Below are 288,358 nucleotides of genomic sequence, written 5' to 3'. Positions count from 1 at the left end.
CAGTTCTCCTTGCGGCTAACGCAACGGCGGAATTCAGTCGCGATTTTGAATTTACACTACTATTGGCCTGATCTGATTGGTTATGGAATCCAAAACACGGGCAATATTAAGTTAAAATTAAAAAAAGTTTACATGCATATCGATAGCTGAAGAAGTAGGATATACCTCCGAAGAAGCTAACAAAAAGATTGATAGTTTGCTTGTCAGTTTCCGAAGAATAAAGTACCAAAAAGTACCAAATCGACGGTTACAGGACAATAACTGTAACTTCATTTTGTGCTTCAGTTGTTGAATAACGCTTAGCATGTTTCCAACGATGTAGAGACGTGAATTGCGATATTTATGCATGTTTCATTGATTACCATAAAGCGTTCGATACAGTAAAGCACGACAAGCTGATGGAGATATTAACCAATATTGGAATAAACACCTGTGATTTAAGGATTATCAGCAATCTGTACTGGAATCAAACATCATCTATCCGGACAGAGGCAGGAGAATCCGACGATATCAAAATCAAACGTGGGGTCCGTCAGGGATGTATACTATCCCCACTGCTGTTAAACATCTACTCTGAGGAAATCTTTCAAGAAGCATTGGATGATGTTGAAGCCGGAATTAGAATTAACGGAGAATGTATCAATAACATAAGATACGCAGACGACACTGTGGTATTCGCTGACAGTTCTGAAGCCCTACAGGAGTTAATGAGCAGAATCGCAGAAGTCAGTCAGAGATACGTACTTTCACTAAACACTAAGAAAACCAAATGTATGATGATCTCTAAGAATGAACAGCAATTTGGACGAATCAGTGTGAATGGTCAACAAATAGAAAGAGTAAAAACATACACCTACCTTGGTACGAACGTCAATGAAAATTGGGACCATTCTATAGAAATCAAATGTAGGATAGAGAAAGCAAGATCTGCATTTCAAAAAATGGCAAAGTTGTTCAAATGTCATGATTTATCGATACCCATAAAAGTCAGATTACTACGATGTTATATATTTCCTATACTGTTGTACGGAGTTGAGTCGTGGACTCTCACAGACGCCACCTGCAAGAAAATTGAGGCTTTTGAGATGTGGCTTTATCGTCGAATCCTGAAGATATCTTATACCGACCACATTACTAATGAGGGTGTTTTGCTGAGAATGAAAAAAGAAAAAGAGCTGTTAATCAAAATAAAAACAGCCAAAATCGAATACCTCGGTCACATCATGAGGAACAGTGAGAGATATGGACTGCTGCAACTGGTCTTGCAGGGAAAAGTAGAGGGAAAGCGAGGACCAGGAAGGCGAAGGATTTCCTGGCTGAGAAATCTACGAACGTGGTTCAACACAACCACTACAAATCTTTTCAGAGCAGCAGTGTGCAAAGTGCAGATTGCCATGATGGTCGCCAACATCCGAAACGGATAGGCACTACAAGAAGAAGATGTTTCCTATAACGATAAAACTTTCTACATATTATCATGCACTCATCGTTTCCGGCACGTAGCGTAGTCTCCGAAATACCTGATTTTACAAAGAGGTGTCTGATACGATACGTTCCGAACAGTGTGAGTTGTTCATATTTAAATCCATTAAAATCAATATTTTTTGGAAACTAAACGCTACGTAACGGAAACGATGCGTGCATGATAATATGTAGAAACCTTAACACTAGTAGGTTGTTTAGAAATTTTAAATAAATATTGTAAACTTGTATATAAGTCTTCTGTTTGTAAAAACCGCAAAGTAAGCGTTGCAATCTTGAAGAGTAGGGTGGTGCGAAAAATGTCAAGTTGATAATTCCGTGTCGCTATAGTTCGGAAAAGTTGTGATTGGTAATTACAAGAAAAATAGAAAAATAATTATTCAAATCGGACTTTATCTTCCGATCCCGCAACGGGCCTAAATATTATGAAAAAAATGAAATTTTACCTTTTTTTCAAAAAAAATTTTTTATCCTCCATTTATGTTTTATTTACTGCTATAGTAAAATTTATTTACAGTTTGTATGGTTCAGTAATAAAAAAAATAATTTTACGCATTTAACGAATATCTTCTGATTCCTTAAGGTCTATCAAAATCTACAAAAAATTAAAATTTTTGATGATTTTGATAAATTAAAAAATATTTAGTTATCTCATTTTCCTGTTACATTCTGAAGCTCTTCGCTTGTTTAGATATTGTATGACAATACTTAAACAACCCAGAACTCACAACGAGGAGGGGGTTGCACTTCTAGGTCCACTGACACCCTTCTCTCGAACCAACCAATGAGTGTGTGTTTTTTACATTATTTACAAATGTAAATTTCTTTGTGATCTGTTTGTGTCCAGCTTTTAAACGCCAACTTTGTATTGTGATTTGGTGGTAAAATCTGGCATCTGGCAGCATGTACCTTGATCTAAGTGTTGCCCTGATAAATCCATCTCTTGATTGGGACCCACGACCCACATACATTAGACGATGCAGCCAACGTGACGAACTTTCCGCACCGCTCGACAGCTTGCGGGTGGCATGGATAGTTTTATACATTCCAGTCTGGCATGATGTAATGCAGCAACTTATATCTTCATTTGAAACTCTGCGAAGAACTGGTGGATAAGATAGTTTTGCAACATTCCAGTCTATTATTTCAGTGTAGTCCTGTGCTCCAAAATTTAAAGTAGGAGGAATGAAATTTCTAATACTTTAGTCCTTGGCTTCAGTCTGTCTGGCTTTTAACGCTCTCCTTAGCCCTAGCTCTCTAATGTGTTTCCTCTCTCCTACTAATTGAAATTTTGAAGTACAGGACTAAACTAAAATAATAGACTTGAATGTTGCAAAACTATCTTCTCCGCCACTTCTTTGAAGACGTTCAAATGAAGATATAAGTTATTGCATTACATCGGAAGACATGCCAGACTGGAATGTACAAAAATATCCCTTCCACACGCAAGCTGACGAGCGGTGCGTAGAGTTGGTCACGGAAGCTTCGTCTAATGTCTAATGTATGTGGGCTCCAATCTAGAAATGGATTCATCATGGCAACATTTAAATCAAGGTCCATGCTGCCAGATTTTATCACCAAATCACAACACAAAGTTTGCGTTTAAAAGCTGGACAAAAACAGATCAAAAAGAAATGTACATATATGTAAATATTGCAAAAAACACACACTTATTCACTATCATTGGTCGGTTGGAGAGAAGGGTGTGGCTGGAGCGAGAAGTGCAACCACCTCCTCATTGTGAGTTCTGGGTTGTTTAAATATTGTCATACAATATCTAAACAAGCGAAAAGCTTCACAATGTAACAGAACAATGGGAAAACTAAATGTATTTTTTATCAAAATCATCAAAAATTTCATTTTTTTTATAGATTTTGATTGACCTTGCGGTATCGGAAGATATTCGTTAAAAGAATAAATCTATTTTTTCTATTACTCAACCATGCAAACTGTAAATAAATTTAACTATAGCGACAAATAAAATGTACATGGAGGTTATATAAAATTTTTTGAAAAAAAGGTAAAATTTCATTTTTTTCATATTTAGGTCCGTTGCGGGATCGGAAGGTAAAGTCCGATTTGGATAATTCTTTTTTTGTTTTTCTTGTAATTACCAATCGCAACTTTTCCGCACTATAGCGACACAGAATTATCCACTTGACTTTTTTCGCACCACCCTATTGAAGAGATGCAACGCAACTTTTCGAAACGTTGCGTTGTATCGTTTCTTGCAATTGTATGAGCTACTAAACATATTAATTTTTAAAGTCTTCTGCAGATCTCCGAGAGAAATTTTTAAAATCTAAACAGTACATATCTTCCAAAAGAGTTGAATAAGAAAAAACTCCAGCAGATATAATCAGATTCTCTGCTTCCATCGTCGGACGCACACTGAAAGAAAAGGAGCAGAATATGGGAACGCATCGAATAGAACGAACATTTATGATAACTAAATGAATGAATGAGAAAGCAGAATATTAAGAAAACCTGAGGCTATGGTCGGGTTTTAATTTCAGAATTTTATGAATGCTAGAATATTTCACAGGGTGTTCCGAACTTTTGGAAAAAAACACAGTTTGATTGGTACACCCGGTATACAATGAAAATTTACCTGTCTAGCAACAATATTATCACAACGATATTGTTACAGAACAAGGCTATAACATATTAAAAAATCACTCAAATCAGACAACAGGTTTAGGAAATACTAGGCATCAAAAATTACCCATTATGTGGGGTGCCCGTTTTTCGTGCCGGTGAGTGTAGATGTTACCATTTAAAAAATAATCTAAATTATCCAGGTTGCTCCAAAAACGAGTAGTATAACAAAATTTTATATTTTTAAAGAACCTTCTAAATTTGATGACATTTTTTAATTGTCCTTAAGAAATAAGCTAATTGTATAGTCTATTTCGTTTTTGGTTTTGCTATCCGGGCTTTGCCAAGTTTATCTTTGCCAAGTCCATGTTGTTTTTCGTAGAAAAAGCGGTTCATTTGGAATCAATTATTGTGAAAAAGAAAACAACTAGGGTTTCTCCTCTTTCGTTTTGTTGGTCTGTTTCTTCTGCAAGTCTTAAAAAAAATAGTTCCAATGCTCTCAACAATGCATTATACAGATGACAACGATGGAAACAAAGGCGAAAAGTGTAAACCCGCTATGATAACATTTTACTCAAGGGAGTAGTGGGTGAATTACATTATTCTTTTCCATGCTAAATTTTGCTTGGTATAAATATTCAAATAATAATATCAAGAAAATACTAATGACTACATAATACACCGGAAATCTTTGAAAGTTCTTGCGAAATGACTGATACATGAACATTTTGAGTGTCAACGAAAAATTGTTACTCGTTCGAAAGTACTTTCGAGGTAGTTAAAAAGATGGAAACCAAAATGTAGCGCAATGGGAATACTACTCACTAACACTATGATAATGTGTAGGTACGTTTAACTTTGGAAATGATCAAAATAATAGTGGCTGAAGATCATAATGATTTAAATTATATGGCTCTAAAATCAATTGGAGAGTACGATATATGGAGGTCTAGAAGTAAAATAAGAAGAAAACCGAATACGTGTATATTGGAAGACAACAAAACATAGGCGTAACCAGGGGGTTTTGGGGGTTATAACCCCCCCATTGGGATGTACTTTGAGCTTTATAGGCTTAACAACATACCCCTCAGAGACCTTCCAGTAGTTGTAACCCCCCTTTTCAAGTAGTTGTAACCCCCCCTTAGGATCATCTTGGTTACGCCTATGCAACAAAAAGATCTACGATAAATCACTTCTGCGACTACAAATATCTACGTATCATTTTGCACGATGGTTCATTAGATAGAGCCATAAGAGAAATATACAGGGTGTTTCATTAATAATTGTCCATATAGTAACTGGAGAAACCTTAGCACAAAATACGAAGATTTAACCTAAAACACTTAAATAAAATGTGGTTCCTTACTGAGTTACAGGGTGTTTTATCTAAAAACTTAAAAATTATTTTTGCTCAGCATTTTAAAACTATTCTACGAATCCTTTTCATACTTGGCAGAAAGTGCAACTACTATACACCCTACTAAATTATGATAAACAACCGTTTCTGGCTACTACCAGAGGCGTACGACAGGGGATAGTGAATGGTTGACCCTTCTCAAATTCTACGCCAGTGGAGGAATTACTATTTTAGTGCCATTTTTAGATTCTCCAATACTTTTTACGTAAATAACATACTCCTCATTGGTAACGATAAAGTCATTAGTTTTCGAGATATTTGAAGTTTAATATGAAACGGCACAGTTATTTTGATTAATTTATGATATGGCTCATGTGATTAAAATTTAAAAATTATTTGTACCCAGTACTTTAAAACTATTTGGGGTATCCTTATCATACTTGGCAGAAAGTGTAGGTACTGTACACCCTACTAAATTAAGATAAATACACGTTTCTAGCTACTACCAGAGGCGTACGACAGGGGATAGTAGCTGGTTGACCCTTTCCAAATTCTACGACACTGATGAAATTGCTATTTTAGTGTAATTTTTTGATTTTTCAATACCTTTTATGTAACTAAAATACTCTTCATTCGTAACAAAAAAAATGATTCGTTTTCGAGATATTTGAAATTAAAAATGAAGCGACACAATACATTAATCAAAATAACCGTGTCGCTTCATTTTTAACTTCTAAGATCTCGAAAACTAATGACTTTATCGTTACGAATGAAGAGTATATTATTTTCATAGAAAGTATTGGAGAATCCAAAAATTGAACTAAAATATCAATTCCGCCAGTGGCGTAGAATTTTGAAAGGGTCAACCATTCACTTTCCCCCGTCGTACGCCTCTGGTAATAGAAAGAAATGTTTGTTTAACATAATTTAGTAGTGTGTACAATACTTATACTTCTTGCCCAGTATGAAAAGTATACGTAGAATTGTTACAAAATGCTGACCAAAAATAATTTTTAAATTTTTAGATAAAACACCCTGTAGCTCAGTAAGGAACCACATTTTATTTAAGTGTTTTAGGTTAAATCTTCGTATTTTGTGCTAAGGTTTCTTCAGTTACTATATGGACAATTATTAATGAAACACCCTGTATACGGTATTTAGAAAATCTTAAACAGTATTTTATGGGACTAATCCTTCAGCAAAAAAAAATAAAAAAAAGAATATATGGGACTATAGTAAAACGTATTACCCTATCCAGCTCCGAGGTATTGCCACTGAAAGAAAGAACACTGGAGACGTTGAGAGCAACGGAAATTGATTTTTAAAACATAGTAGCCGGAAGATCCAGAAGAGAAGGAATTTTCAACGAACGCATTAGTGAAATAATGGAAATCAGACAAACAATCAAGAATGACTTATCGACAAAACAACTTATCTCTTTCGGACAGATACAAAGAATGAATGAATAACGAATACCAAAGGAAATACTAAAATGGCAATCAAAAGAAACGAGAAACGAGGTAGACCGGGAAAAAGTTGAAACGAAGGAATATACAAAGAGCTGAGGGAAAGAATCATCAGAGAATGGAACAATCAGAGTAAGTAACGATTGTAAGTCGGAAAATGGCGGAGAACGTTATAAGCCGACATGTACTAGTATAAAAGTAAATTTGACCTTCGAATGACCAAGAGGGATAAATTTGGACCCCAGCGTATGTTTTTCTGTAATAAATTTAAAAGTTTTTTCAATTTTTAACTCATTATTTTTTTATTTGACTTTAATATCATTCTAGATATCCTCATATTTTGAAATAAAAAAAATTCCCTATAGTTTACTGATAAAAAATATATTCTGCAGTTGATTTTTAGTAAAATACTGTCTATTATGTGGAATTCCAAGTAGTTTTACATTGCGCGTTATCAAAATCTATTTTTAGACTGTGGCGTCTGTTATGTACGATTCATGACATTCCTGTCTACTACAGTTAGTCATTATTATTATTTCCTGTCGTATATTATTTCTAGGTTTTTAGTATTTTTTGTACATATCGCCTAGTGAGAACAATAGTGGCGAAACTCGAAAATTAACGTTTTTGAGTTAAGTCCATCAATCGACATCTAAATATGCCCTCTTTTATGTGCAATATCGGCTAACAATTATTTAATTTCCTTATTACTAGAGGGTGCCTACAAGTCTTTATGGTATTGTGAATTTGTCAAATATTTTGATGCATTAACGACGAAAGCACACCAAACTTTATATCAATACTGGCGAATCTGTAATTATGCCGTACCTGCATGTATTTGAAATATTAGATATTTTATTAAAGATAGTAGTACAATGTGCAATAGTGGCGAATGAGCACTTTTGTCTGTGTGGTCGTTTTTGCATTTGTGTTTTTTTTTTATAAAACTTCTTACAGAGAAACTCAGTTTCAATCGTTCTTAGGTACTTAGAAATAGCAAATCAAGAAAGCGTATATCCACTTTGGATCAGTATTGTTTAATTCCACAATATCGAGAACCAATATTAATTTCTAAAAAGAAGTCTTACAAAATAAATAAATTCCTTCTACCCACAATAATTTCTTTATTAGTTTGAAATACGAAACATACGTGAGTGAAATTATGAATTTAATTTTACTATTCATAGTTCTTTTGCTTACTTTTTATCTTTTATCATGTTTATCGTTTTCATAATTATTACTTAAGATCTTATTTTGTTATTTTTCTATTGTACTTAGTTTCATTTTGCGCATAACTGGTGTGTACAATAAAATATTTTATTTGATGCGTTTAATTTATTTTTAAAAGTAAATTTTTTAATTATTTAAAACAGAAACTAAACTGTTGTAGTATAGTAGTATTAAAGTATAGTGGCGAAACATCAAATTAAACATCTTCGATAATACAATAATGGCGTAACGCAAAAAAAAATCAAAAATAAATACAATATTAATCTTTTCTTCAAATAAAATTACTTCTACTAATTGGTTTACATATCTAGAAAGCACATTATTAGAAAAATTTTGCAAAATGATTACCTATAAGTCAGTTATACTGATTAGCACTTTCATCAAAACTTCAAATACGATTATTTCTAAATGTTCATTTTGAAGCTTCGTCACTATTGTTCTCACCAGGCGATATAAGATATGGCCCGCAAATATCTTACTGAGGCTGAGTTACAGGAAATTGAGGGGTCTAGATTCAAAACCGGGCATTTCGACTTTATGTCATTCCGAGTAAACTGAAAAAAACAATTTACAACTTTTTGTTCCCTATCTCAATTTGGAGAAAAAGTCCACTTTTGCATCTGAACCAATTCTTTAACACTGAATTACTACTAGGAACTGTCCAATTTTGCTCTTTGTCAAATTGTTAATAAATGGATCTTTAATGACATATTACAGAGGTGTATTCAACTAATTTTTACCAGAAAGTGGAAATGTCCGGTTTTGCATGTAGACACCTCAATTATTGTTACTGCTAGCGATTTTTATGATGATATATAGAAAATGAAATAGTATTAGAAAAAGAGGATGTATTGTTAGATGAAGCTTTAGATGCTGAAAACATTCATTCCAGGTCATTTATGACCTGGGGTCATTTTTTACCCCCGTTGGTCATCCGTGTAACAAAAAACGGTTGGTCATCGGAAGGTTAATATTAGTTGAAAGACTGATAAATTTTGTACCGGAAGCGAAAAAATAGTATATCAAAGTGCGTAAAAAGTATTTATTTCCTTCGCTAAACGCCTACGACAAAATTATCGGCATAGGAGTTAAAGGTCAATAGAAAGTAAAAGCACCACTAATTGACGTTAGGTGCATAAGCATCTTAAAGGGACGAATCCGAACAAAACCGCAAACTGCAGACCGCAGCGACAGGCCTACTGATTCATATGGTTTCTTATGAGCTGTATGTCGAGTAGAGCTGCACTGTCGCCGCCGCACGCAGAACGTCGCCACCGCAGACCGCAGTACTGCTATGGTGGCTTCTAGCTTCTGAGCCACCTCAGTTAATTAAGGGGTGGTTACCCCCCGACCATAAGGGTTGATGAAGTAAATAATACTCACAGTGCATACATACGTTTATTTGTACGTTGGAGTATTAACGGTAAGTAGCTGGTGGTATAATATTTAATCGATGCGATGTTACCCGCTGGGATCTCAACTACCAATTGACTAATCTTTTCTCCGTGAAAGTATATCTAAAAGTGGATTGCCGTGTTTATTGTTTTTATATAAACAAAAGTGAGAGTGATACTCAGACTACTGAATAGACTAGATTATAAATAATATATACTAATTATTATTTCAAACTGACCTTGTATCAAAACCGCATGCATTGATGTGGTAATGTAGGTCAATCGTATTTATTATAAACAAACGTATTTGTTTTTACCAAGGGCATTTAATTATTAAAGAATTTGTCTTAATAAGATGATTACTAAGATGCAGTGTATCCCAATACATCTTCCTTTCCTTCCGAAAATTTTCTGACTACGGAAAAGGAAGAAAATTTTCTAATAATACCACCAATTGCTTACTGCGTTCCTAATAAATACAATATGTACATTTTTTTTCTTTAAATAATAATTAAGTACAAAAAATTAAAAATGTTCGTTATCAACATTGTTCCCGTTCCACTTGTCACTCACTGTGTTCTCGGATTGTAAGCATATAATCTATTCTTATGTATTTCCCTGATTTTATTGTTTTCCAATCTGATCATACAATTAACATTATTTACCTCTGTTATTGTGAAGGGGCCTACATAAAGACTATCAAACTTACCATTCTCTTCCCTTTTTACCAGGACTAGGTCTCCTATGTTTAAGAGTTTTGATGTTGTTTTGGGCTTATTTTCTTCTTGCCGCTCTTTTTTGTCTTCCTTGCTTTCATTGCTTCTAGTGAATTGACCTATCGTGTCTATGTATTCTGTGTCCTCTGGTTTCGAAGAAGTGTCCGATATCACGTCTTCTTTGACATGTGTTCTATTCGGTTTGTTAATTTGACATTCATGACATTGTTTAACATATTTTCTTACGTCTTTTTCCAAATTTTTCCATCTGATTCTTGCTTTTAGCCTCTTTATTAGTCTATTTTTCCTTAAGTGTCCTCCGAACATCGGATGGTTATGGTATTCTTCTATTAATCTGTGTTTTTCTTTGTCATCTTCTATTGTTTCTGGTACTTCACATATGTATATTTCTACATTCTGCAATATTTCGTTTCCTTGTTTAATAAATTCCTCAATTGTGCACACTTTAAAAATAATATCGTTTACGTATATTTTTACTTTACGTACTGCATTCTCTACCGTCAGCTTATCAAGCTGTGCCAACATTTGGTTTAAATCAAAATGATTGAATCCTGTGGCTATGCTCCTGCTGCACTTTATTTTGTTTTTGACCCTAATGCTCAGTCTTGGTGAGATTAGTTCTGTTCCAAAAGACAAAATTGGTAGTCTATGCGCCTCTAAATTATTTAATACCTTTCTTACTGTCTGTTTGGGGGCTTCTGTCTGTAGTGTAAGTTCACTTTCTGCCTTCGCTTGCCTTGCTTCTTTCTTCCTTTCTCTTGCTTTAGCTCGTGTTATAGCTAATATATGGGTATTGTATATGTATAGGTTCTTTAGTTGATGTAATGTTATTCTTGAAAGGCTGTCTGCGTAGTTATTTTTCCCTGTTATGTATTCTATTTCGAAATCGTATTCCTCTAAATCTAATCTGATTCTTGTAAGTTTCGAAGTTGGTTCTTTCATTACAAATAAATGTATGAACTGTGAGTATTATTTACTTCATCAACCCTTATGGTCGGGGGGTAACCACCCCTTAATTATCTGATCCTGGCAGGATCGCCATATGGTGGCTCCTAGCTTCTGAGCCACCTCAGATAATTAAGGGGTGGTTACCCCCCGACCATAAGGGTTGATGAAGTAAATCATACTCACAGTGCATACATACGTTTATTTGTACGTTGGAGTATTAACGGTAAGTAGCTGGTGGTATAATATTTAATCGATGCGATGTTACCCGCTGGGATCTCAACTACCAATTGACTAATCTTTTCTCCGTGAAAGTATATCTAAAAGTGGATTGCCGTGTTTATTGTTTTTATATAAACAAAAGTGAGAGTGATACTCAGACTACTGAATAGACTAGATTATAAATAATATATACTAATTATTATTTCAAACTGACCTTGTATCAAAACCGCATGCATTGATGTGGTAATGTAGGTCAATCGTATTTATTATAAACAAACGTATTTGTTTTTACCAAGGGCATTTAATTATTAAAGAATTTGTCTTAATAAGATGATTACTAAGATGCAGTGTATCCCAATACACTGCATCAGAACCAGTAGTGTCGCCGACCGCAGAGCGACATAACGTATTTTTGCTCTTTCCAAATTGACTGAAAAGTGAAAACAATTGAATTTCTTTTGAAAATGAGTATTTCAAATGAAGAAGAAAAGCAATTAATTAGTTTTGTAGCAAAACATTCAGTTATTTACGACGCAAACTTCCTTCAAATTGTCTATTTTTAAATAGAGACCTAGTTGACTTCCTTTTTATTTTATAATGCAAAAGTAAAAGATCGTCGTCATCTTCTTCTTTCATCAAAAGATATATTAATTAATCGTTCTTCATTGAGTCTGACATCCTACTTATACGACTTTTAATATTATACTATTATAAATTCCCATCGTGCAATGCTGTTGTCGCTATTATGTAGATAGATGCAGTGCAGTTCTGCTCGGAATTGGTCTGACCGCAGACGACACTGTCGATGCAGTTTGCGGTCTGCAGTGTGCAGCTACTTTCGGAATCGTACCTTAAAGGTACGATTCCGAAAGTGGCTGCAGACTGACGGTCTGACCGCAGACGGCACTGTCGCTGCAGTTTGCGGTCTGCAGCTACTTTCGGAATCGTACCTTAAAGGTACGATTCCGAAAGTGGCTGCAGACTGACTGACCGCAGCGACAATGTCGTCTGCAGTCAGACCAATTCCGAGCAGAACTGCAGGATGGGAATTTATAATAGTATGTATAATATTAAAAGTCGTATAAGTAGAATGTCAGAGGCAATGAACAACGATGAATTAATGTTATATCTTTTGATGGAAGAAGAAGATGACGACGATTTTTTACTTTTGCATTATAACAGAAAAATGAAGTCAACTAGGTCTCTATTTAAAAATAGAAAATTTAAAGGGAGCTTGCGTCGTAAATAACTGAATATTTTACTACACAATTAATTAATTGCTCTTCTTATTCATTTGAAATACTCATTTTCAAAAGAAATTCAATTCTTTTCACTTTTCAGTCAATTTGGAAACAGCAAAAATACGTGTTGTCGTTCTGCGGTCGGCGACATTACTGGTTCTGGTGCAGTCCTGCGGTCTGCGGTAGCGACGTTCTGCGTGCGGCGGCGACAGTGCCGCTCTACTCGACATACAGCTCATAAAAAACCATATGAACCAGTAGGCCTGTCGTTGTGGTCTGCTGAGGTTTGCGGTTTGCAGTTTGCGGTCTTGTTCGGAATCGTCCCTTAATAGTATCTGGTTGCATTTTTCTCCTCGGCCAAGATTGTTGGGTCATATACCCATGCCAGGAAAAAAGCTATAATGTGTTTGTAACGTTATTGTGGCCGTTTTCTTTTGTTTTTTTTTTGTGTTAGGGGTTGTACGGAAGCCAACTATAATGCATACATGATTAAATAAAAAAATTGTAATCCAACCGGATATTATTAAGATCATCATGCACATAACCTAAAGTAGTAGTACTTTTACCTTCTATTGACCATTATCTTCGATGACGACAATTTTGTCGAAAGCGCCTAGCTAAGGAAATAAATACATTTTACACCTTTGACATGCTATTTTTTACTTCTTTAATATTGCTTACGTATTATATTTAAACAAACTTTCTTATTAATTTTATAGAATATGGTGCATTTTTGTTGGTGTTAATATAATATTCCATGATTTTCTATTCTAGATATAATGAACTTTTAATTATCCGCAAAGAGGTATAAAGCACTATGTCCTACGTTATAAAATACAGAAAACTTAAAACAAAGACAAGCACTTTATAAAAAGTATCATGTCACATTTTGTTTAGCGGCAGAGGGCACTATGTGGACATGAAACCCAATACTTTGAAGGAAGTTACAAAATAAATCCAGTAATAAACAAGCAGGGTAAAGTATTACACTTTACCCTGTAATCTTTGTTATGAAAAGGAAACAAATTAAAGTTTAACATAATATAGTGCATTTTCAGTAAACATCCAGTACCATGACCCAAAAAATCTTGAAGAGGTAAACAGCACTATGCCCACTACATTGTGTTTTCATTTTTTTTTAATTAAAAATAAATCAAGTTTTGTATCACAATATGTGTTTTAAATAATATAATTTTGAAATTTAATAATCTGAAGAATAAATTAGACACTGGATTGTGACATAATGTGTATTAACATACATCCTGTGAATAAAGAAACACAAAAATAAACTTAGAACGCTTCTCCTCTAAAATTACAAATTTGTGACATAGTGCCCTTTACCTTCAGCATACAGACTTATTTTATACAAATAAATGAATATTTTCAAACTCACAGATAAATAAAACATAATATTTCTGAATAAACTCATTTAACATTTCAACATAATATTTTTGTTTCTCGAACCAAAGACCGTGCTAAACATAAATATGAAGTTTATTTTATCTGGTCCATTTTGTCTACTTCGTACATTAAAAATCCAACAAAGCTTTTTTCCGGCTTGCAAATTCTCTTCTAATGAAGTGACATGAGCTTAACGTAACGAGACTTTTTAATGTAAACTTAATGTAATATAGCATCAGAAGGGCAAAAAGCCAAGTATTAAAAATGGATTGCTTCGTTTTCTTTATTCATAAAAAACAAATTCGAAACGAAGCTGTTTGTAGGCGTGTTGGACATTTTTTAAAAAGAATAAAAAAATGAAAATGGTTTGACATTTTTTGTTCGTTGTAAAATTAACTGTTGAGCCTGTTTTTCTTTGATACTAAGTACTATAAGAGATCAAAATATTATCCTATATTTCGCATTAATTACGCCAAAACATGACACATTTAACATACATACCTACAACGACAAAATAAATTATCTTTTTTTTTCTAGTCCCATGACCGTTATCGGTAGTTGGATATCATATCGGCTACCATATTCGCAATCTTTTCCCTATTTGCTATTTGCCAATGGTGACGATAACGAACCAACGACAATTGAAGTGGCAACAAACGAAGAAATAATAATTGAAAAAGCAGAGGTAAAGGAAACATTAACCCATTCGCTGTCAATCACGCGCCAGCTCGAGATATGGTTACTTCAGTCAGGCGCCGTTCAACAGAATGGAACCCCCACCCCACCTCCGTGGGGTGGGGGGCGACTTTAAAATCTTAAATAGCAGCCCCAAATTTTATTTCAGATTTGGATTCTTTACGTAAAAATAAGCAACTTTTAATCGAGATTTTTTAGAATTATTAATAGATGGCGCTATAATCGGAAAAAACGATTGTTGGAAATGGAAAATTAAATTAAAAAATAGAAAGTCCCTACTAAAATGGAAAACTTCACTTAACTTTTTTTGGTTTTAGGACCTAATAATCACAACCCAATAGGACCCCATAAAGCTCGAATAACTACAAATTTAGCATAATTTCCTCCCCTACTATTAATAGTTAGATCTTGTTACGCCAAAGGTGTCAATTTAAATAAATTGGTATCTTTTTATATTTGGTGTTTCACTACCTACAGGGCTCCAACGAAAATTCCAATATCAGATAGATGTTTAACTGAGCCAATCTCATTTATCGTTTTTTTTTTGTCTTCCAGCTAAACGTGTTCCTATTGTGGAACAGCCTCTCCAGTAGTCATATTTCTCCAGAAATTAGTACTCATTGATTGGATCACACCGTAGACACAGCTGTCATCTACCTCAACTATATCCAACACCAGGATACAATATTGTTTTCACCCAATTTTGAACAAATGTGGAAACGTTGAATTATCTACTTCCGTCTGTCGGTCCGTCCGTTCGTACTTCCGTTCTTAGTCCGTAATCACAACTCCTTCTTCATTATACCAGGTAGAATGACAAATGAGGTGTCGAATGAAAGCTTATAACCCAAGGATGATACTAAAGATGAGAAATTTGAACTAGGACTGCCGGTTTTAGAAATGCAACAGGAAGTGCCCTTTTAACCCGCGAGCAGTCGCCCCGTTAGAAAAAATCTAACATTTTGCCCTTTTTCGTGATAACTTGATGAAACGGTTTTCAACATAACTTTCCGCTCGTAAGTGCCTCGAGGAAGGGTGTTGTAATGCGTAGGTTTCTTTTTCTTTTTTTTTTATTTTTTTTTTCTTCTTCTTCTTTTTATTGGAATTTATGGCTTTGGTGAGGAAAAAATAGCTTTAATAATTGTTAGAAATAATATTTCTAACATTACAAGTAAATAAAAATATTATAAAATAAAGATTTGTTGTAAATTCGCGTCTAAGTTCGTATTGTTAGACAAAATCTAACGCGTGACCGATTACGTGAGAGAATAGAGCGCGACTGTTCCCGGGTTAAACTCCCCGGAAAAGTACAAGTGATATATTATTCGACGCGTCTTAGCAAGCCGAGAAAAAATATGTACTTCCGGTTTCATGACTGTCTATTCGTCGGTCTGTCTGTCCGCGAATATAACTCCTCCGTTATTAATAGATATAGAAGGACAAATGAGGTGTCGAATGAAAGCTTACAACCCAAGGATGGTATTAAAGATGAACAGTTTTAACTCGGACATCTGCTTTTAGAGTTGCAACCGGAAGTTCCGTTTTAAAGTCACCGAAATAATATAAGCGAAATAATAATATAATATAAGTCAATTATTCACCGAAATAATATAAGCGACATATTATTCGACGTGTCGTAGCAAAATGAGAACAATTGTATACTGTTAATTTTTATTTCATTTCCGGTAAACAAGTTCTAACTGAAAGTGCCATAATATTATAGTGGCAGAAGTAGTACATATAACATATCATTCGAAACGTATTGAAAAGTCGAGTTTGAATCTTTAGCTTCGATAATAAAGTAATTTCCGTTTAAACATTTATGCCGAAAATTTAGTAAAAAGGACTCAAAATTACACGCAAATAGGTACTCAATCGACGCAAAGTTACACAAAGAGTTTAAACATTGACTTCCGCTTGTACCTTCGGTCACTTTGGGTGAAAACCTAGGACTTATAAAGTCCTATAATTACTTGTTTTGTTTGGATTTTTCAACACATGTACGCAGTCAATTCAGTGTTTTCCATCTTTGTGAGTCAATTTGTGCACCTGGTGAGAGTAGGTACTTCTAAAGGGGGACGTTGTATGCCATATGGTACATCAAATTCTGATTGCTCTGTGTGTTTCTACGTTATTGATTTATGCTCTATGTTGTTCACTTCTTTTTTAACCCATTTAGCGCCAAAGGTGCGAAAACGCACCATTTTTTTGTAGATTTTTTTTTGACAATTCGTTAATTTTTTTTAATCTTTATATTGTTTAAGGTCATGTCCCGATCCAAGTTTCCTACCAAATATCCAAAAATCCTTTCCGATTATCCAACCCACAGGAGTAAACCTAATGCGCCAGAAAAATCATTGGGGAAGGCAACGGGAAACCACTCCAATTATTTCTCCCGAGTAAAGTTAACATGGCGCAATCCAAACATAAGCAGAGTATTACTGATCATGAATCTCGGAATCCAAGATCCGGCAGGAAGGGTGCGCACCAGACTGTAGGGCCTTCCCGGTCGTCACCACACGAAACCCCTACAATTTAAAAAGTACGACAACTTTAAAAATGTCTAGCAGTACAATCAGATTAGGCACATGGAATGTTAAAAGCCTCTATGCAGCAGGCAAGCTCAGTAACTTAGTTCAAGGGGTTAAACGCTTAAAAATTGATATAATGGGCAGCAGTGAGCTGCGCTGGCCTGGAGCGGGAACATGTGAACAAGATGAAGGCACACTATACTATTCTGGAAGTGTAGAAGATGACGTACATAATAGGAATAGAGTTGGCATGTTTATAACATCTAAATTCAAGAAATATGTTAAAAATTTTGTACCTGTGAACGACAGACTGGCGATACTCCAATTAAATAATAAACCATTTAATGTCAATGTAATCCAGATATATGCCCCTACTTCAGAAAAGAAATATGACAATGATGTTGAATCATTTTATAGTCAATTAAAACATACACTTAACAATTTAAAAAGGAACGAAATCACAAATATTATTGGAGATTTTAACGCGAAAATTGGTCAAGGACGAAGATCTGACCTGATAGGTGAATATGGGCTAGGGGAGAGCAATGAAAGAGGCGATAGATTATACCAGTTCTGTCAAGAACATGACATGATAATCGCAAATACATGGTTCAAATTACACAAAAGGAGATTATATACATGGAAGGGACCAGGAGATAACTCACTTCATATAATTAGAAATAAGATAGATTATATTCTAGTAAACAAGAGATTTAAGAATGGTGTCAAGAGATTAACGACATATCCTGAAGAAAGCCCCAATACACTAAAATTACATATATCAGCATCCAAAAAAACACTAATAGAAAATGACCGGAATAATCAGCTAAAGAAGTCAACAAATGAAAACAATACAGAAATATGGAACACGTTTAAAGATCTTACTTGGAAAGTAATGGAAAAATATACAACAACGATGCAGAGGCACAAAAAACAACAATGGATGACTGACGAAATCCTGGAATTGATGGAGCAGAGAAGAAAACTGAAAGATAACAAAAGAGAATACAAAGAAAAACAGAAACTAATTAAACAAAAAATTAAGGTAGCTAAAGAAAAATGGATGGAGGATAAATGCAAGGAATTAGAAAAGTTAAATGAAAAACATGATATCTACGTTTAATATGTTTAAAAAGTTAGAGAAGTAGCTGGTCTTTATCATAAGAAAACTCCACATACTATAACCGATTCGTCGTGAAAAATGATAATAGACGAACACGAAATTCGAACTACCTGGTATATTTATATAAATGAACTGTATAATGATGATAGACCCGAAGAACTGGAGACTTTAGATGAAGGTGAAGGACCAGAAATACTAAAATCAGAAATACTACATGCTATAAAATTGGCAAAAAACAAGAAAGCCGTTGGTCCCGACAACATACCTACAGAAATGTTAAAGTTCATAAATGAGGAAAACATTGGAATACTAGTTAAACTTTTCAATGATGTTTATTCGACTGGTGATATCTCTGAAGTTTGGTTAAAGTCCGAATTCATAACCCTACCAAAAAACAACGTCCGAAAACTGTAGCGATTATAGAATGATAAGCCTTATGAGCCACACTTTGAAAATCTTTCTACGTATCATCCACAGTAGAATCAGAGATAAATGTGAAGAAGACCAGGATGAAATACAATTTGGCTTCAGAAATGGACTGGGAACCCGTGACGCATCCTTTGCACTAAATGTGTTATTGCAGAAATACCGAGATCAAAGGAAAGACGTCTTTGCTGTATTTATTGACTATGAGAAGGCCTATGATCGAGTACAGCATCACAAATTTATTTAAATTTTTTTTTATAAAAGGATAAAGGAGTCGATAGTCAAGATGTACGAATCATAGAAAAATTATACTGGCGTCAAACAGCGACAGCTTGCATAAATGGAAAATCAACAGAAATATGCAAAATACAAAGAGGTGTCAGACAGGGTTGTATACTGTCCCCACTGTTATTCAATTTATATTCAGATAGAATATTTAAGGAAGCGCTGCATAATTTGGAATGGGGTATGAAAGTTAATGGAATTCTGATAAATACAATCAGATATGCAGAAGATACAGTTATTTTAAGTGATGATATGAATGGATTACAACACCTTTTAAATGCCATTGACACAGTGGGAAGAGAGTTTTATCCTAAATGGTCATATAATTCAAAGAGTATCCAGTTTTAAATATCTTGGTTGCCATATTACTGAACAACTAGATCCAGATAAAGAGATAAAATGTAGAATCGAGATAGCCCGCACGACATTTTTAAAAATGAGGTCATTCTTCTGTAACCTTTCGTTACTCGCGCCAACTTTTTGTGATCGGATACTCGCGCACGGTGCAGGAGACCGGGTCCAAAAATATGGGTCAGCAGTGTTTTAAAATTATTTTTTTTTGCAAAATTGTGTACGATTAAATTATTTAATGAATATATGATCATATAATTTTGTAGATATGCGTTTGTGTTCACATTATATTACTTTAATCAAAAATTTAATAATTTTCATTGTTATCCATTTATATGTATATACAAAAACTTTGGAAGTGAAAAAAAAATTGAATATGGTTAAATTTGTTTACTAAGAACTTTAGATCTTAATTCAATACACAAAAAAATTAAAAATAAAGAGTAATTGTAGTAACAAAAAAAGTTATAAAAATTAATTCACGTTTTTAAAACATGAAATACACAATGGTGTCACATTCATTGGAACAATGGTGTTCCAGACACAGATATTTTGAGCATATTTGGCAGTAAAACTTTGTTTTTCTATTTTTCTTCCAATCACAAACAGCACAGCGATCTGAAGTTCCTGGTGTTACGACTGGTACTTGTTCTGTTGGTAAACCACATATCTCCCTAAACCTCATTCTGATGGTTCTGGGTAAGTTATATATTTATATTTATATATATAAATATAAATAAACTAATTTATAAACATTGAAAATAAGGAAAATATCTTAAATTACCTTACTAATTAAAAATATCGATGTGTGATCCAAACACAAAAATTGGTGCACAAATACTCGCACACGGTGTACGGGACCGTGTTGCGTAATAACAAAAGGACAGTACTATTTTTTACACTGCGAACTGACTTTACCCACAGTTGATTGACCACTGAAGAGATATACGAAGTAGCCATTCAAAATCCCCACTACAAGCAGAGTTACAGGAATTTATTTACAGGCCCGGTCTCCCACACCGTGTGCGAGTAACGGAGGGGTAATGATACCTTGCAACTTCAACTTCGAAAGCGCATGATTAAATGCTACATTTGGTCAGTCCTCTTGTATGGTGTCGAAGCATGGACATTAAAAATATCCACCATTAACCGTTTGGAGGCCTTTGAAATGTGGCTGCACAGACGTATACTGAAAATACCATGGACGGCTACGCTGACAAATGTGGCAGTCCTTAAGAGAGCAAATGCTACCCGCGAGCTGCTTGATAACATCAAATATAGAAAGATGGCCTATTTTGGACACATAGTAAGGGGAGACCGGTATAATATTCTTTAACTTATTATGATGGGTAAAATCGAAGGACGCAGAGGAATTGCATCCTCTAGCAGGCCTAGAGGCCAGAATGCATAGAAAGCAGGCCTCTTGGTTGAAGAATATCCGGGAGTGGACAGGAATAAAGAAAGCAGAACACCTATTTAGAATAGCTCGAGACAGAGACAGTTTCGCCATGTTAATCGCCAACGTCAAGGGGACTTGATAGGGCACGTTAAGAAGAAGAAGATTTTTTAAGCAACCAGAAGATATAATAATTGTAACTAAATTTAATTTTGTTTAATTTCCAAACTCATGCTTTCATCACAAAAATATTTTCTAAATGTCCGATATTTTCAATCCTTCGACACAACTTTATTTTTACTGTAGTAACTTTATTGGCATAACACTTTTGTGGTCAAATAAATTAAAACATTATTTTTTTAACCTATTTGTACACCAATTGCTATAAAAATACAAAAAAATATTCTTAGTCATCAAATCTCATGTTTGAAAATAATGGTTCGATAACGAACCATTCGCGGAAGTCGACATAATAATCCTGTCTGATCAGGAATAAGTTCAAGTTGATGCACAGGCAGTAATTTGTTGGGATATTTCTTTATTATGTGTAAAAACACGTATCCACTATGCTTGCGCTCCGAGCTCCTGCAACTGCTTCACAGAGTGGACACGTTTGGCGCTCCCGTACTGTGCCATTGTGCGCACTCTGCCTCGGCGCTCCAATCTGTGGAAGTTTATATGTAAGGGAGCGCATACCGTATCGATAGGAGCAGTTGCAGGGAGCGCAGAGCGCAAGAAGTTCGTGAACATAGTGGATGGTTGGCGCTCTCGGACCATGCAACAGTGTGCGCTCCGCCTCAACGGCCAATAGGTGGCGGTTTATATGTAGAGGAGCGCATGCAAGTAGATGGGAGCAGTTGCAGGGAACGCGGAGCGCAAGAGGTTTGTGAACATAGTGGATGGTCAGCGCTCCCGGACCGTGCAACAAAGCGCGCTCCGCCTCGGCGTTCCAATTGGTGTCGGTTTATATGTTGAGGAGCGCATACCGTATCGATTGGAGCAGTTGCAGGGAGCGCGGAGTGCAAGAGGTTCGTGAACATAGTGGATGGTTGGCGCTCCCGGACCGTGCAACAGTGCTCCAACGATCGTGCGGCAGTGCCTCGGTGGTCCAATATTACGAACGTAGTGGATACGTACCTTTAGAAAGACGGGTATTCTGGTATTCAGTTTTGTTATAATCTAGGGTGGGGGAAGGGGGGTTACATAAGGGAGGTTGTGTAGTGTTGTAGACAATATGTCGATTTGTCGAATTTATGCAACTGGTACAGTGCAAGATACAGGATTGGAAAGTGTAAACTTGAAATATCTAAAATAATTTCTAAAAAAGATAGAGGGCCGTTCGACTTCGTTTTTGAGGCGATGGCAATGTTCTAAACATACTATTTTTGTTTATCAAAACTTCCAGGTCCATTTACACTCTAAATGTTTTGAGACTTTTCACAAAAAATAAAATTGTGTGTTTCAATTTTTATATCTCATTTCCGCCAAAGGTTCGAAAACGAACCAGTGGCGGTTCGTGGCTTTAGGGACATGGTCGGCAAGGTTTTGTCTCCTCAGATAGGTATGCCATCTAATTAAAAGTCTTCAATTTCATAGGAGATTTTTGGTTTTTGTTTTTTTTTTGTTTTTTCCTATAGATTTAGAACCTAAAAATGTTTATAAATTAGCTCTAGTCTATGTTGTTTCGAAGTAGCAAAATGGGTTATAACGTCATTCCAAAAATTTATTATTGTTTTGGAGAGATTTTAAAAGTTTTTTTTCTATTGACATTTGAGGCAAGCTTGGCATTCTCTGCTATTTCATGGTGTTTCGACAATACGTTTTGACTCTTTTGAGACAAGAGGAATCCCGTTCATTTGAGGCAGAATTTGCCCACCTTTGAGAACAATAATTTATTAATTTCGGGAACAGTTTGTTGTCCCTAATGAATTGCAGTATATAAAATTATACATATTTTGTAACTTATCCCACCCGAAAATATTTGGATCAGCATATAAAATTTCATTTTCTTATTTTATTTGATTAAAGAATGATGGATAATTTTTAATAAATTTGTCTAATAGATATTTTGAAAATTCTTTGGCGCAACTTTTAAATTTTGAATCGTCAAAGAAGTAAATGACTTATGACAGTGAGTAAATAAAGCGGGGGTGCAATAGTTTTAACTTTTGCCTGGAGACCATACAATTCACCGGACATCAAGGCAGCGCCTTGATAAGTTGCCTTACCAATTTATTTTTGATATAAAAAAAATTTAATCTGTCCTTTAAAACACCAAAAATATATTCTGTCTAATGGCTTCTACTCACGTCTGAAAACCTAAAAACCTCTCATAAATATTAGACGTAACGCGTATCGAAGAACAATAATTGATAATTGTGAATGGCATGTTACCTCTATCAGTAGTTTCGTCTACTTCTACCGAAAAGGATCAAAATGTAACTACTAATTGATTCTTTCATTCTGTGTTGTTTTAAGTGCGCCGCTAAATCTCTTCGAGACATAAAGTAAATTAGAAAATTCCAGATCGTATTTGTTAAACAATTTTATTTATTCTCTATAATTAACTTGATTTAACGAATGTTCCGATTCATCCTGTCCCCTAAATGGTAATTCCTGGGAACTTAAAAAAACTACAATATCAATAATTAAACGACGTAAAACTACTTATTTCATAGTTTTATCCCGGTCGCGCTAGCAAGGTACGTGGCTAGGTACGTGCATTGCTGCCGTTTGCAGATCACCGATCGGCAGATTTGTATCTGCCGAACTTGCCATTCAAATGAATACGGGGAATGTATAATTGGTTACCTATCAGCTAATATTCCATAGCTTCTTATTACAAGCAAATCGTCAATCTGGAGACGGCTTGCCGAAGCGGGCTTATCGCAATCGGGTGCTTGGCTATAGGATCATTAATTTGAAAAGTCTCTTACGCACAGCGCACAGGGATCACTTAACGTATCGGATCGATCGAATTCTTTTAAAAACAATGAATAAAATTTAGTCTGTATTATCTCACAGATATTTTTTTATTTCACAGAAACGAATATCATAGACCCTGATTAAATTAAATATTTAAAAAAATCTATAATGTGTCCATAAATGTGTGGGTCGGCACTGCCGACCCTGCCGACCCTGACGAGCCGCCACTGAAACGAACCATTTTGTTGTTGTGACACCTGCCATTATCAAAGTTTAAAACAATTTTTTTACGAATATTTAAGTTTATTTTACTCTAGTTAATCAAATATATTACATATTATTGCAGTATTTCTTTGCTTGGCGGTTAATGGGTTAAATATTGGCAACCAAAGTCTGCTGCATTCTACTTTGTCTAAATATTCATCCACCTGGTACTAAGTGTTTTAGAGTTTACTTGGTATTAGGAAGATTAAATAAAGATTTTTTTTATTAAAGAAAAGTTACCGCATCCACCAACAGGTTATTAGCGGCATTACTAGATAAACAAAGGTTAACAATGATTTTTAACAAATAAAAAATAGCTAGATGGGGTACAAAAATATTGATTTAGATTAGATAGTAAGTCTTTCACTGGACAGTTTTCTCCTGATAAAGCTGGTAGGGTGTTTGGCAGATTGTTTATTGAACGTTCACTTTGATATTTTGGACCCTCAAATGACCAATCACTTTTTGTAAACGTTTTGAGATCATTACTTACACACTGGCGCACTAATTCAGATTCCGCACTTGATTGCTGCTTTACGAGTACTTCTGTCTGCCTCTTCATTGCCGATAATTCCTATATGTGATGGGATCCATATAAATTTCGGAGTTCGTGTTGGTTTCTTGTGCAATTTGTAGTCCAGTTTTTATTAGTTTCTCTAAAGGACTTTTAGGATACAGATGCTGTATTGCAAGGAGAGAGTTGGACGAGTCGGTGAGAAACAGAAATATTTAAGAGGTTTGCATGTTTTAGGGCACGATACAGAGCAAATAGTTCGTTGAAAGTAAAAAGGAGAATATAACAATAGATAGAAACCAGCTGCTAATCTGTGATGACTGTGATGCATCACTTTCTAATCCGGAGCTCACCTCTCCAAGATGAGCAAGTACTTTTTTATTCAAGTTGGTCAGCCTTGTTTTTATTGATCTTTCTTTTAAGTAGGGATGGATTTTCTTTAACATGTCACTGAGACCTCTCAAATCAGAAGTGAAGTCATTGATTTTGATTATGGGGTTCGATAAGCCAGCTGTGCTCTCTAGGAAGATGAATAATTGATCACAGTTCAGCGGAAATGGTGGTTCGTGATTATTGGTAAAGGTTTTGGCTGGATGTAACATGCTAAAAATGGATACATTCGAATGCGTTGTTTGTTCAAGTTTAGATGTCTTTGGTTTCTTTCGAGTTGCTGTAGGTTTTGGTACTACAAATGGGTTTTTTTGAAGTGCAATATCGGTTTCTGGAGAGGCGACTTCACTTATAGAGCGTTTTAAATGAGTCTCTTTGTTTTCGGTCACTTCTGTATTTACATTTGGAAATTTTGACTCGGTATGTTGTGAAAAGGTACTTTGGTGTGATGATGTGGTTGGAACTTGATTAGATTCAGACGTTTCAGGTTGGTTATTCGTACTGGTAAGGGTTTGCGTAGGAATTGATGCTGTTACTGTTTCTGCAGCCGAATTGGCTACAGTTGTAGTCTTTGAAGTTACAGAACTTTGTGGAGTTTGTTGTGTCGCAGATATATTTTTAGGTTCGGTGCAGGCTGCTGCCACGTGTCCTGGTTTTTTGCATTTGAAGCAGACGTTTCCATCTTGAGAAATGAATATTGTGTAGTGTGTGTTTTCGAATGCTATTGTTACGGCGCTTCGGATGGTTAAATTGTGAGGGTTAACATATACTTGCCGTCGAAAGCTTAGGATATGGCTATACTCGGGAAGATTTGCACCGATTTTTAGAAATGTTATTAGATGTAGACCGATTTTTGGCAGTTCTTTTTCAAGGACATAGTGTGGAATGGACGGGCATACTTGTGACATAACAATTCTTTCGGCAGGTGTTATAAGTCGTCTAGCCTTTAAAAGTTCTCCTCGGATAGTGATTTGGCCATGGTTATCTAAAAACTCATCTAGGATATTTTTGTTCGCAAGATAAATGCAAACTCGGTTGTTGGAAAGGCGGGAGGCGAAAATGATATTTTTAGGTTGAATAATGTTACCAAGAGGGATTAGGTAGTCATGAAGTGGAGTATTTTCGATTGGACTAAAGACTAGTGCTAGCTGTCTAGACGGAAATTTAAATTGATTTGTCACGCTGAGTAGCTTTTCGGTGAAATTTGGTTTTGTTGAGATTGTTGATCCATGCTTGCTTCGGTGGATATCATTTTAGAAGAACAGGTATCACCCGCAAGAGTGAGTGCGGCCCTGTCCCCCTATTGGGAAAACCGACTCCAGTTCTGTTAGTATAAATCGCAATAAAATTGAAAATGTGTTTAAAATGTTACTGGTATATACAATTATTGTATATTATAATACAATGAAATATTTATTATTTCAAAAATTTACGTGAAAAGTCGATAATATGCCATATATCACTTACTGCTTTTTTGTTTTGTACCACTTTCACAAAAACTTAACTTGTATATAAATAAACTTTTATTTATATTTACTCGTTGAAACGATAAATTTTCTGTTAATTGCTTTTTGATAACTACCTAGCTCGTCTTCGATACGATGCTAACGGTACGAAGGTTCCGACTCTTCTCACCTAAATAAAGATTTGTCATTTTGTTTTATGTATTTCTTTTATATTTCCTTAATCTCATATATTTATCTATCCCTCAGATATTCAACTCTCATATTTAATAGTACTTCAAGCAAATAGCTGACAGAATTTACTTTATTTCTGTCTCTCTTAATCGATCTAAAGCCTGCTTTATCCCACGAAGCGCTGCTACTGGAAAAAGTTAATGTGCGGTAAAAATTGATATTTTTAAATTTGTGTAAATAATTAAAAAGGCTTTTAAAGACATCCATCAGCGAAATTTACTTTCTTGCCAACAAAGCACAGATTTATTTAAAATTTCCAGAAAGTTGGTTCACTTAGCCATTACGTTGTTGTATTTTTTTCTTACATGAGGCATCAACCACGCCAGGTTATTATCGTGTATGGAGTATGGATTGTGTCGCAAAATTTGAAATTTTAAAAATAGATATATAGAAGTAGCCGTAATTATAGGGTAAAGTAAGGTATATTCGTGATAATTACAGGTTATTTAATTAATGTGGTTAAAGGTTTTAATTTTATACCGTAAAAATATTACCAAAAGGAGACTTATCACTCAGTAACAACTTCAAGTTACTATTTTGTGTAAAATATTATGATGAGAGATACGAAAAGAAGATACGAAACATAAATGTAGGGCTTTTTTAGTTCAAAATTTTGTTTTTGCTTTTCATTACTGTATCTCTTATTGTTTTCAAGTTACAGGGATTAAAAGGAAGTTTTTAAGAAAATTTAAAAATGCGCTCTATAATTTGATTTTATTTTATTTCAAAAACCATTAATTTTAAACCCGTCCAACTTTTTGAACGTAGAAATAACACTATAATAAGAAGTATTGTAGAAGGAAGATGATGTATTTAAATTCTGAAGGATGAGGGGTGAAAAATATACTTCCCATTTTTTCTTAAAATACATTAGCCATCACTATCGTGTGTAATCGACATTTAATATTGCTCACTTTAAAGGTTTTTTCAAGTACTCTAAAAGGTATTGGTAGCATTATTATACACCTTAAATCGACCGCTTCTCTGTTATTTCAAGTTGAATACACCGATCTAAGCATGCACAAAAAAAAAAACAAACTCTTCTCACCTACCATGTCTCCTTTTGTATTATAACTAGAAGATTTATGAAGGAACGAGTCTCTTTGTTTTTTTATAAACTACAACAATATTTTATATAGTTTTTTTCATTAGATGTATAGTTTTAAAGGTATTCGCAAAAAACCAACCGTCCGAAAATGTGCCATTTTACAATGAAAATGGCCAATTTTCAACCACGAATAACTCAAAAACTATTATTAAATTTTCAAAAAAAATTATAGAACAGTTTTTGCTTACAATTAGGTTCTCTAGCGACTTCCGTGGCTATTTTAACCAAAAAATTTTTCACCCCCGAGAAGGGGTGGGAACAACCCCAAAATAAAAGCAAACATCGGCATGGGGTAGACTTTGAATTAGAAGATAAGTAGAGGCTATTGCCAAAATTTCTTTAAAATTCATGCAGTAGGATAGAATTCGGAGGTAATATTCTTTTTTTGCCCCCATTGACTGGCGTATTTTTAATAAGTAATTTATAGGCGGTAATAGTAAGGGTGATAAGTTCTACTTGAAGTCTGGAAACAACTTTTAAAGCGGTCAGCTAATACGTTGCGTATAACTTGAGTATATGGATTAGATGATATAAGTTCTTTTTAAGTAAACTGAAATATTTATTTACCCCTTTTTATTTTGTAAAAGTTTATTAATTCATTCATTCATTATTCATTAAAATCCCTAGGGATTATAGCTAACCCCATGGTGTTTAAAATCCTCTTCTTGGGTGAGGTGGATTAGTCCTGTGTTATCTATAGCTTGCTGTGTGTGTTGCAGCTATGGTGACTCTTTTCCATTCCTTCCGGAGCTTGCACTGAACTTCCGAGTCTTTCACATTCATTGCTCTTATGTCTTCTTTAACATCATCCAGCCATCTTCTTCTTGGTCTTCCTCTACACCTGGGTCTTTAGTGGTGTCGAGTTAGTTATCCTTCTCAGCATATCTGATTGTGGGCGTTTCAGTATAATAAGTCTTATCCATTCTAAGCGAAGAGGTTTTATGAATCTGACTATATTTTCTATCTTCAATTTTTCTTCAAGTTCGGAATTTGTTTTCATTCTTATTTCTCCCTCTCTTGTTATATTGTAAAAACCGTAACAGACGGACTTCTGAAGTTTTTTAGTATAAAAAGGATATTAACCATACAGAAAAATTGGACATCCTCTCTTTCTATTCCAAGTCATCCCAAAAATATTAACTTAATTTGTCTTGGCGAGATTTTTGTTTACACATTTGTTGTTTGTTTTTAATAAATTTATTAAATTATTTCTTGCGTCCTTATTGACTCTTAACTACAAAAATAAATATTTTTATAACGTTAGAATTATATATTATTCTAATAAAAATAATAATATATGAAACTGTATAAATATAGAAACAAAATATACTTTAAACCTAAATTGCCTTTATAATAGGTAGCAGAAAAAACGTACGCTATAGACTTTTAAAAAAATAATAAAACGTCCGAAACAAGAGCACGTCGGGCGTTCCAAGGGACCCCAATATATTAATAAATTTTGTCACAAATCGGTTTACTAAATAATGAAAGCTTTTTCCCGCAACTCAAACCTCCAGGGTTTCCTTTAACCTAAATTCTGCAATTATGGCGGTTTACTTTTCCGTTCAGATGAAATAAAGCCCTTAGTCCGACATAACTATTATTGGATAAGTTCTAAAGGAAGGTCTTAGAGTTTAGCACATTAACGCGGTCGTTTTTTCGATAGGTTTCTGGTAGATTCTAAAGATTTTACTTTGAAAGCCATTCGCTTAAATTACACCAGTTCTGTTTCGACGTTTATTTTTAAACATTTCAAGCGTTACGGTTTTTTAGTTTTAAACCTTTATTCTTTTTAAGGATTGCTCTTAAAGCTAGAGGTGTTAAGTTTCAATATACAGATTCAATGTACAGATAAATTCATCTTTAAAGGGAACATACAATTTACATGTACAGTATTTCTCATGATCATCTTTCAGTGCGTCACAGTTTTTCGATTTTTTTCTAACGCATTAAATTGTATGTGACAGAAAAAAAGGCACGTCGGTGATTACATTTCTTCGGTGACATTTTTATAACATTTATTCTAGTTATTCTAGTTGTCGATAGATGGCGCCATAATAAAAAAATATTTTTTTTTAATTAGATAATAATATTACAAATATAATCTGTATAATTTATAAGACTACACAAATCAAAGAAAATAGCATTTTATAAATGCAAGAAACACTTTTGATTTGTTTTTATTCCAAATTGAAAATAATATGTGACAACTGTCAGATTTAACTAAAATGTCATGTTAGACTAAATGTCATAAATGTGTATTATCACGAACTTACCCTTTTTCTTATCATTTGTTACGCACTGAAAAATGATCATGAGAAATACTTGTAATTCCGCTCCACGCAGTTGGACAACAAAAAGTTGTCAAAGAATTATATCATACAAATCAAATACTCAAGCCGGCTACTGGATTCTGAACTATTTCACCAGAATAGTCACTGAAAGTCGAATAATAGGTCTGGATCTCGCGTATGAAAAAAAGTTGATTAATAGCAAGCTGAAAATTTGTTAATAGCTTAAGGGTGTCTAGTCGGATAAACTTTGATATATGGGAACACTGGAACAGGGGCAGTTTTAATTGTGGAACAGGTTAAAAATTTGGAACGGTCAGACCACGAAAACGGAACATTTATTTTGTCCGACAGAACAGACTTAAACTCTCCGAACAGAGATTAAACTCTCATGCAAAAATCAGGCTGCTATTTATCATCTGTCATAATTCCTGTCATTTGACATATTCTACATGTTCCACTTATTAAAACGCCCATTTGGTGATAAATAGCAGTCTGATTTTTGCATGAGAGTTTAATTTCTGTTCGAAGAGTTTAAGTGTGTTCTGTCGGACAAAGTACATGTGCCGTTTTCGTGGTCTGACCGTTCCAAATGTTTAACCTATTCCACAATTAAAACTGCCCCTGTTCCAGTGTTCCCATATATCAAAGTTTGTCCGACTAGACACCCTTAAGCCATTTAGAAATTTTCAGCTTGCTATTAATCAACTTTTTTTTCATACGCGGGATCCAGACCTATAATGTCGAATGGTACAATGTTGCCAAAATTATCGTTTTTTGTTGGAAATCATTTCTTCAGCTAAAAATGTCAATCTATTTTGTATTATACTAACAGAGAAAATAGTGATCTATTATAAATAGTAATATTATCGTAATAATAATTAGTCCATGTGGTGAGACCGCTCCCGTCCGAAAACATTTCTGATTCGGTTTCTTTGTGGATTCCTATTCAAAAATGTCCCCTTTAAACAAATCTGAAGGGTACCGGGCGGAATTTTTGGGCAGAAATTGTTTAAACAATTTTTTAAACAAATATAAAAGATCACGTTCTTTTGCCCTGAAATATATATTTTTAGGTTTTCTGGGTCATTTTAAACAATAACGGTATCTTCTTAAAAATTGATAGTTTTCGAGTTATAAGCGATTTAAAATCTAAAAAATACGAAAATACGCATTTTCGAGGCTTAAAAACTCATATTTAAATTAGTATTTTTGAGGTTGCCAGATACTTAAATTGAAGATTATACATTCGTCTTCAAGATTCTCAAGAGTGATCGCGTCTAACCTTAATTTATATCGTTGTTTTTTAATTGTTAAGTATGCGTGTTTATCCGATTTTTTTGCTGGTGTGGCGAGCTATATTTGAAAAATCTCCAATTTTCCTCCGAAAAATATTTTTTCTAGATTCTTTAAGACATTCTAAATAAACTAAGTTTCTTGACATTTTTCTCAAAAGATAATAGTTTTAAAGTTATAAGCGATTTAAAATCCGAAAAATGCCAAAACAACGCATTTTTGGATTTTAAATCGCTTATAACTTTAAAACTGTTAACTTTTGAGAAAAATGTCAAGAAACTTATTTTATTTAGAATGTCCCAAAGAATCTACAAAAAATATTTTTCGGAGGAAAATTGGAAATTTTTGTAAGAGAGCGCGCCGCACCGGCAAAAAAATCGGATGGACATGCATAATATTTAACAAGTAAAGACAACGGTTTAAATTAGGGTTAGGCGCAATCATTCTACAGAATCTTGAAGCTGAATGTTTAATCTTCAATTTAAGTATCTGGCAACCTCAAAAATACTAATTTAAATATGAGTTTTTAGACCTCGGAAATGCGTATTTTCGCATTTTTCAGATTTTAACGCCTATAACTCGAAAACTATCAATTTTTGAGAAAATTTAGAAGATACCTTTCTTGTTTAGAATGACCCAAAAGACCTAAAAATATATATTCGATAGCAAAAAAACGTGATCTATTGTATTTGTTTAAAAAAATTGTTTAAACAATTGCTGCCTAAAAATTCCGCCCGGCACCCTTTAGATTTGTTTAAAGGGGACATTTTTGAATAGGAATCCACAAAGAAACCGAATCAGAAATTTTTCCAGACGGGAGCGGTCTCACCAGATAGACTAAATTTATTTTCATAAAAAAAATAAAAACAATACAAAATAATAAATAACCATCAATTTGTTTAAAAAATATGAAACATAATATTAAAACTTATTTAAGAAATAACAAATGGGTGCTACTGTATGCGGTCTACCGTGGGATGCGGTGTATAAACCCCATTATGTTACAATGCCGGCAAAAAATTATTATAAAGTGAATAGAACGGATAAATCATAAGAATTATTATTTTAATTTTACAAATTAATACTTAATTTAAACCTGGATCATGAAGGTCACCATGATGAACAAATTAGAAGCCTTTGAGATGTGGTCGTATTGTAGAATGCTCAGAATATCTTGGGTTCAACGCATTTCAAACAGAAAATTCTTAAACAGAGTAGGTTAAGCCTTAACCGTTAAGGTGAAGATGATTTAACCAAGATGATAAAAAAGACAAAACTTGAATATCTGGGGCATATAATGAGAGGTAGCAGATACAGGATGCTGCAGTTAATACTCAATGGAAAGATCGACGGAAAAAGAGGAATTGGTCGGAAGAAATATTCATGGCTCCGAAACCTTCGTCAATGGACTGGCTTATCAGCAGATCAATTATTAGATGCCGCAAAAGACCGAGAACGATATCGGCAAATTGTTATGGAAGCTACCCACGCCTAAAATTTGGGCACGGTACTTAAAGAAGAAGAATACTTAATAATAATAATTGAATTTGTCGTATTAATTTGCTATTTTATTTCGGAAGAAGCCAAATTTGTGGCTAATTCGCAACTGAACTAGTAAATTGATATGACAAAATATTAATTTGTAAAATAAAAACATTAATTCTTCTGGCTTTTGCGTTTTATTCATTGTGTTAATATTATTTTTGACGGTACTGTATACGTGTGCGGCTATTCACCATAATATTTTCTCAGAAGGGTTTACACCTTTGTATGCAAAATGTTTATTGCTAAGTACTAATAAACATTATACTACCTACTAATATTTAGGAATATACAATAAACTTTATGCGAATTTAGTTTCTTTACTATTATGCAAATAACACCCTACCAACTTTACGCGAATTTAGTTTCTTTACTATTATGCAAATTTACCAAATTTACCAAAAGGTTATGCACAAAATAAAGAAATACAAAAATAGTGTTGTACAAAGAAATATTTATTCTTATTCCAGATAATGTGATGTTGATAGTCGAGACTTAACTTATCTTTTTAAATCTACCAGGCCATTTTATTTGAAAAGAGGGGTTGATATTTACGCATACCCTGGGAAAATATTAGGTTAAATTGCACTCTCGAGGTAGACCGCCTACTATAGTAGCACTGTATGCGGTCTATCTGTGAAAGATCGCAATCTGAAACTTCTCGAAGTATTTGCGCGAAATAATGAAATGCGAAATGCAAGAAAACTCTTGTAGAAAAAATATTTATTCACAAGTAATAAATATTTGAAGGAAAATAAATGTAAAATGAAAGTGGTCTAATAATTTACAAAAAAAAAAACGCAACCCAACGATTTACAAAAAAAATATATGTAACCTGATTAGTTCTAAAAGATACAGTCTAATTATTATGAAAGAAAAAATTAATGGTTTTTATTTAAGAGAGAAAAACAGTCAGTGATCCTTGCATATAAGTAAAGAAATAAGTTTATTATTTCATTCATAGGAGATTCTGACCAATAGAAAGCTACAAAAATAAAAATTAAAATGATAATTTTTAATAATATCCCGTCGTCAGGTATATTACGTCAGATGCCCTTCGTTGCTACGAAAAAATACATTCAGTGACATTAATGACAACTAATGTTTTAAAAATTATAAAAATGATGACTTTCAACCGTCAAATATTTATAACAAGTTTTTGGTTACTTGTATTAATTTGTACTTGCATAAATAAATTACAATAAAATTTTGGTTTGAACAGTTTTATTCATGAAATAATCGCAGCAAATTGCACTCGATCTCTAAAAGTATTATCGAATTTTGGCCCTCGTGACATTTTGACATAAGTTCACTCCCGTTCGGATCCTGAAATTAAAACTGTCACAGTATCACTCGGGAAAAATTCGATAATTTTAGAGCTCTTGTGCAATTACTACTAAAAAGATTTATTAGGTACTACGTAGCAATAAACATTTTGCCTACAAACGGTTTATTGCCTTTCGCTATGGTGTGCAAACTTTTCTGAGAAAATATTAAGGGGTTTTTTAACCGCCCAGGTAGACCGCAAGCTATAACATAATGGCGACGGTAGACCGCATAGTATAGCGGCACCAACAAATGAATAATGATAAAAGACAAATATGGAACAGGGCACATTTTTATTTATTTTAAAAATGAATTGTTTTGGTTTACAATAGTCCTTTTCAAATCCTGAAAAAACTAATATATATTTTTGAAAAATTTAAACGCAGAATGAAAGATTACATTATTCCCGACGGCCCAAAGTTCCTTAGAATAAACAATAAGTCTCTTTTCTCTTTTTTTCTTCATTCCTGTAAATTATTAAAATAAACGTTATAGAAGTTTTCAGGGACTTTTTGCCCTCGATAATAATGTAATCTTTTATTCTGCGTTAAAATTTTTCAAAAATATTTATTAGTTTTTTTAGGATTCGAAAAAAATATGCATTTAAACATTAACCCGAAATTTTATGCACACGCTCTTAATTTTGAAAATGCAGAGATTTTAGAGAGACGTGACAACCCTGTTAAGCGATCAGTGTACGAGATTCGGCTATTTTCGGGCCTTTCGGCCCGATTCGGGCCGAAAGAAGCATGTTGTTTGCTAAGGCAAAAGAAGCATGTTGTTTGCTGCGTGTCAAATAATTTATCGTTGTTGTATTTATAGTGTCGTGTCGAACTTTTAACTGGTCCGCTATTTTAAATGTAGGTTCGAGGCCCTGTGTATGAGCTCGCTATGTTCCTTTTAAATCTGAATGTAACTGTATATGTTACGGTAAACGTAGATAATCTGGTAATTGTATACAATTACCAGGGTCGACGGTAAATGTAGGAAATATTCTTTAGAATCCCTGTATTTCCTACTTTTACCGGTAATTGTATACATTTCCCAGAGGATCTTGGTAAAAGTAAAAAATTCAATTTATAATGATCAACACGCAAGTGGAATGCCACAATACATAACTGTAGAAATTATAACGATCTGTTTGGATCTGTGTAAAATTTGCCAGAAAAAATCTTAAGTTGCCAAAAATGGTTTAGTAGTTAAACCTATACTGTTAAAAAGAAATAAATAATAGATGTCAAAGAGATACGAAAGACCAAGCATATAATTAATTAATGTTCATTTTTGTTTACCAAGACCACTTAACAATTTTTTTACAATTAAAAGCACTCTGCTTCATGTGGTAACATTTGAAGATAGTGCACGGTAATCCAAGACAGAGTCAATTAAAAGGATCTGGTTTTCGTGAGAATAAAGACATTGAAAATATACTAAGTTCTTGTTTGGAAACAACCAAACAAACAGGTGTCAGAGGGTCTTTGATCTGTACAATTCTTTGATGCCTTCTGGTACGAAGATATGTTTGGGGTTCCTGCCAAAATTTGTATCAAAGCTTCATCACTACCAGAAGATGCTCTAGAAAATATTTCGACTGAAGAAGATTTGAAAGTAGAAAACCAAGTAGAAGTAATCCAGTCAGGTCCTGATTATAAAGAACGTGAAGAAGCAGAAGTGGATGAACTAAATGAGCTTCTAGTAGTACAAGTCCAGAACCATAAAACCCAGAGAAAACATCAGTCAATGAATCTAATGTGATTCTTGAAAAACTATTTTCTAATTAAATTTAAGAGAGGCGAGATTCTGTTGCAATTAAACGGAAATTTGGAAAGAAAGGTATTGAAAAGCAAGCAAACAAAATGCTTAAATCTTCAAACTTGAAATATCCCCCTGGTAACGGCGGTGATACGTTAAAATTATGAGTGCCAGAGGTTGGCAGGGCACGAAGTAATTATAGAAGTGTGTGGCTGTTTTTATGGGTGTTTAAAATGAATAATACAAATTTTGGTACTAAAGAAGGGCGACAGCCACAGTTGTATAGCAGAAATCAATTTACCATCTGCAAAGAATCATTCATTTCTCTAGACATGGTTTCAAAACTAAACATTTCGTTGCGCGAGTATGTTAGAAAAACGTCTTTGTCGGGTGGGCATATGGGCAAGGCTATCAGCGATGTGATTGCAAAATAGTCCAGGGCGCATCTGTTTTGAGATGGACGTTGAGAGGTGACTCAAATTTTTTTTTGCAGAAATTGCTTGAAAATAACTCAAATAACAATATTTGAGTTATCCTCCCACTCAAAATGGTCCGTACCATTGTTTAAATAATCAAAATGTCAAAATATGGAGCAAAAATTCGATTTTTTTATTGCTTTTTTGATTATAACTTTAAAACTATTCATTTCTGAGAAGAAAAGTTGTACTGACATAAAAGTTGCGTAGTTAAATTTCTGACAATTTAGAATTGGTTAAAATCTTAAAAAATAGTCACCATGGTTGGAAAATAGCAATAATTTCGAAAGAAACCACACAAAAACAAGTATTCGCATTTTACGTTCAACCATTCATGCTACACTTAGGACAATCATATTTTACCCAGAAAAACTTTATGATATAGTAAAACAACGCCGTAAAGGGCCTAGCCGGGTAAGGTGATGAAAAGTGCCCCCAACTCGATTCGAATTCCATATAGATCACTGTTTAGCATATATAGTGAAACTCACTTTCTGAAATTTTTAGCCCCCTAGGTAGTCATGTGACCCACCTAGAGCCTAATTAGAATTTTTAGGTTTTTATTTTTTATCTCAGCCGCATCCAGAACTAGCGAAAAACTTTAAATAAAAAAGTTGTAGGCTTTAAAAAGTTATGTCCGAAAATAATTTTTTTTTTATTTTTGGCTGCAAATTTTAATTTTAGAACGATTTTAAAATTTTAAATGAGTATAAAAAATTAACTAAGACATTCGTTTTCACGAAAAAAATATATAACGTGTATTTTGGCACAATGTTTCACCCTGAATTTTTTCAAATTTTTAAAATTGGTCGAACGCACCTTTAAAAATAAAAAACCGCATTTTTTCGTTTTTGTTTCGTTTTTTTAATACAATTTTATACATATTTTTCAAAAATGGTAACACCGTCACTAGAATATGTAAAAATCTAAAAAATAATGCGATTTGCTTAATAAAAATTTTTTGTAACGCCATCCATTTTCAAGATACAGGGCGTTGAAGAAAACAAAATTTTACACATTTTTTACGATTTTGCCGAAACTACTGGCAACATTGTAATAAAACTTGGCGGGTTTTAAGAGGTAGTTATTGTGCATGTTTTGACATACAATTAAGGATTTGATATTCAACATTGGCGCGCATAGGGGTAATGGTCTGAACTTTTCAAAGAAAAAAGATAGTACGCCACTCATATATTTCAAATTAGCAATCGTTTTTGAATTCCTCGTTCAATTTGTGACAAAAAATGTTTCTTCCTATTTTTTCATACGACGCGCCATTTTTATTCAAAAAATAAAACATCTTAACCCTTACAAAGTATTCGAATTTCTAGTAGTTTCTACATCTACATAAACTCGTACAACCATTATAAAAACTAATTCGAATACTTTGGAAGCGTTAAGATATTTTATTTTTTGCAGCAAAACGGCGCGTTCAATGAAAAAATGAGAAGATAGTTTTTTTATCGCAAATTGAACGAGGAATTCAAAATGATTATTAATTTGAAATATGTCAGTGGCGTACTATCTTTTTTCTTTGAAAAGTTCAGACCATTACCCCTATGCGCGCCAAAGATAAATATCAAATCCTTAATTGTACGTCAAAACATGAACAATAACCACGTCTTAAAACCCACCAAGTTTTATATCAATGTTGCCAGTAGTTTCGGCAAAATCGTAAAAAATGTGTAAAATTTTGTTTTCCTCAACGCCCTGTATCTTGAAAATGGATGGCGTTACAAAATTTTTTTAATAAGCAAACCCCAATTATTTTTCAGTTTTTTACCTATTCTAGTGACGGTGTTACCTTTTTTGAAAAACATGTATAAAATTGTATCAAAAAACCAAAAAAAAACCGAAAAAATGCGGTTTTTTATTTTTAAAGGTGCGTTTCACCAATTTTAAAAATTTGAAAAAATTTAGGATGAAACATTGTGCAAAAATACACGTTATATATTTTTTTCGTGAAAACGAATGTCTTAGTTATTTTTTTATACTTATTTAAAATTTTAAAGTCGTTCTAAAATTTAAATTTCCCGCCAAAAATAAAAAAAAAATTTCGGACAGAACTTTTTAAAGCCTACAACTTTTTTATTTAAAGTTTTTCGCTAGTTCTCGATGCGGCTGAGATAAAAACTAAAAACATAAAAACTATAATTAGGCTCTAGGTGGGTCACATGACCACCTAGGGGGCTAAAAATTTCAGAGAGTTAGTTTCACTATATATGCTAAACGGTGACCTATATTGAATTCGAATCGAGTTGGGGGCACTTTTCATCATCTTACCCGGCTAGAAGATTGGTTTAATAGATTTTGCAAAATAAATTTTGCAATCCATCTTTCGCAAAAAAAATTCATTTTACGTAGGTTATTTAATTTCCAAGAACTTGGACAGAAAAAATTTTTATTGCGGCAAAAATTGAGTGAATCATAAATGAGTATTATCGAAATACATTAATTTTTTCAAAATAAAACAAACACCTTCGATAGCGAATAAATCGAAAACTATTAATTTTATCAAAAAATGTATAGCACAGTTTTATTTTAGAATGAATGTTTTTATCAACTTTTTCGGACAAAATATAATAAACATTTTTCCACCCCCGATATGGGGTGGCAACCACCCCTATGGTAAAAGCGCCTTTCGGCATCATCTAGATTTTGATCGTTGAACTATCCACTACTTATTCTCAAATTTTCAAGCAAATCGATCCATTCTGTAAAAATTGCGAGGTGAAAAGCTTCGGTTCCTGGACTATATATTGGGTAAGCGGACGTGCAAAGGGGAAATATTTATTGATCTTGTGGAACAAGGAATGTCTCAGATGAACATAGCTGCAGTGGTAGACGCAACACAGAACATTGTGTCAAAAACCTATGTGTTAGGTACCGGGAATCAGGAAAGCTTACAAATAGACCAAGACAAAGTCGCCGAAAAGTAACAACGACTCGCCACGACTGTTTCATTGCCCAAACCGATAGAAGAGATCCAACAATTTCTCATCTACAGCTCCAAGAGCAACTTTTGGAAGCTACAGGTGTAAGTGGTTCAGTTAAAAATGTGCAAACAACGACCAGTTTAAATAACTTGAAAATTAATTTTTAAACACAACAAATGCACCAATGTATCAATGACATGACCTATCGCTTATGCTTGTTTAACCTTTAACTACACGCGCTGGCGTACTTTGTACGCCAGATATAAGAATTCTACTGGAAATATATTTAAAAATTAAATTTTTGACCTTGCTTATTTTTCTAACCTATCACTGGAATGTGCTTTACAATTTGGTTTTAGTTTCGTTATAATCGGCGTTCTGGAAAGATCGTAATTTACATTTTATTATTGTTGTTTCCGGTGGTGGACAATAGACCCCAGGATTATATTACTATAAGTCGTAATATAAGTACATATTTTAATTGTTTTTTAGTCATTATGGCAAAAAATATATTTTCCTTTGTACACAATACTTTTTCTCCTGTAAAAAATCACATTTAAAAAAAAATTTTATTAGTAATTTTATTTATCATGGAATCCAGTTATTCCATGATTCCAGTTATAAATCCCAATTGGCTTACTGAAAAGGAACTCCAAATATTCACTGATGCCGAATAAGGTTTATAACAAACAACTAAGTGTATTTTTTCAAAAAAAAAAAATAAACAAATCCGCTGTTTTTAAGTGTATTTTCTTGTGGCGTACAAAGTACGCCACGCGTGTAGTTATGTCATAACTTGATGCGCGGGTAGTTAAAGGTTAACTTCTTGTGGTTTCTATGGACAAGCGGCTTAATTTTGCAGTACCAATGTGTGTAAGTAAAAAAGAGGCCTAGTATAAAAAGTAATCCGTGAATAATTGTATGCCTATGTAAAGATCCATTGGAAGAACTACTTCTCTCAAGTGCCGCACAACCCTACTGGTACTCATACACTGCGAGGCACTCCGAAGATACATAGATACAAAGGGCGTCTTTTTCTTCTTCACGTGCCATATCAGAATTATCCGACGTTGGCCATCACCATTGCGAAGGATCCTCGATCTTCTGCAATATGGAATAATTGTCCAGCATTTGGTATCTGACTCCATTCTCGAATGTTTTTTAACCAAGAAATTTGTTTTCTTCCTACACTTCTACGGCCCTTTATTTTGCCTTTAAGGACCAGTTGTAATATTTTATATCGACTTCCCCTCACTATATTATGTCCCAGATAAGACATTTTTCGATGTTTAACAGTCTTTAGCAGTTCTCTATCTTTGTTGATCCTCCTCAGTAATTCTGCAATGGTTTTCCTTGCTGTCCAAGGTATCTTCAGCATTCGTCTGAATCCACATTTCTAATGCTTCAATTTTTTTCATGATACAAAGGGCGTACGCGCCCTAATTCTTAAATAACAAAATAAAAATAATTTTTATTGGACCTGCTAGACCCGACGCGTCTACAGAAGGGTTAAAGCCAATTTCATTATAAACATATAAATTAGAGTGATTATAACGTCATAAATCCTTAATGATATAAAATGCCATACAGCTATAATATTATCATAATTGAATGATTTTGTTAAAATATAATGAATAATAATTTCTGCGACTGTCCAAAAAACTTACTTCGGTCAAACTGGTAACACCTTTAGCCAACGTATAGCAGAACACAAAGAGGCTTTCGATAATAGAAAAGCAGTCTTTACGTATACACTTCACCTTCTAGATTGTAGACCATAATTATTCTTTTAATGACCAATTTGAACAAATTCTCCATATCCAAAGTAAACTTCTTAAGCTATCTTTATAAGAATTTATATAAATTATATAAGAGAAACAGCTCTTCTTTCCTCAACCTATTTAGTTAACCTTCCGATGACCAACCTTTTTTTGTTACACGGATGACCAAGGGGGGAAAAATCACCCCAGGTCAAAAATGTCAAAAATGACAATTAACAAAAAGATGAAGTTCTTTTTTTTTCTTTTTTTTTATTTTTTTTTGCATGGACTTTATGTCATTCAGCCAGTCACAACATGAGTATTAGTGTCATGTGTAGTGTGTATGTTAAGTAAGTGTCTGGTTACTTTGCAAAGTCGACGTCATTAGCGTAAAACTACTTGGAATTACACATAATAGACGGTATTTTACTGTGAATTTATTTATTAAAGAAAAAGATACGCTGGGGTCACAATTTCCCCCGCTTGGTCGTCCGAAGGTTAAAGAATAAAGCGTAGATTTTAGTAAATATTCATCACTTAAGGAAGGCAAAATGTCCAAACAGCCGTAGTTACATTAATTTGAAAGAACTTTCGTGCAAGTGTTGAAAATAAAAGTTTTCAGTGTTTTATTTTTAAATAAAATAAATTTCCATCAAGTAACGGTCGAATCCTTCACTTATTTTAAAGTGTAAAATTTCATTAAAAGGGACTTTACTTCAAGCATCCTTTAAGACAAATTATGAAATTAAATAACGCCAACAGGCACTTTAAAGACAACTTTAACATAAAGTCTCCTTTTAGTAAAGTCGCCTTTTTGAATCACTGTAAAATCGGCCGTTCATTTAATAAGTCCAATCTTTATATTTAATATATTTTTTTTATTCAAGCAATGTAGTTATTTATCTATAAGATATACACATATCAAAATAATCTATAAGACAAAACAAAATTCGAGATTACAGAAGGATTTCAAATAATTTATTTCAACTTGTAAAAAAAAAGTTAACAAACAAGTGTCCCGAATATAAAATAAACCTTTTATTTTTCGACTTATCGCAATACCTCTTTAAAAAAATTAAAAGAGGGCTACACAAGTCAAAACATGGTAACAAAAAAATTAAAGTCTAATGTGCTGCCCTCAACTCAAAACAAAGTAGTCTCTAGATTAAGTTAGTACAGTGTATGACCTCCTCGGTTGTTGATTACTGTCCTACATCTGTTAGGCAAACTCATGATCAGATGGTCAAGATGTCTTGCTGCGGTATTCTGTTCCACTGCATTGAATGGCCCCTCAAACAGTTGAAGTCTTATACTGAACACAATATTTTGTTTTTAAAATGCGTCTGCCCAATATGTCCCATACATACTCAATTGGGTATAAATTTGGCGTTTGTGCAGGGCATAGTAAAACCTCAATTTTAATATCTTAGAGGAATGTTCTCATGATCCTAGAGGTATGCGGACGCGCATTGTCGTCCATTAATTGAAATTGGGGACCAGCTTTTTGTGGAAAAGATACAACAATAGGTTTGAGAATTATATCGCGGTAGTCTGTTGCATTTACAAACCATTCCAGACAAACGAGATTGGTTCTTCCACCAAGAGTGATGCCACCCCATATCAATTATACTGCCACGTTGCTGTCTATGAACCTCCTGCACAGTAGCCGATAGTTTAGCATTGTCAGATCGTCTCCAAATTCTTGTCCGTCTTGTATCTGGTGCAAATCCAAATCGGACCTCACATGTGAATAGAGTGGTAACCCACTCACGTCTCACCCAATTTGCGTGTTCCTATGCCCAATGAAGTCGATGAGGCGATTTCCTCTGAATGACACAGGCACTCTCACACGTCTTCGAGTATTTAACCTTCCTTCATGCAGTTTATTTCTAATCATTTGGTCACTTACAAACACCTAATGGTCACTTGTAGCCTCATTTGTATTTATGATGCAGTTACAGTGCGATCCTGCAAAACCTGTAACCTAATAAAACGGCTTCAATCTGATTAGTTATCCTTGAACCACCCGTATGATGTTCAGTAACATCACCAGCTTCTTCAAATGACGTTAACGCTTCAAACGGTTAATGACAATTCTGTTGGTGTGAAGGACCTCAAGAACGTCCCTTTGACTTCTGCCAGCTTAAAGCATCCCAATAGCATGCCACTGCGTTTCGCGATTTAAATGATTTCTCTCTATTATTGGCAATTGCAAAACTAAATAAAATCCACTTAGACATCGAAAAACAAGTACCAATAAAGAAATATTTTATAGACAAAAACGCATAGTATTTAAGTTTTGTTAAAGTTTTTACAGCTATTCTTATCAATATTGCCGTCCAAGCTGGTACAACAGCAAACAGATTATCCGAAATTTATATGGATCCCATAACATATAGGAATTATCGGCAATGAAGAAGCAGACAGAAGTTCTCGTAATGCAGCAACAAGTGAAATCTGAATTAGTGCGCGAGCGTGTATGTAAAGATCTCAAAACGTTTTTTAAATAAAAAGTGATCGGTCAGTGCCAACACGAATGGTTTCTGTCGCAATCTAAACTAAAATCGGTAAAACCAGATATACGACAGTGGAAAACAAGTGCTAGGGTTTATTCAAACCGATAAGGAAAAATTTTCCTGTAGCTGGCTGTATACCATTAATTACAAAAATTGAAGAAAAAGATCTTCTGTGTAAAAGTTATATTAGGTAGTTTGAAAACTCCAGTAAAGGGCTACATTAAAATAAAGAACGTTTTCGCTCTAAAGAGAGCATCATCAGTGTTCTAAGCAAGCTCTACATGCTAAGCCACCAAAAATAAATGGGTTAAAACCCTTAAAATGCCGACCAAGGTCTTACGTGGGCATATTATTTATTAAACCCTGACGATGGGTGAAATTTAAAAGGTATACCTCAAGGCAATCAAGGGGAAATTGAAAGCCAAATAAAGTTGGCCAACTAGAGTTGGCTTTCACCTTTCTCTTTGTGAAGACAGAGAAATCAACTCAACCACCCACATGCTTGTGGTACAGTCATATGTTGCCTTGAGGTATACCTTTTAAATTTCACCCATCGTCAGGGTTTAATAAATAATATGCCCATGTAAGACCTTTGGTCGGCATTTTAAGGGTTTTAACCCATGTATTTTTGGTGGCTTAACATGTAGAGCTTGCCTAGAATACTGATGATGCTCTCTTTAGAGCGAAAACGTTCTGTATTTTAATGTAGCCCTTTATTGGGGTTTTCAAACTAATATACGTTTTACACAGAACATCTTTTTCTTCAATTTTTGTTTATTCAAACGGTTCTAACGCGCCTACGTATTAGTCCAAAAACCGAAGCTTTTCACCTCGCAATTTTTACAGACTGGATCGATTTGCTTGAAAATGTGAGAATAAGTAGTGGATAGTTCAAGGATCAAAATATATATGATGCCGAAAGGCGCTTTTACCATGGGGGTGGTTGCCACCTTATTTCGGGGGTGGAATTTTTTTATTATATTTTGACTGCAAAATTTGATAAAAACGTTCTTTCTAAGCAAGAAACCTTCTATACATTTTTTTGATAAAATTAATAGTTTTCGATTTATTCGCTATCGAAAGTGTTTTATATGGAAAAAATCAATGTTTTAATTATTTTTCTGCTAATAACTCCTAAAGTTTTTGTTTTATCAAAACAACTTTACTTAACGGATTTCGAAACTGGTTTCTTAACTAGTAAACAGTGTTTCCGATTAGCTCTTAGTTTTTATCAAAATTAAGGTGGTTTTACTTGTTAGAAAATTATCAAAGTTGGTATAATAGTGTATTATATAGTGCTTAATCCGATTTTGGGATCAAACTGTAAGTTAGATCATCTTTATTACTATTTTTTAATCAACAAACAGTAAACAACGGTTATAAATACCAGTAACGAGGTAATTAAGTAGCTTAATTACTAATGAACCTGTCCAAGCACAAGGGCCGTAATCAGGCAACATAGGCCCAATATGCAGGAAATTTCAGAGGAGAGATCTTCTGAACTTCAAAATTCTCAAGATGTCATTAATCCATCCAATCAATCAAAATTATATTCAACCGCTCTGACTCAACCTAACAAAAAATTCGCAAGCAAAAACCAAGCCATTTTATTCAATTCACTTCCAAATACAAAAATTGAAGATTATTTAAATGCCATAGCAACTAAAGTCGATCCCAATAAAATTCTCGCCATTTCCAGGATTGTAAATGATCGTATTTGCGTATATTTTACTACTGAAGAAACAGTCACCGAATTTTTAAGAACAGATAATGGAACAATAGTAATCAATCAGGAACGTATCCAAGCCAGGAATTTAGTCACACCAAGCGAAAAACTGATAATTTCTAATGTCCCCCCATCAATACCTCACAGTATTATAGAGACTCAACTACAAAATTTTGCAATTCATCAAATAACTCCATTGGATTTTCTAAGAATAGGTACAACTAACTCTTTATTTAAGCATATCTTGAGTTTCCGACGCTATACTTACATTTCTCCTAAAAATCTGGAAAATATTCCTGAGTCTATATTAATTAACTATGAACAAATCAATTATCGAATTTATTTTTCACTTGAAAAACAGTCTTGTTACATTTGTAAAGAACAAGATCATCTAGCCTCTCAGTGCAAAAAAAATACAAACACTCAAACATCTATCGAAAATTCATCACCTACTGCTCAACCAAATTATATCCAAAATTGCCACCCTATCATAACAGATGCTCAGCCAACTATCCATCCTTCACAATCTTCGCAACAATCCACCAGTCCACAATCAAAAGAAACAACCAATACTTCTCTATTTGATTCAAATCCCATTCAAACACCTATCCAGCCAGATAATGTTGAAATGAATAATCACAGCCAAAAGCAACCTCCTACACCCTCTGACACTCAATCGTCTAAACGAGCGGTGTCAGAAATAACGTCTCCTTCAACATCAGTAGACCAGAACCCATTTAAAGAACCTCTGCGTAAATCTAAGAAAGCAAAAACTATTCCTGAAGATAATAAGACTTTAGCAGAAGATCTTATTAAATGCACTAGTTCTTTTTTCCAAGATAATTCTGACAACGGATATTTAACCCAGGAAGAACTAATTGATTTCTTTGAAAATGCATACGGCTCTGCAGATCCTCTCAGCATTGCAAAAACGTATACAGAAGATATCGAAGGACTACTCAATTTTTTAACTAAAATCCATCCAGCATTAACTCCCAAGTATCTGAAAAGTCGCTGTACAAGATTAAAAACTAAGATTAATAAACAGCTATTATTATCCGCTTTCTCTACTGATCACAGTGAATACAGCAGCGACGCCTCTGCTGAAATTTAATACAACATTCAACTGTATACTGCAATGGAACCTAAATGGGTATTACACCCATTTAGAAGAACTTAAATTAATTATAGCTAAGTTTAAACCATCTGTAATATGCCTACAAGAAACCCACTTCAAAGAAGATAACTGTCATAATTTAAGAAACTATACTCCGTATTATAAGAACAGAATAACTGCTAGCCATGCTAGTGGGGGAGTAGTAATATATGTCCATAACTCATTTAATACCGAAGTAATACGTTTAAGAACTGAGTTGGAGGCAACAGCAGTATCTATAAAAGGCCCCCACAAAGTCAATATATGTAATATTTATTTTCCTCCGAACTTAGACCCGTCAATAAAAGAAATAACTGAACTCTTCAATCAAATTCCAGAACCGCGTATTATATTAGGCGATTTTAATGCCCACAATATACTTTGGGGAGGTAAAAAAACAGATTCCTTGGGACGTAAAATCGAACAAATTGTTACAGATTCTAATATGAATATCCTTAACGATGGAAGAATCACAAGGTTCAATATTTCCACCGGCAATGGATCCCCAATAGATTTATCCCTCTGTGACCCTGTCTTACAACCAACTCTGTCGTGGGATGTGACATCCCATTTGCATGGAAGCGATCATTTTCCTATCCTAATTACGAACAATAACCATATCTCCTCATCAATCCCATCCAATAAATGGTGTCTGAAAAATGCAGATTGGTCTCTATATTCCTCTTTAATTTCACAAAAAATTTCTCAGTTGGTTCAGCCCTTTGATACAGACATTGATATTAACTCCAAAGTACTCCATCTCGTACAGTTTTTAACGTCAATAGCTCACGAGTCCATAGGTTATTCAAAATTTCCAAAAAAACGTGCTCCAGTCCCGTGGTGGAATTCCCACTGCGAAGCAGCAATTAAAGAGTCAAAAAAGGCGTTTTATAAATTAAGAAGGCACCCAACTTTAAATAACCAGCTAGAATTCAAAAGATTAAGGGCGTATTGTAGATACACCTTAAAGAAGAGTAAGAGAGAAGCCTGGAAAAATTATGTATCATCTTTAAATTCATCTACCCCGACTTCTGAGGTTTGGCAAATGATAAGCAGAATGTACGGGAAAAAATCATTTAACACCATTCATTACCTAGAACATCATAACCATATTTATTCAACTAAGCAAGAAATAGCCTCCGTACTAGCAAACGTATACCAACAACATAGCAGTGACGAAAATCTATCTACAAGTTTCCTAGCCCATAAAAATAAATTTAATAATGCATGTATAAATCTTGATGACCACAATAATTTACCTCTAAATGCCATATTTACGATGGATGAACTGTTAGAAACTTTAAACAAAGTTAAAGACACTAGCCCAGGGCCTGACAACATCCCTACGACATTTTTAAAAGCTATGCCAACGGAAGGAAAACAATATCTTTTGGATCTTTATAATTTCATTTGGACAAATAATGTTTTCCCCATTGATTGGTACGATTCCATTATTGTACCAGTTCTTAAACAGGGCAAGAATAAATCGGACCCAGAGTCTTACCGACCAATCTCCCTAACATCTAATATGTGCAAAGTACTTGAAAAAATGGCAAGCAACCGACTAATGTGGTACCTAGAAGATCGACAGCTACTTAGCCCTATACAAAGTGGATTTAGAAAGTCCAGATCTACATTAGACAACATAGTGGATATTGAATCTGTAATTCATGAGTCATTTGGATGTGGCCAAGAATGTCTGGCTGTATTTTTTGATATAACGCGTGCATATGATACAATCTGGAGATCAGATATCATAAGAATCCTGTCAAGTTGGTCGATTAAAGGAAATATTATCAAGTTTATTAATAATTTTTTATATAGGCGAAACTTCAAAGTTCGAATAGACAACTTTCTTTCAGACTCTAAAATCCAATTAAACGGTATTCCTCAAGGGTCTACTCTTAGTGTTGCACTTTTCCTTATTGCCATCAATGACATCGCTAAGTCACTTAGTCCATTAGTCAAAGCCCGTCTATTTGCTGATGATCTTGTTATATTCTGTCGTGGTAAAAATATATCAACAATGACGACCCATATACAGCAAGCCATTTACAAACTAGAGAATTGGTCGAATACTACTGGCCTAGAATTTTCACCCACTAAAACGAAAGCAATGATCTTCAGTAAAACTCCAAAGAAACAAGTAAATCCACCGAAACTCTTCCTAAAAAATTTACCAATAAAGTATTCAGAATCGATCAACTTCTTGGGAGTAAAACTGGATAGCCGACTATCTTGGCAAGACCACATCCACTCTCTCCGTCTGTCAGTTCAAAACGGCCTTAACTTAATGAAAAGTATCTCTCATAAACAATGGGGTGCCGATTTCCAAACTCTTATGACTGTATACAAAACCCTAATTCGTTCAAAACTAGATTATGCTGCTGTTGCCTACAACTCAGCCAAAGGTTCACTATTGAAAGTGCTAGACACAGTTCATAATTCAGCAATTAGAATTGCACTGGGAGCACACTACACAAGCTCAGTTGAGTGTATGTATGTTGAATCAGGCGAACCATCCCTTCAACTCAGGAGAGAATACCTTAGCCTCATGTATGCCTTAAGAGTATCAACTAACCCACATGTACCTGTTTATAAAAACACATTTACAGATAGATTTCCATCGACATTTAATTGTGGGAAAAGATTGGATCCTCCGTTTTATCATCGAGTGAGAGCAACGTTACAGAGCTTAGACACAATAATTCCACACACTTACAATACTTTTAAAGTCAGCCAACACATATTACCATGGACAATTGCTCTTCCTGCTTGTAATACAAACCTATCTGCATTCAAGAAAGGTGACACACCAGCAAAAATCTTCAATCAGAGATTATTAGAGATATTAAATGGTTTTAATGATCACATCCATATTTATACCGATGCATCCAGATCTGCAAATGGAGTAGGAGCGGCTTTCACAACAGATAACTATAACAGTTCCTACCAGCTCCCTCCCCAAACCTCCATATTCTCAGCTGAACTCTTTGCTATCCTCCAGTCATTAAAGTTTGTTAACACACATGACATCAAATTCTCAATAATCATTAGCGATTCCCTAAGTGCATTAACGGCCTTGAGGCGGGTATACCCTAAACATCCTATCCTCCTCTTAATTAAGGCGGAACTCTTGATATGCCAACAAAATCAAAGATTAGTTCAGTTCCTCTGGGTACCATCACATTGCGAGATAAGTGGAAATGATAAAGCTGACACATTAGCAAAAAATGCGAGTGAGAATCCCTTAACAGACATCATAACTACTTGCGTTCATACTGATCTAAAGCAATATTTTAAAAACAAGATCATGACAAAATGGCAAACAAACTGGAACGAATCAAACTCTACATTAAGAACAATCAAACAAAGTATATCACCGTCGAAACATCCTACAAAGAGAAGAGACCAAGTGCTCATGTCCAGATTGCGACTTGGTCATACGAAGATCACCCACGACTTTTTATTAAAGAAGGAAGCCCCTCCGATGTGTTATGTGTGTGATAGTGAACTAACAGTGCAACATATAATAATAGACTGTCCCCTCTACGTTATAGAACGGCAACATCAACAGTTACCAACTACAATTAAAGATTGTTTAAGTGAAAGTAATTCATGTAAGACTCTTAATTTTTTACGTACTATAGGACTCATTAACCAAATTTAATATACCTAAATTTTGTAATTTGATGTAAATACAGTTCATTGCTAATAACCCTTGTGGTTGAAGCAAATTGTAAATAAAAAAAAAAAAACTTTACTTAACAAAAATGTACCTTTTGAAAAAATAAACAAAACCGTTTTCTTAATTTTCTTTAAGACCAATAGTAATCGAGCTATAGTTTATTATATGTTATCTCTTTTTCGTCAAATGCTAAATATTGTAGTTTCAAAGTCAAAAGACGGGAAAACTATACATTTTTCGAGGACAACTGGTTCAAACTAATTTAAAGTATTTAAATATCTCTATCTCTAGAAATAAAACAAAAGTCTCTGGCTCAAAAATTAGGTTACTTATAATGAAAAGGATGTCAGTTCCTATTTTTTTAGCGAAAAAGTGATCGGAAGCAACTCCCTAATCACCACCCTAATTAAAATTCGTCATTCACCTTATTTGGTTTTCTTTATATATGTATTATTAATAAGCTCTAGAAGTTTCACCGGCTCACAATGATTAGCTTTTAAAACAATGGAGTTAAAAGCGAATAACGAATTTTTACTATTTTGGAAAAAAAATGGCCGTTTCTTCAGAATAAAAAGATTGGAATTAGAGATACAAAAAATGTTTAAATATGTAATTGTATCTTATTTAATTCCCAAGAAAATATGCAAACATTTTTTCTACGGCAAAAATTGAGTGAGTAAGAGCGAATTGGGAACACTTATCTACATGGAATTTTTCTTAAAGAACATACCTCCCACAATCAAAGCTCTGCTGGATGCCGTTAGTTTACAGGAACATTTGCCTAAATTTTACAAAAGTATTCTACGGACTATTGCGAAAAGAAAAATTAAAGAAGAGGAAAGAAAGCAATAATGATGGAGTGACCTGATATTAAATTGGAAGCATAAATTTCTCAGAAAAATACAGAATTATCGATCGCAAGGATTTAATATTTTCTATTTGGATGAGTTGGTATTTATCGGACATACATTAAATAAGGTATGTACGGATTCAATCATATCCAGTTATAAAGATGCATTTTTAGATGGCATGAATACTGGTCTAAAACATCCAAAACAAAGTGGTACGAGATTTGTCTTGTTAGATCTGTTAAAGGTTTTGTAGCAAGTGCAGAATGTGTATTTTTAGCAAACAAAGATTTAGACGAATATCATGAAGAAATGAACGGCTAGAATTTTGCAGATTGGTTTGAAAATAAACTAATAGCAAACCTCCTGAAGAGAGGGAAAAACGTAGTAGTAATGGATAATGGTCCATATCATTCATGCCAAAAAAATTTCCCAAGAAGCTCCTGGAGCTTATATACAGGATGGCATCAGAGTGGAAAAAGAAATATAAGGATAGCTGACAACTTACAGGAAGATAATATTCTACCGGTGATTATCACAGCCAATAAGTACTGGCAGTTCCAGTGAAGACGATTTTTTCGAAATCGAGTAGAGATGCTAATTTCGACTTTTTTTTTTTTTTTTTTTTTTTTTTTTTTTTTTTTTTTATTTTGGCTTAGACTTACCGTCATACTGCCAGACACATAAGGAATACAAGTTATCAAGTTATACAAAACAGGTTTAAAACAAAGATAACAACTAAAAGGTATTAAGTAACACTAAGCTTAACAGCTAAAACTACTAACTACCAAAGGTATTAATTAAAAATGTTTAAGGGAATTATAATGATAATTTGCTGTCTTTTAAAAAGTTAATTAAAGAGTTGTATACATCTACAGAACCAAGTGATAATAAATATAGTATATTCCAAGGAGTTGCTACTTTACATTTTTATAAATCATTTATTAATTTAGATGAGTAAATTGTATTTTTAGAACAACCAAAAATATATGATCTAAATCACTTTCCTCTTCACAATGCTCACATTTATCATTATCCAAAACCTGTATTTTAAATAAATGTTTTGGATAACATGCGTGCCCGAATCGTACTCTAATAATAGAAGTTATGTACTTTCTAGAAGCTCTACAAGACTTGTACCAAGGAAATTTTGGAATATCGGGCTGAATTAACGAGTATCTATTTTGATTCACAAAAGAGTATTCCTTCCACTGGTAGCTCCACTCCCGATGCAGTGTTGACTTGAAAGAGATTATACTATCAGTCAGTGTTATTTTATGTAGAATACTGGTATCGGATGAAACGCTTTCTTTGGCTAATAAGTCGACATACTCATTATGTTCAAAACCTGCGTGTGCTTTAATCCAGATAAAATGTACATTGATTCCTTTGGTTAAAAGATTTTGTTTAATATGTTTAATTTTATAAATGTATGGGCAGTCTTGGATGTTTGGGGGTCCATATTTACCAAGAGATTTCAATACTGCTAAGGAGTCAGACAAAATTATAATATGGGCGAAATCAAATTCAGCTACATATAGTAAAGCTTCATATATTGCAATAGCCTCTGCTGTATAAATCGAAGTCTCCGGTTTCAGTTTGAATTTCTTTTCTATATGTCCCGATGGTATAAAAAAAGCGCATCCAGTTCCATCTGCAGATTTAGACGCATCTGTATATAGAGCTATTGACTCATTGTAACTATTCGTTATGGATAAAAGAATATTTTTATTTAAATATATGTTTTCACTATAATTTGGTACAATAATATCTGTAGGAGAAAAGAAAGAAGAGTACGCGTAGTTTTTGAATAAGTCGTTCGTTTTATCTATATTTTTTAAGAGTACTATATTTTGATTATAAGCTTCACACAGTAAGGGAGATTTCTTTTTTTGCCAATATTTATTGGTTAGATCATGGCAACTTAAAGTCACTATTTTTTGGTATAGAAGAGGGTTAATTAAGTATACTTTCATTAAATATTTTTTGGACAAAAAACTTCGTCTTAGATTTAAAGGAGGTTCCAAGGCTTCCAAATATAAAGCTTGTACTGGAGTGGATCTCATAGCTCCTAGACATATTCGTAAGGCTGAATTCTGTAAAACGTTGATTTTGTTTAGTAGTGCATTACTTGCTGATCCATACAAAACACTGCCGTAATCGAAAATAGATCGTATGTAAGCTTTATAAAATAATAAACTTACTTCAACATCCGATCCCCACCAAGTTCTATTAATTGATTTAAGAAAGTTTATTCCCTTATTACACCTGTTCAACATGTCGTCAATATGTAACTTCCAGGTCAATTTTTGGTCGAGTATCATTCCAAGATATTTAATTTTATTTTTAAAAGAAAATTTATGCCCACCTAAGGTGATTGTGCTAATATTAGGAAAGTTATGTCTGGTAAATAAACAAACTTGTGATTTACTGCATGATAATTCAAAGCCATTTTCAATAAACCATTTTTTATGGAGACCATAGACACTATTCAAGTTTTCAATGGATTGCTGATATTTCTTGTGTTCTGTGTACAAACAGAAATCGTCAGCATATTGTACAGCATTAAATGCAATATTTTTAATAGTGATGTTGTGTAAATCTGCTGTGTAAATGTTAAATAAAATAGGGCTCAAAACGGAGCCCTGAGGTAATCCTTTATTATTAAGTCTAGGGCCTATAAGAGTATGATTATTTTTTAAATAAATTATTCTATTTTTATACAGGTTTACAATGTTAGAAGCAAACTGTGATGGAATATTAAAAAATGTAATCATCTTTTCTTGGAGAATTGAAAGAGAGACAGAGTCATAAGCACCTTCGATGTCTAAAAATAAAGCGGGCACATAACTGTTCCTGGAAAAACTGTTCTGAATCTCTACAACAAGAGTTGTTAAGGAATCTAAAGTTCCATAACCTTTTTTAAAACCATGTTGGTTAGCGGGTAAAGGATTTTGATCCCTTAGCCACCAATCCAACCTAATCTTAACCATCCGTTCGAGAGTCTTCAATATACATGATAATAATGATATCGGTCGGTAAGCTTCAGCTAATTTAGGGTCTTTCCCCGGTTTGGGAATAGGAACGACTATAATACGCTTAAAATCTATTATGCTGTTGCCTTCAATAATTATCTGGTCAAATATATTTAAAAGTAATTGTTTTGCGTTATCTGGTAAATGTTGTATCATAGGATATTTGATTGCATCGTATCCTGGTGAGGTACTAACGCGATTATCAAGGGCAAATTCTAATTCAGTTCTCGAAAAAGGTGTAAGGAGAAAATGATTCTGATCAGATGGAAGCGTTTTAGAATTAATAACATCTAACTGGTTATTTACGTAAGGTGGACCTATTTTATCGAAAAAATCGTCTACCCATGAATTACTTAGAGGTAATGAAAAATTAACTTTTTTCCTATTCATTTTCTTGCTTGATTCCAAATAAGACTAGATGGAGTTTGTTTATTTAATTTTGAACACCATGCAACCCAACTTTGTTTGGCCTTTAATTTCAGGAATTTTTTGACACGAGCATTTACTTCTTTGCATTTACAAAAATTTTCAGGAGAAGAATTGTTTTTATAGTTTATTAATGCCTTCTTTCTTTCTGCAACGGATTGATCACATTCCGAATCCCACCACGGAGGGGGAGTTCGTTTGCATTTAAATGGTTTATATTCAGAAATAGATTGTTTAGAAGCTTCATTAATACAGTCAATAAGGAAATTATATTTTTCTTGGGTATTTAAGGATGTGTGAGGTTTTTCGTTTAATAAGGTATCAACAAGCTGAGAGTATAATGACCAATTTGCTTTTTTAATGTTCCACTTAGTACTGGGATAAATGGTATTAGCATTAGTTCCCAAGACATCGATCACAACCTTTATAACGAAATGATTTGATCCCAAGGTATCAAGATCTACAGACCACGAAGTTTTATCAAAAAGGGATGGTGAGCAAAACGTGACATCAATCATGGAATCTGAGTTTCCTGGACTCGTTTGGCAAGTTGGTTGTCCATTATTCATTACTACATTACTACATAATCTAAATTCTGAATTGTCTCCACAATTTGATGGCCTATATTATCATTTTTATATGAGCCCCACAAAGAATTATGTGCATTCATATCTCCTCCAATGATACAAGGGTCTTTTAGTTGAGAAAATAACTTATCCCAATCTTCGGTTTTGGTTTTAGTTTTTGGGCACCTATATACAGAGAGTAAACTTAAATAACTTTGTTTATAGTTGATTTTAATACCACAAGCAAGCAAGTCTTGAATATAATTTTTTTTAATTGTTATGCGCTCAAAAGGAATACCAGTTTTAATTAAAATAGCAACTCCAGAATAGCCGTCATCGCGATCTTCGCGTATCACATTATAACCTCTATAAATATATACAACATCATGTTTAAACCAAGTTTCACTTATTAAAGCTATGTCAATATCTTCGGTTATTAAAAAGTTAATAAGGCTGTTTTTGTTAGCAACAGCTTATCGAGCATTCCATTGTATTATTTTGAGTTTAGATTTGTTCGTCATTAGATGAGTTATTTTTTAAAATATTATCTAGAACATTATTAATACCTTTGGCTAACAAATTCATGTCAAGTGATTTTGCCTCTTCTAAACAATTAATATTTTGAATAAAACTTGAGAAAAGAAGTACTAAGGAATCTACTAACTTATTTTTATCATTGTCTGTATTAGGAAAACTTTCCTTATTTAAGGGAGGTAAAGGTTGAGACGGTCCAAATCTGAAAGGGATGAGATATGGTGTAGGATCTTCGGAAGTTGGAGATGATACTTTTCTTTTTTTATTTGCACTATACTCAGTGCTTGATGTACTACAGCTTGGTTGGCTAAAACTTTTGGGTTTCTGTAGGTGAGGCCTCAATGGCTTGAAATAAGGAGATGTACTAACTTCAGAGGAGTTAGTTAATTTTGGAAATTCTTTGTCTGAATTTGACAATATTTCAAATCTGTTATTAGAAATAACACCAGAAAATGATGAGTCACTCAAATTTTTTGCCTCCAAATATGAGATTTTATGTTCAATCATGATATTTTTTATTTTTTTTTGATGTTCGAAAAAAGGACAGTTTTTAGAGATCGATATATGCTTATCAGTTTTACAGTGTATGCAATACTTTTTTGTTTCATCACATGTATGTATGTCATTTTTAATTTGTCCACATTGTATACAGTATTCCTGTGTACCTTTACACTGTCTAGAAATATGTCCATATTTGAGGCATTTATAACATTGCGTCACTTTACCCAACAATTTTTCCACTTGGAAAAATACATAATTTATCACAACATAGTTTGGCAAACAATTGCCTTCAAAAGTAATTATAACATTACGTCTAGGGACGTATTCTGTATTTCCATCCTTTTCTACTTTCCTGTGCATTCTTTTAATATCAATAATTGGTGAACTAGAGCTCATATATTTTTTCAAATAGTCAATATTATATTTGGTATCAACATCGCGTATCGGTCCTTTGATTTCCAAGAGGTGATTTGGAATGTACGCTTTTAAATTATCGTCCTTTAAGTGACTATTATTGACTAAATTGTTTGCATCCAAAATAGATTTGAGGATTACTTTAACACGGTTTCTTCCTATACTTTTAATTTGCTTAATATTATTAATCTTTAATTTTTGATGTAAAATATCTGCAACAACCATTGGATGCAAACGGGAAATATTCTGATCATTGGTCTTCTCAACATAAACACAACAATTTTGAAAGTCGTAACTATTACAATTAATATTAAAAAGTTTTACCTCCCTTGTAGCAGAAGAATTTGTGGTGATAGTTCCTGTATCCATGTCTTGATTACTATCACTAATAACTTCAGCAGTATTTAGTTCGCACACTGGCGTCTTTTTTATATTCTCCCCCATCTGGGGAGAATATTTTCACTTTTGTATCACTATTCTACAATATGTAAATGTTTTTATCCACGATGAAATTTAAATGTTTTAATTGTCACAAAAACTGCGAGCTGAATGTCAATATTTAGGTACGTTTAACCATGGCCAAATTTTAAACTGTTCACACAAAAGTTAAACACCGTGAAAAGAAGCCTAGGCTGTTTAACCCATAGGACTGAAACTTCTTATCAATGATAATTAAAACCACTATAAAATTAATTTAAGTTAAACTACTAAAAAATTAATTTTTTCTGGAGCTATTTTAGATGCAACCGTATTTGACGTTTATTGCTAATTTCGACTTGACACTGTTATTGTTTTGAATTGTTAGTCTTATCTTTATTCATTAGGTAGCGTTTAGGTTATATAATTTTTTATTCTGTTATTAGGGTAGTTTCATTCTTTGGCGCGAACACACACCGAGTGCTCCAAAATGTTGAACACAACAGTTTTTTTTTTTCTAAATATATAAACAATGGTAAATTATGATTTTTAATTCTAAACATAGTCTCTTTAGAATAATTTTTGAGATTGTTAAAAATAAAGATTCTTAGCTCTTGAAAAAAAAACACATTTTTTACTGTATGTATATAAATTATTAATTTAAGAGTCACCGCACACAGCTTATGGAAAATATAATGTCACTAAAATTAAATAAAATTTACATGAATAGATGCTTCCTGAAATTTCAATAATTTGATGCTATTGTATTGCGCCAACTTTGAATTTTGCTTAATTAGTGCGTTAATAATTGTAATAATTAAAGTTTATCGATATCGCATTTTGAAGTCCATAAATCTGGTATTCGTAAATAATATTATTCTAGCTAAAGGCTATTGAATACAGTCTATTCACCACTAGCTTAAACCGATTAGAGGCGGTACAATTAACCAAATTATACCTACTTTATTATCAATAATAATAGGAAAAGATAAGGGTAAGCCTCTGTCTTAATCCCCCGAGAAACATTTATGGAGTAAGCAAATCACAAGATCTTTTTTCTCTCTTTGACACACGTACATTCCTATTTGAATTTAGATTTATTTTTATTAATTTACGCTCTTGTTAATCAAAATACAGAGTTGGCATACAAATATTGAAATTTAAGGACGCATCTATTCATGTAAATTTTATTGAATTTTAGTGACATTATATTTTCCATAAGATGTGCGCGGTCTCCTTTGTAGCCACTGCAGAGTTACGTATTTTGGCCTAAGGAATTTTTAATATCACTGATAGTTTCCCTAGTAGATTCCATATTTTTGTCATACCATGTATAATTTAGTAACAAAATTTCAAGGAAAATATTTTTATTAAATTGTGTATGATTTTTGTGTGCAAAAGTCTTGAAGTTGTAAATATAATTATCTACATTTACCTACTTATAATATTACGATGTCATGGTTTAATGTTATCGGTTATCGTACATAAGCGCCACCGCGGTTCTGTTATGTAATTTCCGATCAAGAACATGCCTAAGCTTTTAAACGGTAACCTCACTTGTCATAAGGACTGAACTGAAATCTACTCGTGAATCCGAGTATAAAGTATTTTGTTAGGCGTATATTCGAAAAAAAAAAACCAATCAGGCGTGTTTCATAAATTCCTAGAAAATATTTCCAACTTCCAAATTCTTCTTAAAATCGTTGTTTCTCATTTCTTAAGAGGCGCGGATTTATTGGAAAATCAATCAGGCCAATCAAACTTTAGGTGAGTACGATAAAATAACATTCTTCCGTTTCCATTAACTAAGTGATTTAGCTCTTTTTGCATTTTAACTGTCTAGGAATTTGAATAATTCTTGCATTTAATTTTACTGCGGAGAGAGAAAATCAATGGAGGAAATAAACGGAAATAGGTTAAGGCCCTATTTTAAATTCTCTTTTTGACAAAAGTTCAAAAGAAATTTATTGCAGCAGTCCCTGTAAAAATGTTCGTATTATAGCGCTTATGAAAAGTGATACAATAAAAGTGCTTTAACTAATTTTTTTATTATAGGATATTTACTACATGCAATCAATAATTTACTACATGCATAAAAATTATAAGCATGATTGTTTTTTGTTCAAAGGGGTGTATGTATAAATTTGTTTTTGTTATTCAGTGATAACAAAGGCTCCACTAGTCTCTTAAATTATTGAACTGTGCCGTGTACGGATAAGTACTTCACTGCACTGCACTACACTACACTTCACTTCACTGCTGCTTATAACCTTTATGGTAGTTCCAACGGTTTGTGTCTCTTCAGTCTCCGAGTCTGCTCACTGTTTTCTAGAAGGTTCAGTGCAAGATTATTTGGGTGGTTTTCTAATTTCACCAAATAGCGGCGGCTGTATTCTCTCACTATCTCCTTAACTGTGGCTACTTGGAGATCGTCTCGGATTTCTTTGTTTGGCACAAACCAAGGTGCATTTGTTATGGTCCGTAGTACCTTCGACTGGAAGCGTTCCAATATCTCCATGTTTGAGTTTGGAGCCGTACCACATAGTTGTACACCATATGTCCATATTGATTTTAAGGCTACTTTATACACCAATTTTCTTTTTTTAAACTAAGTTTTGACTGTCTTCCCAATAGCCAGTAATATTTGCTGAGATTCAAGCCAAGTTGTTTTCTTTTGTAAAAAATGTGCTTTCTCCAGGTCAGTCCTTTGTCCAAGTGCATCCCTAAGTACTTGACGCTGTCAGATTGAGGCAGATCTTGTCCATTTAGTGTAGCAGGTAGCACTGTACCTCTGCATTTGGTAAATGTAACCTGCACTGATTTTATTTCGTTGACTTTAATTCTCCAGTTTCTTGTCCAGTCCTGAATTTTCACTAGATGTTGTTTGAGAATTCTTGCGGATATGACTGGGTCTTTGTGTTTAACCATTATCGCTTTATCGTCTGCAAAGGAAGCTGTGAGTGTTTGGTTGCTTACTGGAAGATCAGCTGTGTACATAAGATAGAGAAGTGGACCAAGAACACTGCCCTGTGGTACCCCTGCCTTTATCAATCTGATTTCTGATGTTGTCTGTCCGTACCTTACAGTAAAATATCTTTCTTTTAGGTAGGATTCCATAATAATGTACAGTGTGTGGGGGAGTGATTTTTTTAATTTAAAAAGTAGTCCATCATACCAAACCTTATCAAAGGCTTGACTAACATCTAAGAAAGCAGTCGTGCAGTAACTTTTTTGCTCAAATGCTTCATTTATTTCATCCACTACTCTGTGTATCTGCTCAATTTTGCTATGATCCTTTCTGAATCCGAATTGATGTTCAGGAATCAGGTGATTTTCTTCTATTATGGGAGTCAGTCGGGTTATGAGTAGCTTTTCTAGGAGTTTACCAAGAACTGGCAGCAGGCTGATTGGTCTGTATGAAGTTACTTCATTTATTGGTTTTCCAGGTTTCGGAATAGGTATAAGATCGGCAACTTTCCACTAGGCAGGGAGTGTCCTAATCGTAGCACTGCGTTGAATATTGTTGTTAATAGCACGATCCCTTTTCTTGGTAGCTCTTTAATAAGACGGCCTTGGATCAGATCAAACCCTGGAGCTTTATCTGGATTTAAGTTTCTTCTGATTGTCTCATGTACCTCTTTGACTTTGAAGAGTTTTGGAATTTGGGATATATGATGTGGAGCTTCAAGAGTTTCTTTGATTTTAGCTTTTATTTCAGGCGTATTTTGCGATGGAAGAGGTTGAAAGACTTCCTCCAGATATTCTCGGAAGGTATTTGCTTTTTTCTCATCAGTGCGTGCCCATGTTCAGTCTCTTTTACGAATTGGTGGAATTTGCTCATTTTGTCTTTTTAAATTCCCAACCGCTTTCCATATCGAATAGTCTGTATCTTCTGTACTTGTCAGATGTTCTAAGTATTCGTTAAATAATGCAGTCTTTATATTGTTTATAAGCTCTTTCAATTCTCTAGAAGCTGTGTCATAATTTCTCCTGTTTGTCGGGTGTCTACTATGCTGCAAAATCCTTCGGAGTTTTCTTTTTTCAGCTATTTTCTTTTTTATTATTACTGGTCAGTGTTGATTTTTTTTGTAACTAATGGTAAAGTTTATAAAATTTATTATTTTACTATGTTTATTATAATTTTTGGTATAGTGCCTAGTATATTTACCCTCCCCCTCCCCCGGCCTTCATTCAAACATGCTTCCTGAACGAAATAGATAACTTGAATTATTAATTTTCTACATAAACTCAAGTAAACAATATCTACCGATAGTTTTGTTGCTTTCTGCACATACGCCAAACATAATATGAAGCCATCATAAGGGAAGTAAGGATACGTACATTCAATCCAGCCCCGCTAGTTTCTCTCCTTCGCCTTGAGTAAACGTGTTCGCCTTGTAAACTTACAACTAAAATTTTAATTATATTATATTATTTTAGTATTATTATATGAATTAGAGGATAAGTTTATCATACTATAAACAACAGGATTTTCGTACTGGATGATCGTGCACAGATGCAATATTCGTCATAAAGCAAATTACTGAGAAATCACTAGAGTATAATAGAACAGGCAGTATAGTCGGCATTTCTATGCCTGATTGACTTGAAGAAAGCATTTGACAGAGTGAGATTCAAGGATGTAATCCATCTTCTGTATAACAGGAAAGTCCCCCTAGATATCATAAAAACCTAGTGTTGCCACGAGACGAGACGAGACGAGACTTTCACTTAGTCTCGTCTCGTCTCGTTAACTTGAGACGAGACTAAGTTAAAGTCTCGTCTCGACCTAATGCAGTCTCGTCTCGTCTCGTCTCGTCTCGTATGGTCTCGTATGGTCTCGTCTAGTCTCGTCTAGTCTCGCCCAGTCTCGACTAATGATTTTTATTTCATTCCCACATTTCCACGTATGAAGTACAAATTGTCATATTCTCCGAAAACCCGCACAATCTGTTTCTATGCTTTATGGCGGAAGCACCCGCTAGAGACCGTCTTAAATTGCATCAATAATGCAAAGTATATTGTAAATTCTTCTCAACCTTCCTAATGCGACTGGCCTGTACTTGCAATTACTCACTGGTCTGGCCCTTTGGCGGTAGGTCATAAACCACACCAGCTTGCAGATGTTGCAGATGGGAATTTCCCAGGATAGTTTATGTTTCTGTTTCCTGTGTTTCGTCTACCTGATAATTCGATGACTAACCGCATGGGTCCTTCTCTCTTAGCTACTTCTTATCTTTTGGGTTCAAGTCTCAGTCTGTTTTTAGCTCTTGCAATCGCAACAATTTTTCAATCAGCGAATGCGAGTGCGAATACGTCGAATACGCGTGTTACATATTGATTGTAAGCATTTTTAATGTGTTTTACAACTACGGTATATATATTGTATTGTGTAGAGTGAATTACAACAATGAAACGAAGTGCCAGGATTGAATCAACCACTGTAAAACGTGCAAAACCACTAGTTGGAGACGAAGCTGCAGACGAGATTCTCGAAGAACAAGATCCATATTGTGCTAGTGATGACAGTGACAAAGACAAAGATTTTGTCCCAGAGGAATGTGAAACCACGAGCATGTCGTCCAGTTCTCAGTCATCAGTTTTTCCGGAAGATGAATCTTACTCCAGTGCTTCTACATCACGTGTTAATGCCAACTCGCAATCAGAAAAATTTAAAAATCTCTTCGCCTATTTGCACAACAATTTGAACCAAAAATATGCAGAGTGTAAATTATGTAAACTGCAGGGCAAAAATGTTCAGTTAAAAATGAAACAATCAAACACGAGTGGATTAAAGAAGCATTTACGAGCTCGACACAAGAAGGAATTTTCTCAACTATATCCTGCCGACAACACACATGGAAGAGGCATAAATGCAGCAGCATCGACATCGGCTATCAAACAGCAAACAATCTCCAATATGTTTCGGAGTTCTCAGCATCAGGTAAGCCAATGTTGCCTTTCTTTTTTTTTCGTATCCTTACTATTTGATTTTCTAATTAACGGTAACTAGTCACGGCCTCATCGTCTCTGCATAAAAATTCAAAAATTATTAAAAATACATAATATCAATTGCCACGTAAGTCTGTAAATTCAAAAAGTCAACAAATTTTATTATTTTATTTTACGTTTATCGATTATTCAGAATGTTCGGTTTAGGCACTTGGCAACTTCGTTATTTTAAAAAGAACACCATGTACTTACATATATTGGGTAATTCCGGGGGAGATGACCACATTTTCAAAAGTGCCAATATTTTCTTTAATACGCTTAATTAATTAAGTTATAAAATAGCAAACTACGCAAACTTTATTGCACATTTCATAAACAAAATCAGAATTCTAAAAAACAACACATAGTATTCAATAAAAAAGCATAAACAAAACGTTCTAATGGTCCAACTAACCCAACCGTTAAGGGTTACATGAACCACCATATACGGTCTAGTTGGACCACCTAGGGTGAGACGGACCCCAAACAGTTTTTGGTAAAACAGGGTAGACACTTTTTTCTCAAAATAATTTTCCCTGACTTTTCCAGACTCTCTCTTCCAGACGATTTTTCAACTTTTCCCTGACTCAATGATAATATTTTTACAAGGGTTGGCAAATATAATGATATTTATATAAACATCGATATAACATTATACATACTTAAAGAATATTTTTGATAAATATCTGACATTTTATATCCAAACTAATATGATTGTGTACGCAGTGTAACGTAACAAAAAAAATTCAAGAAATAAAGCAAATTTAAGACTTAACCTTAACTTAACTTAAGCACGTAAGAATCTAAAGCAAAAATTTCTAGTTTACCTTAAAAACAGAAATTTGATAGAAGTTTAACAAGTAAAAATTTATAATTTTGAAGTATAAATTTCCAGTTTAGTTTAAAAGTGTATAATAGTTTAGTTGTTGAAAAGTTATTAAAAGTTCCGACTTTAAAAGTAGAAATTTCGTCTTTAAAACTGAAATTTCTAATTGAGTTTAATGACAGGAAATACTAGTTGTTTAAAAACAGAAATTTGTATTTTAGTTAACTTTAAAAAGTCATTATCAGATGTTTAGAAATGAAGTGTGTAGTTTAAGTTTAAATGTAAACATTGCTAGTTGTTTTAAAATGGCAATACCTAGTTTAGTTTAAACCAAAAAATTCTAGTTCAAAGGCAAAGTAGAAACTTCTATTTATTTTTACAAGTAATGTAGTAACTACTCTTCTTGCATATTTCATACACGAAGCTTCCTTAATTATTGTTCAAGGTACACTATACATGACGCAATTTTTTGATGCTAGTTTCATCAAACTGCATGTAGCCGTTTCGTCGGAAAAAAATCGAGAACCTAACGAAATGCATTGGCGCCTATATGGGCCATTCGATCTTTGTCAGGTCGTAACTCCGTTTGAAGTGCGGCGAAAATTAATTCGGTCTGCCGGATTTTGTCACTTATCACTCGATATCTCGAAAACGAGGACTCAAATGAAAAACTTCGTCCCTTACAAAATTGTAGCCCGAAGGCTTCCGATGACAACGGTGCATTATTTACATTTTTTGTACAAGTAATAACCTAGGTACCCACCTAAGTTAGAGGTACCTACCCATTTACTAGTAAATGGCAATTAATAGATGTACGTTATAGTAGCAAATGCGTTCGCAAACCCTTATTCGCACACCTGTATTCACTTTTCAATTAGTTTGGATTTTATAAATGGAAACAGAACCATTGTCAAACGCTTTAAAGTTCCTTATCACTCTAAAAGTTGGCCGCTATAACAAACATCACTGCTGTTATTCATAGGAATTTTTCATTCAAATATTTATAACCGTTGCTACGACTAATTTGCAATAGTAATTATGTTGGTAACTATTACTACAATAGATCCTAACCAGTACTATCCAAATTGCGCTCACAACAACAAGCAATTAGCATCATTTACTGCAACGTAATGCACTGAAGTAATGTAGTACCTTCTCTTCTTTGGTATTTCATTCTGTAATACACGAAACTTCCTAAATTATTGTATATTCCACTCCACCACTTTAATAGGAAGGCAGTTTTTATACAAAAACAGTAGAAACAAATTACAATTTGCTTGCTACAAATTTGCGCCACAAATTTCTCACACATTTTTTTCCGTGTAGTTTTAATAATAATTCTTAATTTGCAATACCCAACTGTATGACTGTAAAATGAAAGCAACATTTATGCTCTGTGCAACGCTGATGTGCTCACTTTTTAACGTTTCTTCATTCATTTCCAAGGTGTTTCGATGTTACAATTAGGAAGGGTCTGTAAGCGTAATTTTTCCCAAAAAAACCGAAAACCGGTAAAACGGTAAAAGTTAGTAGACCCTATCTTCCACGTATGCTTATCAGAGCCTGAATAAAATTCAACGAGCAACTGAAAACTGAAATAACATGTAGGGTGCACAGCCCCAACCCGAAATTCTGTACAGTCAAAAATACAGGGTGTCCCTGAAATAAGCGGCATAAATTTAACCACAGATTCTATGGACCAAAATAAGTCGATTGAAGCCAATTTATCTGTATACAAAGTTGCTTCGTTTGGCCGTGAGAGGGCGCCAAAGTTTATTTTTGTTTTTAGTTTTTCTGTAATAATTCATACGCGGATCGTTAGATTTAGATGAAAATGAAACTAGATACCTGGATACTGCTTAAGATGCTCTAACATCTGATATGCATATCAAGGTCATTTCGATGCGATAAGGGTATAAACCACCCCCACCCTAACAGAAACCGTGGTATAACTTTTTTATGGATTGGACATTCCAGTCAATATTTTTTCTGGTAAAATAGCAACCTATTCTGCATGTTTTTTGTCTCCTACAAAAAATTAATATCTGCAGCCGTTTTCGAGATAAAAAATATTTTAGTAATCGCAACCCCAAATTTTGTAGTATCAAAAATTTTTTTTTGCTCATTTGAAAAAAGGGAAACGCAGGTTTAGATTCCTTGGACCAAAATAAGTACATTTTACTTATAAGAATTTTGTCTTAAAATGCTTCGTTTGTCCGTGAGAGGGCACAAAACTTAGAAATTTTCGTTATAAATTCCAATAGGTCTCACAGAAAAACCAAGCATTTTTCGACAAAAATTTATTGAATGAAATCAACTTATTTTAGTCCAAGGAATTTGTGTCTGCGTTTTCCTATTTCGAAATGAGCCAAAAAAAAAATTTTAGGTACTGCCAAATTCGGGGTTGCGATTACTAAAATATTTTTTATCTCGAAAACGGCTGCAGATATTCATTTTTTGTAAGAGACAAAAAACATGCGGAATAGGTTGGTATTTTACCAGAAAAAATAATGACTGGAATGTCCAATCCATAAAAAAGTTACACCACGGTTTCTGTTACGGTGGGGGTGGTTTATATCCTTATCGCATCGAAATGACCTTGATATGCATATCAGATATTAGAGAATCTTAAGCAGTATCCAGGTACCTAGTTTCATCTAAATCTAACGATCCGCGTATGAATTATTACAGAAAAACTAAAAATAAAAATAAACTTTGGCGCCCTCTCACGGCCAAACGAAGCAACTTTGTATATAGATAAATTGGCTTCAATCGACTTATTTTGGTCCATAGAATCTGTGGTTAAATTTATGCCGCTTATTTCAGGGACACCCTGTATATCTATTCTTTAAAATATGAACAATTTGATTCGGTGTAACTTTCGTTTGAAGCTTTTTTAATTTTTTTACGGGAACGCAGTTTTAGCACGATCCGTCTTAAGTGCCCCAACCTGTATGTTTGTCATGTTTGAACTCCAAAAAATTGGTCTTTAACATATTTATTTGGTTTATTGTTTACAGTTTGGTAGCGCGTGCGCACCCATCAGTCAACCTGAATTTGATGAGCTGGTTGTAGAGTGGATAGCTGTCAAATACCTTCCTTTTAATTTTTTTGAAGACGATTTCTCCCAAAAGCTTTTTGGCTACTTAAATAAACAACTGGTGTATCCCAAACGTACGAGCCTTAAGATAAAAGCTATGGATCGATTTAATAAAATGCAAGAGAGTGTAATAAGGATTATGAATGCCAATAGTTCAAAAGTCTCTTTCACAATAGACGGATGGACATCTGTAGCCAATAAATCGTTCTACGGGATAACCGCTCACTATGTAGACGATAATTATACGCTCCAGTCTCTGGTGATTGACTTTGTACCATCACACGGACACCACACAGGACGGGATATAGCTCAGTTCTTTTATTCAACTTTAAAAAAGTACAACATTGTTGAAAAGCTTCAAGGCATTACAGTCGATAACGCCGCCTCTAATACCCGATTTATGCACGAATTATCTCAAATAATGGCCGACGATGTTAATGTGAAATTTGATCCTGTTGATCAACATTTCAGATGTTTCGCTCACATATTAAATCTTGCTGTCCAAGACATACTGAAGTTAATACGAGACGAGCCCAAAAATGATTATGACGATTATGGGGAAGATGGTGGATCTGAGTCTGATCAAGAAGAAGATGCGGGTGAAAAACAAAAACCGTTGAGTAAGTTGCGAACATTATTCCTAAAAATAAAACGAAGTGAACAGTGGCAAAACAAATTTAAAAGTTGTTGCGACGTAACGAACATTAAATGTTTAGCAACAAATGTGGATGTTTCCACTAGGTGGAATTCCACCAATGACATGTTGGCTGTTGCAATTAAACTGAAACCGGCATTAAATGCCCTATGCGAGAACAATGCCGAATTAAGTTCGTTAAAAATACGTGAGGATGACTGGGCAATATTTTCCCAAATCCAGAAAATATTGAAATATTTTAAATCACTGTCTGTGTTACTGAGTGCAGAAGAATATGTCACGCTGCCATTGGTGGCAATTGGTTTCAATATGTTACTTGACAAACTAGAAGAAGAAATTTTCGCTCTAGACTCCAAAGAAAATAGAACATCAGTGGATGAAATGATACTGCTCGCTTTCCAGGCAGCTCGTAATAAATTAATTAAGCACTATACCAAAGCCAATTGGATATATTGCGTGGTATTACTGTTAGATCCTCGACACAAAAAAGAAACTTTCTATTTGACAGATTGGGGCAAGGAATTACTTAATTCGTCGATGCAGAAATTTGAAGAAATTTATAAGAATGAATATTATGCACCAGAGTTTAAAAGTAATTCCACTCAGACTACCGAACATTCCACTAGAGAAGAGGATGAAGATTTTGATTTATGTTGTCTTTTTGAAATGAAAAATCAAAAATCTGCGGAGAGCACATGGCGTAACGAAATAGATGCGTATTTCAATAGCCCGAGAGCCCCCAGAGATGCGAACATTTTGCAATGGTGGAATCAAAATGCTTCTACATATCCAACGTTGTCGAAAATGGCTCGAGATTATTTTAGTATTACTGCTACAAGTGTGCCAGCGGAGAGACTTTTTTCGCGAGCCGGATTAACTATTCGAAAACATAGAAATAGATTGAGTGCGGACTCGGCTAGATGCCTTTTATGTATTAATTCATGGTGCAACAATAAGTTGTACAAGTCTATTAAAGAAAATGAATAACTTTTTATAACCAGAATTGTTCCTTTTATAGGTAGATGTAGGCATTATTAATAAGTACTTAATTATGTTAATTACTCATTATACTACTTATAAATTTATTTTTTTGAGATTAATGTTACTTTTTTTAGAATGTGTGATTCTGTTGTTTCATCGGCCATTTTGTACAAAATAAAATTTTCGTCTTTATTGTATTGTTTCGTTTTAAGTACAAAGCCATACCTAACACAAATAAAAGAATGTGTGACAACTGTAAATGCAAGCCTCTGCGGAGGATTTTTTCTTGCAGCGCAAATAAACTTTAACCGGAAAAATAATTTTTTCTGCGATCAGTATGATAAATCACTCATTCCGTGGTTGCTAATAAATCAGAAATTATAGGCTGTGCAATATCAACGCAATAAAGAAATAGGCGCAACGCGCAAACGTGCAGAAAAGTGCTTCGTATAGGTAAGTGCAGCATTATGTACTGAAGCACACCTTGACCTTGAGCAAGGAGTCATTTTGACGTACGAATCCATGTTTGGAAAACGATGCGTTTTCCTCGACTTTCCCGAAGGACTAGTGCGCCAAAATGACTCCTTATTCAAGGTGTGCTTTATAAAATTTTTATCTATTTTGCATATTTACAGTTCACAGTTCACCTTAGTTGAATTTTATTTATCCGCCACGCCACACTTGATTTTTCAATCATAATGCTACATTCAATTGTTGTTACAGTGCAGATCTTGATTGAGTTGAAGAGATACACGTATTTATTGAAAACTTCAAGACTAAATTGAGAGTCTCGTCGAGACTCTCGTTTGGTCTCGTCGAGACTCTCGTTTGGTCTCGTCGAGCCTCTCGTTTGGTCTCGTCGAGACTCTCGTTTGGTCTCGTCGAGACTCTCATTTGGTCTCGTCTCGCCGAGACGAGACTTTCGTTGGGTCTCGTCTCGTCGAGACTAGGCGAGACGAGACTGAACCACGGTCTCGTCTCGAAAAGTCGAGACGAGACGAGACGAGACGAGACTAGTCTCGGTCTCGACGGCATCACTATAAAAACCATTGAAAACATTTACCGAAACAACAAAATGAAAGTCAGGATAGATGGACAACTTACAGAACCTATAGATATAGGCAGCGAAATAAGACAGGGAGACTGATTGGGTCCAGTGCTCTTCAATTTAATCATGGATGAAATCATCAAAAACGTCAACAAAAGAAGAGGATATATAATGAGAAATAAAGAAGTAAAAATACTCTGCTACGCATACGACGCAATATTGATAGCCCAAGATGAAAACAGTCTGCAAATATTAGTTCACAGATTTAACATAAAAGCAAAAGAATTCAATATGACAAATTCATCTTAGAAAACTAAAGCAATAGTAATCAGTAAAGAAACAATCAGATGTAAAATAGAAATTGATAGTATCCGTATTAGACAAGAAGTGGAAGTAAAATACCTTGGAATTAAATTGCCACGTTATGGAGACCTGAACAAAGATGTGAGAAATCAAGTACAAAAAGCAAATAGAGTGGCAGGATGCCTTAATAACACAATATGGCGAAGCCGATATAATATGTCTGCTTATTATTAACAATAATAATAATATTAATATTATTAATATTAATATTAATATTATTAACACTGAGATGAAGTCAAGAATTTATAAAGCCAGTGTAAGATCAATAATAACATATGCATCAGAAACAAGACCCGATACCGATACAGTACAAATACTACTGGAAATGGCAGAGATGAGAGTACTGAGAAGAATTACAGGAAATACGCTGAGAGATCTAAAGAGGAGTGAAGACATTAGAAGACAATATAACGTACAGTGTATAAACGAAAGACACTAAATAGAAAACAAGATTGGACTAACCACATAACCAGAATGTGGGAGACACGTGTGGTCAAAATAGCAAGAGATAAATCACCAATCGGTAGAAGAAGTATTGGCCGACGGCGTAAAAGATGGAGTGACAACCTTCCACCGAGGTATCGGTCCGCCAATGAATAAGTAGAATTGCTTATAAAGAGGAAGAAGAAGAAGAAGAAGAAATACATGATAAGCAAGAAGAATGTATCAAGCTCTATTTAAAGCAAGAAAAATAAAACAGAGCAAACAATAACATACTTACATTTACTATTCTAAATCTTTAATACCTATAAGAGCGTAAAATCATAGCAAGGCTCCAGATAAAAAATTAAAATATTGAACAAGTGGACAAACTCAATAGATTAATCAAGAGTACATTTTTTGACGATCATAAAATTTCTAAGTAACCGAAGACTACATTTGCAAATCCGATATCGGATGGTAAAATGTTATCTATATCCATTCTATTCTTCTTTTTGTTGCCGAAGCGTGGACTATTGATATTGACTTATTGAGAAAGCTGGAAGATTTTGAGATGTGGCTTTTTAGGAAAAAATTTAAAATACCATGGACCGATCATGCTACGAACGAAATGGTATGGCACAAAATGGGAAGAGAAAGAGGACTTTTGGCTACCACTAAAAGGAGAAAAACAGCATATTTGGGGTACACACTTAGAAATGAAAACAGAATACCACAAGAATGGACATCAAGCATCCTAATACCTCTATTCAAAAATGGAGAAAAATCGGACCCGGAGAATTACAGAGGAATTAATTTATTAAACACAACACTAAAATTAACGACCAAAGTGATAACAAACAAACTGAATAAAATTATAACATTAGCAGAAGAACAACAAGGTTTTAGGTCGGGAAGATCATGCACCGACGCTATATTTATAATGAGGCAGATTCAAGAAAAATCGTTAGAATACAACAAACCTTATGTTTCCAAATACTTATGTTTCGTGGACCTTAAGAAGACATTTGACAGCGTCAAATTAAAGGACGTTATCCATTTATTGTACGCAAGAGACGTACCTCTAGGAATAATTAAAACGATGTAAAATATTTACAAGAACAACACAGTAAAAGTAGATGAAGAACTAACTGACAGGGAGATTCCCTGAGTCCTCTGTTGTTCAACCTGATCATGGACGAAATAATAAAAAAAGTAAGAACAAAAAAAGGATAGCAAATGGGAGAAAAACAACTTAAAATAATATGCTATACAGACGACGCAATTCTAATCTCTCAAAGTGAAGATGATTTACAACGTATGCTGCACGAATTTAGTACAACCCCTAGAAAATTTAACATGTTAATTTCCCCAAAAAATACTAAATGCATGGTTGTAACAGGAGATCTAATAAGGTGTAAATTAGAGCTGGAGGGTCAAATAATAGAACACGTCATGGAGTTTAAATATCTAGGCATCACACTATGCAACTATGGAAAGCTCGAAACAGAAGTGGAAGATCAGGTGAATAAAGCAAACAGAGCCGCAGGTTGCCTGAATGAAACAATATGGAGAAATAAAAACATCGGAAAAGAAGTAAAAGGCAGAATTTACAAAACAGTCATCAGACAAATCATGACATACGCTGCAGAAACACGACCTGATACAGAAAGGACAAAAATAATGCTAGAAACAGCAGAGATGAAAACATTGCGAAAAATCGGTGGTAATACGCTGTGGGATAGAGCTAGAAGTGCAGATATACGAAGGAGATGCAAGGTGGACAACATAAATAACTGGGTGAAAAGCAGAAGAGGAGAATGGAACGACCATATAAGCCGAATGGCAACAAGTAGAGTAGTAAGGACGGCGAGAGACGGTTCCCCAATAGGAAGACGATCAGTGGGAAGACCACGAAAAAGATGGAATGACAACTTACTGGAGGCATAATATGCCTCAATATTCAATATTATTGAAAAAGAGACAGAGTAATGTCTATATAAAAAGAAGAAGAAGTAGAAGACTTAGAAATGTACGAGTTGTTACAGCTGATTATGAAGGGTAAAATCGAACGAAAAATGTGTCCTGGTAGACGACAAATATCCTGGTTTAAAAATATTCACGGCTGGACTGAGTTAAACACGAAGATGCTACGCAAACCATTTTTTGTTAGTTCTGAGTTCTTAAAAATATCGAAATTATTTAAAAATTAAAGTCATTGAATTGTCTTGCCAAAAAACTGAAGCGAAACTTTAACCCTTAAACGCCCAAGGGTGGGTAAAAAATGTCCATCTAATGCGTATTCCCTTGTAACATATTTATTACGTGTTTGAAAAATTTAAAAAAATTATTTATTGTTAAAAAAACAGCCCTTTATCGAATGTTGATTTGGTTCTACCGATATTTTTGAAAATAAAAGTAGCATCTTGAGGTAAATATGGGTGGGCATAAAAAGTACACCCTTGGTAAAACTTGTTACTAAAGGTTTCTCTATAATTTCTCGTTGGTAGGAAGATAATCCATATAATTATCGACGTATAATTAAATATTCTACATAATTATCCGCCAATGAGGAGGTTGAAAGGATGAATGTGGAGAAAATCGACAAATCTGAATTACTGGCCTTTACTGGTATGTTAATTTTGATGTACATTGTAATTTTGTTGTAAGGTTTTTAAATTGTTTATATTATTATTTTAGAAGATGCTATGTTTATTAAGCATAAGGTTCTTAAGTTTAATCCATTTCCAACAACTCTTAATAAATATATTAGCTATTTTAGAGGTGGACATTTTTTACCCACCCTTGGGCGTACGTGGAACCTAAAAAAGGTTGGACGTTTAAGGGTTAAACTAAGTCTTTTGTGCTATTTTCATATGTGCAAACGAATTTTGAAAATTTTAATATATAGGGTGTTGATTCAAGGTCACAATGACTTTATATTTTTTTAATCCGCACCTGGATTTTTTTTGTTATTACTAAGTAGGTCGTTCCGATGTAGTAAATAAGAATTGATTATTTTTAAAATGAGTATTTATTCATTACCTTTAATAATTTTTATTAAAAGTTAATTATAATCTCAGAGTTCTTAAAAATGTAAATATAATTTTAAAACTACTTCTTCTTTTTCTTCTTCTTCTTCTTCTTTTATATAAGCGGTACTGCCTGTTTTTCTTCAACGGTGCCTTTAATTCTGCTCCTAAGTTTTCATTTCATCTTTTCGTTGAGCGTCCTATACTTCTTATGCCTAACGGTGACTTGTCCCTGGCTATTCTAACTATCCTTGATTCAGACATCCTGCTTATGTGTTTATTCCACTCCTCTTTTCTGTTCTTTACCCAGGTATTTATATTGTCTACCCAACATGCGTCTAATTTTCTCACTTTTTACCCTATCCTGTAGTCCTTTTTCAGAAATCCTTCTTAAGATCTTCATTTCGTTGGTCTCCAGATGTCTTCGTGTTTTGTTTGTATCTGGTCTTGTTTCGGCCGTGTAAGTCATAACTGGCCTAATAACTGACTTATATATTCGGACCTTTGTTTCCAGTTTTTGGTGTGTGTTTTTCCAAATTGTGTCATTTACGCATCCGACCGTTCTACTGGCTTTATTTGGTCTTTTACCTCTTCTTCGATATTGTTGTCGGCTGATAGATTAATTCCCAGGTTTTTGAAAGTTATTGTTGTATAATTTGATTGTCTGACTAAAATAATTGAATTGTCTTTAAACCAAAAAATTTAAACGAATCATTAAACTTAGTTTTTTGTATTTTTTTCAAATATGCTAATGGATTTTGAAAATTTTGATGTACCTACAGAGTGTTGTTTCAAGGCCACAATGAATTCATATTTTTTGTTAACACGGATCTGAATTTTTCTTGTGATTAGTAATTAAATGGTTTTGGTTCTAAGTGAGACATATGTGTAGCAAATATCAAAAAAATATACAAGGTGGTTCTAAAGTTATGGATCAATAAAGAATTGGGCAAAATCGATAAAACACCCTGTAACTGGGTTATAAAAATCGATGGGGCAATAAATGTTGTATACCTAATTTTTTTTATTGCGAGGTAGGAATCTTTGCAAGCCCGTCTGGGAAGGTGTTCCAGGTGTGTCGGATTTGGTCCGTCCTATCTGTATCACGGGCCGCCTACCGACTAAACCCACCTCCTCTTTTCTCCAGCCGACGGGCCTGAGAACGCGAGCATATCTGACCTGTCATCCTTACTCATATCTCCCCTCCGGCACTCCTACCGTGCATTCCACGGATCAGTCGGCCCCCGGGCCGACCCCTCGCCCACGCCCCGCACCAGGCCAGTCAGCGAAGCGACCATCTGGCGCAACCCGTGCGCAGGTAGAGCAACAAGGAGGCCCCCAGTCCCGGATGGAAAAAACCAGAAGAGGTCAGTTGGCAGTTACGAGCAACTCCAGGCGTTCGTACTTTTATCTATGCACTCTTTCTCGTCCGCCCCTTCATACTTTCTCTTATTCTACTTCAGTAATTCATACTTTCATCTATGCACGCTTACTCATCCACCCATTCAATTTGGAAATTAAAATGAGACAATCTGTGTAGGTCGGATGTAAAAGGTCCTTCCCCACTGACTGTCCCAGAAAACGATACAAGACATAACACAAAGGGAGAAACGAGAGTGAAAAAGAGGAAAAAGAGAAGATAACAGCAGAGATACAATGACAGAAGAGAAAAGAAAAAGAAAAGACATAAAGATAAAGGAATGAAACAAAGAAAGGACAGAGACGAAAAAAAGATAGAACACATAGACAGGAAAAACCGAAAAATAAAAAATTGTTCGAAAGAAATAAAAACTTATATACAGGGTGCGCCAAACCTCTGGTCTTCTTTGATTACGGCTAAACTATGAGATATACAAAAAAATGTTTATAACAAAACTAATGTGTATCAAAGAGGTCTATAATTTAAAATTATTTTCAATTATACAGGTTGAGTCAGAATGACGGTATGAACCAAACTTGTATTTTTTTAAATGGAACACCCTGTATATTAAATCATTTTTGAATATATTATTTAAAAATATGAAAAATTTGTATAAGGTCTTATAGGCCTAAAGTTAATAATTTTCGAAATATTTACATTTTTATTGAGAAAAATGGTAATATTTATAGGGTTGTGGATTATGTTTCCAAGGAAATAAAAATTTAGGTGATAGGTCAAAGTTTTTAAAATATAGTGTTATTTTTAAATAATTTAATATTTTTTACTTTTAGTCATAAAATATACAGTGTGATCACTATTTGCAAATACAAAATTTTCTCATTTTTTTTTAATGGGACACCCTGTATATTAGTTTTGCGTTTGGTAGTAAATATTACAACCTTTCTTTTGGTATGAGGTTGTATGTACCTAGCATGTTTCGTTTTGTAGATATTTTAAAAAAACTATAGATATTACGTTTTTGCGGATTTTTTATTTAAAAATTTTTTTGCAAAAAAAATAATTATAATCTGGTTTTAGAAACATACACTAAAATATAAAATATGAAAATAAAAACGTAATTAAAGATTAAAATAAATCGTATGCTAGTACAATTCAATTGAATTTAATAACTTTAAATTATTTTACAAAAAATAATTTACCATATTAATGAATACATAAATTAGTTACTAAATTAAATCAACAACCAAATTTTAAATCAATCGTAGTAATTCTTCTACCGCAGCAACTTTCCTATACCAAATTAATTGTTAGTTATATTGTGTTTACGAGTAAGATCAGTTAATAACTTTTTAATTTACCTACCTACATCTTGAGAACGTATAAAGTATGCTTTGAAACAAATGAACGTTATGGAAGTATATTAAGAAGTAAATAGTATCTATGTACCTACTCATGTCACAAAATCTGGTAATAATTTCTAATGGTTTCGCCCAAAACAAATGTCATATCCAAAAATGTTTCGGTTAAAAAATTAAAATTTAAAATAAAAAAAATTGTTACAAAAATTTCAACTACAAAAGTATTCCCAGTTTTTGTGACACCAGTAAATACTATTTATATTAATAAATAATTTGGATGATACATTTAACATTCATTTGTTTCAAAGCATACTTTATAATAATTTTTATATTCTCAAGATGTATGTGTAAATTTAAAAGGTAAATTAAAAGTTTAACTAAATACAATTTAACTAACAATTAATTTGGCACAGGAAAGTTGCTGTAGTAGAAAAATTACTACGGTTGATTTAAAATTTGGTTGTTTATTTAATTTAGTAACTAATTTATGCATTCATTAATATGGTAAAATATTTTTTGTAAAATAATTTAAAGTTATTAAATTCAATTGAATTGTACTAGCATACGATTTATTTTAATCTTTAATTACGTTTTTATCTTCATATTTTATATTGTAGTGTATGTTTCTAAAACCAGATTATAATTATTTTTTTTGCAAAAAAATTTTTAAATAAAAAATCCGCCAACACGTAAAATCTATAGTTTTTTTTTTAAATATCTATAAAACGAAACATGCTAGGTACATACAACCTTATACCAAAAGAAAGGTTGTAATATTTACTACAAAACACAAAAGTAATATACAGGGTGTCCCATTTAAAAAAAATGAGAAAATTTTGTATTTGCAAATAGTGATCACACTGTATATTTTATGGCTAAAAGTAAAAAATATTAAATTATTTAAAAATAACACTATATTTTCAAAACTTTGACCTATCACCCAAATTTTTATTTCCTTGGAAACATAATCCACAGCCCTATAAATATTACCATTTTTCTCAATAAAAATGTAAATATTTCGAAAATTATTAACTTTAGACCTATAAGACCTTATACAAATTTTTCATATTTTTAAATAATATATTCAAAAATGATTTAATATACAGGGTGTTCCATTTAAAAAAATAAAACTTTGGTTCATACCGTCGTTCTCGCTCACCCTGTATAATTGAAAATAATTTTAAATTATAGACCTCTTTGATACACATTAGTTTTGTTATAAACATTTTTTTGTATATCTCATAGTTTAGCCGTAATCAAAGAAGACCAGAGGTTTGGCGCACCCTGTATATATAAAATTAAATAGGTAAATAAATAAAATACGATAAAATAAATAACCAAAAATATGAAAAAGTAAAATAAGTAAATAAAAATAGGCAGTCTGCGTGGTTTGGATGTAAAGGGTCCACCCCCCGCTGACTGCCCCATCACAACACAAACACATTTTAAGAAAAATAAATATAAAGCGGTCATCCCGCTTGCAACCTCGTCTCTTTTTCTTCTTTGTGCTTTATTGTCTTTGTGACGAAGGGAATGATCAGCTCAAAGTCTCGTTTGCTGTCGATAGCTCTATCGATCAGCTCATGAGGCTCGCCTAAGGGAGATCCCAGGCTCAGCTGCAGCTCGGTACGCCCCACGAACACGGCATGTCGCGCGTCATCCACCACACCACACTCGGGACATATATCGTCCCTAGTTTTCCCAATACGGTGGGTATATTGTCGAAACGATCCATGCCCCGTCAGAAACTGTGTAAAGTAGTAGTTGACGCGCCGATGCCGACATCCGTACTACCTCACTACATCCGGGCTCAGAGATCTCGTCCAGGCGGCCCTTCCGACTTCGGCTGCCCATTCCCTCTGCCACGTCTCTAAACTTCTAGCTCTCTCCAGTGGCCCTGAACCTATCGCCCCGTTGGCATCTAAACATTCCGTATATGTATTTGGACCATAGGAGTTTTCTATTGGTTCGTTGCAGCACGCGGTAATATTTTAACCAATAGACGGCGAGGTTCCAGATGCATATACGGAATGTCAGTTGGTCCCAAATTCATATACGGAATGTTAAATATCGTACACCGAAAAAGATAAGTTTTTTTAGAGTCTTTTAAAAGGAGATTGATTTTAAAATACTTGTTACTGTATTATTAAATAAAAATAAAACAATTATAGTATTTCGAATGCTATTTGGTGCGAAATTCATATGCGGAATGTTAATTATTCGTAGACCAAAAAATGGGACTTTTTATTAATCAGTTAAAGGAGACTGATTTTAGAATACCTATTTTATTAATGTATTATTAAAGAAAAATAAAACAATGATTAGGTACCTATTTGGTGCGAAATTCATAAATGGGAGGGTATAAATTTGACAGACATATTTCTTTATTTGACTAAGGTTTCGCTTTCTCAGAATTTTTAATGACTTGCACGTGTTTCATTCACAGTCATTTGTTTCGAGTTTCTGTCATGTGTCACATAATATTAATATGTACGACATACGTTATTGATATATACCATAATACAAAACAAAAACGTTTGGCGTAGATATATTAATATTATGTGACACATAACAGAAGCTCGAAACAAATGACAATCGATGAAAAGCTCTATATATCAATTATAATGTCACTACCTGTATCATAATGAAGTTTATTATGATACAGATTTCCATTAAGATACAGATTTTTAACTAATAGGTCTTTTCATCGATTGTCATTTGTTTCGAGCTTCTGTCATATGTTTTATAATCTTTGTAATATAATAAATATACACGGATTATACGACATATGACAGAAGCTCGAAACAACTGACTGTGAATGAAAAGCCCTATAGAATCGCGATATGACATTCGCGATAACGGTGGCACATGCGCAGTAACCAATGGCGAGTCAAATACATACGCTTTGACAGTTCTCAATATGTAAACAAACTGTCAGACTGACAAACTACTTAATTTGTTTGCGTTACAAAATTAATAAATTTGAATATATTTTTTTTTTGAATGATCATAGAACAAAAATCGTGTATACAACTTGCATTTAATTATCATTATGACGCTCGTACTCTGTACGAAACTCGTTTCGTATCCTTTATACTCGCTTCATAATGACCATTATTAAATGCTCGTTGCATAATATACTATTAAAAACCAGTCTCATTTTAACTGGGTTTAATAAAAATCGTCTTTTTGTTCTACGAATATTTAGCATACCGTATATGAATTTCGCACCAAATAACATTCGAAATACTAAAATTGTTTTATTTTTATTTAATAATACAGTAGCAAGTATTTTAAAATCAATCTCCTTTTAAAAGACTCTAAAAAAACTTATCTTTTTCGGTGTACGATATTTAACATTCCGTATATGAATTTGGGACCAACTGACATTCCGTATATGCATCTGGAACCTCGCCGTCTATTGGTTAAAATATTACCGCGTGCTGCAACGAACCAATAGAAAACTCCTATGGTCCAAATACATATACGGAATGTTTAGATGCGCTCCGTTGCCCCTTCGGTACATTTGGACTCTCTCCCTGGCCAGGATGTGCACCGGCAGAGAACCAGCCACCACATGTAAGGCAATGGTTGATACAGTCCTGTACGCGCTGCACACTCTGATCAGGGGTTTCGTTTGAGCCCTCCGAAGCATGTCTTTATACTTTTTCATCCGGAGGACCTCATGCCACACTGGGGCCCCGTATAATATTATGGATAGTATTGATTGTAACATCATTAGTCTCTTCTGGGGCCGGGCCCCCTATATTTGGCATTAGTTTATTCAGCGTTGAGGTCCTCTCCTCCGCCTTTCGACATGCTTCTATCACATGTCCAAATATCAATCTCTCGTCCAAAGTTATGCCTAAATACTGTATATCTAGAACCACCTCAGTTACCTCTATTCACCATTCACGCATTTCCGTTTCCTAATGAAACACCCTGTATGCATAATACATAATTTAAAAAAGTAAACCAGCGGCAGCGTTTGGTCAGCAAAATTTTAAAAATGATTTGCACTTTTATGAGGGCTTTTTTGTTTTAACTTATTCATTCTTCGAAAATATCTCTGGTCATCCGTATAATACTCGCATTTCCTTTCGACTAGTGGTTTTAGATATTTATCCCCAAGTTTGAAAAGCCCAAGAGGAATCGAAGTGGCCGTATAAATATTTAATTGAAAAATGGTTTTTCCGTGTTCATGTTGAAGGAAATGGGCATAACCTGGCCAGTTTTCTCGCTGTTTTTCAATATTTTATAAGGGAATTCCATCAATCTTCCCGCGGTATCCCGTACGTTAACAGGATAAAAAAATATTTGTATTCCCTCACCTGTGAGTTCCGGTCTGTGTAATTTTGTTTCGTCAGAAAATATTTGAAGCAGCGCTCGATAAATAAAAGTTTAAATGTGGTGCAACTTTTGTTTGGTTTTACTTTAATTCGAATACATTTTTTATTACATCCAATGCTTTGAGCAGACCGTATACTTCATACATTTCTAGTGATGTTAATAATCTATTGGACAAATAAAATCAGGAGAATAACAAGAATTTATGTGTTTTTAATAATAAGTTAATTTCTTATATTGTATATTTTTTCCATTATCAATACTTCATCATCATCATCACGTAGCGCTACAACCCTGGGTGGATCCTGGCTGACTGTACAACTTTCTTCCAATTTGTTAGGTCTTCCATCAACCTAGGGTCAAATGGGATGTTTATTTTTCGGAGATCTGCTTGGACGTTATCTCTCCATCGCATTCTGGGACGTCCGAGTGGTCTTTTGCCTGTAGGAATCTCCTTCCATACCAGTCTTATAAGTCTCCCGTTATGAAGTCTGTGCACGTGTCCTGCCCATATTAGTCTCTGTGATTTAATTTCTGGGACAATATCTGTGTCATTGTAGAGTTCTGTTAATTCGAAGTTGGTTCTGATCCTATACTGGTTTGTGTTAATGTCGCGGTGAGGTCTTTAACCCGCGAGTAGTCGCGCGGTGAGATAGAATCTCAATTTTTATCCTTTTTCGCGATAATTTGATAAAAAATTTTGCAATTTTAAAAAAATTCGTAAGTGCCTCGAGGAAGGGTGTAGTAATGCGTAGGAATTTTTTTCTTCTTCTTCTTTTTGTGGAATTTATGGCTTTGGGGAGAGCCAATTAGCTTTAACCTGCAAGTAGTCGCGCCGTTAGATAGAATCTCACATTTCATCCTTTTTCGTAATACCGTAAAACCTGTCAGTAACGGCCATTAAAAATGAAAGAACTATTGGCCGATATATAAAGGTGGCCGCTATTGCCAGTTTTTGTAGTCTACATATAATTGGTTTGGGAAATTTTTAAACTGGCCGTTAGGACCGGTGGCCGATGTTGGCAGGTGGCCGTTAACACAGGTTTTACTGTAGAGTAAAATTTGTCAGTAACGGCCACTAAAATGAAAGAACTATTGGCCGATATAGAAAGGTGGACGGTATTGCCAGTTTTTGTAGCCTACATGTAATTGGTTTGGGAAATTTTTAAACTGGCCGTTAGGACAGGTGGCCGATGTTGGCAGGTGGCCGTTAACATAGGTTTTTTTAATAAATTTGTTAGAAATATATATTTTCAATATAAAAAGTAAATAAAAATAAAAATTTGTTTTAAATTCGTATTTTGAGATATAATCTCACACGCGACTATGGACGTTACAGAAGTGAGCGCGACTACTCCCGGGTTAAAAAAGTATTTTTCGTTCAAAATTTCTGATCTTTTCTTCGTTTGATTTGGTCATGGCCCACGTTTCGCAACCATATGTTAGTACAGGTCTGACAATGGGTTGATTTTGATCTTGGAACTTCTTGTATGATTTTTTGATTTTAAAAGCTTATCTAGTGCGAATAGACAGCGATTTTCTGATTGGATTCTGTCTTTTATTTTTTCAGCTACATCATTGTTAGCTGTGATTACGGCCCCTAGATACTTAAAACGTTGTACTCTTTCGAAATTGAAGGTGTTGACCGTCACACTTTGTCCTATCCTGTCTCTTCGTGTTCTATTTATACACAAGTATTTCGTCTTCGCTTCACTAATCCTCAGCCCTACTTCGCTTGTTGCTCCTTCCACCTTGTTGAAAATGGCTTTTGTGGATAGAATGGAGTCTCCAACGAGATCAATGTCATTACATTATCAATACTTGTATGTGGTATACTATTAATTAACTTTCAACTAGTTGGATTGTTGATTTCTAGTACTAGTATAATTTAGTACAGCGATGGCTTTTATATTCATCCCTAATGGTCAAAATTTCATTATCTTAATTTAATCCCTCCCATTTTTAACCATATTTACAGTTGCGTCATTATTCATCTGAAACAAATCTAAAATGGTGCGTATTTGAATAGCGACGCAACTACCCTGTAGTAGCTCAGGATATACAGTTGAGTCCGCGACCCGTGCGTCATTAATACCTGGCGAGATAAAACACCTACTTTTTATCAAGCATCATTCTCTTCCACGCATGAAACTCATGACAAACAAGCTGCCTTTTTTCATTACGCAAAAACACATGTTATTTTTATGAACCATCTAGATCCAGTGCATTGAAAAGAGATAGGTACAAAAAAGACGATTCGGTATGTTTTCATATTTTAAGCACAATTTGTTTGACGTTTCTGCTTTGTTTACTTTTGTGGTTTTTGTCGAATTTTTGCGTTTTAAAGTTTCTTTATATTACACAAACAGTTGTTTTTACAACTAATTTTATATTGGGCTTTGAAATTTTAAGGTAAATAATTATAATTTGGCAATTAATATTTAAAACATACAAAGCTAACGTCATTCAAACAGTAAAGAAATGATTGTGTTTAGATTTCCGTCAAAGTGAATAAAATAACAAAAATAAAATATGTTATTGAATTTTTTTTAAATAGACGGCCGGAGTAATGACGTAGAAGTGTCAATTTTTATTGACATATATGTCAGATTTTTCCAAACCTTTCTAAACAAACGTTGTTTAGTGTGGCAAATTTGTATTTTTTATTGTTTTTACAGAGAATATTTCCGTTTTATGCAGTATGTAAATATTGTTATAGTTGCTACGGTTACTACAACAATTTTAGAAGGTTGTGTAAATAATAAAGCATGATGTTTTATATAAATAGCAATAAAATGTATGTATGGGTGAAGTAAGGTTTAGGAGACCGAATTAAGATAGAGAAATTAAAGAAACACCATAATTAAACATAAAAAATTGCACACAATTAAAAAAACACTATAATTAAACATAAAAAATAGCACAGGAAGCAAAATTTTAAATTTATACTAATTAAAAAGGTCTTGAGATTCGTTAAACCCTATCTGGACGAAAAGTATTATTTATTATTGGATAAACAGTTCCGCCCTTGCTCAATGACGGGAAAAAACAAGCATAAAAAATACACAACATATTTTTGTCAGATTGTCATAAAAATTATTAGATTGATTGTCATAATTATAAAATCACATTTTTAACAATTTGTAATTAATTTTTTAGCTGAATACAAGAAGTTTTTAATATAAGTATTACAGTCCATTCTATCAGAAGTTTGTCCATAAAATTTGGTACCTTCGAGCCCGAGAAGCATAAAATTTGGTCCGATCGAACCCGATGAGTGAGACATAGATCCAGATGGGTATGAAGATTTTTGGTTTTTGAAGAATTCATGATTCAGCGAGATTGGATCCGCTCTGCCGATTGAATTAAATGTGAGGTTTTTCCATTTATTATCTTGATTGTTCTTTGTTTATCCTTCATATTATTTATTTCCTTTCAACAAAGTGCCAAATTATTAGATTCTTTGAGGATTTTTGGGGTTCAATTAAAAAATTTTATTTTGCGCATTGAATAGTTGATTTATAACCTATAATTTTATTTAGCTAAAAAATAATTACTTATTAGATTGATTTGTACACTTTGTGTGTATGTAAATATGTAATTGGGTTGATTTGGAGTATTAATTTGTGGAATGCTATACGATTTCTGAATATTATTAGTAGATATTGCTATTATTATCGAATTTATTTAAATGTAAATGATTATAGGACCATAGCCAATATTCGACTAAGTTTGATTATTAGATAAAATACAGATTTAGATTTGATTTTTATTACTTGATTGATTAGCGTTGATTTTTGAGTTCGTATAATTAAATAATATTATTTGCTACGTATTTTGATTAATATAAAGCTAAAAATGCCTATGAAAGCTTCTGATTTTCGTCAATTATATCGCAAAAGAGATATAATTGAACAAAGATTAAACAATTTTATTAAATTTATAGAGTTGATGACAAATATCGCGATTAATAATTTAAGCGAAGACCATATTTCGCAAATAGAATGGAATACTGAATGAACTGAAAGTTTAGTTACGGAATTTGATGAAATCCAAATCTCAATTGAATTAAATTGTCAGGATCAAGATATTCAGCAAGAGTATGCGAAAAGACAACGATTAGATACTATATTTTCAAAAACTTTGTCTAAAGCAAGAACGATTTTAAAAAGAAAATGTTCCGATTCATCCAGTTCAGAGTCGAAAAGGTTAGATATAAATCATGAATATAGTGGATTAGAAGGTGTCAAATTACCTCCTATTCAGTTACCTGTCTTTCATGGAGACAATTTGACGTGGATTGAGTTTAAAGATATATTTGAAGGGTTAATTCATAATAATAAAGTATTGGCAGATATTCAAAAATATCATTATTTACGTGCGAGTTTAAAAGGTGATGCATTGAAAATTATACAAAGTTTAGATTTTTCTGCACAAAATTACAATTCTGCATGGCAGACTCTATACAACAGATTTGACAACTCTCGAATATTAGTCAACAATCATTTAAAAGCTCTTTTTCAGATTGAAAATTTAAATAAAGAATCTGCATTAGGTCTTAGAAGCATGATAGATTCAGTTAAAAAGCATTTATTCGCTTTAAAATCACTTCAACTACCGACTGAACATTTGGATGCTATTATGGTTTATTTGGTAAGTGGTAAATTGGATAAATTTAGTTCTCGGGAATGGGAAAAAAGAAAAATAGATAATTCTTTGCCAAGTTTAAACGAATTTCTTGAATTCTTGAAGAATCGTGCTGATTTTTTGGAAACTATAGAGTTAAGCAATGTGACAAAATCGGATTATAAATCTAAATACCAAGATAAACACTCTAGATCTCTGCTAACTAGTAAAAGCAGAAGTTGTAATTTTTGTAAACAAAATCATTTGATTTACCTATGTGAAGAATTTCTTAAATTTTCAGTAGCCCAAAATTGGGATAAAATAAAACAATTAAATTTATGCCGAAATTGTTTATGTACCGGACATTCCTACAAACAATGTAAATCGTTCGGTTGTAAGATATGTAAAGCCAAACACAGTTCTCTTTTACATGAAAATAAACCATCTGATATTCATGTTAACGACAACAGTTCAATTAATTTCAACCCGAACAATGATTCAGAGAATGAACCAAATAAAATTAAGTTGTCAACTAATACTTCAGAAAATAATGTTAATAGAAATGAGATTGTTTTAAAAAATAATTGTTCAAATAATAATTATGTACTGTTGAGTACTGCTAAAGTTAGAGTATATGATAGATATGGAAATACTCATATCGCACGAGTAATCCTAGATTCAGAGAGCCAATCATGTTTTATTACAGAGGATTTTCTAAGTAAACTCGATTTAGACACAAATAGAGCAAATATTTGAGTTTCAGGAATTAATAATTCCATTTCATCTTTAAATAAAAAATGTCAATTAACAATTGGTTCAATATTAAACAATTTAATTTTAAGTCAAATTTACATTGCATAGTGGTGCAACAGATTACTGAGAATTTGCCAACTTATACTTTTAATGTCTCAAATTTCTTAATACCCCCTAATATAACTTTGGCAGATGATTCATTTAATGTAAGCAGTAAGGTAGATAATGTTACTTGATGCTAGTTTGTTTTGCGATATAATGTTAGATGGTCGCATAGATCTTGGAAAGAATTTACCCTCCCTCCAAAATACTGTTTTTGGTTATATTGTGGTTGGAAAAGTTCCATATCCAACAAAAAATCATATAAGATGTCATTTTTCACAAAGATTTAGTAGTGATGATTTACAATTAGAGAAATTTTGGTCTGTTGAAGAGCCAAAGTCTATTATTTCTTATTCAAAGGATGATGTTTATGTTGAAAATCATTTTAAAAATTCATTTTCTCGATCAGAAACTGGTCAATATATTGTTAACATTCCCTGGAAGGAACATCCTTCTATCCTAGGCGATTCTAAACAATTAGCTGTTAAAAGATTATTGTATTTAGAGGATAGATTTAAGAAATGTCCCGAACTTAAAAATGGGTATTTAAATTTCATGAAAAAATATTTAGATTTAGATCACATGTCAATTGATTATAATTTAGATTCGGAAGGCACCACAGAACCTAATTATTTTTTACCACATCATGGTGTTATCAAAAATGAAAGCCTGACAACCAAACTCCGTGTTGTTTTTAATGGTTCTGCCCCATCGACTAATGGGAAGTCATTGAATGATATCCAATATTCAGGACCAGCAATTCAAAATAATATTTTGAGTATTTTGATTAGATTTATACAACATGCAGTTGTTGTTGTTTCCGACATCAGAAAAATGTATAGGATGATACTTGTTCATCCTGACGACAGAAGAATGCAAAAAATTGTCTGGAGGAATAGTCCTTCTCAGCAAATTTCAATTTATAATTTAAAAACCGTAACATACGGCACTGCCAGTGCGTCATATCTAGCCATTAGGTGTATCCAGCAATTGTCATTTGATAATAAAATCAAGTTTCCTGAAGCAAGTGAGGCTGAAGCTATTAAAAGATGTGATGAAGTGGTCAAAATATTGAAGACAGCTTGTTTTAATTTAAGGAAATGGTCTTCAAACAGCCAATTGGTATTAGATCCCTTTAAAGATTATTACGATCCTTTAAAAGTACTTAATTTAGGAGATCACGAGGGTATTAAAACTCTTGGTATTCAATGGTCTAGTAAGTTAGATATTTTCAGTTTTCATGTTGAAAACCCTGATCTTTTATCAAAAATAACGAAGCGCACAATGCTTTCTGCAATCGCAAAAATTTATGATCCCTTAGGTTTAGCCAGTTGTTGTATAATCCTAGTAAAAATTATGATTCAATTTCTTTGGTCGTTAAAACTTGATTGGGATTCCGAAGTCCCCTCTGATTTGTGTGATAAATGATTAAGAATTACTGATTAATTAATGATAATTAACTTAAATGATTTAAGAATTCCTGATTGATTCACAAGGTTCTATAAATGTTCACTTGTTATGTGCTAAGACTAAAGTCGCCCCAGTCAAAATATTGACTATTCCTCGATTAGAATTGTGTGGTAGCTTATTATTGGTCCAACTTATGAAAGCTGTTTCAGATTATGTTACTTTTCAGTACACTCCATATTATTGGTGTGATTCACAAATTGTTTTGCATTGGCTCAATAATGACCCAGCAAACCTTCAAGTTTTTGTTGGAAACCGTGTTGCAGAAATTCAAAGATGTACTACAATTGAAAATTGGAATTATGTTAGCTCGTCTGAGAATCCTGCAGATATTGGTAGTAGAGGAATTTTGCCAGACCAATTAGCTCACTGTAAGCTCTGGTTTAATGGCCCTCAATTTTTATCAACAGATTTTGATAAAACTAAGTTCTATGATATACTTGATATATCAAACCTTCCTGAAATGAGAAAGAAATCTAAGGCATTAGTTTCTATAAAAAATTATTTTAATTCACTTTTTTATAGATACTCGAATCTGAACAACTTAATTAGAATTATGGCTTATTGTAGAAGATTTGTTAATAATTCAAAGTCAAAGTCTAATAGTAAAAGGTATGGCCCGATTTCAGCAATCGAATTTAATGATTCAGAGGTTTTTCTTGTTAGATTAGCTCAGACAGAAAGTTTTTTTGAAGAAATTTCATTATTAAATAACGGTAAAGACCTTCCGTCAAAGAGTAGATTATTACCTTTAACGCCTTTTCTAGATGAAACTGGATTATTGAGAGTAGGAGGACGTCTTAGAAAATCTTCTAGGAATTATGATGGGAAACATCCCTTACTATTAAATAAGATTCATGTTTTAAGCAAACTAATATTGAGACATGAGCATGTTCAACTTCAGCATGCAGGTCCACAACTCTTGTTAGCGACACTTCGTCAAAAATTTTGGATAATTGCGGGGATGTCCCTAGCTAAAACAGTTGTAAGGAATTGCATTAGATGCTATCGGTTTAAACCCAAACCCGGTTCTACGATTATGGCTGATTTGCCAGAACATCGTGTTAATATTTCAGAACCTTTTTTCATAACTGGATTAGATTACGCAGGGCCAGTTACATTAAAGGATAGAAAAGGTCGCGGATGTAAAACGTATAAAGCGTACATATGTTTATTTATTTGCACGAAAGCAGTACATTTAGAATTAATTAGTTCTTTGACATCTGAAGCTTTCATGGCAGGCCTTAGAAGATTTGTTTTTAGACGCGGTACACCCGGGCATCTGTATTCAGATAACGGTACAAATTTTGTAGGTGCCAAAAATGAACTAAAAATTTTGTATGATTTCATTAGAAAATCAGAGGATGAAATTGTCACCTCTTGCACATCTCAGAATATTATATGGCATTTCATTCCTCCTAGTACTCCAAATTTCGGGGTATTATGGAAAAGTAATATAAAAGGGGTAAAATATCATTTATCTCGTATTATTGGTCAAACCCTTCTAACTTATGAAGAATTCTGTACATTTTTAATTCAGATTGAAGGCATTTTGAATTCACGTCCTTTATATGCTCTATCATCTGATCCTAATGATTACACTCCTTTAACTCCCTCACATTTTTTAATCGGAATACCGATGACCGCTGTCCCTGATCATACGTTTTAAGGAGAGATAAAAATAAACCAATTGTCCAGATTCCAACTGATTCAGAAATTGTTGCAAGGATTTTGGAAGCAATGGTCAAAGATTTACCTGAATGATCTCCACCAACGTCATAAATGGAGAAGTAGTACTTCCACCATTCAAGTTGGATCTTTAGTGCTCTTAAAATCTGACAATTTGCCCACTTGTCAGTGGCAGTTAGGAAGAATAGTGTCTGTTCACCCTGGTGATGATGGTGAAATTCGAGTGGTAACTGTTAAAACCGCTCATGGACTTTATAAACGGGGAATAACTAAAATTTGTCCATTACCATTAGCTGAGACTTGTTTCTAGTGTTCCTCATTAACTTAGGTGATTTGTGTTTGAACGGTCGCGGGGAGTATGGACGAAAAGTATTATTTATTATTGTATAAACAGTTCCGCCCTTGCTCAATGACGGGAAAAAACAAGCATAAAAAATACACAACATATTTTTGTCAGATTGTCATAAAAATTATTAGATTGATTGTCATAATTATAAAATCACATTTTTAACAATTTGTAATTAATTTTTTAGCTGAATACAAGAAGTTTTTAATATAAGTATTACAGTCCATTCTATCAGAAGTTTGTCCACTATCTTTTCAACTTGTTTAAAATCTTTGTTTATAAAGTGATCATAACACTGAATATAGCCGCAGTTGGCTGTGACGTCACACTCCGGCCGTCCATTGTTTATTTATTTATTAATCAATAATAATAAAAAAATTATTAAGCTACTTCAAATGTAGCTGTAATTCTGCACAAAAATTTTGAAGCAAAACTTACATTTGACATTCTATATATTTGATAACGTCAAATTTTATAATCAAACCTGTAATCGGAACAGTAGCCACTTTCTGTCACTTGTTGCGTGAAATAGATTTCCGACTTATTTCGTATGCTTTAAATGATGACTGATGACGCACGGGTAAAGACTCGCGGACTCAACTGTAGTTACAGTTCGGCAGCTCTTATATCTGTACACAGTATTTTAGAAGTTAATTACGCAATAAACAGGAATTAACAAAATTTTCAGTTATTTCATTTTAGATTCTTCCAAAAGAATATTTGAGATGCTCAGAGCAACACTGTCCTAATCACAAAAACGAAGTTTTGAGATAAATCTTTGCATTCGTATTTCCATTATGCTTACGGGGTGGAGCTACAAATTATGTAGCGCCATTTAGCCAAATATAGAGGTAGGTTGTGTAGACCTTTATTAAGATACTAGTACACTTTAGAAGACCAAAAATAAGCATTATTTCAAGATTTTTTTTCGCAGAACGTTTATAAAACAAGAACATAAAACTTTCTACATATTAATATCTAATTCTTAGAGAATACAAAAAATATATCTTTTTCCATTTATGCACGTACACTAATATTGTAGAGACCGCCAAAGTCGAGGCCTCGAAAAAAAGTAGTTCCGATGGCGGACAGTTAATCTCAGGATTGGGATCTCCGAAACAAAAAAATCGTACAGTATTTGAAAAAGGAAGGTTTCTTATATGACAATTTACCACCGGTAGTGAAAAGTTCCGAAAAAAACGGTTTTACGGAAATTTGAAAAATTTGTTAAAAAAATCGCCCGTTTTTCTTCAGTTTTTCATGGTTAAAAAATATTTATTTTTTATTTTTTGATCAAATTTTGGTAAATTGTCACGTAAGAAACATTCCTCTTTCAAATGATGCACGATTTTTTTGTTTCAGATATCCCAATCCTGAGATTAACTGTCCGCCATCATTTTTCGAGGCCTCGAATTTTGCGCCCTCTACAATATTAGTGTACGTGCATAAATAAAAAAAGATATATTTTTTGTACTCTCTAAGAATTAGATATTAATATCTAAAAAGTTTTATGTTCATTATTAATAAAGATTCTGAGAAAAAAATTCTTGAAAACAATGATTATTTTTGGTCTTCTAAAGTGTACTAGTACCTTAATGCGAAGATTTAATGTTGCTGCCTTTATTGGTAAATTAATCTAAAAATGCTCAATTTGTGACTTAGGCCACTGTTGCTCTGAGCGCCTCATTTGTGAGATTCTATCAGCCTACGGTGCAGCAGGATGAATATTAAGGTGCCAATTAAACAGTTCTAACTTGTGTTTGCTCTCTGAGGCTCAGCGATAAGGGAGCCTACCTTTGAACCTAATGGTTGTTTGTTTGAATCTTCGTTGGGTGGAAAATTTTTCTTTATTAAAAATTTAATAAATTATTATAATCTCTATCCTTGAGGGATTGGTACTCACCTGGAGGGACCGCAAACATTCGGTTACAATAAGAGTCTCTTGGTAAAGACAATGATGTCCAGTTTACTAAGTAACAAGACTTTTACTCAACACCCATACTATACATTTCACTATAATTTAATTGCGAGTGGCTGAACGGTTATTATCAACGCCATTAAAAAAACATTAATTATTTTACATGGAGAATCAGTGCTAATCACCTAGTAACATCAATTTGGCATTTCTCTAAGTACCTATATTAAAGTGTAAGTGAATATTGAGGTCTTTAAAACGCGCGATTTTAGAAATAGAGTAAGTGTTTTAAAGGCCTATTATCCACGAATACTTTACGCTATTTTGTTTATTGGTACACTTTGAAATCATTGTATTATTACTACAAAAATTTAAATAAGAGCTAGTAATATAAAATGGTTGAATTTGTGATGTACCTACCTGTGATCAGTATACCTCTCGTTGTTATGAAAATGGGAAAATCAATAGTTATTTTCCTAACTAGTGCGGAAAGTGATACTTTCACGCACGAGACTTCCGTTGACCCGATCGACGCGATAGCGGAGTTCGGGCAAGCAGTCGAGTGCGGGGAAGACACTTTCGGCATGAGTTAGGAACAATATTTTTTCTAAGGCCGTACGTTTGCAAAAAAGCCACAAAAATTAGAGTTATATTAATTTTTATTTAGAAGTGAAAATACACAAATTAATTCTTTGGCAACGTTGTCAAAACCAAACTTTCAATATAATGGGTTACCACGACGACCATATTGGTTTCCATGACGACGATTCAAAACCATTGTAATTTTCTACTGATCTGAATTTTAAATATTATGTCAAAATAATTTTATTTCATCGAATTATCAGTAGTTATTGCACAAGAGCTCTAAAATTATTGAATTTTTCCCGAGTGACACTTTGACGGTTTTCTTAATTTCACGAGCCGAAGGCGTGGACAGAAACTATTTTCATTTATTAGATATAATAAACGAAAAATTTCTGACCCTGGTGAGATTCGAACTCACGACCAACAAAAATTAATTTGCAATCTTTCACACAAGATTAATTGTTATTACTGGTTGTATATGCTTAAAAATGTGTTCAAACATTGATTCCTCAAATAGGATGGAAATCGGCAGCCGTGGAGACTGGTTTCGTTGAAGAGAGTATTACCAATAAAAAGAATGTTTCAAACATTATTGGTTGTGCCATTAATTGAAGTACAACCTCATTGGCTTCCGAGAATGTCGGTAGTATTAATTTGAACAGCATTTCCTCTTATTTAAAATACGGAAGTATAAATATTTCAAACAATACCAACTGTATTTTTCACATTCATTTAAAAGATTCAGATTTTCAAATATTTGAATAAAGCTTTTGAAATATTTGTTAGTAATATTGTATTCAAATTTTATTTATTTGACGTTACAAAGTATGTACTCCTGTCAGGTCAGATCAATAGGTAACATTAGTTTCAAACGGTTTGAAATTATCAGAAGCATGCGCATTTGTTTGATGGCGCACAAGCACACAAAATACTAGTTTGAAACTACTAGTCGAGCGTTCTGACGAAAGTAAATTTTGATTTGGAAACTGGTTTCGAACGGTCAAAAGCGTTCCGGATTTTGTTCGGATATTCAGTTTGCGACTTGCGCAGTGAAATTATTCCTTTGAAGTTTATAAATTTTAAATTAAAATAATATGTTTTGTCTATTTCTTACCATTATTTAAGTTTATTCATTTTGAGTATTTAGCATAAATCTTGAAAATTTGGAAGGACGTATTTCTAATCTAACCTCAAAATTATAAATAAAAACAAATATGAACCAGTCACATTTGACGTTGGTATTTTCTCTGATAAAAAAGATTTCTAGCAAATAACAGTTTGCTACCAGTTTGTAGATTGAACATGCGTAGCAAAGAAGTACAATATCTGGTATCAAACGATACAAAACTACATCCTACAACAAACCTAATATTTAAAACTGTTGATGTTGCCATTAGACCAGGGCGCATCTGTAAAAATATTAGTACATTTGGACGTTGAGAGGTGACCCAAATTTTTTAGCATAAATTTCTTGAAAATAACTTAAATAATAATATTTGAGTTATCCTCCCTCTCAAAAAGGTCCGGAACATTGTTTAAAAAATCAAAATGTCAAAAAATGAAGGAAAAATTCGATTTTTTCTTCGTTTTTTGATTATAACTTTAAAAGTATTCATTTTTGAGAAAAGTTGTACTGACATAAAACTGGCGTAATTAAATTTCCTACAATATAGAATTTGTTAAAAGTTAAAAAAATAGTCACCCTTGTTGCAAAAGATCAATCATTGCGAAAATACCATACAAAAACAAGTATTTGCATTTTACGTTTTTCAACCATCTATGCTACACGTAGGTAAGTTTCACCCAAAAAAATTTTATGATACGGTAAAACAATACTGTTAATTTTATTAAGATCGGTTTAACAGATTTTGCAAAATAAATTTTGCAATCCAGCTTTCGCAAAAAAAATTCGTTTTTTCAAAATGTTACAGGACTAAAAATAAAGAAGATAGCAAGTTGAAACTTTTTTTTGCTTATAGAACTCTACTGTACCTTTCATCTGAAATTTGCGAGACTAAGATCGATACCACGGCGCGGCGTCAGGAATTTTTTAAATAAGAATTAATTGTGGTGTTACGCGCAGGACAGCGGATAGTTTGCTCTGATTGGGCATTCCATTGACCTTTGATAATGATTGATACATTTTAATTTTTATTACACTTCGATATAAATAAGTAAATTTGGTTATTGCAAAATAAAAACACATACTCTATCATTTGAAATAACACTTTTTTTAGCAAAAATTTTCTTTGTTCATATATTATAACTTAGCGAAAAAAGTTTATTATTTTTAAACATAGGCAATTGTTTAAACAATATTTTACAAACAATAATAAAATTAGTTTGATTTTTGTGGATTTAAAATATTAAAATACAACAAAATATAGAAAAAGAAAATAATATATTAGATAAAGACTGGATGAAATTTTGGTGGAAATCAACTTGTGTGCATCGAACACCGCTGTCCTGCGCGTAGCACCAAAAATTAATGTTTATTTAAAAAATTTCCGGACGCCGTGGTAATCAATCAATTCTAATTTTGCAAATTGCAAATGAAAGGTACGGTACACTTCTATAAGCAAAAAAAATTCAACTTGCTATCTGCTCTATTTTCAGTCCTGCAACATTAAAAAAAATGATTTTTTTGCGAAAGCTGGATTGCAAAATTTATTTTGCAAAATCTATTAAACCGATCTTAATGAAATTTACAGTGTTATTTTACTTTATCATAAAATTTTTTTGGGTGACATATGAAATAAAAATAAAACGGTTATAAGTGTAGTATAAATGGTTGAAAAACGTAAAATGCCAATATGTACTTGTTTCTGTATGGTTTTTTTTCGCAATTATTGCTATTTTGCAACAAGGTTGACTATTTTTTAAATTTCTCACCAATTCTATATTGTAGGAAATTCAACTATGCAACTTTTATATTTGTACAACTTTTCTCAAAAATGAACAGTTTTAAAGTTATGATCAAAAAACCAATAAAAAAAATCGAATTTTTCCTTCATATTTTGACATTTTGATTATTTAACAATGTTCCGGACAATTTTGAGTGGGAGCATAACTCAAATATTATTATTTTGAGTTATTTTCAAGCAATTTCTGCAAAAAAATTTTAGTCACCTCTCAACGTCCCATCTCAAAACAGATGCGCCCTGGACTACATGGTAACTTTTAAAGACGTGCGTTTTTGAAAGTTGAATTTAAAAACGCTAAGGCGTATTTTTAATAAACAAAATGGGGTAAAAATAAAAAAATATTTTTTCAGGTATTGGACTAACCCTTTGACTTTAAGTGACGAGGTTAATGGACGATATTGAAAATGCAACGAATCAAAAATTTACCGATTTAGAACTACAAGAGGCACACCACGCCTTAGATTAGTCGATGATTCCGTTTTATGAAAAAAATCGCTCCAGGCACTTTATTAATGGGAAATCTGTTATAGTCGGTTCGCTAAACTCAGACGCAACTTTTTAGATGTTTTAGTCGGTAATTTTGCCAATTTTAGTAAAATTGGCAAAAAATAATTACTAAATAGTTAATAATCACTAAATAGTTAGTAATTTTACCAATTTTTGCAAAATTGGCAAAAAACAAAAAAATTATCGACTAAAATATCTAGCCAGTTGCGTCTGAGTTTAGCGAACCGACTATAGATTAGGATACAAATTTTGCATACGGAGTGTTAACCTAGGTTATGTCTGATCCATAGGAGTTTTTTGATCCATATCAGGTATCTTCTCTCACTTTTTAAGATGATATAGACTTTTTGTTTTGAAAGATAGTGTTTTCCTACAAATTATTGTGGTCCTAGAAGACAAGGCTCCCAGTTTTTTCTATGATATATATTTTGACAACTATTCAACCACACTACTGCTTTTGGAAAAACTTAAAGCAAATGGATATAAATAAACAGAGATACAATAATAAAAAAATCGCCGAATGAAAGCCACCAATAAAAAAGGCTGCTAGCTAGTTAGGCTGTTGGCCTAATTATTATAAAACAGTAACATGAAACAAATGGGTAGTGCAGATCGGACAGATGATAGTAGGCCTGGATCCCGCGTACAAAAAAAGTTTATTAATAGCACGCTGAAAATTTTTTAATGGTGTCTAGTCGGACAAATTTTGATGTATGAGAACACAGGAACAGGGGAAGTTTTAATTCTGGAACATGATTTTGATTGTAGGAAGTATCATTCTGACAAGTTTATGACTGTGAGAGCTAGAAGGTTGTCTTTAAGTTTATCCAATAGCAAACTTTATATATGAAAAAATGTTTGTCTGACAAATATATTGGGCACTTTAATAAGTCCGACACGTAGAACATGTCAAATGACAGGAATTATGTTGGTGGTAAATAGCAGTCTGATTTTTGCATGAGAGTTTAATGAAAGAGTAACAAATTAATTGGAAGTTCTGACCGACAAAATACAGGGAAGTTTTTGTTCTGACGTTCGAAATCTGTAATCTGTTCCACAATTAAAACTTCCCCAGTGCCAGTGTTCCCATACATCAAAGTTTGTCCGACTAGACACCGTTAAGCCATTAACGAGTTTTCAGCTTGCTATTAATTAACTATCTCGCCACATCACGGTAGAAGAGAACCGGATTATATATTATGTATAATATATTAATAACCTTTTTTTGGTACGCCGGATCCAGACCTATAATACTAACCACTATAGAATACGTGACAGGAATACAATACGTGACAGGAAATGGCTTTTTTCCATAATAAGCCAAATAGTGGATCTGGCAGAACAAAATACTTAGCAATTAAATCGGATTAATGGTGGTAAAATGGATCATTCATAGCATCTTAGCGCAGTTACAGTAGATATTATGTAATCATTTTAAAAGAACAATAAAAAGAGGATCCAGCAAACCTTTAGCCAATTTGCACAGTCACTTTACTGTCAATAAGAACACACAAACCCAGAAAAAATGTAATTTTGGCTACAATAAAGGTAATGAAGTACTACATCCACAACAATATTTTTATAAATACCATACAAACTAGATATTATGGACTTTTTTCTTTAATTGTTGTAATAATCAGAAATAAAAATATTCTTAATTTTTGACTTTTTACTTTTTGGTGGTCATACCAAGCTTTTAAAACGACGCCACCTTTTGAGAAAAAACATATTTTAAAGATGAAGTAGTTATCAATCCTAATAGCAATATTAATAATATTTCAAAATATTAAAATACTACTAATAGATTTTTAAATTGAAAATGTATTGGTCCATTTCCTTGGTAACACCTCTAGGCTTCTAAAATTTTTGAATTTTTGAATTTTTGAATTCCCTCTTTCTTCTTCGCTTCAGCATCCATCTGGCTTGCAAATTTTAGAAGCCACTGAGGTGTTACCAAAGAAATGGACCAATAGGTTTTCGATTTAAAATCTTTTAGTAATATTTTAATATTTTTAAATATTATTAATATTGCTATTAGGATTGAAAACTACTTCATCTTTCAATTGCCAGATGACGCTAGTCACCTGGTCCATTCACGTCAGTTCCGGTGTGGGGGATAAACTCTCGGTGTTGGTCACTTAGAGTATGGAGTAGCAGGACTACGTTCTCTCCGATGAGACTCCAACAAGGGTCGAAAATCGTCGATTCTAATATTCTAATTAAAAAATAAGATTGTTTTGCTTTCGCAGTGCAAGCCATTACATGCGAGTAGAATACTATACTTTTTCTACGACCTTTTTTATTTTAATTAGAATAAAATTTAATTATCAACTACTCTAGATTTAAATTATAATAATTTACAAAAATACCTAAATGCTATTTACCCCTAGTAAGTGGCTGAATAATTGGTTGCCTACTATTACTAAATTATTATTTATTGTAAAAATACAACTAGAAATAGTCAATAAAAGTTCTCTTCGTTTCCGAAACATTATAAGCTTAAATTTGTACCTACTGTCAGTGAATCTAATAAATAGGAAATGGCTGTTGTCGGTGGACGTATTTCATATATATATATATATATATATATATATATATATATATATATATATATATATAGTTATAATGTATATTTACATTTAACTATATATAATATAATAATATATAACTATACATAATATATTATAACATATTTAACACAATATAACTTGAAAAACAAACACAATATTAGTTATAAATTCCAATTAACATAAACAAAATACGCTAATGTCACTGTCACTAAATTAAATGATAAACGTCAAAATTTTTAGTAAACAAGATATAAACGTAAAAAATATACTGACATTGTTACAGTTAACATCCCTTTAAAAATTTTTCGAAGTTAATTATTGGTATAAATTACAATCATAATTATCATCTGGCAATTGAAATTTGAAGTAGTTTTTAATCCTAATAGCAATATTAATAATATTTCAAAATATTAAAATAGTACTAAAAGATTTTTAAATTGAAAATGTATTGGTCCATTTCCTTGGTAACACCTCTAGGCTTCTAAAATTTTTGAATTTTTGAATTTTTGAATTCCCTCTTTCTTCTTCGCTTCAGCATCCATCTGGCTTGCAAATTTTAGAAGCCACTGAGGTGTTACCAAAGAAATGGACCAATAGGTTTTCGATTTAAAATCTTTTAGTAATATTTTAATATTTTTAAATATTATTAATATTGCTATTAGGATTGAAAACTACTTCATCTTTCAATTGCCAGATGACGCTAGTCACCTGGTCCATTCACGTCAGTTCCGGTGTGGGGGATAAACTCTCGGTGTTGGTCACTTAGAGTATGGAGTAGCAGGACTACGTTCTCTCCGATGAGACTCCAACAAGGGTCGAAAATCGTCGATTCTAATATTCTAATTAAAAAATAAGATTGTTTTGCTTTCGCAGTGCAAGCCATTACATGCGAGTAGAATACTATACTTTTTCTACGACCTTTTTTATTTTAATTAGTAAAAAATTTAATTATCAACTACTCTAGATTTAAATTATAATAATTTACAAAAATACCTAAATGCTATTTACCCCTAGTAAGTGGCTGAATAATTGGTTGCCTACTATTACTAAATTATTATTTATTGTAAAAATACAACTAGAAATAGTCAATAAAAGTTCTCTTCGTTTCCGAAACATTATAAGCTTAAATTTGTACCTACTGTCAGTGAATCTAATAAATAGGAAATGGCTGTTGTCGGTGGACGTATTTCATATATATATATATATGTAATGATATTTATAGGAATAAGGACAGCTGTGTTGCTCTAGAATAAAGTATTTTATTAAAACATGTTTTAATACAACATTTACAATATTTACCTAGAATAAAGAAACGACATTTAATGTCAATATTCCCAATCTATGATTATTTCTACAAATAAGTGAAAATAAAAGTTTCATAAATGCTTGACATTTCATAAATGACGACGTCTGTCAATCCAATCTCTTCTCAGCTAGTGACGGTTCGGCAGGCCAGGAGTGTGTTCCGAATTTCTAACATTGGCTGACTGCGTTCCAATTTGAAATTCCAATTTGAGATGACATCTTGGAGCACAGCAATATTAAAATGATGAAAGTATAATATGTAGTTTCATTACATCATCCTTCCCAAAGGTGAAAATATTCAAATATTTTCGTTACCATCTTCATCTTGACCTTCTTCCTGTATAGGGAATGGAACCAGCTTCGAGATATGGAATAGATTAGAGTCTGACTTCTTCCGATTCATATTTACTTTATAAATGGAATTTGATAGTTTTTCTGTTATTTCATATGGTCCAATTTTTAATTCGTCCAATTTTTTTCGGTTTAACCTGTTTCCATTTTCGACAAACACCAAATCACCTATGTTGAAGTCCACATGTTTACGGTTCTTGTCATAAATTTGTTTATTATATTTGTGAGATCTTTTCGTTCTTTCTAAAGCAAGATTTTTGTTTCTTATCCAATCTTTTTCTGAATCTACTTCTTTCAGTTCAGATGGCAGTGTTGTTACTTTTTTGCCATACATTAAATATGATGGTGAGAAACCAGTTACAGTATGTTCGGTATCATTGTATTTGCCCACACATTCTTGTGCTATTGTTGTCCAAGCTTTTTTTTCTTTTGTCTCGTTAATTCTACACCTAATTTTATTAACCAGGGTTTGATTTAGTCTCTCATTGAGACCATTAGAAAAAGGAGAGTTAGCAGCAGTGAATATTAGTTTCGTAAACTTTTTCTCTAAAAACTTTTTAAAATCATTTGAATTTATTCCTGGATATTGGTCTGATAGAATCATTTCGATTTGATCATTTTCTGGAATACTATTTACAAGTTTAATGAAATCATTTGCAGTTTGAGTTTTCGATGTCAATATATATGCATATCGTGTGAAGTGGTCTACTAGAATATGTAAATATTTTTTTGTAGAACGGGAACCTCCAAAACCTCCTACTGTGTCTATACTGACAATGCTGAAAGGCTTTGTGGCTGGTCCCAAATGTGACATTAATCCGAATTTTTCTAATCCCCTTGATTTATTTCTAATGCATACTGAGCATTTTTGGCAGGTTTCTCTAATGTTTTTTGTTAAGTTTTTTGCTGTATAATATGTTCCAATCATATTATGCATTTGTTTCACTCCTATGTGACACAAGTTTCTATGAACGTTTTTTAAAAATTCTCTACTAAAGTCTTCAGTCAAAAGGATTTTTTCTCTTCCTTTTATATTTTTGTAATAAACATTATGTTTATTTATTAATTTATACTTATTTTCCTGTATGTCTCTATTTTTTTCTTGATCTTCCAGTATATCTTGGATAGTTATTGAATTTACAATTTTTAACTGTTCCTCAGTATTTTTATCTGGGCCTAGGACAGGATTTCTGCTAAGGCAATCAGCTTCTAAGTTATGTTTCCCAGGACAATATTTAACATCAAAATCATATTGTGATAAATAATATGTTAGATCTCCTAGTTCCTCATCAGTCCTAGATTTTATATTCATATTTTCTAATGGTTTATGATCAGAAAAAACAGTAAATTTCTTACCAATTAAGTAATGTTGCCAATACCTAACACATTCTTTAATGGCCAAACACTCCAAGTATATGGCCTTTTTTCTTTTTTGAACTTCATTTAATTTTTTTGAAAAATAAGCCACTGGTTTTTCTTCTTTGTTTTCCTGTGGTTGTTTTAATACCCCTGCTACTCCCAATAAGCTGGCATCAGTATAAATATGTATTGGTAGATTTGGATCAAATATAGTTAATACAGGTTGAGTTAACAATATGTTTTTTAATTTGTCAAACGAATTTTGGCATTCTGTAGTCCAAATAAATGGTTGTCCTTTTCTCAACAGGTTGTGTAATGGGTTCAATGTTATTGCAATGTTTGGCACATATTTGTGGTAAAAATTTATCTTTCCTAGAAATTGTCTTACATGTTTTTGTGTTCTAGGTATTGGAAATTCCTTTATTGAAATTAAGTTGTCCTTCAGTGGTCGTACACTATTATTTTGTATTATATGACCCAAGTATTTTACAGATTCCGCAGCAAATGTGCATTTTGTAAGCTTTAATCTGAATCCTTCACTTTTGATAGCTGTAAATAGTTGTGTTAGATGTCTGATATGTTCTGAGAATGATTTTGAAAAAACTAGTATGTCATCTATGTAGCTCACTGCAAAGTCAGCAAGTTTGTGTTTTCTTATTATATTACACATTATTCGCTGAAATATAGCTGGGGATGTTTTCAGCCCAAATGGTAAACAAGTCCACTGAAAATGTCCCTCTTGTGTAACAAATCCTGTTTTGTATCTATCTGTAATACGCATAGGAATTGACCAAAATGCAGAATTGATATCAAGGGTTGAGAAAAATTTACAGTTTCTCGTCTTTTGCATTAAATCTTCAATATGAGGAAATGGTTGTGATTGTGGCACAACAATTTTATTCAGGTCTCTAAAATCAATGCATAATCGTGATTTTGTATTTTCCTCTCTCTTGTAAGCTAATGTAACTGGTGCTGCGAAGGGGCTGTATGATTCTTCGATTAGCTTTTTGTCTAATAGCATTGCAATTTGCTTTTCAATTTCCTTTCTATCCTCAATTGAGTTTCTATATGGCCTTCTGCTGCAATATTTTTCTTCTAATAAATCAATGTGTGCTTCATAATCCTTTACTGTTCCTACATCATACTTATCTTTGGCAAATATGGATTTGTTTTCATTTATTAATTCATCTATTCTTAATTGTTGATAGCGATCTAAATGGTTGACATAAATTTCAAAAATTTGATTTTCAAAGTGTTCATTAAAATTTATTAAATGTTTATTTCCCATTTCATTTGACATATCAGATACCTTTGAATTATCATTTGTTTCCTTAGAAGCAAATATTATTTCTTCATTAATTTCCTTAGAAATTTTAGCATTTGTTTGAAAAGTTTTTTCTATTTCCTTAGAAATAGTATCTATATGTATAGGTGGTTTTTGACTTATTTTCAGGTTTTCATCTTGACATAAATAAAAATTTTTTATACAGTCTAAACCAATTAGAAAATCATAATCAAAATTATCCTTGTCAATCACAAAGACTTCAGTTTCTTTTTCTACGTCAAAAATTTTTATACTTAATTTGACCATTCCATTTGTTTTTTTAAGGCCATTAATAGTTTTTAAATTAGTACCTCTAGGATTAATTAGTCTTTCATTATTTATTTTCAACAATTTTGAATTTATTAATGAGACATTTGAACCTGAATCATATATTCCAAAAATCTCAAAATTGCTATTCAGTACTAATTTTACTTTTATTAATGGCAACACTAGCAGTTTTTTTGATTTTCATTTTGTAGTTCACATTCTATTTCTGAGTTGTTGATAAGTTGAATTTGACTATCTTTGTCATTGTGATTATCTTTTGCCTTATACCAACATGCTGATTCTAAGTGGTAACGTGTTCCTTTTTTAAGCTTTTCACAAATACTGCATATGTGTTTTTGTTCTTTGTATAATCTTTGGCTGGTTTTGTATTGTTTTTCTTCAACTTTTTCTTTAAAATCTAAGAATACTTTCTGTCTTTTACCTTGCTTGTTTACCAAGTATTCATTCTTGTTCAACTCACTAAATAGATGAGTAGTTGAAATCAATGAATATTTATCAAGTTTATTCATTATGTCGTCTGGCAAACCTAATACAATAAGGTTTATTAATGTGTCATTGTCGATTGTTTTATTTACTTCCAATAATAATCTTTCTTTTTTTGTTGCATATTCTATAAGAGAACCACTTTGATATTTGAATGTGAATGCGTATTTGATTTGAGACCAACCTTTCTTTTCATATGCATCACAAAAGTTTGTTTTCCAAATTTTCCAATCTGATTGTACTGTGTATTTAATTATCATGCTACTGTACCAATCTAAACATTGTTTTTCAAGTAAGTATTTTAATGACTCTATTTTCTGTTCATCATCTATGATTTCAAATCGTTCGCACTCTCTCTCAAAGTCTTCCATCCACTGACAAGCATTCGGTATTTTTATAGAAAATTTTTCAATCAAAAAACTTTCAGTTACTCTGCTTAAATTTTTTATTGATGGTATTTCTTTTTCATAAGTAGCAACTACAGATTGTGTTTTCTCATCTAAATACTGTTCCCCAAATTGTAAATTCTCACCATCATCTAAATATATCTTTCTCATTTCAATATCTAATGGTACCCATAAATTTCTTTTTTGACCTCTTTTTTTCAAAGAATTTTTTACTTTCATAAATACATTAGATTTCACTAGGTATGTATGTTTATTTACCTGCTTGAATTCTTCTGGGAGCTCAAAAACACGTCCATCTGGAGTTTCAATTGCTGTTATACATATTTCATTCGTTTTTCCATCTGCGGATCCCTGTATTGTAAACTGGAACTTTAATTTCTCCATTTTTTTGACTAGTAATGTCGTTTTGTAATGATATTTATAGGAATAAGGACAGCTGTGTTGCTCTAGAATAAAGTATTTTATTAAAACATGTTTTAATACAACATTTACAATATTTACCTAGAATAAAGAAACGACATTTAATGTCAATATTCCCAATCTATGATTATTTCTACAAATAAGTGAAAATAAAAGTTTCATAAATGCTTGACATTTCATAAATGACGACGTCTGTCAATCCAATCTCTTCTCAGCTAGTGACGGTTCGGCAGGCCAGGAGTGTGTTCCGAATTTCTAACATTGGCTGACTGCGTTCCAATTTGAAATTCCAATTTGAGATGACATCTTGGAGCACAGCAATATTAAAATGATGAAAGTATAATATGTAGTTTCATTACATATATATATATATATATATATATATATATATATATATATATATATATATATATATATATATATATATATATATATATATATATATATATATATAGTTATAATGTATATTTACATTTAACTATATATAATATAATAATATATAACTATACATAATATATTATAACATATTTAACACAATATAACTTGAAAAACAAACACAATATTAGTTATAAATTCCAATTAACATAAACAAAATACGCTAATGTCACTGTCACTAAATTAAATGATAAACGTCAAAATTTTTAGTAAACAAGATATAAACGTAAAAAATATACTGACATTGTTACAGTTAAAATCCCTTTAAAAATTTTTCGAAGTTAATTATTGGTATAAATTACAATCATAATTATCATCTGGCAATTGAAATTTGAAGTAGTTTTTAATCCTAATAGCAATATTAATAATATTTCAAAATATTAAAATAGTACTAAAAGATTTTTAAATTGAAAATGTATTGGTCCATTTCCTTGGTAACACCTCTATGGCTTCTAAAATTTTTGAATTTTTGAATTTTTGAATTCCCTATTTCTTCTTCGCTTCAGCATCCATCTGACTTGCCAATTTTACAAGCAACTGAGGTGTTACCAAGGAAATGGACCAATAGGTTTTCAATTTAAAATCTTTTAGTAATATTTTAATATTTTTAAATATTATTAATATTGCTATTAGGATTGAAAACTACTTCATCTTTCAATTGCCAGATGACGCTAGTCACCTGGTCCATTCACGTCAGTTGCGGTGTGGGGATAAACTCTCGGTGTTGGTCACTTAGAGTATGGAGTAGCAGGACTACGTTCTCTCTGATGAGACTATAACAAGGGTCAAAATTCGTCGATTCTAATATTCTAATTAAAAAATGAGATTGTTTTGCTTTCGCAGTGCAACTGAATAAAAATGGAATTTTTATTTCATTTTTAAACATATTTTACTTTTGTAAGCATTAATAGGTAAGCCTAAAGATAATATTAATATTTTTTAAAATAACATAAAATTTCGACCCCCTGTTAATTAAATAATTTTATTCCTAACTAAAAATTGGTCGTTACAAAAATAACAATTATTTAATGTTAGTATTTTTGATATTACTGAAAATGCTAAAACGGGTAACATCAGAGAAGTAAATAAACTGCTCATCAAAAGTTAGGGATATGGAATATTATGCTCACTCTCATAGTTGATTTTTTCGTGAACAGATTAACGGTTTCCGCTAATTTTTTTTTATTATTTTAGAATTTTATTTACTATTTACACGGTTGTACAGACGTTTACTCAAACTTCTTTTTTGTACTTATACCGGGTGGAAGAAAAGAAATGTTTTTCTTGTGTTAAGTTGTGCCACCCTGTAAAGATGACGAGGTACTACAAATGTAAGTATACATCGGAATCGTATTGCAGTTTTATGTTTTGCGAAAATTTTCTTTTTTGAATCTCCTTGATATCTTTAGAAACAGAGAAAATTGGTGTTTTTACTCTTTAACAGGTATTTTAACTGAAACAAAACTAAATTAACAATAAAAAATAACAGTTAACAAAGCTTTAAAAACAGAAAGGCACATAAGGTAAACAATTCTTATCGACACCTATAAGAGTTATTTGTCAACCAGGTAAGCTGTATGCACAGCGTAACACAAGAGAGACGAGATTGTTTAACTGAGGTCCTGTGATGTTTTGGGGCGGAATTTCCTTGAGAATAAGTACGGATTTGGTGTCTACGTGGAGGCTCTTTAAATAGCGAGAGGTACATTACGCAGATTTTTTTTCTTTAAACACACAGAATGAAGGTGATCAGAAAAATAAAAAAATAGAATATTCGCAAAATATGAGACTACAACACAATATCGATGTATACTGACGTTTGTGTCTTTTCCTCCCTACAAGGCGTCTCAAACTTTTGTTTCTCTTAAAACACATGTCAAGCTACAAAACAGTCTATTTTCTTTGTTTCTAGAGATATCAGGGACATTCTTCTTCTTCTTCTCGTTGTCCTCATGCCCTATAAGAGCGTTGGACTTTGGTATCACCTATCCATCTTTTACCCATTTCTTCCACGCCTTCCGTTCTCCTGCCATTTCCTTCATCTGTTGCACTGTTTTCCCTCTATTTGTCCCGATTTCCTCGATTTGTTCCATCCGCCCCTTTCTAGGTCTGCCCTTTCTTCTTTTCCCCTGTCTTTTGGCACCTGTCACCTTCTTTACTTGTCTGTTCTCGTTCATCCTAGTTATATGTCCAAACCAATTCAGTTTTCTTTTTTCAATTTTTTTCTCTATTGGTTCCTGACTTAGCACGTTTCTAATGTTTTCGTTCGTTTCTCTGTCCATCTTCGTCTTTCCAGCTATTTTTCTCAGCTGCTTCATTTCTGCTGAATTTATGGCACTTTCATGTCTTCTATTTGTGACCCATGTCTCGCTTGCATATAGAAGAGTTGGTACTGTGATTGCATTATATACATGCATTTTTGTTCGTATCGTATCGTATTATTAATGGCATAGTATATTTTCGTAGCTTTCTTTGTCCTATTTGCAATTAAATTTCTAGGTCTAGCTTTCCGTCATTCGATATTATCATGCCCAGGTACTCGTAGGCCGTCACCCTCTCAAATTCTTGTCCTTTACAGAGCACTCGTGTTTCGCCTTCAATTTCCTGCTCCTGCTGACCTATTTTCATCGTCTTGCATTTGCTGATGTTTATTTCTAATTTTATTTTCTCTATTTCCTCAGTCCATATATCAATTAATCGCTGCATCTTTCTCGGGTTGTCTGCTAGGAGAACGACGTCGTCAGCATACAGTAATCCTTCTATCATAACTGGTGTCAGGTGCGTGTAGCCTATTATTGTTTTTAAGTGGTTTATTCTTCTTTTTACGTTTTTAAATAATTTATGATGAATATAATTATGACGAATAGGAGTGGGCTTAGGCTATCTCCCTGTTTTATCCCCTTGTTCATCCTAAATTCTAGTGATCTGCTTCCTCCCATTTGCACTTTTCCCACGACTCTGCTGTACGCTCTTTTAATTATTTCTAATAGTTTCCTCGGTATTCCCAGCTCCTCTACAGTATTCCACAATACTTTCCGGTCTACTGAGTCGAACGTGCTTTAAGGTCTATGAAGGTCGTATATATGTTTGTTCCCCGATCATTATTTTTTCTATTATATTTCGTAATATGCTTATGTTGTCAACTGTTTGCCTTTTGGCTCTGAATGCTGTTTGTTCGTCTTCAAGTTTTCCTTCTACCTCTGTTCTTAATCTTCTTTCTATTATTCTCGTATAGAGCTTGAACACTACTGATGAGAGGCATATATCTCTATAGATTCCACAGGTGGATTCTTCTCCTTTCTTGTGAATTGGGATCAGTAAGTTTTCTTCCCACTCTCTCGGCATTTTGTTTGTTCTCCATGCTTCTCTCATTATTTCCAGCAACCACTTCTTTCCTTTTTTCCCTATCCATTTTATCATTTCGGGATAAATTTTATTTGCTCCGCTCGCTTTTCCTATTTTTGTTCTACTTATCGCTTCTGCCATTTCTTCTGTACTTATTTCTTACATTTGGTTTTCGTCTGCTGCTGTCTGTTCTATGGTTCCCTCTGTCTCTATTTCTTCACTTTCCTCGCCCATATATTTCTCTTCATAATACTCTCTCCACACCTCTATTATCTCTGTTGTATTTTTGTCTTAAGTTTGTTGTGTTGTCTTTTACTCCTTGAGTTCTTTTCTTTTCTTTCCTCTTAGACTCCTTACTTTATTCCAGAAGCATCTGTTGTTATCTCTGTAATTTTGGTTTAGTGATTCACCACACTTCTTCCAACTCTCTTTTTTCCTTTTCTTACTAGTTCTTTCACTATGTTTCTCTGTTTTTGGTATTCTTTTTATCTTGTTCCTCTCTTGTACTATTGTATTTCTTCCATGCCTTTTTCTTTTTCCTCACTTCTTCCTGTATATCTGCATTCCACCATTCCGTTTTTTTGTTTAATTTTCTGACTGTTAGATTTCCGCATATCTCTTGTGCCTTCTTCATTATTACTTCTTTAAATCTTTTCCATTTTTCCTCCATATCTATTTCTATTTTCTTTCTCTCCTCCATTTTAAACTCCTTATCAGTTTCTTCTTGATATCTACTTTTCTTTTGTTCATCTTTTAGCTTTTTTATTGCTATTCTGCTGTATTCTATCTGTTCTTGGTGTACCGGTTTTCACCATGTCAACTCTACCATTACCAGTCTGTGATGAGTTCCGATCTCTGCTCTCTGTTCTGTCTAGACTTGTTTTATATTTTGTTTCATTTCTTGCGTGTAGACTACGTAATCTATTATACTTTTTGCATCTCTGCCTTCTGCTACAAATTTATACTTATCTTGTAGTACTTGCTGTGTAAATAAGTTTCCTATTAATAGGTCGTTTGTCTGGCCGAATCTGATCATTTTAATTCCGTTTCTGTTTAGAATCTCTTCACCATGTCTTCCCATGCAACCAAGTCCTTTGTTTTCATCTTTCCCTATCCTTGCGTTCCAATCACCCATTATTACTATTCTTTCACATTTTTCTCTTATCTCATCTAGGGTATTCTGTAGTTCATTGTAGAAAGCTTCCATTTTTTCTTCTTCTGTTCCTTCTGCTGGTGCATATATTTGCACTATGTACCATTCCACTTCCATTTCTATTTTTATGTACATTATTCTCGACGATATCGGTTTGAAATCTGATATTCTTTTTTCTATTGTCTCTATGACTACTATGCCTACTCCTTCTTTTGCTCTAAGTTCTTTGTTTACCCCGGAGTAATACATCGTGTAATTTTCTGATATATTTTCTTTTCCTCTTCCACATTTCTTTGTTTCGCTTATCCCTATTATTTGCATTTTAAATTCTTCCATTTCTTGCACTAATTCGCTTTCCTTTCCTCTAAGTGATGTTAAATTCCATGTACCAATTTTCAAGTTGTTATTTTCGTTTATTCTAGTTTTTGCGTCTTGTCTTTGTTTCATTTCCACGTCAATCGTGCTAGCTGTTTTTTCAATGTCCTTTTTCTTTTGTCCATTTTCTTGTTGATTTTCCTTTCCTTCTATATGTTTTTCTTTATCCAATTTCCATTCCGTTGTCTATGCGTTGTCGTCATCATCTTTACTGTCCCTGGTTTGTTGTTTCCTTAGCTTTTTGGAACAGATTTCCCTATTTTTTCGTTTACTCTATTCCATCTCCACTCCTTCCCATTTATTGTAACTTTATTGTAGCCTATTTTTACTTCTTTTCCCTTTTCTCTTTCGTTTTTAGCTAGTTCTCGAAGCTGTTTTTGTATTTTCCTCTCTTGTTTCGTCATGTCGTTGTTTAGGAAGATTTTTTGATTTCTTATGTTTTTTAGTTTATATTTGTTTTCCATGACTGTGTGCTTGTCTTCACAATTATATAGTTGGATGAGATAGTGGGATTCTCCTATTTTTACTACAGTTCTGATGTTTATTTCTAGCTGTAGATTGGTTTGTAAAAAGTTCTCCATGGCTATTTTGAGGTCTGTTTGATTTTTTGTATCAATATTCAGGTCGCTTACAACAATACTATTTTTCTTTTTTCTTTTTCTATCCATTCCATATTCTGTTTTATTTGTGTTAATTCTACTTTTATATCTTCATTTCCTTTTCCGAGTTCCTCGTTCTCTTCTTTTAACTTTTTCATTTCCATTGCATATAATTTTTGGTCTTCTCTTATTAGTTTCATCTCATCTTTTATTTTTGCTTTAATCCCTTGCATCAGATATAGTATTTTCTCGAGTTTTTTATCACTTGTTTTGGTGGTTGTTCGATGCGTTTTCTTACTGATTTGAAATATCTCGAAGTTTTCAGCCGGTCTTTTCTTGTTCTGATCATCTGGATAGTCGTCTGAGCTCATGGTTTTCTCGTGAAATCCCTTGCAGATCTTGGACAATATTGGGCGTCTCAGGGAAACCAGCCGAGAAGCTACTCAGTCCACCCCCCGACCAGTCACCTAAGCTACCCTTCTATACACCCGTCTCTACTCCCTTCGTTTAGCAAATTTTATTATCTTTCGTGAAAAATATTTGTTTTTATTTCGGTTAAACTTTTCTGATGCCGCTTCTGTCTTCTACAATTAAATTTAAATTTTCAACTATCAAGAGCTCTGTTATCTGTTTCTTGTTCCTTATCACTTAATTTAGGTAATTAGCAAAAAAGTTTATGGACAATGATAGCCAAGCTTTGTCTAGTATTGAATTTTAGTAATTTATAGTTATATAGAGAAAAGAGAAAATATAAATCTATATATTCTATAGAGAAAAGTCATGTTTCTAAGTCCATCAAATATCAATGACGTCCAACAAAACCTAGAAGATGCTCTTTCTCTAGACCAAGTAGATAGTGACCCTGAGAGCAATTGGATCTATCTCAAAGATAAGGTAATCGAGGCTGCAAAAGACTGTGAGGCAGCGGTTTCCACTGGCCGTAAGCCTTGGATATCCGATAATACGTGGACTGTGATTCAACGCAGAAAAGAACATGAAACTAGATACGGAACAAACAATGAATACAGAGCGTTATCGAGAGAAATCAGAAAACAGTGCCGCAAAGATAAAGCTGATTACATCTCTCAAATATGCAGAGAGATAGAGGAACATGGCTGTCGAAATGAACCGAGGGACTTATTCCAGAAGATCAAACTCCTTACCAGAGAATTTAAACCTCAAACGTGGTCTGTAATAGATAAGGAAGGTAATTTAAAAACCGATACTGATGAAATATTCGAAACATGGCGAAATTACTGTGGCGAGCTATATAAAAATAACGAGGTATCAGCAGAAAATCAGTGGCCTTCTGACTACTCTAGAGAACCTACTCTCTTACTCGCTGAAGTCAAAGATGCAATTAAATCACTAAAGAGAAATAAATCCCCAGGCATTGATTCAATACCATGTGAAATACTACAGTTACTAGGTGACAAAGGATTACATATCATCCATTCTATCTGTGTCGCTGTTTGGAATTCAGGAAAATGGCCATCTGATTGGTGTACCTCAATTTATATCCCACTACACAAAAAAGGAACTACTACCAGATGTGAAAACTAACGCACACTGTCACTAATAACACATGCTAGTAAAATCTTGTTGCATATCATCAAAAACAGATTAAAAACCTATCTACATTACCAAATATCTCAGGAACAAGCGGGGTTTGCAAAGGGTAAAGGCACAAGGGAACAAATCCTGAACCTAAGACAACTCATTGAAAAGTCTAGAAAATTTCAAGTACCTATGATTATATGCTTCGCTGACTACCAAAAGGCATTTGATTGTGTAAGCTGGATAAATCTGTGGTCAATTTTAATAGAAATGGGAGCACCAATGCACTTGGTGACACTTATTAAAAATCTGTACCAGTCTAATATAGCGACAGTACGACTAGATCAGAAGTTCTCAAACCAATTCAAGACCGAGAGAAGTGTTAGACAAGGATGCGTGTTGTCACCTGACTTATTTAACAATTATGGTGGACATGTCATGAGGATGGTTTTAGAAGGATGGGCCGGTGGAGTAACAGTAGCTGGTAGGAAAATCTCCAATTTAAGATTTGATGATGACACTACACTTATAGCAGCAAATGAGCAAGAAATGTTTGATCTTCTGCGAAGAGTTGAGTACCAAAGCAATAAAGTTGGTCTGAAAATCAATAAAGCTAAGACAAAAATAATGGTGGTCGACAGATTTGACACTATTCAACTGACTAACATATTACAGGAATACCAAATAGTAAACACCTTTGTCTATCTCGGGTCTAGTATAACTAACGATGGTAACTGTGAAACAGAAGTTCGGAGACGTATTGGTATGGCAAAAAAAATGCGATGAGTCGCCTAACTAAAGTTTGGAAAGACAGATCTGTCTCTCAAAATATTAAGATGAGACTGGTGAATGCCCTTGTATTCTCAATATTTCTATACGGAGCAGATACTTGGACTCTTCGCGCATGCGAGCACCAAAAAATTGATGCCTTTGAGATGTGGTGCTGGAGAAGAATGCTGCGCATACCTTGGACAACTCATAGGACAAACGTTTCCATTATAAACCAACTCAATATTAAAAAAAGGCTGTCCACAATATGTCTGCAATTCTTTGGTCACGTGGTTCGCAGAGGTGACGACAGTTTGGAGAGATTAATTGTTTCTGGAAACGTTCCGAGCAGAAGATCAAGAGGACGATAACCAACTAGATGGTCTGACCAAATAAAGCATTCAGCTGGAAACTCATTCTGCGAAGCTCTTAGAGCAGCTGAAGATAGAGACCAATGGAGAAACATTGTTAGGAATATTGGAAGAAATCACGATCCTCAGTAATGGGGAAACGACAGGAGAGAGAGATGGTAAAATTGGCATGCAAATAACTTACAGTTTTTGATGACTTTTCGTCCACTCATGCACTGCACTTATGTTTACACTATTAAAATGTTTCCAAGCTTTAAATGTTTAATTTTATTATTAAAACCTATCTTTTCCCATGAGCTGCTATCACACCGTGTTTGTTACCTTCTTGCCAGGACCGGACTCATCAGGGACATTCAAAAAACAAAATGTTCACAAAACATACTACGATTCTGGTGAATACTCACGTTTGTACCTCGTCCTCCCTACACGGCATTTGAAACTTAACATAACGCACCTTGAAAACAAAAGTGGCACTATACTGAAAACATCAATTTTTAGTTATAGCAACATCTGCATTACTTTTGACTAAACGCTCCTATTGCAGAGACTCCTGTTCTAATAGCTCGCATAGTTTCTCCTAGAAGTCGCTAGTGTCACTTTTGACTTTTAGGTGTTTTGTCAAAATGGTAATTTAAAAAGTGGCACTGTATCGGTTTAGTGTCGGTTTCCGGCGGATTGTTGAGGGAGAAGCACGTCGTTGTAAGTAAAAAAGTGACATTTTTTCTTTAGTGCCGGTTTTCACGCAAATTTAAAATGTTAAGTGTCATTAAGTATTATTAATAGTTTGTTTACTTTTACCAAATAAACGATTTTTCTTTTTAATATGACACAATTTCCTTTTATTTTTCTCTTTTTTATCATTAAGGTAAATATTAACTTGACTTTTTATTCTAATAATCAGAACTCTTATGTAAAACAAAAGTGGCACTATAAGGAATTTTTTTTAAATATTTTTTTCTAAAGTAGTAGTTACATTATTAACTTGCCTTATTCGGTAGAAACTAACTGTACTTTAATCAAATTATTGAATAACGTTAATTATAGTATTTAATTCGGTTATTTTAGTTCAACATCCATTACAGAACTGTTCAAAAAACTTTAAACGGTCATACTGAAATATCTAGATTTTGGGATAATGTCACTTTTGTTTTCAAGGTGCGATAAGGAAAACATTTTTTTTCTTCCACCCGGTATAAGTACAAAAAAGAAGTTTAAGTAAACCTTTGCACAACTGTGTGCGTACTAAAAAAAATTTAAAATATTAAATAAAAATTAGCGGAATCAGTTAATTTGTTCTCGAAAGAATCAGCTATAAAAATGAGCATAACTTTCTATATCCTTAACTTCTGACGAGCAGTTCATTATTATAGAATTGGTATCCTTTGTATGGCTTTGAATGATTTATTTGTTAATCATATTATTGTCCAACAATTTTGAACCCACTCGTTTTACTGGAAGTATTCTGCGCTTTGCACTCTTAACCTTTAACTACGGGCTAAGGTGTACACAGTACACCATGTGTGTTAAGTTGGTTGCCGTTTCTTAAAACTATTGTCTGCGTTTACGGCGCTCGACGTAACCCATCAGTATAGTAGGGAGTTTTTGTTGCTACGTAACGTACGCATCTCCGTATACGTAAAGCAACTAACGTGTCGTAGAGGAAGAACGTTAAAATAGGTAGTTTTTGTAGCTGCCTTAACGTAACGTAAAGCAAATCGTAAAGTCATTTTTAAATTCCGTTGACATTAAAAAAATAAAACAATGTTCACACAATATACAATTAATATACAAATATAAAAAAAAGATAAATGAATGATGAAATGGTATGGTTTTAATTGCTTCTATTTAAATATAAAAATATTATTTTTCCTTAGGTTAAAATTTTTTTATTTTTGTTTATACCTACTTTTTAGTTGTAAATTATTGTACCTACATCAGAATTCCAGTATGTAAATAGTTTGGTCATATTTATTTGAAAATTTTACTGAAATTAGGTCATTTGTTTATCTAGTTATTAATTGTGGTGATCACTGTATTTCTTAATTAAATTAATACAAGATTTGTTTGTTTTGCTTTATTAATAGACAACTTAAAAACAATAAAATTTTAAATCTATTATGAAGTTCCAATTTCCAATTACAAACACAGAATAATTTTACTCAAATAGACTAAACCAATAACCAATATAACCTTAAAATGTTTATAAACGGGTAGTACGCTGATGAAATGTTCATTTTGGTAGGTAATCGGGCAAGATCCTCGTGTGCATTCGGTGACTTTCGTCTCGATAGGGATGCGTTCTCACGTACGTAGCAGAACGTTACTTTAGGTAATACGCATCGAGATACGGGAGTTCAACCATTAATGCGCAAGCGTATATGTCAAAAAGATGCGTTACGTTTACGTATTTGTGTGCACAAAAACTCCCTAGTATCAACCATTGTCTGTTACAGTCGATACGTGATTTTTGATCGAATAGTTGAGTTGTGATAAAAAATATCAAAGTGAGTTCCCGAACGGGGCCTTCAGTACACCACGCACATAGTTATGTAAGTAAATTTAACGGATATTAAACTTTAAATTACCTGCAAACGAGTTATTTTCTGTGTAGTAAGTGTTACATTGTACTTTTTATACAAAAATGTGAAATGGAAACTTAGGAGAAATATTTTTTATAGGGATCGAGTGCGTGTTAGAAACCCTAAAAGTCTCACACAAGATGAGCTTAGAGCTATGGCTGAAGCATTGTTCGAAGAAGAACCTGAGGAAGAAGTTAGGGGAGAAGAGGATGCTAGTTCGTCAGAAGAAGAGGAAAAAATTACGGAAGACAACGATTATAACACTGAGTCGGAGATAGAACTAAATGAAAAAGAGTCTTCTGATTCAGATAACGAGAGCGATGGTGAGAGTTTAGAAAGCGATTAAGATGAGTATTTTATAGCGAAAGTTAAACAAAGTGGTATAAAAATTCAGTGGTGAGCAAATTTAGCAAAACTTCCAGCAAAAATATTGTAAAAATACTTCCTGGGCCAAAGTTGAGTGCTAGAGATATTACCAATGAGAGAATTGCTTTCGAAAAAATTTTTAGTGACGACATTATTGAAAATATAGTTGAGTGTACAAACTTGAAAATTGCAAATATGCGAATAAAGTATAACCGGACGAGACGGGCTAAAGACACAACAAAAACAGAAATATGGCATTTATCGGACTACTACTTCTTGCAGGAACTAAAAAACAAAACCATACACATTTTCTTGAATTGTGGGCTAAAGACGGAACCGCCTCAGAAATATTTAGAGCGTGCATGAGTACTGATCGATTTTTATTTTTGCTTGCTGCTCTAAGATTTGATGACAAAAATAGTAGAGGGATACGCAAGGAAACTGATAAGCTTGCTGCTATTCGAGTTACACTAGATCGTTTTGTGCAGAAATGCAACAATAACTACTGTTTAGGAGAAGAAGTAACAATTGACGAAATGTTAATACCTTTCAGAGGTAGATGCAGTTTTATTCAATATATCCCTTCCAAGCCTGCAAAGTATGGGTTAAAAGTATTTGTATTGTGTGATGGCCAGACATTTTATGTTACAAATTTAGAGATGTATTGTGGTAATCAGCCACAAGGACCTTACAACAAATCAAATAAACCTGCTGATATTGTACATCGTTTACTTCAAGACTGGAAAGGGAAAAACCGGAATTTGACATGTGATAATTGCTACACAAGTTACTCATTGGCCAATGATCTTTTGAAAGATAAAGTAACAATGGTTGGCACACTAAAGAAAAATAAACGGGAGCTGCCGTTGGAGTTCCTACCACATAAAGAAAGAGAAGTTGGATCGTCCCTTTTCGGATCTCAAAAAGAGGTAACTATAGTGTCATCAACCATTCATAATGATTCTGCAGTAGATCCGGAGAAAAAAAAAGCCAAATATAATTTTAGATTATAATTCTCACAAAGGAGGTGTCGACAAAGTAGATAAAATATGCGGTATATACTCGGTATCAAGGAGAACGCAAAGGTGGCCGATGGTTATATTTTTTCAGCTCCTAAACATCGCAGGAATTAACAGCCAAATCCTGTATTATCCTGCAAATATAAACAATCCTCAAAAATATAGAAGGATATTTTTAAAGGAATTATCTTTATCTTTGTTGAGACCACACCTTTCAGAACGAGCTGAAATACAGAGTTTGCCCTTAGATTTAAAACTATTCCTGAAGAAATATAAAGCTACTGTAGTGGAACAAGAAGAAGAAGAACCACCAGCAAAAATACGAGGAAGGTGCTATTGCTGCGGAAGTCGTAAAAATAGAGTGACAACCATTTGGTTTGCAAAGAATATTCCACCAATATTTGTCCTGAGTGTATTAACTCAAATAACCAGGAAGAACACGAAAGTGAATAAAGACTCGTATGTGTTTATTTATTTAAAAATTTTCGCATATGTTTTCACGTTGGTGTTTCAATATGTAATAAATTACTCTTTTCGTTTTTTCTCACTGGTTTACTATTTTGAATTATTTTTTAGTTTTATTTTTTATTATATAATAACTAATTATTGATTAAACACAAGTTGTGCAATTTAATATAGTTCTAATTATTAAAGAAATTTTGTTTCTGTAGCTATTTGTAACTGGTGTATAGAGTACACCGCGCCCGTATTTGAGATTCATAGTTGGGCGCCCGTAGCTAAAGGTTAAAATATATTATGTTAATTTCTAAAATGAAATCACAACACATTTGTTTTTATTAGTATTTTGTCCACGGTCTTGTAACGATTTCCTTAAACTAATGCGCCACTTTGAAGTTGCATAAAACCGAAAACTGTAATTTGCCAAACAGTAAATCTGAGCTGCACTAAAGAGAACCAGCGGCAAGGTAATTATCCTCACTAGGATTGTACATTACAAAACACCAGAAGACACATAAATCTAATGTTAGTCTTTCTCTTCTAACCTCTACTACCTGAAAGAAAATGGTTTATCACCGTTGGGAAATAATGACATGATGAATGAAATGGGGAGGTTGAAAAGGAAAGAAGCGATTTAGTTTCCTCCAATCTTGTGAGCAAAAGTTACCAAGTTACAGGTTAATCGTCCGAGAAAACTTTTTTCAATAACCGATGCCGATGCGGGAAAGGTATTTCCGGAATTTATTAGGCCTGAATACAGTTTAGTCAAAATAACTTTTTGATTTACACGGATGAGATAAATTGCAAAGTAAAATCCTGATTTTAAAGGATGGTATGATTTTCTGAAAGACAGGTACAGTAAGGTAGTTAAGATACTGGTACACTTTAAAAGACCAAAAATAAGCATTTTTCCAAGAATTTTTTTATCAGAACCTTTACTAAACTGAATATAAAACTTTTCACACATTATATTAATAGATATCTAACCCTTAGAGAGTACAACAAAAAATTTCTTTTTTCATTTATGCACGTATACTAATATTGTAGAGGGCGCCAAAGTCGAGGCCTCGAAAAAAGTAGTTCCGATGGCGGACAGTTAATCTTAGGATTGGGATCTCTGAAATAAAAAAATGGAAGGTTTCTTACGTGACAATTTATCCCGTTAATGGAAAATTACGTACAAAAATTTATGGAAATTTGAAAAATTTTTGTGAAAAAATCGACTTTTTTTCTTCAGTTTTTCATGGTTAAAAAATATTTATTTTTTATTTTTTGGTCAAATTGTGGTAAATTGTAACGTAGTAAATCTTCCCTTTTCAAACGGCATACGATTTTTTTATTTCAGAGATCCCAATCCTGAGATTAACGGTCCGTCACCGGAACTACTTTTATTCGAGGCCTCGAATTTGGTGCCCTCTACAATATTAGTGTACGTGCTCAAATGAACAAAGGTACAATATAAAAATATTGTATATTATTTGTACTCTCTAATAGTCAGATATTAATATGTAAAAAGTTTTATCTTCATCTTTAATAAAGATTCTGAGAAAAAAATATTGAAATATATGCTTATTTTTGGTCTTCTAAAGTGAACTACATAGTTAGCCCGAACAAAGAACAAACTGACCCCAAAAAAATTAACGGAAGGATGAAAATTTAGGAATAGGTAGTTGAAATTGTCTATTATTATACAAGAAAAAGTTTACAATTCTATATCCCCTGCATTTTACAAAAATGGAGGGGAATACCCCCTCCCGAAGGTGAAAAATATACATTCACAATAAGACCGGAATTGGATAAAGTGACTAATTCTAAACAACTTTTGTTCTATAGAGTTTTTTTCGCTATGTCAATACTTTTCGAGTTATTTTTGAGTGAATATGTTCATTTTTAACAAAAAAAAAAAACATGTTTTTGGATGGTTTTTCGGAGATAACTCAAAAGGTAAGTATTTTTTAGAAAAAATATTCTTAGCAAAATTATAGCTTATAAAAAATAAAAAAAAAATGGTGCATGTATGAGGTCTGCAGACCCAGTAGAAGCAGAGTTGTAGCTAATGAAAAGTAGGTTTTTCTTCGTAAAATTCCAAATTGAATATTTCAATGTGAAATAACCTAAAAACGGAGAACTTTTCGGGGAAAATTCATTTGAACTTTTTTAAAGTGTTTAAAAAAAGGTATATTTTTGTTAAAAAAAATTGAAACATTAAAAGCAAGCGAGTTACGCTCAAAATATTGTGGTTCCCTTTTATTTTTTGGTAAAAAAATCGCGAAAAACAGTCCCTAATTAGCATCACAAATAAATTTTATCATTACCACTTGACAAGTTAGTTTGCTTTTGTATTATTTATATGATCTGTAAGTTTCATCGGTTCAAAGTGCTTATTTTTGAAAAAGCTGTATAGACAAGGCGGAAACGGCGGGTTCGTTGGGAAAAATATTCCCATGAGATATTTTTGCTTAATCACATTCGTGAGACATCCCAGAATAAGGATCAAGAAGTCGCCCACGTGAAAAGTGGGCCATTTTTTTTAACAATTTTTTTTAATCAAATTGAAAAAATCAATATTTTTGGCCCGGACTATTCTTTTTAGGTTTTTTTGGACCATTCTGGCCAAAAATCTCTCTTATAATTTTTCTCTAAAGTTGATCCTTTTCGAGTTATAAGCAATTTAAAATTTGAAAAACGCGAAAATGGCCATTTTTAAGACTTAATAACTCGGTTAAAAATTATTATTATGAAAGTCAGAAAGTGACTAAATCAAAGTTTAAAGTCGGCGCTACATGATTCTGAAGAAATCTGTGTCATACTACTAAGCTGTTATTTTTAATTAATAAAAAGAGCGATTAGATCATATTGACGCCGCTGTAAATGTTAGTGCGAGTAAGATGCACAATTGGACTGCTGGAATGGCTTCTCTCTCGCACTCAGAATTTACAGCGGCCGCAGACGTGCATGGCGCGTATTATTATTACTTAAAAATAACAGCTTAGTAATAAAATAATGACAAAAATTTCTTCAGGATCTTGTAGGGGTGGCTTTAAACTTTAATTTAGTCAATGTTGACTTTCATAATAATAACTTTTAACCGAGTTATTAAGCCTTGAAAATCGCCATTTTACGTTTTTTTCAATTTTCAATTGCTTATAAGTCGAATGCGATCAACTTTAGGGAAAAATTATAAGGAGACCTTTTTTGTCCAGAATGGTCCAAAAAATTAAAGAAAAAATTGTTTGGGCCAAAAATATTGATTCTTGCAATTTGATTAAAAAAAATTGTTAAAAAAAAATTGGCCCACTTTTCACGTGGGCGACTTCTTGAACCTTATTCTGGGATATCTCACGAATGTGATTATGCCAAAAAATCTCATGGGAATATTTTTCCCTTCGAACCCGCCGTTTTCGCCTTGTCTAGTAGTTAAAATGACTTGAACGAGTAACTAATCACGAGTTTAGGCAAATTTTGAACAGACATAGCATAACCAATTTTTGTCTAACAAGAAAACAAAAAATCAAAAATATTCAGAAAAGCAAAACGAATATTTTATTACTCTTTGAGATTTTTGGTAGGTATTGCTAATAATTTTGAAGTTAATTCCATAAAAGTTCCATTTTTTTTAATTAAAAAAAATGGTTTATTTTAAACCCATTTTTTCAAAAATGAGCACTTTGAACCAATGAAACTTATATAGTTAATATAAACAATACATAAGTAAAAAAACAGTAAAATCCTGTAAAAAAGGTATATTTAAAAAGCCTTAAAAGGGCCACATCAAAATCACATAACTAGTTTTCGACTGGTTTACCAGTAATCATCAGTGCTTACGTGTAATGTACATGCTAACCACCAAGATAGTATTTAACAAAAATATGTGGGTCAAAGCCCAGTAAAAGAAGTCCGTCAAGGAAACATTGGTTTAAAAAGCTACATTAAGTATGGATGTTTAAAATATTTAGCTAATCTGCCCCAGGTAACATCAGAGCTGTGAATTTGACTTGTTTACATGTTGAAAGTATGACGGCAAGTGTGTTGAAAGTATGACGGCAACTTGCCGTCATACTTTCAATATGTAAACAAGTCAATTACACAGCTCAGATGTTACCTGGGGCAGATTAGCTAAATATTTTAAACATCCATACTTAATGTAGCTTTTACAACCAATGTTTCCTTGACGGACTTCTTTTACTGGGCTTTGACACACACATTTTTGTTAAATATTATCTTGGTGGTTAGCATGTACATTGAACGTAAGCACTGATGATGACTGGTAAACGAATCGAAAATGTGATGTGATTTGGATGTGGCCCTTTTGAGGGTTTTTAAATATACCTTTTATCCCGGATTTTACTGTTTTTTTGTATTACATGGTGTTTAAATTTCATTTAAACATACGAAATTATTTAAAATATTTCGTCAAGTTCCATTTTCCTTAATGTTAATTTGTCATTATAATAAATTTGTATGTAGATTTTAAGATTAGCAATAAGTGACAATGTGTAAGAAAATGAAAACAATTCACCGTGCTGTGGACTGTCAGAAAAAACTTCGAGCAAGAAAAGTCAGAAAATCAGAAAAGAGTTAAATGAATTTTTTCTCATGAAGAAATACGTTGTTTCTGAAAGTTTGCACTCACAAGAAACAATATTTTGTTTCTCTCCAAGTTTTACATATTACTTTATGTAAAATAATAGTTTTTTACTGATAAGAAGCAATATTTTGTTTCTTCAAGTTTTTGTTCTCAAGATAACACAATATTTTTACTACCACCTGACTCCAGATACTCGAAGAATTATACTGAAAATTCTCGGATTGGATAACCTCACTCTCCACTCCCTTTGTGATTTAAAGACGAACTTTTTTTCCGTTTTATTTTAGTAAGTTTATGTCAAGGACTAGTCAACATATCTGTAAGCTTGTAAGTTAATTTATTGTTACATTTTTTCTAAAGTTCAGCTAGAATAGGAACTATATATTTTTTTGTCCTCTTGTATAGTATTATTTTGTTTTTCTCATTTAAAATATACAGTTGTCCTAGTTATACGTTCTTTTTAATATATCTTTAGCTTTAGTGGAATTATATGTCAGCTCATTTTTCTCTTTAGTAACTTTGCCATCTACAGCATTTTCTTTTGAGACACAATATTTCTAATTACGATCCTGCACCTGTGCTTGTACATCTCTAATCCAAGATCTTTTCAAGATTTTTAGACACTTGGTTAACTCAATTGTTAACACATGGTATACAGCCAACCACAGGAAGCGTTTTCCTTGTGAATTTTTAATACATAAGTACTTGTGAAGCGGCAACCATTAATTTTATTTGGGAAGCTAATTAGGGGGTGGTTTTCGCGAAATTATAGCAAAAAATAAAAAAGACCAGCGATATTTTTAGCGTAACTTACTTACTTTTTATATTAGAGGTTTTTATAAAAAACAAAAATAATCCTTTTTTACGCACTTTAAAAAAGTTGTAATGAATTTCATTAGCTATAACTCTGCTTCTACTGGGTCTAGAAACCTCACGCGTACACCATATTTTTCAGTTTTTTATAAGCTATATCTTTACTATGAATATGTTTTTCGTTAAAATAATTACTTTTTGAGTTATCTGCGAAAAAACGTCCAAAAACATGTTTTTTTTTTTTTGTTAAAAAGGAACATATTCAGACGCAAATAACGTAAAAATATTAACTTAGTGAAAAAACTCGATAGAACAAAAGTTACTTAAATTAGTCATTTTATACAATTTTGGACTTATTTTGAACGTATATTTTTCACCCCCGAGAAAATAGTGGTTCCCAATTTTTGTAAAATGGAGGGGATGTAGGATTGTGAATTTTTTCTTATATAATAATAGACAATTTCAACTACCTATTCCCAAATTTTCTTCCTTCCTTTATTTTTTTGGAGGTTTTCGTAAAATTTTGTGTTCCCTGATCAGGCTATACCTTAATGAAAGTTACGGTAATTAAGATAAGGTTTAGTCGAAATAACTTTTTGATTTACACGGCTGAGATAAAGGATGGTATGATTTTCTGAAAGACAGGTTCAGTAAGGTAGTTAATGTAAGTTACGGTAATTAAGGTAAGGTTTAAAATTATGTTTAAAAAGTTTTCTTGCGAGTAACACATGAACGTATCTACAAACAACTAGACGATAGCATAACCGGAATCCAACTGGGATTTATAAAAGGCTTTGGCAAGGGAGAGTTACTATTTACTATATAGTCCAGAAAGCCACTGCGCATCCGCTAGGAAAAATATTCTAATTCGGATTTTTTGCACAATCTTACTCAAAAAGGACTCCTTTTAACAAATTTGCATGTTGCCAGGACCAAAAGGTGGTCAAAAATTTTTTAAACGTTTTTTTTTGTTTTTTGAAGTGAAAACTTCTTTAGGGACGTTGTGCTATTTTTGGATAGGGGAAAAAGCATTGAATTCACGACCGTCATCGCGACCGTCATTGCGACCGTCATTGCGACCGTCATCACTTATGCTATATGTATTATTTGTATGGATATATAAATTGTTAGTGAGGGCCAGCAGATCGAAAGAGTAAAAAAGTACACTTACCTAGGAACACTTATAACAGAAAATAATGACTACACTGCAGAAATAAAAGTCAGAATCGAAAAAGCACGTTCTAATTTTATAAAAATGAAAAAGGTCCTATGTAGCAAAGATTTAACATTAGCTCTTAAAGTACGCCTAACAAAATGTTACGTCTACAGTGTTCTATACTATGGAGTGGAATCATGGACGTTAAATGTAGAGACAATGAGACGACTTAACGCCTTTGAAATGTGGACCTATAGAAAAATTATGAGGGTTTCCTGGGTAGATAGAGTTACAAACAATGAAGTACTGAGAAGAATAGGTAAAGAAAAGGAAGTTGAACTTACAATTAAAGAAAAGAAGCTACAGTATCTCGGACATGTGATGCGGGGCGAGAAGTATGGTATCCTACGACTCATAATGCAGGGAAAGATAGATGGCAGAAGAAGCATCGGAAGAAGACGAATTTCATGGTTGAAGAACCTGAGAGAGTGGTTTGGATGCAGCTCGAAACAACTATTTAGAGCTACTGCCTCAAAAATTAAAATAGCTATGATGATTGCCAACCTCCGTAGCGGAGATGGCACCTGAAGAAGAAGATAAATTGTATAGAAATATTTAAATTTAAAATAAATGTAAAACCTAAACCTTAAAAAGATTTATTTCGCGACCGTCATAGCGACCGTCATCTCTTCGACGAAATAAATTTTGTACGTATCTATATTATGTGTATCTATACATGAATTGTATAGAAGTATTTAAATTTAAAATAAATGGAAAACCTATTTTTCGATAGGGAAAAAGGATTTATTTCGCGACCGTCATGGCGACCGTCATCTCTTCGGCGAAATAAATTTTGTACGTATATGTATTGAAGTGAAAACTTCTTTAGGGACGTTGTGCACATTTTGGATGGGAATAAGTATTAAATTGGCGACCGTCATTGCGACCGTCATCCCCTCGAAAAAATAAATTTTTGAAGTGAAAACTTCTTGAGGGTCACTTTTTGGATTGGGAAAAAGTATTAAATTAGCGACTGTCATCGTTTCGACGAAATAAATTTTTGAAGTGAAAATTTCTTTAGGGAACTTTGTGCACTTTTTAGATAGGGAAAAATATTGAATTAGCGAACGTCATCGCGACCGTCATCGCTTCGGCAAAATAAATTTTTAAAGTGAAAACTTCTTTTGGGGACGTTGTGCACTTTTTAGATGGGGAAGAAGTATTGAATTACCGACCGTCATCGCTTCGGCGAAATACATTTTTGAAGTGAAAACTTATTTAGGGACGTTGTGCACTTTTTGGATTGGGAAAAATTATTAAATTTGGATGGGGAGAAAGTAATAAATAAGCGACCGTCATCGCTTCGACGAAATAAACATTTGAAGTGAAAACTTCTTTAGGGACGTTGTGCTCTTTTTGGATGGAAAAAAGTATTAAATTTTCGACCGTCATCGCTTCGATGAAATAACTTTGTAAAGTGAAAACTTCTTGAGGGACGTTGTGCACTTTTTGGATGGGGGAAAAGTATTGAATTAGGGACCGTCATCCCTTCGACGAAATAAATATTTGAAGTGAAACTTCTTTAGGGACGTTGTGCACTTTTTCTATGGAAAAAAGTACTAAATTAGCGACAGTCATCACTTCGATAAAATCAATTTTTGAAGTGGAAAGTTCTTGAGGGACGTTTTGCACTTTTTGGATGGGGAAAATATTATATTAGCGAACCTTCATCGCTTCGACGAAATAAATTTTTGAAGTGAAAACTTCTTGAGGGACGTTGTACACTTTTTGGATAAGGAAAAATTATTAAATTAGCGACCGTCATCGCTTCGACGAAATAAATTATTTAAGTGAAAACTTTTTTAGGGACGTTGTGCACTTTTTGTATGGCGAAGGAATATTGAATTAGGGCCGTAATCGCTTCGACGAAATAAATATTTGAAATGAAATTTATTTAGGGACGTTGTGCACTTTTGCGATGTAAAAAAGTATTAAATTAGCGACTATCATTGCTTCGACGAAATAAACATTTGAAGTGAAAACTTCTTTAGGGAGGTTGTGCTTCTTTGGATGGAAAAAAGTATTAAATTATCGACCGTCATCGCTTCGATGAAATAAATTTGTAAAGTGAGAACTTCTTGAGAGACGTTGTGCACGTTTTGGATGGGGGAAAAGTATTGAATTAGGGACCGTCATCCCTTCGACGAAATAAATATTTGAAGGGAAACTTCTTTAGGAACGTTGGAACGTAGGAAGTGAAACTTCTTTACGTTGTGCACTTTTTCGATGGAAAAAAGTATTAAATTAGCGATCGTCATCGTTTCGATGAAATCAGTTTTTGAAGTGGAAACTTCTTGAGGGACGTTGTGCACTTTTTGGATGGAGAAAAATATTAAATTAGCGACCTTTATCGTTTCGACGAAATAAAGTTTTGAAGTCAAAAATTTCTTTAGAGATGTTGTGCACTTTTTGGATAGGGATAAATTACTAAATTAGGGACCGTCATCGCTTCGACGAAATAAATATTTGAAGTGAAACTTCTTTAGGGACCTTGTGCACATTTTGGATGGGGGAAAAGTGTTGAATTAGGGACTGTCATCCATCGCTTAGACGAAATAAATATTTGAAGTGAAACTTCTTTAGGGACGTTGTGCACTTTTTCGATGGAAAAAAGTACTAAATTAGCGACCGTCATCGCTTCGATGAAATCAATTTTTGAAGTGGAAAGTTCTTGAGGGACGTTGTGCACTTTTTGGATGGGGAAAATATTAAATTAGCGAACGTTCATCGCTTCGACGAAATTAATTTTTGAAGTGAAAACTTCTTGAGGGACGTTGTACACTTTTTGGATAAGGAAAAATTTTTAAATTAGCGACCGGCATCGCTTCGACGAAATAAATTTTTTAAGTGAAAACTTTTTTAGGGACGTTGCGCACTTTTTGTATGGAGGAGAACTATTGAATTAGGGCCGTAATCGCTTCGACGAAATAAATATTTTAAATGAAACTTATTTAGGGACGTTGTGCACTTTTTCGATGTAAAAAAGTATTAAATTAGCGACTATCATTGCTTCGACGAAATAAATATTTGAAGTGAAAACTTCTTGAGGGACGTTGTGCACTTTTTGGATGGGGAAAATTATTAAATTAGCGACCGTTATCGCTTCGACGAACTAAATTTTTGAATTGAAAATTTCTTTAGGGACGTTGTGCACTTCTTGTATGGGGAAAAAGTATTGAATTTGCGACCGTCATCACTTCGCTGAAATAAATTTTGTACCTATATAAATTATGTGTATGTACACATAAATAGCATAGGGCATACGCATCGCATATATCGTATAATATGATATAAGTATAGCACTTCTTTTAGAATGGGGTAAAAGCATTGAGCTCGTAATTTATATAATATAGAAGTTTTCACTTCTGTCGGCACGAGTGCCTTCAATTTTTTTTCCTAAAATTATTTTTTTTGCATGGAAAAAAGTTTTTGTAGGTTTTTTGGATCATTCCAAACAGAAAAGGTCTTTAGTGACTTTTCTCTAAAAATGACAGTTTTTGACAAATAAGCGATTAAAAATTGAAAAATTGCGAAATCGGTCATATTTAACCCTCAAAAACTATGTGAAAAACTGAAAATTTGAATGTTGCAAGGTAGGTAGATATACTTTAAACATTGATTGATGAAATCCCTAAGAGTTTTTTGCAATAAAATATTCAAAACTCCTTTGTTTTTTAATTGATTATCAAGCGTGCGCGGCACTATTTTCCACTGACACTATGGTGCAAATGAAAGGATTAAATTCGTTATTTCGTAAACCGGCGACTTTAAGAGAAAATTCCGAAACAGGTCGATTTTTATTGTTAAGTTATAATATTGTGGCATATATGGTATACTAGTGGCGTCATCCGTCGTGGCGTGATGACGTAATCGATGATTTTTTTAAATAAGAATAGGGGTCGTGTGGTAGCTCATTTAAAAGGTTCTTCAATTCTCTATTCAGTAATGTAGACATTTACATAATTATTTATACAGGGTGTCCTTCTACTTCTTTTTTTGTCAAATAATAAAATTTAATAAAAATTTTTTGGACACCCTGTATAAATAATTATATAAATGTTTATATTATTGAATAGATAATTGAAGAACCTTTCAAATGAGCTAGCCTTGTTCTTCTTGCAGTACCGTCTCCTATCGGAGGTTGGCTACCATCACAGCAACCTTAACTTTGTTGGCTGCAGCTCTGAACAACTGTATTGAACTGCACCCATACCACTCTCTTAAATTTCGCAACCGGGAAATCCTCCTACGTCCCATATTTCTCTTTCCCAAGATTTTTCCTTGGATGATGAGTCTTAGCAGAGAGTACTTTTCTCCTCTCATTATGTGGCCTAGATATTCCAGTTTTTTCGTTTGTATGGTTTTTATGACTTCGCATTCCTTCCCCATCTTCAGCAGAACATCTTGATTTGTTACTCTTTCTGTCCATGGTATTTTCCACATTCTCCTGTAACACCACATCTCGAATGCCTCAATGTTTTTGATGTTTGTCTTTTTCAGCGTCCAAGCTTCCATGCCGTACAGCAGAACGGAGAAAACATAGCACCTCAACATTCTTGTTCTTAAGTTTATATTTATGTCCCGGCTGCATAGGAACTTTTTCATTTTGACAAACGATTGTCTCGCTATCTCTATTCGCCTCTTGATTTCTCTTGTCTGGTAATTAGTATAAGTGAAGCCAACCCCTAAATATTTGTAGGACGTAACTCTTTCAACTGGCTGATTATTTATTGTTAAATTCACATTGGTGTATAGTTTCTTCGTTACAATCATGAATTTAGTCTTTTTGATGTTCAGTTTTAGACCATATTTATTGATATGAGTGTTTATGTTTTCCATCAAATACTGTAGATTTGCTAGGTTATCTGCTACAGTTAGCGTGTCATCAGCGTATCGTATATTGTTATTTAACTCTCCGTTAATGTTCATACCAATATTTTGCTCTAGGAGTGCTTCCTGACATATTGTTTCGCTATATATATTGAATAGTAGTGGAGAAAACACACAACCCTGACGCACACCTCGACGAATCCCAATTTCTTCGGTTAATTCATTATTAACCTTGATTTTTGCTGTTTGTCCCCAATACAACCTGGATATAATATTAATGTCGCGACTGTCGATGTTTTTGCTTCTTAGGATTTCATACAGCTTTTGGTGTCTGACTTTATCGAAGGCCTTCTCAAAATCTATAAACCTACGTAGAGGTCTTGGTTTACATCCAAACATCTTTGCATTAACACACTCAGACCAAACAATGCTTCCCGTGTTCCCAGTCCACTTCTGAATCCAAACTGTGTGGCGCTTATATCCTCTTCTAGTTTATTAAATATTCTTTTGTGAATTATTTTTAAAAACACTTTCAGTGTATAGTTCTGTGGTCTGAACACTCTCTGGCGTTATTCGTCTTCGGGATTGTGACAAAAGTAGAGGAGAGCCATTTCTTTGGTGTGATGCCTGTTCTATAAATTGTGTTCAAAAAAGAGGTTCACCATTATTTCAAGTGTGTCGTCGTCTATAAGTTTCAACAATTCTACAGGAATTTCATCTGGTCCTGCAGCTTTACCCCCTTTAGTGTTCCTTATAGCATATTATATCTCGCTTTTTAGGATTTCAGGCCCTGTTGTGTCGTCTACAGGTTCTGCCACTGCTATTCCTGGTCTTTCGTCTGCAAAAAGTTCTTCAATGTATTCTGTCCATCTTGCCAGTTTTTCATTTAAATCTGTAATTATTTTACCTTTTTTGTCTTTTACGATGGATGCTTGTTTCATGTTTTTACCTGTTATTTCCTTGATCTTTTTATGCATGTTAAAGCTATCGTACTTTCTTTCATATTCTTCTATTTCCTTGCAGTTTTCCAGAACCCACTTCTCTTTGGCTCCTCTAATTTTTCTTTTAATCTCACTGTTCACTTCTTTGTATTTTGTCTTGTTGTTTTTGTTTCTTCGCCTTTCCTCCATGAGGTCAAAAATTTCGTTTGTCATCCATTCCTTTTTCTTATATTTTGCTTGGAGCTAAGGAGCCTTCACCAGATGTCATAAGGGCCTTTTCTATCTCCATCCATTTGTTCTCTACATTGTCTGTGTTCCTATTTTTTGCAGCGAGGTTTCTAAGATTGTTGTTTACCTGTTCTCTTGTCCTTTCCAGTATAGTTGCGTCTTTCAGTTGCTTAACGTCTATCTTTTGTTTGGCTGTATTTTTCTGTAGTTTCTTGAACCTTATATTTACTACAGCCACCACGTTTAATTTTGATGCTAGAAATTTTTTTTTGTAAAACAAAAATTAAGCTTTTTTTTAAACACTTTAAATAAGTTGTAATGAGTTTTCCCCGAAATGTGCTTCATTTTTGGATATTTCACGTTAAAGTATTCCATTTGTAATTTGACGAATATGAACCTATTTTTCATTAGCTATAACTCTGCTTCTACTAGGTGTAGAGACGTGATGTATACACCATTGTTTAAATTTTTACAGGCTATATTTTTGCTAAGAATGTTTTTTCGACAAAATACTTACTATTTGAGTTATTTGCGAAAAACCGTCTAAAATCGTGGTTATTTTGTTGAAAAAATGAACATATTCACTGCCAAGTAACTCGAAAAGTATTAACTTAGTGAAAAAACTCTATAGAACAAAAGTTACTTAAAATTGGCCAGTTTATCCATTTCCTGACCTTCTTTGGACGAATATTTTTTCACCCCCCAAGAAGGGGTGAAAACCACCACCAAGGCAAAAGCGCATATCGGCACAATATCACTTTTTTTCTTTGACTTGTTGCCAAATTTCATGTCAATATAAGCGGTTCTTTAAAATTTAGAGGTTTTGCAATATTTTACCGTTAAAGAACGGACTATTTGTCGTTTACCCATTTTAGTCATCAATATTAATGCAACACTAAGTTATCTTACGCACATATCCTACTGTTGCCATGTAATTATTGCTGAGTTGCGATTATGTCTTTGTTTATATTATCCAGCTTGCCGTCACAATTTTACCTTCAGTAATCTTTAACAATAGTTCCATTACATTGATGTTAAAAGGTGTACGTTAAGAGTAAAAATGAATAATTCAGCCAATTTAAATTATAAAAATTATGGGTATCTAGAGGTTAGTATTTAGTTTATTTAGCGAACAAAAATAATACTGATTCTGAGTTGTTATCTAGAATTTATCAAGAACAGGGAAAAAGTAAGTTAAATTCATGCATCCGCTATTACCAAAACTGATTCTGATGATTTTTTCATTTTATTTTGTTTATCTTGTCAAATTTTGAAATTTTTGGAAAACAAGTATGTTCATGTAAAAATTTATGTAATAACATGTTTGAACAACAACATTGTTTTGTTTTTTGTATTGAAATATGTAAAATTTTAAACAAAACTTCAGTACAATATAAGTTTATATAACAGAATTTTACGGATATCGTTAAAAACGCGCAAATCTTTGAGGGAAACAGTAGGACAACTAACTTTTTTTCCAATTATTTTTCACCTTTGTATGAATTAATATAAATTGTTATGTGACGCATGTAAAGTTAGGTACTCAAACAAAATTCTATGTAAATCCATTCAAATCAAAAAAAGTTATTAATTACTGAAGTTCCGTAAAATTTTCAATTGCGTTTTTCTCGAAACTACATTTTACATATCCTACTTTTGCTTTGAGGCGACCATATATCAATTGACGACGGCGGCCGTTGCTCAGCGGCAAGGTACTGGCTTCATAAGCCAGAGAGCACGAATTCGATTCTCGGCACCAACAACGAAATTTTCATTTTTAAAAATGATACGAGCCGTTCACCGTGCCTCGGAGGGTACGTTAAGACGTCGATCTCCTGGGCTAGTGACACATCGACATTAGTTACTTCAAACACGGTTAAAGATTAAATTGGCGCCGGAACAATCTGAAAGTATCTCCCCGGCAGAAATGGCACACGATATTATTATTATTATTATAGCAATTGACAGCCATTCAAAAATTAAAATAATTAAAATTTACGTGCTTTAATTTTTTTTAAGTAACCTGTGAAATAATGAATTTATACCATACGCCTGGACCATACTGTATACCTTTTTAGTATAATGCAACAGTCAGTTTTTATCATATTATTTGTTCGATAGCGTCCTACTTACGGACAGCAAGCGCACAAGCAACATCGACATATTCTCCTCTGGAATTTCACATATAAAGCTCTCCCATGCTAGCAAACCCCTTAACGGTGAGTTGCTCCTTTCAATGATAGAGAGGAGGAGGTAAGAAAAGATACCGAGATTGCTCGATCACGCATATATTCTATAGCTAAGCTATTTCTGATCTAGAATTGAAAACTTTTGTGTTTTTCGTTGATAGCACACGTATATTGAATACGAAAAGAAAGAGTTTCGAGGGGACGAGGAAGTGGTTATAAGATAAGAGAGGTGTTTGCCATCCGACACACGACTCTCTATAATTCAAAAAGTTTATAGAGTCTTGCCAATAAATTCTTTAGGCAATATATAAAAATTGCCATTCCTTTATTTAAGCTATTGAAATATTTTTGTTTTCACCCACTTAAAAAAAATGAGTTTGTTTTTACCCATTAGTAAAAAAACTGCTTCGTGATTCTTGAATAAAACTCTAAATTCGACTACGTTTATCAAAATGCTACGTCTGGTCGACTCTTCTCTATTTAGGGATGGGAAAAACCTACCGATTTTAACCGAAAATCGGGTTTTTTACTTCGCAATAACCGGTTTTACCGGTTGTTTTTTGTTCCGGTTATAACCGGTTTTTTATTTTTAAAGTAAAAACCGGTTATTAGGTTTTTACGGTGATTAGGATTAGGTTAGGTATTATTTTGGATCACAGTCATAATTATTATTCTCAAGCAATTATTCCAAACAAAACCATAATTCAAATTTCATTTTATAAATACAGAAGCAAACTGAAAGTGCAAACTCACATCAGCCAGAAACAATTAAGTTTTATTATAATATTTCGTTGAAAAGGTATTTGTAATCATAATATTTACATAAGAAGTGATCTGGTTGAAGTAGACGCAAACATCATCTATTTTTCACACTTGTTGACTCTTGACATTGAAAGTGGGTGAATGACTTTTTCTGATTACCAAAAAGACTGTTCTAACTATGAATATCGAACTACCGATTACGAATACGAATCTCCAAGGATTTCCCTACGTTTTCAAAACGATACACCCATACAGGAAGTATTAAATAAGTTAAAATGTACCTACTAAACAAAAATATACAAACGTGTTAAAAGAAATACATGATAATTTTTTTTTGATTTTAGTAAAAAAATAAAAGATAAATTGCATCATCCAATTTATTTTTTAGCAAAATATTTATGTTGATATTATTTTTTTTAAATCCCATTTGAAAGAGTCTGGGAAATTTTTTATAAGTTGAAATGGTTGGGTTAAATTGTATATTATTGCAATATGTATATATTTATCTTACGCTATATTATATTTAATAATAATCAATAAATATATAATAATAACAAAATAAAAAATAAACATAATAATTAATAGAATAAACTGGTTTTGTAATAAATTGTGTTTTATTTATATTAATATTGATGTTCTTTCGATAGAACTAATTTTGATCATATTGATATCGAGTATCGAGTCGAGTGGAGTATCGCAAAATAAAGTGCATTGTAAATGTAACATTGTAGCCTATTGGATTAAAAAAATCAAAAACCGTTTTTTTTTGGCCGGTTATAACCGCTAGGTTAAACCGTAAGCAAAAAAAAAACGGTATAACCGAAAACCGGTGTTTTGTCAAAAACCGCCATCCCTATTCTCTATGCAGTTGAGACATGGACCGATAAAACATCAACTGTAAGCAAATTAAAGGCCTTTGAAATATGGATCCACTGGAGAATTATCAAAATTTCATGGATATCGCATACCTCAAACGAAAAAGTGCTACATCATTTCTAGACTACACACTGAGAAATAATAATTACCAAAATTCTCAACTTATAGTGAAAGTGAAAGATTATAAGAACAGCTGAAGATATAGAAGAGTTTGCAATTGTAGTAGCCAACTTCCATTGAGTAGAGGGCACTTCAAAACGGATGTGACGATAATATAATTTTATTGTCTAGAGTACGCCAATGAATTAAGTAAAACGTGTTTTTGTACCGTCTCGGACGATATAAAAGTCGGAACGAAAAGCCTAGTTGATTATTATTCTTGGAGCGTTAACCGAAGGATAATAAACAACAACGAGGTATAAGAGGTGAGTTTTACCGACTTTTTTCCGCCATCGTTTTGGTGTGTTGAACGAATCCGACGGTTTTTCTTTTACCTATCCTTATACGAGCGGTGATCGTATTTCCCTACATGTCTTTTTCTCGGGCGAACTGAGCGAGCTTTCCTCTCCTTATATGTCCATTTTATATTAATAAATGTAATTCCTAATCCACGCGATCGTCGGTAGAATTCATTCATGTACCAGATATCGTCACATCAACCTGAACCTAATGTTCGATACGTAGGTTATAAATATATTTTATTAACGAAATTAATGAGTAGTAATCAAGGCTAATAATTATCTGATCATTTGTAATGTTTTGATTCTAAATAAAAGTCTTAAAAAGGGAACCTCCTCTCTTCGGCTGAATTTTTGTTACCTGGAGAAACAAACGCAACGACCACGTTACGAGGAGAAGGAAAATGTGAAAACTTTCAATTATTCATGTCTGTCTATCGGTCTGTAAGCAAAACTCATTTGACCAAATAAGATGACAAATGAGGTATCAAATGAAAACTTTTAATCCAAGGGTAATATGATGGTTGATAGTATTCAAAGTGATTAATTATTAGGAGCGCTTTTGCAAGACGAAAACAAGTATGTACTTCCAGTGTTATGCCTGTCTGTTCGTCCGTCTGTCTATCCACGAATATAACTCCTACATTATTAAAACTGATTTAATGACAAATCAGACGTCTAGTGAGAGCTTATAACTCAAGGATTGTATTAAAGGTGAGAAATTTAACCTTCTACTTCCGGTTGTAAAGTGACAACTGGACTGGAAGTTTCGACTGAAAGTTTGGCAAAAGTGACTCAAAATTAGTAAAATCGTATATTAATTGACGCAAAGTTACACGAAGAGTTCAAATATCGACTTCCAGTTCTACTTCCAGTCACGTTGTACCTAGTACCTACGAAGTCCAATTGCTTGTTTAAATAAGTTTAGACGCTAAATATGTTGTGTTCACACTAAAACTCAAATACACTAAATCTAATAATGAATTAATTTAACAAATTTCAGGAATGTAATTCTGCGGGAGAAAATGAACAAAGCATGAACAGATTATGGTAATAAACCAACCGACTTTTATAGCTCGGGAAGAGTAAACTAAATTGAAGAATTCTTGATATTTTTAAATATTATCATCATAAGATATATTTTTTCTAAATTATTTATAACGAAATTACCGAGAAAACAATTACCAAGCTGATTGTATATTAAAGATCTTGTGCAATTATTAAAGACCCATCATAGATTATAATCATGGTTGACGGCGATACAAGTTATTTTTTTTTGTTATGGAAGCGGTCTGTTGGAAAGCTTACCTCTACCAACTGTTTCTGAATGGTAAATCAAACTATCGTTGCTAATCGCCAAAGATTATAAGAACTTAAGAACAAGACGAAACTCTCTTGCTAAACCCATTTACCATCGAAGAGCTCAAAAATGTCATGGACCTTATGAAAAATGGAAAATCACCTGGGGTGGTCGAAATCCTAACAGAGCAGATATAGCACTTCGGGCCAAAAGCGAGACAATAGGTACTCGATATATTTACCATCTGTCGGTCACCCTACCAGATTTCAAATCAAAAATAGTGGCCATTCTGAAATCTGGGAAAGACCCTGAGCTACCGAGTAGCTACCGTCCGATATCTCCTAACGCGTCCGATATCTGCTATGCCACCTATATACATTTTATGAACGCCTATTTTTGAACCACATCCAGGAAAAATTAGATGCAGAACTAATCACTCAAAAAGCAGGCTTCAGGAGAGTTATACCGAGCACAGGCCAAGTACTGAACTTAAAAGAATACACAGAAGAGGGATTTAAGCAGAAAGAGATAGTGGAAGTAGCCTTCAGAGACCTCACAGCGGCATACGATACCATAAACCACAACCTTGCTAAGAGCTTGCAACACTGTGCTTGACTATGACCTGGTAAATATCATTAGATCACTGTCGTTTAATAGACGCTTCTACGTTGTCCTAAATGGAAAGAATAGCAGAGAAGAACTCAAGAAAATGGCCTACCTTAAGGAAGCGTTCTGACGTTGTCAAAAAAGGATGTGTGTATACTTTGTACGCACGTAAGAAGTTATACTTCTATCATATAATTTCAACGAAATAAATGTACTTTCAACAGGTTATTTGTATTTTATTTAAAGATTAAACTAATTTTTACTTACTACTTTCCAAAAATTTTTATTAAAACAATACCAAAAATAAAAAAAAATAGTAAACACCCGGATTCGAACCGGGGACCTCTCGATCTCCGGTCACACGCTCTAACACTGAGCTATATTCCCTTTGCTTTGACAGGTTACAAGATTTCTCATAGATACTGACAAATTTAATGGACCAAGTGAAGTTTACAGAAGTACTTTAAATATAATAATAATATGTAAGCACTACGAGCCCAGTAGGCCCATGGCTTGATGTACTATTCTGTTCCACTCCCTTTTGTCAGTCGCTTTTCTTTCCCAGTTCCTTACGTTAATTCTTCTCATATCTTCTCTAACTCCATTACTCCATCGTGACCTCGGTCTTCCTCTTCGTCTTTTCCCTGCCAATGCACTAGATAGTACCATTCTGGGAATTCTAGATGGAATCATCCTCTGCACATGGCCCAACCATCTAAGTCTTTGCGCCTTAATTACTGCTAGTATGTTAGGATCTTGATAGAGCTCAGTTAGTTCCTTATTTGTTCTTCTTACCCATTGTCCATTTAAGATTTTCCCACCGAAGATTTTGCGCAGTATTTTCCTCTCCCAAACTAATACCAACTCTTGATGTTTTTTTGTTGTGACCCATGTTTCAGAAGCATACGTTACTATCGGCCTTATTACGGTCTTGTAAGTTCTTAGTTTTGCTCTTTGTGATATATTTTTACTTCTTAACAACCCATTAGGAGCAAATATAGCGCGGTTGCCCGATATAATTCTCTTTTGTATTTCTTCTTCACAGTTAAGATCTCTTGTGAAGACAGTTCCTAAGTACTCAAATCTCTCAACTTCTTCGAATTTATACTGTGTTCCCTTCGCTGTTGTCCTTGTTATGTATTGTCCCCGAACGAATTGCTTATTTGTCCATTCCATATATTTTGTTTTTGCTTCATTTATATACAATCCTTTGGTTGCTGCCCTCTCCTCGAGTTTCATGACTGTTTCGATAAGTTCTATTTTGCTCCTAACGAAGATTACCAAATCGTCTGCGAATGCCAAGCACTGATGTTTTTTGTGGTAGATCAGACCTGTTCTATTAACGTTTGCTTCCTGTATAACCTTTTCTAGTAATATGCTAAACAATATAGACGATAATGGATCACCCTGCCGCACTCCTTGTTTGACCTCAAAGCTTTCTGTTATAGTATTGTTTATCTTGACTTTATTCATTGTTCTTTGGAGAGTTAATTTTATAATTCTAATAAGCTTTGGACAAACGTCCATGTCTTGCAATGCTGTGAATAACTCGCTTCTTTTCACTCGATCGAAAGCCTGTTTAAAGTCAATGAAAACAACCATGGTGTCTTTATTATATTCGTAACTTTCAGCCTGTATTTCTCGTAGTGTGAAAACCTGACCCACAGTACTTCTGTTTTTTCTGAACCCACTTTGATATTCTCCTGTGCTTTTATCAACCTTCGTTGTTAATCTGTTTTTAATATGCATAGCCAATATTTTATACGTTATGCTTAGCAGCGCTATGCCTCGATAATTCTGACAATCAGCCATATTTCCTATTTTGTGAATAGGACACAGTATTGCTTCTGTCCATTCCTCAGGTAGTATTTCTTGTTCCCATATATTATTAATTAGTTTATGGATTTTCTCTACTAACTGATTTCCTCCAAATTTAATCATTTCAGCCGTTATGCCGTCGCTTCCTGGGCTTTTGTTCATTTTTAATTTATCGATGATATTCTGAATTTCGCTTATAGTCGGAGCCTGCTCTTCACCATGTTGATTTTGTATTTCATTTACTAGATCCTCTATTTCCTCGTTATTATCGTCTGTCTTTTCAGGTCCATTTAGAAGCTCATCAAAATACTGCTTCCAGCGTTCTATTATCTCTGGTTCACCCATAATCATTTCTCCATTTTTGTCTTTATAATGTACAGTTTTCGGTTTGTGCCCTCGTTTCTCATTTTTTATTCCTTGGTACAGGTTCCTTATTTGATTATTTTTGTAGCTTTCCTCTATATTTTTCAGTTTAGCTTTAGCTTCAGTTCAGTGTAATTTTCCTGCGCTTCTCTTGTTCCTTGAGTTATCATTTTTAATCGTAGCTTGGCCCGTTCTTCCAATGATTGTTCACATTCTTCATCAAACCATTCTTTTTGTTTTTTCTTTGTGTTGTCATTGGTGCTGGAAATATTTGCTGCTTCTTTAATTACATCTTTTAATGTTCCCCACATGCATTCTACATTCCTTTCATCCACTATGCTCTCTAATTTGTTGTTAATAATTTGTCCATACAACGTTTGCTCACATTCTGTCTGTAATCTAATTGGTTTGTTTCTTTCGTATTTTAATCTCTTTTTATTTCGAAGAGTTGGTACTAATTGTTTCATCCATACTCCGACCAAATAGTGGCCTGAGTCCATATCAGGTCCTCTAATATGTTCTCACCTTTGTTATGCAGTGTTCTTCGTTTTTCTCAATTAAAACATGGTCGATCTGGTTGACTGTACGGCCGTCTGGAGATTTCCATGTTCCCTTATAAATGTCCTTTCGTTGGTGGTACGTACTTTTTATTATAAGTCCCTTTTATTTGGCAAAATCTACCAGGAAATATCCATTTTCGTTAGTCTATGGATGTAAACTGTGCTTGCCTATAGTGGGCATTAATATTTCTTCTCTGCCTATTTTGGCATTAGCGTCTCCTAGAATGATTTTCATATCATACCTGGGTATAGCCTCATATACTTCATCTAATTTGCTATAAAATTGCTCTTTCAGATCCATTCCTTTTTCCTCCGAGGGTGCATGTATAAACAAATGTTATTTTTTGGTATTTACCTTTTAATCTGAGAGTGCACATCCGGTCCGAAATTGCTTTAAAGTGTGAAACAAATTCTTTCAATTTTTTACTTATTATAAAACCTGTACCCAGCAGTCTGTTAGTGCCTCCGCTATTGAAAAATATATAGTCGTCTATTTCCTGGCTACCCTGCCCCAATTGTTTTGTCTCTTGTAAAGCTACTAGATCAAACTTACATTTCTTAACTTCGTTTATTAAATGCTTCAGCTTTTCTTCCTGATAGGATCCTGTTATGTTCCAAGTTGCTGCTTTTACCATTTCTTCTGTTATTTTATTAATTTGTTTTTTGATTTTCTTTTTTTGTGTCCGTGTTCCCTGCGATGTGGTCTTTGTTGATCCATCTTCGTCTGCATCTAATTCTAGTTTTTTGAGATGTCTTCTTTCATTTTTTCCAATTGCCCGCTTTCTTTGTTCCATTTCCATAGTTCATTGTTTACTATTAATCTCTGGTACCTGCCTGCTTTTTCTGTTGATTTTTTATTTCCTTTGTATCCTCAGCCAGTCCTTTTAGCAAATCCATCATTTGGGCTAGCATTTCTGGGCTTGAATCATCCCGTTTTTTTGGTGATCTGTAGGTTTTTTTGGAATCTTTGATTACATCATCCCAAGTTCCTGCTTTTCTTTTTCCTCCCTCTGAATACGTATCATCTGAGTCTGTCATATATAAGATTTCACTTTTCTTGATGTTGCCCTAGTTTCGCGATAATATTCTTTGCACCGCGATAGGGGTAAATAGTAAACACCAGGATTCGAACCGGGGACCTCTCGATCTCCGGTCACACGCTCTACCACTGAGCTATATTCCCTTTGCTTTGACAGGTTACAAGATTTATCATACATACTGACAAATTTAATGGACCAAGTGAAGTTTACAAAAATACTTTAAATATACTTACTATTATTATAAAATATCTTATTCCCGAGGAAGACAAACCCAAAGACACAAAAATTATAATATAGTTATTTTCCTAACTAGTGCGGAAATGATACTTTCACGCACGAGACTGCCGTTGACCCGAACGAAGCGATAGCGGAGTTCGGGCATCCAGTCGAGTGCGGGAGGATACTTTCCACATGAGTTAGGAACAATATTTTTTCTAAAGCCGTACGTTTGGAAAAAAGCCACAAAAATAGAGTTATATCAATTTTTATTTAGAAGTGAAAATACACAAATTAATTATTTGACAAAGTTATCAAAACCAAACTTTCAATAAAATGGGTTACCACGATGACGATATTGGTTTCCATGACGACGATTCAAAACCATTGTTAATGGTCTATTGATCTGACTTTTACATATTATGTCAAAATAATTTTATTTCTTCGAATTATCAGTAGTAATTGCACAAGAGCTCTAAAATTATATATTAATTTTAGAGTTCGAGTGCAATTTGTTGCGATTATTTCATGAATAAAACTGTTCAAAACCAAAATTTTATTGTAATTTATTTATGTAAGTACAAATTAGTACAATTAAACAAACAGTTGTTATAAATATTAATTTGACGGCTGAAAGTCATCACTTTTATAATTTTTAAAACATTAATAATTGTCACTAATGTCACTGAATGTATTTTTTCGTAGCAACGAAGGGCATCTGAAGTAATATACTTGACGACGGGAAATTATCAAAAATTATCGATTTAATTTAGATTTATGTAGCTTTCTATTGTTAAGAATCTCCTATGAATGAAGTAATCTCGCTAATTTCATTAAAACATTAACACAACAAGATAAATTTGAAATAAATTAGTAAATAATATCTAAATATTAGTTTATTGCAGATATTGCAATATATTATAATGACATATATTACAAGGTATTTTACTTTTATGCACGCCGTGCGGGAAAGTGCAACTTTCGGAAACGAAATGCGTGCGTGAAAGTGGCTCTTTTAGCACGGCCGTAGAAAAAATATATTTACTAAAAACACTAATAATATATTCTTTTCACGCACACCTTATTTGCGCTACATAAAGATGTAGCCATACTATCGGTGTGCGCATGGGCCAGGGAATGTAAAAATTCACCCTCGTGCCTAAAGAAATATAACTTCAAAAATTTTAATTTAAAAATAAAATCTGTTTCGGGATTTTCCCCAATGTCGTCCGTTTTAGATAAAATGAATTTATTCCATAATTTAGCCCCTCTCTATATTTTCGGAGTTATTTAAAAAAACTGATTTCGCAGTTCATTTGTTCAACAAACATGAAGAACCCACTTCTGGAGTAGAACTTTTTGATATTATGTTGTTTATTAAACATTTCTTAATCAAATTAAATACAGCTCTATCTTGTTTGATATTTTCGGAAATCAAAATCTCTATTGACTCCCCTATATTTAATATATTTATTGATTCACACTCTTCCATATAGCTGTTTGCCTGAATGTATAATGCTGCAAATGTTAATTAAAATAAGAGTATAAAAACCGATCACAATTTTTAAATTCAATCTCCCAATGGCAATAAATAAAATTTTTAAAGTAGATAGAGCGATTTGTCTCGCTGCAGGTCATAAAACTGAATATAAAACACGGACGAAATTTGAAACGATTCTAGGAATATCTAAAGCAAAATAGGCTTTATTAACGAGTGCTGCTTTACAAAAAAATGAGAAAAAAATATTTTATGTCGGTAGAGTAAAAAAACTTTTCAAATATTTAAAACAGATTTATATTTCAAAACTCGGGGGAGAAGTTACTATTACTTTGATTAAAAGTTATTCCATGATAAAAAGTGACGTAATAATAGATCCCTTGTAGCCCAATAAATGACCGTTTGGAGTGTAATTTTCAGGGTCAACTCTGAATTGAATGACAATTTTTATTTAGGTTCTACTTCTTATTGGGAACGGGAAAAACCTACCGGTTTAAACCTAAAACCGTTTTTTTTACTTCGCAGTAACCGGTTTTACCGGTTGTTTTTTTGTCCCGGTTATAACCGGTTTTTCGTTTTAAACTAAAAACCGGTTATTAAGTTTTTACGGTGATTAGGATTAGATTAGGTATTATTTTGGATCCCAATTATAATTATTATTCTCAAGTAATTATTCCAAACAAAACCATAATTCAAATTTTATTTTACTTTATAAAATACAGAAGCAAACTGAAAGTACAATCTCACATCAGCCAGAAACAATTATTAAGTTTTATTATAATATTTCCTTAAAAAGGTATTTGTAATCATAATATTTACGTAAGAATTGATCTGGTTGAATTAGACGCAAACAAAAATAATGCTCTGACTATGAATATCGAATTACTGATTATGAATACGAATCTCCAAGAATTTCGCTACGTTTTCAAAACGATACACTCATACCGGAAGTATTAAATGAGTTAAAATGTACCTTTTCTACAAATATACAAACGTGTTAAAAGTAATACATGTTCTTTCGATAGTATGTACTAATTTTGTTCATATTGATATCGAGTCGAAGGGAGTATCGCAAACTAAAACGTATTGTAAATGAAACTTTGTAACCTTGTGGGATTAAAAAAAACCAAAAACCGGTTTTTCCAAAAACCGTTTTTTTTGGCCGGTTATAACCGCTAGGTTAAACCGTAAGCAAAAAACCGGTATAACCGAAAATCGGTGTTTTGTCAAAAACCGCCATCCCTACTTCTTATCCTCCACTTCAAAGTTGAATTTGTGCCGTTGGTTGCTTTAACTTGGGGGGGTGACAGTCATCCCTTCTCGGGGGTGAAAAACGCGAGTTTAAAGTAAGTCCGGAAATGGATAAATTGACTTATTCTGAGCAACTTTCGTTCTATAGAATTTTTACGCGAGTCAATACTTTTAGAGATATTTGCGATTAAATATGTTTATTTTTCGACAAAAAAAAACAAAATTTTTAGTCGGTTTTAACAAAAGTTTCTACAAAAAGTAATTATTTTATCGAAAAAAATGGTTTTAGTAAAAATATAGCTTATAAAAAAACGAAATAAAAATTGTGTACTAAAGAAGTTTATAAACCCAGTAATAGGGCAGTCGATGAGAGCAAGAACAGGTTATTACCTCCGAATTCTATCCTACTGCATGGATTTTGATGAAATTTTAGGAATAGCCTGAAAATATCTCCTTATTCAAAGTCTACCCTATGCCGATGTGTGTTTTGTCTTGCGAGCGGTTCCCACCCCTTCTCGGGGGTGGAAAATTTTTAGTTAAACAACTACGGAAGTTGCTAGAGAACCCAATTCTAAGCAAATACTGTTCTATAATCTTTTTTTCGAAAACTCAATACTTTTTGAGTTATTCGTGGTTGAAAATTGGCCATTTTCATTGAAATATAACACCTTTTCAAACGGATTTTTGCGAATACCTTAAAAACAATGCATCTAACTAAAAAAAATTATATAAAACATTTTTGTAGCTCGTAAAAAAACACAGAGATTCGTTCCTTCTTCAATCTTCTAGTTATAACACAAAAAGAGATATGGTATGTGAAAAAGTTTGTTTTTTTTTGGTGCATGCTCAAATCAGTGTATTCAACTTGAAATAACAGAGAAACGGTCGATTTTAGGTGTATAATGCTACCAATATCTTTTATTGTGCTTGAAAAGTCCTTTTAAATAAGCAATATTGAATGTCGATTACATTCAAACTAAGCGAGATATGCTGCAAAAAATTGATGACTAACGAATTTTAAGAAAAAAATTGAGAAGTGTATTTAACCCCTCATCCACAAGAATTTAAATGCATCGTTTTCCTTCTACAATACACTTTACTACAGTGTTATTTTTATGTCCAAAAAGTTAAGCGGGTTAAAATGAATGGTTTTTGAAAAAAATAAGATCAAATTAGAGATTGCATATTTAAATTGGGTCTAGGAAAGTTGGTCGAGAACACTTCGTCGACGAAAAATTGGTCGACAACATTTGGTCGACAACATTTGGTCGACAAACAGTTGGTCGAATGCACAATTCATCGAATGGACAATTCGTCGAATGTACAATTTATCGAATGGACAATTCGTCGACGAACATTTGATCGAATGGAATTTTCGTCGACAAACTATTATTTATCTTTAGGATAAAGGGATTAATGGTGACAAACGACCGACGGGTTGTTGGTTTTTATTTTGTGAACTGGAATATTGTATTAGGGTGATTCCATTTCAAATCACTCAATTTTTGATCAAAAAAACTTTTGGATCTCCGTTTTTTCTGAAACTTGGTGTATAGCTTCTGCGGGATGTAAAAATAAGAGATTGAAGATCAAAAAATCTTCTTCTTCTTTTTTTTTTTCTCAAAATGTTATTTTAAGCGATTTTACAGTGATTTGGTATTTATTTAAAAAATTTGCATTTTCTGTCGTAAAGTATCAATGGAAAAATTGATATTTTAATGAAAGGCACTCAAAAATGTCATTACATATATGACATTATAACAAGTTAATTTAATTCAAAACAAGCTTTTGCTCAAATTTTATAGTGTAGAAAACGGTAAAATACCATTTTTTACATTTTACTCCATTCCCAAAATACATCATAATCGATTTGGCTGAAAATTCACCCGCAGATAGCCAAAACATAGGACTTTGAGTGGTTAAAAGGATTTGAATTATATTACAATACCAAAAAAGTTACATGCAATATCATAGTCAAAAATATAGGCGTCAACTGTAAGTACAATTAACTCGAAAAATATCGACCTCACGACAAAAATTGTTAAAAAAAATTTGTAATAAAAAAACGATTTATTTGGAACAATTATTTCTGTTCCTGCAATTTTTGTCGCAAAGATGACTAATATACTTTTGAGTCTGATATTATTGCATGTACCTTTTTTAGTGTTGTAATATAATTAAAATCCTTCTACCTACTTAAAGTGCTATGTTTTGGCTATCTGTGGGCAAATTTTCAGCCAAATCGATTATGACGTATTTTGGGAATAGAGGAAAATGTAAAAACGGTATTTTAACTTTTTCTACACTATAAAATTTGATCAAAAACTTGTTTTAAATCAAAATAACTTGTTACAATGCCATATAATGACATTTTTGAGTCCCTTCTATTAAACTACATATTATTTTTTCCATTGACACTTTACGATAGAAAATGCAAAGGATACCCCCCGTTAAGATAGGCAAAATGCCCTCACCACCAGAATTAATTTTTTTAATTTTTTTTACGTTCTATGCAATTAAAAAATGAAATTACGCGGATTTTTAGCTCGCCATCCCCCTTACCCCTCCCCCACTGCCAAAAACTTAAATTTTTAGATTTAATTTTTTTTAGTTGGGCTGAAATTGATTTAACAATTTTAAAAATTCACACGTATAGCTGAGGCTTTCAAAAAACATGACCATTTTTTATGGACTCGTCGGTCGAGTATACATAACCACATTTTTTTTTATTTTTTTAAAACTTATATTTTTTTTTTAAGATGGCTGAAGGTCCAATTTTTTTTGCATTTTGTGTATTTTATCAAAATCTATCTATCTGAATTTTTCAGATTTTTCCGTCAACTGGGCCATTTTGAAAAATCCGGAAAACAGTTTTTTTAGACTTCAAAATAGATCAACTCAAGGTTTTGTTGATAGATCATGTATAATTTGAAATAAGTGAGTATTTTATGATATTTAAAAATTGGGCGAATCACTTTTAAACCTCTCAAAAACCATGTTTTTAAAGTTTTGTCAGGGTTTTTGCAGGTCTAATCATATTTTTTGAGGTCGATACAGCCTGAATATTTTTTTTTAATTTTTTTACGTTCTATGTGATTAAAAAAATTAAGACTCACCGCAATTTTAGCTCACCACCCCTTCCCCTTTCCCCACATCCAAAAATGTCAATTTTTCGATTTTTTTTTTTAAGTTGGTTTGCAATTAAATTACAAATTACAAAAAATTCACACGCACAGCTGAGGCTTTTACAAAACATCTATCTTTATGGACGCGAAGGTCGAGTGTACATAATCTCAATATTTTTTGTTTTTTTTTTAATAGGTTCGTATAACTTTTTTTGGCGATGGCTGCATGTCTAATTTTTTTTGCGTTTTGTGAATTTTATCAAAAACTATATTTCTGACTTTTTTCAGATCTATTCGTAAGGTGCGCCATCTTCAAAAATTCGGAAAACTGGTTTTTTCGGTAGTTTTTTGGGATTTTCTCCATTTTATATACCTACTTCAAAATAGACTAACTCAAGGTTTTTTATAGGTTACGTACATATAATTTGAAATAACTGAGTTTTTAGGGATATTCAAAAATTGTGTAAAACACCTCTAAACCCCCCCAAAAACTATGTTTTTTCAAATTCTTAAAAGTTTCTAATTCTTTCGTACCCCATGAAGTTAAATTACAAAGCCATTAAAATATAAATAGAGGTGATTCATACCTACCATCTCATTGAATGTAATCATCGGCAAAGCCATCTATATATTTGTCACCCCCAAAAATCTACCTGGGTCTTAAAATGCAGGTTACTTGTTGCGTTATAATTACCTAAAAAGTCTTATCTTTTAAAATTTTGTAGTAGAGCATTTCTATAGCTATAGTGAGTTTATTGCCCTACCTCTTTATGTGGCTTAATGATTTGGATTGTAAACACAGATAAGAAAGTGTGTGATAGACCAGAGAAATTAGCAAATAAATGGCCTCTTTCGTGACATTCACTGATGCAGGTATAGGTTTCTAAGAACTGCTTAGGGTAAATTTGGTTACAACAATATCCAATATAAAAATTATGCAAAAAATCAAACGTACTTTCTAACTTATAAACAATATATAAACAATTAAAGATCGCTATTTGATTTTAAATATTAAAGCTGGAGACTGGTATGCTGTATGGAAAGGTGATACAATTTTACTGAATAAGCATAGAAAATTTTTTAAAATGAGTATTTGGAAAGTTCTTTTTGTTAGTTTGTTGCTTAGTTATTGGGAAAATAGGTTCAGAAGTCGATTTTTGAAAACGATTAATAACTTTTCTAAAAATACACTAAAAAATTTATTTTCGCGTAAGTAAAGGAACAATATTAGAAGTATTCAGCCATTAAAATTTCAAGAAATTTTACATAATAGTTATTGCAAAATTGAAATTGTTTATCCCAAAAAGCTTCTATCTACAGCGTTATTATGCATAAACTATTAGGTCAACATAAATTCTAAAGACACCAAATCAAAGAGAAAGGCTTAATTTATCAAATTAGATCAAGTCTTGATTAAACAGTTTATAATAAATATTATAAAATAATTTTGAAAAAGTAGTATTATTTTAAGCTTATAAACAACTAAAATAACTCAACCGCATTAACTTGTAGGAATTAACTAATTTTGATGGGAAATAAGCCACAATTTTACTAAAAAAATGGTTTTATTTTAACAACGACACCCGATTTGAGCATCGAAACGTTAATAAAATAATTTTTTTAGTAAAATTGTGGCTTATTTCCCATCAAAACTAGTTACTTGCAAAAATTCCACAAGAAAATAGCTTTAGAACAACAACATGTAGAAAGTTAATTTTTTTTATTCGACATGTTGGTATTCTTATACAAACTGAAACAAAAATTTAATGCCCTACAACCCTTAAACCCCGAGTTAGCAACTTTTTTTCAAAAATTCACTGGGGCTTTGTTTATAAATATTAGAAAATTTGAAAAGCAACATTTAAACGACTGAAAGAGCATGTTTATACAAAAAAAATTTTAAACAATTTTTGTAAAAATGAGCCGTCCATGATGCGCCAAAAGTGAAGAGTTTAAAAGTAAAGCGATTCTTACCCTCTTGATTTTATTATCAAAAACTTAATTCACAACTACACATTTATAAAAGGCGCAATACCTCCGGTTCTTACCAACGAAAATTGATGTTCTTTTTGAAGTGAATACTTCTAATAGCTTAGTATGGAAATTTGACGCCAAATACTAAATTCGTATTTGGCGTCATTCAAAAGTCGTGACGCGAGTGGTAAGGTTGCGGTATACCGTACATATATAACACTTATTTTAACTTTCATAGTAAACCTGATACTGAATTTTCTACTGTTTGAATGGTTTCAGGGTGACTTCAACTATACATCACGAATTTTAAATAATTAATTGGGATTAGGTCGTATCAAACCTAGAGGGGTGTTGTATTAAATTTTTCTTAAAATTAAAGTGCGACACATGCTTTTATGGTAAAACTAAATATAGACTCCAAATTTTTTATGATCGGTTGTCTTCGGGGTGATTTGTAAAAATTTTTCCAAAATTATAGTAGATACGACACACATGTTTTTATAATAAATCACCCTGAAACCAGTCAAACAGTAGAAAATTCAGGAACATACTATGAAAGTTAGAATAAGTGCATATTACAGTGTAATAATAAATATGGAGATTAAGGTATACCCAGTGATGTGGGAGAGGTATACCGCACGCTTACCACTCGCGTCACGATTTTTTTATAACGCCAAATACGAATTTAGTATTTGGCGACAAATTTTCAAACAAAGCGATAAGAAGTATTCACTTCAAAAAGAACATCAATTTCCATTGATTAGAATAGGAGGTATTGCGACTTTTATAAATAATGTGCAGTTGTGAATTAAGTTTTTGATAATAAAATCAAGATGATAAAAATCGCTTTAATTTTAATCCCTCCACTTTTGGCGCATCATGAATGGCTCATTTTTACAAGAATCGTCTTGAATTTTTTTTGTATAAAAATGATCTTTCAGTCGTTTAAATGTTGCATTTTAAATGTTCTAATGTTTATAAAGACAGCTTCGTTTATAAAGAAAGTTATTGCAGTCGAAAACATTGTACGGAATTGCGTCGATTCCCTAACAATTTATTAACCTCAGTACTCAGCATCTCGCATATTTCGTCTTGTCCGCAAGTGCCCCCAAATTTGACTTGTCCGGAAATGCTCCGTTCGCAAGTACGCCGACACCAAAAAGAAGAACGGTACAACATCACTAATTAAAATATCGGTTTATATTTGCTGTCTACTCTCCCACCGCAGCCAAATTTGTCATTAAATTTAAAAATAATTAAGATTTAGAAAAAAAATTAACAAAACCCAAAAAAAAAATAAAATGTACAATACAATATTCCAGTTAACAAAATAAAAACCAACAACCCGTCGGCGTCGTTTGTAAATATAATTAAAATTTAGAAACAAAATTAACACAACCCCAAAACAAATAAAATGTATAATACAATATTCCAGTTACCCGCCGTTTGTCATCATTAATCCCTTTATCCTAAAGATAAATAAGAGTTTGTCGACGAAAATTCCATTCGATCAAATGTTCGTCGACGAATTGTCCATTCGATGAATTGTGCATTCGACCAACTGTTTGTCGACCAAATGTTGTCGACCAATTTTCCGTCGACGAAGTGTTCTCGACCAACTTTCCGACACCGATTTAAATTTTCTTAAAAATCTTCCTTTTTCTCCATGTAACTTGAAAATAATAAGTGATACTGTTATAAAAAATAAAATCAAAATGTTTATCTAGAAGAAACCTACATTTTTGTATGACATCTTTTTTTGGCATCTCTTTCGAGTTACATGGAGAAATAGGAAGATTTTTAAGAAAATTTAAAAATGCGCTCAATAATTTGATCTTATTTTTTTCAAAAACCGTTCATTTTAAACCCGCCCAACTTTTTGAACATAAATAGAACACTATAGTAAAATGTATTGTAGAAGGAAAACGATGCATTTAAATTCTTGTGAATGAGGGGTTAAATACACTTCTCATTTTTTTCTTAAAATACGTTAGTCATAAAATTTTTTACAGTTTATCTCGCATAGTTTGAATGTAATCGACATTTAATATTGCTTATTTTAAAGGTTTTTTTAAGCACAACAAAATTTATTGGTAGCATTATACAACTAAAATCGACCGTTTCTCTGTTATTTCAAAATAAATACACTGCTTTGAGCATGCACCAAGAAAACAAGTTTTTTTCACTGACCATATCTCTTTTTGTGTTATAACTAGAAGATTCATAAAGGAAAGAGTCTCTTTGCTATTTTATAAGCTACAAAAATGTTTTATATAGTTTTTTTAGTTAGATGCATAGCTTTTAAAGTATTCGCAAAAAACCGTTTGAAAGAGTGTTATGTTTCAATGAAAATGGCCAATTTTCAACCAGGAATACCTCAAAAAGTATTGAGTTTTCGAAAAAAAATTATAGAACAGTTTTTGCTTAGTATTAGGTTCTCTAGCAACTTCCGTAGTTATTTAAGCAAAAAAATTTCCACCTCCGAGAAGGGGTGTGAACCGCCCCAAGACAAAAGCACACATCGGCATAGGGTAGACTTTGTTTCTTGGGCTATTCCCTACTTACTGTGAAAATATCACGTAAATCGATTTAGTAGGATGGAATTCGGAGCCACATACCCTCATTGGCTGCCCTATAAAATCAAATTTGTGGATCATGAAAAATAGGTTCTTTTTCGTCAAATTCCAAATCAAATAATTCAACGTTAAATAACCAAAAAATTAAGCAATTTTCGGGAAAATCTTATTAAAATTTTTTAATGTGTTTAAAGTAAGCTTTACTTTTAATTTTTATAAAAGCTTCTAGAAATAAAACTTAATAAGTTACGCTCAAAATAATGTTGGCCAATTTTTTTTTTGGTTAAAAAAGTTCCTGTAGGTCTATGAAACAGAAAAAGGATGGCTTATTCTATTCTAATGATTGCTTCGCTATTTGCCTTATCACAAAAACTGCATCGTTACAAATGATCTTCCACTTCTTAATCGTTGTTGTTCATCCGATATATTTATGCACCCCATTATTTTCTCTATGGGTATTTTTGTTGTGAGTTTCAGTATAATCAGTGAGTTCAGCTTATTAAATTTATCTCTCTATAGTTAATGGGGTCTGCCTTATAACCTTCCTTAAATATCTTTATAATTTAAGTGGTTCTCCATTCTTCTGGAATTCTTCCTGTATTTATTATTTTTCTTTGTGAAGTTCTCCTCCGTATGTTAAAATTTCATTAGCTATTCCATCTTTTCAGGTGCTTTTTGATTTTTCATATTTTTTAAAGCGTTCGTTATATCTTCTTATTTAATTTTTGTTTGCTCATCCGATTCTACTCAACCTATTATAAAATTCAAGTTTTGTAATTATAAACATTCAGTGACATTTATCACAATTATTGTTTCAAATTTGTTAAAGTGAACAGCCAGAACTGGTTTAGCAAATATTTAGACGAAGATTTCAATAAAATATTAGTTAAAATTATTTATTATTTTAGTTTTATTCACGAAATAATCTTACCGAGTTATACTCGAGCACATAAAATTGCCGACTTGTATTTCCCTCGTGAGAATTTGACATTAGATGCAGAAATAAAAGTTTATGTTGGCTAATTTTTTTTAAATGTTACAATTGTCAAAACTATAAAACTCGTAATTAAACAGAAAGAAAATACTTAAAAATTATTCTCAGTATAATAATATAGGTAGATTATTCCCACTATAAAAATAATCCCACTATAATAATAATCTGAATTGACCATAAACAAATGAAAACAGAGATAACTACGGAGTTTATACGAAGGGTAAAACAGTTGCTTCGCTCACATTTTTACAGTAGAAACTGGTTAAGGCACTAAACATCTACACATGTTCCGCGTTTAGCTATTCATTTGGCCTTGTTAAGTGGACAAAAACAGACATAAAAAATCTTCAACGAAAAGTGAGAACACACCTCACAAAACCACAAAAACACGATCCTCGAAGAGCAGTAGAAAGAACGACATTACCACGGAATTTAGGAGGAAGAGGACTAATGGATATAGGTGAGCAATTAGATAAACAAATTTTTAATTTAAGAACTTATTTTTAGATGCAGGAATGCAAATGAGGGAACCAGAAATGCGCATAAACCACCTTACTAAGGACGAAAAAATGCGCACTCGGATGGGTAAACCTCTGCACGGGTGTCATCCCAATGAGGTCAGCCAATGTTATGTCGACAATATAGCGTAGAACTACTGGTTGACATCAGAAAAGATGTTCTCCGAAACGGAAGGTTCATTATTGGTCATTCAGGATCAGGTTACACCAACCAAAATTTACGTAAAATATATCGTCAAAGACCCTCAGGTCCAAAACGACAAATGCCGATATGGATGTCAAGCCCAAGAAACCATCAAACATATTACCGGCGGCTGTCAGACATTTGCTGCAACTGAATACAAGGAACGGCATGACTCAGTAGGAAAAATCCTTCATCAAGAGATAGCTATCATTCTGAGACTTCTCCAAACGGACCACCTCCCATTATCAATACGTTCCTGAGAGTTTGCTTGAGAGTGACAACTACAAGCTACACTGGGACGGCAGTGTGCTTACAGACCAAACAGTGGCACATAATAGACCAGATCTCGTATTAATCAATCAAATAACGAGACAAACAACACTCTTTGATGTGATTCCTAACAAAATTAATCTATGTCCTAAATTTACTGAAAAGGTCGCCAAGTACAAAGATCTGGAAATTCAAATACGGAGACAATGGAGAATACAAAGTACCCAGACAATACTGATTATTATGTCTACTACTGGAGTCATTCCGAAGACCTTCTTCGAAAGCATAAAAAAGCTGGGTCTCAATGAAAATCTTTATAAGGTCATGCAGAAAGCTGTACTACTCGCGACGGCCAGAAGTGTACGAAAATTTTTGGGAAATACACCTACATACTAAGTTACTTAGGGCTCGATAACATGAAAAGAGTTCCACCAGAGCTCAATCCTTTGGGTACCGTAGGTACCTGAGATGAGTCGAGTCAATTTTTCCCTTAGAGGGAGTGTGAGCCGTATTGCTAAATCTGGATCTGATTGGACAGAATTAAACACATGATGAAAAATCTTACTGCATGATTGGAAACTAAAATCATTAAAAAATAATTAGTGTAACAATTTACTGCTTTCAATAAAATGATTAAAATACATTTTTTTTCAGTTGACTGAATGTCCAAAGATATTTAATTACATTATCCCCAATTTAAAATAAATCTTTTATAGTATTTTATCAGACGAAGAAAACTTTTTTATATTTCAGCAATACATTTTAATTAACAAATATTAATTACAGCGTCGGACATTTCTTTGACGTTCGCCAATTAAGGATCTAATTCAATTATCTGGTGGCTGGCGTTGAAATATCTCTCGAGTATTTAGAGCTGTACATTTAAAGAGATTTAATTTTTTCGTAGTTATCTCCGACCTTCGGAAAGTTTGCAGACGAACAATTAACGGTTTGTTGTTGGAATGATGGTTTCAGTTAAATTGCTCGATGGCTAAAAACAAAACTGGTAAATCGATATTAACTTGTACAGGGGTTTACCAGTAATTATTAAACTAGTTTTCAACACCCCTTTTCAAGGACGGGAAGATAGATTGCCAACATTTTCTTTGCAAATAATACAAACTGGAGTCCGATTTATGTGTATTGAATAGTCACACAAACACTACTGGAACTATACTTGAGGAATCCATCTTTACGATGAATTCATATACATAATATGATGACGCCAGAACTAACCTTCACTAAGGAAAATTATTCAATTGTACCATCTAGAGAACCAAAAGTCCCAAATATTCATGTGACTTAATATGGTTCACTGATCAGGAGTCTTTGGGCAAAAATTCAATTATACAGTGCTAGTCAAAAGTCCGTACTCCCCCTCGTAACTTTTGAACGGTTATACTTATAATAGTAAAATTTGGAGGAAGGAAATGAACTGACGTATGCTTCTTAACTAGTCATGACAGGTGACGTAAAAGTGACAGATGACTTTACAGCGCCACTGTGACAGATAATTTTAAATGGTACCCTATGGTAAGCGATACCTCGTTTGATAGGTATTGAAAATACCCATTCAGCTATACTAATTTTGTTTGAGTTTAAACTCATTTGTATGAATAAATGAAATAATATAAAATTGTAGTTTCGCATTTAATTAATAAAAATTCAAATCTCCGCCTATGGTTACTTGTCAAAAAGGTTGACGTTGACGTAAAAACTACTAGAGAGCTGAAAAATGTCAACTTTTTTGACAAAATAACCATGGGCGGACATTTGAATTTTTAATAATTAAATGCGAAACTACAAAGTTATATTTATTTCATTTATTCACCAAAATCAAAATCAAATTAAACCCAAAAAAATTAGTATGACTGAATAGGTATTATCAATACCTTTCAAATGAGGTGTCACTTGCCATAAGGTCCCATTTAAAATGATCTGTCACAGTGGCGCTGTAAAGTCATCTGTCACTATTACGTCACCTATCATGACTAGTTAAGAAGCGTACGTCCGTTTATTTCCTCCCTCCAAATTTCACTATTATATGTATAACCGTTCAAAAGATACGAGGGGGGGGTACGGACTTTTGACTAGCACTGTATATTATGTAGTACATTTTACAGCCTAGGCCCATATACAATTGTGTTTCAGGCTGAAGTTCTTGTTTTGATGGCCTGCATTGATTAAATCAGAGATGGGGACACTAAAGCTTAGAGAATCAACTTTTCCAAAGATAGCCAAGCGGTTATTGTAGCAGTAAAGAACTTCTTCTTCTTCTTCTTCTTGTTCTTCTTCTTATTCTTCTTGTTCTTCTTCTTCTTATAATAGGCCTTTTGACCTGTTCCTTACCTATTTTGAGCTTGTATTTGGAGCTGTGATGTTGACTGGCAGCTATCTCGCCAACTTTTAAAGGGCCTTCCTATTGGTCCCTTGCCTGTCGGCTTCAAATCCCTGGCTATACGGGCGATTGTCTCGCTGTCCATTCTCGTCACATGCTGATTCCACTCTCGTCGTCTCTGTCTTCCCCACCGTACTATATCTTGTATGTTACAGATATCTCTTATTCTGTCGTTCGGTATTCTGCCTCTCAGTGTTTTCCCAGTTATTGACCTCAGCGTTCTCATTTCTCATGTTCTCAGTATCATCTTGGTTTCTGCTATGTCACATCTTGTTTCTATCGCGTACATCATGATCGGTCTTACATATGATTTGTATATGCGTACTTTCCTTTCCAGCCTCATATCTTTGTTTTTCCAGATGACATCCCTCAGACATCCTGACACCTGATTGGCTTTATTTGCTTGCTTTCGGACGCTCTCTTTAACAACTCCATAACTACATATTTCGATTCCCAGATATTGGAATCTCGAGACTTGTTCAATTAGTTCGTTGTTAATTACTAATTTGCATCTTATGGATTCCCTTGACACTACCAGGGATTTTGTCTTGGCTGTTGATATTTTCATGTTGTAGTTGTTCGCCACTGTATTGAAAGGTTGTGCCATTCGCTGTAGATTATCCTCGTTATCGGAGATTAAGATCGCGTCGTCAGCATAACAGATGCTTTTTATTTTCTTTCCGCCATCTTATATCCTTTTCCAGTACCTTTAATGTTTTCTATGATTTTGTCTATGACTTAATTAAAAAACAATGTGCTCAAGCTATCCCCTTGTCTGAATCCCGAGTTGATTTCTACTTCCAATGTTAGTTCATTCTCGACTTTTATTCTGGTTTTGTTCTTCGTTTTAATGTCTTTAATTATCCTTATCATCTTGTTGGGCTGATTTTTCTCCTTTAGCAATCTTAGCACATCTTCCAATGGGCAGATTTCAATTGCGCGCAGCGGTCAGAAAGGAGGAAGACCTAACCCTTCGGTCCAAACATAACTTGCGGGTAATAGAGTGAGAGAACCGCAGGAGGTATTTGACCGCTGCGCGCAATCACAACCCACCCCTTCCAATCTTACACAATCAAAGGCCTTAGTCAGATCTATAAAGCACATAAATGCAGGTTTATTATATTCCAGTGCTTTCTCAGTAATTTGTCTGGCTATGAATATGGCGTCTATTGTGGACCTATTTTTCCGAAAACCATGTTGTTCCTCACTAATTGTGTATTCTTCATTTATTTTATTGTCAAGTATTTTTGTTACGAGTTTAAGAGATGTGCTCAGCAAGGTGATGGTACGGTAGTTGCTAGGGTCTTTGCTGTTTCCTCTCTTGTGTATAGGTATTGTTATACTCGTCCTTCACTAGTCTGGTACACGCTGGCTACATATTATTTCTTAAAAGAGGATCTCTATGTTTTCGATTAAGGTTTTTCCTCCGTATTTCAGGAGTTCATTTGGTATCCCATCGGGTCCTGGTGCTTTTCTGTTTTTTAATTTACGTATGTTATTTCTTATTTCTTCTTTTGTGATTTCTAGTTCTGTGTCTATGTTGGATTCGTCTTCATTTCCTGTTTCTTCCTCTTCTTCAGGTACTATGTAATATTCCTTATATAGTTCTTCTATATAGGCGGTCCATTGTTCTGCTTCTATTTTATTTAAACTTCTATATTCGTTAATGGTTTTTTTCCTATTTTTTAGTATTTTCCAAATTTTTCTTTGCGCCCATACAAATCGTGTTCCATTTCTTTGGTAAAGCGTGTCCAAAATTCCCTTTTTATATTTCTTATCTTAGAATTAATGTAATTTCTTGTGTCTTTGTATTGTTGGTAATTGCTTGGTGTTTTGTTAGTGTAGTATTGTAGGTAGACTTTCCTCTTCTCATACCCTAGATCTCTTATTTCAGTATTGAACCAGGGCTTTGACATTTTTGTTGCATTCAGGTTAATTTTTCTGACCCCTATGCTTTCCTTTGCGGCTTGTAATATATGATATTCTATTTTTGCCCATGTCTCATTTACTCTTTCACCTGTTGTTACTGGGTTTGTCTCAAATTTTTGTTCTGCAGTAAAGAACCCACTCATGAAATCAAAACTTCAAAACTGGTAAAGAACTCCAAAATATTCTCAAAAATCTTGCAAAAGCAAATAAGTGTCTTTATATTATGGTTACCGAGTCATCAAATAGTGCATGGAAACGAACGATTAGATATGTTGGCAAAATAAGGCTTGAGAAAAACCTTTGAAGGCCCAGAAACTTTTCGTGATATCACTAAAGATGGTAAGGAATCACTAAAGATGGTATGGATAAGGAATCATTAATTAAAAGAAATGGAGATCCACTCAAGGGTAAACCCAGACTAAAGAAATAATTAAGAATATTAACTAATATTTTGTGATGATCTCGGGTAACAAATACAGTCGAGCACAAGATTCGTTTCATTTATTTTAAAGCCAAAACATACAAAATTTAAGGTAATTAGCGTTAATTACTTGTTAACTTCGTTATCAAAATATATTTAAAATCTACATATCGAACTTTAGTAAATCTCGGGTCGATGTGACGATATTTGATACATGAATAAATGATACTAAACGACGATCGATTGGATTAGGGATAGCATTTATTTATTAACGCAAAATGGACATAATATAAGGAGGCGAAATCTGGATTAACTCACGAGGTGGAAGACATCTAAGGATCTAAGCTCAGCTTGCGTGGGGGATGAGGTTGTGAACCGTCGAAATCGCTCAGCTCGCCAAGACAGCTTTTTTGAACTCTTCTACATTGGCATGTCGGCGTAACTAGGAACCATATGGGAAACTTTTTTATTATCAATTTTACGAAAGAAAGCTATTCTTCATAAAATTCTCTGCATAGTCTAAAATCTAAAACTCAACTATCAGATCAAATTTTATCAATTTTATACGAGGTATGTAAAAAAAAAGAATTTCGTTAAATAGTAAAGTACCTTTATATTTCAAAATATCAAAAATTGTTATTATGAGAAGTTTTTTGGAATTAAAAACTATGTTTTAACATGCAATTATATCCATCTGATTTAAAAAAAAATGGCCAACTTTTCTCAATTTACGGATAACCAACATAATTTTATTAAAATTATGATGACTATTTTATTATCAATTTTACGAAAAAAAGTTATTCTTCATAAAATTCTCTACCTAGTATAGAATCTAAGATGCAACTATCAGATATCAATATTTTTTACATTTATACGAGGTATGTAAAAAATACGAATTTCGCTCAACAGTCAAGTACCTCTATAGTTCACAATATTTTTATAAGAAGAATGTAATTGAACATTGAAACATAGTTTTTAATTACAAACAACTTTTCTTAATAAAAATTTCGGATATTGTGAAATATAAAGGTACTTGACTCTTGAGCAAAATCCATATTTTTTGACATACCTCGTATAAAATTAATAAAAGTTGATATCTGATGGTTGCATCATAGATTTTATATGACGCAGAGAATTTAAAAAAAAAAACTTTTTTTCGTAAAGCTGATAATAACAAAGTTATCAATAGGTTCCAAGTTACGTAGACATACTGATAGCTTTGTGACATACTTTTGAGATATTTTAAGCTTGTTATTTGAATACGATTAAATGTATTTTAATTAAGTTATACAGATAAAAGTTTTGATTACTTTGTACAAACATTTTTTTACTGATATTTTTCGGTTTTTGTATTACTTTTTTATCTTTCTAAATTTTCTTAAAAATAAGTTGTTTATTTCTGGTCTAAAGAAAAATAATTTAGTGCATTTTTAAAGATTACATGTTAAGCTTAAAAAAAACACCTATAAAATTGTAAGATATCTGTTCAAACTTAAACCTTTTAGATACCGTAAGAATACCCTCCTAGCCTTCCGGGACTAACATTGGGTCTGTGAGACGGACCACTTTTTTTTATGTCTTTACGATTATATCCAAATTGTTCGTTATGTATCTTCGCCGCCATCAGTAGCTGCCTAATTCAGATGCCTGTTTTTAGTGTTGAAGTACGAGTCTTTAGTGTTAAGTGATTATGCAATTATCGGCAATTTTATGTAAAATTTTGTCTCAGAGACCGATGTTGGACGTGACATATTCGATGAAAAAAATATTTATCAACTCTATGTCATATTATGCATAAGATTTTAGTTTGTAAAAACTGTCATTATAGATAACAGTGCGTGAAGTGTTTAAAGTGTGCGTGAAGTAAAAATGTATTTTAAATGGGACTTACTTTTTCGCACTGTTTTTGACACACTTTCATAATCAAATATCCTTAACTTTCGCGTTGTCGTGGTGATGACATAATGAGCAATAAATTACGACAAAAGTTTTGACAGTTTTGTGGTTTGAAAGAAGTTAGAATTTTTAAATGTCAAAGTTCTAAAAATTGTAGAATAGAAGTAAATTCCAGTGACGAAGAGTTACAGTTTTTTTTATTTGCTGATCATAGATAAAATATTGTATGAAACTGTGCGTGAAGTACTTTTGGCGAACTTACGCGATGTATAGCACACGCTCCGTTGTCGCTCGTGCTCTAAACATTGCGTGCGTTCGCAAAAAGCATACTTCACGAACTGTTTCATAGATAACAATTATATTGACGAAACAACATACAAATAAGTGCTGATAATTTAGTATCCCAAATCCCAATGAACAGAAGTAAAAGTTGAAGCTAGTAGTCCGTTCTTTAACGGTAAAATATTGCAAAACCTCTAAATTTTAAAGAACCGCTTGGATTGACATGAAATTTGGCATATACATAGCTAATAAGTCAAAGAAAAAAGTGATATTGTGCCAATATGTGCTTTTGCCCTGGGGGTGGTTTTCACCCCCTCTTGGGGGTGAAAAAATATTCGTTTAAAGAAAGTCAGGAAATGGATAAACTAGCTCATTTTAAGTAACTCTTGTTCTATAGAGTTTTTTCAATAAGTCAATATTTTCGAGTTATTTGGCAGTGAATATATTCATTTTTTCAACAAAATAACCACGCTTTTAGACAGTTTTTCGCAAATAACTCAAATATTAAGTATTTTGTCGAAAAAACATTCTACGCAAAAATATAGCCTGTAAAAAATTTAAAAAAATAGTGTATATATCACGTCTCTGCACCTAGTAGAAGCAGAGTTATAGCTAATGAAAAATAGGTTCATATTCGTCAAATTACAAATGGAATACTTTAACGTGAAATAACCAAAAATGAAGCACATTTCGGGGAAAACTCATTACAACTTATTTAAAGTGTTTAAAAAAAGCTTCATTTCTGTTTTATAAAAAAAATTGTAGCATCAAAATTAAACAAGTTACGCTCAAAATAAAGTTAGTCCCTTTTGGTTTTGGTAAAAAAATCGAGAAAATCACCCCCTAAAGAGTATCTTAAATGAACTTAATCGTTACGATTTCACAAGTTTCTTGACTCGTGTATATATTGTTTATATATGATCTGTAAGTTTCATCGGTTCAAAGTCCTTATTATTGAAAGGGCTGTAGTTAAAAGGAGTTGAACGAGTCACTGATCACGGATGTATGCAAATTTAGAAACACCAAATCTCAATCAATTTTTGTCTTTCAAAAAAAAACAAAAAATACATGATATTCACAAAAGTAAATCTGACTTTTTTTGTTTATCCAGATTTTTGGTATCTCTAACAGTTTTTAAGTTATTTTGAAAAAAAGCATATTTTTCAAAATTTAAATTTTTAAAAATTTTACTTTGAAACCAAATTTTTTCAAAAATAAGCACTTTGAATAGATGAAACTTACAGATCATATAAACACAACATAAGCTAAATAATTTGTGGAGCGGTAACGGTTAATTTCATTTAAGTTGCTAATTAGGGGGTGGTCTTCCCGATTTTTTTTTTGCAAAAACAAAAGGGACCAACTTTATTTTGAGCGTAACTTGCTCAAATTTAATGCTAGAAACTTCTTGTAAAAACAGAAATAAAGCTTTTTTTAAACACTTTAAAAAAGTTATAATGGGTTTTTCCCATAAAGTGGTTAATTTTTTGGATACTTCAAGTCGAAATATTCTATTGGAAATTTGGTGAATATGAATATATTTTTCATTGGCTATAACTCTGGTTCTACGAGATCCACAGACCTAACGTGTACACCATTTTTTTTTTACTTTTTTATAGGCTATATTTTGCAAAGAACGTTTTTTTCGACAAAATACTTACTTTTTGAGTTATTTGCGAAAAACCGTCTAAAAAGTGGTTATTTTGTTGAAAAATGAACATATTTACTCGCAAATAACTCGAAAAGTGTTGACTTGGCGAAAAAGCTCTATAGAACAAAAGTTACTTAAAATTAGTCAGTTTACCCATTTCCGGTCTTATTTTGGACATAAATTTTTTCACCCCCAAGAGGGGGTGAAAGTCACCCCCAGGGCAAAAGCACACATCGGCACAATATCGCTTTTTTTCTTTGACATGTAAGCTATACGTATGCCAAATTTCATGTCAATCCAAGCGGTTCTTTAAAATTTAGAGCAAAAACCGTGAAAGAATGGACTATAAGTACAAAAAAACGACAGTGGAAAAATTGAGCTTGTTTTTCACAAATGAGATGTATAATTATTTTTATTTTCTTTGGTATTTTGCTAATGTTTAGGAGGCTTAATAAATTAAAAACAGGTATCAATCTTGTTTAATTTCACTCATTCAAGGAGTAAACAAAAGCCTACACTTGAAAGTGTGTCATTGGAAACATTTTTTTTATATCGGTCTCTGAGACGGATCTTAGCATTAATATTCAGAAAACCTTTGTTAGTCGCGGAAGGTTAAAGTGGCAGTAATTCTGTAACACTACAAAGTTTTCAACAATTACATTTTTTGAGACGTCGTATCATTTGAATTAAATTTTTGAGATTCTTTTTGAACAAAACGCCATTTAGTACGATATGTGAGAGGTAAGCTGTGCAAATTTGAGAGATATATAATTAACATTGTATTAGTTATACGTCTTTAAATCATTCTTAAACAAAATTCATGTAAGTCTCAATTTCCATCCACACCGTAGAATAGAATAGAATAGAATAGAAATATGCTTTATTGTCATGAAAAATTGTACAATTGTATCGACAAAGCTTACATATTATGCTCATATATATTATATCTTTTTATTATAACTACACTCTGGGCCAAAATTAACCGGCCACCTTAAAAATCGGTCATTTTTCATGTCTTATATCTCCTAAACCTGTTATCCGATTTTAGTGATTTTTTTAATATGTTATAGCATTTGGGTACGGCCAGGATTGCGAGCGATTTATCGTGCGAGATAAATCGTTCACGACAACGTCACGACAAACCTGTCCACCGAAAAGCGATTCAAATATCAGTTTGTGTTATGCCTCTCACACGAACGCGTCGAATTGCCTTTCTGTTAGGAGACGATCCATTCACAGAGTATTTGTTAAAAGGCAGAAGGAAGTATTTTACAGTACATCCCATTAATAGATATAGGAAATCATACACGACAAGCAAGTCCGCCTAATGTCCAGAATTTTCCTGACACACTTTTGTTTGCAAATGTTTGTATGTATCCTGCCATAAAATGTCTCTACTTTTTTACTTGGGAAATTAAAATTTCTCTGGACAAGACAGCTTGATGTTTACTTTAACGACAAAATGGAACTAAAGTCGCTTAGATATCAAACCGAATTGGAAACAGAGGGACATGGTTAGCCGCTGAGCGATTTTTCGCTAACCGATTTTTTAGGTATGGTCACTCCAATTAATAATATACTCGCCAGCCTGGCTGTACCCTTATTCCTTGACAATATCGCTATACGCTCTGAGCTTCGCTGGTGTCGCTCCCAGCGGTTACTAATTCAACTTTCACCGGTAATTTTTAAATTTATTATTTAATTGTTATCGCTTAATATTTACAACGCTAAAAAGTAATTAAATTGTAATAGATTTTTTTAAGATTTTGCTAATCATTTTGACGTTCTATTGATGAAATATTAATTTTTTACTTCGGATACTTTCACAATTATCGTGTAGATGGCGCCAAGATTAATAGATTAATTTATAATTACATTTTACAGAACATTAAAAAAACGTAAATTCAGTATTTAAAACGTAAGAATATTTAAGGTAAAAATATATACCACAGCTTTGTTCAACTAATATTTTTTATAATTAATGTTTTTAATTTTAATTTTAAATTAATCACTTTGACATTTATGTCAAATTTCCGGTAAACGTTTACAGACTTGCCACTACTGACGCTCGCGAATTTGTAAATATCCCCTCTACGTACGAGCTCACAGAGTATAATAACATTGTTGCTAAACAGGACCTCCATTTTTTACCTTTCGCTTCGATATCGAACGTATTCGCTTCTTATATGTTTAGTATACGAAGCGAATACGTTCGATAACGAAGCGAAGGGTCAAAAATCGGGGTCCAAGTAAATTTTCATTGTATACCGGGTGTACGAATCAAACTGTGTTTTTTTCTTAAAGTTTGCATTACCCTGTGAAATAAACTAGCACTTGTAGGATACTGAAATTAAAACCTAACTACAGCCTTACGCTTTCTCAACATTTTGTTTTTTGATTGATTCGCTTATGTTAGAAAATAAAAAAGTTAGGTGCTTTAACAACTAGATATGTTTTCTATCAACACAGGGTGTTTTTAAAAAAATTTGGCACAAAGTTTAATGAGTAATTCTGCATAAAAAATAATGACAGTTTGCTTTATAAACTTATGTCTGCAAATGCTTCGTTTTCGAGATAGGGGGTGTTGATAGTTTCTGTTCTTGTGGGATCGGTACTCACCGGAGGGACCGCAGACGTTCGGATACAATTAGCGTCTCTTTGCAAAGACAATGACGTCGTCTTTGCAAAGTAACAAGACACTTACTCAACACACACACACACACACTACACATGACACTAAGTACCTCATGTTGTGACTGTCTGAATGACATATAGTCCATGTCATTAAAAAAAGTAGGTACGTTATCAGTAAAATGAATAGGTCACGAAAAAAAAAAACCAAAACTGGAGCCCGCCAAAGCATTTTTGATCTTTACGATGCCACTGTGCCGTAACGGTTGCCTATACGAAAAAAATGCATAGGACCTTATTTGTAGAGCAAATAGTGATCTCTAATTCTGTATAAGTTTTGTTTCAAAATATATAGGTAATGAGAATATCGTAAAAACATGCTGGCTAAACTTATTTTCAGGGAGAGGGGTAGTTTTCACAGGGATGTTGCAGTAACCATATATATTTATGAAAACCCCTAGTGATGGAGTATAGGCCCATATGAGAGAAAATTCGAAAAAAATGTTTTTCAACAGTCCGTTTTACTTTTATTTTTTGGCTACAGCGGTTGCACCAGGAAATCGCTTTTGATGTCCATGCATGGGTAATAAGAACATCCACAAAATTATATTATATGAAGCATTTTAATAAGGGGCATGATGTGTGAAGAATTCCAAGAAAACTACTTTCTTTATTAATTCTCCTTTTTTTGGAGTGGATCCGGGGAAAAAATGGGAAAACAATGAAAAATAGAACACGACCTATTTCATGAAACACGTTTCAAGAAGATTAAAATGTTTAATGGGCATGAATCACACTCGTTTCATATATGGGAGATGTCTATTTGTTTAGCAGTGTTTTATTTCCATGAAACGTGTTTCACGCTTCATTTTTCATGTTTTATATTTCACGTTTTATGTTTCTTTGGTGTGCAGCCTTGCGAAGATAAAAATGTTTTACGCCCTTAAAATATACTCGTTTCATTGGTATGCGGACTTCTATTTGTTTAGCAGTGTTTTGTTTTCATGAAACGTGTTTTATGTTTCATGTTTTACGTTTGATGTTCCTTTGGTGTGCGGCTTTCCTTAAAAGCGAAACCGTTTCATGTTATATACTAATCAAAGAAACAAAAATAAAATTTGTATTGTCAACAATGGAAAGTGATGATGAGGAGGTCGTTGCTGTTGTGGCAACTCTTTGATTACTTCCAACTGTAATGCGTTAGAGAGAATTCGTTAATCTGTGACGCACTGAAAAAGGGTTTGGGACGATCTATATCAGACATCATGACTTTCTCCGATTAGGCAAAAATTATTAGCATATTCTGAAAAAAAAATTTCTTGAAATTGTTTAGCAACATCAAAATTCTACTAATTATTAATATAAATTATGAGCATACGCCGTCGAAGCGTGCGCGGGTATAAACCGACAAAACGACAATAATTAACGTGAAATAAGGTGGACCCGATTTGATTACCCATACTAATTAACAATATGACATTAATATAATTGGATTTGGTCTGGTAGGGTGACCTAGAGCACCGAAGGGCGGTCCAAGTTTACCGACCTGACCCGAATTTCTTGTGACGTTCTCTCTGTGTTTGTACTACACTGGCCTGTCCCGCCTTTGGATCTAGAAACTAATTAAGAGCTTGCTTGTTTGAAGAGAACGATTCTCAGATGGCGCTCCTTACGGGGGCCCGGGATCTCCTGGGGACGATGTAATTGTATTAATGAGTGGACAACGGTAACGCCCTTTTATGACAGTATCGACGTCGTAAAATTAATTTTAGGGAAAGTTTTACCCCGGTTCACAGAATGGACATACTTTTATGGACATTGGTCAATTAGGGGCGGCGTTTGGTAATTTTGCTAAAATGTGTACGGATAAGATCAGACAATGTAATGTTTTGATAGTCTGGTGTAACGATACTGTTACAGCTCAATTTATAAAAAAATACTTTTATCAAAGATGTTACAGTTGCCTTTTAGTTGGTTTAATTTTTAGAAAATTATGTGTATTCCAACCGTAGTAACGTGAACGAGGGCATTTTGTTAATTTTCTCATATTGATTTATTCCCAACGGTTGTGGTGCTAGTAAATACATCGTTTTTCCGGCCTCTTTTATCTAAAACAATTATCTGTCAGTAATTACTGACTCATGTAGACAAAATTTCCCAATATTTCGCATACTATATGCAAATTTTCCTTTAGCAAGTTTAGCAACATACTTTTATGAGCATTAGTCAATTAAGGGAGGCGCTTGGTAATTTTGCTAAAATTTGTAGGTACAGATACGGTTAGACAATGTAATATTTTAATATTTAGTACAGTCACTGAAGGTTTTCACCTTCGATTTCTTTGACCCTTCATCGATTTTCATGAAAATTGGTGAGTAGTTAGAGGATACCTCAAGAAACAAAAGTGACGTAATGCCATCTTTCGCTTTTACCCTGGGAGTGGACGCCACCCTTTCTCGAAGAAGATGATTTTTTTTAAAGTCACCCCATAAATCGATCATCATCATCATGGTATCTACAGTCCTAGCGGTGTGATTGCCCTCTTTGGTCTCTTCCTATTCATTTGTCACGAGGAATCAGTCCGCATTAACATTTTGGTTTTACAATTAGTTATGTGACTTAGCTTCTTTTACAATTGTTCTCTATTTGTTCCTGGATTTGCTTATGGTTGGTGTGATATGGTAATATAGGCGATTTACAGACTAAAAAATGTGAAAAAACGCATTTTCGAGGCTTAAAAACTCATATTTAAATTAGTATTTTTAAGGGTGCCAATAACTTGGATTAAAGTTTAAACATTCCTTTTCAAGATTCCGAAGAGTAATCGGATCTAACTTCAATTTAGACCGTAATTTTTTAATTGTTAACTATGCTTGTCCATCCGGTTGTTTTGCCGGTGCGGCGCGCACTATTTTCAAAAATCTCCTACTTTCCTCCGGCAAATATTTTTTCTGGATTCTTTGGGACATTCTAAATAAAATAAGTTTTTTGACATTTTTCTCAAAAGTTAATAGTTTTAAAGTTATAAGCGATTTAAAATCCGAAAAATGACAAAAAAAAAACAAATTTTCGCATTTTAATTCGCTTATAACTTAGTAGTTAAACTAACTAGTAAAACTAGTATTTTCTAAAAAAATGTCAAGAAACTTATTTTATTTAGAATGTCCCAAAGAATCTAGAAAAAGTATTTTTCGCAGGAAAATGGGAGATTTTTGAAATAGAGCGCGCCGCACCCGCCAAAAAATCGGATGACATGCATAATTAACAATTAAAAAAGAATGTGTGTGTACTTTGTACGCACGTAAGAAGTTATACTTTTATTATATGATTTCAACGAAATAACTATACTTTCAACAGGTTATTTGTATTTAAAGATTAAACTAAGTTTTACTTACTACTTTCCAAAAATATTTACTAAAACAATACTAAAAATAAAAAAAAATGAGATAACACACGGAATTGAACCACGGACCTCTCGATCTCCGGTCGAACGCGCTACCACCGACCCAAACTCCTTCTGCTTTGACAGCTTACAATATTTCTCATACATACTGACAAATTCAATAGACCCAGTAGTGAGGTATAAAAATACTTTAAAATTTAAAGTAAATGTACTAACTATTATTATAAAATATTTTATTCCCGAGGAAGACAAATCCAAAGACATAAAAATTATAATAAATAATATATTTACTAAAAACATTAATAAATTCTTTTAACCTTCGGATGACCAAGCGGGGGAAATTGTGACCCCAGCGTATGTTTTTCTTTAATAAATACAAAAGTATGTTTAATTTTTAAATCATTATTTTTTATTTGCCTTTAGTCTCATTCTAGGTATCCTCATATTTTGAAATAAAAAAAGTTCCCTATATTTTACGAATAAAAAATATATGCTGAAGTTGATGCTTCGTAAAATACCGTCTATTATGTGTAATTCCAAGTAGTTTTACTCTAATGACGTCGACTTTGCAAAGTAACAAGACACTTACTCCACATACACACTACACATGACACTAATACTCATGTTGTTACTGGCTGAATAATGGCTTTATGTGGGTTTATAAAGTCCATGCCATAAAAAAAAATATTTTTTTTGTTAATTTTCATTTTTGACGTTTTTGACCTGGGGTCATTCCCCCCCCCCCCCTTGGTCATCCGTGTAACAAAAAAAGGTTGGTCATCGGAAGGTAAATGACTTATTTGCGCTGATACATACATAATTTGAAAGATTAGCAACGAACTACATAATGTCTGTCTGCGCATGCGCCAGGTAAGTATAAAATTTCACCTTCGATCGTAAAGAAGTATAACTTTAAAAACTACGGTCTAAATTGAAGTTAGACCCGATCACTCTTCGGAATCTTGAAAAGGATTGTTTAAAATTTAATCCAAGTTACTGGCACCCTTAAAAATACTAATTTGAATAGGAGTTTTTAAGACTCAAAAATGCGCATTTTAGCAATTTTTAGATTTTAAATCGCCTATAACTCGACAACTGTCAATTTTTGAGAAAAATCACAAGATACCTTTCTTGATTAAAATGGCCCAAAAAACCTAAAAGTATATTTTTTGGAGCAAGCAGTAAAAGGTGATCTTATGTATTTATTTAAAAAAATTGTTTAAACAATTTCTGTCCAAAAATTCGGTCCGGTACCCTTCAGATTTGTTTAAAGGGGACATTTTTGAATATAAATCCGCAGAGAAACCGAATTAGAAATGTTTTTCAGACGGGAACGGTCTTACCACATAGACTAACTCCCAAATTCTTAAGCTCTTCAACTGTCTGGTTCTCCCATGGTTTTGGATCTTACTCGTGGTGTGCCTTATACTGGTTTCCATATTATTATGGTGATTTTCTGGATAACTGCCTCTTGGGAGCTCCCAAATTCTTAAGGTTTTAAACTATCTGGTTCTCGCATGGTTTTGGATTTTACTCGAGGTCTGCCATATACTGGTCTCCATTTGGTGATTTTCTTGAAAACTGCTTCTGGATTTCTCCTTTTTATAATACTATTTTCCATCCAACCGAGTCTCTGTGCCTTAATAAATCTGACGATGTCTTCTCCTTTCAAAAGTTCTCTTACTTCGTAGTTCAGCAGTTTTCTAAATTCATTATTACCTAAGTTGAGTGCGCCTGCTGTCCTCTGAATTATTTTTCCCTCTAGGATCCTCAATATTTCTTGATCTTGCTGTGTCAGACACGTTACTTCAGCATTATAATAAGTGTAATTACTGGTCTGATTGCTGCTCTGTAAATTTATAGTTTAGTTTTCTGAGTAAGCTTCTTATCTTTGGGGAAGTTGTATTTCTAGTAGGTTCTCTTTCCTGTTTGATTATTTAATTAATTACTATACCTCTGTCATTGGTTCCATTAACTGAAACTCCAGGATATTTTAGTGTTCTACCTTTTAAAACTCATATCCATCCATAGGTAAATTTGTCACATTAACTGTATTTTTTCTTAACCACATTAGGTATTTTGTTTTGTTTTGACTTTCTTTTATTGCTAAACCTCTTTTTATTGCTTTAGATCTAGAAACTAATTAAGAGCTTGTTTGTTTGAAGACAACGATTCTCAGATGGCGTAAAATTAATTTTTAGGAAAGTTTTACCCCGGTTCACACAATGGACATACTTTTATGGACATTGGTCAATTTCGGGCAGCGTTTGGTAATTTTGATTAAATGTGTACGGATAAGATCAGACATCAACTCCGAAAAGACGCAAGCGGTACTATATAAGAAAGGAAGACAACAACCAGAAGAACAACTGACGGTGCAGAACAACCCCATCGAGTGGAAAAATGAAGCTAAATACCTGGGAGTCATCATGGACAAAGGAGTAACCTTCCAAAAACACGTAGAAGCCACAGTACAGAAGGCCAACATGGCAAGAGCAACATTAAGAGGACTTACACGCAGAAAAAGTAAAATAAGACTAAAAACGAGGTTAAGACTAATAAACAGCATAATATTACCGGTATTAACATACGCATCTCTCGCATGGGGACAAGTATGTAAAACTCACAAAAAGAAGATACAAGTGGTTCACAACAGCAGCCTAAGAGAAGCAGCCAGAGTCCCGAAATATGTCGCTGAAAGATTCCTGTTCAGTGAACTACAACAGGTGGGGGTCACCGAAATGATGACAGACAAGGCGAGGGTCAAATTCGCGGAACTAGAGCACCACCCAAGTCCCATACTGCGAGAGATGTTAGGGTATGACGCTTTCCACCGATGGAAGCACAAACGTCCTAAACAGCAAATAGTGGAATAAAGTAAAGTAAATAAAGTAATAAGGCGAGACATAAAGAGAAAGAGAAAGCAAAGTGATAAAGAATATAAATAAGTAATAGTAGATAGTTTGTAGCTCGAAAACACCATGTGCTGAAGAAACACGTAACCAAAGCGTAGATCCAACATCACGATCAGGTAAAGTCAGCCCTCAGAAAAATAGAAGGCGCAAGCCCCAAAAAAATATAAAAAAACAAAAAAGACGCAATCCACAAAAAAAAACATAAAAAACATAAAAACAAAAAATACTTGGGCACCAAGCCATTGGGCCGAGCTCAGTGGGGCTTGGTACAATGACTTAGGGCTCAAGCAAGCAATTTTAGTTCTGCGGATAAGTAATCAGGAGATAAAGGAATAGAGCGCTTTACGCTGGCCTAGTTTTGAATTCGATTAGGGCACCACATTGGTTTCTTATTACCCAGGATTCCATTGTGAAGAGCATTTGGCTACGATAGTTGTGCCCCCATCGCGCATCAGCGTGCTATGGTGGGGAAAGGGATGGCCTGGAGCATTGGAGCGAGGTGGGGTGATCCCTGTTTTCACTCGGGTCAAAACACCTTGCCCCAATGAATTGTTACACCCGAATGTACTTTTTTCGATAGGATGAACATCTCCCACAGGTCGGGTTCAATCAAATTGCTTGCTTGATAAGATCAGACAATCTAATGTTTTAAGAGTCTGGTATAAGGATATTGTTACAGCTCCATTTATAAAAGAATACTTTTATCAAATATGTTGGACTTGCATTTTAGTTGGTTAAATTTTTAATTGTTCCTGATTACTTCCGATCATAAAGGACATACATATACTATGATCTGATAAATTCAGTATAAAGTATAATGATGTCTATGAGGACATTTAAATAATTTTGCCATATTGAACAATCTTCGAAGGTTGTGGAGCCAGGATATGCGTTGTCTGTCCAATATCTTTTGCCAAAACGCTATCCCGCCAAGAAGTATTATCTCTCATAATATATCCAAAGTAATGTTTATATGGTTGTTTAACCTGTCCTTATAGTCCAAGTAATGAAGCTTAAAATAGGACAAAACCTCGCAATTTTTACAGAATGAATAGATTTGCTTGAAAATTTGAGAATAAGTAGTGGATAGTCCAAGGATCAAAATCTATATGATGTCGAAAGGCGCTTTTATCATGGTGGTGATTGCCACCCCATCTGGTGGTGGAAATTTTTGATTATATTTTGACCACAAAAATTGGTAAAAACATTCATTCTAAACAAAAAACGTTCTGTATATTTTTGTGACAAAATTAACAGTTTTCGATTTATTCGCTATCGAAAGTGTTAGTTTTGTGTCGAAAAAATCAATGTTTTTAATAAGTTTTCTGCTAATAACTCCAAAAGTTTTCGTTTTATCAAATCAACTTTATCGAACAAAAATGTAACTTTTGAAAAAATAAACAAAACCTTCTTTTTAATTTTCTTTAAGACCAATATTAATCGAGCTATACTTTATTATATGTTAGCTCTTCTTCGTCAAATGCTAAATATGATATAATAAGTCAAAAAACGGGAAAACTATGCATTTCTCGAGGATAACTTGTTCAAACTAATTTAAAGTATTTCATAACATCTATCTACGGAAATAGAAAAAAAGTCTCTAGCTCAAAAATTAAGTGACTTGTAATGAAAAGAATATCAGTCCCTATTTTTTTAGCGGAAAAGCGATCGGAAGCAACCGCCCTAATCACCACGCAAATTAAAATTAGTCATTGACCTTATTTGGTTTTCTTTATGTATGTATTATTAATAGGTTCTAGAAGTTTGACCGGCCTAAAATGATTTGTTTTTAAAAAAATGGAGTTAAAAGCGAATAACAAATTTTTTTAGCTTGGAAAAAATGGCTTTTTCTTCAGAATAGAAAGTTTAGCGCCAGAGATAAGAAAAAATGATTAATAATGAAATTGTAGCTTATTTAATTCCCAAGAGCCTGGTTTGCAAAAACTTTTTCTACGGCAAAAATTCAGTGAACTATTGACAATTAAAACCTGTAATAATATGCAAAAATCATCTTTACCAACCCATTCAACGTCACCTCTTTTTGCGACTGTGGATTTTTAAATGATTTAATAATAACAATCTTATAGGTCTTGTAAAACTGTCACTGTCCAATAGGGTGGAGCGAAAAATTCAATTTTCGAAATTTGAAGTGGGGTAGTGTGCAAAAGTTGTCTATCGGTATACAAAATAACGTGTTAAAAGCACAAATAAATTAAAAATATTTCCGAGGTTCCCCGAACGCTTCGAATTTTACAATAATAAGATATATTACATACACGGTATTTTTATGGTTTACAACATCAATTTGATTCTCCCCCGTCAAGTATATAGGACATGTGACGCCGCAGTCTGGAACTGCATCTCATATTAAACAAGCAATCGTAAAGTTCTTAGAGACAAAGGTGGACTTTTCCCATTTAAATGCTATCGGATGTGACGGAACAGTTGTGAATACTGGAAATAAAAATGGTGCCATAAGAATGATGGAACTATGTCTTAAACGCCCCGTGCAGTGGTTGATCTGCCTTTTTCACGCAAATGAATTACCCCTAAGGCACTTACTTCAAAAGTTAGATGGACCTTCAACAGGACCTAGCGGATATTCTGGTACCATTGGAAAAGCTTTAGAAAGCTGTTAAAATTTGCCAGTTGTGTCATTTAATCCAATACAGAGTGGAAACTTTCCAGTGCTTGTTCCTGATGTTTTAAGTACCGATCAAAAATATTTGTGGGATATATGTCAAACTGTTACTTCTGGCATTTGCACGGAGAGCCTAGCCAATCGAAACCCTGGCAAATTATCCCATTCCCGTTGGCTAACAGCTGCAAATAGGATACTTAGACTTTATATATCCACAAATGAAGTCTCAAGTAATCTTCAAATTCTAAGCGAATACGTACTAAAGGTGTACGCACCTTTATGGTTCCATATTAACCTGAAGCCGTTATGTAAGGACGGTCCTCGTCATCTGTTGAATATGATTAGATGGTCCAGAAATTTTGACAAGAAACTTTTGGAAATTATTGATCCCGTCATTCAGAGAAATGGTTTCTATGCTCATCCAGAAAATCTGTTACTTGCGATGGTAACACATGAAACCAAGTCCATAAGGGAGCTAGGTTATCGTCGTCTCTTGAAAATTCGTCAGCAAAATCAGAATAATCATTATATAAGATTTTTTACTATTCCAAAAATTAATTTTAATGCCACAGACTTTGTGGAACTCATCAATTGGCAGTCTTGCAGGCTGACGGAACCTCCATTACTAGCTAATATTTCTAACAAAGACATTTTAGCTATGATAGAAGTGCCAGATCAAATGGAAATTGTTAAATATCCATGTAATACTCAAGCAGTTGAACGATGTGCCAGACTGGTTACCGAAGCTTCTATGGCGGTCAGTGGGGAGGACAACAGGGATGGATTTATCAAATCAAGATTAGACTCACGACAACAGATGCCGCATTTTAATACAAAACATTGTGTACTCACTATACACTACATAATACCATATTTACATTATGAGTTAGGGGGTGAAAAGAATTTTTGGGGGTGGAGGGCGGTGGCAGAGGGGGGTGGTGGTTGAACTCGTTTAGCAGCCACCTCCTCGTGGTGAGTTCTGGGTTGCATTTTAATGCTAAAATATAAAATACAAATGAAGAGCTGCTATTAATGTATACAACGTTATAGGCAAATTTCAAGTCCCGGGGGAACCTCCAAATTACAACACAGGGGGTTGATTTTTTTTTCCTATAATATACTACCTAATAGACAACTTTTGGGTACTAGCCCATTTCAAAAAAAGGAAAATGAAAAATATCGGTCAACTTCGCTCCACCCTACTGTCCAACAGAAGATCAAGAGCAACATACAAAGGAAAGCTTTTACCAACAGCTGGAGATAGTATATGATAATTCGCCAAAAAATGACATCAAGATTATAATGGCATACACAAAATGACATGGATTTCACCAGATGGAACCACAACCAATCAAATTGACCATGTGCTGATAGACAAAAGGGCAGCCAGTAGTATCTCCGATGTGAGAACACGACGAGGAGCATGCTGTGGATCAGACCATCTTTTAGTACAAACCAAATTTAGATGCAGAGTTAACAGCAAAAGAAACGAAAGACAACAAAGAACAAACAAACTGGACCTGGAAAAACTGAAGATTCAGGAATGTAAAGAGAAGTTCGCACAAGAAGTCGCAAATGAGTTAAGGACGCTCGAACTGCACTCCATAGAGGGCAAATGGACTAATATCAAAACTGCAGTACTGACAGCAGCAGTGTCCACCCTGGGAAACAAGAAAAAGGAGAGAAGAGCAGCATGGTTTGATGACGAGTGCAGACAAGTAATCGAGGAAAGAAATAAAGCACACAAAATGTACATAACAAGAAGAACACGGGAAAGACGAACATTATTTGAAGTCGCAAGACGGAAAGCAGACAAGACATGTAGAAATAAAAAGAGAGCATATGAAAATGGACAAATAGAAAAAATGGAAGAACATTTCAAAAACAACGAAATTAGAGGGGCTTACGAATACCTAAAAAAGATAAAAAGTGGGTATAAACCTCAAACAAGTCTATGTAAAGATGAAAGTGGGCAAATAATCAGTGACCAACAGAAAGTCACAGAAACCTGGAAGCATTATTTTCAGACACTACTTGAAACTCAAGTAGACATGGAAGATGAAATGGGTATGATCTACGTAGAAGAGAATGGAGTAGAAGCTCCAACCACAGAGGAAGTTTTCGAAGCCATTAAGGCCCAGAAAAACAATAAAGCTCCGGGAGTTGATGAAATACCAGCAGAACTATATAAGGTAGGTGGCGACCACCTAGCAAGTCACATCCACGCGCTCATCAGAGACGTATGGCAAGAAGAGAAAATACCCTACGACTGGAAGAAAAGTATAGTATGCCCGATCTATAAAAAAGGAGACAAACTCCAGTGCAAAAACTACCGTGGAATCTCTCTACTATGTACAGCATATAAAGTCCTCACGTATATTATAAACCAGCGGCTCCAACCACTAGCAGAAAATATTATTGGAGAGTATCAGACGGGCTTCCGACGGGGAAGATCGACACTGGATCAAATATTCACAGTAAAACAGATCTTGAGCAAAGCACGGGAACACGATATTGATGTTCACAACGTGTTTGTAGACTTCAAACAGGCATACGACTCAGTCAAAAGGAACAAACTATACTATATATTGGCTGAATTGGCAATACCACACAAGTTAATAAGACTCATTAAAGCCACAATGGATGAAACTCAGGCATGTGTACGAATACAAAACCACCGGACAGACTTTTTTAACATTTCGCAGGGACTAAAACAGGGAGATGGGCTGGCCCCAACATTGTTTAACCTGGCACTGGAGTATGCGGTTAGGCAAATGCAAACTGGACGAGGAAATCTACTGACCAACCGAACGGTTCAACTGGCCGCTTATGCTGATGATATTAATATTATGAGTAGAACATCAACAGGAGCACAGGAAACATATGCAGAGTTAAAAACACAAACAAAAATGCTAGGTCTGGAAATTAACACAGAAAAAATAACAATAATGACTCAGACGAGAAGAAATATAGTCCCAGAAAACATTATACATGAAGATGACATTGAAACGGTTGAAAAGTTTACATACCTGGGAGTAGAAATATATGCCGACGGATCAGAAGATGGAGAAATAAGGAAGAGAATAACGCAGGCAAACAGAGCTTATTTTGCTCTCTCCCATATAAGTGTCCACCGAAATACAAAGATGAGAATCTATAAAACCTTAATTCGACCAATAACATGCTATGGCAGTGAAGTCTGGGTGCTGAAAGAAACATCCAAAAACAAACTCGACACATTCGAAAGGAAAGTACTTAGGAGAATACTAGGACCTGTGAGGGAAAACGGAATCTTCAGAAGTCGATACAACAACGAGCTTTATCAACTTTATAAGGAAACGCCCCTGTCAGATTTCATTAGATTACAAAAATTGCAATGGGCCGGACATGTGATAAGAATGGGAGAGGATAGGCTACCAAAACGAGCACTGAATGCTAGAATGCAAGGAAAGAGACCGGTTGGGAAGCCACGAAAGCGCTAAAAAGACACAGTAAACAGCGACGCACAAGCCCTTTTAGGAGTCCGTGTATGGAGAAGAGCAGCCACAGACAGGCAAGGGTGGAGGCAAAAAATAAAGGAGGGCAAGGCTCAATTTGGGCTGTAGTGCCGTAAAAGAAGAATAAGGTCTTGTAAAAACCTACAAAATTTTTTTTACCAAACTTTCTAGGATAAAAAAGATAAAAGTTAAGGTTAAACAATCAATATATTTTTTTGAAAAAAAAAAGGAGAAATCCAATTGTAAGCATAATAATGTAAGTTAGGGGTAATTTTATTTCATCAAATTATCAGTAGTAATTGCACAAGAGCTCTAAAATTATTGAATTTTTCCTGAGTGACACTTTGAGAGTTTTAATTTCACGAGCCCAAGGCGAGTAAAATTATGTAAAAGTGTCACGAGGGCAAAAATTCTTTATTAATTTTAGAGATCGAGTGCAATTTGTTGCGATTATTTCATGAATAAATCTGTTCAAAACCAAAATTTTATTCTAATTTATTTATGTCACTAAAAATTATTACAATTAAACACACAGTTGCTATAAATATTTGACGGTTGAGAGTCATCACTTTTATAATTTTTAATTCACTGAATGTCACTGAATATATTATTTTTTCGTAGCAATGAAGGGCATCTGTAATAAACTTGACGGGAAATTATCAAAAATTATCAATTTAATTTAGATTTCTGTAGCTTTCTATTGTTCAGAATCTCCAATGAACGAAAAAATCGCGGCAATTTCATTAAAACATGAGCACAATAAGATAAATTTGTAAATAATATCTAAATACTAGTTATTTGCATGTATTATAATATGTATACACACACCGGCAAAATTAGTCGAACACCTTAAAAATGGGACATGTTTGATGTCTCGAGTTTTTCAAACCAGAGGTCCGATTTGAGCGATCCTTTTAGTATATTATAGCCTTATTATTTAAGAATATCTGTGTTATAATATTGTTGCTAGACAGATAAATACCATTTTATACCGGGTGTAACAATCATACAGTGTTTTTTTCTTAAAGTTTGGAGCACCCTGTGGAATATTATAGGATATATAAAATATTGAAGTTCAAAATAAATTATAGCCTTGGGCTTTCTTAATATTTTCTTTTTTGACTCATTTGCTTATGATAGAAAATAAAAGTGTTATGGTCTTTAACAACTAGCCATGTTTTTCATTAATAAATCATCATAGTAGGGGAGGAAAGTATGCTAAATTTGCAGTTACTCGAGCGTTAGGGGGACCTATTGGATTGTGAGGAGTACGTGCTAAAACGAGAAAAAGGTTAAGTTATTTTTTCCATATGGTGGGGAACTTTTCAATTTTTAATTTAATTTTCCATTTGAAACAATATTTTTTTTCCGATTATAGCGCGATCTATCCATAATTCGAAAAAATGTGTCGAATAATAGTTGCTTATGTTTACGTAAAGAATCCAAATCTGCAATAAAAATTGGGGGCTCCTATTTAAGATTTAAATCCCCCACCCCGACCTCCGTGAGGGCTCGTGTTTGGTGCCATTCGATAGATTTTTCAAAAATATTGAATACGTGTATTTTGCAGTTTTACGATTTGATGTTCATTTCGCGAAATATCGTATTTAAAATTTTTAATTAACTCCCACCCCTCTCCGTGGGTGACGTGTTAGTATTATTCGAGAGGTTTTTGAAAAATATTGAAACCCCTACGTATTTTTCAGTTTTTCGATCTGACGTTGATTTCGGGAAATATTCGTTTTTTTTGTGAAATTTTGTGACTTACCCATTTTCTTACGTTCCGCTCAAATCGTCAGATTTTTGAAATATACACTATTTTGCATGTACTTAACTAACCTTATCTTAACCTGACGATTTCGAGCTTTTCTAAGAACAGATTTTTTTTCGGTCCTCCCTTAATGAATACCCCGTTGTTAAGAGCCAATATATGGCATAGGTACATTTACAGGGTACAAGGTTTCTGCCCATGTGATAATCTGACGCGCTCAAGTAACTGCAAAAATCCCCGCTTTGGCTCCCTACCATTATTATCTGCTTAGTTTAATAAACAAGCCTAAAGTAATTTAATAGATGTATTAAATAACTAAATTAATAAGCGATGTAAGCGATGTCACAATGACGACCTTCAGTGGATTTCAGCTGAACTAGCTTCGAGGGGGGTTTTAATGTCAAACGCTGAGCACACATGCATTGTAATATTTAGTATTTATTTTTGCATGTTCTTTTACAAATTGTGTATACAACATCGACGAAAAATGAACATCAGATCGAAAAACAGCAAAATACACGTATTCAATATTTTTGAACAATCTATCGAATGGCACCAAACACGAGCCCACACGGAGGTGGGGGTGGGGGGATTTAATTTAAAATCTTAAATAGGAGCCCCCAATTTTTATTGCAGATTTGCAGTAAAGAAAATAAGCAACTTTTATTCGACACATATATTCGAATTATGGATAGATCGCGCTATAATCGGAAAAAACGATTGTTTCAAATGGAAAATTAAATTAAAAAATGAAAAGTCCTCCGCCATATGGAAAACATAATTTAACCTTTTTCTGGTTTCAGCACGTACTCTTCACAATCCGAGAGGTCCCCATAACGCTCGAGTAACTGCAAATTTAGCATACTTTCCTCCCTTACTATGAGGATTTATTGGTAAAAATCGTGGATAGTTTTTAACGCACATAACTTTTTTATTATCCCATATAAGTAAATGGATCGAAAAGGAAAATGTTGAGAAAGCCTAACTCTACAATCGAGTTTTAATTGTAATATTTTATATATGCTAGAATATTCCACAGGGTGTTCCAAACTTTAAGAAAGAAACACAGTATGATTGGTACACCCGGTATAAAATGATATTTACCTGTCTAGCAACAATATTATTACAACGATATTCTTAAATAATAAGACTATAACATACTAAAAGAATCACTCAAATCGGACCACTGGTTTAGGAAATTCGAGACATCAAACATGTCCCATTTTTAAGTTGTTCCGATAATTTTGCCGGTGTGTGTATTATAATGCCCTATTACAAGATATTTTACTTTCGCGCACGCCGTGCGGGAAAATTTACTTTCACCCACGCCGTGCGGGAAAATGCAACTTTCGGAAATGAAATGCGTGCGTGAAAGTGACTCTTTTAGCACGGCCGTGGAAAAATCCTATTTTAATATAATTTTTATGTCTAAGTATCATTCTTTAAATACTCAGGGCCGGTTGTTCGAACGCTAAGCAACAATAATCACTATCAAATATTTAGTTACTGTCACAACTGTCAATGTCAACTTTGGTTGGGTTGCTGAAAACATAATTGATTATAATTATGAGATCAGTGAATCAATGAACATAACAATTATTAACAAAATTGATTAACTAATTACATAATTCTAATCAATAATTATGTTTTCAGCAACCCAAACAAAGTTGAAATTGACAGTGGTGACAGTAATTAAATATTTGATAATGATTATCGTTGATTAGCGTTCGAACAACCGGCCCTAAGTATTTCAAATAATTTATATAGATATTGACTATACTACTAAGCATGGCCACACAAATCAAAAACATTGCTTAAATCTATCTATCGAGATCAAAAACTTATAAGGTTCCTGAGATAAAGTTATTACTGAAAGCTCTTCCATGCAACGAGTTTATGTCCAAAAATAGCGTTCGCTTTTTCCGATGAAAAAGGCCAAACCAGGCCAGTCAGCCCTAACGAAGTGTATAAATGAGGCATTGAAACGCTTGATCAACATCATGCGGTCAGGACAAAATCGATATCACTATTGTTTCACCGTGTCAATCAGGAAGATATCTAACAAAAGAAAACATTCCGTCACTCTATAGATAGGGAGCTAGTTTTGGTATTGTTTTGTATCTACTAAATTTTGGTGGAAGTTAATAAATAATATGTATATCACAGTGTATAATTTGGAAAATGGACACTTAATTTTTTTTAATTTACTCTAATTAGTGCAGTCAATGAGGGTTTTTGGCTTGGAATTCCGTCCTAATGTATCAATTTACTTGATATTTTCACAGTAAGTAGGGAATAGCTGAAGAAACAAAGTCTTTCCTATGCCAAAATAGGCTTTTTCTTGGAGGTATAAATTACCCCCTCCTCGGGGATAGACATTTTTTGCTCAAAGTAATCACGGGAGTAGTTAGAGAATTCATCAGACAGTTGATTTTGGATACTTTCTTTTGATTCGGTGTTGGTTAGGCATGGTTTTTCTAATCTGATTTTTTTTTTGGCACATTTAACTCTTGCATTGCGCTTTATAATTCCTTTCTAATTATTTAGTCATACACTTGTTTGAAATCTACAAATAGATGATGTACACTTGAGAGCAAAATAATCGACTCACTTGCTGAATTGTACACGTTAGAAGTTTCGAATTTCCTAAACCTGTTTTCCGGTTTGAGTGATTTTTTTGGTATTTTATAGCCTCATTATTTAAGAAAATCGGTGTAATATTATTGTGGCTATACAGATAAAGGTCATTTCATACCGGGTGTAAAAATCATACTGTGTTTTTTTCTTAAAGTTCGGAACACCCTGTGGAATATTCAAGCTTATAAAAAATATTTAAATTAAAATTCGATTGTAGCCTTAGGCCTTATTACCATTTTCTTTTCTGATTCATTTGCTTATGTTGGATAATAAAAAAGTTAGGTACTTTAACATCTAGCGATGTTTTGTATCAAATAGTATCAAAAAGTTTAAAAAATAGTGGTTGGGGATGGAAGAGTGAAAATTAAGGGTTGTATGTATTTTTTACAGCTACATAATGGGAAATTAAGATAGACAATTTTAGGAATACTTTTAATTGGCACGAAGGCTATTCCAATAAGCGGGTTCGACTGTATATAGAAGTAATTGTGAATTAAATAATAAAAGTGGCTAACTTTGACCGTAACTAAACTAGGCAAAAAGTTTTTTTTTGAAGATTTGTTTAGAAACACTAGATTTTGAAATCCCAAAGTAGATTTGTTCTAGTCAATATTAACATAACTATTCAAATTGTTTAGAAGCCAAAAATGACTCTACTTTAGTAAAATGTTTTGGAAATGATAAAAATGACTTTTTATTGATTTTTTTAAACCTTGTGAATACATGAGTATTCTTCTTTCATGTGGTTTCCACAGAACTGCTGTATTATCATTATTTTCTGAACAATAACATTGCACAAAAAACTCTTTGGGATAAACAAATTGAATAAAATTTAAACTAATCCTTGAATAATCTTAAAATTGTTTGGGCATTATAATGTACCTGCTGCTTGACTCAACTTTTCGTGCAATATCAAAGTCAAGTTCATTTCTGCAAATATTATAGAAAATTTTTTATTTTCGAAATTTTAGTCTTTTTTGCAATTAGCGAAGCAACAAATTATCGGGCCAAAATTCAAAAACTGCCATTTTACACCTTTACTCATCTACTAAAAGATGCATAATTTAAATAAGATATTTAGTAACCCTATTTTTACCTGTAGCGATTTAAACGAAAAAATTGCATTTTTGACCCTTATTTGTTAATAACTAAAATTCTCGTCCGAACTGTGACGGGCATTTTTGTATTTATAATAAATTAGGTATACAGTACATAAAAAACCTATTTGCAACCTGGCTGCTCAAGTGTCCCGACAAAAACATTATTTCTCTGGACTAATATGCTTAATTATTTTATCGGTTTATATTTTGCATATCAACTAATTTGTAGAAGGAAATTATTTGTATACTTACATAAAGACGAAACAAAGGAAATCGCTCCATATCGGCTCTCTATAAATTCGTTTCATACGTGCTCTCTATTCAATATTCTTAATTTAAAAAGGATAAATCATTGGCCATCATTAAGCTCGACATTTCGGACTCTTTATCGAGTTTTTCCGGTCAGTCGACAACATTACATGCACTCCGACCCGTAACTGACCGTATAACCCTGTCGCCAAGTGATTGGCAGGCCAATAAAGACTGCCAAGAGATTCTAAGATAACAAATATCCCAGGAATGGTTACTTTTACACTTTCTTTTATACTTGTATCGAGATTGATGGTTTCATTTTCGGATCTGAGAGAGTCGTTCCTTTAGGGGATTTTGGGAGATGAGTTTTTTTACGAATAAATAAAAAATGGTTGTCATATTCGTGCAAGGGATTCCTTTTTTCTTCTGGGCACGGTGTTCCATCTTGACATGTGACAGACAGATACAAGAGCAATAAAGGGTTTTTAAGAGGGCAACTTTATGGCCGACCCAGACTTCTCCAAGATTTTACGTTGAAATTAAATAAAGAAATCCGATATATATATAACAGTGATACGACTCCAAGAATAGTATGAAGGTATTATACTGTATAATCTCAAAAACAGAAAAAGTTATAACATTTGGCATGCTGTAACTTATGTATATTATTAAAACGAATCTTTTATTATCCATTTGATATATTAATATCTATAAGAAAGTAACTTATTTCTACTAACGAATATCAGTATTAATTTCAAACAATTAGAAGAATTTTCTTCAGAACTGAATAATAAACGTATATTGGATAAAAAAAATTAGTTGTTTAGATAATACATGTTTATTGACTTTAAATACTAAAAATTATTTTAAATGTGGAAATTGAAGATATGTGCCATGTGTCAATAAAAATGCCATGTCACATTTTCAAACTTTTGTTATGTATGTTTTGTATGTTAAGCAGCGCTATGCTTCGGTAGTTCTGATATTCTGCTTTACTTCCTTTTGTGCACAGGGCATAATATTGCATCTCTCCATTCGGCAGGTATCACTTCTTCTTTCCATACCTTTTCAAGGAGTTTCTGTATTTTCTCTGCTAGCTGGTACCCTCCATATTTAATCATTTCCGCTGTTATGTGATCATATCCTGGGCTCTTGTTCATCTTTAAGTTTCCGATAATATCTTGAATCTCCCTTATGGTGGGTGGTTGTTCTTCCTGTTTTTGATTTTGTGCATTAGCTGGTGGCTTTATTATTTCGTTGTTATCCTCATCTGTCTCGAGTGGCCCATTTAAAAGATCGTCAAAATATTCTTTACAGAGCTCTAATACTTCCATTTTGCCCATAATTACTTCTCCATTTCTATTTTTATAATGCATAATTTTCGCCTGGTAACCTCGCTTCTCATTTTTTATACATTGATACATATTCCCAATTTCTTTATTTTTATAGTTTTCCTCTATATTCCTCAACTTTAGTACATAGTGCTTTCTTTTTTTCTCTTCAAGAATTATTTTAGTTCTATTCCTCTGCTCCATAAAATTTGTTTTCGCGTCTACTGTATTTTGAGTTAGCATCTTTAATCGCTGTTTGCCTCGCTTTTCTAGTTCTTCTTCACATTCTTTGTCGAACCATATTTTCTGAATTTTCTTAAGTTTTACATTAGTCCCTGTATTTACACTGCATACTGCAGTGAGACATGGACAATGACAAAAAATGAACAAAGTTTACTGAAGATCTGAGAAAGGAAAGTCCTGACGAAGATATATGGAGGAGTAATAGGAGACGGTTTATGGGTAAGAAGATGAAATGATGAGTTAAAAAATTATAAAATCAACCTAATATATTAGGAGTGATAAAGGCACAAAGACTTAGATGGCGAGGTCATTTAGAAAGGATGCCAAACACGAGGACTCCAAAAAGGGTACTAAACTACAACATAACCTCAAAAAAGAGAAAAGGAAGACCGAAAAATAGATGGAAGCGAGAGGTCGAAAAAGATATGGAAAAAATGGGGTTAGAAGGCCAGAGAAGAAAAATGAATAACAGGAAGGAATGGAGAAAAATCACATACCAAGCCAGAGAAGATTGAGGTACCTTAAGAAAAGTGAAAATGAAGAACAAACAAACTTTTCAATCCATGGGCCTCTAAGGCCTTTAGTGCTATTATAAATATAATATTTACACTGTCCGCTGCCTCGTTAATTGCATCTTTTATTGCCCGCCATATGCATTCTACACTTCCGTCTGCTACTGTGTGGTCTAGTGTTTCATTGATAATTTCTTCATATAGTATTCGTTCATTTTGTGTACGTAATCTCATTGTCATGTTTTTATCATAATATTTCTGTATTCTTTTGTTTCGGTAGGTCGGTACCAATTGTCTTATCCATATTCCTACCAGATAGTGGTCTGAATCCATATCAGGTCCACTGTATGTACTCACCTTTGTTAAGCAATTTTCTTCACTTTCTCAACTAAAACATGGTCAATTTGGTTGACTCTATTCCCATCTGGCGATCTCCATGTACCTTTGTGAATGTATTTTCGTTGGAAATATGTGCTCTTTATGATTAGTCCCTTTTCTTTAGCAAAATCCAATAGGAAATAGCCATTCGTATATTGTCTCTGTATGTTATTTTAATCAGTGGCAGGGGTGAAGAAGAAGAGAAAATTGAGTGTGATTTTTAATTTCAAATATCTCGTTAATATGCTTCAATCTGCGTTTAAATTTTTCAAAAATATTCATTAGTTTTTTTTAGGATTCGAAAAAATTGACAGTGGTGATATGTATTTTCCAAATCGAACATTCGCTATCTTTGTCATACAACGCACTTTGTCAAACATAATGTGGTGACAGTGACAAGGCTACTAATAAATATTTGACAAGCCTTCAGGAAGATTTTGAGTTTTTTATTACATAATATTAATATTGTGTTTGATAAATAATTGAGTTAAGACGTGGAATTAATAAAATGTTATTAATTGTTTATTATTTGTGGAAAATCCAAGCAGAAAATACACCAGCGTATATTCTGTGACCCAAGGATTTTGTTCTTAAATATGTTCAAAATTTATCTAGGCGTTCCATAGGAACAGTATATATTATTAAAATCACTTTATCACTTTTTGTCTTTTCTTGATTATTAGTCTTTATTGTATATTAAGTATATAAATTATTGTAATCACTGAACACATAGTGAAAAAATAATCCTATTAATTAAATTATTTAATAATATAACCGATTATACAAGTAACTGTGTATCATCTCTATGTTGCTAAAGACAATGTCATTGTTAACTAATGTTTACATCTCCCGCAGCTTCCGTATCAGTGAGAATTTTACTCCACATAATTTGAAGTGTAAAGAAAGAAAAAGTAGGAATAGCCATAAAATATTTGCGCCTACGCTGTTAAGAGGAAACAGTAGCGATCAACAGGTAGCGAAAACGCGTTCCAAGATTGCGGCTGTAATTTTGAATATTTTTTCGAGATATTTGGCACACGTATTCGTTATATAATAAAGAATGGCGGTACAGAGCACAATTTGAAAAATATACTAATATATGGAAATTACTCTGTAATTAAATACAATATTAAAAAAACGAGCCTGTACCGCCATTAAGAAGAACAAAAGAATACGCTTTCTTCAAATAAACTTTTTTATCCGATGCCTAGATTTTGTGTCATTTGGGAACTACTAAAATTTTTTATTTCATTAGTAGTTCCAAAATGACACAAAATCTAGGCATCGGATAAAAAAGTTTATTTGAAGAAAGTGTATTTTTTTGTTCTTCTTAATGGCGGTACAGGCTCGTTTTTTTAATATTGTATTTAATTACAGAGTAATTTCCACATATTAATATATTTTTCAAATTGGGCTCTGTACCGCCATTCTTTATTATATTACGAATACGTGTACCAAATATCTCAAAAAAATATTCAAAATTACAGCTGCAATCTTGGAACGCGTTTTAGCTACCTGTTGATCGCTACTGTATCACCTTATAGTCCAGGGCTCATCTGTTCTGAGATGGACGTTGAGACGTGACTCAAATTTTTTTGCAGATATTGCTTAAAAATAACTCAAATAATAATATTTGAGTTATCCTCCCACTCAAAATGGTCCGGAACATTGTTTAAATAATCAAAATGTCAAAATATGAAGGAAAAATTCGATTTTTTTATTAGTTTTTTGAATATAACTTTAAAACTGTTCATTTTTGAGAAAAGTTGTACTGACATAAAAGTTGCGTAATTAAATTTACTATAATATAGGATTGGTTAAAAATTTAAAAAATAGTCACCCTTGTTGCAAAATAGCAATAATTGCAAAAAAAAACCATACAAAAGAAGTATTCGCATTTTACGTTTTTCAGCCATTTATCCTACACTTAGGACCTTCGTATTTTACCCAGAAAAACGTTATGATATAGTAAAATAACACTGTAAATTTCATTAAGATCAGTTTAATACATTTTGCAAAATAAATTTTGAAATCCAGCTTTCGCAAAAAAAATCATTTTTTAAAAATGTTGCAGGACTGAAAATAAAGCAGATAGTAAGTTGAATTTTTTTTTGCTTATAGAAGTGTACTGTACCTTTCATTTGCAATTTGCAAAATTAAAATCGAATAATTACCACGGCGTCAGGAAATTTTTTAAATAAACAATAATTTTTGGTGCTGCGTGCAGGACAGCGGTGTTCGATTCACACAAGTTGATTTCCATCAAAATTTCTTCTAATCTTTATTTAATATATTATTTTCTTACTCTATATTTTGTTATATTTTAATATTTTAATTCCACAAAAATCAAACTAATTTTATTATTGTTTGTGAAATATTGTTCAAACAATTGCATATGTTTAAAAATGATAAACTTTTATTCTCTAAGTTAAAATATATGAACAAAGAAAGTTTTTGCTAAAAAAAGTGTTATTTTAAAGGATAGAGTATGTGTTTTTATTTTGCAATAAACAAATTTATTTATTTATATCGAAATGTAATAAAAATTAAAATGTATCAATTATTATCAAAGGTCATTGAAATGCCCAATCAGAGCAAACTATCCGCTGTCCTGCGCGTAGCACCAATAATTAATGTTTATTTAAAAAAATTCCTGACGCCGTGGCAGTTAATCGATTTTAATTTTGCAAATTGCACATAAAAGGTACAGTACACTTCTATAGGCAAAAAAAATTTCAACTTGCTGTCTGCTTTATTTTCAGTCCTGTAACAATTTAAAAAAACAAATTTTTTTTGCGAATGCTGGATTGCAAAATTTATTTTGCAAAATTTATTGAACCGAGCTTAATGAAATTTACAGTATTGTTTTAGTGTATCATAAAGTTTTTGTGGGTGAAATATGAAGGTCCTAAGTGTAGCATAAATGGTGGAAAAAATGTAAAATGCGAATACTTGTTTTTGTACAGTTTTTTCGCAATTATTGCTATTTTGCAACAAGGGTGACTATTTTTTAAACTCTTAACTAGTTCTATATTGTAGGAAATTTAATTATGCAACTTTTATGTTAGTACAACTTTTCTCGGAAATGAATACTTTTAAAGTTATAATCAAAAAACGAAGAAAAAAATCGAATTTTTCCTTCATTTTTTGAAATTTTGATTATTTAAACAATGTTTCGGACCTTTTTGAGAGGGAGGATAACTCAAATATTATTATTTGAGTTATTTTCAAGCAATTTCTGCAAAAAAATTTGAGTCACCTCTCAACGTCCAAATGTACTAATATTTTTACAGATCCGCCCTGGTCTATTAAGTTTAAATTAATAAACAAAATTAAACTAAATTTAGCAAAAAATCGATTTAAAAAAATGTTTTGTATATTTGACGATCAGTTTTTTTTTTCGTCTTCATTATGTATGTGTTTATATTAATCAATCCTTCAGCGTATTTTAACATGACCTCTTCTCGGGTCTAATTGAGTACTTATAACATAATTGAAAACAACCCCAACTTCACTTCTACATTTGAGTAATATACAATAAGCCTTGTTTAATCTTATTAGAGGTAGAAACCATCCCTCAGTAATTTGGAGAATAACTTGTAGACAGTTTCGTATTAGAGGGGAATCAATTCCCCAACGACTCAAATCGATCATTTTGATCTAGTGGGAGTAATAGGTTTACGAAAACTGTCCAACAAGAATCAAAATATGTTTTTCTATATTTGAAAGGGTTAATTTCATAATACCATAATATTAAGACAACTAGAAACTTTCTTTGAGGTTTCTACTGGGGCTATACAGAGATGTTCAAAATTATGGAATAAAGTAATTTTTTCGATAATAGGCCACTTTGGAGGAAAATCCTGAAAAAGGTTGATTTTTATTTTTAAATTATGATTTTTTAGAATATGTCATCCATCTGGGCGTGATGACGCAATCGATGATTTTTATAATGAGAATAGCGGTCGTGTGTTAGTTTATTTGAAAGGTTATTAAATTCTCTATACAGTAATAAAAACATTAACACAAAAAGAAAAATATATTTAATTTATTTATTTCAAAATACATTTTACTGTTGTCAGAAAATAGAAAAAAAAATTAGTTGACAAACAAACATTGCTTTCGCTTAGGTATATTAAATATTTAAACTGCCAAGGGGCAGGTGGGTTGAAGCTTGAATATTACATTTAAGCAAAAAACAATCTCTATTTGTTAAAAAAACATTTGTAAAAATAAAACTATGTTTATTTTAAATAAAACAGCATTTAGCTATTTTAAGTTATTTATAGTTTTAGGTGGCATGACTGCTTTAATTTTAGTATTATTGACATTTGTAAATTATGGAATGGTTGTCAAAAATAATATGGTAAGAAATAGCATTGTTATTGATTCTCTGTTTAAGTTTGTATCTGTTAAGTTCTTTTGACCAAATTACTCTTGTTAATCTATATTGTATATATTGTAAATAATAAACTTTTTTCGATGAATTTATGCTATATATTCGCAAGAATACTAAAATAAAACCACTCTTATACATTTCTTTCTGTTTTCTGACAGCAGTAAAATGAACTTTGAATTAAATAAATTAAATACATTCTTCCTTTTGTGCCAAATAATTTATTTCAAAACAAATTATTTTGGACACCCTATATAAATATTTAGATTAATGCTTCTATTACTGCATAGAGAATTGATTAACTTTTCACATGAGCTAGCACACGTCCCTTATTCTCATTTAACATGTTGACGGACAGAACGTCTATAGACGTCTAATTTCGATATTCTACTTTGCAAAAAACAAAATAGTGGCACAACACTTGCTTATACATTTGACGCACTCTCTGTCAACGTGTAAAAAACATCATAAATTACGTCATCACGCCAAAATGGCTGAAGTCACTAGTATGATATAGATGCTAAAAAATCGTAATTTAAAAATAAAAGTCGACCTATTTTGGGATTTTCCTAAAAAGTGGACTGTTCTCGAAAAAATGAATTTATTCCATAATTTTGAACTTCTCTATACAGGGTGTCCAGAAACTTTCCCTACACACGAAGTCCAGAGATTCTTCAGATAATTTTAAGATAGTTTAACCCAATTCACCTAGTCCGAAAAATTTTCAAATCGATTTTTCTGGAAAACGGTGTCAAGGTAGTCAAAAATGACCAGTCGTGTGTCCGGTTTTAGGGGGGAGAAGGTATAAATAAAAAAACTACAGGTTCAGAAACAGTCAATGATGAATTTTTCAAAGATGTAGCTTTTTTAGTAGAATTGTTATTATAGTTTTCTATAATTATTATACTATTCAAAATAGACCAATTCATAATCCTTTGCAAATAATAAAAAGTGGAACCAAATTATCGTAGGTTGAAACCAATCAAAATACTATAACAAAACCAAAAGCAAAAAGTAATTACAAGAGATCTGACGTCAAGCAAAGGGGGTGAGTTATTAAAGGTAAGAAACGGTTTATATTGCCATCATCGCCTTTCTTAATTATTTTTCCTTGTCAAGTGAAAGTTTTGTTTTAATAAAATTAAAAATGATGTCAAAAATAAAAATTGGTCCCGCATACTCAGTTAGGAGTAAAACTAATAGAAAATAATAATTTTGTTGTAAAACAAAACCAAAAAATGTCTTATATTTCAGTTCCTTAAGAGAGTGCTGTAAACACCCTTTCAGGTTTCAAGCTCATTAGCCTTAATTAGGCAGTGTATATTGACTATCTCTGAAAGAACTGAAACAAATTTGACTGCTATTAGTACCGAATTACAACAAAATTACATGATATAAATGCCGTAGCGACATCTGCATAAAACAATTGAATAAACTTGGGGCTGGAGCTGGACTGTATATCAGGGTGGTTCTCTTTTTTCTGTTTCCAGCGGTTGAAACAATTTTATACTGATTTAAATGTATAAATTAAACATGTATGGGATAGCAAAATGCAATTTACAAAACTAGTATAAAAAATAAAACTGATCTACATAAAAAACATTAAGTAGCTATGGCACTGGCGAAGCGTCCATGTAACCACTGTTACCATTGGTAACAGTTAAAAATCTTGCAAATAAATATTTTATGACTACAATGAAATAATTCCATTTATATTTTTTACCAACAGAAATATTTGTTAATACGTAGTACCTACCAAATTTAGTAAATAGCCAATTAGACGCACGAAAATATTGGCGAGATTACATGTGAATACATTTGAATCCGTTGCAGGGTTGCACGTTATTATATTCCGTTACCACTTCTAGTTCTGGCAACGAAAGATGATTCTCGCTATCGGTCGAGACTGAAAATTTTGAAGGAATGACGGCTCCAGAGACGGCGCGGGCACGCTGTGTACATCAGTATTGTCACCATTTTACAAAATGGTAAAGTTTTAGTTTAGTAGCTATTCGTGCATTTGAATTTGAACATGGAAGAATGTTGCTGCGTAATCGATCAACTACTTGAAAAGTCATTATCCTTGTATATTTTTTTATATATAATTTTGAAGAAAAAAATGAAATTATTGAAAATAGAAGATTTAAAATATATAAACACTAGTTTTCAAAATATGTTCTGTTCCCTACTTGTTTATTTTTGATGTTAATTTTATTGTAGAATAATCTGTTTAGTTTGTTTATTATTTATTGTTATACCTATTACATGCATATAATACATGTATACATAATTACAAAAACTTATATTTGGGAGGTTCAAAATAATTGTTATCTATTTTTTATGTCATATTATGTATAAGTTTTTAATTTGTGAAAACTGTCATTATAGACAGCAGTGCGTGAAGGGTTTAAAGTGTGCGTGAAGTAACAATGTATTTTAAATGGGATTTACTTTCTCGCACACTTTCAATGGGTTTTTTGGCACACTTTCATATAATCAAGTATTCTTAACTTTCGCGTTGTCATATTTATGACTTACAATAGGGTAGCCGAACGTCCCGAAAAAACGATTTTTTCCCGTTTTTTAACGATTTGTCCCGGTGTCCCGAAAAAGTCTCTCGGGACGCATAAATGTCTCGTATTTTTTCTTCAATTTCAATTGTTTCTTCAATTTCGGCATTTGTTTTCATTATTATTTCTCCCTCTCTTATTACAGTGTGGTCCAGTATTGTTCTCATTATTGTTCGTTCAAATTTCGGAATGCTATGTTCCTCTTTCTTATTAATGGTCGTTGTTTCCATCCCATATTTATCAACAGGTTTTATTAAGGTATTATATTATTTCATATTATACTTGTCTTGTTTATTAACAGATTTCTAATCATTCCATATGTTTTTCTGCCTTTCAGAATTATTTCCTCTGTTCTCTCTTTTCCGGTTTTCCATATTGTTACTCCCAAGTAGCTAAAGGTGGATACAAGTTTGTCCTCCTTATGATTACTTTCAATATCAGATTAAATAATAGTGTCGGGGAGACAAAGTCACCTTATTTCACTCATTTATTTACATTTATCTCCTTAGAAGTTGTTCGTTGAAACTGATCCTTGCTTTGGTGTTCTTTAGGCTTACTATTAGCATAATTTGTCTTAATATTTCTGGGATTCCAACATTCTCTATCTCCTTCATCATTTTCGTCCAATTGATTATATCAAAAGCGCTTTTAAAATATATGAATATTCGGGGAATTTCTCTGTTGTATTCTCTAGATTTTTGAATTATTTGTTTCACTGTATGTGTGAAATTAATCATCGACCTCCTTGGTCTGAATCCATTCTCGTATTCTCCTACTATTCGTTCAGCGCATTATTTAAGTCTTATGTTTAGTATGTTTGCTAGAATGTTATATGTGGTGTTTAATAAAGTTATTGCTCTTTAATTCTTGCACTCCTCCCGATCTCCTTTTTTTTTTCATATATTATAGTTACTATAATACCTGTGTTCCAATCGTCTGGTAGTCAGTTTTGTCCATAATTTGTTGTATTAGTTGGTTTATTTCTTTATGTAATTCTCTTTCTCCGTATTTTTTTAGTTCCACTACTTTTTCATCTTCTCCTGCTGCCTGTCCGTTTCCTAGGTTTTTAATATTTGTTTTTGTACTTCTTCTGCTGTGAAAATTTCGACTTCGTCGTTATCTTCTACGGTTTTATTTCTTCATCGCAGTGTGCTTCCTTCTTCATAGTGAATAGCATTTTTTCGTAATATTCTTCCCATATTTTGCTGATCTGTTTCTCTTCAAATACGGTTTCTCCTTTCTGGTTTTTTAGTCCTCGTTTTGCTTGATTTAATGCTGGGCATATTTTTTGTTGCTCTGAATTTTTTGTAAAATTGCTTTATTTCCTGTTCAGTTAACAACTGTTTTGTTCTGACGGATTGTTAATCCATGATATTCAGGCTGAGTTTTTTACTTTGTTTCGCAGTCTTGATCGTACGTAAATTACATATTCAAAGGTAAATTGAAAAGGATTTGTAGGTCCCAAATTAGCTAAAAGACCATGTTTCATCCTGCCTATTTGGATATCACCCCAAACCCTCCTTGGCAGTGGCGTACCCGGAGAGGGGACTTGTGGGTTAAACCCCCTTTCCCCCAGGGCATATGAAAAATATATAAAAAAAAGTAGGAGAATACCTTTCACAAACGAAACAAAAAATACGCCAACCCCCCTCCCCAGAAAAAAATTCTACGCTACTGCTCCTTAGATGTGTCCCGTTTTTTCAAGTTTATGATCTGGTCACCCTAACTTACAACAAAATTTTTGACAGTTTTGTGGTTTAAAAGTAGTTAGGATTTTTAAATATCAAAGTTCTAAATATTGTAGAATAGAAATGAATTCCAGTGACGAAGAGTTACAGTTTTTTTTATCGTAGATAAAATATTGTATGAAACTGTGCGTGAAGTACTTTTTCTCGCTCTGTTGTCGCTCGTGCTCTAAATATCGCGTGCTTTCCCAAAAAACATACTTCACGAACTGTTTCATAAACAACTATTTTTCAATAAGATTTTTTTACATCTAGTTTTGGTAACACTTTAGAAAAAGTCACGCTTCGCCACTGAGCTATGGCAACAATTTCAATTCTTCTTCCATATCTTCTTGTTTCAAATTAAGTTGGGCTAAAAGAAAACTGTACAACAATTGAAAGTTTTATTTTAATAAAATTAAAAATAATATCATAAATAAAACTTTTATTGAGACCAATTTTCGGGTAACGCCTTCGTGGTTTCTACAATAATTTACAAACCAAACTAATGCTGGAAACAAAGAAAACCAGGCGAGATCTATAAACTACCGGTCACTTCTTGCCTGTCCAGCGTGGTAAAATTCCAACGAAAAATTAAAATATTATTTTTCCTTCTTTTAACCTTCCGCTGACCAAACTTTTTTTGTTACACGGATTACCAACGGGGATCAAAAATGACCATTGACAAAAAAAATAAGTTGTTGTATTTTAATATTAGTATTGTATCAATAAATGATAAATAAACATTTAGGGGAGTGCAATTAGAACGAAAACATGCATTGTTTCGGAAAAATTCAAACAAGCTTATATTTTTCTAAAATTTTTTTGTTAGTATATATACATGTTAAAGTAAAATGTTTCTTAGCATCTTAAATTATCTAAAGCATCTTAGATTATATACGATGCAGAGTATTTTATAAAGAATAACTTTTTTTCGTAAAACTGATAATAAAAAAAGTTATCAATAGGTTCCAAGTTACGCAGACATACTGTATAAGAGCTCAAAAAAATTTTTTTGCTGTACATTTATTATTGTTGAAGTTTACTATTAATCAGTTAAGTTTTACAGAAAAAAGATTTGATCATTTTATATAAACATTTTTTTAGCTGGTAATTTTCGGTTTTTGTATTACATTTTTGTTATCTTTCTTAATTTTCGCAAAAAGAAATAGTCTATTTCATTTCTAAAGTAAAATAATTCAGTTAATTTTAAAGATTACGTCCTAAGCTTTAAAAAAACAATTATAAAACTGTAATCGATTTGTTCAAACTTGAGTAATACCATCTTAAACTGGTGGTAATTCTATAACACTACGAAGATTTCAAAAATTACATTTTTTAAGACGCCATATCATTTGAATTAAATTTTTGAGATATTTTTTTGAATAAAACATCATTTAGCACGATGCTTGAAAGGTAAGTTGTGCAAAATTGAGGGTGTAATAAGAAAAATTGTATTAGTTACACATTTTTAAATAATTTTTAAACAAAATTCATGTAAGGCTCATTTTCCGCCTCCACCGTACTTATGCCCATACATTTTATTTCTTTTTATTATAACCATAAGATATCTTAATTATTCTTCTTTTAGGCTCAATTTATAAAATTTCATTTGATCCATTAGTTAAAGAATTACATTAAAATAACTCAACCGTAGACTTCGCCGTACGCTAGTTTACAGTGCGCCAATGTTTGTGAGAAGGGTGACTTTAGCGTTATAAATAAAAAATTATAGAAGTTACCGATTTATTTTAGAAAATTCTTTATATAAGGCATTTTTTGTAAAATTTTCTGAATTTTTCAATGGTCAAGTCAGTTTTTTTCTAAAATTTATATTTTCGGAGTTATTTAAAAAAACATCAAACTTCGTAGTTCATTTGTTTAATAAAAAATTAAGCACCCACTTCTCGAGTAGAACTTTTTGATATGTTGTTTATTAACACTAGAAAGTCGGAGGGGCCAATTTGGGCCCTGTTGCTATTTGAAGTTATTGTAGTTTTTTTATTTGAGGCAATAATAATTTCATATTTTATGACGTTTAATATTTTGATACAAAGGCTTATTTAGCGAAAAAAATATTGTTTACTAAATTCACTAAATGGTTTTTCTAACAAATCTGCCATACCATAAAGGGGCCAAATTTTCTCTGTGTAAGTTATTATTGTTTTCTGGGAAATTTGACGAGCCTTTAGTTCAAATTCCTGTCGGATGGGTAAAATTATATTTATGTATGTTTATTGTAAGTGGCTACCCTTATACTGGTACTGATCATCAACGTAATAAAGATAAAATTGTTGGTGAACACAAGTGAACACAAAGATACAATTATTGTGGGTGTAGAGGACCAAATGACGAGTCTTTATACTACAAAATAACTTCAGGACGATGGCATAGGTACGTGTTTTATAATACTCTTGACTTGGAAGCAATAAATGCATCGATTATTTATAAAGAAATAACTGGAAGTAGACTCAGTCTTTGTAAGTTTATTCTTCGTCTGTGTGAAGAATTATGGGCCCCATACCTTGCCTCCCGACACCTAGAACTACGCCTAGCAACACCAGGTCTACCAACAACTATCACTGTTACTATCCAAAAACGACAAAAATAACAGTTGAAAATATTTTGTAAAGGAAATCATACTTCCAATTATTGCTGCGGCTGTCACAAGACAATGTGTGGCAAATATCAAAAACTGCAAACTGTATGGTGTTTGGTATGTTTTTGATAGGCAGCGAATGTGTTAAACAATGAAAGTAAAAAACAAAATCTGGTTCTATCGTCTAGAGTAGATTTAATTTCTTTAAACTAAGTTTTAATTGATTAAAGAATGTGGGGCCAAAATGATCCCTTCTGGCATTCTAGGTAGGTAAGCTAAGCCCGACTTCCTAGTGTTAAACATTTCTTAATGAAATAACGAAAAGTTCTATCTTGTTTGATTTTTTTTTTTCGAAGTGAAAATCTATATGCACTCCCCTAATTAGTAAAACATATTTTAATAATTATTACAACTGGTTAGTAGTAGTAATTACAATAATTAGTTGTAATTATTACAACTGAACAAAAACAGAAATCAGCATTCTGAACATAGAACTAAAGAAATTTTAAAGTATACACTAATTTACATGGCCACAGGTTTAACAAACAATTTTTTCTACAACCGTGTTAAAAATGCAGTTTTTAGCACACCATAGGAGCGTTAAAAATTCTACTTTAAGTACTAGTGCTTTAAAAAAATTTTAAGGCACTGCAGTTCTTATTGACCGTACAGGCAATTTGATGTAATGTCAAAAAAATATAAAAATGGAATGTCAGTCAAGTTCAAGTAAAAGTTTTTGTAGATATTGTCCTGTAATTACGTTTGTAGAAAAAATATTGTATGATATGCGTGTTGAAAAGTACATTTTTAAGGCACTCATGTGAATTGCAGAACTCGCTATCGCTCATTCTGCAAACTTTCACATGCGTGCCTTAAACGTGTACTTTTAACACTTATATCATAAATAACTATTTTTTTTTGCAATATTGAAATTTACAAACAATTCCACATAATAGACGGTATTTACTTAATATAAAATTGGAACATGGAAGGCAAGGGAGTTCGTCTTTGACCCCAAATTCAGAAAAAAATGTTTTTTTCGTAAAACATAGAGAGTTTTTTTTATTGCAAAATATGAGGTTACCTAGAATGCTATTAAAGTCAAATAAAAAAGTAATAAGTTTAAAATTAAAAATATTTCTGAATTTATTAAATAAAAACATACACTGGGGTCAAAATTTACCCCCCTTGGTCATCCGAAAGTTAATTAAATAATGCATAAATATATAAGCTGCTGCAGCAACGTCCACCTGAAAGAAACAGTTTTAAGGCAATTACTGATGGAACGTCAAAATGTACGCTGCGAAGTATGGAACGAGGTTCGGTTCGTTGCTTACTTCACGACGGCTTTTCGATGTTCGCGACGAGGTTCGATACAGCATTCGGAGCATATCTGAACTCACCTTTAAGGGTCAAATCTCTGACGACTGGACTATCAAATATCTTTTTTTTACAAAAATTATTTTCTCTGGAAAATTTTGTTTATCTAGATATTAACGGTTTTCTTTTTAATACTCATATTTACTGTTGATCAATCCGATTGTTAACATTTTATCCTGTTAATTTTATTTATAGATTTAGTTCACTGACTGGTGTCCAACACTTTATTATTTGCAAATAATGTTTAGCACGCGTAGAAAAATCAGGTACAATGATTAACCCGGGAGCAGTCACGCCGTGAGAAAAAATCTCACATTTTATCCTTTTCCGTGATAACTTGATGAAAAATTTTTCAACATTGCTTTACACTCGTAAGTGCCTCGAGGAAAATCGTAGTATTGCGTAGAAATTATTTTAAATTTTTTTTAATTTTTTTTTTATTTTTTTTTATTTTTTTTTTTGTGGAATTTATGGCTTTGGTGAGAACTATTTAGCTTTTAAATTTTTATAAATAGATATTTTTAACATAACAAGTAAATACAAATTTTGTCAAATAGAAATTTGATTTAAATTCGTATTTAAGTTTATTTTGTGGTAATTTTTTTCTAGGCGCCACTACTTACGTTACAGAAGTGAGCGCGACTGCTCCCGGGTTAAAAGATAAAAATCCTTTAATTATTAATTAATTAGTCAATGGCTAACAGTTTCTATTTTCTTTGTCCGTGTAGGTTTGCTTACTAATTAACACCTCTAAAATGTATATGAAAGCACCTGGTCTAGAAGAAATCACTAACAGAGCTCTGAAGTATCTTTCTTCGAAAGCAGTTGTATATTTTACAAACATAACAAATGCACTACCAAGATACAGGATCTTCCCAAGCTGATGGAAAGAAGCCCATGTAATCAAGATCCCAAGCCAGGAAAGAACCACATATTTCCGCCAAATTACAGGCCGATTAGCCTTCTTCTAGCGGTCAGTAAGACAGTAGAGTAGGTCATCTAAACCAGGCTCCAATTAGAAAAAGACAGGCTAGCATTAATCCCAGAAGCACAATTCTGACGCAGAGCTCATTCCAGTAAACTTGAATTACTCAGGCTTACAGAATACATAGCTACCGGATTCAACGACTAAAAAATACAGAGGAGCAGCCTTCCTGGATGTAAGCAATGCCTTCGACAGAGTGTGACATGAGGAATTGATATACAAAATAAGAGATTATGGATACAGCGGGACAATGACGATATTCATCTTCTCGAACGTTAGTGACCGGAATTTCAGGAAACAGATAGGACCAGTTCTATCTGAACACACAATCCCGGAAGGTGGAGTACCCCAGGGGGCAGACTTATAACCCCTTCTCTATAGCATATATACGGCAGAAATTACAAAAACACCAGGAACACTAATCAGCCTTTATGCAGACCACACTGCAATTGTGGCAAAACATTCGAACCTGCATGTAGCGGTAAAAAATCTTCAGACGGCATTGGATACAATAGAAAATAAAGTATCTAATGGAAAATAGCAATAAATCCAGAAAAGATGCAAGTAGTTATCTTTAAAAAGAGTAGAGATAAACCAGAAAATAGCTAACAGTGCAAGACAGACCCATCTAACCGCAATACGAAGCTAAATATCTAGGAGTCACAATGGACCAAAATCAAGTAGTCACACGACATGAAAACAGCAACGGCCAGAGCCGCTATCATATATCTCACAGGAAGAAGAAGCAAATTAGAATCGATGTTGCTTGTTTCCTCCTACCGCGGTGGTTTATGGGAAACCCGAAAGTGTCAATCCTTTTTAAAACTTTTTTGCGATCCCATAATTGACATTTTAAGCTTAATTCAACTTGTTGGTATGATTTTTCTAGGTCAAATCTCTAACGACTATACCATTAAATATCTTTTTTTTTGTAAAATTTGTTTTCCTGGTAAATTTTGTTTACCTAGACCTTAACGTTTTTTATTTTAAACTCTTATTTACTATTGATAATTTAAATTGTTAACGTTTTTCCTGTTAATTTTATTTATTAATTTGGTTCGTTGATTGGTGTCCAACGTTCTATTATTTGCAAATGTTGTTTAACACCCCTAGTAAAATCGGGTAAAATGATTAAAAGATAAAAATCCTTTGATTATTTAATTAATTAGTAAATGGCTAAAAGTTTCTATTTACTTTGTCCGTGTCGGTGTGTTTGCTAATTAACACCTCTAAAATGTATAAACTTCAGGGTCACTACCCTCCGAATTTGGCCCCTTTTTTGATTTATCATTATCCGACTGAAAAGTACATTAGAATCATTATTTACTAACGTTGTTCCTTTAACATTACTGAGCATAGGCCTTTTCCTAGCCAGAGATATATTTAATGATAAAGATAAAACTTTATATTTTAATTGTTAAACATAGATAAATATAATTATTGAATGAGTCAGCCGAATTTCATTGTAAGCGCCACATCACTAGTTTGTAAGACATAGAAGAAAAAAAAAAAGAATATGTGTGTACTTTGTACGCACGTAAGAAGTTAAACTTCTATTATTATGATTTCAACGAAATTAATATACTTAACAGGTTATTTGTATTTTATTTAAATATTAAACTAACTTTCTTTACCTACCACTTTTAAAAATTTTTTATTAAAACGATACCAAAAATATAAAAAAAAATATGAATCGTCCGGGATTTGAACCCGGGACCTCTTGATCTCCGGTCGCACGCTCTACCACTGAGTTATATTCCCTTTGCTTTGACAGGTTACAAGATTTCTCATACATACTGACAAATTTAATAGACGAAGTGAAGTATACAAAAACAGTTTAAATATACTTACTATTATTATAAAACGACACCCCCATCGACCAAGGTTGTAACTCATTTTTAGTGATTTTACAGAAGAGGTAAAAAACGAAAACATGAATTTTTAAAAATTTGTAGCGAAATGATTAGACTCTTTTGCACTAATGTGATATGATATCTATAACATAATAAGGGTTTACTGTGAGATGTATGTTTTGTAATTTTAATAACTCTTGAATATCTTGAGTTTGAGTGAGATACAACCTTGAGATTAAACATGATTATTTGTAGAAAAAGGTTGTAACTCGCCTAACAACCATTTTACACTCTCCGTGTTAATTATTTTTCCCGTTTAACTTTTAAAAGGTTGTTTGTATGTTTTGAGTTATTTGCAATAAGGCTAGGAAAAATTAGTTTTTATGGTATATTTAAACAAAATATCAACTCACAGTTTACACAATTTTAATTGGAAATTATATTTTACAATAACATTAATATTCTATCACTATGAAAAAAACATAGTATAAAATATTTAAAAATTTTCGCATTCTTATTGCGTATCTGTAAATATTTAGTTTTAAACCATTTTACTTTATTACTTTACTCTTTTACTATTAATATATACTTCAAAATAAACATGTGTGTCCTTAAATAGGTTAAAATTTAGAATTTGCTTCTGATTTATTTCAGTTACGGATTTAGGCTTGCCTGATGCTTTGGCATATCGTATCATGGTTATCCATTCATGTGGAGCATATAGGACTTAACGTTTTTCCGAATGTTTTTCCGTTTTTCTATAAGGGCATGCATTGAATCAACCCCGTTTTGTGAATGTGCTATTTCAAAAAATGCATGTGTAATGTTAATATTAAACTTTTTCACCACATAAAAGTACGTAACAAACACTATTCTATACTTATTTTGTCCACCTCAACTATCAAAAAGGAAAAAAAGTCCGTAAATCCTTGTTTACGTTTATTTCGAACAATTGACTTTGAAATGCACCATATGTTTGAATACTTTATAAATTAAACATACGTGCAACAAAGTTGTAACTCACTTAAACTCCTTGTTAATCGTCAAGTATAAAGAAAGTAAATATTTAACATAGGGAGTTTCTAGTGTTGCTGCCTTTTTCACGCTAAAATGGCACACGTAAGTTAAATTACAACTTTGTTCAATGGAGTATTAGCCACACTATTGAGAATTAAACTATGTCGTTTATATTGGCGTGTGCGCAATTTTTTGCTGAATTCGCCTGTGTTGAAATCTGAAAAAAGGTCTAACTTGAGTTACAACCTTGTTCGAGGGGGGTGTCGAAAATATCTTATTCCCGAGGAAGACAAATCCAAAGACACAAAAATTATAGTAAATAATACATTTACTAAGAACACTAATATATCCTTTTATATGATATAATATGACTTATTTGCGCTGACAGCGCTGATACATACATATCTTGAAAGATTAGCAACGAAATACATACTGTCTGTGTGCGCATGCGCCCGAAATTATAAAATTTCACTTTCGATTGTAAAAAAGTATAACTTCAAAAAACTTTTAAAATTATAACAATGGCAAACATACATTTTAAGGATTAGTAATACAGTTTGTAAATACAAATTACAAATTGTATTACTCACCCTTAAATCACAATTACTTATCACAAATTTTAAAACATTTTCTTCGACTTTTCAAAAACAAACAATGAGTCGCTTACAAAGTTATTGGAGGACGCATTCAATTGTATCATAACTAGTGAACTAGATTAAGAAGAAGAATTTAGAACACTGATACACCATTATCTTAAAGGCATCGTGGCCCAGTCTTGGGCAACGTCGTTCATAAAGATGAGAAAACAAGGAGGAGTTGATACAAAACAACAAAAAAAGAAACAGGGAAGAGACCAACAATAAAAAAGAGGGACAAGACTGTTTTAAATGTTCAAATAAAAAAAAACTGAAATTGGATTATACTTTTCGAATGGAAACATTAAATATTTGAAAATGAATAAAGAAATATACACATACACTATCTGTTGCTTTCTGTACAAACGATGACCTCTATAACATATGAGGCCACCAAAAGGAAAGTATAGATACGTACATTCAATCTAGAACACGCTTACTACATGCAAGGTAAGAAGCAATAAGACTGTAAAAGCAAAACTTTTTATTAAAAAAAATAATAAAACAGAGAATAGCATGTAAAGTTACGAATCTGCAACACTATCATTATATACGGTGTCTCAAAAGTAGCGGGACGGTCGAATATTTCCAAAAATGAACAAGGGATCGAAAAACTAAGAAATACGTGTTCAATAATTTTCAAAAATCTATCAAGTGACACCAAACACGACCCCCCACTTCACTCCCTGTAGGTGCATATCACGCGCTGGAGCCTGATCGGCAGCGAATGGGTAAATAAACAATAATTCGTTGATAAGGTGTGTGCAACCATAATGTCATATGATAACATAAATAATTTTCATTCTCAAGAAGGGGTGGCATCCACCCCAGAGTAAAAACGCAAGGGACAAGGTACCATGTTACTTTTGTTTCTTGAGGTCTCCTGTAACTATGTACTCACAAGTTTTGATGAAAATCGATTGAAGTTCAACGAAATCGGAGGTGAAAACCTTCAGTGATTGTACTTAGATATTTTCAAAAAATTTTAAGCGCTATTATCTCAGTTCGACTAAAATTGAGTTGCAAGTATCTGCGTGCAATGGTTCGATTTATGTCCTATAAATACTAACCGCAACAATCTAGTCAATTTTGATTACTAGCATATTATCATGTATTAGCTAATTTCTGTTAACGTAGAAACTTCACAAAATAATTGTCGGATATCAGTTCGAAACTGTAAAAAATTTATTTTGCATCAAATTGAAAAGCCAATTATAGAATTACGAAAACAATGTTTAGAGCTACCGATTTATGTGGATTTGATTTCTACCACTGTCGGAAATGTTGTGAAATCTTAGTGTCAATGGAAATAATCAGCCAAGATGATAAGAGAGAGACACTCAGCAGATTTGCTGAAGATAGACAAGGTGAATATCAGGCCGGTTTTAAAGTTAATAGATCAGTGACAGATCAGATTTTTACAGTAACTAAAGGAAATACACTAAGTGATATGAACCTAATGTATCCCCTCATGCGTCGTTTTTAGATTTTAAAAAAGCGCGTGACAGGATATGAAGGAATAAAATGAATGAAACACCAAGCTCCTTGGGCATACCCGCAAAACCGATTAGATTAGCAACTGATATTTAGCAATATAGGATCAACAGTAATAGTCCGTTCTTTAACGGTAAAATATTGCAAAATCTCTACATTTTAAAGAACCGCTTGGATTGACATGAAATTTGGCATACACATAGCTAACAAGTCAAAGAAAAAAAGTGATATTGTGCCGATATGTGCTTTTGCCCTGGGGGTGGTTTTCACCCCCTCTTGGCGGTGAAAAAATATTCGTCCAAAGAAAGTCAGGAAATGGATAAACTGGCTAATTTTAAGTAACTTTTGTTCTATAGAGTTTTTTCACTAAGTCAATACTTTTCGAGTTATTAGGCAGTGAATATTTTAATTTTTTCAACAAAAAACCACGCTTTTAGACGGTTTTTCGCAAATAACTCAAATAGTAAGTATTTTGTCGAAAAAACATTCTTAGCAAAAATATAGCCTGTAAAAAATTAAAAAAAACGGTGTATGTATCACGTCTCTACACCTAGTAGAAGCAGAGTTATAGCTAATGAAAAATAGGTACAAATTCCAAATGGAATACTTTAACGTGAAATAACCAAAAATGAAGCACAGTTCGGGGAAAACTCATTAGAACTTATTTAAAGTGTTTAAAAAAAGCTTCATTTTTGTTTTATAAAAAAAATTCTAGCATCAAAATTAAACAAGTTACGCTCAAGATAAAGTTAGTCCCTTTTGGTTTTGGTATAAAAATCGAGAAGATCACCCCCCTAATTAGTATCTTAAATGAACTTATCGTTACGACTTCACAAGTTTCTTGACTCGTGTGTATATTGTTTATATAATCTGTAGGTTTCATCGGTTCAAAGTCCTTATTATTGAAAGGGCTGTAGTTAAAATGGGTTGAACGAGTCATTGATCACGAATGTATGAAAATTTAGAAACACCAAATCTTAATCAATTTTTGTCTAACAGAAAAACAAAAAAATATATGATATTCAGAAAAGCAAATCTGTATGTTTTGTTTTTCGAGATTTTTGGTATCTCTAACAATTTTTAAGTTATTTTGAAAAAAAGCATATTTTTCAAAATTGAAATTTTTAAAAATTTTATTTTTGAAACCAAATTTTTTCAAAAATAAGCACTTTGAATCTATAAAACTTACAGATCATATAAAGACAACATAAGTAAAATAATTTGTGGAGCGGTAACGATTAACTTCATTTAAGTTGCTAATTAGGGGGTGGTCTTCCCGATTTTTTTTTTGCAAAAACAAAAGGGGCCAACTTTATTTTGAGCGTAACTTGCTTAAATTTAATGCTAGAAACTTCTTGTAAAAACATGAATAAAGCTTTTTTTAAGCACTTTAAAAAAGTTATAATGGGTTTTCCCCAAAAAGTGCTTAATTTTTTGGATATTTCACGTCGAAATATTTGAAATTTGGTGAATATGAATCTATTTTTGATTGGCTATAACTGTGGTTCTCTGAGATCCAGAGACCTAACGCGTACACCATTTTTTTTACTTTTTTATAAGCTATATTTTTGCTGAGAATATTTTTTCTACAAAATACTTACTTTTTGAGTTATTTGCGAAAAACCGTCTAAAAATGTGGTTATTTTGTTGAAAAATGAACATATTCACTCGCAAATAACTCGAAAAGTGTTTACTTGGCGAAAAAGCTCTATAGAACAAAAGTTACTTAAAATTAGTCAGTTTACCCATTTCCGGACTTATTTTGGACATATATCTTTCACCCCCAAGAGGGGGTGAAAGTCACCCCCAGGGCAAAAGCACACATCGGCACAATATCACTTTTTTTCTTTGACATGTAAGCTATACGTATGCCAAACTTCATGTCAATCCAAGCGGTTCTTTAAAATTTAGAGCAAAAACCGTGAACGAATGGACTATAATGTACAAATATGTTATGATATAGTTTTGAACCTCTTTTTCACAGCATCCTACATGTAGAACGTTTGACACATAGCAGTACTGTACTACATACATAACTTTATTTCTGCGTAAATTACATCATCATCATCATCATCATGGCGTCTACACTCATAGCGGAGTGATTGCCGCCCTCTTTGGGCTCTTCCGATCCGTTTGTCGCGGTGAATCAATCCGTATTAACATTTTGGTTTTACAATTGGTTGTGTGACTTGGCATCTTCTACAATTTTTCTCCATTCGTTCCTGTTTTTGCTTCTGGTTACCTATTCTCTGACTCCCATCTTCTTAAGGTCCTCCACTATCTGGTTCTCCTATCTAGTTTTGGGTCTTCCTCGTGGTCTGCCCGATACAGGTCTCCATTTGGAAATTTTCTTGATAACAGCTTCTGGATTCCTCCTTTCTATATGTCCCATCCATCAGAGTCTCTGTGTTGAGTCCAAAAAAAAAAGAATTATAATTTTTAAATTATGAGTATTTTACTAATTTTTTTTAACAGTCATTTGTAATATATCGGGGCGGGATCTTATTAAATTAACGTTTTTACTAAAAATTGTGCATAATTTGGCAACACTGGGATATCTAATATCTATGAATAACACATTAACATTTAAAATAAAGAATAAATCAAAAGTAGTCCTTAATCAGTAAACCTAGCCATTTAAACTTATATAGTTCTAAACCATTTTAACGACTGTTACTCCTGCATGACAAAAGTGTCTGGGTTTTCAAGGAAGAGCAAGCACAAAATTGAATATTCAGATATTACCTCAGCAATATAACCAGTTTTTCATGGAGAAGATTTACCAGTTCCAGGGTCTCGGAAAATTAGGAGAAAGATTTGGAAAGGTATGATGATAAAAGTGAACCTGGTGATGTATCAGAAAAGAATGATTCTTATTTTCTCGAAAGCTACGAAAAAGTACTTTATTGCATCCAACAAGCCGAATTACATGATTTATTTCGAGACCTTCACTTTTGTCCAAAGGACATGACTTAGGTTCTAGATTACAGTAATAGTTTTTGTTTTAAATGGAATTTACTAGCCAGTACAACTTATAATATTTGAAGAGTACAGGGAAAAAACAGGGAATGTCACTTTTTCATGAATTTTGGCTTTTCGCGCCATGTGGTAGCAAAAATTGAGTACTATCGACTAGACTATCAATTCAGAACAATAAAAAGAAAGATCAGTCAATATAAATATTCTAAGAATTTGTATCTAGGCGAAGGACAAGGATTGTCCGCACGCCACTGAACAAAACTATGGATGTCAGCAGTTTTTTGGTGCGTTACTAAATTAATAAATTGATATAGATTAATATTATATGTATATTATAGCATAAGAATTGCTAGAATTCTGCTAAGAATCTCCTAGGTGGTTTTTAGATATCATAAGAACTAAACCTTTATTGGTGTTTATCTCAATATGTATAAAATGTGACATTCCTTGTTTTTCCCCTGTACTCTTCATTTAGGAACCGTAACCAGGAGCTATCTTCGTTTTTTACTATGCAGGATAAAATGTGTGTTTGTGTTAATCCAAATAGTGTTATGGGAAAATTGTTAGTATAAAAAAGAGTTACTATTGTTTTTGTGTCTAGTTGTGAATTTATGTGTATATAGTATATAAGAATTTTTATAATAAACAACAATATTTGATGCATTCTATAACTCTAAATCTAACATTTCACCTGACCAGACAATGTACGGTGGACGCCTAATCAGAAATACGCGGCACTTTGAGAAGAAGATAACTCAAAATGTATACGTGTTTGAATTCGCATTCAGGACGCTTTAAACTCCCCGGTACAGCCGTTTTAACATCAGTCACAACTTTTTTTGTTTATTTGTTGACTAGTGTTATTAAAAATATTGTACAAAATTTACGTTATTATTAATTAAATTTATGTCAGAAAGTGAACTTCTTATGTACTGTGCAATTATATTCATAAAACATAAATCAAAACTTTACAGTTTTCGTAATTAGGTACTTATTCAATATTGATAACAACTATCGATTAAACATCGAAATCGGGCATCATGCAAAAGCTTTCTGTCATCGTCATGACTGTTGACGAAATTGTTATTTCGTCTAAAATTAATAAAATTCTTAAATATTTTAAGTTTTGTATTAATGCAAATACAAATTGTATATTATTATGAAATGGTGTTTTTGTTAATTAGATTACCTATATGTATATAGGACGGTGACAGATATTAATGATAATTTGTTAGCAAATATATTTATTTAGATTTTCTACTATTCATTAAGGGAGAAGAAACTGAGCTGCGGGAACGAAGCAACACTTCATAAACATAACGTAACAAATAACGGTATTTTTAATTTTTGGTATTTTATTTTAAGTGTTAAAATTGGTTTATTATTTAAATAAAAATACGATTACCTGTTTAAAATATATGTATTTCGTTAAAATCAAAATAATAGAAGTATAACGTCTTACGTGCGTACCAAGTACACACACTCTTTTTTCATTAGGATGTAATTAACCAATCAAAGACTGGCGTTGCCATATGGCAACTCAAAACACAGTTTAAAATATTAATTCTTACACGAAAAGTTGAGACCGCAAAACAGAGATGGTGCTACTGGTTATTATGTTAACGTTATTAGATTGTTTTTCTAATTTATGGTGTCACTAAAAGAAAATTAATTTGTCAAATCCGTTGTTCGTGAGAGCGTTTGTGAAATTGTTACTTCAAGATGGACGTCAGATTTGCGTAAGTAAAATAATAATACTAAAAATTCATATACGTGTTTGATATTAATAAAATATAAAGTCAAAATAACGTTCTTAAAATACTCAATATTGTGAGACCAACTCTTTTAGTTTTAATTTGTTATATTATATCCCAAATATGAGTGTTGCCATACGGCAACGCTAGGATGCGCTATTACCGACTTTTATAATATACTGTTTTTTTTTAGAAACGGCTTAACACTTGAAGAGGCATTACAAATTACCTACGATGATGACATAGAAGTGGTCGAAATCTACATTGAGCCTACAGAGGGTGAGCTGGCAGCTGAAGACTCAGGCGAGGAAGATGGTAATGGACAGTGGTCGATAATTTGTCAAAAGATCAACTTCGCTCACATGCCGAGGTTGTTCTTTCTAACAAGAATAACACAGAAGAAGAGCGACTGGGGAGCAAAGATGGTCCATTTGAGGAAATAGATTTTGAAAGTGTTGGGGATGAAGAATATTTAAAAGTTGATTTGACAAAAGTCATTTGAATTCGTGGCGATATTGAAGCAACAAGCAAACCTTTTCCACAACCTACTTGGGTTGTGGAAGGTGTAACCCAAAGGTGGGCTGATAACACCATAGTGACCGTCGCATCAATCGCATATGGGGTTTCACCTGTGAATTAAGTAAAACGCTATTCCCAGGTCGATGAAAGAACGTACACATAGGCAGACCTCAATTTATTGCGAAATATAATTATGCAGTGGGAGGCACTGATCTTATGAACCAAAACATATCCAGATATCGTATAGGAATCCGTAAAAAAACAGTGATGGTGCTTTTTTACTTGGCTAATTGACTGTTCAGCGCAAAACAGTTGGAATTTAAAAATAAAAAAGGGGTACTACGACGCAGCTTTAGCTCAAGCGAGATATTATGATAACATTTGTCATGGGTACAGAATCCGGCAAACCAAGGGGGTCGCCAGAGTTTTAGTATTTCCAGTAGATCCATTAAAAGAGTTTACGGTGACGTGCGCTTTGACACTATAGGACATTTCTTAACAAACACCCCTGATAGAAAAAAAAAAGAGATGTGCAGCTGAAAACTGCAAATCCATCATGTGCAAAATGTGTACTAAATGGAAAGTTGGAGTATGTATAAGTAGCAACGTTAATTTTCACACACGATTTTAATTTACTTATTTTTTGATCATACAGGAGACTAGCGTTGCCATATGGCAACATACTATTTTGAGAAAAATAGATAACAAACATAATTATTTTTTGGTGGTTTAAACATTACTAATAATTTACTTAATAATTTGTTTAAAATTATTCTAATTTTAAAAAAATTTAAAACTCCGTCCTTGATGGGTTAAGTAAGTGTTAATGTTTTTTATGATTGGCGATAAAATTTTGTATGCACCACGTCAGTAAAGACTCTTTATCGAACTCGTCTCTTATTCGCCTCGCTCGCTAGGCTCGCTCGGCTCATAATATCATACTAGTTCGATAAAGATTCACTTTACTGACTTGGTACATAAATAACTATTATTGGAGTGTTATTACTCAGTGAATATGTACCAGTTTCGAGGCGGAGAATGTTTTGGGAAAACGAAAGAGACAGTCAAAATTTACTGGTTTCTGTAGCTTTATCAAGAAATAAATTTGAATATATTTTATCTCACTTTCAGTGAGAACTGACAACGTCACTATAAATACATCAGACAAATTTGCTAAAGTTAGGCCATTGTTCGATCACCTCAATGCTGCATTTTTGAAATTTGGTAAATGTGAGGAAATGCAATGTGTTGACGAAGCCATAGTACCATATTTCGGCCACCATGGCTGCAAACAATTTATTCACAATAAGTAAATTCGCTATGGCTATAAACTTTGGGTAGGAGCAAGTAGATTAGGCTACGTAAATTGGATGGAACCCTACCAAGGTGCTACCACAAATATTTTAAGAACTAGATAGCCTAATAAACGGATGCACCTATTTTTTATATCTTCCTTTCCACGTTATCTTTGTTAGAATTTCTATCGGAGAAAACTTATATGTACCATTATGTACCACTAGAGAAAACGTACCTAATGGCCACTTATATATCAATCGGTTTTAAAACGTCTTGCGACGTTGTCCGATGCCTAATTTCCATGACACTCTATCATCCCATTGGCCCTCTCTAAGATATCTTGCGCTCATCGCCTTCGTTACTCCCTCTCTCCAAGATTTATTGGGTCTTCCTCTCTTTCTACGGTTTGGTGGTACCCATTGCATAATTATTTTAGGGAGTCTTGAGTTATCCATCCTCTGGACGTGTCCGTACCATATCAGCTGTTTTCTTTCTATGTCTGTTGTTAGAGAGCCGTCAACCCCCATTCGCTGTCTTATCTCATCATTACGTGTTCTCTCTCTGCGTGACACTCCTACTGATCTTCTAAAAGCGTCCATTTCTACTGCCTCCAGTTTTCTTCTGTTGTTTTCGGTTATCCGCCAAGTTTCTGCTCCGTACAAAAGACTGCTTTTAATAAAAGATTCGTAGATATTGTGTTTTCTTCTTTTTCCTATTTCATGATTCCACAGTACGCTGTTTAGACAACCTATTGTTTTTCTGGATTGTGTTATTCTTCTCTTTATTTCTTCATCATCTTTCCCCGTTGTGTCAAAAACGATTCGTAGATATGTGTAATGGTCGCAGGGCATGATGATTTCATTATTTTCTAATGTGATGTTCGATAGTTCGGTACCTATTGGCAGGTATTTTGTTTTTTCTGTATTAATTTCTAGTCCCCACTTTCTATATTCTTCTTGTAATGGCCACTTACAAACTCAAAAGAAATGAAAAAGCAAGCTCGAGGCGTTTTCGATTTCAAAAAAAACATAAAACCAGAACATTATTGTCTTGAAGTGGCATGACAACAGCATTGTCACCCTGTGATCAAATGCAGTAGGCGTAAACCTCTGCATAGGTTTGCATAGGGTGGAAAGATTTTCACGAAAAGAACGGACAAATATTCAGGTTATAGTTCAAGTTATAGTTTTTTTTTAGATTATTATGACAAACGCATTTAGTTTTTATTTTCAACAACATGCTTAGTTTCATGACATTTTACAATATTTTAGGTGTCGCAGCTACATCTGATAAACTTGTACAATAGTCCGTTCTTTAACGGTAAAATATTGCAAAACCTCTAAATTTTAAAGAACCGCTTGGATTGACATGAAATTTGGCATACACATAGCTGATAAGTCAAACAAAAAAAGTGATATTGTGCCGATATGTGCTTTTGCCCTGGGGGTGGTTTTCACCCCCTCTTGGGGGAATAGGTTCATATTCGCCAAATTCCAAATGGAATACTTTAACGTGAAATAACCAAAAATTATGCACATTTCGGGGAAAATTCATTACAACTTATTTAAAGTGTTTAAAAAAAGCTTCATTTTTGTTTTAAAAAAAATTTCTAACATCAAAATTAAACAAGTTACGCTCAAAACAAAGTTAGTCCCTTTTGGTTTTGGTAAAAAAATCGAGAAAATCACCCCCTAATTATTATCTTAAATGAACTTAATCGTTACGACTTCTCAAGTTTCTTGACTCGTGTATATATTGTTTATATGATCTGTAAGTTTCATCGGTTCAAAGTCCTTATTATTGAAAGGGCTGTAGTTAAAAGGGGTTGAACGAGTCACTGATCACGAATGTATGCAAATTTAGAAACACCAAATCTTAATCAATTTTTGTCCAACAGAAAAACCAAAAGATACATGATATTCAGAAAAGCAAATATGACTTTTTTTGTTTTTCGAGATTTTTGGTATCTCTAACAATTTTTAAGTTATTTTGAAAAAAAAGCATATTTTTCAAAATTAAAATTTTTAAAAATTTTACTTTGAAACCAAATTGTTTCAGAAATAAGCACTTTGACTCGATCAAACTTACAGATCATATAAACACAACATAAGTAAAATAATTTGTGGAGCGGTAACGATTAATTTCATTTAAGTTGATAATTAGGGGGTGGTCTTCCCGATTTTTTTTTGCAAAAACAAAAGGGACCAACTTTATTTTGAGCGTAACTTGCTTAAATTTAATGCTAGAAACTTTTTGTAAAAACAGAAATAAAGCTTTTTTTATAAAATTTAAAAAAGTTAAAGTAGGTTTTCCCCAAAAAGTGCTTAATTTTTTGGACATTTCACGTCGAAATATTCTATTTGAAATTTGATGAATATGAATCTATTTTTCATTGGCTATAACTCTGGTTCTACGAGATCCAGAGACCTAACGCGTACACCATTTTTTTTTTATTTTTTATGTGCTATATTTTTGCTAAGAACGTTTTTTTAACAAAATACTTACTTTTTGAGTTATTTGCGAAAAACCGTCCAAAAATGTGGTTATTTTGTTGAAAAATGAACATATTCACTCCCAAATAACTCGAAAAGTGTTGACTTGGCGAAAAAGCTCTATAGAACAAAAGTTACTTAAAATTAGTCAGTTTACCCATTTCCGGACATATTTTGGACATATATTTTTTCACCCCCAAGAGGAGGTGAAAGTCACCCCCAGGGCAAAAGCACATATCGGCACAATATCACTTTTTTTCTTTGACTTGTTATGCCAAATTTCATGTCAATCCAAGCGGTTCTTTAAAATTTAGAGCAAAAACCGTGAAAGAATGGACTACAATGCAAACATGGGCGGGGTAGACAGATGTGACCAAAATTTAAGCTTTTATAGAATTTCACTAAGGGGCAAGAAATGGTATTTCCCGCTGGTGGCACATTGTATTGATGTAGCTCTACAAAATGCTTGGCAGTTGCATAGACAAGGAGGTGGGGACCTTGATCGGTTAAAGTTCAGAAAGCGAGTAGACACTACGCTATTATTACAAAATAAAAAAATTAAACACATTCTAAAGGTCATAAGTCATCTACCGAAGGTTTAGACATTAGGTTTGATCATATGGATCATTTGGTAATTCTTCAAAATAAGCAAACACGCTGTGCACATTGCACATTGCCATGAAAAAACAACCACCAGATGTTCAAAATACGACAAAGGACTCCACGTCAAATGTTTTTTGGTATACCATAAAAAAAGTGTATAGTAAATGTAGGTAACCTTAAAGCCAAGCGTCCACAGACCCGCATCGTACGCATCGTACGCAACGGATTTTAGTTTGCCTTTCAATTATTGCCGATAATGCGATCCGTACGATGCGGATCAGTGGACGCGGTTACATAAGTTTCTGTACAAGGCAAACTAAATTCCGTTGCGTACGATGCGTCCGATGCGTACGATGCGGGTCTGTGGACGCTTGCCTTTAGTGCCCATCGTCCTACATATAGGACGCCCAAAATTTTGTATATTTATCCAAAAAATAAATTTTATTTTCGTCTAACATATTTTAGTTTACCCTAAATTAAACCATTATAAGAAATAAAATAATTAAAATCACAAGTAGACATAATGGGCATATTGGGTTAAACGGTAATCAGGCCCACCGTAACGTAAGGTAGCGAAGTATGGACAATGAAAAAAGTAAATACGGAGAAATTGGAAAGATAGGAAAGGAAAATGCTCAAATATACATGGAGGCAAAACACGGTGGAAGGTTGGGTGTGACGAACAAACAGGAAGATAGAGTAACTCTGACACGTGATAAGAATGGAAAGGAAAAGGATGCCAAAGATGATCCTAAAGCGGGGCCTAATCATGAAAAGAAGGAATGGAAAACCCAGACAAAGACTGTCTGACAGCGTACAGGAAGATCTCAGAAATGAGGGAATTATTGTTTGGGAAGGAAGAGTAACAAACCCAACTTGTTGATACAAGTTGTGTAATATGTACACCGAGAGAACAATTTCTTTTCTCCCAAAACACTGATTTCATGGAGCTATTTTTCTTAAAAGTTACCATATCATATTAACTTAAACATACCGCTTCACATATAAAGAAACGAGTTTTTTAAACACAACTTAATAATTTCTTACAGATAATTTCTTCAATACTAAGAAATACATTAATGGTTACATTTTAATTTTCTTATCTAACGTTTTTCTTTCTTAAATTGAAAACTACAAATATTTTGAAATATAAGAAATACATATATGTTAAGTTTATCCATATTTATATTTGTGAACAAGAAATTTTCTTGCAATCATATAAATATTTTAAACCACAAGAAATAACTTTTTAGAAATAACCCCTGTAGTAACTGTGGTTATTAAATAAAAACTTTATCATTAATGCCAAAATTATGTTACTTGCACAGAGATTTTCTTCCACAAAAGAATTGCGCGGTAACCATTATTCACTATTTGTGATTTAATCTCAGTGTTTGACAAGATGGCGTGGCATTAGTTCATTTTCATAGATGGATTTTGGATTTGTTGGTGTTCTTTAAAATCTAAGGGATTGTTTGAAGGTACGTACATGTACATAGGTATTAAATAAAAGTAAATTGATTAATTTAGGATGTAATAATAATATTGTTGTATATCCGAATATGTACTTCTAAAAGAAACATAATGGTATCTTTATATGCATTTTAGATATCTATAATGGTGAACTACTCTGAAAGAATGGATCTTATTCTAACTGGGATATAAGTAGAGACTGGAAAATATGCACTAAAAAATGTCTAAAATATGCATGCAATATGCATTTTAAAACAAGCTGAATATGCACAATTAACATGCAAATATGCATTTATATATGCACTTATTTTTATATGAATAATTTTATGGTTTACGTTAAATACATAAATAAATAAAAAATAATAAAAATAAATAAATAGGTTTGAATTTAAACCAAATTGTATTATTATTTCTTAATATATTTTTTTAACTTCAGGTTTTGTGACAAATAAAACGGCAAAATATTTTATTTTGACCACAAGATAAATAAGAGTACAATAAAATAAATGTACATATTTTTATTGTTACAATATTGATTCATATTTTCTAAACTAATATTATAAAAAGAGTACAATAAAACAAATTTACATATTTTTATTGTTACAATAAATAATCATATATTGATTCATATTTTCTAAACTAATATTATGTCTTCTATCTGTTAATATTTGTTTATAGGCAGAAAAAGATCTCTCAACGTCACAAGATGTAATTGGGGCATATTTAAACTTTGCTATTAGAGACGGATCCATATTAATATTTTCATCGAAGTTTCCAAAATTGATTATATTATTTATTGAACGCAATAAAGTGAAACCCTCATTTTTGTTTAAAACGTCATCAAGTTTATCTTTAATTTTTACTCCAATTTCCCCATTCAGATTTGTTATTTTCTGTTTAACCGAATCAACAATAGACATACTATTGTGAAGACATAAATTTTGAGCCTCTAATTTTGTAATTGAACTTTCAATGATATCGAAATTCGATTTTATATACAACAATTGATTTTTAATAGACTTTTCTTTAAAAATATTTTGACAGTTATCAATAGCGGTACAAGTCGGATCAAAACTTGAAATAACGCTTTTGATGTCGTCGTAGTGTTCAGATAAAAATATAGCACTTTTAAGCCAAGTTCCCCATCTGGTTAATACTGGTTCTGGTGGTAAAGGAATATCGGGAAGCATCTCCCTATATACCTGTACACGTAGTGGTGCTTTCAGAAATACTTTTTTTACATTATTTATTAAGGTGTTTACATTGGGAAATTCAATTCTAACTTTCTCTGCAACTCTGTTTAGGCCGTGCGCCAAACATGTACAGTGAATTAAATTAGGGAAAAAGATTTTAAGATTGGATGCAGCTTTCATCATATATGAGGCGGCATCACTAAGCATTAATAATATTTTTTCAAATGGTACTTGATCAGGTAAAAAAAAATTTGTTAGGGATTCGTTAACAAATCTAGCTATTGTAGCATAGTTTGTTTTTTCCAAACATTTTACACTAATTAAGTATGAGTTTTTAAAATCGCCAGAGTCGTTAAGAACTCCAACAATTAGATTCGCAATTTGTCGACCCTTTGTATCCGTTGTTTCGTCGACGGAAATCCAAAGATAATCGGCTTTTAACTGATTTTTAATACTCGTCATCACATCTTTGTAACATGCACTGACATATTTTTTCCGAAGAGTTGAAGAACTTGGTATTTGAGCTGGTTTATCTTTAATCTTGCAATAAGTTTTTAAAAAGTTTTGACACGATTTATGTTCTAACTTGTGCAGAGGGATATTGCAGTTCAAAAAAAAATGGCATAAATCCTTTGCAAAGGTTTCTTGCCCAACTGACGTATTCTGAATCTGCAAACTGTTCTGTAGAATCTGCTGGCGAGGTTTATTATCATTTTTTGATAGCTTAGTTTGGTGAAGTGAAGTTTTTATGTGTTGAACTACTTGGAATTTCTTTTGACATGGAATCTGGAATATAATGATAATGATGTTTTAGATGTTTTCGTAAATAGATACCTACATTAAAATGATCAAACTTTTTAAACCTCCCCCAATTTTTTTTTATTTCTCAAAGTGAAATTGAAATCGTCAAACAATAAAGTACAGTCAGTGTACCGTAGTATACAGGGTGGGCCACTCTCAACACCTCGCTCTGTATAAGCCAAACCGTTGCGAACTTTAAAAAACAGTTTTTGAAGAAATGGGACGGTTTGTCATTTTAGAATAGACAGACACATAGATGTGCAAAGAAGTTTGATAAGTTTAAAAATCTATTGAAGTGGAGAACTTACCTTTTTATCACAAATGGTGCAAAACATACTTTCACTGTCGATAACTTTTAGATGATTGTTACTTCCAATCCAACTTCTGAGAAGACTTGATTTTTCCCTTGCTACTTTAGGCATTTTCACAATAATAATAAAATGATTTTTTTACACAGTATAGTCAATAACTTGCAATCACAAAAGTTGAATAATCGGCGATTGATTTAAGACTAACCATTCATAAAATAAAATAATCTATCCTACCCTTAAAACAGTGTTGCCAACTCGACCAATATAGTATTTGCCAAACCTCACAAGAATGATGGAATGATCAGTTCAACAGTAGGTATTCCATTATCAACTAATAAAAAATCCCTATAGCAAGCATAACCCAGTACAGATAAATTATTTGTTTTAAAAAATGCTGAAACATGATCCTGTAGTTAATAGTAATCTCATGGTCCACAGACATAAGTACTAATATAAACATTATTGAAGGCGAAGGGATTTGCTGATGTAGGTGTGTATGTGTGAATGGTTAAACATTTTTTGTTAGGAATCAGATTTGACTCACTGATATCAGTTTCAAGTTCCTGTGAGAGAGTTCCTAAGTTGTTTTAGTAATTGTAAGGCCAACATAAAAATTTGTTCTGAATTAGAAGATTTTCGATTTTTACTAAATAATTTTTATATTATTTAATATGCTAGAAAATATGCTATATGCTAAACAAGAAATAAATAAGCTAAACAACACAAAAATATGCCAAATCTAGCATAAAATAAGCTAAATTGGCAACGCTGCCTTAAAATTTCGTTTTGGTTGGTTTTCCCAGAATAATTCATAGTTGGCCGACACCAGCAGAAAGTACAGGTAATATTTGTAATGTTATTCAAAATATAATCGGTATTTACTTAGGTAATTTGTAAATTCTGAGAAGTCTATAAATCTTAAATATCCGGATAATGATACCTGCAGCTATAAATAACGCCCATTATGTTTATGGGTACAACAACAAAGGAGCTTAACAGCAAAATATTTACTTTCACATTTTATTTTAATGGATGTTGATGTTACTAATATATACCTTATTTTTAAATGGGGTAGAGTAAATTCCCATCAAAATATGCATTTATATGCTCTTAAATCTCCAAATATGCAAGGCATATGCATTTATGAAAAACATGAGAAATATGCAGCATATATATGCATATGCATTTTGCATATAATCCAGTCTTTAGATATAAGCCACAATTTAACTTAAAAAATGATTTTATTGACGTTTCGACTTCCACCTCGGATAGAATAATATAATATAGAGCTTCAGAACAATATTGAAAGGAGCTATTAACCAACTAGGGGCTTCCATAAATGGTAGAGTATAAAAGTTCTTTATAAAAATATCTATACTTATGTATAAACTATAATATGTTTCTTGAATGTATTGTCTTCCATGTACAATCCTACAATTCAACGTTGTATCAAACATGGCGTGTGCTTTATTTGTCATAAAGGAATATTAGTTAGTCTAAAAAAACATCTTAACGATTACGAACTTTTATTGCCGAAAACTGAATAAGTTAATAGGTATAAAATAACTTAAGATGTAAACTAATATCACTTTCCTGTAATAAAATTTCTTAATGATTAGGTTTGCTGTCTCTTTTAGATTATATAAATAAATAAAATTACAATGTCTGCTTCAATGTTTAACATTGGTTGTATTTTCCTTCTTACTTTATCTAAACAATGTCTATTGTGTGATATTATACAGATAACTAATTAATATTTCATATAAAAAAAGAAAAAAATTAAAAAAGATGGTAGGATAAATAAAGTCATGTTTGAACTAATTAAGATTGATTATTATTTGTTGAAATGCCAAGAAATGTTTTTGGATTGTAGACTGTTTCACTGATACCTACCGTTCTTATAGCAAAACATTAATAGTTTTTATATGGGCCCGTGTATTTGTTTTTTTTTGTATTTCCTGTTGTCAAAATAATTACAGTTGAGTCCGCGAGTCTTTACCCGTGCGTCATTAATACCTGGCGAGATAAAACACATTCTGTTTATCTAGCATCATTCTCTTCCACGCATGAAACTCATGACAAACCAGCTGCCGTTTGTTATTAAGTAAAAACACATGTTATTTTTATGAACCATCTAGACTCAGTACATTGAAAAGAGATAGGTACAAAAAAAGACGATTCGGTATGTTTTCATATTTTAAGCACAATTTGTTTGACGTTTCTGCTTTGTTTACTTATATGGCTGTCAGTCAGTTGATTTTTTTGCGGTTTTTGTCGAATTTTTGCGTTTTGAAGTTTCTTTCTATTACACAAACAGTTGTTTTCACAACTAATTTTATATTGGGCTTTGAAATTTTAAGGTAAATAATCATATTTTGGCAATTATATTTAAAACATACAAAGCTAACGTCATTCACACAGAAAAGAAATGATTGTGTTTAGATTTCCGTCAAAGTGAATAAAATAACAAAAATAAAATATGTTATTGAATTTTTTTATAAATTGTTTATTTATTTATTAATCAATAATAATAAAAGAATTTATTAAGCTACTTCAAATGTAGCTGTAATTCTGCACAAAAATTTTGAAGCAAAACTTACATTTGACATTCTATATATTTGATAACGTAAACTTTTATAATAAAACCCGTAATCGGAACAGTAACCACTTTCTGTCAGTTGTTGTTGCGTGAAATAGATTTCCGACTTATTTCGTATGCTTTAAATGATGACGCACGGGTAAAGACTCGCGGACTCAACTGTATGTACTTATATCCTTATAAAATTTTTTTTATTAAAATAAGTTTACTCTTTCTACATAACGGTTTTGTTTTAGGTAATTGCTGATATACAAAGTGCTATTAAGAAAAAGAAGAAAAAATTAAGGAAGTTGGATTTGCCTCTCCATCCTAATATTATTGTATAGAAGCCAGTATTTTGAGAGTGGAGAAATTATTTGTATGTTAATACCTAACGTTTTATATCTTGTTTTTATTATCTAATATAGAATAATTTTACCTTAACGGAATGATCTATTTCGCCGTATGTAATATCACTTTATTTTTTAGAAATGTAACTAAATTCTAAATGTACAAATATATCTGCGATATACAGGGTGTCCCGAAAAGATTGGTCATAAATTATACCACAGATTCTGGGGTCAAAAATAGATTGATTGAACCTCACTTACCTATATAAAATAGTGCACACAAAAACGTTACATCCCTTCGAAGTTACAAAATGAAAATCGATTTTTTATTGAAAATGGACATGTGGCATTTTGGTGGCAGCAACATCTTAAAAAAAAAATTAAAGTGAAATTTGTGCACCCCATAAAAATTTTATGGGGTTTTGTTCCGTTAAACCTTCCCAAACTTTTGTGTACGTTCCAATTGAATTATTATTGTGGCACCATTAGTTAAACACAATGTTTCTAAAACTTTTTTGCCTCTTAGTACTTTTTTGATAAGTCAGTGTTTATCGAGATATTTTGAATATTTGTCGAATCCACCACATATTTGTAATTAGTTTAGTACGGTTATAGAGACCTGTTAATAATCTGAAAATTTATTTATAATTTACATTTTTAGGTATATTTTGAAAAAGAAGCTACAACTCAATAAAAGGTGACTTATAAAAAAAGACTAAGAGGCAAAAGTCTTAAAAACACTGTGTTTAACTAATGGTGCCACAATAATAGTTTAATTGGAACGTACACAAACATTTGGGGGGTTTAAAGGAACAAAACCCCCATAAACATTTTACGTAAATATATTGAAAAAGAAGCCGCATCTCGATAAAAACTGGCTTATCGAAAAAATACTAGAAGGCAAAAAAGTTTTAAGAACGTTGTTTTTAACTAATGGTACCACAATAATGAATTAATTGGAACGTACACAAAAGTTTGGGGGGGGGGGGTGGTTAAAGGAACAAAATCCTCATAATTTTTTTATGAGGTGGACAAATTTCACTATAATTTTGTTTTAAGATGTTCCTGCCATAAGAATGATACATGTCCATTTTTAATAAAAAATCTCTAATAGTTTTCGATATATTGAAAAAAATCGATTTTCATTTTGTAAATTCAAAGGGCTGTAACTTTTTTTATGAGCACATTTGTACTAAGGTAAGTTAAGTTCAATCGAACTATTTTTGATCCCAGAATGTGTGGTATAATTTATGACCAATCTTTTCGGGACACCCTGTATATTTCATAACATTAAATACATTAATTAATAATGGTAAGATAACAATATTCCTTACTAAGAATTATTATTGCTCAGAAAGAAGAGTTTTGTAATGCCAAGAAAATATATTTTTATGACCAATATAATTTCTTCCTGACAAATGGGTTTGCAGTTTGCAAGAAAGTGATAGTTCAATCATGTTTAAGACATATTTCTTTGGGTATATTAAAATCTATTTGAAATATTTAAAAAAATTATATCTTACATACAAAGATATATTTCTTAGGCAATATGCCAAGTCGATCTTTCTTAAATATTAATAAAGTTTTTTTATGTCAAAAATTTTTTTCTCTCGGTGTAAGTATTATAATATTTATTTATTGTATTGAATGGGTTGTATCAAAATTATATAGTTTTAAGTTGTAGAAAACAGCTTTTAATAATTTTTAATAATTTTTAAAAAATTTAACTTATTCGACAAGTAGTCATAAACCGCATGCTTCTATGTGCGTAGGCATGCTTATGAGTATCTGTTTCTCATATGTGTGCATATGTAGGTATATATCAGTTTGTTGTTCTGAAATGTCAACAGTTGCATCACTTTTCAAAAATTTTGGCTTTCTATTTGCATTTTGATAAAACCAGACAATGTTCTAAATCTGGCTTTCTTTTAGTTGTAGCATTTAACTACTTGTAACGCCGACCTGAAGATGATGTGAATAGTGTAGAGATCGAAACCGGTCGTCAAAGTATTATTAAATGATTGTGAGTAAGTCTGTGTTTATTTACTTCATTTATTATAATATTATTGTATTAGGTATATTAGGCCTATATTATATTATTATATTATTGTATTAGGCCTGTTGAGTGTTGAGCTTTGTAAATAATGATCAATAAAATCCCTTAAAATCCTTTGTATATAGGTAATATATAAGAAATGTAAACAGGTACATAAGAGGGTAGGTAAGATGTATTCTTTCCATAAACATCATTATCCCAAAGATTTTCAAAAAAAATTTAATTTTAAATTTTACAAGTTATAAAATTTTAAATTTATCATCTCAGTTCAACTTAAATTGAGTTACAATAATCTGCGTGGTATCGGTCGATTTCGATTTATAGATATTGATTATGTATTTTAGAAAGGCACTACAACGTTAACAGGGTTTTATTGTTTCATATGGTCAATGGACCTCTAAATATAAAAAACACGCCGTGCGTTTTTGAGAAAGGGGCGAATTAGTCCCTAGGCACAGGGCGAATTAGGGTGAGTTCTATGCACTTTTGGTGCAAACACATCTACAGGAAGTTTGTTCTAGGTTAAATTTACTATCGAAGCTTCTTATTTTAACGTCAAATGTATTTTTTTGCACAAAAATATATTCAAAAGAAAAGCAAAAGAAAAACACGAAAGATAGCAATTTCGTTTTTGCCCCATAACTTTTTTCCTCGAGAATATAGGTATAGGCATTACTTCACAGAAAAAAAACTTCCATCCATTGTCTTTAAAACGGCGTTTAGTAAAAGACTCTATGATTTATAGTTTCCAAAATATGAGTCTTCAAAATTTGCCACTCACGGCGATTTTGGCCCATTTTCATTGTTACTTCTCAAACATTGTTCTGTACCTTTTTTCTACGTAGCTAAGGTATATACAATGTTACATTTGATAAAAGAAAACTCAATTACCTTTAAAATGGTCTATTGTAGAAGGACGTTTGACTATTTTTGAGCCAGATATGATTGTTCAAATTTTTATACCTTAAACGATTTTTGATACATTTTATGATTATTTTTAAATTTCTCATTACCTATAACTTTTTTTATTGTATATTTAGTTATATATATTGTACAATAAAAAAGAAAGCTTATTTTCTTTACTTTAAAATTTTGTATTGAAAAAAATTCTACGAATATTTTTAAACAAGATATGCTTTTTCAAAATTTCACATATACACATGTAGTAGGTCCCACTAAGTTGGAACCATATGGAAAACTTTTTTATTGTTAACTTTATGAAAAAAAATATTCTTTATAAAATGCTCTGCATAGCCTGAAATTAAAACTTAAAATTTTATCAAGCGTAAAGTACCTTTATATATCACAATATCGAAAAGTGTTTTTAAGAAAATTTATTTGGAATTGAAAAGTATGTTATAATATGCAATTATATTATTCAAATTAAAAAGAATTAAAAAAATTAATTTTTTCTCAAATTACGGATACTTTTGGATATCCTATGGATATCTTGTTTAACCCTGCTGTCCCGTTCGAGTCAACTACACAAATGTACTGTTCGGGTCAATATGACCCAACTATGGTTAACGCTCCTTAATCGAAATAAAATAAGATAATGGTGATAAATAAAACTTTATTAACAAGAAATTATGGTTAATTAAACAAAAATTATGTTGTTAATGTAAATTAAACCTTATTAACAAAAACAAAAAGTATTTTTTTCTTTAAAAAAAGCCTAGTAACAAATATCTACAAAAATTTAATTCAGTTTACAACTGACAGTAATAAAAAGAATGGATTTTACTCATATGTTTATGATATATACAACATAATAATTAGTCTGGTCAACGTTTTTAGGGCAAGTTTACAGTGTGCTCGTTAAGCAGGCGGAGTTAGATTGTCCGTAGATGGTTCACTAGCATTTCCATCTTGTCTACTTGTTTCCGCTCGTGTCCTTTTTACCAGTTCGTGAGAGTCTTTAGTTATTGGTATATTTTTCTGGAAATAATGACTGGCTTCATTAGTTTTTTCCCAATTCCTCAAGGAAAATTCGCCGTTTTGCCAGTTTATTGTTATTCCATTAGAACACGAAAGCGTTGTAGGCAGATATGTCCAGCACATTATAAAAAACAATCATTGGCCAGCGATTTATCTCTTATCACATGTATACGTGCCAACAAGCTAATCTAGAGTATCCACTGCTCCCTTACTGGAATTGTAATCTAAAATAATTTGGGGCTTTTTTATTTGATGAAAGTGATGCACGATGCATCGATTCATAATGCAAATTACTCATAAGAACAACATTTTTATCATTTTTAGGAATATTGTCAACAACAGTGGTATCTTGCGTGAAGCAAAAAAGACGAGCTATGACCTTCTTTATTCGCGATTTTTGCTGAAAGCTCCGGGTTATTTTACTTATAATCCCCGGCATTGTATCTATTTTGTGTTAGAAGAAATTTTCCTAAATTTGACGATGTAAAAAAGTTATTACACGTAATATTGTGGCCTTCCAAATGTCTACTCAAGTCACACATCACACGCATTCCTGTATAGATCTGCAATTTTAGAACATAAGAAGTTTTACTATTCATAACTACATAAAATCCAAACTTTTGTGCCATATTTCGCTGGCTTGCTTGGAATGTACCATTTGAAGGGAGAGCGGCCTCTAAAAGGCTAGTTGCTTATCGACGGTAACATTTTCATCAGGGTTAAAAAATGTTGGTACATTTACTACCTATGTTTCATAAATTTCACATAGTGCAGCAAGTTTATCAAAACGTCTAGTATCCTATCCTGTCTAGTAGTTTTGTTATCAAAACGTATTACTTGCACACTTTTTGTAAACATATCAAGCGACATTGTTGATTGAAATATACTACGACTCGTTTCTTTATTCCACAAACTTTTAGTTGAGTCACCATGGGACTTATAAACTCGAGCTAAAAATAAGAGACCAATGTATGCTTGGAAACCAACTTTATTCATGTCTTTCCAGTTGGTTCCAAAGACCTGCTGTTTTTCCGTGTTGGTCATATTTACAATTTGGTTTGCAACATCGTCCATCTATACTACAGTTGTTTATTTTACAAGTTCTAGCTTGCAGAAACCTGTTTTTATTTACAGACGTATCTGGCTGACAAACACACAGGTACTACCAATATAGAATACTGCCAACTAAACACACATAAACAGGTAATTTTTAACGGTTTAAATACGCGGGTCATATTGACCCGAACATACCCTAGGTAACAATTTCATTTTTATCAAAAAAATCAGGAAGTTGATTATTTATCTCATATGCAATTGAAAGAACTCATATTAGGTAATAAAGTCACGAAACACCAAATCGTTACGCCGGGTAATATTTTGTAAAATAAGAAATAAACTATTTTTTGGGTCAAATAGACCCGAACAGGACAGCAGGGTTAAAGATCGTCCTAGAATTTTTGCAATTCACCATTTTAAAATAAAGAAAATGAGTTTTTTTATTCACCAATGTAAATAACTAAATGTATAAGAAAAAAACTCATAATGGAAATTATCATTCAAACTATCAACAATTTTTTTTATTTACATTAACGTGCTTGGCAACTATGGCCACTCGCACGGGACTATTACAAACAAGTATAATTAAAGAGCATCAACAATTATCAACATTTATTAAAAGTATAAAAACTTGAAAAAGCATAACCTGCTTAAAAAGAGCCTTATAGTCTTATAGAATATACCATTTTGAAGGTAATAATTGACTTGTATTTTTCTACTAAATATACCATTGCATATACCTAGAAATGTGTAGAAAAAAGTTACAGAACAATGTTTGTGAAATAATGGGGAAAATGGCCCAAAAAATGTTGTGAGTGGCGATTGAAAAATTTTATTTCGGAAAATATAAATTCTAGAGACTTACACCAAACTTCATTTTAAAGAGAAAAAATGGAAGTTATTTTTCGATGAAGCAATGCCTATTAGGGTGGATCGAAAAACGGGTTTTTTCTGTTATACAATTCTAATAGCACGGAAAACTTGCGCATAGAGGTCATTATAAAGGGAAAAATAATAAAAAAATTTTTTTTTCAAATTTGAAATCGCGCAGAAGGCCTAAAGTTACAAAAAAAGACAAAATACCGGTAATTTTCAAAAACACGTAAAATTACAAAAAAAAAAGTCTGTTTTCGTTCTAATAGTGTTGTCAAGAGTGTCCTTAATGCATACAAAAAATAATTAGACCTCTTCCCGTTTATCTGAATTCGCGCAAAAAGCCTAAAGTTTCAGGTTGTTTCGTAAAATAACGATATTGCATTATTTTTGACGATTTTTAGACATATTCCAAAACCGTACCATTTGTATTTTTAATTTGTAATAGTGTGAAAACCATTCAAAATTGTTTTCCTAATCCATAAAGAATACTTTCAGACCTGATATTCCTTAACTGTATTCGCGCAAAAGAATAACGCTTACTCCCCTTCGCCGGCACCGAGTGGACTCGCCCACCCGTAGTTGAACTCGCACACGTTACTACTTGATCAGTGAGACAGGTGGTAAATACATTGGTCATGTCACACCAAAGAAAGGGACCGCCAATGAAATTGCAGACAGTATTTACGAACACTTAGAAAGGAAGGAATTTGGTATAAGTGCAGTAGAGGCCATCAGATGTGATGGAACAGTCACAAACACTGGATGGAAAAGCGGTGTTGTACATAACATTGAAGTTAAGTGTCGCCGTCCTTTATAATGGTTTATCTGCTTGCTACATTTCAACGAGTTACCTTATAGGCATTTGTTTGATCACTTGGATGGAACGACAACAGGACCAGTTTCATTCAGCGGTCCAATTGGAAAACAACTCCCTGGCTGTGAGAAACTCCCTGTTGTAGATTTTGAGCCGATCCAATCAGAAGAAGTCATTGATATCACTAAAACCGATCTAAAGCGAGTAAAGACAAGCAGTATCTCCTAGATATTGTCAGAGCGGTCAACACAGGAATCTGTAATCCAGAATTGGCTGCTAAGAATCCTGGACGCATCAGTCACTCTCGTTGGCTAACCTGTGCTAACCGGGTTTTAAGATTGTTTGTCTCCCAAACTACTCCAACAATTGAGTTACAGACTCTTGCAAATTACACAGTGAAGACATATGCACCTGTTTGGTTTGATATAAAGAAAAACTACACTGTGAAAGATGGACCGAGGCATATTTTGAAGGTATTAAAAAACCAGACATATACCGGACAATATCAAGAAATCCTTGATCCAGTAGTTCAAAGGAACGCATTCTTCTGCCACCCTGAAAATATGATGTTGGCTATGATAATGGATGAAAGACCACACATTAGGGAACTTGGCTACAGGAGGATCCTAAAATCCAGAAATGAGCCATCAGCTGAAGGATGCGTTAGGGACTTTAAAATACCTTCAATAAATTTTAGTGCAAACGACTATACCGAACTTATTGATTGGTCAATCTGTAAGTTAACACCACCGCCACTACTGTCCAAGATACCAACTGCAAATATTACTTCTTTATTGAAAGACAAAACTTTACCAGAGCTTAAATACCTCAAATTCCCATGCCACACCCACACCCAGTCAGTGGAGAGGTGTGTAAAACTGGTTACAGAGGCAGCAGAAAAATTGTGCGGGCATGAAAATCGAGATGGCTATATTCGAGCTATACTTTAAAATCAAGGCAGCTGATGCCCACATTTAATTCAAAGTCAGAATTTAAAGGGGCTTCTATGTAAATAACCTTTTGCCTACAACAAATACATACATAGTACAGAGTAAATAATTACTGTAAATATTGTAAATAACATTCACCCTGGTTGGTTGGTTGGGTAGGGTGGGGGTGGGCCTCGCCTTGCAGCCACGTCCTCGTCGTGAGTCCTGGGTCATTTCAGCACAGATTAAATGTTGAAATGAGCTGAGAGCTGCAATATGATGTGTTGGCTAATAAATTTGTTTGTAAATCACTTGTTATAGTCTTATTACAAACCTTAATGTGTTAAAAAACACTCATCAGATATGGAACACCGCGTTTTTACGGGACTGTACAACTTACGTATACTACATTTTAGACCTATTGCGCGAATACAGTTAAGGAATAACAGGTCCGAAAGTATTTTTTATAGATTAGGAAAACTATTTTTAATAGTTTTTACGCTATTACTAATTAAAAATACAATTTGTATGGTTTTGGCACATGTTTAAAAATCGTCGAAAATAATGAAATATCGTTATTTTACGAAACAACCTGCAACTTTATGCTTTTTGCGCGAATTTAGTTAAACGGGAATGGGTCTAATTATCTTTTGTATGCATTAAGGACACTCTTGACAACACTTTTTTCACTATTAGAACGAAAACAGACTTTTTTTTTGTAATTCTACGTGTTTTTGAAAATTACCGGTATTTTGTCTTTTTTTGTAACTTTAGGCATTCTGCGCGATTTCAAATTTGAAAAAAAAAATTTTTTATTATTTTTCCCTTTTTAATGACGTCTATGCGCAAGTTTTCCGTGCTATTAGAATTGCATAACAGAAAAAACCCGTTTTTCGATCCACCCTAATGCCTATACATTTATCCCTGTGGAAAAAGTTATGGGGCAAAAAACAAAATTTCTTTTTTCATGTTTTTTTCTTGCTTTCCTTTTGCATATATTTTTGTAACAAAAAACATTTTTCACTTCAAAATGTAATATTTAGATAGTAGATTTCACCTAGAACAATTTTCCTATAGACGCGTTTGCACCAATAATGCATAGAACTCACCCTAATTCGCCCTGTGTCTAGGGACTAATTCACACCTTTCTCAAAAACGCACGCATTTAATTGGTAGCACTCCCCGGTTTTTTCAAATTTAGAGGTCTATTGACCATTTGACACAATAAAATCCCGTTAACGTTGTAGTTCGTTTTAGTTCTCTTATTTTGAACTTAATCAATAGCCTATTAGGTCAGATAAAACAATAACGGCGATAATCTAGTTAATTTTAATTACTGGCATATCAGATATTACCTAATTTCTGTTAACCCAGAAACTTCACAAAGTAATTGTCGGATTTCAGTTCGAAACTGGACAAAATTAATTTGCATCAAATTGAAAAGCCAATAATCGAATTACGAAAACAATGTTTTGAGCTACCGATTTATGTGGATTTGATTTCAACCACTCTCTTAAAAATGTTCTGAAATCTTAGTGTCAATAGAAAATTATCAGCCCAGATGATAAGAGAGACACTCATCAGATTTGCTGATGATAGACTAGCTGAATATCAGGCCGGTTTTAAAGTTAATAGATCGGTGAGAGATCAGATTTTTACACTAAAAGAAATCCAGACTACGTGATATGAACCTAACGTATCCACTCAGGCCCGGCCCAAGGAATTTTGCCGCCCTGGGCAAGATCGGCATAGTTGTTGATCTAAAGTATTTTTTTATTAATTGATGGACTCGACCGTTACTTGATGAAAGTTCATTTTATCTAACAATAAAACACTGAAAACGTTTGTTTTCTATACTTCCACAAAATTTATTACAACTAAGTGACTACAGCTGTTTCGGCAGAGTGCCTTTCTGTAAACTATAACACTTATATTTTAAACTATATTGTAAACTATACCACTTGAGAAAGGCATTTTTGCCGAAACAGCTGTAGTCACTTAGTTGTAATAAATTTTGTGGAAGTATAGAAAACAAACGTTTTCAGTGTTTTATTTTTTTATTAGTTTTAGCTTTGAAAAGCTTCTCTCTGCAGAGGCCACTGTCACTGGTAGTGTTAATAAAATCGTCAAAGCAACACTAACTTTGGGTGCGAAATAAAAATCATAATCTCTAATTATTTTGAGGGTCTGTAGAGGTGTATTTTGAGTTAATCTTTTAGATCAGCATAATTTAGATCTTTTGACTCATCAAAAGTTAAAGCATTACATAGCTTAAAACATTTACCTGATAAATCCTTAATCTGGTTTCTGTCTTACAAAAACTCAAAAATGTCACTATGGCTCTTGATTTTTGCTGAAATCTATCACTTAATGCATTAACGGTTGGGTCTATAATTTTTAAATGAAAGTCAACTTTATATCGTGTCTTTAGATCTAGGTCCATAATTTCATCTTCAGCCTCATAGCCAAATTTTCTTTCCATTTTTTCTCTTTCTTGCTATTACCACTTTCCTTTTTTCTTCTAATAAACCGACAGCTTGATACACTCCCATATCAATACTCTACACTTTACAGTGATCTGCTGACTACGTTGATGTCAAGTAAAATGTAATGCCATACTACCACAGAGCAAAAAAAAGTAAAATCACGTATCTGATTTGCTAAACAGCTTGCCTCATGAGCAACCATTTTATCGTTGTTTTTATTGACAGTGATTTCTACAAGAGCTTCGTAGATTTCTTCAATTTGGTATCTGATGGGAGTAATTGCATTAATTCTACTTTCCCATCTAGTTTCGGATAAAGGTTAGGGTAGAAATATGATTTTTCAGTACAGCTCAACGATGAATAGATGCTAAGAAAAAGTTGTAAATTTTTGTCACTAAGGGAAGGTAAGAGACTGCAAACTGTGAGGCTTTAGCAGCATCGTTCACGACTAAGTTGAGTGAATGGCTAGAAAATGGGACAACAAGTGCTCTAGGATTCATTTTCAAAATTCTCTTTTGAACTCCCAAGTTCTTCGCTTTCATGTTTGCCCCATTATCATGTTACATTTTTCTCTCATATCTTCCAAAGTTATTCCCAGTTCATTCAGTTGTTGCAAAATAACTTCTGTATGTCCCAAGCCTGTGGTTTCCAGTACAAGCACAAATCCAAGAAAATGTTCTGCAATTTTAACACTTTGTGAACAGGAACCTAAATCGGCACAAAACGTACAATGCGTAATAGTCATCTGTTCCACTCCAGAAATATCAGGTGTACAATCTAAAATTATTATGCTGTAATACTTTGCTGATTTCAAAAAGTTTAAAAATTTATTTTTGATTTGGTCATGGAGGATAACTTCATTTTGAATACGTTTTCCCAAGTAGTGATGCTGCTTGTTACTACCATTCGTTGTTCTCCTAATGTGCTCTTGTTAAACAGAATCAAATTTTTCAAAGAGCTCAACAAGATTAAAAAATTACCATTGTTGTGATGAAAAAGTTTATCAGGATCACCCCTCAACGGAAGATACTGTTGTGCTAATAACTGTATTATTGATGTAAGTAGTTCTATTACATTTTTCCAATGACGAGTTTCTGACCCCACTATTCTTGTGCGATGAAGAAGAAGGCGGTCTTGTCGATTTCCCGTCGAATGAACCTTGCAATTGTTATTATTTCACTTAGTTTAATTTTTGCCGCTCTTATTCATAATATTGTTTTTTTTTTATAATATTAAAAACAAAATTAATTATTTCTTAAATTTCAAAAATTGGATGTTCTCCAAAGTTTGCCGCCTCTAAATTTTCCGCCCTGGGAAGCCGCCCAGTTCGCCCACCCCTGGGGCCGGACCTGTATCCCCTCATGCGTCGTTTTTAGATTTTAAAGAAGAGCGTGATAGGATAAGAAGGAATAAAATGAATGAAACACCAGGCTCCTTGGGCATACCCGCAAAACTGATTAGATTAACAAGAAAGACTTTTAATAGTACACGAAATCATGTAGTACGGAGAGGATGAATTTGAAGTGAACATAGGTCTTAGACAAGGAGATCCATTACCCAAGGTACTTTTTAAATAGTATTGGAAACATCGGGAATAGCCGGGTTAAAACGATCGGAACCATCTTTAACAATGAGCATTACTGTCTGGCCTTCTTATATGATCTTACCGTTTTATCTAAAACAAGAAAATGATTAAAACATGTAGACCTGGATAAAAATTTGTTAATAGCTTAACGGTGTCTAGTCGGACAAACTTTGATGTACGGGAACACTGGAACAGGGGAAGTTTTAATTGGGGAACAGTTTAAAAATTTGAAACGTCAGTTTACGAAAACGTCACATGTATTTTGACGGACAGAACATCCGATTGATTTGTTACCCTTTTATTAAACTGTCATGCAAAAATCAGACTGCTATTATTAACCAACATTATTCCTGTCATTTGATATGTTCTTCGTGTTCCACTCATGAAAATGCACAGTTGGTGATAAACACCAGTCTGATTTTTGCATGAGAGTTTAATGAAATGGTAACAAATCAATTGGAAGTTCTGTTTGACAAAATACATGGTACGTTTTCGTAGCCTGACGTTCCAAATTTTTAACCTGTTCCACAATTAAAACTTCTCCTGTTCCAGTGTTCCCATACATCAAAGTTTGTCCGACTAGACACTGTTAAGCTATTAACAGATTTTCAGCTTGCTATTAATCAACTTTTTTTTGGTACGCGGGATCCAGGTCTAATGCTATGAAAAGGTTAGAAACGGAGACAAAATATTTTGACGTATAAATAAACCAGGAAAAATCCAAACCAAGTACATGATACTCAAAAACAAGAGGGACAAAAAAGAGGGATATTTTACTTTCATATATGAATCAAGGGAATATAGTTTCGCGAGAGTAGGTAATTTTACGTATCTGGGTTTATTATAGACGATAAAGGAAAAATGGGACCTGAATGCCAGATTAGTAAAGGGAAATAAAGAGATGGGACGCCTAAGACAATTGATAAAATCCAAATACGTATTTAGAAAAACAAAGCTAAGGATAGGTATATTAAACGGTAATCAGGCCCATCGTAACGTATGGTAGCGAAGTATGGACAATGAAAAAAGCAAATACGGAGAAATTGGAAAGATAGAAAAGGAAATACTCAGTTATATATGGAGACAAAAACAAGGTGGAAGGTTGGGTGCGACGAACAAACAGGAAGATAGAGTAACTGTGACACGTGATAAGAATGGAAAGGAAAAGGATGCCAAAGATGATCCTATAACGGGTCCTAATCATGAAAACAAGGAAAGGAAGACGCAGACAAAGATTGTTTGACAGCGTACAGGAAGATCTCGGAAATGAGGGAATTATTGGTTGGGAAGGAACAGTAGCAAAACACAACATGTTGATAAAAGTTTTTTAATTTGTAAGTATTATAATATGATTGTACTAGGTATATTTTAAGGCCTGTTGAGTGTTGAGCTTCGTAAATAATTGATCAATAAAATCCCTTAAAATCCAACATTAATTCGAAACATTTTTTAGAATTGTTGATAGATGGCGCTAATAAATAGTTTTTTTTTCCAATTATAGCGCCATCTATTAACAATTCTAAGAAATATTTCGAATAAATGTTGCTTAATTTTTCATGACGAATCCAAATCTGCAATAAAAAATGGAGGTTGCTATTTAATATTTTAAAGTTACCCCTCACCCCACCCGTAGGGGATGTGGTAGAGGGCTATATTTAGTGTTATTTGATAGGTTTTTAAAAAATATTAAACACGCATTTTTTGTTTTTTTTTTATTTGGAAGTGTATTTCTCGAGACCATTTCTATAATTTACCTATGGTATCACGATAAATGGTTTTTTCCGTTTATAGCGCCATCTATCCATAATTCGAAAAAATGTCTTGAATAAAATTTGCTTAATTTTACACAAGAAATCCAAATCTTTAATAAAACCTGGGGGTGTCTATTTAAGATTTTAAAGATGCCCCTCCACCCCACCTCCAAGGGGTGGAGTGGGGGATCGTATTTGATATTTTTGGATACATTTTTAAAAATCATTGAAAATGTTTCTTTTTTTAGTTTTTCGATCCGATCTTTAGTTCGCGAAATATTCGACCGTTCCGCTACTTTTGGGACACTTTGTATAAGAAATGTAAACAGGTATGTAAGACGTATTTTTTCCATAAACAGCATTATCCGAAACATTTTCAAAAAAATTTTAATTTTAAATTTTACAAGTTATAAAAATTTTAATTTATCATCTCAATTCAACTTAAATTGAGTTACAATAATCTGCGTGGTATGGGTCTATTTCGATTTATGTCCGATAAAACACTAACGGCGATAATCTAGTCAGGGGCGGCCCGTCGGGGTAGGCAAGGTAGGCGCCGCCCAACCTCTTCAAATGTACAATATAATAAAAAATTTTTAATAATATAAATTACTTATTTCAAAATTGTAATTTATAAATTTTGACACAATACGTAAGTATCTAAAATAATATGTAAAGCTACTTTTTAATTTCTCTTCGAAGTTTTATTATTGTACTTTCCTCGTAGTAGTGCTACTCACTTCTATTATGACACTACCCTATAGTCAAGCACTTTTTAAATCCGCTTAAGAACAGAACAGAATGATATGCGTCTCTCATTCTGTACGCTAAGCACAGCACTGTAACTGTGGCTTGTCTAGCCGTAGTGGACGAGAATTTTCGGGAACATTTTGGGGCTAGGTTAGGCTACAATTTTTTGCGCCTTTGAATATTGTTGTCCAGGGCTGCATCTCGGGATAGCCAATTGTATGTTTTAGGATCCTGACAACAAATACTGAAAAAACTAAAAGTGCGAATTTTGTCTTGAAATTTGGTACATGGGGTTAGAATAATATTTGCAACAACTTTTCCAAATAACTTTTTCCGATATCTCTAACGCGAAGCAAAATATCCAAAATTCACCCTGTTTGTAGATTCACAGTGAATAGCGTTTAAAATTTAAATTTGAGTTGACTATGACTATGTTAAAAATGGGAACCATCACACTTGCTTGACTGCCAAATTTTAAATCTGTATTTATTTTGATAGACGCAATATAGGGGCATATATAAAGGTATATGTGTCGCCTACACGCATACTAAGGTCACGAGCCGCCACTGTAATCTAGTTAATTTTAATTACTGGCATATCAGATATTACCTAATTTCTGTTAACCTAGAAACTTCACAAAATAATTGTTGGATATCAGTTCGAAACTGGACAAAATTAATTTGCATCAAATTGAAAAGCCAATAATAGAATTACGAAAACAATGTTTTGAGCTACCGATTTATGTGGACTTGATTTCAGCCACTGTCCGAAATGTTCTGAAATCTTAGTCTGAATAGTGGTGAAGGAGAGATATGAACAAAGACCTTTTGTTATTAGGCGCAAATACGAGCGGTGGAATATTCGGACAGGGTGGTGGAAAACTATAATAACAGACATTTAACAATGCGTATACAATCGTTCCACTCAAAAGTGGTAAAATAGTATATTATCCAGCGAGCATTTAATGATGGCTATTATGATGCAAGTTTGAGGGATATGACATGAGCCGCGTAGTGGCGAATGTATAGAATACAAGCATCGTAATGGCAATTAAATGTCAGTAGTATACATACTTGATTTTTTCTACGATAACTCGCAACCAAAATTATATTCAATTTTTTTTAGTTTGTAACACAAGCAAATTAAGTAGTTATGTCATTAAATTAATTATTTTGTTGATTTTTATTTTACAATTTTTTTTTATTTTCATAAAGTACCACGACAACTATGGCCATTGGTACAAGAACACTAACATTAGATACATAATTAAGTAACGAAAACATATAATAATTATATACCTTTAACTAATGTCTATGATATTAAATCTTCTTGTAGAGCTGAGTGGTTTTTAAAAACGATATAGTTTTCATGGTCTCTGTAGGGTTGTTGAGCATTTCTTTAACAGTAAGTTTCATATCTAGTGATGTATATTGGTTGGTGAATGAGTTACACTCGGTGAGGGTGTGTTTCACAGTCAGGAAAACATTGCAATGGTGCCAAGTCGGACGAGTTTCTGAGACAATCAAGAAACCATGAGTAATTTTGGTGTGGTTTGTCTTCTAATAATCGATGCTTCTCTTCTAATGTTGATTTTTTAACCAAGAGGAGTAAACTAAAAAGACAGATTCACACCCAAGAAAGTTACTAGAAAAGTCATCAAATTCATCTTATTTTTCAAAATAAAATAAAAATTTTATTTTTAAGTCAGTTGCAATGCGAAGGCAAAACAATCCTACTTTTCAATTAGAATACGGAGCGCAGTCCAGTCCCTTGAATCGCGATTTTTGGAAGAGATTTTGGAAGATGTCATGAATGTTTTGAACCAATGGATGGTCAGTAAAGTTGTATTTATTGAATGGACAGATGAAAGGGAATCCGTGCAAATGGCAACATTTCTGTTTTGATGGGAGATGCATTGAAATGCCAACAGAATACTATGTTCACCTGTGTAAACGCTACACGTAGAGGGTAGCCGAGAAGATCTTACAAGTTTATGTTTAGTGGTGATAGCACAGCCAACACCAGTGGTAGCTTTAGAAGCATCAGTAAATATAATTAAATCATATGGTTTTTTTTGTATAATTTCTAAAAATGCTTTCTTTACAAGACTGTTGGATGATTCATGGTGAGGAAGATGTCTATTGAAGGAAGATGTTTAGTCCAGAGGGGAAGTGAAGGAAGAGAAAATGAACTAGTCAATCGGAGTTCAATATTTTTAAGTAGTGGAGTAATTAATTGAGGTATAGGTTTTATGATAACATGTTGAACATTGTTAGTGGTAGAAGAGGGTATTGTGGTAATTAGAGAATGGGCGGTATTAAAGGTATTTGCGGATGTTGATGCAGTATATGAAAGTAGAAAAGATTGCCGTCTTAAGGAGAGAAGAGGTTCATTGGATTCACGGTATATGCTCTCGATAGGACTGGAGCGAAAGGCACCAAGACATAGACGGAGTGTGCTATTACGAACAAAGTTTAATAAATCTATGGCAGATTTTGAGGCTGAGCAGTAGATAAAACTACCGTGGTCGAGCTTTAATCGGATGAGAGCTTTGTAGACTCTTAATAAAGTAATTTTGTTGCCCGCTTTGTAATAACTTTTGTATTTATTAACCGATTTTCATTTAGCGTATCTCATTTTATGTATCTTTTTTTCTGACAAAGTTTTCTGTTGACGTCAAATCTCTAAATAATCTTTTAAAGATTTTAAGTTATGTGCAGAAAACTAAGTTTAATGTTTTGATTGTTTATTTAACAAAATTTTTCAACTAAGAAATATATGAGTCTCTAGATGGAAATCCTTTTTTAATGTAATACTACACATTTCAACTCTAAAACCCGTCTTGACGTTTATGTCGAAAAAGGCTTATTTTTTCACTAACCTGACTGATCTATATTAATTTGGTTGTATTCGATGGAATTTATAATTTAGGCCTGGTTGCACCAACGGATCTTAAGCTCTAGCTTAGCTAAGCTCTACTTATATATAGGGCCTCCTTGAGTGTCACTTACGTTGCACCATAATTTTAGATTCTTATCTTATTATCAATTATATCTATTATTTTATTATGGTATTCTTATTGTAATATATTATAATTATATTATATTAATTCTTATGATATTCTCGACTTAAGCTTAAGATCTGTTGGTGCAACTTGGCATTTTTTATCACCTATGTTGATTTTATTTTCAACGACTTCCCCAATATTTCTTTTCGCCACCGATGTGGATTTCTATCTACCGTGACGTTATCATCGCCAGAATCTACTAATATTGTCGCGGAACTGTGACAAAAGCAATGTTCAGTTAATGGTTTTGAATTAGGAAGATTTAAAAATTTACAAATCCACGAGGAAAAAGTTTTCCTGTAGCTGGCTGTATACAATGTATTTTAACAAACAAGTCAAATCCTTCATAAAAAGTATATTTGTTAAAATTTCCTAAAAAGGGCTACATCACAAGCAGAACTAGTTTTCAATCTGATAACAGATCATCATTAGTAGTGACCTAAAATAAGTATAACCTGATAAGTTAATTATTTATATGGGAAATAAGCCACAATTAAAATGAAAAAAATAATTTTATTAACGTTTCGGTAGAATGCAGTAGGATGTGGTTACCCATACTGAAAGCAGTGGCGGTTTCTCCATTGGTTCATTTGTGCAGTGAACACCCAACCAAATTTCATTAAAATACATATTTTTAAAAATCTCATAAATATCATTAAAATATTTTTTCTTAAATCTCATAAATATCATAGTATCATTAAAATATAACTGTATTTATTAATCACATAATTTGTTTGCACAACACCGCTACGCTAGATGCACGTGGTAAGTGCAGAATTCAAATTGAACCCAACGACTATACAGTAACCCTATAGAAGAACGAGAGCTCTTAAATCCGTGAACCAGGGATTCTCCTATCTTAAAACATTGACCATTTGTGCACTGCACACAGAGACCGGGCCGGGGCCGAAGCGTTTCGATTCACAGTTTGGCATTTTCTGTTGTGGGATTTTATTAAATACAATATTGGTAGGTAGTTTTTTTAGGATGGTGGAGCCTTATTCAGTAAAGTTTATAAAAGAAAATGCAAATAGTTTTGAAAATCGACTTCTTATAAAAAGAATGGACTAACTTGGCAGGACATAAACTTGGTACAGGAATGTGCAATAGAAACAAAAAGTTTAAACATTGTTTTAAAGTTGAACAATATAGAAAAACTTAGTGATTATGTGGGTGTGATAAACTACATTCTTTATTTTGTTTTCCATGTTTAGTATTTTCAAAGAATAAAACTATAATTTCAATCACGGTCTTTGGATGCCGTTAAAATAAACGGATTTTTAAACAGTTTTGACAAAGCCATTTCATTATTCGTAACTTCTACCTCCACCTTCACCACCGAAGAAGCGCCATCATTCAGTAGGTATCATATTCTGCACAAAACAAAAAAAGTGTGTAGTGTGTGACATCCTGACTAATCGGGTCAAAGATAGGTTTCATTTTACAGAACATCTTTTGGCGAGGCCCCAAAAATTTTTCGCCTGCGGCGCGTATTCACCGTTCGTATAATTACATTCTTTAATTGAACACCCTCCTTAAATTACCACGAGCCGCCACTGACTGAAAGAGGAAGTCAATAGAAAGAAAATACCAAGATTAGTAAGTCAATAATATCGAGCTAGTATATATTTTATATTTTAGTATTACTTATATATCTAGTATTATTAATATTATTTATAATTTAAACATGTTATAAGTCAGAATTTGGTATTATTTTTTGAGAGTAAATTAATGTAAGACCAAATACTTACGATGTCGGGATAGTATCACAGGGTTTTTCCTGGTTTTCCCTTGTGATTTACTATGAAGTCTCTAACTCGAGAATTTTACTGTCGTTGCATTTGGTTGTCTTTTTAAAGACATATCACATGCTATAATTTTTTATGACGGATATTCTTGAGTTGGGGTTAATTTCATGTAATCGAATGAACTATCTTTCAGTAAGTCGTCCCAGAAACGCAACTCATAAATATTGGCAATATCATTTTAAAGTCTTCTACTTTAAAATGTATAATATATGTCTGAATTGCCAATATAAATGAGTGAGATTAAATAAATTATTAGAAGAATTTTTTTGCTTAGTAACAACACTTTTGTTTATTTTAGTAATATTTTGTATTTTGACAACGGCACCCGATTTGGGCGTCGAAACGTTAATAAAATTATTTTTTTCATTTTAATTGTGGCTTATTTCCCATATAAATAATTAATCATAAAAAATGCCACAAGGAAATAGCTTCAGAACAACTGATAAGTTCTTTTTTTGAAATGTTGACACCCTGTATTTAGGTTATTATCAACTTTTGTACTAAGGTAAGTTAGCTTAAATCGAATTATTTTAAGCTCAGGAATCTAAGGTTAAGATATGGCCCATTTTTTCCCCAAAAACCTGTGTATAATAATTATTATAATTTGTTTAATTTACATAGTATCATTTAGGATTCCATCGAGGTATGTATCGCCGCTTTTATTGGTTTAAAGTTAAAACTCTTGCGTATTTGTGTTAGTTAGTATGAAGTTAGAGTTCGTCGAGTTAGTACATCGCATTTGCATATTTGTATTTAGGTAAGAATCTACCCAGGGTGCACGCTTCGTTTATTTTACTTTTAGAGTTACAACTTTCACTTATTTTATACAGTTGTTGTGTCTAGTTTATAGTTTAAAAGCTACAAGTTACGCAATTGATAATTAGTAATTAAGTTGATTAGTACCAAAAAGACATCCTTAGTTCATGTTCTAGTTAGCGACCTTTAGACTGAAAAAGTGCTATTGTGTTTATGTTTCGCGGCCTAGTGTGAATTTGACAGTGAATTCAGCAGTTTAAATATTAGGCGAGGTAACGAAGCATCAAAAAGCCCAAAACGTGGGAATTTTGTGCAGTAAGACGAATCATCATGCAAATTTTTGCATTCGATTCGAGAGAGTGTCAGGCAATTTTGTGAACTAAATTGATCTTCGCCAAAAATTTTTGTGCATGAGAAAATGCATTTTTAAATTGCATCTCGAAGAGATGGAAAATAAACAATTTAGGACTCAGGAAATATTGACGGAAATGAGTTCAATTTTTACGTAAAATTAAGCAACTATTATTCGAGACATTTTTTCGAATTATGGATAGATGGCGCTATAATCAGAAAAAACGATTTTTTCGTGATACCATTGGTAAATTATATAGAAACATTCTAACATCTCGAGAAATGCACTTCCAAATAAAAAAACAAAAAACACGTGTTTAATATTTTTCAAGAAACTATCGAATAATATAAAACACGACCCTCCACTCCACCCCTTGGAGGTGGCGTGGGGGGTAATTTTAAAATCTTAAATAGGAGCCCCCATTTTTATTGCAGATATGGAATCCTTACGTAAAAATAAGTAACTTTTATTCGAGACATTTTTTCGAATTATGGATAGATGGCGCTATAATCCGAAAAACACTATTAGCGCCATCTATCAACAATTCCAAAGATATGTTTCGAATAAAAATGTTACGTATTTTTTCATGAGGAATCCAAATCTGCAAAAAATATGGGGATTCCTATTTAAGATTTTAAAGTTACCCCCCCCCCCCCACCTTCAGGTCTTTAATGTTATTTGATAGATTTTTGAAAAATATTGAACGCATGTTTTTCAGTTTGTAGATCCACTCTTCATTTCCGTCAATATTTCCTGAGTTTTAAATTTTTCATTTTCGATATCTTCGAGATGCACTTTATAAAGATGCATTTTCTCATGCACAAAATTTTTATCGTAGGTAAATTTACTTCACAAGCTTGCCTGACATTTTCTCGAATCGAATGAAAAAAGTTGCATGACGATTCATCTTACTGCACAAAATTCCTAGGTTTTGGGCTTTTTAGTGCTTCGTTCCTTCACCTATAGGCAAGCGTCCACTGATCCGCATCGTACGGATTGCATTATCGGCAATCATTGTAAGGCAAACTAAAATCCATTGCGTACGATGCGTATGTACGATGCGGGTCTGTGGACGCTTGGCTTATATCTGATTATATCTGATTTTAGTAATATGTGGTAACTAAGTTAGTCATTAAATTGTGTAATACTTGAATACTTTGATTCTTTTTTCTCGATCTTTTTCATTTTTCTTGGTCATTCGAACCGAAATTTCAACCATTTTTTTGCAAGTAAAATCGCGCTTTTATTGGAAAGTTTTTACTGAAAATAAAATTAAAGTCCAGCGACTTAATACGAATGTTTAATGGTTTGCAGATTGTAAATTGTAAATCAACTACGTTTTCGCTTTATATAAATTTAATTGAAAGCCATAATAGTAATCCCAAGAGCTACTTGGACATTGACAGGGGCGACTCAATCCCTAGACAACAAATCTCGAGCTAGACGGGTAAACATTATTCTATGCCTTTTAGTAAACTTTCGAATAATCTTTGGTAGCTAATCCAATGCGAAATGGACGGCACTGAAAAGCGAATCAATTAAAGTTTGATAAATCGATAGTTGCGGGCCTCACGCACCTGGGCCTTAAGTGGATTGTCGTGTCAAGTAATGAACGTTGAAGGGCTTCATTGAAGGACCCAACAAAGGTCTGAGCCATCGCGTACGGCAGGCACGTTTCTTATCAGGAACGGAGTAAGACGATTTAGATCACCTAAGGAATTAGACAAGTGACGTTTCACGTACTGTTTGTGGACGATAAAGGGACCGTGTAAAGAGGTTGTTTCCTTTAATCCCGGGAGGCTACCGATATTGTTCGTTTAGAATGAAGTTTCAGAGAGCTCATAGGATCTAAAATAAGAAAATGTTAGAAAAATTTAGGTGACAACTTCAATAATTATACAAATGTTGAATGGGTTGCATATATGTGAGTTCATTTTAAATAAAGTAAAGAAACACAGACGTACTCACAATCATTTAATTTACTTCGACGACCGGTTTAGACTTCTGCAATATACAGATCATCTTCAGGTCGGCGTTACAAGTGATTAATAAATGATGCAAGGGATGATTTGTAAGTTCATCCGTAACATGTTTAAACGTCCAAATTATGCTAGTAGGATAAGATATGTCCTATCCAGTCCAGTGAAGGACTGGATAGGCGAACATGCTTCGTAGGTCAAAACACAGTGTATTCGAATGGATCCTGAAGGAAGATCTGTGATTTGAAACAAAAGATAGATATATTAGTTATAAGAAAGACAACGTTCGGATGGAATTGTTCGTAAATGCAGCTAAAGTGTTAATTAACTCTGTGTATACACTTGTACGATTGTAAAGGTCTTTGCTCTTAGGTGTTTTGAGCTGAGAGCAAAGGTCGAAGTAAGGAAAAAAGACAAATAGGAATAAATTGTTAGATTGTATTGTTCCCAGTCAAAGAACTAATAGTCCAGGGTAATAAGGATTTACTCGGGACACTCAAAGATCCAGGTAGCTGACTACTTTTTTAGTTATTGTAGACTTATAGGAAGAAAACCTACCTGTTTCCTGTCTAGAGTTCGCGTCCGTTTTTTAATTATTAACAATTCAATGCAAAAATCGCGATTTTTTTCGATTTTTTGCACTCCATTCAAAAACTAAATAGTTGACATAAAATTACAAAATTCAGTTTTTAGAACATTGAAAAACCTTCAAAATGCCGATTTTTGAAAGTTAAAAAGTTAATTTGTTGCTACGCAAACTGCAAAATAAGTGAAAATCGTTATTTGTTAATGACTTTTACTAAAACTACCTTAGAACTTTAGTGTCTCACCCAAAGTTTGATATTGGGGTACTTAACAAACCCTCAAAATTTGAGACTTATCCATTAATTAGTTTAAGAGTTATTCTAGTTGTTTATCCCAGAGACCTTTATTTTGCAATAAGATAAGACAGAAAATAATGAAGATAGAGCAATTCTGATTATGCCAAATAAAAGTAGAAGAGTGATGAAAATGTATTAAAAAAAGATAAAAAATTATTAACATAGTCAAAAATCCTAATGCCAAATTTGTAAAATTTTGTAGTTTATAAACATTTAGAATAACTTTAAAAATGTTGTCCGTAGAAAAAATCTTTTTATATATTCGAAAAGATAGTATTTTAACACGAATTTAAAAACGAAATAAAAAATTTAGCCTGGGCTTATTTGGGACAACGTTAGCCATATTATGTTTTTTTCACAGCTAATTTGTTTATAATAATTAAGGAATCTCATTAATGCCATTTTAAAGAAGGGGATTTGTACTTTTTCTTAAAAAAATTGCACAAACATTATACCTTCATAGCACCCTCTACGATTTTTCAAAAATGTAGTGCAAACGATTACTAGGGGGAACCTACAAATCCAGTAAGTTAAAATACCGAAAAAGCAATTTCAAACGAATATAATTTGCTGTATCTCCGGATCAACTCGATAGATTTTGATCTTTCTTTTTTTAATTGGTATGTAATTTTAACGTACATTACAAATATGCAATTTATTTATAAATTTATTAATTAATGAACAGTCTAATTTGTTTAAACAATTCTTGAAAAAATATTTTTTTACAAAAATCTATTTTTTTTAATCATAGTGTCATTAATGATCACAGAAAAAGTTATAGGTCTGGATCCCGCGTATGAAAGAAAGTTGATTAATGGCAAGCTGAAATTTTGTTAATAGCTTAAGGGTGTCTAGTCGGATAAACATTGATATATGGGAACACTGGATCAGGGGCAGTTTTAATTGTGGAACAGGTTAAAAATTTGGAACGGTCAGACCACGAAAACGGCACATTTATTTTGTCCGACAGAATAGACTTAAACTCTCCGAACAGAGATGAAACTCTCATGTAATAATCAGACTGATATATATCACCTGTCATAATTCTTGTCATTTGACATATTCTACATGTTCCACTCATTAAAACGCCCATTTGGTGATAAATAGCAGTCTGATTTTTGCATGAGAGTTTATTCTCTGTTCGGAGAGTTTAAGTCTATTCTGTCGGACAAAATACATGTGCCGTTTTCGTAGTCTGACCGTTCCAAATTTTTAACCTGTTCCACAATTAAAACTGCCCCTGTTCCAGTGCCCCATATATCAAAGTTTGTCCGACTAGACACCCTTAAGCTATTAACAAATTTTCAGCTTGCTATTAATCAACTTTTTTTTTCATACGCGGGATCCAGACCTATTAAAGTACACTTTAATAAATAAATGATTTTTATTAGATAATTATTTATTGAAGAAATTTATTAAAGTATACCTTAACTATCTTTATGATTAATAAGGATAGTATGATCCAAATAATGGATTTTTGGGAAAAAATTATTTTTTCAAAAATTGTTTAAACAAATTAGACTATTTAGTAATTAATAAATGTCTAGGCAAATTACATATTTGCAATGTACAGAAAAATTACATACAAATTAAAAAAATAACGATCAAATATATTCAGTAGATCCCGAGATATAGAAAATGATAGTAGTTTTAAGTTGCTTTTTTTAGTTTTTGAACTCGTGCATTTGTCGGCTCCCAGCTCCCCCTTCACTTACCACGACTAGTCACCAGTTAAGCTACCTTTTTAAAAATTCGTGTAAAGTACCAGCTTTTCTCATATGTAAAATGACTTTTTCTACAGACAATATTTTTAAAGTTATTCTAAATGTTTTTAAACTACAAAATTTCACAAATTTGGCATTAGGATTTTTGACTATATTAGATAATCTTTTTATCGTTTTTTAGTACATTTTGTTAGCATCAGTTTTCTACTTTCATTTTTCATACTCAGAATTGCCCTATCTTCATTATTTTCTGTCTTATGTTATTGCAAAATAAAGGTCTCTGGGATAAACAATTAGAATAACTCTTAAACTAATTAATGGATCGTTTTCAAATTTTAAGGGTTTGTTAAGTACCCTAATACCCAACTATGGGTGAAACACTAAAGTTCTAAGATAGTTTTTGTGAAAGTTATTAACAAATAACAATTTTCACTTATTTTGCAATTTGCATAGTAACAAATTAACTTTTTTAATTTAAAAAATCGGAATTTTGAAGGTTTTTTATTGTTCTAAAAAATTTAATTTTGTAATTTTATGTCAGCTATTTAGCTTTTGATTGGGGTGCAAAAAATAGAAAAAATCGCGATTTTTGCACTAAATTGTTAACAATTAAAAAACGGACGCGAACTCTAGGCAGGAAACAGGTAGGTTTTCATCCTATAGGTATACAATAACTAAAAAAGTAGTCAGCTACCTGGATCTTTGAGTGTCCTGAACATGGTCTATTTCTAGCTTATTACCCTGGTCTATAAGGGATGTCAGTTATAAGGGATGTCAGCCTGCACGGGGTTGGGCACTGTAAGCGGGGGTTGTTCACGTTATTGGATGATGGTGTATGTTCAGAAAAGTAATGAATTTATAATTACAGGGTGCAGGCACTTACATTGACAAATTTAAAATAAATAAATTAACATAATATAAAACACAAAACACATAAGATTTATCACAACTACACAGACGAGACAACAAATGGTTTAAAATTGTTAAGGAGTAGCACTACGTTTGTTAAATTCATTGAAATAATTGATTTTTTAAGATCTCAAACTTGGTTTTTTGTATTTAATTTTGAGAGGGAACACTGACAGTGTTAAATCAGATAGAGGTTAACCTCTACTGATTTCGACATGTTTATGCCCTTTGGGTTGCATTTTATGCACATTAAAATGCAATTATGCATTTGCTGCCATTTTTCTATTGAAGACTTTTCCTGACGTCATCTTGAACAGAATGCAAAAAGTTGCAAAACTGTATTAGCAATTTTTTGGCGGCTCTATCTTTAAAAATCGATTTATTCCAGTGTTTTTGGTTCCAACTGCCCTGGTCTAGTAGGTGGAATATGTAATAATAATTTGACATTTAAAACTTTTGTGCTTTTACTTTATCGTACTACATACGCAGTATGAGTATAATAGATAAAGTTATAGGATCGTGCAAAAAAAATTTTTTTAGATTTCACTTTTTTTCGACGTTTTGAGTCTCCCTGAGTCTAAAAAGCAAATAAAAAAACATGTCGGAAGTATGTACGTATGTACGTACGTACGTATGTCGCCACCGCCCAGCAAAAACTACTGGACCGATTTCGATGAAATTCAGTATGAGTAAATTTAAGAGAATTTTGTCGAGAAACTAAGCTTTTGAAAAAAACCTCTCAAAGGGGGGCCGAAATAGGGTGGTTATTTGGGGACCATTTTTGCAAATTTTGACCGAAACGAATGAAATTTAACTTAAAGTTAGCTCATCGATAGGTAAATAGAAATGCGGAATTTTACATTTTCAAATCCAAAATGGCGGCCAGCATGGCCGACCGCCCACCCGATACATTTCCCTACCAATCTAAAAACTTGTTTAAGAAAAATTTAATTTGAAAAAACATTTATATAGCGTAAAGATGGTGCTATAACAAGAATATTATCGTTTTTCAGAAAAACTTATGGGTTGCCTATATTTAAGCGGTCAAAATTTGACATAAATTTGAACTAAATTTTCTCAAAAATGACTCCAAGGAATTTGTTTGTTTTTTGATAGGTTTTTGATATCCTATCAGTAAATTGAATAACATTGGTTAGGTTTCTTAACTCCTCATAGGAGGGGAGTTATGAATTTTTTATAAAAAAATATTCGAGTACCCGTAACTACCTCTGTAATAGAAACTAAAATTTGAAATTTGGCAAACATATATAGTACTTTGTTATCTATTAGCACAATAAATTTTACCCACAATATGGCTTCCGGTTTAACCGAAAATGAAAAAAAAATCTTAATTTTTTACATATTTTTACATATTTTGAAAGGATGTAAAATTATTTTTCCAATGACATAAAACTCGTTGCTGTAGCTTAAAAACTCGAAAAGTTACAGAAAATTAAAATTTTGCTAGAATCTTGTATGTGTCCCCTCCGACGCGATCATAGCAGAGCATTATTATAGGGCAGTCAATGAGGGTATTTGGCTCCGAATTCCATCCTACTACATCGATGTACTTGATATTTTCACAGTAAGTAGGGAATAGCTCAAGAAACAAAATCTACCCTATATACTATGGCGCTTTTATCTTGGGGCAATTCCCACCCCTTCAAGGGGGTGGAAAATTTATTGGTCAAAATAAGCATGGAAGTGGCTAGAGAACCTATTTTTAAGCAAAAACTGATCTATACTTTTTTTTGAGAACTCAATACTTTTTGAGTTATGCGTAGTTGAAAATTGGCCATTTTCATTTAAAAATGACACGTTTTCGGACGGTTTTTTGTGAATACCTTAAAAACTATGCATCAAACTACAAACACTATATATTTTTTTTTAATTATAAATAACAAAGAGATTCGTTCCTTCGTAAATTTTCTATTTATAATACAAAAAGAGATGTGGTAGGTAAAAAGAGTTTGTTTTTTGGTGCATGCTCAAAGTGCTCATGCTTTTGTAGTGTTTGAAAAGGCCTTTAAAACGGGCACCGTTAAATGTCGGTTACATTCAAACTAAGCGATATATGGTGCAAAAAAATATATGACTAATGTACTTTAAGGAAAAATGAGAAGTACATACATTTAACCCCTCATTCACCCGAATTTAAATGCATTGTTTTTCTTTTGCAATACCTCTTAATATAGTGTTATTTCTACTTTCAAAAAGTTGGACGGGTGAAAAAAATAAGACCAAATTATAGAGCGCATTTTTAAATTTTCTTAAAATTCTTCCTTTTGCTCCATGCAATTCGAAAATAAAAATGTTCTATCCCTGAGAAGTGGTGAGAACCGCCCCCATGATAAAAGCGCCATAGTATATAGAATAGACTTTGAATTAGGAGATTGGACATTGGGCTACTCCCAAAATTTCATTACAATCCATGCAGTAAAATGCAAATATTGTAAACTATTAATTTCTCAGAAAAATAGACTAGTTTGAAATGAAAATATGACTAATATTCTATTGATTTATGCAATAATCTATAGTGTGTCCCCGAACATTTTCTCAAATGCGGGAATTAATGATGCGTAGAAGCATAAAATATTTTCAAGTATACAAGGCGTTTCTAAAATATCAAAATAACGAGTAACTTTGTTATTTTTATAGAATGCCAGTATCTAGTGCGACAACGATAATAGATCGGTACGATAAAGTTCTCGGGCGGCCCTTCCGTCCAGCGTTTTTTAATAATATTTTAGGTTAAGTAAATGAGTACTTAAGCCGTCGGTCAGACGGCTCAGTTGGCTGAGGCGCAGTCGATCGCCAAGTTTTAGTGGATTTGCGATCGAGGTTTGAGCCCCATTCCGGTCATTTGAAATTAATAAAAAGGCCAACGTCGTAGTATAAAATTCAATAGAATCTACGAGTTGGTCTGAAATAAACTGGTGTCTAATCGGCCTATGGAGGAGCGGAACGGAAAGGGATAAGAGCGTGCGGCTTGGTGATACTCCTCCATAGATCCCTACCGAAGGGCGTTGACGTCTAAGAACGGCGTGTATACAGGGTGATTGATTAGTGTGAGGAAGCTCAGTATATCTGTTATAGTAAAAATTACAAAAAAAAGTTATTAACAAAATTTGTAGGCAGCTTTAATCTCCACATTTTAAAATTAGCTACAATCTTACAGGGTGTTCCATAAGATGGTGGCAGACCAAACTTTTGTTTTTTTAAATGGAACACCCTGTATTTTATTTTAAATTTGAAATCTGCTTCACTTCCACATCGCAACAATGTAAAGTTTTATTATGTTATACTGGGTATTTAAAAAGTTATCACCAATATTACCTGAAAATCATATCAAGTTTAACTCCCTGTATAATTAAAAAAGAGCATAGGAACATTAATCTATTGCAACCATAGTTTTTTAATATTTGTTAAAAATTATAAAACATATTCGTTTTCAAAATATTCGTTAAATAAAATACAGGGTAAGTCAAAATGCAAGTACATTATTTTCTTGGTAATTTTAAATAGAACACCCTGTATTGTATATCACTATCGAAAAGTACTAATATCGTACTTAAAATTTTATGAAGTACTCCCTATAACTAAAGTTATCAGTTTTCTAGATATTTTTATTTTTCCATCAAAGTATTAATTTGGTAGATATTTTAACGTTTACCGATAATTATTGTGAGTTGGCCATGATTGATTTGTCAGAAACTGACAGTTTGACATTATTGTTTATTAATTCAGTATTGCGGTACACCGTAAATTAGCAACAATCATTATTTAGTAATTCAGTAATTAATTCAATTTAAATTAGCAATAATGAATTTTACTACTGATGAAATGTTAGATATGATCTGGATTTTGGGGGAATGCAATAAAAATTCATTACTATCAGCTAGAATTTATCAAGAACGGTTTCCAGGTAGGCGGCAACCTAGACAAGATACATTTGAAAAATTGAAAGATCGATTTAACCGCACTGGTTCAGTGAATTATGAAAAACATGAACGAACAAAAACTAGTGTGACAGAGGAAATCGAAATGAGTGTGTTGATGGCAGTTACAGAAAACCCACACACAAGTATAAGGAGTATTTCCAGTGAACAAGAGCTTAGTTACTACTCTGTTCAAAACATTCTATCTAAAAACAAGATGCACCCTTATCATATTCAAAAGCACCAAGAATTAAATAATGATGATTTTCAGAAACGAATAGTATTTTGTGAATGGGCCTTAGAAAAAATTAATGAACAGAGAGATTTTTTTGATTATGTCCTATTTGGTGATGAAGCTACATTCCATCGAAACGGTTCTGTTAATAGGCCTTTCACTACTATTCAACAAGTAATCCATACCACATAGTAACACATAGTCAAACAAGATGGTCTCTAAATGTGTGGGGAGGTATCGTCGGTAACCATGTAGTAGGACCATATTTTTTTGAAGATAATTTAAATGGTGAGATTTATTTAGATTTTATCGTAAATCAGTTACCGATATTATTAGAAGAGGTTCCACTTAATATACGTGAACAAATGTGGTTTCTACATGACGGTGCTCCTGCGCACCACAACGAATTAGTACGTGGTGAACTTAATGATCAGTTTGGTGAAAGATGGATCGGAAAGGATGGACCAGTAAGGTGGACCCCAAGGTCACCAGAGTTCAATAAAATGGACTCATTTTTTTGGGGTTACGTTAAGAACGAAGTATATAAAATACCTGCAACAACAAGAGATGATATGAAAAATAGAATCCGAATTGTATTTCAAAATATTTCTTTACAAATGCTTAGTAATGTAAGCAACTCTTTCAATGACCGCTTTCAAGTATGCATATATATTTTGGGAGGTCATTTTGAACACATTACTTAAGTAAGATAAGTTAAAATTACTGTTGTTTTTTATTTTTTTGTGTTGTTATTTTTTTTTTTAATTTTGCGTCGGTTATTTTTTATAAATTTTATTTAAAATAAATTGTCTTCTTTTCTGTGTCGTTATTTCGTTACTGAATTAATAAACAATAATGTAAAACTGTCAGTTTCTGACAAATCAATCATGGCCAACTCACAATAATTATTGGTAAACGTTAAAATATCTACCAAATTAATACTTTGAAGGAAAAATAAAAATATCTAGAAAACTGATAACTTTAGCTATAGGGAGTACTTCATAAAATTTGAAGTACGATATTAGTACTTTTCGATAGTGATATAAAATACATGGTGTTCTATTTAGAATTACCAAGAAAAGAATGTACTTGCATTTTGACTTACCCTGTATTTGATTTAACGAATATTATGAAAACGAATATGTCTTATAATTTTTAATAATTATTAAAAAACTATGGTTGCAATAGATCAATGCTCCTATACTCGTTTTTAATTATACAGGGAGTTAAACTTGATACGATTTTCAGGTAATATTGGCTATAACTTTTGAAGTACCCGGTATAACATAATAAAACTTTACATTGTTGTAATCTGGAAGTGAAGCAGATTTTAAATTTAAAATAAAATAGAGGGTGTTCCATTTAAAAAAACAAAAGTTTGGTTTGCCACCATCTTATGGAACACCCTGTACGATTGTAACTAATTTTAAAATGTGGAGTTTAAAGCTGCCTACAATTTTTGTTATTAACTTTTTTTTGTAATTTTTACTATAACAGATCTACTGAGCTTCCTCACACTAATCAATCACCCTGTATATTAGGGTGGGCCGAAAAAAAATTTTTTTTTAAGTTATAATACCTCGGAAACTTGCGAATTGTAATTAGAAACAAAATAAAAAAAAATTTCAAAATCGGTTAATATCTTCCGGTCCCGCATTAGCCTTAAAGTTTGACTATTTTTTAAAAAAACTTCATTTTTCTTATTTTGTGAAAAAAAAATTTTTATATTTATTTTTTAATGCAATAGTTATTTATGCGTTGATATAGACCCTAAGAACATTGTGTTTTAATTTGATTGTGATTACTGGGTATCTTCCGGTCCCGTATAAGCTTTAAAATATGCCGAAATATTGAAATTTCAACATTTTTTCGTATATTTGGAATTTGATAATTAATTGTTTTTTATAAGTAATAGTAATCGTTTATATTCACACAAACCTATTGTAGGGAATTTAGGGGTTGAAAACTGGGATAATTCGAAGAATTGAATTATATTTAAGGAGGCCCGTCCAATGGGCAATTTGCCTGCTCCACTTTAATGAGCTGCCGTTCCGGCACTTCTTTGAACATCTAGATGGCAAAACAACCGGGCCTAGTATTTCAAGAGGACCAATCGGTGAAAAACTTGTTGCCTGTCAAAAACTGCCGGTAATTAACTTCCAGTCTATAGATTGTCAGATACCGGAGGTAGACAGAAAGGTTCTCAGCAAGGATCAACAGTACCTACTTGATATCTCCACTGCGATAAAATCTGGGACATGTAAAGGGAATTTGTCTGTACGAGATCCCGGACACTTATCACACTCGAGGTGGTTGATTAAAGCAAATAGATCTTTGCGACTTTACATAAGTGAAGAAAACCCCTCACCTGAACTTCAAGAGCTAGTTTTGTTTATCTTGAAATCGTATATGCCAATGTGGTTTGCTATCAAAAGAAGCAAAAACTTTACGGATGGTCCAAAGCTTGTTTACCAAGCAATTTAATCAACGAGATATTTGCCCGAGCCTTTGCTTGCTGTTATAAACCGAGTGATTGAGCGAAAATGGTTATTTTTCCCACCCCGAAAATTTGATGTTGGCAATGACTGAGGACGACAATAAACTGATAAGACAGCTCGGACTTCATAGAATTCTAAAGGCAAGACAAATAGATTCAAAAAGGAAGAAAGTAAGGACATTCACACCGCCGAAAATCCACTTTGATGCTCCAGAGTACTCAGATATTGTCAACTGGATGAACTGCGACTTATCTTCTCCCCCACTGTTGGCCAAGGTCAGTGATAAAGAGATAAAATCGTACATCAACAGTGAGTGCATCCTTAACCCGCCATTACACGCGCTATGAGGGAATCCCTCACCATATTTGTTTATAAGCAACGAAATTGTGTAAACTAATACCATAACCTTAAGCACCCAGGAATGCCTTTAGCATGGTTCATGAGAGGGTATGAAAAAGTTATAGAATATTTCAGGCGGTCAGTGTGCTGTGTAATAGTTGAAAGAAGAGACATCCCTCTTCAAGTGAGGGAATTCCTCACTGCGCGTGCAGTCACGGTGAAATCACGTTTCTGTTATCTCAAAGAAACTTTTAGGTTTTTATTTAATATTTAGGTAGGTTTAATTAAAATATTATTGTTTGGATTAGGTTAGGAACAGTGGCACATCGAGAGGGGGGTTTGGGGGTTAAAATCCCACCCAGAGCATATAGAAATATATATAAAAGAAGGTAGGAAAATGTAACTTGTCTTTCCCAAATAATACAAAAAACTTTCGGTGCCCAAGCAAACCCCCTCCCCCAGAGGAAAATTCTAGGTGCGCCACTGGTTAAGAACCCATTTTTAAATTTACCTATTCTAATTGGGAAATAAGCCACAATTTAACTTGAAAAATTGATTTTATTGACGTTTCGAATTCCACCTCGGACGTCGTTATCAAAATACAAAATATTAATAGTTAATTACATAAATGCCACAAAGAAATAGCTTCAGAACAGTTGTTAATTTTAATTTGTATTTTTAGTAAAATGAATTCGCGTAAAGAACGTTAATTTCTTCAGTGGCTTGCGAAAATTGAAAATTAAGAAAACTCGCCTTTGATATATATTATTTTTACTTTTGTTTTGTTAAATTAATAAAAAAATTGGTTTACGAGACTTTCTATAATATGTGAATACAATCCATTTTATATTTATACATGTTGACATTCATTCTTCTTCGAAATAAGTCGAATTTATGTAGGTGAGGGCGACGCTCATACGCGTGCAACCACGTCACAATAGAAGACGCGTGTAACGGCGGGTTAACTGGAACATTAATTACAAGAAATTCCCAGTTCACACACAGGCAGTTGAGCGTTGTGTGAAACTAGTGACGGAAGCTTCGGACAGAGCTTGTGGCGCTAAAGCTAGAGACGGATTTATCAGAAGTACTCTACTGTCGCGATCAGCCATGCCGGACTTCGCTAGTAAATCAGATTTCAAAGTACCTTCTTCAGCTACAAAATAGAGGCAATAATGCAGACAATTAACTAATACTTGTATATTGTACTTTTTTTATAATAATACAGATATAAGTTGAAAGGTGCTTTGCTCGTTCTTATTTATAATCCATATTATGTCACACAGTCATAACTAAAAAAATTCTGCTTGTATAATTAGGCTTATTTAGCAACCAGAAGTGTTTTTTAAAAAAATATCGTAACTGGAACCATTTAAAACTAATTAAACATAAGAAAAAAAAATTCGTAAAAACTGTAAATTTCCAATATTTTGGCATATTTTGGAGCTTATGCGGGACCGGAAGATATCCAATAATCACAATCAAATTAAAACACAATGTTCTTAGGGGCTATCTCAACGCATAAATAACTATTACGTTAAAAAGTAAATATAAAAAAAAATTTTCACGAAATAAGAAAAAAGAAGTTTTTTTTTTAAATAGTCAAATTTTAAGGTTAATGCGGGACCGGAAGATATTAACCGATTTTGAATTTTTTTTTTTGTTTTGTTTCAAATTATAATTCGCAAGTTTTCCGCGGTATTACAACTTAAAAAAAATAAAAAAATTTTTCGGTTCACCCTAGTATATATTATATAAATAAGTACTTATTACAAGAATTACATAAATTTTTTAAAGAAGCTTCTATATTAGCGTTGTATTAATTTTCCTCTAAAGTAAAATGCTGGGGCGAGCGTCATGAAAGTAACGTCACGAAACGGCGTTACAAAATGTGCTTCATTGGAAAGATACACTGTAACCAGTTGGTAGAGTTGGTACTTTAAACGACGAGGCATGTACGTTATACAGCATGTAAACGTTTCCAATTTTTTTTAATTTATTAGCATGAATCCTAACCTATCAGCTGCAGCCGTCTGATGTAATTCTTAAGAGGTTACGTATGCGCGGCATCAAGACTGAAAACGCGTTCCAAGATTGCAGCTTTAATTTTGAATATTCTGTCGAGTTATTTAGCACACATACACGTAATATATTAAAGAATGACGGTAAAAAGCCCAATTTAAGGCATGTGTTAGTATGTAGAAATTACTCTATAATTAAATAAAAACGAGCCTATACCGCCATTAAGAAGAACAAAAAATACAATTTCTTCAAATAAACTTTTTATCTCGGGCCCAGATTTTGTATCATATTGGACGTACTAAAATCGATTTTATATAACAAGAAGTCGAACTTAACTGACTGATTTGGCAACACAGAGAAATGGTCACCGTCATCACAATGTATATCATTACAATATTGTGCCCTCGTCTCTGATAGTGCCACGTACTGCCGACACACGAGTGCCAAACGTTCGCAGAACTGTCGAAAAACGGTGCGGCTACTTTCTCTCGAATTAATACTGACGACGACGCGCTAATGTAGCCCTTAAATAGTACTTTTAAACCGAAAATTTAAATAGTAAATAAAACAATAATAAATAAGTTACATTGTGTTATTTAATTTTAAAAATATTATATAAAATTCTAAAACACAGAAAACATACTTAATGTACCACTTTTTTGTTATTGGCAAATAAAACAGTTTTAAAAACTCACCATTAGTTAGTAAACTTAGACAACTTCTTTTTGTAGTACTTACCTAAAACAAAAAAATATATGTATGTAATTTTATTAAATTTAATTTCAATAATTCAGGGGCGTCAATTCAAATTATGATTAGGGGGAGAGGCAAGCACAAAAAACAACATTTTTTGAATGTCGCCGAATTTTTCTTTTTTTTTATCGAAAATTCCCTTTTCCAGGCCATTTTGGCTGTTCTAGATGAAGGAAAAAGGGACAGAGCAGAGAGTATAGGAATAAAAGCGCAAATAATGCAGAAAATCTTCATATTTCTGCTTTGTGCTATGGAGAAGATATTAGGCATTACTTGTTGCCTATCGCAGTAGCTACAAGCCGAAGAAATTGACTTGGCAGCCGCCGTGCATCTAATAAAAGTACCAAAGAAGAACATAAAAAATCCAGAACTGACGACACATACCGAGAGGTTTTAGAGAAGCCTAAATCTTTGGCAGACAGTAGTGGTGTTGTATATGACGAACAAAAAGAACGAAGACTGTTCCTCATAGACTCGTTGCAAGCGTTATAATGTCCACAATTGGCAATAAATATACAAAAACAAAGCCATATACTTCGACGTTATCGACAGAATTCTCGTGGAATACAATCGTTGCTTCTCAGAAAATGAAGGTTTGTTCTCGGTAACGGATGATTTTAAGAAAGAAGATCAAGCATTCATGGCGAAAGAGAAATTAAACCATTAATAAAAAACTAAAAATATTTTCTAAATGTATAACTTCTACAGCATTACAAATTTCCGCTACAATGTTTTGTTAATAGCATTCATTAATTATCCTATCTCAAGAAAAATATCTATTTTTCCAATTCATTTTATGAAGTAATTTACCAAAAAAAAAAAAAAAATCTGAACCACCCTTGCTTCTAAGTATTACGGATTATTGCTTAACATTTGGAAACGTTAGGAAATTTTCTGTTTATTTGTGTAAACATCTTTATTCAAGGATGATTCGTTAAAAATTTCTTGAAAAATTCTAAGCAAATTTCCCTCTTTTGAGCGCGAATTATCCCTTGTTACTCTTGGATTAGATTTTAAAGATCCGGTAGTTTCTCTCGGCCGGTTGGTCAATATCTTCAGCCGAGAAGAGTATTCGGCTCGACACGCGAGGAGAGTTTTTGGAAGGTTAGGTACCCCGCCGAAGAGAGTTAGTTCCATGGTACCGTTTGAGCTGGTAGCAGGTCAGCCAGCGGTGGAATTCCGGAAGCCGCACCTACCGGCTTAAATTGGCTTTGTCGCTAAGTTTAACGAAAAGAATGTTTGATCTACTGTTCCGAGACCATTAAAGAACACTGGTGAAAGGTTTCACTCCATAATGTTGGGTTTATAAGGTGAAAATCACAGTGCAGATAGTGCGACGTAGTTGAAGCCGGTAGGGAAGTGTTTGTGGTTTTTGTTATCTTTTGAAGCCCTAGTTGTTAGCCATGAAGTTCGGTGTTTCCTATTGATATTCCCTGTTGATATCCAGTATTAAAGTCCCGATGAGATATTTGTTTTATGTTCCTGTGTTCAAATCTCCAGTTTCCCAGAGCCCCTTCGTAATATGGAATGCCTCCCTTGTCCTGGATGGAAAATTTTTGGTTAAGTGTGAAGTGTGTATTAAAATTCCAAGTGGATATTAAATTTGGTAAAGGTTTTAAATATTTTAATAGTTCGTTTTCAACATGGAAAGCTTTAAGTAAAGTAAATAAAATGGCAGTGACATTTGACAGCATAAGTCACATTTTTGTAGATACACTGCATAAGGTTAAGAATTGTAAAATCATATATTTGTTTTTATTATTCATATTCAGTTTGAGAACATGTTTATTCTCAAAGTAAAAATAAAGTCTAAAAGTTTGAATAAACATTATAAAATGTACCTATTTTTATTTCTGCAACCTTTTTTTGGAAAATTATTAACTAGATGTCTAATATAAGTGAAATAAGTTTTAGAGTAAAGAAAAAAGAATATGACATAGAAGCCAAAAAAATAGATGGTAAAAAGTAGCCTAGTTTAACCCAACAGAGGAACCTAAGATGAATGTCCCCCATGTGTACCGGAGGATTTTTCAAACGGCGTCCAAATGTCTTTAAATAGTAGGAAAATCCTCCAATCTTAGTAAGTATCCTTTGTTAACATGGTTATGGTAGTTAGTCTTCTCTAAACCCCCTCACCCCCCAACGATTCCACGACCCGCCACCGCACAAACCATGAGCTGCCCTCTCGCATGAAGGTTTAATTTGTCTGTTCCTTCTACTAACCCCATTTCGACCCCCAGTATTTTTATAATTAGTCTTATCCCTGATCCCATCAGAGCAGACATTAAAAACGTTTCAATCTGCAACTGCCTATAGCCAGTAACCATTTACAAACATGCGATAGAGACTCCGTTTTGTCACTACTCCAGTCTCCATTAGTAATAAATTACTAGAATATATTATAAAGTGTATGTTCCTAATTATTACAAATAAATCATTATAGTAATAAAATTTATGTATTTTTTCTAAATTACAATGTTATAGGGGGGGGGGCAAATACCATCCTCCTGTCCCTATCAAATGACGCCCCTGCAGGAATTGTATTGTATAAACTGAAAGTCAGACAATAAATAAATGCACGTAATTTTTCCATCGTTACCAAATTCTAAATTTAAATAAAAATTTATGAAAAAAAAACGTTTTTAAGAAACCTTTTTCTTTAGTTGTGACGAGTGAATAAAATTAAAAATATTATAAAAAAATCAACTGAAAAGCAAAAAATAAAAAAATTCAAACTCGAAGCATTATTCCAAAAAAACTGTAAGATAGATTAAATATACAAAATTTTCACACATTCTTTAAAAAATTGAAAAAATCTAACACATTCGTTAAAGAAAAGCGTGGGGTGCGAAAAGTAAAAAAGCATCTATCTTCAAGCCGTTTATTCGATGAAGAAATTGTTTAACGAATGTGTGAAAATTTTATATATTAATCTGTCTAAAAAACAGTTTTTTTCGAAGAAACTTTCGAGTTTGAATTTTTTTTTATTTTTTGCTTTTTATTTGATTTTTTATAACATTATTAATTTTTGTACAGTGGAAGGTGGAAAACTATGTCATGTAAAGTTAATTTATACGTGTATATCGATAATTTCCACCTCTACTAGTTTCATCACTTTTTATTCACAATGTATTATGTTTTCCATCTTTTGCGTTATTTTATCGGTTATTAGCGTGCTCATAACTGTATATACTTTATATTTATACACTGCAGACCAAAAGTCCTCTCCCCTCTCGTATACTTTGAACGGTTATAGAACTTATAATAGTGAATTTGGAGGGACGAAGTAAACCAACTTATTCTTCTCAACTAGTCATAACAGGTAACAAAATAGTGATGGATGACGGTACAGAGCTACTGTGACCTATAATTTGAAATGAGACCTTATGGCAAGTGATATCTGGTTTGAAAGGTATTGAACATACCTCCACCTCCGGTTGTTTGTCAAGTAAGTTTACGTTTTTCAGTTTTGTCGTTGTTTTTACGTCAACATTTTAGATAATAAAATAAACTGGGCAAGAATTCCTGAGTGAATCTTAATTAAAAAAATAATATAAACCACCCAGACAAACTAAGTGGATATCTGAATGTGTTGCCACAGTGGCAAAAAAATAATTAAAATCATTTTAGGACAAATAATTATTAAAATATACATTAGAACGGAACACATTACAAAGTTGTCACTTTTGAAGACATATGGTAAATGAATGAAGTACCTACTTCAAGGCCATGGCGGTATAAAAACAATGTTTGGGTTCGACTAGTCTTATCACTTAGAGGTATGAGATATAAATTTACTACCGATTCTCAGACCTACTGAATATACATATTATATAAAATTTCATAAAAATCGGTCGGTATTATTATTGGTGTCGTGGCCATCAATATACCTACACTAAGAGCCGGGATAGGTGAAATTAGCTAATCATTTTAGGCACCATAAGAGTATATGTATATAACTTAAATAGTAGGAACTAAAATATAACGTATGAGCACTATGCCGCCACTTTTTAGTGACACATGCGCCGCCAGTGGCGCATTAAACTTTCCATTTAAGGACGGGATAAATAAATTATAGGGTAACCCCCCTCACTCCCAGGATTCCATTTTTGTTTTCAGTTTTTGAAAGTTCAATGTGTTTAAAAAATAAGACTCAGCTTAATTTTAACCCCCTTCCCCCTACCAATACCAACAAAAATTTTATTTTTCATTTTTATTTTATTAGGTGGGATGTACCTAATCAATTTTAAAATTTCCAAAAATTCACACGCGTGATTGAGGCTTTTACAAAACATATCAATTGTTTATAGACACGTGGGTTAAGTGTACATAAACTTAAAAAAAATTAGAAAAAAGCGTTCCTATAATTTTTTTTGAGACGGTTGCAGATCTATTTTTTTGTATTTTGTGTATTTAATCACAGTATTTTTAATTTTTTTCAGATTTTTTCCCGTAAATTCGCCACCTTCAAAAGTACGAAAAACTGCTTTTTTATGGGGTTTTTGGTAACTTGAACGTATTTGTCCCATTGTCGAATGGTCTAAAGAACTCAGTTACTTCAACTTATATATTTCCTCTAAAAACATTGATTTGATCTATTTTGGAGCCTATAAAATATAAAAATCACCCAAAACCCCCTAAAAAAACAGTTTTTTGAATTTTGGGGGTGGCGAACCTTACGGAAAAATCTGAAGAAAATTAGAAATATACTGTCTGATAAAATACATACGCAACATAAAAAAATAGACGATCTCCAAAAGAAAGGTACACGCTTTTTAAAAAAAAAATAATTTTTTTGAGGTTATGTACACTCAACCTACTTGTCTATAAAAAATTGACATATTTTGTAAAAACTTCAACTACACGTGTGAATTTTTTTAAGTTTAAAATTGATTACATCCCACAAAAAAAATAAAAACCAATAATGAAGTTTTTGCTGGTGGGGTTAGGAGCAGGAAGGGGTGGCGAGTTAAAATTAAAATGAGTCTTATTTTGTATTCACATAGAACTTAAAAAATATGAAAAAAATTGAATTGTTGGACTGGGAGAGGGTACCGTTTAATTTATTTATCCCGTCCGTAAGTGGAAAGTTTGATGCGCCAATTAGACTAGGGCATTTAGCACTAAAAACACCGGAATAAATCGAATATATATCACCTAGAAACTTGCTACTTTGTGCATTGTGTTCAGAGTGATGTCAGGAAAAATGTCTACTATAGAAAAATGGGTGGATACGCATAATTGCATTTAAAAGTGAATAAAATGCATCGAAAACTACATTAACAAGTCAAAATAAGCATATTAAGGGCCGGAGTGTGTTACTCGGTAGTTTTGGAGTCACTGAACACGACTACGCCATCAGAAACGACCTTCGGAGCTCCTGGTGCCTAGCGTTACTGCTAAGATACGTCGTCTGGACGTTTCGAGGCTTATGGGCACTAAGTTAATGCAAACAGATTACTTCAAAGTTTTTGGAGTCGCTGAATACGAATACGCCATCAGAAGCGACCTCCGGAGCACCTGGTGCCCAGTGTGAATACGGAGGTGCGTCATCTTCTGAAGTTTCGAGGGCTTTCAACATTAAATTGGTGCAAATAGACTATTTTTGGGATTGCTGAAAACGAATACGCCATCAGCACCGACTCCTGGAGCATCTGGTGCCTACGGTTACTACTAAGGCACGTCAGCTTCTGGAGTTTCCAAGGTTTTCGGCCTTGATTGCAAGCAAATAGATTACTCGGCGGTTTTGGGTCGCTGAATACAAATACGCCTTCAAAATCGACTACCGGCCTTTGGTGCCAAAGGCCACTGCTAAGGCCTGTTACCTTGTGGAGTTTGGATGGTTTCTAGACACCAGGTGAACCAAAGGTCGGTTCTGATGGCGTGTTCCTGTTCAGCGACCCCAAAAACCTTCGAGTAAACTGTTTGCATCAATTTAGTGCCAAAATCCCTCAAAACTTCAGATGACGTGCCTTGGCAGTAAACCTAAGCACAAGTTGCTCCGGTGGTTAGTTTTGATGGCGTATTCGTCTTCAGCGGCCACAAAAACCACCGAGTAACAAAATCTGACCCCATTTCCACCCATTTTTCTATAGTTGACTTTTTTCCAGACATCATCCTGAACACAATGCAAATTTGCTAGTCTCTAGGTGCTGTATTTAAAAATCGATTTATTTTGAGCTAAATGCCCTCGTCTAACTATCGACAAATGTACCATTGACGGGATCCCCGTCAAATGTTCACGTAAAAATCGTGACGTTCATGGTGACGCAGCATTTTTATTATCCACCATCTTCTTTTGAGTCTTGGTTTTTGCTTGATCTGTTTATAAAATAATAAATTTATAAAAAAATAATGGCACTCATAAAATATAACAGCGTAGCAGCTTCGACTTCCATTTTGAAATTATTGGATTAAAAAACGCCTTTTCTGCTGACTACGCGTTACAATAAGTGTGGCCAGTCACTTTAACGTGCAGTTTATTCCATCATGTTTGGTGTGTTAATTAATACGATTATAGACATTAGCCGTTAACGTTACTGTGGCCCCAGCATAATGTTTATTTGAGATTTCGAGTTTGTTTAAATCTTTATCAAAAAATATACAAAAAAAAAAGGCGGATATGTTTAACCTCGCTCATGCATGCCTATATCTTTAAATTTATTACAGTCCTTACTTATAGAAATTTGTCAAAATTACCAACGGTCCAATTCCGTTGTACACCTGGTTCCAAAAAAAACTGATACGACTCTTGAAGCGTATTTTGTAGAAAATTGAGCAGTGTATTTTGAAGGATAAATACTTAATATTTACATACTGTCAATGTCACTGGCAAATCTTAAAATTTGTCAGATAGCTTATTCTGTTCGACCCATACGAACTGTCAGTATTGTCAGTTCTATTTCAACCTCAAAAAATGGCTCCACACGCTAGCAAAGAACTAAAAGCAAGAATTGTAACGAAATTAGAAGATGGTTGGTCACTATCTGCCGTAGCAAACCATTTTACCGTAAGCCGAACAACAGATTTTAATATTAATAAAAGATGGAGAGAACAAGAAACTCTCGAAAGAAAGCAAGATTCTGGAAGACCAAAAATATCTACCGCTTATGAAGATCGTTCGCTTTTGGAAAGATTAGAAGAGAATCCTTTTGAAGATGCGAAAACTGCAAGAATTATGTCACAGTTTCCGGGAAGAAAGACAACAACTTGGCGCAGAATTAAAGCATCGCGTCTTAGGTACCGAACTGCAGCAAAAAAAACAAGCTTTTACACCATAACAGAAGCAGTCAAGACTTTTACAATTCTTGCTTCAATATATTGTTGAGTTATTAAGTCGTTTGTTTTATTCCAATAATAATAAAAAAAAGAATGTATGTGTACTTTGTTCGCACGTAAGAAGTTGTACTTCTATTATGATTTCTTAAAAATAAATATACTTTAAACAGTTTGTTTTAATTTTTTTAAACACCAAACTAATTTTGTGCTTACCGGTTTCAAAAAAATAAAAAAAAAGTATAGGATTGCTCCGGATTCGAAGATCCTCTACTATAAAAATATAAATTTCACCTAATTTTATCACGACTTGGAATAATCCAGGTATCTGACAACTAACTAGTTATTATTGTAGACATATACAAAGAAACCTATCGGCTTCTCCCAAGAGTTCGGAGCCGTTTTTTAATTATTAACAATGCAGTGCAAAAACGCTTGCCCTACAAATCTTAAAAGATTATAACTTAATACTTGTTCTCTATTTCTTAAGTTTTTATTTATTTACATTGAATATTAATTTGTTTCGTTGTATAATCCACGTTTACAATAATTTTGTGATCTATTTGATGTAAAAACTATCATATATATACTCTTTATAAAATACAGGAATCCAAAATATTATAAACATTTAGACCTTAATAATTAGTACAATTTATGAATTAACATATTATGTAATCAGTTGTTTGTTGTTTGTTTATTTTGTTATTTGTCTGTCATAATAAATATAATGTCAGATCAATCAAATACACTGCTCAACATGATCAAATCTTACTAAGAGTCGTATCAGTTTTTTTAGGAACCGGCTGTACATAAGGAGTAAGAGACAATTTCTCTCTGTTGGAACGCCAGATGAGTGATATTTATTTTTAGTGACGGCGTAGTGTTCATACGTTTTCTTTTAGGTTCTACTATTTAAGTTATAGACTCTTATCATGCCTAAAATGATTAGTAAATTTTACCTATCCCGGCTCTTAGTCTATTAATCCTTAAGTGAAACTCTTTAATGCTGGGGCCACAGTAACGTCTAATGCCGTTAATTAACGCGTTATTTGACTAACGCGTTAGGTGTAGCCATGACTTAGCGCGCTAATTTGTGAATGCCATTATTAATGCCGTTAAACTTTAGGCGATCGATCGGGTGTCGGTTTCTTTCGACACTACAAAGGAGTTACTCCCTTACTTATCGCAGTTATCGCGTTGTTGTGGCTACACTTGCACTGTTTCAACAAGTTCTAGCTTGCAGCGCAGCAGAGTAATTTGTTTTGTGAAATAGGTACATAGTATTCTACGAAAATGGAGTGGACTAATGAAATAATAATTGAATTTTTAACAGTGTTTGAAACAGAACTTTGTTTATGGAATTCCCGTCAAATGTTCACGTAAAAATCGTGATGTTCATGGTGACGAAGCATTTTTATTATCCACCATCTTCTTTTGAGTCTTGGTTTTTGCTTGATCTGTTTATAAAATAATAAATTCATAAAAAATAATGGCACTCATAAAATATAACAGCGTAGCAGCTTCGAATTCCATCTTGAAATTATTGGATTAAAAAACGCCTTTTCTGCTGACTACGCGTTACAATAAGTGTGGCCAGTCACTTTAACGCGCAGTTTATTCCATCATGTTTGGTGTGTTCATTAATACGATAATAGACGTTAGACGTTAACGTTACTGTGGCCCCAGCATAATGTTTATTTGAGATTTCAAGTTTGTTTAATTCTTTATCAAAAATATACTAAAAAAAAGGCGGATCTGTTTAACCCCGCTCATGCATGCCTATATTTTTAAATTTATTACAGTCCTTACTTATAGAAATTTGTCAAAATTACCAACGGTCCGATTCCGTTGTACATAATGAGTAAGAGACAATTTCTCTCTGTTGGAACGCCGTAGATGAGTGATATTTATTTTTGCTCGTCTCTTTGAAGTAATGTAAAGGGGCATTAGGCGGGGAGCAGATGGTTTTCGGAGAAGTTTCGGAGATTTCCTGGAAGTGATATACTTTCAACATAAATAACTTCGAGTGTTATTTTACTTAACGCTTTTAATTGTTACAAGGATTGATGGTCTTTTATGTAACGGGAGTTCAAAACTTTTTGAAAGGAGGAAAGAGCTGTTAAAGAGTCAGTATTACTGAACTTTATATTTCGGCAATATTGAGAATAAATTTCGAGGTTCTTACGAAGTGGATGAAGTTGTATTTTTTATTACTTTGGCGAATAATTATGTTGGTGATTAACACGTTCAGGACGGAGATGATTATTAATATCTTAATCAGAAGAAAGTACTTTTTGTGTTTTAATGTCAAACTAAAGACATTTTATTATGTATTACTTTATCACAAGAATAAAAAAACCGCTAAACGCCGTAAAAATGAGTGGCGCATACAATATTCCAGCTACAAAATATCTGATATGAATATTACGTGGCGCGAAAATCTATTTTAGACAAGGCGGAAACGGCGGGTTCGTTGGGAAAAATATTCCCATGAGATATTTTTCTATAATCACATTTGTGAGACATCCCAGAATAAGGTTCAAGAAGTCGCCCACGTGAAAAGTGGGCCAATTTTTTTTAACAATTTTTTTTTAATCAAATTGCAAAAATCAATATTTTTGACCCGGACTATTTTTTTAGGTTTTTTGAACAATTCTGGACAAGAAAGCTCTCTCATAATTTTTCTCTACAGTTGATATTTTTCGAGTTATAAGCAATTTAAAATTTGAAAAAGGCGAAAATGGCCGTTTTTAAAACTTAATAATAACTCGGTTAAAAATTATTATTATGAAAGTCAGAAAGTGACTAAATCAAAGTTTAAAGTCGCCGCTACATGATCCTGAAGAAACCTGTGTCATTAGTTTACTACTAAGCTGTTATTTTTAATTAATAACAATGAGCGGTTAGATCGTATTGACGCCGCTGTAAATGTGAGTGCGAGTAAGATGCACAATTGGACTGCTGGAATGGCTTCTCTCTGGCACTCAGAATTTACAGCGGCCGTACACGTGCATGGCGCTTATTATTATTACTTAAAAATAACAGCTTAGTAATAAAATAATGACAAAAATTTCTTCAGGATCTTGTAGGAGGGGCTTTAAACTTTGATTTAGTCATATATTGACTTTCATAATAATAACTATTAACCGAGTTACTAAGCCTTGAAAATCGCCATTTTTCGTTTTTTTCAATTTTAAATTTCTTATAAGTCGAAAACGATCAACTTTAGAGAAAAATTATAAGAGACCTTTTTTGTCCAGAATGGTCCAAAAAATTAAAGACAAAATTGTTCGGGCCAAAAATATTGATTCTTATAATTTGATTAAAAAAAAATTGTTAAAAAAAATTGGCCCACTTTTCACGTGGGCGACTCCTTGAACCTTATTCTGGGATATCTCACGAATGTGATTATGCAAAAAAATCTCATGGGAATATTTTTCCCTTCGAACCCGCCGTTTTCGCCTTGTCTATTTTCATTTTGATGCAAAATAAAATTTTAGTTTTATTTTAAACGATTTTTCCATAATATTTCCAAAATAGTAACTTTGATACAGTTTGAATTTTGAAACTCTTTTGTGGCGCGTTTACTTCAAATTTAGCAAATATTATGGAAAAATGTTTTAAAATAAAACTAAAATTTTATTTTCCATCAAAAGGAAAATACATTTTCGCGCCACGTAATATTCATGTCAGATCTTTTGTAGCTGGAATATTGTATGCGCCACTCATTTTTACGGCGTTTAGCGATTTTTTATTCTTGTATCAGTTTTTTTTAATTAAATATATAAAGTTGAATGCAATTTTTCTCGATTACATGTTAGGCTTTATAAATGGTCGCCTTTGTCGCATTATCTGCCAAATGATCTAGTGGCCATCGAATGTACACTTAGTCCTGTCGCCAGGGGGGGTACAACGGCCTCCTTAATTCAGATGGACTTACCCAAGTTTTTTTTATATATTTTGACCCGTAGAATACGAATTTTTTGGGTAACAGTTGATCCGGATGTCGATAAGATTGTTATAGACAAAGAACTTGAGGAATTACATAACAGCGATTTCTCGCAAAACAACACATCTTTTTGTATTTTTTGGGTCATTTTAAGCAAAAAATATTCCTACAAGTTTTTTCGTAGAATGCATAGTTTTCGAGATAACTGCGGTTGAACTTTCAAAAAATCGAAAAATTGCAATTTATGAACCCGAATAACTTTTGATTAAAAATAAAGTAGCAATTCTGCTTACCGCATTTGAAAGTTTAAGTCAAATTATATCGGTTTTAATTATTTGCATTGCTAAAAATTAATTTTTTTATTGTTAAACTAATCTATAAACACATAGTGTTTCCCGTGCCTAATACATACGTTTTAACGCATGCTACGTAGAAATTGCCTCGCTTGCACTTGTAGCTACTCTACCTACTCGTTCGATTTTAAATGAGAAATCATAGAAAACATCACTCACATACTAGGTGTTTATAGCTTTGTTTAACAATAAAATAATAAATTTTTAGCAATGCAAATAATCAAAACCGATATAATTTAACTTAAACTTTCAAATTCGGTAAGCAGAATTGCTACTTTATTTTTTAATCAAAAGTTATTAGGGTTCAAAAATTACAATTTTTCGATTTTTTGAAAGTTCAACCGCGGTTATCTCGAAAACTATGCATTCTACGAAAGAACTTGTAGGAACATTTTTTGCTTAAAATGACCCAGAAAATACAAAAAGATGTTTTGTTTTGCGAGAAATCGCTGTTATGTAATTCCTCAAGTTCTTTGTCTATAAAAATCTTATCGACATCCGGATCAACTGTTACCCAAAAAATTCGTATTCTGCGGGTCAAAATATATAAAAAAAACTTGGGTAAGTCCATCTGAATGAAGGAGGCCGTTGTACCCCCCCTGGCGACAGGACTAACTAGACTTTTTTATATTCGAAAAAGAGTGAAATAAAATATTGGGATGACCGGTTAATCACTATAACTACATAAACCATTTCGGGAATAATGGTTAATTTTATTATACTTTTGTAGCTTAATAACCTCTAAACGGCTTAACCGATTTTGATCACTAAACATGAGTAAGAAACGTATTGACAAGTAGTATCTGATGCATCCAATGTCAAGTATGATAATTGAAGCTATTACAGGAATTATTGAGCTTGAAAAACCGTTTTTCCCATAGGAAATAGATTTGAACATAATTATTAAGCCTATAACTTAAAAATTTGAATTTTACCGGATGTGAGGTATACACCGTCAGATTCGTTCAGAATCCTTTAACAAACGCTCAGTTATTGGCGCAATTCGTAGGTTGAAATTTTTAGTTATAGTCGAAAAACCAAAAAGTTTAGTTTTTCAGTTTTTCGGCGATACTGAGCGGTGTGTATGTCTGATCATGACGTATTAAACACTACTTGAAAGCTTAACTCAACACCATTGATTTGGTGTATTTGCGGTTCTCCTGTATCTTCTTGAACCGAAGATATATACCCCCAAAAAATATGCCGTTTTGTACCTACCAGGTCCTAAAGCTGGTTTATGGATGGTCAAAAGTCACAAACTACACCGGTTCTCAATCGACCCTTACTCCCTCTTCAAACACAGGAAATTTTTTTAGATCGGTTTAACTTTTCCAGTCACATACATATCCATAAACATTTTCCCTTTTTTAAATAGAAATTGAGTCATATTTCTGAGCTGGGTAACTTTTGAATGGTATAACCGATTTCCAAAATTAGACATGCGTTGGAAAGGTAATGATCAGTACTATTATAAGCCGTAAAGGTGACACTTAAATTTTCGAAGTTTTTGGGAGTTTTGGGGACGAGAACGAAAAACAGGCCCTAAACAGGCCATAAAATACACACCCTTGGACCAAAATCGATGGTTGACATATGAATGGGTGAGTCTTTTCCTGAACTTTAAGATGGGAGTTGATACAATTTTTAATTCCGTCAGATTTAGAAAATCGAAAATTTCGTGTATATATAGTGTCGCGTGTAGGAAGTTGTCGGATTGCAGACGATTTGGGACAAATAAAGAAAATGTTGGAAGAACTTGGTACGGCATGTCATAAAATAGGCTTAAAAATGAATATAACAAAAACAAAATATATGACGAACTTAGTACCAAGTGAACACCTTGAAATACAAAATGAACAAAGAGAACTGGTAGACAAATATATATATATATATATATATATATATATATATATACATATATATATATATATATATATATATATATATATATATATATATATATATATATATATATTGCATTTGCGTCCCTCGTGGCTTCTGTATAGTTTTGACTCTTCGTGACTTCCGATCAATATACAGCGTGTATATTAACAAGAATAATTTCATACAGTTAGCGCTCGCTTTGGCATCCTTTATACTGGCAACAATGTACTTATAATATCAAGTAAAATATTTAACCTTGGTCGTGTTTATGTGCAAATTTAGTTGTAGAACCCAGACAAATTCTATTTATAACTTTTGCCAATTAGGTGGTTTTGCTCATATACGATAAGGATTTGCTGTAAATTGTTTGTTTTCGTTTTTTTATACTCTTAAATCAGGTTAGAAAAACGTATTTCTTGGGTGTAGTTATGAAAGATGTATTTTCTAAACTTTTAAATTTTCTATTTTATTTCGATGGAAGAAGATTATGGATTTCGGAAGATTTCGATGGAATAAGTTATAATGTAATATACTTAACAATACCACTATATACCCTTGACAACTGTTTATTTTTTAAAGTTAATAATTGTTTGATGAGCCTTTCGATAGGTTAGGTTAGGTTTATTATTAAATTTTATTTTGATAAATAATCGGTATTGTTTCTCTCTCTCTCTCTCTCTCTTTTCTCTCTCTCTCTCTCTATCTCTTCCTTTAATCCCTTCCCAGCGCATCCTTTTCTGTTTTATTCTTTCGAAATTTGCTATACAAGTATTTTCCATTGCTCTCTGTTTCTCGCTCTCTGTTGGACTTCTCTCCATCTCAGGCCAATTCTTTCATGCTCTCTTATTACAGTTCTTCTTCAGCTATTATCAGGTCTTCCTCTTCTTCTTCTTCTTTCGTCTGGTTGGTATTCGAGTGTTTGTTTGGTTATATTATTTCGATCCTTCCTCAGAGTCCGTATAATCCATTTCCATTTCCTATTTTTAATCGTGACTGTTATTTTCTCTTGTTTTGTTCTTCTCCGTAGATCTATGTTTTTTATTTTATCTGGCCAGTATATTTTTAGGATTTTGCTCAACGATTTTTTATAAAGGTTTGTAATTTTTTGCTAGTTGTTTCTTCCTGTCTCTTCCTGTAAATATTTTGATTTTGGTTAATTCTGATATATCGTGTGTGTTCCAGTTTTTCCTTAATGCATTATGATTATATAATGAGTGCATATTGTGCCTTTACTATCCTTTTTCCTACATCTGATCTACTAAATAGCTTTATCTCGCTAACTGTTCACTGTAATGAAAATCTATGCACAAGGGAATTTTACTTATTAAATAATAAGCTACAATTTAGTAGTCCATATTTTTTTTCGTATCTCCAGTATTTTCGGAGATATTTTGAAGTAAAAGGTGACAAATAGGAAATTGCAAAAAGTCAATTTTTCTTTAAACTCCACTTTTTCTAAAATTGGGCCTTTTAAATAGGTCAAACTTCTTGGGTGTATTGATAATACGAATATAAAAGAAACTACTTACAGAAAGGTGAAGATCAATTTTTAATTAGAAGGGTAGTTGGGGGTCTGTTTTCACTGATTTTTTCATAGAGAACAGCAGGTTCCGACCTTTTTTGGATCATAACTCTCTTAACTTTCATGCTAGCAGCTTCATATTATTATTTTTTGAAAGGTCTAACAGTATAGGTACTCGAAAAAAGATTATTTAAGTTTAATTTAATTTGTGTTACTAAAAGATTAATTTTTGATATCTACAGGTTTTTTTTTATTAAATGCATATTTTTCGAGGTATTTTCAAAAAACCCTCTATAGTGGAGTCACTGAAGGTGGATATGAGCTATTACCTCCGATTTCATTGAACCTCCATCGATTTGTATGAAAATTGGTGAGTGGTTAGAGGCTATCTCAAGGAACAAAGGTGACATGGTACCAACTTGCGCTTTTACCCTGGGGGTGGATGCCACCCCTTCTCGGGGGTGAAAATTATTTTATTGAAAATAACCCCATAATTCGATAGAGAAGCAAATTCTAAGCAAAATTTATTATATTAAGTTATTAAAATAAATCAAATATTAGTTGTTATATTAGTTATTAAAATAAATCAAAACTTTTTGAGTTATTAAAGATCAAAGATTTTAATATTTCTTGAGAAAAATGCATGTTTTAAACCGATTCTTCATCAATAACTCAAAAACTATAAGTTTTTACAAAAAAATTATTATTACTAAAATTTAAGCTATAAAAAATAAAATAAACTCCTTACTAGAAAAACCTTTTAGTGTTAACTAAAAGTGAGTTATAGGTAATTGAATGTATATTTTTTTCGGCGAGTAAAAAAATCTACGTATTCAAACTGAAATCACGGGAAAATGATGCATTTTATAACATAAACTTATTAAACATTGTCAAAGTACTTAAAAATATCTATCAAATGAGCCCCCGAACATGTTGATAGCATTAAAATTTATGCTCCAAAATGTTTTCAAAATTTATCTTTTAAAGATTTCTCCAAAAAATGTTACTGTTTTTTTTTTAATAACTCCGTTCATTTTTACGATGTCAGGTTCATCTGAAAACCGTTTAAAAGCTAATTTCAAGAGCTATTTCACCAAGTTAAACTTAATCTCTTAAACCCCTTATTATTTTAAAATAAAACGTTAAATGGCCCCGGTTACATGGTTCTCACAGCAAAATTTAAGATTTAAACGTTTATATCTCGGTTATTTTTTACCCCGTAGAAATAATAAAACAGGTAAAATATTTGTCACAAAAAAATCTAAAATTTGGTTATATATTATTTTTACGTGTATTGAGTATTTTTGGAGTTATTATCAAAAGAATATAAAAATTACAATAATTTTAAAAATTATAATTTTTTTAAATTATCCCTTTTTTCAAAAATATGCATTTTAAATCGGTCAAAATTATTGAAATCATTACTTATGCTAATATGAAGAAGTTCTTATAAGGATTATTATAAATTTTTTTTTGTGGAAATCGCGTATGATTGATTTTTCACTTTTTCTTAAAAAATTCCAAAGGGTTCTCTTATTTTCATCATAACTTGCTTAATTTTAACGCTTTTAACTTGCTTCGAAGCTCATAATTTGATAGGTATTCTGAAGTACTTTGACAAATGTTTAGCAGGTATATTTTATAGATTGCATCGTTTTCCCGTTATTTAAGCTTGAATACTTAGATTTGAGTACTCGTCGAAAAAAATACACATTAAATTGCCAATAACTCACTTTGATATAACATTAGTTTAGTTCTTTAAGTGAGGAATGTATTAAATTTTTTTATACAGCGGCATGATATAAAAAATGATCCTTGGACTATTCCCTACCTTCTGTGAAAATTTCAAGTAAATCCATGCTGGACGAAAAAATTGCGAGTCAAAATGCTTCATTTCCTCGATTTCTTCTCCTCCTCGAAGGAGGAGAAACAATCAGTAAATGTAACGAATATAAATACCTGGGTATGAATATGAAAATCACGAATAATGGAACACTGGACGGAGCCGTTAAAGAACGAAACACTCAGGGCAGGCAAGCAATTAGGCTACTAAACTCAGTACTCTGGGACAAGCAGATAAACAACCAAAATAAGAAAAAGATCTATAACGCAGTAGTGAAAAGCATACTAACATACAGCTGCGAAGTATGGCATATGAAGGAAAAATCAAAATGAATGTTAGAGGTCACCGAAATGGATTTCTGGAGAAGGGCTGCAGGAAGATCAAGAAGAGAACATGTCACCAATTAACGGATACGAGAAATAATGAACGTCACACATACAATAAATGACGAAATTAACGAAATACAACTACGATGGTTTGGTCACGTACAAAGAATGCATGAAGACAGAATACAAAGAATAATACTATACACTTCGCGCTCGTTTTGGCATCCGTTATACTGGCAACAATGTACTTATGGTATCCGGTAAAATATTTAACCTTGGTCGTGTTTACGTGAGAATTTAGTTAAAGAACCCAGACAAATTCTATTTATATCTTTTGCTATTTCGGCGTTTTGTCATAGAAAATCGGTTTTATATATAAAAATCTTTTAGAATCCTAAATTTATTCTTTAAACACTTGCTCTGTAGAATGAACAGGAAAAATTATAATTTTATAATTAGGTAATTGTATTTTGCTTTACCGGTTTCACAAAGTTTGTCTTTGCATCATCAAACGGTTTAATAGAATTAGATTTTTAATGGTAATGGCCAACGTTACACTAAAAACAAATAATATGGAGAATAGAAGATTATGTAAGGTACATTCCATGTCAAATCACTCAGGCAAAAAATTTTGGATCTCCGATTTGTCTGAAAATTGGTATATAGCTTCTGCGTGACGTAAAAATAAGATATTTAAGGTCAAAAAATCTTCTTCTTTTTTTCTCAAAATGTTATTTTATGCGATTTTACAGTGATTTGGTGTTTATTTAAACAAATTTGCAAATACAAATTTCTGTGGCAAAGTATCAATGAAAAACATAATATTTTAATAGAAGGGACTCAAAAATGTCATCATATGGCATTATAACAAGTTATTTTGATTCAAAACAAGGTTTTGATCAAATTTTATAGTGTAGAAAACGTTAAAATACCGTTTTTTTACATTTTTCTCCATTCCCAAAATACATCATCATCGATTTGGCTGAAAATTTGCCCACAGATAGCCAAAATATAGGACTTTAAGTCGTTGGAAGGATTTGAATTATGTTGCAATACCAAAAAAGTTACATGCAGTAATATCAGACTCAAAAGTATATTAGTCCAGTCGGAATAGCATTTGACCTTGCATGCCGAGCTGCCCAAAATTTTATTTTTCTAACCTTTAGGGGAGTCAATAGTAGCCCAAATTTAAAATCACGAATGAATTCCTTCTTTACGTTAGCCGTCATCTTGATTTTAAACGAGAACCTGTTTTGCTCAATATCTCAATTTTTAACTTTTCGACAAAAATGGTAGAAACTGAAATTGTTCCTATTTATTTTACTATTTACTATTTACAATTACTATTGAAACTATTTACAATTACATATTACAATTTCTTTTTAACAATGTTTTCCATTGATACTTTACGATAGAAAATGCAAATTTGGTTAAATAAACACCAAATCACTGTAAAATCGCATAAAATAACATTTTGAGAAAAAAGAAGAAGAATATTTTTGACCTTAAATACAGTCGGAAAAATGAAAGAATACCCATGAGCGATCACCTCAATCACTTATTTTGTATTTGCTGTCTTTTTATATAAATAACAAACGTTAGTTATAGAAAAAGATAGCAAATACAAAATAAGTGATTGATGTGATCGTTCATGGGTATTGTTTCATTTTTCCGACTGTATTTACGGTCAAAAAATCTTCTTCTATCCTAAGGTCTTATAATAGCTTCTGCAACCTTGTTTATCCAAGTATTTTCTACTCTGCGTACGTGGCCGTACTGTACATGGCCGTACTGTACGTGGCCGTACTATTTTAGTGTTCTCTCTTCTATATATTGCAGGGCATCTTTTTCCACTTGCATTCTTCTCCTTATCTCCTCATTTTTTATTCTGTCTCTTCTGGTGAGACCACAGCATCTTCTCCAGTATTTCATTTCGGTTGCCAGAATGCTCTTTTGGGCTTTTTTGTTTATGACCCAAATTTCTGCGGCATATGTCATGATGCTTCTTACTATTGATTGGTATATCATTTTTTTTTATTTCCCTTAATGTTCTTATTTCAGATTACATTATGGAGTTGTATGATGCAGGATCTTGTTTGTCCCAATCTATTTTTTATTTCTGCTTTTGTTGTTCCGTTTTTCGACATTATAAAGCCCAAATATTTAAAATTCTTCGTTCCTTTTATTTCTACATGTTCTTCTATTTCTAAGTTTTTGACGTCTTCTTCCGATATTGCTAAGTATTCCGTTTTCTTCAAATAAATTTCCAGGCCCACCTTTTGTATTCCTCTTTTAGTTTTCTGCAACTGATATCCTCTGCAACATGTAACTGATATCCTCTTCATCTTGAGACATAACCACCTGATCGTCTGCGAAACACAATGTGTAGAGGTAATCGTCTCTTATCGGTATTCCCATTCCCATACCCCTACATTTTGTTTTCCAAGTTGTTAGTGCGTGTTCTAAAAATATTTTAAATACAGTTAGTGACGTTGGGAATTGGGCATCCCTGTAGTAATCCTATTGTTGTTTTGAAGATAGCAACTACCTTGTTTTCTATTTTTATATTTACTTCATTTCCACTGTACATGTTCTTGATGCTTGTGTTAGGTTAGGTGGTATCCCTATTTTAGTCATTGCTTTGTACAGTTCTTTCCTTGGCACAGTGTCGTATGCCTTCCTAAGGTCTATAAACACCATGTGTAAATCTTTGTTCTTAGCTCTTTTTTTCTATATTGTCTGTTGTATTATATCTATGGATATGATCTAGACATGATTTCCCTGCTGTGAAACCTGCTTGTTCTTCTCCGATTTTACGTTCTATGTTTTTATCTATTTTGTTCCTGAGGATCCTGCCATACAGTCTTCCCATTGCAGTGATGACGCTTATCCTCCTGTAATTTTCGCAATCTTTTCTGTTCCCTTTTTCTATATTGATGTTATGTGGAATTCTTATCATTGTTTAGGGATGTCCTCTCCATTTATTGCTCTTTCCATGATTCGGCATATCATTCTTCTTAATTTCTCTGTTCCATATTTGATTTGTTCCACCATAGGCGTAATCGGGATGATGCTAAGGGGGGTTAAAACTACTGGAAAGGGGGGTTACAACTACTGGAAGGTCTCTGAGGGGTATGGTGTTTAGCGTATAGAGCTCAAAGTCCATTCAAATGGGGGGGTTATAGCCCTCAAACCCCCCTGGTTACGCCTATGAGTTCCGCTACAATTCCTCCTGGTCCTTCCGCTTTATTGTTTTTCATGGAATTTATTGCTTGTTTCATCTCTTTGTCTGTTATGACTATTTTTTCTTCCTCTGTGGTCATTATCTTTTGTTCGTTTCCATCAATGCTGAATTCTGGTCTTTGCTCTATCAGTATCAGATTTTTATAGTGGTTATTATGTTATTGCTTACATTGTTATTGCTTATATTGTTATTACACCTTATTAATTATTTTCTATTTATGCTAAACTTTTAAGGTTATTAAAATTTTAGTTGGTAGGTAACTACTAGGTAATGCCAAGTAGCTATTTCTTGCGTGTCTCTAAATTTTAAAAAGCTTTAGTTATATAATATACAGTGCCAGATTAACTATAAGTCGGACTAGGTGGGCGCGCCTAGCTATGAGGCCCGAACGCCGTGCAAAAATATTAATATATTATATATAGCGAGAGCCATACAGCTCTGGCTGCTTCCTGCACTTCAATCTCCAGTTTTGTCTCTCCTGCCAATCCTCTTCTTCTATTTCTCTTTTTTGCATGACATCCATTATTCCTTGTTTCCAAGATTTACGAGGTCTGCCTCGTCTTCGTCTAGTTGTTGGAGTAGTCTAAGCTTGGATCTTTCTTGGCCATCGTTTATTGTTCGTTCGTTTAACGTATCAATACCAAATCAGTTGCCGGAATTCAATTCTGTTGTCAATGCTACTCTTAACCTTTGCTCGTTCCCTAACTACTTCGTTTCTTATGTGGTCTCATCGAGAGATTCTGCACGATCTTCGTAGAAAGTCCATTTCTAGTGCTTTCAGTTTGTCTCTGTTTCTTTGTGATATCTGCCAACATTCTGCGCCATATGTTGTGATTGGTTCTACTATACTGTGATAGAGATTTATCTTTGTTGTCATCCTGATATTTTTTGACCATAATACAGAATTTAATTTTTGGATAGCCGTTCGTCCTTGAATTATTCTTTTATAGATATCCTTTTCTGTGCTACCATGTTCGGCAATAACAGTTCCTAAATATTTATATTCTTTACAGCTGTTTATAATACCGTCTTCAACTGGAATATTTTCTCGTTTTCCTCCAACTATATGATGTTCCGTTTTATTTATGTTTAATTTTAATCCCCATTTAGCGTATTCTTCAATTAGCTTTCTTGTCATGAATGTTATGACTTCTGCATCATTTGCCACTAGTACTTGGTCATCTGCAAATAGCAAAGTATACAGGCTGTCCTCTTCAATTTCTATTCCCATTCTTGAGCACTTTTTCATCCGTAGTTGTGGCGCTTTTTGGATGTAAATTTTGGAGTAGGAGAGAGGCAACATCCCTGTCGTAGACCTTTAGATGTTTTAAAGGGTTTTGATAAATTGTCTCGTATTTTTATCCTACTAATCGAATTTTTGTATATGTTATAAAGAGCATTTACATACGTGTTATCTAAACCAGATTCTTGGAGCACTTTAAAACATCCTGTTTATTGGCACACTGTCGTAAGCATTTTCCAAATCTACAAACATTAGATGAGTTATCAAATTTCTTTTCATTATATTTTCTACCAATTGCTGTAATACAAAGGTATTGCCTAAATAGGATCATCCTGCGCGAAATCGACTTTGCTCTTCGATGTCTGGGAAAAACATCTCGATTCTTATTTTTAAAACTCTACCATACAGCTTTCCCCCAGAACTGGTTACACTAATACCCCTATATTTGCTACATGTTCTTTTACATCCCTTCTTATGTACTGAGCTTATAATAGCCCTTTCCCAATTTTTCGGGATATTATATCCCTTTATAAGACAGTTATTGAAAATATCTGTAATTTTCTCTATTAGCAAATCTGAGCAATATTTCACCAGTTCTATAGGTATGCCTCCAGGTCCCGTTGTTTTCCCATTTTTCATAGTTTCATAGCTTTCCTAACTTCTTCTTTAGTGATCATTTCTATATTTGTAGTTATTTCTTCTTGATCAGACTTAGTGTTTTCTATAAATTCCGGGCTATCCTCTGTTAGTAACATTTCATAATGCTCTTTCCATTGATCCATTTTAATTAAATGTACGTTAGTATTATGCTTTTCGTCTGTTCTTAAATTTCTAAGGGTTTGCCAAACTTCAGATACTTTCCTTCCTCCCATATATCTATTCAATTCAGCGCATTTCATTTCCCACATTTCGTTTTTTCTTTCTGCAACTTTCCTTTTCACTTCTCTGTTTAACCGGGCATAATATATCTTTCTATCTTCACCGTCTTGTGAAACTAACCATGTCTGGTAAACTTTCTTTTTGTTTTCTATCAAGGATTCTAGATCTTGTGACCACTATTCTGGGTATTCTCTTTTTATGTTTTCCTTTTTTCCTAGCCCTTCTTCTGCTGCTCCATGAATGGCTTTCTTTACCTCCTCGTATATCGCTTCTGTTTTTCTATCTACTATGTTGTTTAGTTTTGCAACTAGTCTCCATTTATACATAAAATATTATATAAAAATAATAATTAATGTTTAATTATTTAAGTAGTAAATATACGAATAAATATAAAATGTTTTCATTATCATAAATAATTTCAATTCAAATACTGATTTGAAGACGTGTCTGTAGATTGTAGATAAATAATTTGAGCAGGGCGTCGACGTCGCACCGCTGAGTAATCGAGAACACATTATAATATCTTTAACACATGCCGACACAGAGTTGGTGACATAATTAAGAATTTAGTTGTTTAGTCTACGATGATTTATGGTTAACGGTGCGAATATGATTTTGAGAAAAAAAATATTTGAAGCTTGAAGATGATATTAGGTTCATAAAGTCAAAATCTATTCATTTGTCATATTTTTTTTTGTTAAGAAAAGGTAACAACCTCGTACAATCACATTATCAGCCTTCACTTTATTTTATTATTTGGTATTATCTAATAAAGTTATAAACTTCTCATTATAAATTTAGAAAACATTACAAGAATAGAACCAAATTTAAATAAAGAACCAAAACAGGGACCCACTTTAAATAACTTTTTCAAATACTTTTCAATCACGATTAAGTGAAGGACGTTATAACAGTAGAATAGGGTGACCAAACATCCCGTAAAAAAGGGATTGTCCCGTTTTTTAACGATTTGTGCCGGGGTCCCGAAAAAGTCTCTCGGGACCCAAAATGGGAAGCAAAATGTCCCAAATGTTTGCTTTTGGTTGATTTTTTGTAACTGACCATATTTTCTCTCTTTAATTTTTCTTCAATTGCGGCATTTGTTTTCATTCGTATTTCTCTCTCTTTTGCTACATTGTGGCCCAGTATTATTCTCATTCTGTGTTATTAGATATTTCTGAGTTATTGTGTCATCCTTCCCTACCGTCATGTATTTTGTTTTTGCTTGTTTATCTCTAGTCCTATTCTCTTCGCTTCCTTATGTAATTTTCAAAGTGCTTTTGAAAGTGTCATCTTTGCCTTCTCTATTATGACTACATCATCTGCATTATGCTACTAGTTAAAGTTGATCTGTAATGTTTTTTTCTGCACAGTTTGTCCTTCTCATGATTACTTTCAATATAAGATTAAATCATGTCGTAGCGAGATAGAGTCACCTTGTTTCACACCTTTGTTTTCATTAATCTTCTTAAAAGTTGTTGTTGTTCCGTTGAAACTGATCCTTGCTCTGGTGTTCTTTAGGCTCACTGTTAGCATATGTCTTAATTTTTCTGGAATTCCAACATTCTCTAGCTCCTCCATCATTTTCTTCCGATTGATTGTATTAAAGCGCTTTTGAAATCCATGAATATTAGGTGTATTTCTCTGTTTTATTCTCTCGATTTTTGAATTACCTATTTGCTCCACTGTATGTATGGAACTAATCATCGACCTTCCCGGTCTGAACCCGTTCTGGTATTCTTCTAATATTCGTTTAGCGCATGATTCAAGTCTTGTGTTTAGTATGTTTGCTAGAATGTTATATGTGGTGTTAAATAAAGTGCTTGCTCTGTAATTCTCGCACTCCTTCCGATCTCCTTTTTTATATACAGTAGAACCCCGCAAATCAGAACCCCGCTAATCCGAACGTTCGGCAAATCCGGACCAACGGCAAGTGAAAAAAATTCAAGACAAAAACTTAAAAACATGTTTATTATACAGAGTAAAACCAGAAAATTGAACAATCTACGTTTAACAGGTCTTTGACTCCGTAACTTTCTTCTGACGCATGGAAGTGTAGCGAATTGACGCAGTGATGATAAACTATTTACACATAAACATTACATCTACTGGTAACGCAGCAGAGTTATGCTCCACGTAACGTAGAGCCACACCCAGAGCTTTAGTGGCATCTGCGTGTGACACCCAATATGACAGGGAAACTTCTTCCTCGCTTTCTTCATCTTCATTAGTCATTAGGGTTGCCTTGAGGTTGAACCAAGTCTACAATGTATTCATCCGTAAATTCTTCGCTCCCTTTGTCGTCAGCTTCAATCCATTCTGTAATTACACTTTCTTCTTAGTTTTCTCATTCATCTTGTACAGGGGAACGGGGAAAAATGGAGCTTATTCAAATTAGAAATCAAGCCATGGAGTTAACGACTAAGCACCAATGACGACACTGGCTCTGCATCAGTGACATCAATCTGAGATGGGTGGAAGAGGGAGAGAGACAGGCACAGCGACTCAAAATCAACGACAAAGTAAACTTTCAATTATTAGTTAGGCTAACTTTCGGATAATCCGAACTTTTCGGAATCCGAACAGGCTTTCCCCCCAATTAGTTAGGATTTGCGGGGTTTTACTGTATATAGGTACCTACTATAATATCTGCGTTCCAATCGACTGGTAGTCTGTTTTGTTCATATTTTTTGTTGTATTAGCTGGTTTATTTCCTTATGTAATTCTCTTCCTCTGTATTTTATTCCACTCATTTTCTTCTGCTGCTTTTCCGTTTTCTATGTTTTTAATATTTGTTTTTGTACGTTTTCTTCTGTGAAAATTTCTACTTCGTTGTTATCTTGTTCTTCTTCATCTGTTTCCTTCATACCGAATAGCATTTTTTCGTAATATTCTTCTCATATTCTGCTGATCTGTTTGTCTTCAAACAGGGTTTATCTTTTTTTTTTTTTTTGTTTTTTTAGTACTCTTGTTTTAATGCTGGACGTATTTGTTTATCTGACTTTTTTGTAAAATTGTTATATTTGATGGTTTTCTCTGTCTTTTTTAATGTCCTCCAGCGAAACCCGTCATTTTTCTTCTTTTTATTTGTTGAGTGTGCTGTGTTTCTCGCTATTTTTTATTCTTCCCTGTTTTGTTTTGACGGATTGGTTGTTTATCCACGTCATTCTGGCGTAGTTTTTTAGTTTTCTGCGTGTTTCGCAGTCTTGATCGTACGTAAATTACACATTTAAAATTAAAAAGGATTTATATGTTCCAAATTAGCTAAAAGACGGTGTTTCAATCCCTGTTTGGGTATCGCTCCAAACCCTTCTTGGCAGTAGCGCACCCAGGGGGGTTTGGCAGTTAAACCCCCTTTCCCCCAGGGCATATGAAAAATATATAAATAATAGCAGGAAAATGTAACTTGTCTTTCACAAAATATAGAAAAAAATTTCGACGCCCAAGCCAATCCCCTTCCCCTCAGAGAAAAATTATAGGTGCGCTACTGCTGCTTGGATGTGTCCCGTTTTTTTCAAATTTATGATATGGTCACCCTACAGTAGAAACGCTTCTTAATTCACGAGAGTATTCTACACACTTGTTCTTAATCCAGGATACAGTTTTTTGTGTCAAATTAGAATTTCATAATGGTAGATAAGTTTATTTTAATTTTCTAATTTATTTCAACAGTAGGGCCCCCGCATACTGCAGACTTTTTACCTGCCGATAGTTTAGTCGGGTTGGGCAAAATTAAAGATTTTTTTTTAAATATGTAAGAATGTAGTTCGTTTGGTATGGCATGAGTGCTTTAATTTTTTTGAAGTATTCTATTTGTTTTTAATTTTGTAGATTAGCAGACTTAACTACTTTATCTAATGTGAAATTTAAGACTTACTACTATATTTTAAATATTTTTCAAAATATTATTTTCTATATCCTTACATAAAAAAATACATTGAGTGTATGAAATACGTAAGCAATGTTTTAAACATTTTTATTATTTTCCAGACACCTTTGCACCTATTAGTTGAACAAATTATATTATTAAAAATTTTGTACTTACTTTACTACTTAAGCCGTCCTCTTGTACCCTACGCTGTCGAGGTAAAAATTTTGTAATAAAAAATTAAGAATTCAATTTTAACACTTCTATAATATGTTACAATTGAGCAATTAGACCAGCAGATTCGGCAACTGGTTATGATAAATTCATCAATTTTAATGAACATACTTTTTAATTTTTTATTTTTGCAGTGAAAAAAATACATTGTTAATTATACAAAAAAATATCATTAATATATCACAACAATAATTTTTTCAACATACTACAATAATCAATTATAAAAATATCCGAAGTCTAAATTCCAACATTTGAGGTGGCAACAGCGCAGTGGAAGCCATGAGGACATAAACTCAAATATACGGAGACCACCACAACCGCAAACTGAATAAATATATATTTGGATGCCATCAAAACCGTTAAAGTGATTTTAGATATACAGCAAGCGAACATGGCGCGCCTGACGGCAATTGCTCCAAGTAATGTGTATATTATTATACAGATAACGTGACTGAGGACGTCCGGCCAATATTTTGTGTAAGCATTGTAGGAAGTGGTACCTTTCATTTGCGATACATTTTAGGGAAAGTCCTCGTGGCAACCGTATATCGGAGTTCACGAAGACCTGGAAGCCACGAGAGACTACGGTTTAACATGGGGGGACGTCATGAGATGCTAAAAATATATATATATATATATATATATATATATATATATATATATATATATATATATATATATATATATATATATATATATATATATATATATATACATAGTAGAACTATGTATATATATATATATATACATAGAAAAGAAAAATCATTGGCAAATAACTCGGAATGTGAATGTGAATACAAAATTAACAATATAAAAAGATGGAAAGCAACTGCAGACACGTGTTTCTGACTCATTAGTCGTCATCAGTACAGTATAGCCAAGTTAGAAGAATAATAGTTTAACTTGGAAAAAGATCACTACAGGAGCAATATTACCATTTGTGACAACAATGTCAGAAGACCCTGCCTTTCAGGGCGACGACCAACACAGTCACGGAGGTAAAGCTACCTGGGGAAAGAAAAGCCAAAACCTTATAAAATAAAGGATGTTAAGTAACCGAGTACAACTATAAACATAGAAAAGAAAAATCATTGGCAAATAACTCGGAATGTGAATGTGAATACAAAATTAACAATATAAAAAGATGGAAAGCAACTGCAGACACGTGTTTCTGACTCATTAGTCGTCATCAGTACAGTATAGCCAAGTTAGAAGAATAATAGTTTAACTTGGAAAAAGATCACTACAGGAGCAATATTACCATTTGTGACAACAATGTCAGAAGACCCTGCCTTTCAGGGCGACGACCAACACAGTCACGGAGGTAAAGCTACCTGGGGAAAGAAAAGCCAAAACCTTATAAAATAAAGGATGTTAAGTAACCGAGTACAACTATAAACATAGAAAAGAAAAATCATTGGCAAATAACTCGGAATGTGAATGTGAATACAAAATTAACAATATAAAAAGATGGAAAGCAACTGCAGACACGTGTTTCTGACTCATTAGTCGTCATCAGTACAGTATAGCCAAGTTAGAAGAATAATAGTTTAACTTGGAAAAAGATCACTACAGGAGCAATATTACCATTTGTGACAACAATGTCAGAAGACCCTGCCTTTCAGGGCGACGACCAACACAGTCACGGAGGTAAAGCTACCTGGGGAAAGAAAAGCCAAAACCTTATAAAATAAAGGATGTTAAGTAACCGAGTACAACTATAAACATAGAAAAGAAAAATCATTGGCAAATAACTCGGAATGTGAATGTGAATACAAAATTAACAATATAAAAAGATGGAAAGCAACTGCAGACACGTGTTTCTGACTCATTAGTCGTCATCAGTACAGTATAGCCAAGTTAGAAGAATAATAGTTTAACTTGGAAAAAGATCACTACAGGAGCAATATTACCATTTGTGACAACAATGTCAGAAGACCCTGCCTTTCAGGGCGACGACCAACACAGTCACGGAGGTAAAGCTACCTGGGGAAAGAAAAGCCAAAACCTTATAAAATAAAGGATGTTAAGTAACCGAGTACAACTATAAACATAGAAAAGAAAAATCATTGGCAAATAACTCGGAATGTGAATGTGAATACAAAATTAACAATATAAAAAGATGGAAAGCAACTGCAGACACGTGTTTCTGACTCATTAGTCGTCATCAGTACAGTATAGCCAAGTTAGAAGAATAATAGTTTAACTTGGAAAAAGATCACTACAGGAGCAATATTACCATTTAAAACTATTTTTAAACTCAACAGGTAGCCAAAACGCGTTCCAAGATTGCGGCTGTAATTTTGAATATTTTTTCGAGATATTTGGCACACGTATTCGTAATATAATAAAGAATGGCGGTACAGAGCCGAATTTGAAAAATATATTAATATGTGGAAATTACTCTGTAATTAAATATAATATTAAAAAAACGAGCCTGTACCGCCATTAAGAAGAACAAAAAAATACACTTTCTTCAAATAAACTTTTTATCCGATGCCTAGATTTTGTGTCATTTTGGAACTACTAATGAAATACAAAATTTTAGTAGTTCCAAAATGACACAAAATCTAGGCATCGGATAAAAAAGTTCATTTGAAGAAAGTGTATTTTTTTGTTCTTCTTAATGGCGGTACAGGCTCGTTTTTTAAATATTGTATTTAATTACAGAGTAATTTCCACATATTCATATATTTTTCAAATTGGGCTCTGTACCGCCATTCTTTATTATATTACGAATACGTGTGCCAAATATCTCGAAAAAATATTCAAAATTACAGCCGCAATCTTGGAACGCGTTTTCGCTACCTGTTGATCGCTACTGTTTCCTCTTAACTACAACTCTACTTTTACAGGGTCTACAGACTTCATACATACACCATTGTTTTCACTTTTTTATACGCTATATTTTTGCTAAGAATATTTTTCGTTAAAATACTTTTTGAGTTTTTTTCTAAAACCGTCTAAAAACGTGACTTTTTTGTTGAAAAACGAACATAATATATTCACTTGCAAATAACTCAAACAGTATGTTAAGAAAAAATCTATAGAACAAAAACTAGCTTAGAATTACTCAGTTTATCCACTTTAGGACTTATTTTGAATGTATGTCTTTTCACATTATAAAAGTGGTTGTACTAACTCCCAAGGCAAAAGCACACGTCGGCACAATATCACTTTTTCTTTGACCTGTCAGCTATGTGCATACCCAATTTCATGTCAATCCAAGCGGTTGTTTAAAATTCGGAGGTTTTGCAATATTTACCGTGAGTGGATGGACTACAGATATATGTATATTAGATAAAAATTATAGTCTCAGCGAATCTTTGAAATATCTCCATTCCTTTGAAATGTTACATTTTTTAAGCCTTGAGGGAGTAGGCGCAAAATTATGACCAATGCTATTTAAATGCATTCAGTTTATTCGAATCCTGAGAAAACTAATAAGAATTTTGGAAAAATTTAAACGCAGAATGAAAGATTACATTATAACCGAGGGCGAAACTCTCTAAAAACTTTTATGTTTATATTGATAAGTGAAAGGGTGAAAAAAAAAGAAAATTTAGTGTGATTTTTTATTTCAAATATTTAATTCAAAAGAAATTTTTGTTTATTCTATTCTTTTTGACATGAGGCTGTATTTGATTTCTCTATGTCATTGTATGCTATTGGTTAGTTCCTATCATTTCAGCCGACGTACGTCACGATTGGATCAATAGGGCCGAACATACATAACTAAGGCCCTTTTGGCATGATGCTGTATTATTTTGAAGTCGATACAGCCTGAATATTTTTTTTTATTTTTTTACGTTCTATGTGATTAAAAAAATTAAGAATCACCGCAATTTTAGCCCACCACCCCCTTCCCCTTTCCCCACATCAAAAAATGTCAATTTGTCGATTTTATTTTTTTTTAAGTTGGTTTGCAATTAAATTATAAATTACAAAAAATTCACACGCACAGCTGAGGCTTTTACAAAACATATATTTTTATGGACCCGAAGGTCGAGTGTACATAACCTCAATGTTTTTTGTTTTTTTAATAGGTACGTATAACTTTTTTTGGCGATGGCTGCATGTCTAATTTTTTTGCGTTTTGTGAATTTTATCAAAATCTGTATTTCTGACTTTTTTCAGATTTATTCGTAAGGTGCGCCATCTTCAAAAATCCGGAAAACTGGTTTTTTCGGTAGTTTTTTGGGATTTTCTCCATTTTATATACTTCAAAATAGACTAACTCAAGGTTTTTTATAGGTTACGTATATATAATTTGAAATAACTGAGTTTTTAGGGATATTCAAAAATTGTGTAAAACACCTAAACCCCCCAAAAACTATGTTTTTTCAAATTCTTAAAAGTTTCTTAATTCTTTCGTACCCCATGAAGTTAAATTACAAAGCCATTAAAATATAACTAGAGGTGATTCATACCTACTTACCATCTCAATTGAATGCAATCATCGGCAAAGCCATCTTTTAGTGTCATTGTGTCATCCCCAAAAATCTACCTGGGTCTTAAAATGCAGGTATGCATACTTGTTCCGTTATAACTCTTATCTTTTAAAATTTTGTAGTAAAAGCATTTCTATAGCTATAGTGAGTTTATTGCCCTACCTCTTTATGTGGCTTAATGATTTGGATTGTAAACACAGATAAGAAAGGGTGTGATAGACCAGAGAAATTAGCAAATAAATGGCCTCTTTCGTGACATCCGTTGATACAGGTATCTAAGAACTGCTTATGGCATTAGGGTAAATTTAGTTACAACAGTATCCAATATAAAAATTATGCAAAAAATCAAACGTACTTTTTAACTTATAAACAATATATAAACAATTAAAGATCGCTATTTGATTGTAAATATTAAAGGTGGAGACCGGTATGCTGTATGGAAAGGTGATACAATTTTACTGAAGAGCATAGAAAATTCTTTAAAATGAGTGTTTGGAAAGTTCTTTTTGTTAATTTGTTGCTTAGTTATTGGGAAAATAGCTTCAAAAGTCGATTTTTTGAAAATAATTAATAACTTTTCTAAAAATACACTAAAAGCTTTATTTTCGCGTAAGTAAAGGAACAATATTAGAAGTATTCAGCCGTTAAAATTTCAAGAAGTTTTACCTAATAGTTATTGCAAAATTGAAATTGTTTATCCCAAAAAGCTTCTATCTACAGCGTTATTATGCATAAACTATTAGGTCAACATAAATTCTAAAGACATCAAACCAAAGAGAAAGGTTCAATTTATCAAATTAGATCAAGTCTTGAATAAAAAGTTTATAATAAATATTATAAATAATTATAAAATAATTTTGAAAAAGTAGTGTTATTTTAAGCTTATTCGCGAACTCAAGCGAGGGTGCTGCCGCTTATTTTGAACTAGAGGAATTGGGATGAAGATTTAAACAAAACATCCGTTAACCTATATATCAATGTCGATTGAATGCTTGTCTGGTGTGTTCATTTAATGAATGATTTATTTATATTAATTAATTACATCAATAAAAATATTAATTATATCAAAATGCATTATCCCAATTACATCGGCCATTTTCATGCAACTGCACTGCCACCTATAGTCGATTGAGTTCGCGAATAAACAATTAAAATAACAACCGCATTAACATGTGGGAATTAACTAATTTTGATGGGAAATAAGCCACAATTTTACTAAAAAAAATGGTTTTATTTTGACAACGACACCCGATTTGAGCGTCGAAACGTTAATAAAATCAGTTTTTTTAGTAAAATTGTGGCTTATTTCCCATCAAAACTAGTTAATTCCAAAAATGCCACAAGAAAATAGCTTCAGAACAACAACACGTAGGAAGTTAATTTTTTTTATTCGACATGTTGGTATTCTTATAGAAACTGAAACAAAAATTTAATGCCCTACAACCCTTAAAACCCGAGTTAGCCACTTTTTTCAAAAATTCACCGGGGCTTTGTTTATAAATATTAGAAAATTTGAAAAGCAACATTTAAACGAATGAAAGAGCATGTTTATACAAAAAAAAATTAAAACGATTCTTTTAAAAACGAGCCGTCCATGATGCGCCAAAAGTGAAGAGTTTAAAAGTAAAGCGATTTTTACCCTCTTGATTTTATTATCAAAAACTTAATTCACAACTACACATTTATAAAAGGCGCAATACCTCCGGTAAGATTTAGGTACAAAATTAACAAAACCCAAAAAAAAATATATAATACAATATTCCAGTTACCCGTCGTTTGTCACCATTAATCCCTTTATCCTAAAGATAAATAACAGTTTGTCGACGAAAATTCCATTCGATCAAATGTTCGTCGATGAATTGTCCATTCGATGAATTGTGCATTCGACCAACTGTTTGTCGACCAACTGTTGTCGACCAATTTTCCGTCGACGAAGTGTTCTCGACCAGCTTTCCGACACCGGATTTGGGTGTCATTGTATTCTGTTGGTTAATTCCTACCATTTTAGCCACCGTACGTCATGATTGGAAAAATAGCAGCGAATATACGTAACTAAGGCCCTTTCAATATTTTACTGTAATTGATTTTTCTGTGTCATTGTATTCTGTTGACTGATTCCTATCATTTGAGCCGCCGTACGACACGTTTGGACCAATGGGAGTGAAGATACGTAACTAATACCTAACAAGAGGTTTACTCAAACTTCTTTTTTGTACTTATACCACTCGGTAAAAGTACAAAAAAAAGTTTGGGTAAACTTTTGCACAACTGTGTAAATACTAACGAAAAATCTAAAATATTAAAAAAAATTAGTGGAATCCGTTAATCTGTTCTCGAAAAAATTAGCTATGAAAATGAGCATAATTTTCTATATCCCTAACTTTTGACGAGCAGTTTAGCTTAAATGGGGAAAAGCGGTAAGCTTAGACCAAACACCAGTAGGAGGCATTCAATTAATTGAGGAAAAAAATTAAATGGATAACAATATTTATTTCAGTTACACAAAAGGCATTGTCCCGCTAGAATGTTTGAAATCACAATTAATAGTCCTACAAAAAAGACAGGCGTTTAAAAGTGATAAGACCATTGAACAATAAGCCTGTGAGCTACCTTTTAAACACATTCTTAAAAATAATCCATAACACAATTAAAAAAAGGTTTGTTAAGAAATTCTTTTATAGACTTCAGAAATTCAACAACTTCTCCTGATTATGTTTAAAAAACGTACGGAATGCACTAAATGAAAAAAAAAAAAAAAAGAAAAAGA

Source organism: Diabrotica virgifera, chromosome 4, assembly GCF_917563875.1.
Source record: "Diabrotica virgifera virgifera chromosome 4, PGI_DIABVI_V3a".
Lineage (NCBI taxonomy): Eukaryota > Metazoa > Arthropoda > Insecta > Coleoptera > Chrysomelidae > Diabrotica > Diabrotica virgifera.
Note: the sequence above shows the minus strand (reverse complement) of the source record.